The sequence below is a fragment of the Vulpes vulpes genome, chromosome 14 (genome assembly GCF_048418805.1).
Source record: "Vulpes vulpes isolate BD-2025 chromosome 14, VulVul3, whole genome shotgun sequence".
NCBI classification, from domain to species: domain Eukaryota; kingdom Metazoa; phylum Chordata; class Mammalia; order Carnivora; family Canidae; genus Vulpes; species Vulpes vulpes.
In genome coordinates, this window is record NC_132793.1 from 82917605 (window position 1) to 83205962 (window position 288358).

General features: G+C 41.2%; 1 protein-coding gene and 1 pseudogene across 2 annotated transcripts; both read left to right on the top strand.

Annotated features, from left to right (window-relative positions):
• The first annotated feature begins 7560 nt into the window (after nt 1-7560).
• Nucleotides 7561-194020, top strand: ATP10A (ATPase phospholipid transporting 10A (putative)). Of its 2 annotated transcripts, none has more exons than XM_072737030.1 (21): nt 7561-8129; nt 86468-86672; nt 136670-136755; nt 148894-149000; nt 149403-149534; nt 150607-150737; nt 152518-152770; nt 155292-155509; nt 157931-158125; nt 160568-161156; nt 168319-168422; nt 168516-168642; nt 173851-174035; nt 178729-179056; nt 182208-182284; nt 185536-185661; nt 189809-189895; nt 191725-191805; nt 191882-191986; nt 192398-192585; nt 192723-194020. In XM_072737030.1, the coding sequence occupies exons 1-21, from the start codon at nt 7672-7674 to the stop codon at nt 193336-193338; spliced, it is 4398 nt and encodes a 1465-aa protein (XP_072593131.1). In that variant the 5' UTR covers nt 7561-7671; the 3' UTR covers nt 193339-194020. The 2 variants fall into 2 exon arrangements, with proteins under 2 accessions (XP_072593131.1, XP_025838057.2); XM_025982272.2 differs by having other exon boundaries at nt 7562-8129; nt 189695-189895.
• Nucleotides 194021-247966: 53946 nt separating this feature from the next.
• On the top strand, nt 247967-248412 carry LOC112907078 (ubiquitin-conjugating enzyme E2 variant 1-like; annotated as a pseudogene).
• The last annotated feature ends 39946 nt before the right edge of the window (nt 248413-288358 follow it).

Sequence of the window (288358 nt, forward strand, 5' to 3'; positions counted from 1 at the left end):
ATTTAGTTCTAATTGCAAGGCATTATGGTCTGAGAATATGCAGGGGACAATCCCAATCTTTTGGTATTGGTTCAGACCCGATTTGTGACCCAGTATGTGGTCTATTCTGGAGAAAGTCCCATGTGCACTTGAGAAGAATGTGTATTCAGTTGAGTTTGGATGTAAAGTTTTATTTGGATGTCTGGGAAATCCATCTGGTCCAGTGTATCACTTAAAGCTCTCGTTTCTTGGAGATGTTGTGCTTTGAAGACCCATCGAGTATAGAAAGAGCTAGACTGAAGTCACGAAGTATAAGTGTATTATTATCTAAGTCTTTCTTCACTTTGTTTATTAATTGATTTAAATATTTGGCAGCTCCCACATTCGGGGCATATATATTGAGGATAGTTAAGTCCTCTTGTTGGATAGATCCTTTAAGTATGATATAGTGTCCATCTTCATCTCTCACTACAGTCTTCAGGGAAAATTTTAGTTTATCTGATATAAGGATGGCTACCCCTGCTTTCTTTTGAGGACCATTTGAATGGTAAATGGTTCTCCAACCTTTTATTTTCAGGTTGTAGGTGTCCTTCTGTCTAAAATGAGTCTCTTGTAGACAGCAAATAGATGGGTCCTGCTTTTTTATCCAGTCTGACACCCTGCGCCTTTTGATGGGGTCATTAAGCCCGTTCACGTTCAGAGTTACTATTGACAGATATGAGTTTAGTGTCATCATGATATCTATTCAGTCCTTGTTTTTGTGGATTGTTCCACTGAACTTCTTCTTAAAGGGGAATTTTAAGAGTCCCCCTTAAAATTTCTTGCAGAGCTGGTTTGGAGGTCACATAATCTTTCAGTTCCTGCCTGTCTTGGAAGCTCTTTATCTCTCCATTTTGAATTAGAGCCTTGCTGGATAATGTATTCTTGGTTGCATGTTCTTCTCATTTAGGACCCTGAATATATCCTGCCAGCCCTTTCTGGCCAGCCAGGTGTCTGTGGAGAGGTCTACTGTTACCCTAATACTTTTCCCCATGAAAGTCAGGGATTTCTTGTCTCTTGCTGCTTTAAGGATCTTCTCTTTATCTTTGGAATGCAAGCTTCACTATTAAATGTCGAGGTGTTGAATGGTTTCTATTGATTTTAGGGGGGGATCTCTCTATTTCCTGGATCTGAATGCGTGTTTCCCTTCCCAGATTAGGGAAGTTTTCAGTTATGATTTGTTCAAATACATATTCTGGCCCTCTGTCCCTTTCGGCGCCTTCGGGAAACCCAATTAAACGTAGGTTTTTTTCCCCCTCAGGCTGTTGTTTATTTCCCTTTATCTATCGTCATGGTCTTTTAATTGTTTGTCTCTTTTTTCCTCGGTTTCCCTGTTTCCCATCAACTTGTCTTCTATGTCACTGACTCGTTCTTCCACCTCGTTAAGCCTCATCGTTAGGACTTCTAGTTTGGATTGCATCTCATTCAATTGATTTTTAATTTCTGCCTTATTAGATCTAAGTTCTGCAGTCATGAAGTCTCTTGAGTCCTTTATTGTTTTTTCTAGAGCCACCAGTAGCTGTATAATAGTGCTTCTGAATTGGCTTTCTGACATTGAATTGTAATCCAGATTTTGTAACTCTGTGGGAGAGAGGACTGTTTCTGATTCTTTCTTTTGAGGTGAGGTTTTCCTTCTAGTCATTTTGCTCAGTGCAGAGTGGCCAAAAACAAGTTGTATTGGGAAAAGGAGAAAAAGGGAGGAGAGAAAGAAGGAAAGAAAAGAGAAAAAGAAAAAAGGATGAAAAATAGAAAAAAAAAAAGAGAAGAAAAGAGAAAGAAAAAGGAAGAAAGGAAAAAAGGGGTAGGGGAAGCAAACAGAAATCAAAAAGCAAAAAAAAAAAAAAAAAAAGAAAAGAAAAGAAAAAACAGAACAAAACAAAACAAAAAAACCACGGGGAAGTACCTTCTGATTCTGTATACTTTAAGTCCCTTGACTTCTCCTGGAACTGGTCCGTCTAGCTGGTCTTCTGGGGTAGGGGCCTGCTGTGCTGATTTTCAGGTGTTAGCACGTGGGGGAGCTGCTCTGCCCCCTGCCTGGTGCAGGGCTCAGTGGGGGTTGTTTACCCCGTGAGGCCCCAGGAGGAACAACCACAGTGGTGGCGGCCAGCACTGGAGCCCTGGAGTCAGCTCCCGCAGTAACTCCGGAGCTCTCTGTCTGCAGGGCCTGGAGGCTTTGGGGCGGGGCCGCTGATCTGCTCAGTTCCAGGCAGGAGCGTCCTTGCTGTCCTGGGCCCTCCCGGCCTCTGCCTGTCCCTGGGGGAGGCCGGATCCTGGGCTGTGTCCCGGCGCCCTGTGCTCCGGGGCCTGCGCTGTTGGATTCGGGCTCCCGCCCCGCAGCCCCCTCCGCGGAGCCGCCGCCCGAGCCCCTCCGAGCTGCTCCTGGGTCCCGCCGTGCGCTGCAGCCCTTAGGGAGCTCGGCGCACTCTCCCGGGGCGCAGGAGTCTGTTAGTGTCCCACGGAGCCTGAGGGCATCCCCGCCCTCCTGGGGTCCTGCTCTAACTCCCTGCGAGCCCCTTTCCACCCGGGAAGGTTGGTGCAGCTCCTGCTTCTCCGGGACGGGGCTCTCCTGTCCTGGGGACACTCGCCCCGGCCTCAGCCCGGCTCCTCGCAGGGCCCCTCCCCCTTGGAGGCCTTTTGTTTCTTTATTTCTTTTTCCCCGTCTTCCTACCTTGATAGAAGCGGGAATTCTTCTCACTGTAGCATTCCAGCTGTTCTCTCTTTAAATCTCAGGCCGAATTCATAGATTTTCAGGATGATTTGAAGGTTATCTAGGTAATCTGGTGGGGACAGGAGACTTGGGGACCCTACTCTTCTGCCATCTTGCCCCTCCTCCTATCTTCTCGTTTTTAAAAGGGAAAATAAGATCTTCTCATCTCATGCCTCTCCTTGGGGTAGTCCACAGCTTCCTATTGCACTATCCCTTTCAAAGGCAGGCGTGGCCCCTGCATGCTGGGCCTTCTGCCTCCCTCCTACTCCCAGCCACACTCTCCTCAACCCAGATCCAATCTCTGACTGCAGACTGACCTCTCTGGCTGGGCCTCCCAGGAGACCTTGGCTGTTGGCACCTCCACCAGACCTCTGTTCCTGGGGCCTGGTGACCATCCTTGGCATGACCCTCCCATTGTCGTCCAGCCTCAGCAACTCAAGTTATCAATTGCTTGGGCCCTCCTCTGCTGCTTCTTTCATACCCCATACCCAGTTCAACAGCATATCATGCCTGCTTTAACATGGCCATGCCTACTCTGCACCATGGCCACACCCACAGGAATCACAACCTTTCTTTCCAGGATTATTGTAATGGCCTCTTACGATATCTCCTTGCTACTGACCCAGTCCATCTTCATTCTATTCATCAGCAACTGATAATCTTTGAAAACCTGAGTTCAGTCACATGACTCCTGTGCTCAAAGCGCTCCAAAGGTTCCCTTCTGTCTCAACTAAAAGCCAAAATCCTTACTGTGAGTCTTTAGGCCCTACATGAGCCCACTCTCTGCTACATCTCTATTCTCCCACTTGGCTTGAGACACCTGGATCATCTCACTGGGCCTGGAATTTGATACTGTCCTGTACTTGCTTGTTCTTCACCAAGACATCTCTGTAACTTGTTTACTTAGCCTCTGCTGAGGATTGCCCTGGGAGGTTCCCTCTAAAAGCCCTGGCTACAGTAGCTCAGGCACACCCCTCCCTGATGGTTTCCCCGTGCCACTCCATTTCCTGTGTCCTTCTTTTTGGAACATCCTTCAGAGAACATAGCATTCCTGAGCACTTAATGGTGTTCTGAGAGTGTCTTGTTTAGATACTGCCAATGTTAAGGGATGCTGATTCTGTCAGGTTTTCCCCCACACCACCAAGCAATTCTTTGACACCAGTCAGTTGTCCTATAATTCAACCTAATTCTGAGACTTCTTGTAAGCAGTGTCAGATCTCACAGTTAAGGGCTCAATCCTGCAAGACTACCTCCCAACACATACACACACATACATTTCAGATGCTAGTCATGAGTTCAGATGATCACCTGTGCTTCTGACCAGCCAGCTATATAGATCAGACGTTTCAACACCCCCGTCCTTGGGTTTAATTAGGTTGCTGCAGTGGCTCACAGAACTCAAAGAAACATTTTACTTACCAGATTCCCAGTTTATTATAAAATGGTATAACTCAGGAATAGGCAGATAGATGAGATGCATAGCGCAAATATGGGGAAAGGGCATGGAGCTTCCATACCCTATCTGGGAGCGCCATTTTCCCTGAACCTCCAATGTTCACAAACCTGGAAACTCTCCAAACCCCATCCTTTCAGGTTTTTAGGGAGGCATCATTACATAGACTCATTAAAACATTGTTCATTGGCAACTGATTCAACCTCTATCCAGCTCCTCTCCCCTCCCTGGAGATGAGTGGAGTGGGGCTGAAAATTCTCTTTAATCACGTGGTTGGATCCCCTGGCAACCAGCCCCTATCTAAACTGTTTTCTAAAAGTCACTTTATTAACATAAACTCAGGTGTGGCTGAAAAGGGTTTGTTATCAATATCAACACAACTTCAGCATTCATTGCTTAGGAAATTCTAAGGGTTTAGGAGCTCTGTGCCAGAAGTAGGGACAGAGACCAAATATATATGTATTGTTATAAATCACAATATCACAGTCTCTTCCTACTAGAATGTTAGATCCATGAGAATTATCTGTTGTCATCAACAGATCTGACTTTCAAGTCAGTTCTCAGTGCCTAGTATAGTGCCGGGCACATAGTGGGTGAAGAATAAGTATTTACTGAAGGAGGACAATTAAAGTGACTTGCCCAGGGCCCAGCAGCACAGCCTTGTCAGAGCTCAGCGGTGCAGACTGCCAGCCCAGAGTTCATCCAAGCTTGGCCCTGGGCCAGGCCGTTGCGTCTACGAGTTTAACTGGCAGAAGACATCCAAGCTCAAAATCCCAGCAGACCAATCGCAGGGAGGTTTATATATCACTGGGTATATATCAGAACAGAAGTAATTTCATGAGGTTCAATGGATCATGCAGTGTGGAAACCTCCTTGGAGGCCAGGTGAATGAGGTCTTAGTGGAAATATTGAATTTGGATTGGTGAAAAGCAGGTGGGGGAAGATTCTAGGCTTCAGGAGCAGTGTGACTCATGGAATCTTGGAACCTTATAGTGGAATGTAGATGGGAATGAGCAAGGTCTGTTCTGAGAAGGGTAAGGAGACCTCTTGTCCTGGGGCTGGGCCAGGAGTAGGGAGGGTGGAGTTAAATTAGTAAATTGGTGCCAGTTCCCCTGAGGGCCTCAAGGGACCTCTGCCTGAGGAGTCAGCATTTGACCTTGTAAGCAACAGGGGACTCCGGTAAGCTCCAGGGTAAAGAAATGAAGGGGTCCAGTAGGTCAAGGAACCACTTTGGCAATATGTGGACTGGTTGAAGCAAGGAGACTGGGAGTCAGGGAGACCCACCCAGAGACACTCGGGCCACACTGAGGATACCTGTAGGGATGGCAGCATCTAGACATGGACATCCATAGACATGGAGCCAGTAGGCTCTGGGGCCTCATTTAGGTTAGATGATGGAGGAAAAGAAAGGAGGGTCCATGGGGTCTTAGTTATTGGAAACCAGGGAAGCTGTGGTCCTTCACTTGCTGTTAATACCCAATTTGGGATGCCATTGGTTCATCGTGAGACCTAACTTCTTTCCCTGAAAATGCAAGTTCTTTAGCCAAATCTTTCTCTGACCCAGGCCTCTACACATTAATATTCTACCCCTAGGAATGGCGAGGGGAAGAGGCTTGATATATGGCATACAATATTTTCTTAGTATCTGTCACTCTACCCTTCTTACTGGATTCTGACAAATATTGTGGTCTGTGGCAAGGCTCCCCGTAGAGACATGAGACCCTGGCATGGCTGGATGGGGTGTGAGCCCCAGAGTACAGGAGGTGAGTGAGTGTCATGGGGAAGGCGTAAGTGATTTGAGCAAAGCTATGGAAGTGACCTGTAGCAGGCACAAAAGGGACAATCCAGGGCTGAGGTGGTCTGGTGGGAAATGACTGAATATCCCAGGGCAAGAAGAGAAAGGAGGCCCTGGCCTGCAGGAAGCCAGTAACTCCCAGAATCAAGACAGTCCCCATAAGGGCTCTTCTTGCCCAAATCCTCAGCCAGAGTCTCCCTGGCAAGAAATCTCTGCTGCTTTTCTCTGTGCTTCCAAAGGAGAAGGCCACCGTGTTACATCTGTGCATGTCTGGTGGAGAGTGTTACTTGCAGAAGTAGGAACTCCTCATTACCTTTTGCCATACCCAGCATTCTCCCGCCCCCGCCATTCATATGCAACTCTCTCGGACTCCCCATGAATACTGAGGAGAGCCCTTTGTCCCAAAAGACACTTCTGCAATTCTGGTCCTCTCCTCCCCTTCCAGTCACCACCTACAATTTCCTGTCACAGCTTCGCCTAGGCCACCTCAGAACTGCAACACACAGGGGTATTTTGTCTCTGAGGTTTTACCAGAGAGGAAAGGAAAAATGCCTCAAACCAAAGTCTGCCTTTGCCACCACGAAATATTCCTCATTTCAATTAAAAGATAGAATAGAAAAGAAGGAAAAGAAAAGAAAGAAAAGAAAAAAAGAAAGAAAAGAAAAGAGGAGAAAAGAAGCCCTTTTAGGGAAGTAAGGAAAGGCAGCGATAATTAGGGAAAGGACAAAGTCTAGTTACCCAAAAAGTGAATCTGAAAGTAGGTGGAGGTTGACAGGGACAGGAGGGAAGGGTTTCAAGGCAACAGAATCCCGACTTTTTTTTTTTTTTTTAGATTTTATTTATTTGTTCACGAGAAATACACAGAGAGAAAGAGAGAGAGAGAGAGAGGTAGAGACGCAGGCAGAGGGAGAAGCAGGCTCCTCGCGGGGAGCCCGGTCCTGGAACCGTGGGGTCACGCCCTGAGCCAAAAACAGATGCTCCACCGCTGAGCCACCCAGGCGGCCCAGAATCCCGACCTCTTGGGCTCTCTCTAAAAGCAGATACCCTTGGCAAGTGAGGTACAAAAGTCATAGCACTGGTGTGACTCATCTGGATTTTGAGGCCAGCCGGTCGCAGGAGAGGGCTCCCTGCCGGTTTCCTGGCCCGCGTCCCCGTCGGGGCCCGAGCGGCAGAGCGAGCCAGGGGGCCTGCCCGCTGCCGGCTGCGGAGCCTGTTCTCTCAAACTCCGCAGCCCCCCCCCTCCCCCCCCCCCCCACGGTGCCGGGGCGCGTCGGCCGCGTTCTGGAACCAACTGGGGCTTCTAGAAACGAAACCAAACTGCTTTAAAGTTTGCAGCTCCGGCTTTTTACGTTCCCCGCAGTCCGCGGATCCCCAGCCGGGGCGCGGCCACGGCCACCGCCCGGCGCGCGGGAGGACTAGGGGTGCTGGCGCCCCGCCCCGCCGGCCCCCGGCGCCCCGACCGCGGCACCGCGGGCTGGCGGGGCCGAGCGGGAAGGGGGCGGGGGCGAGCGGGGCGGGGCGGGGCGGGGCGGAGCGCGGCGGAGCGGGGCGGGGCGGGGCGCGCGCTGACCGCCGGCTCCTTGCGTCCCGCAGGCGGGGAGCCCGCGCCCCCGCGCCCGAGCGGCCGGCGATGATCACCTAGGAGGCTGGCGCGGGCGGGCAAGAGCGGCGGAGCAGCCGGGCGCGGCGACAGCGGCCATGCAGCGGGAGCCAGCGGCGGCCGAGGAGCGCGGGTGCCCCGGCCGGCGGCGGCGGCGGCGGCGCGGGGACGGCAGGGCGCGCGTGGTGCGCTCCAACCTGCTGCCGCCCCCGGGCGTCGAGGACCCCGCGGCGGGCGCGGCCAAGGGTGCGCGGCGGCGGCGGCGCGGGGGCGCCCAGCGCCTGGCCGACAACCGGCTCAAGACCACCAAGTACACCCTTCTGTCCTTCCTGCCCAAGAACCTGTTCGAACAGTTCCACCGCCTGGCCAACGTGTACTTCGTCTTCATCGCGCTGCTCAACTTCGTGCCGGCGGTGAACGCCTTCCAGCCCGGCCTGGCGCTGGCGCCCGTGCTCTTCATTCTGGCGGTCACGGCCTTCAAGGACCTGTGGGAGGACTACAGCCGCCACCGCTCAGACCACGAAATCAACCACCTGGGCTGCCTTGTCTTCAGCAGGTGAGCGGGGCCGCGGCGCCCCGGGAGCCCGGCGCCGGGCGCGGTGAGCGGTGGCACCGGGCGGGGCGGCCCAGGCGGCGGCCCGGGGGGTGGGGGTGGGGGGGGGAGGCCCTGGCCGGCGCGCCCGGGGCGCAGGAGGCTGGACACCTCGGGCTGGGCGCGCGGGGGGTGCCCTGCCCCTGCCTGCCGTTCGGATGCCGCGTCCACACCGGCACGGTCCAGGGCTGGAATCCAGCAGCCTCATCCCCAGCGCCCCCGCCTTTTGAGAAAAAGGAGGGAAATCCATGCCCTGATCTCTGGTTTGAAGTCCCAGCTTCAGTTTTTGGCCAGGCTTTCTGGGACGGGTTGTTTAACAAGTTTAACTACCAACACAGGTATATAAAGCTCAAGCTTAGATAACCCCTTTCTTGTTTTGGGACCACAGTGAAATTGTCACCAAGTTTTGGTGTGACCAGCACAGACATATAGAAAAGCAGGGGTGGTAGTAGCAATGTCCATCCACTGATGTGAGTTTGGAACAGGGCACCCAACTGGGTGCCATCCCATAGTTGACTGTTTAATGTTAATTTTCTAAAAATCAACCCCAATTTCCAAATGGAAAACGGAGGCTTTCAGGGGTTTTCGAGCCCTGCCCATGCTTGGTACAAGGGAATGTCATCACATTGGGCACTTCCTCTCTCCCGGCTCCTCCCCAGAGTTTTGGACTCTCCGCGCGGGGGAATGCTCTTTTTCCATTTAGACTCCTCACCCCCCAAAAAGCCATTTGGCTGCAGAGCAGTCTTGGAACAGCATCTAGTACCTGAGCCCTTCAGGTGGAACCTCTCAGGAGGACAGGTGGGCTTGGCTTCTCTCCAGAGCTCAGCCCAGCTTTCCTAACTGTTCACCTTGCTCGACTCCTGCTGTAGGGGGCTGATGTGGGCCTCTGTGTTAAAGACATGATCTTGTCCAGCTTCGATTGCATGTGAGAGGCTTCCAGGAAACCCCTTATGTTCACAGTGGCAGATTGTTTCCTTAAAAGATGAGGGTCATGGTTATTCCTACCTCTTGGGATAACGTAGATGCAGAGTATTATTTCTCACTCTTCCAGCAACACTGGTTGTGCTTCATACTTATTTTACAAATGAGTAAACTGAGGTTCACAAAGGTTAAGTAACTTGCTCATGGCCACACAGCTGCTGTGTAGTGGTATTCAAATTCAACCCAGTTTTTTTTTTTTTTTTCAGCTCTACAGCTTTTCCAACATTACTGGTGCTTGAGGTTCTTAAATTTATATAAACCTCACTTGAGGAGCTTGTTAAAAATAACTCTCAGGCTCCATGGCCAGTGTTTCTGACCAAGCTCTTCTGGGATTGGACCCAGGAATCTGAGTATTTAATTAGCACGGAGGTGATGCTTATAAAATGGCTCATACTTTGAGTAATGCTGCCCTCTTGCTCTCAAGGGGTGCCCACTGTCCAGTCAGCAAGCATGATGTCAGTGGACAGGGCCGTGGAATTTCCTGGCTCCTGTTCACAAGAAGCCTGAGGCCAAGAATGGAGGAGGCACCTATTTCACAAACGTCCTCTGTCCCTAGTGTGAGGACTTTGGAAAGCTGTATATCTGCCTTCTGTATGACATAATTGGTGGGACTCCAGCAGGTTTAAGTCTTTACACTCATACCCCTTCCTGTTATCACTGAGCCAGTAGCTCCTGCAGCCTCCTTTTCAGAAATACTTGGGCCTCAGGAAATATAGTATAATTTTTAATTGATAAAGTGTTTTTAACCCATTAAGTCAATTGACCCTTAAAACAATTATCACCCCCAACATGCAGATGAGAAAATAGAGTGGGACCCAAAAGTGGTTCTCTTTACTTGACCTTGGAAGGTTTCATGGGATTTTGAAGCATTCACCTTCCCCTTGGACCATACCTATCTATCTGTGTTCTCACCTTCCATCCTGACCAGACTGAGATTCTTAAATAATCAGTACAGCCCTAGGGGCAGGTCCTCAGGGATAATGATGCTTTCAGGAGTTCCTAAATATCTCCCAGCTCCCAAGTTGAATGCTTTTCTGCGGGAGAGAAGGGGTCCTCTCTTTAGGAAGGTCCCAGGTGCTTATGCGTAGGTATGACAGGGGTGTTCAGAAGCCATGTCAAAATCCTCCAAGCCCAGAGGGTCTGAGATTGATGTTTTCAGGATTGAGCTCTGAGTGGTATGCATTTCTCAGCCCTCCCCCATCCTCTGAAAATGGTGAGAGACTTGTGTACCCATTGCATTCCAGGCTGTGTGTAGCTGCCTTGAAACTCCTGTCCATCAACTCAAACCAGTGCCCTGATTTGCTCCTCACTCTGCCAGGCCCTAGCTAGACCCTGGGATAGAAAAGGAGGAGGCTGGGTCTCACCTAGAGCTTACTGCGGGGAGTGATTACACTACAGGATGTGTCCATGGGTGGGAGACCTGGGCAGGGCTCCTAGCCTAGGGATGCAGGATGTAGTTCAGGAGAGGCTTTCCAGAGGAGGGCATGAGTGAGGATTAGGAAGGATGTGGGTGTGAAGGGCAGATGTTACAGTGGAGGGAACATGGTGGTGGTGGTAGGGCATGGGATAGGGTCAGGGCAGCCTGAGACTACAACCAGGGCATAACCTGTTTGTGGGGGCAAGGTGTGTGCTTGCAGCCCAGGACCTCAGGGGGCTGGCATTGGGCCAGAGAAGTCCAGGAGATGACTTATTTTATGTCAAACCAAAATTTGTTCAGTGTCTTTGGTTACTGCAGAGACAGTGGGAAGTCAAGTTCTGTTTTGGGCTGTGCCATTGCTCTGGTTGATGTGCAGAGGGGTGTAAACGTAGTCAAAGCATATGTAAATCAGAGTATGAGCAAACTTTAGTTGGGGAAGCGTTACCTACTGACACTGTCTCTGGCATTCCTTGGACATCTCTTTGTGTTCTGACTACAACTGAAAATGCGTCAATTATTTACGCCATTATTTATGTTTCCCTCAGTAACATAGTCTTTGGGTCTCTTCTTTATGAGAATCTCCATCAGACTTGTTAGAAATGCAGTTTCCCAGGCTCTCCTTTCTCACCCCTGAACTGTTGAGCCTGTGCAGGTGGGAGAGCTGGCATCTACAGCATGGCTTTGTTTACACATGAAGTTTGTGAAGCAGTCCTCTGCTTCCATGTCCTGAGCCAATTGCATCCTCTTATGGATTTCAGATTGTTGGCATTTAGGAAGATCCTCCTGAGCCATGCCCAGTGGGATGAGAGAGAGGTGGGTGATCCTGGGGGGTCAGGTCCTGTCAGTGGCCTCCCAGCTGGTGGGATTGGTCAGTTTGAGCATCATTTAGTCATGGTCTGGTGGGTTGGAGTGGGTGTGGGAAGCCCTTCATGGTCATGCAGACTCCTTGGTGCTAGCAGAGGCTGGCTAGAGAAGTCATCTCCCTTGGGGCACCAGGTGAAAAGAAAGGGGGCTTATTGAGCAGCCAGCTGGGACAAGGTTGGTGTCATCAGGGGCTTGGGCTAAGAGGGGGGGTAGGTGGTTGCAGGGTGAAGGCTGATGGGGCTGGAAGAGGTGAGGGGATGGGAACACAGAGTCGGCCTGGAGAGGGCTGGTGGCAGAAAAGCAGAGAATAGTTATCAGAGAAGGACATTGATGAAAAAGTTGAAGACTCCTTAGAAAGGGATGTAGCCCAGAAGAGGCAAAGGGAGGAAGCAGAGACCATGCATAGAAGAAAGTGCTCTCATCCTCCTCTTCAACCATAGGGGCAAGTGGATAACACTGTTAAAACAAACAAACCTCACCCCCTGCCTAATAAGGGTGCAGCTTGAGGTAAGGGTGCTACCCAAGGCCCCTGCCTTATTGCACAGTGTTTCCTAACTTGTCAAGTGAGGTGCTGGCCCCAGGCCAGATACCCCTCCTGGTGCTCTTGTCCTCTGGCCCTCCCTCCCTCTGCCCCATGCCTTGACTGGGTCAGGGTGTCATTTTGTTTTCCTTTTGTCTCCATTCTCTTTGTAATAATTCAAGTAGACTCTTACGGACACCTTCCAATATCTGTCTCCTAGATGGTGGAAACAGTATTTCTGCAGGAAATAATCTGAGATGACTTTTCCCAGAATCATTTGGGCTTTGTACATGGATTTGAGTGTGGTGGGTTGGTGTCTTTCCATCCTCCTTTGGGAAAACAGATAGTCAGGAGGTGCTCTAATGCTTACTTATCTTGGAATTGCTCAAACTTTGTTCCCTTTCCTTTGATTCTCACTTCTTTTCCCCAGCTCACTGGGGTTATCTGTCCAACTGGCTTACCCTGGACTTCATGATTTGTTTTTTCAGAAGAGCCTGAAATGACACCCAGCAAAGTTCTCCTTTTGTTTTCTCTTCATTTATCTGGTCTCTCCTCTCCTCCTCTCCTCTCCTCTCCTCTCCTCTCCTCTCCTCTCCTCTCCTCTCCTCTCCTCTCCTCTCCTCTCCTCTTCATCCTTCCCTTTCCTGGGGAGTTGCATCTCTTCCTTGTCAGCAGCAGAGACATCTTTTCCCTAGAAGCATAGCGACTTTGTCTTAGTTGGAGTCAAAGATTTGCAAAAGCAGAGATACCAAGACCAGATCCAGGAGACAGGAATATGCCCGAATAATGCATGACCTCTTTAAGCAGGGCTGTCTCTCAGGTATGCTAGGCAGGACAACACTTGAGGAATTATATTTGGACATTGACATTCATATGGCTTTTAGAAGTTATTTTTCTTTTGATACCTGTCATGTTTTACATGTGACTGGGCTCATGGTTGTCAAATTGTAGAAAAAGAACCTTTCTTTTCCTAAAAATTTGGTTGCCCTCAGAAGGTAGGCATGGGGCAGTTCTTCTTTACTTGTTGATAGGAGGCAAGTGGCGGGGAGCCTGATGCGGGATTCAATCCCAGGACTCTGTCTTAACCTAAGTTAAGGTTAATTCTGTCTTAACCTAACACCAGTCATATTTTCACATTTCCATTTTTTTCAAAGATGGGGAAACTGAGGCCATAATTCCATCTTATCCTCCCAACAGTCCCATTACTTTTTATATCCCCATTTCTCAGATGGGGGAAACTGAGACTTTGTATGCCTAAGGTCTCCTTTAGGAGGCAGCAGTACCATGGTTTGAAACCATAGTCCTCCTGCTCTGACTTCACTTTTGCAGTTATTTTTGTGTTTGAAACCTCTACCCCCAGAAGTAGGCCTCTTTTTTTAAAAAACTGTTGAAAATTTTATTCATCTCAAAGTACTTCCTAACTTCCTCTATGAGTTTTTTTTTTTTTGACCCATTAGATATTTAGGAATGTCTTACTTAATTTCCACATATTTGTGCATTTTCCAAATTTCTTTCTGTTACAGATTCTAATTTCATTCTATTCACACATATGGAGAAGTACACATATAATGTACCCTCATGAGGTTTCAGCAGTTAGCAGCTCATGTTTCATCAGTGTTTTATCCTACCTACTTGCCTCTCCCTTTTATTTTGAAGTACATCCCAGATATTTCTTCTGTAAATGTTTCACTATTTATCTTTAGAAAAGCAATGACTCTTTAAAACTAAACTGCAGTGTCATTACTATACCTGAATTGATACTAAGTCCTTATTAAGTACCTAATCTGTGTTCAGATTTTCATTTGTTTCATAAATGCCATACATATTTCTTTTGATCTGTATGTTTCAATCAGATCCAAATAAAGTCTTACTGTGATTGGCTGGTAGGTCTCCTTTAATCTGTAGATGTCCCCCTCTCAAACTCCATTTCTCTTGATCATTTTCTTCTTGCAATTATTTTGAAGAAACTGAGTTATTTATACTGTAGAGTTTCCCATGGCCTGAATATTGCCAATTACTTTTCTGTGGCATCATGTACATGTTCGGTTCTGCGGTAATTCCTGTTTAGTGGTAGATTGGTCTGGATGCTTTATCAGAACTCCCTCAGGTACAGATTTGACTTTCTTTTCATTTTGTTTTTTTGTTTTTTTTGGTCAAAACCATATTCATAGATGTTGCTGTGTACTTCCATCAAGAGGAACATAATGTTTCTTTGCCCCTGTTTTTCTGATGGATATTAGCAGCCATTTGATGATCATGGCCTCCATCTATTAATTTGTTGGTAGATGCCAAATGTTGATGGTCTAGTTTACTATTGGTAATACTTTTATAAAAAGACCCTTCCCCTCATCTACTACCTAAGTTCCCAGTGGTACAAATCAGGAAAAAGAGAGAAATGTTTGATTTGCATCTCTAGCATCTTCTGGTGGGAACCAGTTGGCTTTCTAAAATTTTTAACCTTTTTATTTTGAAATAATTTGCAGAAAAGTTGCAAAAATAGTGTAGAATTTCTGTATATCCCTCACCTATCCTCTTCTAATTTTAACATTTTACTTGACTGTATTACAGTGGTCAAAACTAAGAAGTTAACATTACCACAAAACTATTGATTTTATTCTTTATTCAGATCTAAACAGTTTTTCCTTTAATGCATTATTGTAGGTCAGTTATATTGCATATTGCATAACTCATTTATTAGGGCTAGTACTTGCTTTGTGGATTTGTGAAAAATTTCTCTATACTGTCATGTCTTGTTCCTGATCTGAGAGGGAAACATTTAGTCTTTCACCATGAAATATGATGCTACCTTCAGCTTTTGTATAAATGCCTTTATCAGGATGAGGAAGTTCTCTTCATACTTTGCTGAACTTTTTTTTTTTAAATCAAGAAAGAGTGTTAGATCTTGTTAAATGCTTTTTCTTATCTGAAATGATCATCTGGCTTTTGTCCTTCATTAAATTGATATAATTATTACATTGATTTTCAGATGTGAAACTAAATTTTTCCTTCCTGGGATCCATCCTATGTAGTCATGGTCAATCCTGTGTAGTCATGGTGTATAATCTTCTTTATAGTTTACTGGATTCAGTTTAGTAGAATTTGCTGAAGCTTTTTGCATTTGTATTTATATGGGATATTGGGATGTGTGTATATATCTCTCTTTGGTTTTGTTCTAAAGAAAACACTATCCTGGCATCATAGAATGATTTAGGGGTGTTCCTACTATTCTCAGTTTTAGAAGAGTTTGTGGAAAGTTGGTGTTCTTCACTAAATGTTTGGAAGAATTCAACACTGAGGAGAACTTCAATCTAGGCTTTTCTTTGTGGAGTTTTAAAATCACTAGTTCAATCTCAATACTTGTGGGTCCATTCAGATGTTCTATTTGTTTTTGAGTCAGTCGTGGTATTTTCTTATTGTCCTAGGACTTGTCTGTTTCATCTAAATTATCTTATTTGTTGTCATATACTTGTTCATAATAATATCTTCTAATTCTTTTTATATTTGTAAGGTTGGTAATGATGTATCATCTTCTATTACTGATTTTAACAATGTGAATGTTCTTATTTGCTTGCTTGTTCTAGCTAACGATTATCTAATTCTGTTGATCTTGTCAAAGAACCAAGTTTCTTTGTATTGATTTTTCTCTATTGTTTTCCTATTCTCTATTTCATTTATTTCTGCTCTAATCTTTATTATTTCCTTCATTCTGTGCCTTAGGCTTAGTTTGATCTCTCTTTTATAGTTATTGAGGTAGAAGATTAGGTTATTTTCTGAGTAATTTTTTCTTTGTTTTTAAAGATTTTACTTATTTATTAATGAGAAACAGAGAGAGAGATAGAGATAGAGAGAGAGACTGAGGCAGAGACACAGGCAGAGGGAGAAGCAGGCTCCATGCAGGGAGCCTGATGTGGGACTCGATCCCAGGTCTCCAGGATCACTCCTTGGGCTGAAGGTGGCACTAAACCGCTGAGCCACTCAGGCTGCCCTTTTTCTTTGTTAATAAAGGTATTAACAGCTACACATTTCCCTGTAGAAACTATTTTAGTTGCATCTCATAAGATTGGTTGTATTCTTTTTTCATATTTTTTTGTCTCAAAGTATTTTCCAGTTTCCCTGGTGACTTCTTCCTTGAATTCCTGGTTATTTAGTAATGTAGTAATTTAGTAATGTCTTATTAATTTTTACATGTTTGTGAATTTTTCAAATTTCCTTCTGTTAGTGATTTCTAATTTCATCAGATTGAAATACTCTGTGTGATGTCAATCCTTTAAATTTGTTGAGGCTTGTTTCATGATCTATCCTGGAAAATGTTCCATGTGTGCTTGAGAAAAATGTGTATTCTGTTGTATAAAGTGTTCTAGAGATATTTGTTAGGTCTAGTTGATTTAAAATGTTTACATTTTCTATTTCCTTGTTGATCTTCTGACTGATGTTTTAGTCATTATTGAAAGTGGGGTGTTGGAAGTTTCCCAAGTCTTACCAAATCTTTTATTTCTGTTAGCTTTCGCTTCATGCATTTTGGGGCTCTGTTAGATACATATCTTTTTTTTTTTACGATTGGTTTATTTATTCATGAGAAACACGGAGAGAAGCAGAGACACAGGCAGTGGGAGAAGCAGGCTTTATGCAGGGAGCCCGATGCGGGACTCAAACTCAGGACTCCAGGATCATGCCCTAAGCTGAAGGCAGACGCTCAACCACTGAGACACCCAGGCACCCCTGCATAGCTGTTTAAAATGTTTGTCTCACTGATGAATTAACCTTTTTATTATTATAAAATGCATTTTTGTCTCTACCAATTCTTATTTTAAAAATCTGTTTTGTCTAAAATTAATATAGCTACTTAAGCTCTCTTGGTTACAGTTTCCATGGTCTATCTTTTCTCATCCTTTAACTTTCAACATATTTTTGTCTTTGAATCTAAAATGTTTGTCTTGTAGATGGCATATGGTTGAATTTTGTATTTTGAAAAATTTATTCTGCCAATTTTTGCCTTTTGTCATAGTATTTTATTAACATTTAATGTAATTACTGATAAGGTAGGATTTATGTCTTCCAATCTGCTGTGTGTTTTCTATATGTCTTGCATGTTTCTCTTCCATAGACTGCCATCATTGCCGCCTTTCAGTATTTTCTAGTGTACCATTTTAATTCCTTGTTGTTTCTTTTACTAATTGATGTTCTTAGTTATTTTTGTAATGGTGCTGTAGAGATTGCAGATAGTATCTTAATTTAAAATAATGTAGTTCACATTAATACTAACAATTTCCATTGTGTTTAGAAAATGTCAGGTTTAATCCAATTGGTAGTGAAATGGAATAGAGAAGCCAGGCAAAAGTTGGTCAAACAAGCTTTTAATGGGACGTGATCTCAGCCGGTGTGGTTCCATGGCCGGTAGGGGAGGGAGAGAGCAGGGAAGTCCCGGGCAGGGAAGTTGCTCCCAGGCACACCGCTGGGGGGTCTATAAAGGGTTTTGGCAAGAAGATGGGGGCTGGGCGGCATTCCGATTAGGGCAAGGGTTACAGGTCTTGTAAGCTAAATTAGGGTAGGGCGGCAAGGCTGCGTTATTGGGAGGGTGCTGGCCTGGGGTTGGCCGTTTTGAGGTCCCCAGTCTCGCCAGCCCAACAGAAAATTCATTCAGTGCCCCCCTCAGTGCCCGTCACCCAGGGTGTTATTCTATATGTTGGCAAATTGAACACCAATAAAAGATAAATTTATTAAAAAAAAAAAAGAAAAAAAAATTCATTCAGTATAATTCTATTTTTTCTTTCTCCTTTGTGCTATTACTATCCTATAAATTTGTGCCTTTACACATCGTAAGTCTATCAACACAGATTTATAATTACTGCTATATGGAATTGTCTTTTTTAAAAACTTTATTTAAATGCAATTAGCCAACACATAGGACATAATTCATATCAATAAGTAATTATCTTTTAAGTCCACATAGGAAAAGAAACAGTTATGAAAAAATATACTTATCTTTTTTGCATTAACTGGTATATCACCTTCAGGCAGCCATGTGATGTGGAACTATTGCTGCTGATTCTTTTTTTTTTTTTTTTTTTTAAGATTTATTTACTTTAGAGCGCAGGCAGTCCCACATGAGTTGGGGAGGGGCAGAGAGAGATTCCAGCTGATGCTGCCGCCAGAGCAGAGCTTGGGGCAGGGCTGGATCTCCTGGCTGCTGACGTGACCTGAGCCAAAACATAGAGCTGGACGGTAACTGACAGAGTCAGTGAATACTCTGGGTATTGGGCTTTACCCACAGAGAAGGTCCAGCTCAGCTCCCATTACAACATTGTTCTGAGGTTGGGACTTTGTGAGTTACTTCGAACTCAGCCTGCCTTTTCTGGAAGGGGTCAGATATCTCCTGTCTGGGAGCAGGACTGCCTCCAGGTGTGCTTGCAAATACTTAGTTATCACAATGATTGCTGGTCTTCCTCGTGCTTGGTGCTTGGTGTTCATGGCCAGGCTGCTGCATGGTATCTGATCTACTTGCTTTGCTCTGGACAGTCCCACCCCATAAAAAACTGCCCTGCCACCAAGGCCATTTAGGCCCTCATTGAAAAGCATTTTGGGGGCACCTGGGTGACTTAGTTGCTTAAGCATCTGCCTTTGGCTCAGGTCATTATCCTGGGGTCCTGGTATTTAGCCCCACATCAGGGTCTCTGCTCAGTGGGGAGTCTGCTTCTCCTCTCCCCTCTGCTTGCCACTCTATCTGCCTGTGCTCATACCCTCTCCCTCTTTCTCTTTCTCTCAAATAAAACCTTAAAAAAAAAAAAAGGATTTTGGGAAGACTTTGAAAGAAAGCACTTATCCATGTTTCTGGATTACTTGACTTGAGAAGATTCAGAAAGGTCTGTGTGACATTGGGGTCCTGCCCTTCACAGTGGGTGGTCCCTATCTGCTGAATTCCTGAAGCAGGGGAGCCCAATGTACTTATTTGTACAACTCTTAACCTTGCTATGTATAGTACGTCGAAGGAACTGGCAGTTAAAAATGGAAAGGCTATTTTGATTTTGATTTTTTTTTAGAATACTCTTAGCTTGGTTTTCCATGTTTGCTTGTTTTGCATTTTCCCAGAGTACAGTTTGTATGCATTGCCCTGGATATACACTCTGTGGTTATTTTTCCCCTGAGTATATTATAGTTTGAAATATTTTGCCTACAAAACTATTTTCATTAGGTAATAACACATTCTTTTGCCCATTTTAAGCCAATCAGGGACAATTAAAACCCCTTCAATGAGGTTGAACCCTTGCCAACACTTAGATGCTGAGCAGGCTGCATCTCTCTTCAGCCCAGTGCCCTCATTTAAATAGAAGGGAGGACTAAGTGACATGATGCTCAAAAAAGGCTGAAGCAATGCCAGGCAGGCAGGTAAGTGTTTGAAGAAGCTCATTATTATGATTATTACTACTACTATTATTTCTATTATTGTTCAGAGCTTTTGGTCAAAATCTTTCTTAACATTGTTAATTACACTGAAGTAGATGTACTGCCAGCCCAAACAACGAACTTTAAGTGTCATTTAGCCTGTGTGGTTTCACCATAGGTAAGTGGACAGTTTTGGAAAAGCATTTTGAAATACTGAAATAATGGGAGCAGTGGACTCCCATTGCTACCTTCATGAACCCTTGATAATCCAGGGGTACCCTTGGTTGGCTCAAGTATCTTCTTAGAAATACACTTCACTGGAAAAGCACTACAGGGAAATAGCAAAATTAAGGCATTTTTGTTTCTTAGAAAGCAGTGTGATGTAGTACATTAAATATTTGGCAATAACCCTTTTATAAATGTATCAAATAAGTTAAATTCATTGATCCATTTAACGATGTCTTTGAAATTCTCATTTTTGTTTAATCAACTGTTGTAAAAATTTAAAAAAATCCTAAAGTAAGTCTTTGGTTTTCAAAAGGAAAACAAACCTAGAGCTGCCAGGACTTGCTTCCTCCAGAGATATACCCTACAGGACTCCTCGGACAAGTGCTTCCCAGGCATACTAATCCATGATCTGTGATCTCAGAACAGTCAAGACGTAAGATCAGTGTGGGAATCTGCTTTAGTTTTTCTTGCCCATCAGGTTTGCCTCTTTCAGGAACTGTAGGACTTTCCTAGGAAGGCCCCAGGGTGTGAGACGAGGGGTAGTCTGGGTCTTATAAAGCTGTCCATCCCAAAGCTCTGGAGCACCCCTGAGAATCCCATTTCTCCCACTTCTCTTCCTGTTGTTCTTCTCTCCCCACCAGTGCTTTTATGAATGGAACCTGCTGCCCCCAAAGGAATCCAGTAGCTGAGGGGTTAATGAAATGGAAGGAAATGCAGCTGTCACCAGACAGTCTAGCTGAGCTCTTTGTTCTCACTTCTTACTACTCTTCTATCCCACCCTTTGTTTTTGTGTATTTCTAGTAGCAGTTTTTTAAAAAATCAAGTTCAGGAGGGTCTGTTTTTGGTTCCTGTTTGCATACTTCGTCAAAATGTGACCTTGGGACTCTTGGTGGTATATATAGTATGTCAGCTGTGGATAGGGAGGTGCATGTGGTGGATGCTCAGTGGCACCACATCTGTGCCACCCAGACTTCTTGTTCCAGCAGCCTCATCTCATTTGGGTGGCACCCATAATCTGGGTTTCATCTAGACGTTCCAGTTCTCTCAAGAGGTGAGTGGGTAAAAGAGGGGGCCCTGGGACTTATTCTGAGGATGTTGGCATAACCTTGTTCTGTGCTTGGGCAGAGATGCAGATAGGGCCTCTCCCCCAGCCCTCTGCCATGTTGGACATCATTCTCATTTCAGTTACAAAATCTGTCCTCTCTCTCTCTCTCTCTCTGTCATCTTCATTGCACAGTGGCTCAGGAAATGTATTGACTCCAAAAACTCAGGACAATCTGAGACAAAAAGGCAACGCAGGAAGTTGAGTGTTATCAGGAGGGAGACAGTGGTTCCTCTTGGGATGCTTTCAGCTTTTGTCTCTCTCAGAACAAGCAAACCATTTTAAAACATAAGTCCAAGTGATATATTTCAGAGTGTCTTCTATAAATGACAAATAAGGGCCAGAAATGTTCCCCACAGATGTTCTGCCGTCTCAAGATACACATGGCATTTATTTATTTTCTAAAAAAGAGCACTTTTATTAAATTGCCTAATATTAGTTTTGTCTTGTTCCTCACGGCTAGTTGGTAGAAGCCTAGGTGGTACCTTTCCATATTGTAATTGTTATCACCCTCATTCTTTTCTTTGTTCATTTTGCCAGGACAGACTTTAGTCAAATCAGATGTGTGCGACTTTTCCTGGCACTTCACTGGCATTGTGACTTGCATTGTAACATTTTCCATTTACAATTTTTCTTTTTTTGGAAAGAAAATCGTTGCCTTTAAGTGGGATGGAAAGTTTGATTCATTACACTGAAATCTGGTTGCTGCGTTGCCTTCTGTAACAGCACGGTGAGTGTTACACCATGTTGTGGCTGGGATGCCAAGCTTGCAGAGGCCCCTGGTGCTCTTTCATACAGAGATGAGGACCCGAATTGGGTCCCAGTACTGTGGCAGCAGCCCCATAGATAGGAACTTCTTCATGGGTTCTGTTTAGACTCACTGTTGATCACTGTGAACCCCCCTGCTTATGGTCTTAGTTTCTTTTTTCCTTTTGGTTTCACATCCTCTTAACTGCTCTGTGAAGTGTGTAGGGGATATAATGGGGATTCCCTCATAGTAAGTCTGTGGGGCTGGGTGGAGGGAGCATAGTGTCTGTGATTCCTGGCTCTGTTCCAACAAGTGTGTACAGTAACGTCTTAAATCAGTCCCTGATTTTTCAATCCTGTGTTAACTTTGTCTTTTCATTGTCTGTATTTGAGGCTTTGACATCTGGGGCCCTATAGATCCTGGTGGTTTACAACCCCTCCCAGGACCAGCCAGTTCCTAGTGAAGGCCAAGGACTTGTCTGTGAGTGCACCTTTCATATGCAAACCAACCAATCCAGAGCCTACACTCCAAATACTTCTTTATTAGACTGTTGTCCTCAGGACCACCATCTCCCTGCCCGCAATGGCCGGGGGCTAGGCGGGGGTGGGGGGGGGTGAGGGGTGGTGGTGCGGGTGCCAGACAGCTAGGGGCAGCCCCTGTGTACCACAGCTCACTGAAGTTGTTGCTAAGCCTGCTTACCCTACCTTTCCTTCCAATGGAAACCACAGTAAAGAGTCTTGCTCACATTTTCCCCTTGTCCTGATGGGCCCAAGTGCTTCCCTGTGTTGCATGCCTCTTCCTCTTGGAACTGTGAATGACTGTATTTTTAATGGCAGTCATCTCCTGATCTGTTGGCCTCACCATACCTGAATAATAATATACCCTTCATTTTAAGACATATCCCAAGAAGCTGCTTCCCTCAGGCCTTTTTCACCCTCCTTGTGTGCTTGACTTTACTTGTCCTATCTACTGCTGCCTTTGTCGGTGCCTCACTTCTGGTTCTCCTTCCTCATTGTCACTAGAGCTGTATTTTTTGGGTTATAAATATGTCATTTATTTTTCTTTGAATGTTGGAACCTACCAGTAAGCCTGGAGGTCATGCCACTACATGGTGGGGTACAGCCCTGGACCTCTGTGCATGGGATCCTGGGACACCTGTAGCCCAGCCCCTCTGCACTCTGCCACCCTCACCCCATCTCTAGGCCTTTTTCTCTGACTCCTGATGACTGCTCTCTCCTGCTGCCATCTATGCTGGGAGCAGAAGTCCTCCCTCTGTACCCTGGGTATTACTGCCCTTCTTCTGTTCCAACTGTTTCTACAGACATACTGCTCTGTCCTGCTCTCTGGTCCACTCTGGGACCAGCCAGTTTTCACTGTCTCTGTGGTTATTGTTCCAGAGCAGGGCCTCAGCATCTTTGACTGAATATATAGATGAGTGAGTGAACTAATCATGATATATGGGTCATGGCACGATGAATGCCTGTGTTAGAATAATGGCCCCCTAGAGATCCTGGTCCCCAGAACCAGAGACTATTAAGTTACATGGTACAGAGGTATTAAGGTTGGTGTGATGTGAGGGCAGTTGCTAATGAACTGACCCTGAGATGGGGACATTATCTTAGTTCTTAGTTGAATCACAAGTCCTTAATGTAGAAGAAAAGAAGGCAGAAAAAGATGCAGTGTGAGAAGGGCTCAGGAATTCTCTCTGGCTTCAAAGATAGAAGAGCCACAACTTGAGGAATGTAAATGGCCTGGAGAAGCTGAAAAGTCAGAGCAACAGACTTTCTCTTGCATCCTCCAGGAGGAGCACTGTCCTGCAGAAACCTTGGTTTTATTCCCATGAGACTCATGTCTGACTTCCTGACTTCCAGAACTAGACAATAACACATTTGTGTTGGTTTAAGCCACTGAGTTGTAATTTTTAACATCAGCTCTAGGAATTGAATACATTAGTGTTCCTGGGAGGATATAACAAATACCAAGTGCTTTAACTACAGTTTTTGGTGTGTTACTATTGAGTTATATAGTATCAGTTAAAAACATCTGTAACTATTTGAATTAGCTGAGAATACATGAGGATCTCACTTTACTTAGTGGGATCACAAAGACATGATATGTTGGAAAAGAGGTGTTTATTATTTTCCAGTTGAAATATTTAATAATTAAACATTATGCATTTCTCTAGTATGGTATGCTTTCAGAATTTTAAAGAACTTGTACGGTGAAGTTCCTGGCTAGCCTTGTAAATTCTTCATTGACCCTCTCTGGAAGTGGTGGCTGAAGAGAGGCCTCAGCTCAGCTTGGTCAGAAGGTCCAAAACTGGAGAGTGGAGAGGTGGCCCATGGGCTCTGGGATCCCAGGTGATGTTACCCAGGGCCGCTGACCACCTACTTGTCATGCACTACCCTGCATGATCATCCAGGGCCATCTTCAACTTGGATTTGTGTGTAGATGGGATCCAGTTGTTTAAATATTTCAGGCTCTTGAGAAAGTGTCTCAAACCAGATAATTATCCTGATAACATGACAGAAACCAGAATTTACCAAGGGTAAATGACAAAGAGGCTGCATATATCCTTTTTAGAAAAAATTAAATGTTATAGACAGTCTTTTTACTGTAACTGGATCATATGAGTCATCTTCAATCTTTTTTTTTTTTTTAAATTGGAGTTCAGTTTGCCAACATATAGCATAACACCAAGTGCTCATCCCATCAAGTGCCCCCCTCAGATCCCATCACCCAGTCATCCCCACCCCCTGCCCACCTCCCTTTCCACCACCCCTGTTTGTTTCCCAGAGTAGGAGTCTCTCATGTTCTGTCTCCCTTTCTGATATTTCCCACTCTTTTTTCTCCTTTCCCCTTTATTCCCTTTCACTATTTTTTATATTCCCCAAATGAATGACACCATATAATGTTTGTCCTTCTCTGATTGACTCATTTCACTCAGCATAATACCCTCCAGTTCCATCCACGTTGAAGCAAATGGTGGGTATTTGTCATTTCTAATGGCAGAGTAATATTCCATTGTATACATAAACCACATCTTCTTTATCCATTCATCTTTCGATGGACACCGAGGCTCCTTCCACAGTTTGGCTACTGTGGACATTGCTGCTATAAACATCAGGGTGCAGGTGTCCCGGCATTTCCTTGCATCTATATCTTTGGGGTAAATGCCCAGCAGTGCAATTGCTGGGTCGTAGGGCAGATCTATTTTTAACTCTTTGAGGAACCTCCACACAGTTTTCCAGAGTGGCTGCACCAGTTCACATTCCCACCAACAGTGCAAGAGGGTTCCCTTTTCTCCGCATCCTCTCCAACATTGGTGGTTTCCTGCCTTGTTAATGTTCCCCATTCTGACTGGTGTGAGGCGGTATCTCATTGTGGTTTTGATTTGTATTTTCCTGATGGCCAGTGATGCAGAGCATTTTCTTATGTGCTTGCTGGCCATGTCTATGTCTTCCTCTGTGAGATTTCTGTTCATGTCTTTTGTCCATTTCATGATTGGATTGTTTCTTTGCTGTTGAGTTTAATATGTTCTTTATAGATCTTGGAAACTAGCCCTTTATCTGATACGTTATTTGCAAATGTCTTCTCCCATTCTGTAGGTTGTTTCTTTTGCTGTGCAAAAGCTTCTTATCTTGATGAAGTCCCAATAGTTCATTTTTGCTTTTGTTTCTCTTGCCTTCATGGATGTATCTTGCAAGAAGTTGCTGTGGCCAAGTTCAAAAAGGGTGTTGCCTGTGTTCTCCTCTAGGATTTTGATGGACTCTTGTCTCACATTTAGATCTTTAATCCATTTTGAGTTTATCTTTGTGTATGGTGAAAGAGAGTGGTCTAGTTTCATTCTTCTGCATGTGGATGTCCAATTTTCCCAGCACCATTTATTGAAGAGACTGTCTTTCTTCCAGTGAATAGTCTTTCCTCCTTTGTCGAATATTAGTTGGCCATAAAGTTGAGGGTCCACTTCTGGTTTTCTATTCTGTTCCATGGATCTGTGTGTCTGTTTTTGTGCCAGAACCACACTGTCTTGATGACTACAGCTTTGTAGTACAACCTGAAATCTGGCATTGTGATGCTCCCAGCTATGGTTTTCTTTTTTAATATTCCCCTGGCTATTCGGGGTCTTTTCTGATTCCACACAAATCTTAAGATAATTTGTTCCTACTCTCTGAAGAAAGTCCATGGTATTTTGATAGGGATTGCATTAAATGTCAGTTGCCCTGGGTAACATTGACATTTTCACAATATTAATTCTTCCAATCCATGAGCATGGAATATTTTTCCATCTCTTTGTGTCTTTCTCTATTTCTTTCAGAAGTGTTCTGTAGTTTATAGAGTATAGATCCTTTACCTCTTTGGTTAGGTTTATTCCTAGGTATCATGCTTTTGGGTGCAATTGTAAATGGGATTGACTCCTTAATTTCTCTTTCTTCAGTCTCATTGTTAGTGTATAGAAATGCCACTGACTTCTGGGCATTGATTTTGTATCCTGCCACACTGCCAAATTGCTGTATGAGTTCTAGCAATCTTGGGGTGGAGGCTTTTGGGTTTTCTATGTAAGGTAGCATGTCATTGGCAAAGAGGGAGAGTTTGACTTCTTCTTTGCCAATTTGAATGCCTTTTGTTTCTTTTTGTTGCCTAATTGCTGAGGCTAGGGCTTCTAGTACTATGTTGAATAGCAGTGGTGAGAGTGGACATCCCTGTCTTGTTTCTGATCTTAGGGGAATGGCTCCCAGTGTTTCCCCATTGAGATTGATATTTGCTGTGGGCTTTTCAAAGATCAATTTCAGATGCTTAGGAATGTTCCCTCTATCCCTACACTTTGAAGAGTTTTGATCAGGAATGGATGCTGTATTTGTCAAATGCTTTCTCTGCATCTATTGAGAGGATCATATGGTTCTTGTGTTTTCTCTTGCTGATGTGGTCAATCACATTGATTGCTTTACAAGTGTTGAACCAGCCTTGCATCCCAGGGTAAATCCCATTTGGTCACTTTGAATAATCTTCTTAATGCACTGTTGGATCCTATTGGCTAGTATCTTGTTCAGAATGTTTGCATCCATGTTCATCAGGTATATTGGTCTATAATTCTCCTTTTTGGTGGGGTCTTTGTCTGGTTTTGGAATTAAGGTGATGCTGACCTCATAGAACGAGTTTGGAAGTACTCCATCTCTTTCTATTTTGGTGAACAGCTTTAGTAGAATAGGTATTATTTCTTCTTTAAACGTTTGATAGAATTCCCCAGGGAAGCCATCTGGCTCTGGACTTTTGTGTCTTGGGAGGTTTTTGATGACTGCTTCAATTTCCTCCCTGGTTATTGGCCTGTTCAAGTTTTCTATTTCTTCCTGTTCCAGTTTTGGTAGTTTGTGGTTTTCCAGAAATGCGTCTATTTCTTCTAGATTGCCTAATTTATTGGCGTATAGCTGCTCATAATATGTTTTTAAAATCGTTTGTATTTCCTTGGTGTTAGTGGTGATCTTCAATCTTTTTTGATCTCACACCCCTGTCAGTAAAATGTACTTATGCATGTGCACTTAATGTGTGTTTATTTATGTATAAATCATAGGCATTCAGTACAGGATTGAATGAGTAAATAAATACATTAGTAAATATTTATTAGTTAATAAATCAATTAGAGAGGAATATCAATTATAAATCAAAGTTGTGATATTTTTGCAACCCAGTGATGGTGTATTTTTTTGCGTGTGTCCACTTCTTCAGGGACCGTTGCCCTGGAACATCTTCAAGTAGCTTTATGTTGTAAAATCATCTCAGACCACTGAAAGAACATTGTATAGTTTCAGTTGTATGTCAGCCCAATTCATTCTTTTGATTTCCCTTTTATCTGAGATTACTTATGAAGTTTTGAAAAGCTATAGGCACCACCATGTGCACAAAGGGACAGTCCTTACTTTTGTGCAGTGGGGTTGGTTCTGGTGGTCAAGAACTGTGAGGTGCTGGGTATCTGACTAGGTTCACTTTCTGGACCTTTGTGGGTGACTGCTGGTACAGGTGGTAAGCCAGCATGGGCTTGTGACTTCACACTGGGCAGCCTGAGCTGGGCTGCACAGGCACACCAGCCTCCTGCCTTTGAGTGTGCCTTTCTCATATGCCTTAAAATTTTGGATTTTTTTTACTATGGTCAAGTATATATGACATTTGCCATCATAACTGCCTTTAAGCTTACAACTCTGTGGCATTAATTATATTCACATTGCTTGCAGCCATCACCACCACCTGTCTCTAAAACTTTTTCATATTCTCAAAGTGAAACTCTGTACCCATTGAACACTTAAGTCCCAATTCCCTTCCCCAACCCTTGACAACCACTATTGTACTTTCTGTCTCCATGATTTTGAGGTACTTTTAGATACCTCATATGCGTGAAGTTATTCATGTAGTATTTGTCCTTTTGTGACTGGCTTACAAGCTTCGCATAATGTCCTCAAGTTTCATTCATGTTGTAGCATGGGTCAGTATTCCCTTCCTTTTTGAGGCTGAAAAATATTTGGGGATGTGTACATATCCCATTTTATTTACTCATCCTTATGGCGATGGACACTTGGGTTGCTTTCATCTTTTGGCTGTTGTGAACAATACTGCTGTGACCATGGCTCTGTGCAAATAAATGCTTGAGTATCTTGTGATTTACATTTATGGTAACTTTTTGCATGAATTTAATTTGGATATCCTTTTCAAGGTCTGTATCTAGGATGGTACAGTGAGGGATGGTTATTAGGGCACCATGAATTGTGTATGGGGTCATTTTCCTATTGTTAGTTTTTGTGTTGGTCTCATGAACTCTAAAGAAGGTTGCTCTAGCCCTTTAACTGGAGATGACACTGCCAATGGACAAGCATCCAGGATTTCCAGCCACATGTTTACTTACCACACTTGTCTCTACCCCTCCCTGGTCCCCCTTTTCCTATGGACCAGGACACACACTCAACTTGGAGGAGTTGCTATCAACAGAGACAGTGTCATGTGCTCCTCTATGCTCTCTTGCTTGGCTATTACCCCACTATTTATCTTTGAGTTTGAGATTCCTTTTGAATCTAGAGGCAGCCCTGCTTGCTGGCTGCCTGGGCACTGCTGTGGGCCTGCAGTGTAGTGTGGGAAGCAGTGCTGGAGGCTGAGGGGACACTGCTGGAGGAGGTCAGGCCCGGTCACTACAGCTGCATTCCCATGGTGGCCTCTGATGCACAAACGTAGAATGGTCCATGGTGACTTGTTGATTTTGAAGCCATTGATCTTGATTGCCGTTCAGTCAACTATTTTATCTCCATCTGCCTTTATGGTTATCCATAGCATGCGTCCTTTGTTCACACTGACCTTTGGCAGTCAGGTTAAGGAGTTGCCTGCTAGTGTATCTCATGGCTGAGGAGAAGCACTGGCGGAGGGGGGTGGGAGCCGATGTTTTACTTGGTGATTGTCCGCCATGCACACAAAGGTACCACTTTCTCGCTGCATTTGGGGGATTACTCCTGGCCAGTTCAGCCCATTGATAAGGCCTTTGTTCTGGGCTGTGCCCCTTTTGGTCAAATCAGATGCATGCAGTGATTGATGATGGGAGGAACAGGGAGATCAGCCTTATCTAAAACTTTGTCAGAGGACAAGTCTCCAGGTCCAGAGTGGCTGGCTGCTTTGCAGCTGGGAGCTGAGCCAGGGGTGTGGGGCAGGGCAGGGGGTCATGGGGAGGGATGGGGGAGCTGCACCCTGGCAGCTGTTTCTCTACTTCACTCATTTCTCATTGTGTGATCATAACGCCCCCTCTGAAAGAGGCTGGTTTTAAACCTTCTTTTACTAATGAGTGAGGGCTTGCTCTACCTATATTTTAAAGGCTTCAGGAACACAGAAGTTGCATCTAAAGGAAGATAATTTCCCTTATTTATTTTCCTTTTGAATACCTGTAAATTTCGTTTATCTCTTTAAAAATAATGGGGCATTCATAAAAATGAATACATTAGGAACATAGAGATAGGTAGAAAAATATCTCTTAAGCTTCATTATTCTAGACAGGATCCTTAGTTTTGGAAAACTTATAAACATGTATTTTATTCGCATCATAGTTCACCTCGAAGCTGCAGTTGCTTAACCCTTCCTTCTGTGGAAGGTCCAGCTGGCTTAAGGATGGGATGCAGAGAGAAACTCAAGAATTATTTTCTCAAGGTCATTTCTACTGAATGGTGAATTCTTTTTTTGAAAGTGTTCAGATTGCAACAGTATGACATACAACCAATTGGAAATAATAGGTATTATCAAAGTATATGACAGAGAACTTTTAAATAAGGTAATGATTTGTCTTGAACAAAAGTTTCTACTGTGGTGGGCTTTGTCACAGTTTTGTCAGAGGATGATACTGTCATTATAGACAGAAACTCTGAAACTGTACCTTGAGACCCTGGGAAGAGGAATCAGGTTAAAAGGAGCCCTTTCTGACAGTTGCCTTTTGAGTGTTCTTGAATTTAGAGTTTTGTACATCAACTGAAAAGAGCATCCAGAAATAGCTTCTAGAATTAGTGGAGTCTGTGGCAATAGCTGTGAGTATGGTGTGATTTACCCAAGTAACTCAAATGTTGGGAGTTTCGTGTTTGTGGTTACTCATTTGTCTTTTATAATTTGGGAATGAATTCTCCTTGAATATCCTCAAAAGACCTTTTCTATTCTTGATTCTTGGATGAACTCTGAATACACGGGAAATAAGTGAGGTTATTTATGGCTAAAGGGGGGATGTTGAAAGAATATGTATTTATACATAGATGCCTAAAAGACCTGATATGTGGCGTGTGTGTGCCCTATGTGCACACAGAGCTGTGCTTGCTATAATATAATGTAGAATTATAATGACAAAGCACTGTACAGAGAGGAGGATCTCTTTTCTGCACCAAATAATGAACTTTGAATTGGGAAAATGTATCTTTGTGTTTTTATAGGGGTAAAATTCAGTTTCTTTTTTTCCCAATAAAAAGATAATTTATTATGTTTTCTACTATTTAAATCACATCTCTCTCCACTTGTAGAGAATTTCCTTCCATTTCTAGTTTTCTGCTTTGAAGTTTAATTTCTGCAGAGCTGTGTTCCCTGAAAGCCTCTGTACATACTGATGTGGGTTTGGGCAGTGATAAAGGATTTTGGAATGTCACAGCCACATCCTAGACTGATCACAGTAGGCTGGTGGAGAGTGGACTTGCTGCTGTATGGTTCATGTCAGCCCTCTGGCACCAGGGAGAAGGCATATGGAGTGACTGTATTGGACACAAATTCAAATGATTTAATTGTGTACTCTCCCTCTAACATTAAACCATTGGCACCTCCTACGGCTATTTAGAATACTAGGTTTTGAAATTCTGGAAAATGGAGAGAGGTAATCTTAATATTTAATTAAAAATTTTTGATCATAGAGTCAGACTTTTACAGTTAAAACAGACTTTATAAAATTAGGAATGAGGTTTAATGATTGTGACCTAAAACCCTGCTGACATCAATCATGAATGTCGATTATATAAAATCTGTTCATCACATTCTGTGGAAACCATATGACTCTTATATAAATATTTCAGAAAATACAAATGAATATAAATTAATGTTTTAATTTCTAGCAGTTCCTTTAAACACAGTAAGTAGAAAAATGGAAAACAGAGACTTTTGGTTCCAGAACAGGAAGGTGTAGATTCACTTTTCCCAGCCCCTTTACTATAAATACAATGAAATCCTAGAAGTAATTCAATAGGAATAGTAACAGGACACTAATAGTTGGAGGAGAAGGCAGACTGGCTAGGTACCTCAGAACCTGAGGAATGATAACATGGTGAATTCACCAGATTTCCTTTTTATTTTATATATACCCAGACTAGATGTGGAGAGGCCTGTTACCAGAACTGTCAACAACTATGGACAAAAAACAAAACAAAGAAAAAAAAAAAAAACCATGGCCAAAGAGGAAGGCCCACAGAGACTCTAGTGAGAGCCTGGAGTCCTGCTCTACCGGCACGATGCCAGCAAGCAGTCTGGTCCTCCTCTAGGGGCAGCATCACAGAGCTCTGTGTTTTCTCCTGCCCTCATCCAGGGGCAAAAGGAGACCCAGACCCAGGGGCTTCTGCCTACCTGATCACACTACAGCAGAAGGCGGCCCAGGGAGGTGCCTTTCATTCCCTTACTAATAGCATTGACAGAAGCACCTACAGTAAACATCATACTTCACAGTTGAAAATCTGATGCTCCCCCCAAAGAATGAAAACAAGACAAGAATGTCTGCTCTCATCAACCTATGTGATATAATACTAGAAGTTCTCATCACTCAAAAAGATAAGAAAAAGAAGTAAAATGCATACAGCTTGGACAAAAAAAAAACCCCAAAACCCAAAACCTCAATTTGTAGACACATGATTATTTATGAAAAAAAGTCTTAAGGAAGCCACCAGAGATACCCCAAAACCTCTGCTAGACCTAATACATTTCCTCATTAAGATTACAGGATATCTACAGATTTGATGAAGTCCCTATCAGAATTCCAATGAAATTTTCGTGGAGCTAGAACAGATAATTCTAAAATTCTTATGGAACTTAAATAAAATCTTTTTTTTTTTTTTTAAAAAGGGCAGCCCGGGTGGCCCAGCGGTTTAGTGCCACCTTCAGCCTGGGGTGTGATCCTGGAGACCCGGATCAAGTCCCACGTCAGGCTCCCTGCATGGAGCCTGCTTCTCCCTCTGCCTGTGTCTCTGTCTCTCTCTCTGTGTCTGCCATGAATAAATACATAAAATCTTTTAAAAAAACAAAATTCTCATGGAACCGCAAAACACCCTGGCTAGCTAAAGTAATCTTTAAAAGAACAAAGCTGGAGACATCACAATTTCTGATTTCAAACTATATTACAAAGCTATAGTAATCAAAATAGTATGCTATTGGTTTAAAACAGAAGCATATATCAATGAAACAGAATGGAGAGCCCAGAAATAAACCCCTGGAAAAATGGTCAGTTAATTCATAACAAAGGACATAAACCCCTGGAAAAATGGTCAGTTAATTCATAACAAAGGAATAAACCCCTGGAAAAATGGTCAGTTAATTCATAACAAAGGACAACTCAGAAGTAAGTCCACGGAAATATACTCAGTTTTTGACAAAGAAACAAAAGCAATTCATTGAGGAAATATAGCTTTTAATAAATGCTACAGGAACAATTGAGTAAACAAACAAAAAACCCAACAATATAAACCTTGTATCTCATATAAAAGTTAGAAGGTATCATAGATTTAAATGTAAAACTATAAAATTTTAGAAAGAAAACATAAAGAGGATTTGGGACCTACTGCTAGGCATAGAGTTGTTAGTCTTGACCCCAATTACATATTTGATAAAAGGAAAAAAAAATTGATGAATTGGACCTCATCAACATACAAACATGCTGTGGGACAAATGTTGCTAAGAAGAAGATAGCTTACAGACTGAGAGACAATATTTGCAATTCACAAATCCAACAAAGCATTTGTATCCAGTATATATAAAGAACTCTAAAAATTGAACATTAACAAGAACAACAACAGAAAAATCCAATTTGAAAGTGGTAAGACCTAAGGAGACATTTCACTGAAGACAATCTATGGAAGGCAGTAAGCGCATGAGTAGATGTTCAGCATTCTTAGATAACATAAATCAAATTAAAACCACAAAGAGATTTCATTGCACATCTACCATAGTAGCAAAAATAAAAACATTGATAACACTAAAATGGTGGTACATTCATACCATGAAATAGTATTCAGCAATAAAAAGGAATGAACTGTTGATACATACTACCTGGATGGGCCTCCAGGAAACTTTCCTGAGTTAAAAAAGCCAATTTCAAAAGGAAACATCCTGCTTTATCCCATTTATGTAACATTTGTGAAATAACATAATTATGGAGATGGGGAACAGATTAGTAGTTGTCAGGTGTTAGGAGTAGAGGAGGGTGCATGTGGCTACAAAGAAGGAATGAATATGGGGCCTTTCATTTGATGTGGTTTTAAGAGGCTTTACACATGGAAAATTACATAGAAGTACATACACAAATACACTCATATGCTCAAGTTGGTGAAATCTGAAGAAGCTCTGTGGATTGTACCAATAGCAATTTCCTGTGTTGCTGCTGTACTCTGTTTATGCAGTATCTTAACATGGGAGATGATGAGTGAAGGGTGAACAGGACCTCCCTATACATTTCTTTGCAACTGCTTGTGTATCTATGATTATCTCAAAAAAAGTTTAAAAGTAATCATTTCATTATATGAACTATAATTATTAAATATGCAGTTGAGACACAAACTTATTAAACCTAGTGCACAATGAGAATGTGAAACTGCCAGGACCACAGCCTCAGGAGGGAGCCCTGGTCCCCTCAGGATGCTATGCCACTTCAGATGAGAGTAGGGGAGAAGATACGCCTGCTACTTTTTCTAGGGAGAGGTAGCATCGTAGGTTTACATTCTTTTCAGCAAAGATGAAACACTTAGGTAACAATATCTCTTATGGGTGTGAGCATAATCATGTGAAATTTGTGAATAACTATAATTAAGGGCAAATAGAAGGTTATTATTTTTTCAGACTTGACTTTAAGGAGACTTAGTTCTCTGATTATAAGGGATATAAAAAACACTCAGGAATATTAGTTTATTAAATTAATGCCTGGAAATATCCACCAGTATTTTATTTTAAAGTACTTTTATCTTATAGTCATGAGAAATTCAGATAATTGCAATTGGAAGGGATGCACCAATGCACATACCCTGCTGCTTATTAGCCCTTTCTCAATCCTAGGAGTGTCACAGCCCTTTGCCTTTTAAATCAGAACTGTAATTGTGTGCTCACAGACTATTTCCTTCCATAAAGAACAGGTATTGGATAAAAACATATTGTTACATCATGGTCCATACCTAAGTAGTTATGCATCTTTAACACATTTACAAGAAATGCATACTGTAGCAAAATACTACACTGCTGTGCGATGTTCCTAAATAAACAAGCTTGTAGTCAGAGACATTCACTCCCATGAGACAAAACATGGTAAAAATGGGGCAGGTGTCTTGCACTCATGGACAGGTGAGGAAGTTTTCAATGGGAAATGCTTCCAAAAACACACTAATTGTTAACTATAAAAAAAAGACTCCTTCTGGAACTGAAAGAATATCCTGGAGTAATACACACTCTTACTCTGTTTTCTCAGGGGAAATAGGTTTTAAGGAAATGCCTCATGCAATATTTTCAAGAACCATAACTCTCAATGGGATGCTTCCTGTAAAAAAAGAGCAAGGGACTGTGTTGCAGAGTAAGTCTAAAGATACAGAAAATCCAATCTCGATCTGCATTTCAGTAACAACATCCAGTTGTTGGATTAACGATAGATTAGCTGTGCAGAATTAGAGATTAAAGGGAAACTTTGAGTATGGAGCCAAGCCCTGAGGCTATAACTGGGATGCTATATAGTGCCATCTAAGATGGCAGAGGCCCTCAGAGGCCCTTTGGGCTTTCCCACTAACAGTGTGACTGGGAAGTAAATAAAATCTTCAAAAAAAATGAGCTGAGATTAAAAATGTAGTTCAAAGTGTAAGTCCTCAGAGATTCTTTTTTTTTTTTTTTTGAGATTTTATTTATTTATTCATGAGAGACACAGAAAGAGGCAGAGACAGAGGCAGACGGAGAAGCAGATTCCCTGGAGGGAGCCTGATGTAGGACTCGATCCTACCTCCCCAGGATCACGACCTGAACCGAAGGAGATGCTCAACCACTGAGCCACCCAGGTGTTCCAGTCCTCAGAGATTCTTAATGCTGAGTGTTGGTGTCACCTGGAAAAAGTCAAAAGTATCACAGTTTCTGTTAGCAGGTCTGAAGTATCACAGTCTAAAGCAGGTCAAAAAAGAACCTGCAGAAAGCAGGGAAACTGTGCTTCCCTGGGTATACACTTCATGGTAGGGCCTTCCTGTGTGACCAGCCACTTATTGCTAGGGACATCTGGTGTGGAGCTTCATGGAAACAGCAGAACATCTTCTAAAGTTATACTAGATCCCCCAAGAGCACTGGTTTTCAAAGTGTGGTCCCTGGACCAGCATCATTGCATTACCTAGGAACTTGGAGGTGCACATTCTATCACCCTGTCCCTATCCAGCTGAATCAGAGAGTCTGGAGTGGACACCATGATCTTTTTGATGCTGTCACATGCTGAAGTTAGAGCATCCTGTCCTTGAGCATGGTTGCTGTCAGCTGTCTCCCTGCTCTTGTCCTCCACACTGCCAAGGAGCAGCACCCTGCAGCCAAGATCTTCCTTCCAAAAGCATAGTCATCTCGTTTAGGGTCTATGCCTGCCTTGTAAACAAGGCCACCTGTGTGTTTCCCCTTCCGTTTGCCCTGTCTACCGCATGTTCTCAGCTGTTTTTCAGGGGCCCTCCTGCTAACTAGAAGCAGGCAGGTGATTTTCACTGGATTGGCTGTTTGTGAATGTGCATGTTTTCTGGTTCATTCTCCATTAGTGTCCATTTGTGTTAAATAATAGTTCTGAGAGCTTAAAGAATATTGCAGTTTATAACTTCCTGCTTTGTTCTTCAAGTCAGTGTCATTATCTACACATAGAAAGCCCCGTTCTAGGTGCTTTGTGAACAGAGGTGACACATTAGTCTCTGCCTTTAAGGAACTTACAGCCTAGTTGGAGGGACAGACATGCGCATTTATGACATTCCTAGATGTGTGGCTCTTTGCAAGTGAGCTTTACTCTCATGCTCCTCCTCTGTGAGTCAACGATGATTTGCTATGGAGTGTAGTGCCCATGAGCCAATACCTGCAAGTCTTAGGACAGTTTTACTATGTTGTTGGCATTAATTGAGTAGAGGAAATCTGGAGAAGGTGGGGCTTTAAGGGGCCTTGGGAATATCTTAGTGTTTGAATAGGCAATTAAATTAATTAATTGAATTAAGTGTGTTTGTGCTTGATTGCCTTGCTTCAGTGTTGGCTAGGGCAATTCAGCTCATACCATGAGCTTTAAATGCTTCTCACCTTGATATCAGCACTGCCACCTCTGTGGTCAGGGACTGTTTCCTTTGCCATGCCACACTTATGGGGTAGTCAGTTCATACAACCCTCAGAAAGGCAGTAAGAAGGAAAAGAACATTAACAAAGAAAAAAGGATACAGAGAAAGGGATGAGTTATCTGGGAAAGATGGGGCAGGAAGAGTATAAGGAACTGAAGGGAAGAGAACATTACAGTGGATCAGAGTGGAGTTTGGGATGCTCTTGTGCCCAGTGACAAAACTCGTGCGTCATCTTCATGTAGTACAGAATGCCCTGACTGCTGGAGCCCAGAAAGCAGCTTTAGAAGCTGAGTGAAAGTCTGTGTCTCCACACTCTCTGTCACAAGTAGGGGAGCCATTTCTGAGAGAGATTGCCCCTGTTGGGAATCAGGATGGCCCATGAGTCATATATATATTTTTTTAATCTTTGACTTAAAAGTGAAGAGAAATTTTGGTAGCAATACTCTATTGCAAAATGACTTCATTTTTAAAAAAAAAGATTTTATTTATTTGTGAGACACAGAGAGAGACAGAGACACAGGCAGAGGGAGAAACAGGCTCCCTGCAGAGAGCCTGATGTGGAACTCGATCCCAGGACCCCGGGGTCACACCCTGAACCAAAGGCAAACACTCAACCACTGAGCCACCCAGGCATCCCAAACGACTCTTTAAAACATAGAACTGGGTGTTATAATGAGAAAGCTAGCACAAAATGGCCTGCAGCCAACCCTCTTTGGTGCTATAGACTAGGTTTCACTGACGCTAGATTCCAAAGAGACATCAGTATTACCTTTCAGTGAGGTCTTTGGGGAGCGTGACTCACATGCATGTATGCTTTGTGATCTTTTAATTTCTTTAGGCAGAAGGCTATCGCTCGCCTATTTTTATTTTATTTTCTACTTTACATGTAGTATATCAAAATAGAGTGACTGATGCAAAGGAAATGTATTTGAAGAAAGCCTGGAATCCATTTTAAGTAGGACCCATCATCATAAAACAAAAAATGGAATCTGCCCATCAGCAACCGGGCATGTAAAGATGCCCATTTGGAATTCCAGTGATTAATCCAGAGTGTCTCCAGTATTTATGATGTCTGTGACTTGCATAGCACACTCGGTGTAATCACCCTCCCAGAAATGAGGCCTTGTGTCAGCATAGAAAATAGCGTTCAGTTCTCCACCATTACCATAGTAGTCTCCTAGGGCTGTTGTAACAAATCACCACAAACTGGGTGGCTTAAGACAACAGAAGTTTATTTTCTCTCAGTTCTGGGAGTTAGACGTCTGAAATCAAGCTGTCAGTAGGGCCATGCTCCCTCTGACAGCTCCAGGGAGGACCCTTCCTTCACTCTCCCAGCTTCTGGGTGGTTGGCAGTCGTTAGAGTTCCTTGGCTTATAGGCTCCAGTTTTTGTCTTCATCAAAACATGGCCATCTTCACTCTGTGTGAGTCTCTGTCTTTCTTTTCTTTTGTTATAGGGATACCAATCACTGGATTAGCGCCCCCCCCCCCAACTCCAGTATGGCCTCATTTTTTTTTTTTAATTTTATTTATTCATTCATGAGAAAGACAGAGAGAGAGGCAGAGACATAGGCATAGGGAGAAGCAGGCTCCCTGCAGGGATCACGACCTGAGCCAAAGGCCAATGCTCAACCACTGAGCCACCCAGGTGCCCCCAAATGGCCTCATTTTAACTTGACTAATTACATCTGCAAAGACCCTATTTCTAAATAAGATCATGTTATTTGGTTCTGGGTGGGCATGATTTTTGGGAGGATGCTATTCATCATAGTATAATTGCTCTAGTCACTTACACTTGCAAACCTCTGTAGAGAGTATTTTTAAGGATTCCATTTTGGTGTAAGAAACGAGGAGTTATTAAGAGCAGAAAGTTGTAAGGCTTTTTGGAAATCCATGACAATGTTTGTCTTCTGGATGTCTGGATCAGGCAGTGAAGTAATATACCCAGGAGCCTCTCTGTAAGTTCAGCGAGAGTGTCACAGTACCCCATGCCCAGCACGATCCCTTGCACACCATCTGAGCTCAGAGTTTGTAGATAAATAGAAACTCAGAAAACATGGCACATTAATCCCTATGGTATTTAGAAAAAAAAATCCTTTAAGGCAATCTAATTGATTTAAGGCAATCTAATTGATTGCCAGAATATTGCTGGGTCAGCTTTACTTTCACATCTCTACACATTGAATGTGTATTTTTAGAAAATTCCCAAATGTGGTTCCATCCCGTATTAGGAATTGCCCGCCCACGGCATTCCCCCGGAGAATGTTATCAAGGAGATTAACTGTGTCCATGAATAAATCTGGCATTTTTCTGAGGGAGCATAAACACGCAGAACCCATTACAGTTATAGTACTGGCCCAACAGCGTGTAATTGCAGCACGTACCTTGTATGGGAGGAGTCCGTGGAGAACCCGAGCCACACATGGCTTTGGAATGAGCTAGCCTTCCTTAGAAAGGAGAGGATGTGGGCAGCAATCCCAGACATCCAGACAGAGTTGAGGAGCTAGGCCCAGGGGCTAGCCTGTCAGATGAGGGTAGGACAGGGTGTGGTGGGGAAGGTGGGTCGGTGGCCAGGAGTTTTGTTAGTTTTGTTTGCCTTCATTGCAGATTTGTCATTCACTCCAAAAATGATTTTGGCTTTGAATAATGTGGATGGGCAGTCAGCCAAAGGAAAGTCTGACAGGACATGAAGCTGTGAAGAGAAGTACTGATGTCTCCCTCTGAGAGTACTGCTAGCTCAGCTAATTGTTTTTTGGTGCCTTTTGTAAGTCTGAGGAAATGAGTTTCTTAAATTGGAAATACTGATTCTCATAAGTTATTAGATATTGAAGCTCTTATCAGATGACAAGTTTCCCAAAGCTAATTTTTTTTTTAAAGGCCGTTAATAGTTAACATGAGAAGAGATAATCTTCAAGTGTCACGTCTTCCTGGGATAGCTTGGGTGTGGGAAAATGAGTCACAGACTTAGAGTTCTGGACTAAAGATCCAGACACAGTGAAAGGAGGAGAGGGGTCATAATAGAGCAAGTAGTGCTTTGGTAAAGCAGAGATGTGGTGTCTGGGGACACCTCTTGAGTAAGGTGAGGGTGAGGATGGAGGTGCAGGGCCAGGAGCTGCCCTGTGCACTTTCTTTCCTGCACTTAACCCCCTGTGATGCTTGTGTGGTGGGGTGAACCCTCTACATGCCATGTTCCGTTTGTAGATCCATCCACAACTCCCACTGCTTTTCCCTGAGGACCTAGCTGCCTCCCCTTACTATGACTGACCTTGGCAGCCTAGCTGGCCTCTCTGCCTTTACTCTTGCCTATTCCTGCCTTTAACCCTTGCCTTAGCACGCACTGTGTACCCTCCACTCAGCTACCACAGTGGTGCCTTAAACTATAAAGCAGATCATATACATTTCTGCTCGGAAGCCCCCCAGCCCCACCTGCCATATGCCCTTTCCTGGGCCTTCAGGTCTTTGTACCTGGCTGTCTGCTTTCTATCTCCCTCATGTCGTCACCTTCCCACGTTGCACCTGCCTTATACTACCTGGCTTCCTGGCAGTGCCCTGCCTCAGGTCCTTTCTGAAACCTTCCCCCAGTACTCTGTAGGTCCAGTGTCATATCCTCAGGGAGTCCTTCCCTGACCACCCTATCTTTGTCCTTAATGCTGGTCTGGTTACCTCGACAGCACTTCACCACCACCTGTCCTTTTACCTGTTTGACCTTTAGCTGTTTTGCAATCCTGCCTCCTCATTATAAGGTAAACTCCAGAGAGGCAATGACTGGCTGCACACCTGGCTCCTAGAGTAGAGTGATGCTTGTCTCCTAAATGATGCTCAAAAGAATATATATATATGTGTGTATATATATAATATATACACACACATATATAATATTTAATGTGTATTAACATATGCATGTATGTATTTTAAAGATTTATTCATTTATTTTGAGGTGGGGGGAGGAGCAGAGGGAGAGAATCTTTCAAGCAGACTCCATGCTGAGTGAGGCGCCTCACTGGGGTGGGGGAGTAGGGCTTGATCCCACAACCCATGAGATCATGATCTGAGTGGAAACCAAGAGTTGAAACACACTCAACCAACTGAACTGAGCCTCGCAGGCGCCCCAGTGTGTATGAGTATATTTGAAAGAACAAAGAACATCAACACACTCAATATTCATTGACTCAGTTACAAAATACTTTTACTAAAAATATCTATTTATGGGGTACTCTATTTTAGCACTTAAAAAAAAGATTTCATTCATTTATTCATGAGAGAGAGAGGCAGAGACAAGGCAGAGGGAAAAGCAGGCTCCCTGCAGGGAATCTGATGTGGGACTTGATCCCAGGACCTCTGGGATCATGGCTTGAGCTAAAGGCAGACGCTCAACTGGTGAGCCTCCCAGGTTCCCCTATTTTAGCACATTTTTAATATGGAACTGATATTACCTCCTCAGTGTAAGTTTCGTCAAATAAATTCAAAGCCTCTGGGTAGTCATTAATCATTGGGTGTTGTCAGAGGTTATCACTGTCTTTGTTGATGTCAGTACCACACATGAAGCCATGTGAGCTGACACCCTTTCCTTACACCAGTCATGTATGACCAAGGTTTGTAAAAATTCTTTTATGAAAAAGTATTCTTTTGTTGCAAGAAAAAATGGGAAAGGATGGAATACAACTGGTTCCACTCCCCACACCTTACCATGTTGATTCTTTTTTTTTTTTAATTTTAATTATTCATTTGAGAGAGAGAGAGAGAGATAGCAAGAGAAAGCATGAGGGGGGCAGGGGGTGTGAAGAAGGCGAAGCAGACTCTCCACTGAGCAGGGAGCCCCATGTGGGGTTTGGTCCCAGAACCCCAGGATCCTAACCTGAGCTGAAGGCAGGTGCTTAACTGACTGAGCCATCCAGGCACCCCTACCATGTTTTGTTGATTCTTATATTGGAAGTATGATGTTTGCCACCTGTCCTTTTCCCCCAAACATTACATCATTACATATGATGTTGATGTAGCTTTACAAATAAGGTTACCAGGTATCACCAGCCATAACACTTGTGTTTAATGCACATTCCATTTCTACAAATATAATCTGGGGAAAATAATCTTTAACACAAAGATTAAAGTGCTGTGTAAGACAGCCAGTATTTGGGACAGCAAAAAAGGAACACAACTTAATGCTGTCAAATTGACACAACAGATATTATGGTAATTTCAATTGTTAGAATACTGTATAATACAATATTTTGTATTTATTAAATTGCACTTAAAAATAGCTTTAATTAAATGGAAATGCTTACATTTGAAAAGAAACATAGAAATTATATTAAATATAGGACATTAAATTTCCCTCCAAGCACTGTTTTGGCTGCATCCTTTAAATTTTGGTGTGTTCTGTTTTTGTTTGCATTTATCTCAAAGTATTTTCTAATTTCCCTTGTGATTTCCTCTTTGACCCAATGGCTATTCACTAGTATATTGTTTAAGATCCACATGTTTATGTATTCTCCAAGTTTGCTTTTATTACTGAATTCTGAGTTCCATTTCATTGTGGTTGGAGAACACAGTTGGTATATCAATCCTTTAATCTTACTGAGGCTTGTTTATGGCCTAACATATGGTCTATGCTATAGAGCATTCCATGTGCACTTGGGAAGAATGTGTATTAACTGTTGTTGGATGAAATGTTCTGTACTTGTCTGATAGATATAGTTCATTTTTGTTGTTCAAGTTTTCTGTTTCCTTGTTGTTTTTCTGATAGTTGTATTCATGATCATAAATGGGTTTTTGGAATCTTCAGTATTTTTGAATTGTCTGTTTCATCTTTCTGTCAATTTTTGCTTTATATGTTTTGTGACTCTTAGGTGCATTTATGTTTGTAATTGTATGACTCCCTGATAGATTGACCCACTTGTCATTAGAAAACATCCTCTGTTATCTCTCTAGTACCAATTTCTATTTTAAATCTATTTTTTCTAATGTTAGTATAGACAGTCCAGCTCTCCTGCTTACGATTTGCTTATTATACTTTTCCATCCTTTTACTTTCCACTTTTTTATATTTTTGAATCTAAAATGTCTGTCTTATAGATAGTATGTAGAAGGATTGTGTTTTTTAATACGACTCCATTTTGTTGGGGCACTTGAGTGGCTCGGTCGGTTAAACATCTGCCTTTAGCTCAGGTCATGGTCTCAGGGTCCTGGGACTGAGCCCTTTGTCCAGGGCTCTTTGCTCAGCAGGGGAGTCTGCTTCTCCCTCTCTTTCCATGCAATCTCTCTCTCTCTCAAATGAATAAATAAAATTAAAAAAATCAAAACCCTCTATGTTATCAATCTTTGCCTTTTAGGGAGTTTGATTCATTTACCTTTACTGTATTTACTGAGAAGGCAGGACTTAAATATGTCATTTTGCTATATTTTTTTTATTGTGTCTTATGTATTTTTTCCTCTGTTCCTCCATCACTGTCTTATTTTTTGTTAAGTAGATATTTCCTTGTGTACTATTTTTTCCCTCCGTGTCATTTCTTTATTTATTTTTGGAGGGTGGAAAACAAAGCAAAGTGTATTATCATAAAGTTTAGCAAGGTTTATTGAGGGATAATACAAAGGTCCCCGAGAGGGAAGGGGACCTGAGAGAGTTACTCTGTTTTTTGATATCTTAGAAGTTGGCCTGGGTATTAATATTAAAATTAACATCCTAATTTATTGCAATCTAGTTCAGTAATAACACCTTAATTATAGTACTGTAAAAATTTTGCCCCTAATGTCTTCATTTGCTCTCCCCTTTCTTGTGTTATTGTTATGAATTACATACTTATGCCTTACATGTCCATCAGCATAGATTTGTGTATTCTTTTTAAAAGATTTTATTTATGAGAGAGCATGAGGGGGTGGGGAGAGGCAAAGGCAGAGGGAGAAGCAGTCTCACTGGGCAGGGAGCCCAAAGGGGCTTGATCACAGGACTCCAGGATCATGACCTGAGACACCCAGGCACCTCCCATCAACATAGATTTATAAGTGTTGTTTTATGCAGTTGTCTTTTAAATCAACAGGAAAAAGAGAAAACTATGTTTATGCTGTCTTTCATGTTTACTTAGTAGATACATTTACCTGGTGCTCTTTATTTCTTCATGTGAATTCAAGTTACTGATAGTGTGCTTTTATCTGAAGGATACTGCTTAGTAGTTCATGTCAGGGAAATCTGCAAGTGATAAATTTTCCCAATTTTTGTTTATTTGTTAGTGTGAATTTCTCCTTCATTTTTGAAGGACAGTTTCTGTTGGATGTAGACTTAGTGGATGGCAGCCTTTCTTTCAGCACTTTGAATATGTTATTCATCTCCCTTTATGATTTCTGATGAGAAATCAGTTAACACTTATTACTTGATAGCATATCTGAGATGAGTTGCTTCTCTCTTGTTGCTTTCAAGATTTTATTTGTTACTAAAATTGGGCTTTTGACAATTTGATTATGATATGTGTTTAGACCTCTTGAGTTCATCTTACTTGTATTGTAGTTCATTGAGTTTCTTATGTGTGTATATTAATATTTTTCATCAAATTTAGGAAGCTTTTAGCCATTATTTATGTACTTTCTTCCCCTTTTTCTCTCTCTTCCATTGTGACTTCCATTTTGTATGTTTCCATACACTTGGTGTCCTACAGGTTTCTAAGGCTCTGTTGGTATTTATTCCTTTTTTGTTGTTGTTGTTCCTCATACTGAACAATCTCAGTTGATCAATTTTCAAGCTTTCTGATACTTCTGTCTGCTCAGAAATCTGTTGAGCCTTTCAGATTTTTCATTTCATCTATTATACTTTTCAATTCCAGAATTTCTACTTGGTTCTTTTTAAAAATTTTTATCTCTTCACTGATATTTTTAATTTGGTGAGATTTAATTCTCATATTTTCATTTTTTTAGACATGGTTTCCTTGAGTTCTTTGAACATATTTAAAATAGCTAATTTAAAGTCTTTGTCTTGTAAATCCAACATCTGAGCTTCCTTGGTGACAGTTTTGTTTGTGTATGGGCTGTACTTTTTTGTTTCTTTGCATTATCCCCTAATTTTTGTTGTTGCTCTGTTGAAAATGACATTTAAGGAATATGATCCAGAAATCTGATTCTCTCTCCTCCCCACAGTTTGTTGTTGTTTTTCTTTGTTGCTTGCCTGGTGACTTTTCTGAACCACTTTTCTAAAATTTGTGTTCCTTGTTTTATGGTCACTGAATATTACTTGATTACTAACTTAGTGGTCGGATTATGATTGAGCAGTCCCCTAGTCTTTCCTGGTGGGCTCTGTATTCATGTTGTGGCATGTCTTTAACACTCAGGTAGGCAGTTTACCCTGTTTTAGCCTTCACTTTCTGCTTATTCAGAACTTCACAGTCAGAAGTTAGAGCTTAAGGCATACTTAGATCTCTTCTGAGCATGCACACAGCTCTGGGCATGTGCGTATTTGTATGCATGCTTATGGCCTTCTAGATTCCCAGGAATATGTTGGAGTTTTTCAAAGCCATATATTATCTCATTTTCCAGATTTTCTTTCTTTCTTTCTTTCTTTCTTTCTTTCTTTCTTTCTTTCTTTCTTTCTTTCTTTCTTTCTTTCTTTCTTCTTTTTTAATTTAAAAAAATTTTTTTTAAGCTTTTGGTCATCCTGTTGTTTGCTTCCACTCTGATTCACCATCTGAGGCAGCCTATACACTTGCCTTTAATTGTTTTTAACCAACACCTCCAGGAAAAAGGCTTTTCACACTGACTGAGTTCCAAATCAGATCAAATGAAGACAGCTTTATTAGAGAGATCTTCCAGGGAACACACTGACTAGTCAAATAATTATACATCTGTGAGGATGGGCTGTGCCGGCACATGTGTGTTTTTTTACTCCCAGTGGTTGCCAGGCTGTGGATTTTCACTGTGGTTATGGCTACTATGAAGCTAGCGTGAGGGTAATAGGAATGAGTAGGGAAAGTTAAAATGCCAAAAGCTCACTGCTCTTACTGAGTTTCAGGCATTTTTCTTTAATAAATATTCCCAGGTTATTGCTAGTCTTTGATTAGTTTTCAGAGATCTGAAAAAGTTGATTTTGACAATTTTTGCCAGTGTTGTCTTTGCTTATCTAGAGGAGAGAATTTTCCTCTAACATGGAGGAGGAAGTCAAGGCTTCAGTCCACTGTTTGCATCGACAACCTAAACATAGGATGTTAAAAATATTTTCTTAAAATTTGTTAAAATGTAAAAATGTTAAAAATATAAGAAATAATAATTGAGATTTTTTTCAGTTACTAAAAATTATCTCTTCTTTCTGAAAGTAAGAAGCATTAACAATAAATTTAAGTTCATACAAAGTAAGTTTGCCTTATAGCAAATTATTGGTAACTGGTGAGTGGGAGCAAACTATGACCCGTTTTTGTAAATAAAATTCTGTTGTATGGCCAATACCATTTGTTTCCATATTGTCTGTATCTATTTTGTGGTACAGTGGCAGAGTTGAGTTAATGCAAAAGAGAGCTTATGGCCTGCAACATTTACTTACTCTTAAGCCCCTTACAGAAAAAGTTTGCCAATCTCAGGAATATAGTAAAATACGTAGCTATTTATTTATTTATTTATTTATTATTTTATTTATTATTTATTCTTGAGAGACACAGAGAAGCAGAGATACAGGCAGAGGGAGAAGCAAGCTCCACCCAGGGAGCCCGATGAGGGACTCAATCCCGGGACTCCAGGATCACGCCCTGGGCGGAAGGCAGGCGCCAAACCACTGAGCCACCCAGGGATTCCCCAAGTAGCTATTTTAAATTACATTTTTTATTTTCTTTATTTTATTTTTTGTTATAGTGATGAATTGGAAAAGTGTTAGCTTAAAGTTTGCTTATTACTATGTGTACTTTCATTTTTTTTTCTATTTTTTTCTACGTGTACTTTCAAAACCATAATGTCAAGAATTCATAAGAATATTTTGGTTGTAAGCAATGTTACACTATGAAAAATTTTTGCTTGCCTTATATAGATTGAAATTAAGATGTTAAATTAATGCAAGTGATGTTTTTGTGTTCTGAATAAATTGTATACTAACTACCTTGGCAAATCATTTACTTATAAACAATTTGGTCCAGCATTTGAAATACAATAGTACACATTTCTGACCATAGAAGGAAGTATACCTGCGTAGAGACACTAACGCTACAAAAGAATATCTGGAGAAAGTCCTCAAGTTTTTAGTGTCCAGCTGTGTGAACTTGAGCAGGTTAACTTTGTCTTGCTGGCTTCAGTTTTGTTCCCTGTTAAATGAGAATAATACAATTCTTCTGGAAATGCTTTGTGAAAATTGGGTTATGTATGTGAAAATTTCACATAAACTATAAGAGCTAAACAATGGTCTATGTCATTATTATTACTAATACAGTTATTAATAGATAATAGATACGTAGAACATACTTTTTTCCCCCCTAATGAATACCATTGAAGCTAAATTTTTTTTTTGTGTTAGTAAGCTCTTCATTAACTTAACATATTAGGCTTTTCCAAACTTAAATCACAATTTCTCTTTCACTCTTGAGGTTTCTAAATTTAGAAGTCTACTAGAATATGTAAAAAGAGTTTTTTCTTTAATTGATTAACTTATGAAAGTCTGCATATTGCAGGGGTATCAGGAGATCTTTTTTAGATTAAATGATTCATAACTTACTGAAGGTAGAATTTACAACCTTAGATGGAAAATCTAATGTAAGAAAGACGTTATATAGAAATCCAGATTTGTTTTTATTTTAGGTTAGAATCAGCAATTCAGTTTGGCTTAAACTTTGGTTTACCATGGTTAAACTTTTAAACGTTTATTTGCTGTGAATTAGCAGTATACCACTTTGTGTAAGGTGTGAAAGGAGAGGAAATTGTTATATGTAAGATAGCTTTCCCTACTGACATTATTATCTAAGTTTTAGGTTCACTCTGTGTGAGAGAATACATGAGTTGGTATGTCTTTGGAGTGAAATAGACCCGGATTTGGCTCCAGCTTACCTTAGAGGCTAATTAATTTGAACAGATACATAAAGCCCATGTTCTTCTGTAAAAGGGGAATATTACCTACCTTATAGCCTTCTTGTGAGTTATGCAAAGGCATGTCACATCCTTGTGACATGCCTGGTTAGCAAGGATAGGAGGAAAAAACATAAACCAGAAAAATAAAATTCACGTGCTGTCCCAAAACTCACAAAGCCAGGTTAAAATTCTTAATGTAATATCGAAATAAACATAAATTATTTGCACCATTAATTGTATTTTGAAAAGTAGTACGTAGCAACTTAGTATCATACAATGCAAAATAACATATTTTATGATTCTAAAATGTATAGGTTAACTATAGATCATTTGGAACATACAGAAAGAAAAACACAGGCATCATATGTAACCTTTTCTGCCACTCAGAGATATTTTTACTATCCTGATATATCTACAGCTTTGTATCTCTTGTTGGTCACATCATTACTGTATTTCCTGTGTAATAAAATATTTTGAAAATGTATGATTTTGAAAGACTGCAGAGTTTCTGCTCTAAAGATTGTCACCATTTACTTCATTGCTTGTTAATTTTTGAACTAGTTATGCATCTTTGTGCACAATTCCTGTTGGTTATCTCTGGATATATTGCTTCAGGGCTCCTATGACTTATGGGCAAAAGCCTTTTCTTTCTTTCTTTCTTTTTAAAAAAAAATTTTTAAAGATTTTTTATTTGCAGAGAGGGGAGCAGAGTGAGAATCTCAAATAGACCCCCACAGACATGGGGCTCAATCTCACGATCCTGAGATCATGACCTGAGCTGAAATCCAGGTTCTGATTCTTAACCGACTGAGCCACCCAGGCACCCCCAAAGCCGTTTTCAGTATTAGGTGCCACAATTATAATGCTTGCTCAGAGTCCTTTTGCTCAGGCTTCCCCTAAAGAGGCAAAAATGGCATCTTTTGCTTTTAATTTAGGTCTCTTTGATGACTAGTAAGATTGTGAATTATTTTCTTAAGGTTACAAGCTATATGTATTTCTTGTTTTTAAATCACCTATTTCTTTGCTAGTTAAACAAAATGGTGTTTATTTTTCATTAAAAATTTATAAAATATATAGATACCCCAACCTATAAATTGATTTTTATCTGGTATATATGTTGCAGGTACTTTTTCTTCCACTTAATCATTTCTTTCTATTTCTTTTATGGTGAATTTTTTGACATAAAGTTTGAAAATTTTCATTTAGACAAACCTATTCTTAGCTTCTTTTATACCTTTTTCACTTTAAAAGTTCTTCCAAATCCTGAAATATGCAAATAGTCACCTATGTCACCTATATTCATTTCTTTTCCTTATGATTTTATAATGTCTTAATTTAAAAGTTTTACAGTTTGAGAGGATAGAGGTGTATTTTTCCTCTTTGTATAACAAATCTGTTGAAAAAAAATGTATTGAATTCTTTCTTCTTCAACAATTTAAAATCCTAAAAAAAAAATTAAAATCCTACTTTCATTGTATTAATTTTTAAAATCTTATTTCAGACCACTGATCTTACCTTGCACATTACATTGCATATTTATGAGCATTTTAACATGTCGTCATGAAAAATCCTTCTACTTCAGTAGTTTTCTTGGGTATTTTCACCTGTTTATTTTTCCATATAAATAGTAGAAATATTTTCAAACCACCCACTACCTCCAGAAAAGTCCCTTTGGAGTTTTGGTTGGGCTTGCTCTTATATAAGGAGAATCAACATTAGTAAGGTGCAGAATGCTTCCATTTAGGGCAGTGGGGTGGGTCTTTGTATTAATCGGGTTTTTTTTTTTTAATATTTATTTATTTGACAGGGAGAGAGAGAGAGAGAGAGAGAGAGAAATGGCAGGCAGAGGGAGAAGGTGAAGCAGGCTCACCACTGAGCAGGGAGCCTGATGCAGGGCTTAATCCCAGGACCCTGGAACATGACCTGAACTGAAGGCAGATGCTTAACCAACTGAGCCACTGAGGCACCTCTAAGTTTCCTTTAAGTCACTCAGAAAGCATGTTGTTTTTGTCCATATGGATTCTGCACATTAAATTTTTAAAAATATTTATTTTAAAGGTTGGGAAGGGGCAGAGGAGAGAGAGTCTTAAGCAGACTCTGTATTGAATGTGGAGCCCAATGTGGGGCTCGATGCTTACTCAGCTGCTCCACTCAGGTGCCCCTCTGCACATTAATTTTTAAATTTATTTCTTTACAAATTTAATTTTTGTGGTATTGTGAATGGACTGCCTTCTCTGGACAAGCTTCCTCCCTCAGATTTTTGAACTTTGTGTCAGTGCATAACTATATTATTTGTAGTTATATTTGGTTATTTTATTGAAGTTATTGTAATCATGATGGTTCTATCATATATATTTATCAGCATACTGTGACCTATTCATTTAATGTCCTTTGTTTAAAAATATCTTCTTAGTATTAATTTGCTGTCTTAAAAAAATATTTTCTCATATGTTTGTCCTCTGTTTTTCCACATTAAAAGTTCCTTTTCAGTTTCAGTTTGCTTTAAGTGTTATCTCTTGTAAAGAACAAATATTTTGGGGTACCTGGTTGGTTCAGTGAGTGGAGCATGGGACTCTTGATTGTGAGGTCATGAATTTGAGCCCCATGTTGGGCATGGAGCCTACTTTAAAAAAAAAAAAGAATTGAAAAGAGCAGGGTGCCTGGGTGGCTCATTGGCTAAGTGGCACTGCCTCTTGGTTTCAGTTCAGGTCATAATCTCGTGGTTGTGAGATGGAGCCCCCCATTGGGCTCCACACATAGTTCAGGGTCTGCTTCAGATTCTCTCTTTCTTTGTCCTTCCCCCTGCTCACTCTTTCTCTGTTTATCTTAAATAAGTAAAGTAAACAAACAAACAAAATCTTTTTTAAAAAGGAAGAAATATTTTTCTTTTTATACAGTTTCGGCATAAAAATAAAGTTAAATTAGTTAAATTGGCAATGTAAAATTATTCCTACATTTCATTTTAATGAGATTTAAGATCAAATAAATAATGACATAGATTAATTGTATTTTTCCATGTGGCTTCTTATATTTGTGACTTTACCTCACAGTTATTTCAAACAAATTGCGTGAAAATGCAGTTTACTAGAATATTAAAAGTAGTTTCTTGTGTAAAGTAAAAATAAGTATCTTTGTACTCTACCAAAAAGCATGTGTGTTTACAAGCCACATTTTGCTTTATTGTCATCATAACATTTCATTACATATAATTCTTCACATTCTTTAGTACTCTTAATCTTTGAGAGAGCCCCATGTTGTCTTGTTTCCATTTTGGAGATAAGGAATCTGACCCTGAAAAAGGCTAAAGGATGTGTACCCAGCTGGATCTGCATCTGTTAAGAGTTGAACTGATATTTGAACCTCATAATCATTTTTCACTGACTGCTTCCTCCCACCTGTATCTGATTGGACAAGAAAGTTTGGAGAAAAGAGTGTGAGCAGTTTATGTTTATGTACGTTTGGGCAGTTGTCTTCACTAAAGACATTACCTTATCAATCATTCCTTGTAAGATGAAGTATGTTACATGAAATTAAGTTCCCCAAGTGAATAGATAGTATTTTCATTTTAATCGTCTTTGTACTATCAGAATTGGAAGTTAATCTATTAAACTGATCTATTTAAATATGGGTTTTACTTTCCCATGGGATACAGACTGTTAAAGGAAATTTTATATTGTACATAGTTGATTACATAGACTAGTGAAATTATAAAATATGGGCAGAATTTTTTTCCTACACATTATCAAGTTCTAGGATAGGGACCTACCCTTTTGTAGCCCAGAGTATAAGCTACAACTGGAATTCTTACTCATTCCTTCAGCAGGCTTTTCTTTGTAAGTATCCCATCTCCCTGATGAGGAGAGCAGTAGTTTAAACATGGGATCTTATACTTTTTACTTTGCAGATTGGTCAGACCTCAGAAATTCATATGGGTAAAACAAAACACATTTTTTCTCATTTTTAAAATTTCTTGCAATATTGTACTATCTCAAAACTGTAGTACAATGGCTGAGAAAGAGGGAGAGAGGTGGCCAAACCTTTAGCATGGTTGATAGTTACCTTTTAAAATGATATTAAAGGTGTGATAGTATTCTGGAAATATTAAACAAATTTATACTTTACAAAAAGTACATAGAATTCTATATTTCATGGATTTTTACTATGCCTATCTCTTAATGGAAATCTGCATTTTTAAGTTATGTAAAACCAATCAGAATTGGTTGGCCCAGTCAGGAAAAACTTTGAATTCATTTGATTTTCCATACTTTTACACTTTAAGCTTTTAAAGCAAACCCAGGGCAGCCCGGGTGGCTCAGCGGTTTAGCGGTGCCTTCAGCCCAGGGTGTGATCCTGGAGACCTGGGATCGAGTCCCACGTCGGGCTCCCTGCATGGAGCCTGCTTCTCCCTCTGCCTGTGTCTCTGCCTCTCTCTCCTCTCTCTCTCTCTGTCTCTTTCTCTCTGTGTCTCTCATGAATAAATAAAATCTTTAAAAAAATAAAAAATAAATAAAAGCAAACCCAGAAAATCAATGTAAAATTTTTCATTTTATTCATCCTAATTTTCATTGTTCTGCAAGTTCTATTTATCAACTTCAGTTTAATTTGTAAATTTTAAATATTACTAATTTTAAAAACATGGGAATATCACACTCTGAGAAATAGTTTTAATTTTTTCATGAATTAATTATTACAGGTATTCTAGATCCTTACCATGGAAATTTTTGGTTAAAAAAAGATTTAAATAATTTTCCTCCTTTTCTTGAAACTCTTTCATACAATGTAAATGTCAGATATTTGCCAGAGTATCAGCTTGGAATTGGAAAGATAAAGTTTTCTTATATTTCTAAGAGTTGGAAGTAAAAAAACAAATCACTTTTAACTATAAAGGTATCACGTTTTTAAAACAAAAATGTATCATTCTAAGCAGAGTAGCTAGTTGCTTGGTAAGGTTAACATATTCTCTAAAATTGCTAATAAGTAAAACCAGTTTTTTGTTTGAACATTTCCACCACAATCTCATTTTCTTGGGGAAAGGTGCTTTTCACATGTGAAGAAAATATAATCATTAAAAAAAAAAAAAAAGCTTAATGTTTTTGCAGAATTCATTTCTGAGTTTGGCTGTATTCCATGCCCTGTAATAACCATTGAAAATTGGAAGAGGTAAGCAAGCCCTAAGGTTCTTTGCTTTCTAAGATTCTGCATTTGAAGAACATCTGCTATTAAATAGCAAAAGTTATACATTGAAGTTTCTTACTCCTGGCTTTGGAAATGGAAAGCTGGTGGAGGAGGGGAGGAAAGCTAACTGAGAGGGTGTGTGCACCCAGAGGGCAGGCACCCCACTTACATATTACTGTGCCTACAGAAGCCAGCTCAGCCCCAGGAGATGCCCTTGTTCTCATGGAGTTGCACTGCTGGCTGGGATTCACAATAAGCTAGACATGGAGATTTTTATAAATGTCTTTTTATAAGCTTCTTTTTTTCAACCGAGGGCAGAGGTTATTGTGGGCCACTGGTTAGAGACCTCAACACTCCCGTGGAATAGACTCTATCCACACTCTAGGTACCATTTTTAGAAGAGTTCAAAATAGAACCTTGAGACAGAGAGCCACAGTTCCTACTTTATGCAGTGAAAATGAATTTATAAAGCATGCTTTAAAAAAAAATCAGAAAACAGGCCCAGAGTATGTGAATGGCCAGACTGTCACTACTGTATTTTGTCTCTGTTACTTCCCTGTGCCCCCCTCCCTAGGAGGCCACACAGATTTCTCCTGTTTTAGAATTTGAGGTTATGTTAATAATTTGAGCACTGGTCATTTCAACTGATCAATAATCTGAACTAATTATATTGATTGAACAGGCATCTGGTTTGATTTTTGTTTTTTGATGGAGCATACCAGCATGAGTTACAGAATTTAACTTGAGTGTCTGGTAGTTTTGATGTAAGGTTGGTAGAGGATGCAGCAGATAGAGGGAGTTCAGTTTAATCAAACTGATTTTAACAAACAGCAGGAGGTTCAATTGTATATCTTTTTTCCTTAAAAGGACCTTCTAGTCTCTTGAGAGAACCTTTGTCCATACATACTGTTTACAGTCCAGATGGACATTTCATGTTTAGAAGGTATACACCATAAGCAAAAAGTGAAAATATTTATATATTTTCCCATTAATTTTTAAACATTGGTCCCAGACTCTGACATACTTTAGAATTCTAGGTTCTGTGACTCACTCAGCCTTTATCATCTTTCTGTGCTCAATTTTGGAAATATAAAATATTTTTTCACTTTTTATACACAAAATAAATTCCCAAACCAGAAATAGTTCCAAGGGAAATCCAAAGTAGCCTAATTTAAATGTAAAAAAAGGCTCATTCATTTATCTTTAGACATAACTGACTCCCATCTGCCCAGCTTTAGGGCTGTGGAAACCTGCAGGGATCACAAGGAAACATGTATTTTCCAGAGCAACTTTAAAGAAACAAAACAACAAGGTCCCAGTAAGCATGGATAGTGCTGAGGAAAAGGGGAAATGAGGATTTGCACTTGAGACCCAAAGGTGTGGATGTGCAGGCGTCACTGGTGACACCAGGCACCATCACTGTTCCTGGTGCCTCTTGTGGCTTTTCTTATATATGCAAGGTTTTCACCTGGGATCATTTTCCTTTCCCAGAGTACAGGTCAACCTAGATGAATTCTGTTCATTTTTCTGAACCTGAAAAAGTTTTCAATTCCCCTGTGTTTTCAAAATATATTTTCCCTAAGTATATAGTTACAGATGGACAGTGTTTTCTTTCAGTACGTTAAAGGTGTTTCTCTACTGTCCTTTTGCTCCATGGTTTCCAGTAAGAAATTTATTTTTCTTTGCTTTGCTTTTATGTACCTAATGTATGTTTGTTTCTGTTCTAAAGATTCTGTCATTGATTTTAAACAGTTTGAATAGGATGAACATGGGGGTTGTTTTTTTCTTGTTTCTTGTGCTTGGGATTTATTGAGTGTTTTGAAACTGTGGCTGTATAGTTTTCATTACATTTGGGAAATTTGGGGTCATTATTTCTTCCTCCATTTTTCTGTGTTCCACTCTTCCCCCTAGTCTAATTATAGGTACATTAAGTTACTAGAAGTTGTCCCATAGCTTCCTGATGCTCTTTTCATTCTAATACCTCATCTTTTTTTTTTTTTAAGATTTATTTATTTGAGAGTAAGCCAGCCCACTCATGTGGAGGAGGAACAAGGAAGAGGGGGAGGGAAAGAGAGAATCTCAAGCACACTTCCTGACGAGTGCTGAATTCAGTCCCAGGACCCTGAGATCACTTGTTATAGCTCAACCAACTGAGCCACCCAGGTGCCCCCCAGCCCCCCATCTTTTTAAAAAAAATCTGTGTTTCATATTGGAGAGTTTCTGTTGCAGTGTGTTAAAGTTCCCTAGTTTTCTTTTTCTTTTATGTCTAATACACCATTAATCTCATCTAGTGGTTTGTTTTGTTTTGTTTTTTTAAAATCTCAGACATCGTGGTTTAAACCCTGGAAGTTTTATTTGGGTCTTTATTTTTTTAATCTTTTTGTGTAGCTTCTTGAACTCATGCATTATAGTTATCACAACTATCTTAATGTCTTACTTATTTTATTTGTATCATTTATGGATCTATTTGTAATGATTGATTTGTATCCTCATTATTGGTTATATTTTCCAGTTTCTTTGGTAATTTTTATTCTTTTTAAAGATTTTATTTATTTATTCATGAGAGACATAGAGAGAGAGAGAGAGAGAGAGAGAGAGGGGCAGAGACACAGGCAGAGGGAGAAGCAGGCTCCTGTGGGGAGCCTGATGCAGGACTTGGTCCCAGGACCCTGGGATCATGACCTGAGCCAAAGGCAAATGCTCAATCACTGACCCACCCAAGTGCCCCTGCCTGGTAATTTTTTATTAGAAGCCGAGCATTTTGAATTTCACCTTGTAAGGTGTTGGGATTTTTTGTGTTCCTATAAATGTTCTTTTTTTTTCTTAAATTGAAGAATAATTGACATACAATATTGTATTAGTTGCAGGTATACAGCATAGAGAATATTTATGTATACTATGAAATAGTCACCATTAAGTCTAATTACCAAGTACACCATACAAAATTGTTGGTATTACTGAATATGGTCCTTTTGCTATACATTACATCCCAATTCATTTATTTAATTGGATGATTGTACCTCTAAAACATTTTTATCTGTTTTGTCCTTCCCTCTATCCCTCTATTCTCTGGCAACCACCAGTTCTCAGTATCTATGAGTCTCTTTCAGTTTTATTTTGTGTTTGTTTTTTATTTTAGATTACAAGTGTAAGTGAAATTGTATAGTATCTGTCTTTCCCTGTTTGGCTTATTTCTCTTAACAATGCTCTCTAGGTTCATCCATGTTCTTGCAAATGACAAGATCTCATTTCTCTCTGGGCTGAGTAATATTCCACCACACACACATATTTTTTTTGTGTATATATATATGTATATATGTACACATACAAAAAATGGAATAATATTACATGGAAATTCATCTATTAGTGGACATTTAGGTTGCTTTCACATCTTGGCTATTGTAATTAATGCTGCAGTGACCATAGAGGTACATATATCTTTTGGAATTAGTGTTTTGTTTTTTAAGATTTATTTATTTTAGAGGGGGGAGGGCAGATGGAGAGAATCTCAAGTAGACTCCCTCTGAGCATGAAGCCTGACATAGGGCTCCATCACATGACCCTGAGATCATAACTTGAACCAAAACCAAGAGGTGGATGCTTAACCAACTGATCTGCCTGGGCACCCTAGTGTTTTTGGTTTCTTCAGATAAATATCTAGAATTGCTGGATCATACAGTAGCTCATTTTTAACTTTTTGAGGGATCTGTATATTGTTTTCCATAGTGGCTGTACCAATTTATATTACTATGAACAGTGTATTCTCTTTTCTCCACATCCTCGCCAACCCTTGTTATTTGCCCTTTTCATGCTTGTCATTCTGATGTGAGCTGATATCTCATTGTGGGTTTTTCTTTTTTAAAGCTTACTTATTTAAGTAATTTTTACACCCAGGTTGGGGTTTGAACTCACAACCTGGAGGTCAGGAGTCACATACTCTTCTGACTGGCCAGCCAGGCTCCCCTCCTTCTGGTTTTGGTTTCTGTTTACCTGATGACAAATCATCTTTCTGTTTACCTGATGACAAGACATCTTTTCATATGTCTATTGGTGATTTGTATGCCTTTTTGGAAAAATACTGAATTTTTTTTTGTTTTTTTGATACTGAGTTTTAGGAGTTCTTTATATATTTTGGAGTTAATTCCTATAAATGTTCTTGAGTTTTGTTCTCAGTATAGTTAAATTGCTTAGAACAGTTTGGTCCTGTGGAGGCTTACCTATATGTGACCTTTGTGGGGCAGGATCAGAGCAGCCTTCAGTCTGTGACTCATTTTCTCCCTACTACTGAGGTGTAGTCCCCATCAGATCACTCTACCTGAATTGACATGTTCTACCCTGGCTGGTGACAGCGAGGACAGTTCTTCTACCTCTGGGCTCCAGTGATCTTCCCTTTGTTTTTTTAATTTCAGGTGGCTCTTTCCTGGTCTTGGATAGTTTCCTTACATGCAGTGCTGATCTCAAACTCAGCTGAAAACTCAAGGGGGGACACTGTTGACCTCCATTATCTTGTCTCTCTCTTTCCTATCCAGTGGATTTTATATCTCAAGCTTCATAGTTGTCGACTCTGGAAGCTTGATTTTAGTCTTTATTATTATTATTTTTTAATCTTTTGTGTAGCTTCTTGAACACATGGTTCACAGGTATCACACCTGGGCAGCTCTCCCCTGTCTCTCCCTCCCCTCTGCCCTGCAAACCGCAGCTGTTCCCTGTGCTTAGACCTTGGGCTCTGCCTGGTTCTCTGTCCCATCTGCAGCCCACATCTTCCTCCAGACAATACAGTGGGGCAAATGTAGGCCTCACCGTGTTTGTACCACTCTCCTTCAGTCCCTGTGGTCCAGTGTTGGAAAACTGTTTTTTTTTCTTTAAAGGTTATTTATTTATTCATGAGAGACACACAGAGGCAGAGACACAGGCAGAGAGAGAAGCAGGCTCCATGCAGGGAACCTGACGTGGAACTCGATCCCAGGACCCCAGGATCACAACCCGAGCCAAAGGCAGACGCTCAACCACTGAGCCACCCAGGTGCCCAGAAAACTGTTTTAAAAATGTTTTTTGTTCCAGTTTCTTACTTGTTTCACAGACGAGGGTAAATCCTGTACCTTTATTTCATCTTGGTTGGAAGTGAAAGTTTGTGGTCATTTTTGAAAATGGAATTATTCTTGGTCTTCTTTAAAAATCCAACTGAGAGATTAATAATGTGTTTTGCTGCCCTTCTATAGTTGAGAGAGAATAACAGTACAAGGTTTCAGAATAGTGTATTCCCCTGTGTTCAAAGAAGAAGAAAGACAGCCTCGTACCAACAAAAAATAGCTTGTTTTAATTTAAAGTGGAACAAAATGAATATTTTTTCCCCTGTGTTTAAGTGAGGCTGATCGTAGATAAATTAAAGCGCTTTGATATCATCAGTAGAGCACTCTTGCCAGCCCAAGAACAAATGCAAGTGTTCTTGGAAAAGGTTTGTGGGTGTGCTTAGGGCGTCCTTGTTATTTTCCCTTGCTTTGAATGAAAAAAGAAAGGTATTTATTTTTGTAGTAATGTTTCCTCAAAGTGATTGTGTAGCAACGGGGGTAGAACATAAAACTCTACATTACAAAGCAGAAATAAACAGAGCTTTGTAGTCTGTACAGGGCATGATATCCAAACTACAGAAGTGTTCTTTAATGCTGTAAGAATCTCAGTGAGGTTCCTGTTTCCTGACTTGTTATTTTTTAAGTGTGCTTGATACCATGTTCTTCACCAGAGAGTAGTCAGAAACTAAGGAAACTTAAAAAACAAAAAGCAAAAACAAATAGCGCAAAACTAAAACTCAGTCATTTTGGTTGTAACTCCTAGGCTTCAGGTTCTTAGAGTGTCAGGCAGGGACCAGAGCTGTCAACTTTGCTCTTAACAGTGTTCATGTGCTCTGTCTCCTAGAGATCTTTGGTCCATTTCAGAGGAGCCATGTGGGGAGAAACCTGGAATATGCACTGAGAACTATCCTCGTGCACTGTGCCTGGATGGTGCTATGCACTGCCAAGGGCAGTGGCTATCTGGCCACAGGCAGCTCCAACCACATGCCTCAGTGTCCCCTAGCCTCTAGGACAGGCTTGTAGAGTGGAGAGCAGTGGGGTACATCCAGGCATGGACAGATACACAGGGGGCCGGTGGGGGACAGCTGAAGCCTAGCCATACTGAGGAAGCACCTTGAGTCTAGACTGGGTCTGAGCTCAGTCCCCATGTGTCAGAGAGCCTGTATGCACTATCTTTATACTCCTGATGCATGTGGTTTTATTCTCAGCCCCTGAATCTTTTCTTTCCCACAATCTCACAAGTGCCTTTTCACTATCTTTCTTGTAAATTTTTGGATTGCTTTTCCATTTAGGCATGGTCTTGCCACACACACTTGAAAAATAGTGGAGAGGACAATTTATACTATCTCCATCTGTTTAAAGTGGAAGCAGACCCTCAGGGGTAGTTTCCATTTGAAGCCATTGGAGGGCTTCTTGGAGGCTTTTTTTTTTTTTTTTTTGGTGAACCTAAGGGAAACTTTATTTACTCTTCTTAAAGTAGTCTAGTTTAAAAACCAGGGGTTAAGTGAGAAGAAAGAACACAAAACCTTCCCCAGACAGACAGATATACAGAATGGGGGGGAGGGGCTTCAGGTCAGATCTTCTCCATCTTGGAAATGAGGTCATCACAGATTTGGGTTAATTCTTCATTTTCCTTAGTCTTCTGCTCTACTGTCTTCTCCAGTGACTGGATGCGCATCTGCTCCTTCCTCAGGCTGGCCTGGAAGGCCAGGGCCTCCGCTTGGGCCTTGCCGTGCACCTGGGCGATCTCCTCACTGGCCAGCTTGAGCGTCTCTTCTGCGTGGGCCTTCAGGGCCTGGTACCGCTGGCCCTCCTTCTCAATCCTCACTATGTAATCCTTGACACACTTCTTCAGAGATTCTTCATTCGTGTGATACCCCTCGATCACACTACCCCCACACTATTAATTTTGTCTTTCTCCTCTGTTCTCCTCCTTATCTCTGTTCCTTTCTCTTAGAGTTTTCCTCTCCTTACTTCTCCCAACCCTGCCTTATGTCCAGTGGGATGCATCACTCTCTTTGTGGCCAAGAACTAGCCCTTCAGCAAAATTTGCTTCTGGCCTTCTTCTCTTAATCATTCAACTCTAGTGTCTATGAAGAAGCCATAAGAACTGCGGGCTCTGACCTCCTGGCAGCTCCCTCTGGGTCCATGCACTGTCTTCTGATGCTGACTTTTCCCCAGTCTCCTATGTCCCACCCACACTGACCCATCTAGGACCTATTTGTCAAAGATCCTATTGCCTGGTAGCTGAAGAGTGTTAATGGATTGTAACTAATCCATTGAAGTAAAATTCCTGCTAAGGTACTCTCAAGGTCATCTTGACCCCTGCTGGATAACACAATTCCGCCACCTCATTAAAACACACGATGGTTGTCATCTAGCTTGAGGACGTCAGTCGACTCACATCAGGGCATAATTCCTTTTTCTCTGCTTTGGTAAGGTTGTTGTCAAAGGGAGGCCATCATATGCCCTCTAGTTAGCTTGTAAATATAATTGATGGTGTTTGGGTCTTTTTGCACCTCACCTTCTTGGCTTTGTGGATGATTCTCCAACCACCCAGTGGTTGCCTGCTGAAATTCCAGGAGGGATATTTTGTGTGGAAGGCTTTTATGTCAGATCCTAGGCAGCCTTTGCCCTCTAAGTCCTGCTGGGACTGTTTGTTTTCAGACGATGGCACAAATGTCTGTTGATCTTATGCCTGTTGCAGGCAGGTATGAGGTAGAGCCCTGTTAAACAGGGCATTATATGTTGGTCATATAATCTGAGTCAGTCTGGCTATTATTTTCTTTGGCTGTCTTTCATGGTGTATTTTTTTTTTAATTTTTTTTTTTTTTCAGTGAGCTCTGTGCCCAACATTGGGCTTGACTTCCTGACACCAAGATAAGGAGTCGCATGCTCTACTGACTGAGCCAGCCAGGTGCCCATTAGGTTGTATTTTTAACTTTTGCAAAGCAGTTTGTGTGCCCAGAACCCTGTTGGCATTGCTGTACTTTGAAAACAATTAAGTACATAGATGTGCATTTCCTAGAATACCTTCAGATTTAAAGGAACCATAAAATATTGCAGGCAAGAGGATTGGTCTGCAGTTAAACTGCATATGAATGGTTGTGACTTCTAAGAGATACAAGTAGGGGTGTCAGACTCTGATTGGTTGGTAACTCACCTGTCTTCTGCCCTGCTCTCCTGGCAACCCCACCCTGTGTGTAACAGCTATCCTGTTAGGTGACTAAGGACAGCAAAATTAGGGAAACTTGAACTAGGGCTTTCTGACAGTAGATCTAATTAATTAGAAGGTTTGTGGGAAATGAGCTTGGGAATGGTTTTCCTGCTCTGGCCTCCTTGTTCCTTCCTTTCCATCACTGCCATGGATCATTGGAAGTTAGCTGTAAGTGATGGAGTAACTGCCAGCAGACCTTAGTCTTTGATTGGTGACCCTGATTTTTAAGACAAGGCTCTAAAATACTCTTTTGGTTATTTCAGAAAAAAATTCTTATAATTAATTTCTTATGTTCAGATAGTTTATCATACATGTCCTAGATATACATGAAGTACTTAGAGTCTTTAGCTTGGTGATTTCAGGACAGGCTGCTTCCCTGTTAGGTGACCAACAATGATCTAAACTCCCAAGTGGCAGGGCTCCAACGGTGGAACCAAGAATAAAGGCCTTGGGAAAGAGGGCTAGGTGTCTTTGGTCCCTTTCTTACTCTCTGTTTTGGGATTTTTAGTAGCAAGTCCCATACTATTTATAAATCACAATGTGTTGCTGGAGACTAGATCACTGTGTTAGTGGAAGTGTCTTCCTGCTTTCCTGGCATATCCTGGGTGATGAGCATGGTTCTCAGGCACACTGTACATCTGTGGACCTAGGAGTGACTTTGAGGTCTTCCAACAATAAGAGGGAAGTGAGTACAAATGAAACATATAAGGCAGAAATTTAATTATGTGCTACAAAAAACCCGAAATACCATTCCCGTATAAAGTAAATGTTCCCTTTATTTCAGCTCACAGCAAATTTATGATGAAGTGGATGGGTTCCTTATATTAAGGTTTGATGCTCGATTTGATTTTTTTCCTTGTCTTTGATTTTTTAAAAATCTTATTTAAAGTTGACAACATAGAGTATAACACTCTGTGCTTGTCTCTGATTTTGAAAGAAAAATATATTCCTTAGAGAAAATCAGAGTGAAATGCATGTCCCCCATTACCATGGCAAGCAGTAATTGTTCCTGAAGGGGGACTCCCTGAGGGAGTTAATGTCCTTGGTTCATGACACACCTCTTCCCCCTACTCACCCCTAGAATATGTTCAGGAACCAGGGGAGTTACAGGCTTCCTCCTATATGCTAGGACCTGTCCTCCACCATGACATCTTTCAGGGCTTGCATCATCCTACACAGCTGGACTCTTTCTGGTAGTGGTCCCTCTTCTCCACCTCATAACATCCTATCCATGGCCACCAGGGATGCTCTTACTCAGGATGCAGTTCATCCCAGTGCTCAGAAAGCTTGTGTAGGGCCCAGGCCTCAGAGAATACAATAGGGACTCTCTCACTTAACCATCATATCTCTTTTATCCCACAATGGTGCCGCTCTTCTGTTAGGACCTTATTTCTGGCATCTGGTGCCTCCCCATATCCCCATCTCACGGCCAGTGAGCACATCACATCCTCCTAACCACTTCAGTTTTCCCCAAAGTCCAGGAAAGCTTGTTTTAATGTTAGCACTTGTGAATTTCCTACTGTCTAATCGTAAACCCACACCCTACCTTATCCAAGAAACTTCACTAGGTTTCTCCAAAGAATGGACAGTATTTGGCATAAAAGTACCATAGATCCAGACTTGCCACTCAGGAAGTGTACAATATTGGCATAAAAAGATGAGTTGGGAATCATTAGTTACTTACACAAATGTTTCCCACCTGAGAAACAAGTCACAAAAGAGAGAATGTTTTAATGAGGATTGTTGAGCAATTGTGTTGAAATAATCTTTTGTTTATTAAATCGTTAATTGTGGCTAGCTGCTTATTAATCCAAATGCCTGGAAAGACAGGCCACAGTGAAACTGTGAGAGAAAGCAGATGCAATATGAAAACAAACTTGAGAACTAGGAATGAACCTTGATATCCAGGGGTGGGGGACCATGGCAATGTTATTTTCAAATTGCAAAACAAAGGGCCTTATTAATATTAACATAGTACAGCATGGAAATAAAGAGTTAAGTCAGCTTGGAAACAAAGAGTTAACTCTTTTTTTAATAATAAATTTATTTTTTATTGGTGTTCAATTTGCCAACATACAGAATAACACCCAGTGCTCATCCCGTCAAGTGCCCCCCTCAGTGCCCGTCACCCATTCACCCCCATGCCTCGCCCTCCTCCCCTTCCACCACCCCTAGTTCATTTCCCAGAGTTAGGAGTCTTCATGTTGTCTCCCTTTCTGATATTTCCCACACACTTCTTCTCCCTTCCCTTCTATTCCCTTTCACTATTATTTATATTCCCCAAATGAATGAGACCATATAATGTTTGTCCTTCTCTGATTGGACTTACTTCACTCAGCATAATACCCTCCAGTTCCATCCACGTTGAAGCAAATGGTGGGTATTTGTAATTTCTAATGGCTGATTAATATTCCATTGTATACATAGACCACATCTTCTTTATCCATTCATCTTTCCGTGGACACCGAGGCTCCTTCCACAGTTTGGCTATTGTGGACAGTGCTGCTAGAAACATCGGGGTGCAGGTGTCCCGGCGCTTCATTGCATCTGTAAGTCAGTTAAAAAGGGGGTATGATCTATCAACCTGATTTATTTGACTCATTTGAAAGGTAAATATATTTAACTTTAAGTGTTATTTGATGATTGCTTATCACTTTTTTTCTTACTCATATGTTCTTCCATGGTCTCCCTCAAAGAAATCAGATTTTACATTCATCTCTACTATAAAGACAGCTACAGAATTCATAAGGAAGTCATTTCAGTGTCTCAACTGACACCAATCAATGCATTTTTCCTTTTAAAAACATTTGGTTAATTAGGATTTCATTTAAAACAATTACCCCCCCCCCCAAAAAAAACCACAATTATCCCATAAAGAATGCTTGACTGTCACAAGAATTGTCAAAGCCTTCATTCATTCAGCCAGAGCATGTCTGGTAGGCCTGCTGTAGGTGGATGTGGGGATGGGTGGCCTGAAGACCAGCTGGGAGAGGGCTGTGCACAGGGCTGCAGTAGAGTGGGTGAGAAGGCACATGGTCAGTCTAGGGCACTACCTGGCTGCCTGGCCTCCCTGCCTGGGGTGCAGGTGCTCAGAGACTGGGCACATGATCACCTCAAGAGTTCAGAGGTACTTGGCAGTAGAGATAAGAAGGCATTTGAGCCAATTCTTGAAAAATTTAAAGATTCTACAAAGTGAGGAAGTGAGTAAAGGAGGTTTTGCTAGTCTCACACTCACTATGGTCATTCTTTAAAAGTTCTGAGAACCTCTCAAATCGTCCCTTTTGCTCTTTTGTTGCCTAAAAAAAGCTACACTCTGAGCTCTGGTGGAGGCCCATCTGTTTGACGGAAACATGGGTGTGCTGAGGTATAAGCTGTGGTCAGAACTATAATTTAGATGCAGTAGAGAAAAATATGTGCTTGCCCTTCAGTTATTCCTGGAGAAAGAATGTATTATGACTTGGGAAAAGGAAACATTTACAGTAGGGAGGAGGAAAAGAATGTGTTAGGGCAGCTGTTTGGTGTAGTTCATGGAATGAATGAAAAATCACTTGTTCTATGCATGGCCAAGAGGACATTTAGTCTTCTGTATAGAAATAATCATCTTCAGCAGTTTTCACTGCTGCTTCTCAATGCAGTAAGGACCATATGTAATAAGATAAACTTCTTGACAAAATTATTTGAAATAAATATGATATGTGCCTTCCATCTTTGATTCCAAAATACTGTTTCTTCCGGTTGGTTTGGGAATTATAGGAATTACAGGTTTTATTTTTGTCTTTTATTTTTAGTAAAGGTAGAAAATTATTTTCATGAATCAAGTTATCAAATGTTGGGCAATCCCTAGAGTTAGATGAGTTTGGGGAAGGAAGATAGCCCAACCTTCACATTTCATCTATGGATTTAACATTTCCTTGTGTTCTTCCCCTAGAAGATAAACATAATCCTTCAGTCTGTGGACCCAAAAGGTGCTAGAGAGAAACATGACCCACATTTCTTGGGCTATAAGACTGATTTTTATCTGGACTGTACTTGTATGTTAATGCATTATTTTTCTCCTCAAGATCTATGTATAGTCAGTTCATTACTGTTTCAACTCAGAGAGAGTATAGAAGTAAATGTGAAGTGTGCTGCAGTGGGCAGGTGTGGTTTTTAGTAAATACAAATACTGAAATATTGATGATGATAAAGGATTTTTTTTTTTAAAATGTGGTATCTCTTTTCCCGGATCATGACTCTTAGGCACAGTAGAATGAACTTAAAGCCATGTAGGTGGCAGTATAGTTCCAATCCTTTTTGAGGTACTGGCTCTGATGCCTGTGTACGGCTGAGTATGACAGATTGCATCTGCAAAGTGGGTCAAAGGGACTCAACTAGTAATCCAAAATCAAGCTTGGACCGTTTCATTGAGTAGGGACCCAGCAGGCTCATGTGGGCCCATGTGTTGAAATTGGAGCCGGCTTCTCCAAGAATATCCCCATGGACCACCATTGATGTACTGTTCTAGCAATGCCCCTTATATTTCTTTTTAAAAAAATTTTAAAGATTTATTTATTAGGAGAGGGGGACAGCATGTGTATGAGTATGGGAGGGGCAGAAGGAGAAGGAGAGAATCTCAAGCAGACACCCTCCTGAGCCCAGTGACAGGACTGAATCTCATGACTGTGAGATCATGACCAGAGCTGAAATCAAAAATTGGATGCTTAACTGCTAAACCACCCAGGTGACCCAGTGCACTTTATATTTCAAAAGAGTTTTTACTTTTCCTCCATTCTTGCCTATTTTCCAAACCAAGAGCATTTACCTACCCAGGATTTATTATAATTTAAGCAAATCTCAAAAGCTAATACTTAAAATTCCTAATATTTCTGTAATATTTGATACTTTGAGAAGAAAATTCAGAATCATTCAACTATTTAAGAAACTTTTATTTGAATATATATATTAAATATTCAACAAATACCTAATGTTTGCTAGGAAAATCCTGATTTGTTTCCCAGGGACAGTTCTGAGAGGCAATTTGCTTTGCACCATTAGCCATATTTTACAGATAAGATGACTTAATGTTCATGTTTACAGAAGTTGGATGGTGCACCCAGGCAGTCAGTGGCAGAGATGAACTTGAGCAGTTGCTGTTTATTTTAGGTTGCATGCTCTTTCTGCTCTATTTTGATGTCTCTCTGTCAATCATCTTTTATGTGTATATCCTTGATGTATATACCTATTTGCAAGTGCATGTGTGCACACACACACACCCCATACATATAGATATACACACACACACACATGCACACACATGTCTTGGGGGCAGAGCATTGTGAATACAGACCGGCAACATGTAGGTGGCATTGGAAGTACATGCATGCCTGAGTCTGGGAAGAAAGCTGCTGCTTCCATTCTATACTCAGAGAAGCCAAGGCCCATGGAGGTTTGGGAACTGCCCAGAGTGGCCAAAACTGAGTGAGTTTCACTGTCAGGTTTTCTGAATCCACTATTCAGTTCCCCTGCTGGCATGTCCATTATGAGCCATCTTGCAAGTACAAACAGGATTGGCAAGATGCTTTGGAGTTTTAAGAATGTATATCCTTAAAAAAAAAAAAAAGAATGTATATCCTTATGGGATAAGTGCTGATGACAGAGCCACTTGCAAATGGGAACTGGATTTCCTGAGGATAAAGCCAGCTACACTGGGGCCAAACTCTGGTTCACATGGACTCACAAAGACAGAGGAATTTAGGCTGCTTATTTTGATTCTTAGGAGAACCCTTGAGTGAGTAAATTGCTCTAGAGGCACAGTCCTTGTAGCCAAGAAGCAAAGAAAATGTGCAGATGCCCAGATGGCAAGAGGACATTGGCAGACCCACCTTGCTTAACACCTGGTGTGTCCTTAGCACCTCGCATGAGCCCTGCAGAACCAACTTGATATTTCAACAGATGAAAGAAAGAAGGAGCATGGGATGCCTGGGTGGCTCAGCGCTGTAGTGCCTGCCTTCGGCCCAGGGTGTGATCCCAGAGTTCTGGGATCGAGTCCCACATCAGGCTCCCTGCATGGAACAGGCTTCTCCCTCTGCCTGTGTCTCTGCCTCTGTGTGTGTGTGTGTGTGTGTGTGTGTGTGTGTGTGTGTCTCATGAATAAATAAATAAAATCTTAAAAAAATAAAAGGAGCATAGGTGGAAAAGTGTAATTTAAGTGTTAGAGGAGACATTATGGTAGACTGGGAGGGAGAAGACCAGCACGGGCTGCAGTGTCACTACCTACCTTCTTACTAATGATTTGTTTCCCTTCAGACCCCTGAGATTGCTATGCCCAGGGGGTCAGATGAAGATGTATTCATAAGACTTGGCTTTGCCTTATCAGGAATTATCCACCTGAAAAAGATCCCTTGGTCATGTGGACACCAGGTAGAAACTAAGTTCCTGGTGAGATCCCTAACATGGCACACCCCATTGAATATTAATCACACTTTCCTCATATGTACAATGCAGTTGTATGTACCAAATTTTGGTCTGTGATTTATTTCAGGCAAAATAATGGCCTCCCCAAATATGTCCATCTTCTAATCCTCAGAACCTGTGAATATTTTAGATTACATGGCAAGGTAGAATTAAAGTAGTTAAAATCATTTAGGCTTAAAATAAGGAGATCTTTTTGGATTTTCTAGGTGAGCCCAGTGTAATCACAGAGGCCCATAAGGTAGAAGAAAGAAGAAAGAGAACCAGAAAGATGGCAAATCAGTAGGAAAGACTTGGCCTCCATTGTTGGCTTTGAAGATGGAAGAAGAGGTCATGAGCCAAGGAATGTGCGCGGCCTCTTAGAAACTAGAAGAGGCAAGGAAACAAATTCTCCCTTAGAATCTCTAGAGAGGGACACAGCCCTGTTGATTCCTTGATTTAGCTCAGAGAGACCTGTATTGGGATTGTGACATCCAGAACTCTAAGATAGTAAATTTGTATGGTTTTAAGCTACTGAGTTTCTGGCAATCTGTTAACAGCAGCCATAGGAAACTTGATTTGTGATGTTATTGACCTGGCTCAATAGACTGTCCACATAGCCCTAGGTTGCAGTGAGAGGGGTTCTCAGGACTGAGAAAATCTGCCTGGATATTTATCAATGTGTTCATTTCAGTTTTCAAAGAGGAAAGCCCAACTCTGTGTTTGCGATGTTAAGACAACACAGTCTGTACTGTGGAGATGGGCATCTGCCAGTGTTTCCACAGTGCACTTTGCCCAATTTCTGTTCTGTTCTAAGAAGAAAAGCATCCAGACAGAGAGTTCCCAAATAACGTCTTGGCCCAAAAGCAACATTTTACTGATTTAAAACAGGAAAATCATTTAAAAAGTCTCTCTGGTGAACAAAGATGGCTTTGTATGTGGTACTGAACCTAAGTAGGCCACATGCCTCCCTCATGTGGAGTGCATGTTCCCTGTGTTGACATAAAAATGTAGATGAGATCCTTCCCTTTGGAATACTGGGAGCCTTTAGCCAAAGGCGTGTGGCTGGCTGCTCACCAACCTGGATCAGTTATCAGTGTGATGAATTCATAGCATAGGAGATTTTCTGCTATAGTGGCTTTTGTATTCTGGCAGACACTTTAGGGTTCAGAGATTAGTGTGAGGGACTGCCCAAGGGGGATTGTGATGCCCTTCCTGCTCAGTGGTGGGAACGGGCAGCTGGCCAGGTAAGCTGTAGGTATAGTGGTATCAGGGCCAGGGTGCTTTATAGAGCTAGGATGTGTAGTTTTCCATGCCAGATCGAACAGTCTTACCAAAATGAGCAAATTGAGGCCCAGATGTTGGCTACCTGGGACCTGAATAAGAATCAGCATTTTAAGGCTGTGGGATTGCACTGTCCCCCAGAAGCTTACACCTGAGATGCATTCACAGCAGCCGTGACTGCATACAGAAGGAGCTCAGGGCTGCCTTACTCACATTAACAAACCTGCTCCCCAACCACCCATGATGCTGTCACAGAAACTGGTGTCCTCACTTTACAGATAGGGACACTGAGGCTGAGACATGACTGCCTGTGCAGACTGCAAGTGCCATATCAGAGGCCCGTGTGGGGCCTGGTTCTGCCCTGACTTCTCAGCTCACTCACCTCCTGCTGTGTGCCCAGGTGCTGCTGAGGGGTATCCAACCCTGTCCACTGTGCATGACTACCGCCTTGGGGGTCTGGGGAGCTGCTGGCTGAGTAGCCTCCTAAAATCCCAGTGTGTACCCAACAGCATATAGGGGAGCACATGTGGGATAAATCCCCTAATACAGCCCATCTCCCTGGGGACACTCCACACCGTCACTCCAAAGGGTTTTCTTTTCTTCAAGTTAGTTACCGAAAAGGAAACACATTTTCCCTTCACCCACAAGGGCTCACCAAACCCTTGGCCTGCAGCTGAAGCTCTAGTCAGGGACAACAAAAGGATAGTGCAGTCATCCAGTTGTTCAAACACCAAGAATATACTAAATGCATGGATTTTACCTCTGTAAAAACACAGTCTCTGGTGTCATTGAAATACTGGTAATAAAACTGATAAAACAAGTAAATAAGAAATAGATGCTTAACATTGTTACTGTGAGTATTGGTGTTTGAAGTAAAGTGGATTTAATTAGGACAGGTAGGAAGCCTCAGGGAATGTTCCAGAGTGGGCTGGAACACTAAACAAGGCTTAGTTTACACTACTGGGCCTTTCCACACTAGACAAGGCTTAGTTTGCATTACTGGGGACTCCAAGTGAGATCAGTCTATCTGTTGTCCATGTGCTAGTGGCACTGTATGTGTTTCTGAGGAGGAGGAAGGGATGGTTGGATAGAGTGGTCAGGCAGCTACCACAGAATTGGGTTTTTGCTCCTGTGATCTGGAGAAAGTTTGTTCTTTTGTTCAGTGTTTGTGTGTCATCCAGTCCACTTTAGCAGTGGAGATCTGGAAGCTGTTTCACCAGATTGGAATCTGGCACTTTGCAGGAAGGAGAAAATCAGAAAGAGCCTGGTTTTTCTCCTGTTGATTTGAATCTTCTCATTGTTCCATGCTGCCTTCCAATGTGTCCTTGGTCATTTGCTAGGATGTCTATAGGCAGGCTGAGACAGGGGATCTCGATCCTTCCCCCACCAGATACATTTCAAGAGTCGTGATTTCACATGTAAATTCTGTCATCCATGTGAAGTGGGAGACTTAGTCCCTTCTCTTTGACAAATGACCTGCACGACAGTGTCTCCTGGGCTTCCTGGGCCTGTTGAAGCTCTCCTGGCTGCAGGAGGACAGCAGGCAGTGGGGGCTGGGTGGGCACCTATGACTCTCACCCCAGGGCACTAGCCTCAGAGATGGGAGTCACCTTAGTTTCGACTCCAGGCCCTTGAATCACAAACCACAGACTGCACCTGGCACCTCAGGAACACTTGCCTCCAAGATACTTTGATTTAGTTGGCTCTAGAGTCCAATCCTCCCAACCAGGACAGGACCGTCATCACCAGAAGAGTGTCAGATGTCGGAGCCTGCTAGGAGGTTATAACTGCAAGTTAAAGGAAGAGGGCAGGTGGGAGATATATGGGGTTCTTTCTTGGCCAGAAGAAGTCCATATCCCTGATTGGTGGCCTTGACAAACCTTGCAAGGGTTATGTTTTGAAGAAGCCTAAGATCACAATTGTAATAGTCATAGACCCTCTCCTAGATCTCCTGACTTCTACTTGTGAGTTTTGGGGCATGGACTTAACCCCTTCTGACCTTAATTATCTTCATCCTTAAAATGAGAATGTCACCACCTCAGGGACACTGCAGAAACAGAATGAAAATGATGACATGCAGGTGATGGTCAGCATGGCCAGTGTCACCATATTTTTACCCAAGGAGGAAAACAAAGAGTTCACCATTCCTTCCTAATTCTAGCATTGTTGATTGTTCTCAGAAAAATATTGGGTGAAATCAATTTCCCCAGGTTAGTGCTAGACTCTACTAGAGAACACTGAAATTTGGCTCTCAAGCTATTAATACCAAAGGTTTCTTATATCACCATACAAACTGCATCGAACGAAATTGTGTCACCACAGCATACTTTGATCTATTTTTAATATTCCCTCTATTTTTCTCTGACAAGAGCAGTGCTTATTTGAGGTTTTTTACTGACCAAACTTTATAGCTTGTCATAATTGAGGGACATTTGTAATATGGAGAAATGTTGTTATACTGATTCTTTTAGAAAGGCTTAATATAGACAAGAGGTTGCTTGCATGATTTCTAATTCTGCATAGTAGGGAGAAACCCAGGGTGTTGGTCAGGGACCGATCTGGAAGTTAGTGCTCTTCAGTAAGCCCTAGGAAGACTTCCCAGTGGTGCAGTGACAGACAGTTTGGGCTGCACTGACCCAGTCTGCCATGCCCACTGGTTAAGAAAACTGCTGTGCTGCTCTGGTTTTTAGTCCCCTCAGAATAGCAAATGGGAGGAGAGGATCTTGTCATCAGTGAAGACTTTTACCCTTCAAATTCTGATTCAGAGGAAGCAGGGAGCTTTGGGGAAATGATAGCCAGCAAACAAACCCTTTCCCCCTCCAGCCCTCACACACCTGAGCAGGGTGGGGCACTGGGGGCTAGGTTCCTTTGGAGCAATCTTTAGTCCATCTGGGGCCATGGAAGGCACTGGTGCAGCCTACCCGCCATGGGCTACAGGCACTGGAGAGCACCATTAGAAAGCCCTGAGGTGAGTCCCACAGAGCAGAGCATCTTGGAAAATACCTGGGCCTGCAGAAGTCTTCTAGCCTTTAGTGGGGAAGGTGACAGTGCATGCAAGGGTAACCACATGCCCTGGTCCCTGGTATCATTCTTGCTCTTGGGGCTGGAAGAGACTGCCAGAGAAGGCAGGGTAAAGGTTTGTGCTCCTCTCTCAGCTGGGGAGCTACTTCACCTGCCACAGGAGGGGACCTGCCATCACTGTAGAAAGCACAGCAGAATCCAGGTGTGCTAAGCAAGAATAGTAACCATTCCTCCAAAGGGGCTGGGCTGCCCAGGGGAGGAAGATGGTTTGAACAAGAGAAATCGAGCTGGGGGCAGCGACACTTGTGGCCACACAAACAAGAACTGTTCATAGTAATTGAGGGCACTGAGTCTACTGAAGAAGGGAAGTGGGGAAGATCAGCTACTGAAAGTAGGAACAAAAACTGTAAAAGACCTCAGAATAAATTTAAAAAGAAAGGTTCAAAGCCCTTCTGATGAAAGTGTAGTACCTTTCTGAAGGATGTCAGCAAGCACTCAGCGATGAAAAGCTTCCTGTGGCCCTGGGTAGGAGAGTCAGTGCTGTCATAATCCCAGTACTCCCAAGGGGGATATGCCTGTGTGTAGTGCGATGCTGCTTAGAAGGTGGGACTGAATAAAATGGCCTTAAAGGTTTATAATGTTCCAGTAGAGCCAAGACATTTTTTAAAAGATGAAGGAAGGACTTTGTACCAGTTAGTGAAACCTGGGCTGCAGCATAAGGGTGTACATGACTTGCAGGTGCCCTGTAAGGGTAAGGAATGCAGTCACTCTGCATTGCTGGCCCAGCTGGTTTGGGACCTCTTTCCCCCAGAGGGGGGCACCCAGTGCTGCAGCTGATCCAATACACTGCAATCAAACCACTAGTACCACGGTGTGGACAGGAAAAATGACACGCTGATTGCTTGAACACAATAGATAAACCTCCAATACTGAATGTGAGAATTTTAAAGTAGGTATTTAAGTTCAATGGGAAAGGGATTATTTAATAATTAGTGTTTATACAGTTGGCTATGTGGAAGAAATAGCATTGGATCCTTGATTGTACCTTATAAAAATGAATATCAATTGGTTTGAACATTTAAATATGAAGAGAACTCTGCATTCTTACCCCCAATCCCCCAAAACAAGGAAGCCACATTACAGCCAGGGGCACAGGAGATTTTCTGAGTTAGGCCTAGAAAGGTCAGGCATATGTAACTAAATAAAAATTTTAACTGTTATATGACAAAATATGCCACAAATAAACATTATAAAAACTGTAACACTTTAGAGAAAAAAATTCAAGGCAGAGGACAGAAAGGAGGTTAATATTCTTTAATATGAAAGTTCTCACAAATTGTCAAGAAGGAAGCAAAAAATATAGAAAAAATGAGGGGAACATAGGCGTTAATTCGCAGAATAAGTCAGTTGGTCTGGGAGTCAGGGAAATGCAGATAGAAAGGTAGAGTGCCCTCTCCTACCTTTTCAACTGGAAAGGGAGGATTTTGGAAAATGAAGCAGCTATTGCTTACAGAAATAAGGGGGCTGGTACTCTAAGATACCAATGGAGAACTGTAAATTGGTGCCTTTAAAATTATTAAAGACACAGGACCTCTTCCAGCTTTAGGGCATTGCCTGCCAGAATGTGGATCATATTATTTCTGCCCATTTTGTGAGAATATCATACCAACAAGTGAATTACTGTAGTAGAAATTACCTTGGCAACTCTAAAAGTGTGCCCCAAGTGTTTATTACATGCTTCAAACGGCAGTAATCGTATTATTATTGAGATGACGAATCTGATCCCCCGGTCTTGATATCTAAGGAATTATTTTTGAGAATGTCCCATGAAATTCAGAAAAGACTGCAGTAGAAATGATTTGTCCAAAAAAAAAAAAAAAAAAAAGTTGAAACTCACCAGGGGTTTTCTAAGTGATCTGGCTTAAGGTATCATTTTTCTGTCACAGGCTAGTATATTTCCTGAGAAAAATTGTTTCTTCTGGATAGGCAGTGAGTGTTGCATTGTAGCAAATAATTGTGTGGTCCCAGCATAATACAGTGTAGGCTGGGAAACTTCATCTACCTCACCTTCATTCTAAAGAAGCCTGAGGCCCTTGTTACATGGGAGATTCTGCATTTTCTGACTGTATCTCAGAGGGCTCAGTATAGACTCATTTGAGCAGTCTTCTCCATGCACACATGTGCTTCTATATATATCTGGAGCATTTCTTACTATGCATGTAGCTTTTAGAAGACATCTGGAATAATAAGTATTTTAGAAAATACATTTCATGCATATGGGTTAAACTACCATACTTTTGGTAATTTTGCTAATCATGAGATTAACTGCAGGAAAACCACTCCCAAGGATCTTCTCACTGCCTTTGACTTTTAGTATTAAATTAAAAAGCCATTTGCATGTCTCACCAGAGGAGCAGATGTTTCAACTTAGGGTAGAAAGAAGACACATTCTGGATGTTGTGCAACATACTTGGGTCAAGTTCCTGTGGCAGATTTTGCCATTTCTGTTTCATTGCTGACTTCTCATGTATATGATTTAAAAAATATGTTGGTTTAGTTAATGTTTACTTGATAATCCATTTTCCAGAATGTTTGTCACAGGTGCTTTGAAGCAGTGCTTCTCAACCTGGGATGATTTTTGTCCCCCAGGAGGCATTTGGCAATGTCTGGAGCCATTTTTAGCTGTTACAGCTTGTAGGGAGGGTCACACTGCTGGCATTTCTTGGGTGGAGGCCAGGGATGCTGCTTAACATCCTGTAAAGCAAGGTGGCTAGTTCTCTGTGGCCCAGGGACCCCTGGGTGGTCCAGCAGTTGAGCGGCTGCCTTTGGCTCAGGTTGTGATCCTGGGGTCCTGGAATCGATGGAGTCTCGCATAGGGTTCCCCATAGGGAGCCTACTTCTGCCTCTGCCTATGTCTCTGTCTCTCTCTGTGTCTCTCATGAATAAATTAAAAATCTTTAAAAAAAAAAAAAAAGAATTATCTGGCCCAAATATCTGTGCTGAGGTTGAGAACTCCTGCTTTAAAGCCACTGTCTCTCATTCTGGGCTCTTCATTTCTCTGCCTTTGTGTAAATGAGGGTTTATTAAATTTGAGATAATTTTAGAGTCTCAGTGGATCTTTTTTTAAAGTGCTGTGAGAATTTTTCCTGTCTGTGTGTCTCTCTCCCTGTGCTCCACACACATGCCTTCATTTGTTTACAAGATGAAAAATAACTTCCATGGAGGATTTTCTTATCCCCAAGGCATTGGGCCTTGGCACTGATGATTATTCCACGAGGTTCTTGGATCACTTGCCGTGAACCTCCCATTTAGGGCTTGCCTCACTGTGTCCTGGTTTCTCCTTCATTCTGTTTGCTTCAGACGTGTTGTGCTGCTCTCCCCTTCCTGGGCCCGAGGAGTCCTAAAGTCCAGCCAGGCTGGGGATGCTGCAGTCTAGTTGGTTTGCCTGTTAGGTTTGTTCCATGGTCTTCTCTTTTTCTTAAAAATGTGTTCTGTGGATCTTTATAAATACTTTACATTTGAACATAGCTCAGCCTTGAACTATTCAAGAGAGGAAGAATATGGATTCAGTTCTTGTCTAAGATGCAAAGCATCCAGAGATTTCTACCAACTGTTTTTGTTGGTTTAGTAGATGTAACAGAACTTAGTTTAGTTGCAACAAGCCTGTCTCATCCATGGGATGAGTTCCTTTATCACAGAAACTGTGATAAACTGAGAGGCCAGAGTCAATTTGATGTTTGGAAAAGAACTCTCTTTTTACAGGGACTAATTGTTCTGTGCCAATGAAATAGTAAAGAATGGTGCTAAGCACCCAATCTTATTTTCACTGTGATTCTACTCATCTGGGTGCTCTATTTTACTTAACTGCAGTGAATGATTATGCCATCTTTCTAAGTTAAGAAAACAAAATAGCGGCTCTTGCTTTAACTCCAAACCACAATTTAGCTGTAAGGTGTAACTTGTTCACTTGTAATATTTCTGATTTTATTAGTCAAAGTCAATCTCTTGTTTCAAAAGCATAATGAGGAAAATCATGCACAAAAAAAAAAATGGAAAGTGATGTCAAAATAGAGACTGTGGCCTTGCTCAATTTGAAGGTCCTTGTGGATGGTCTGATGCCCACCTGCAGAGCAGGAAGTCTGTGCAACCAGAATGAAGGGCTGCTGGGGGTTAGGTGTGAACAGTTTCTGTGGGAAGACAGACCTCCATTTATGGATCAGGCACCTGAGGTGCTGAAGTTCAGGTTTCTGAGCCCCCAGCTCCTCTCCTTCCTCTGTGCCTCTTAATGACTTAACTGTCATTATGAGGCAAGACAGTGCCTGTGCTGGGGTTTCAAGCCCTCGGTGGGAGCAGTGACCAGATGTGAGTCATCATCATTCATTATTGATCATTCTAGAGTCAGCTGCTTAGTACTGTTTGGAAATATTCTCTGGGGGAAGAAGTTCTCAAGAAAGGTGGGGGCAGCTTTCCCTAGAAGTGACCAGTAAGATGCCTGCCGTAGGCGAGCTGGCGAATTTGAAAATGAGCAGTTTGGCCAATAGCCTTGTCTCCAGCCATGCCATGTGTGCCCTACCCGAGTTGGGAGCCCTTGTCAAAGCTACCAGCTCATTCCAAAGCCATGCAAAAAAACTTGCTCTCCTGCCCCAGTGACAACCCACTGACTGCCCCTTCAGCCCCAGAGGGGTGTCCCCAGAGTCAGAGGTCCGAAGTGGGTGGTGTCCAGGTTGCCAAAGCTCAGATGCTCTTGGCCGCAGTTAGGGATGAGCTCATCTCTCAATCTGCCACGGCCCATTTAGGACACACTTCCCAGTTTGTAGCAGAGACCACAATTTGGTGACTTCTAACCTTGGATGTGGCTGCCCTGGTTGTTTGCAAATAAGCAGACGGTCAGACAAATGGACTGAAATCTATGTCAAACACTGCAGAGGTCTAGGACTGTTTGCCTTTCCACCCTTATTCAAGTATATCAGTATTTTACTTTCAGGCTACATTGGTCTCTGGGCTGCATAATTTAAAAGAAAAAAATAAAAAGTTTTTGGCTTGGAATTTTGCAAAGTTGTCAATAGACAACTCCTTTAGGAGTTGTAGTTGTTCCTCTGTTAGGACACCAGATCAGAAGTGCTTTCAAAAGCAAATGGCCCTTGAGGCTTCATGGTTCCTGGAGATTTGGTCCTTTGTCTTCCTGGCTTGTGACTTTGGTTAGGTCATTCCATCTTTATTTCTCTAAGTGGGAATATAGTGTTAGGATTGTGTGAGGACTTAGTGAGATAAAGCTCCAGATTCCTATCTTTATCTGCCTTTGTCTTCAAAGCTGTGGGCATCTCCTACAAGGCCAACCCACATATGCTACTACTAGCGCCTTGAAGATATCACAATTGGATTCTCTTCCTTCCCACAGCAGACGCACTCCTGTGTAAGGTCAGTGGCTCCCACATTACATCCACCAGGGCTGGAGATGTGGATACTCACATGCCCATTCTCTTATTTATTATATTCAATTAATTAACATATAGTGTATTAGTTTCAGAAGTAGAATTCAGTGATTCATTTGTCTTATAAAACACCCAGTGCTCATTACATCATGTGTCCTCCTTAATGCCCATCACCCAGTTATCCCATCCTCTCACCCCCCTTCCCTCCAGCAACCCTCAGTTTGTTTCCTATGATTAAGAGTCTCCTATGGTTTCTCTCTCTCTCTCTCTCTCTGATTTCATCTTTTATTTTTCCCTCCTTTCCTTTATGCTCCTCTGTTTTGTTTCTTATATTTCACATGAGTGAAGTGATAAGATTATTGTCTTTCTCTGATTGATTGATTTTTTAAAAAGATTTTATTTATTTATTCATGAGAGAGACAGAGAGAGAGAGAGGCAGAGACACAGAGGGAGAAGAAGGCTCCATGCAGGGAGCCCAATGTGAGACTCCATCCCAGGACTCTGGGACCATGCCCTGAGCTAAAGGCAGATGCTCAACCACTGAGCCACTCAGGCATCCCTCCCTCTCTGATTGATTTTTTTCACTTAGCGTGATACCCTCTACTTCATCCATGTCATTGCAGATGGCAAGATTTTTTCTTTTTTTTTTTTTTTGGTGGCTAAGTAATATTCCGTTGTATGTATGTGTCACATCTTCTTTATCCATTCATCTGTTGATGGACCTCTGGGCTCTTTCCATAGTGTGGCTATTGTGGACATTGCTGCTATAAACATTGGGGTGCGGGTGCCCCTTCAGATCACTACATTTGTATCTTTGAGGTAAACACCTAGTAGAGTAATTGCTGGGTTGCAGGGTAGCTCTATTTTAAACTTTTTGAGGAACCTCCGTACCATTTTCCAGAGTTGGCTGTACCAACTTGCATTCCTTACAATAATGTAAGAGGGTTCCCCTTTCTCCACATCCTGGCCAACATCCATTGTTTGTTGTGTTGTTGATTTTAGCCATTCTGACGGGTGTGAGGTGGTATCTCATTGTGGTTTTGATTTGTATTTCCCTGATGCCCAGTGATGTTGAACATTTTTTCATGTGTCTTTTGGCAGTTTATATGTCTTCCTTGGAGAAATGTCTATTTATCATATGCCCATTCTCATCTAATCATTCATGGTGGGTGTCTAGTCATATAGATTATAGTCAAATTTCCATGCCCATCCTTTCTTCCTGTTTCTATTTCTGAATTGACTTATTTTGATTCAACCCTGCCTTATCTTTGATTTGGGCAGTGCTCTTCTAGCCTCTCCCCAAATTTCATTCTTTAGTATAAGTAGTCCCCTTGGGGTATGGTTTAAGCTAAGATTCTTTTCATCTGTGGGACACCTGGGTGGCACAGTCAGTTAAGCATCTGACTTCCGCTCAAGTCATGATCTCAGGGTCTGGGTATTGAGCCCTGCCTCCAGCCTCATGTTGGGCTCTGCACTCAGTGGGGTGTCTGCCTATATCTCTGCCCATCCCCCCGACTCATTCTCTGTCTCTCAAATAAATAAATAAAATCTTTTAAAAAATTTGAAAAGGGGGACGCCTGGATGGCTCAGCGGTTGATTGTCTGCCTTTGGCTCAGGGAGTGATCCCGGGTCCTGGGATCGAGTCCTGCATCGGGCTCCCTATGAGGAGTCTGCTTCTCCCTCTGCCTCTGTCTATGCCTCTCTCTATATCCCTCATGAATAAATAAATTTAAGAAAAAGAATCTTTAAAAAAATTTTTTAAAAAGGAAAAGATTCTTTTCATTCTTTAGGATCTAAATTCAGGTGTCCCCTCTTCTAGGAATCAGTCCCCAATTGCCTATTCAAAACAAGTGTTCTTCCTTTGAGCATTAAATTGTACGTAAAAACTGTAATGTGAAAACCTTTAAAAAAAAAAAGAAAAGAAACTGAAAAACACAACCCTGAATCTCTTCTTTCTCATCCTCACTTTATTTCTTGCTCATCCTCACCCAGGATATTCCTTTATTGATTGGTTTTGTTAAAGGAGAGACATTTTTAACAGAAGGGAGACAGCACGGGAGGCAAGTGAGATGTGCTGCATTACTCCTGTGTGCCTCCAGTGCCAGCACCTGAGTAGGGTGTGGGTGTGGTGAATGAGGAGAGGACAGGAGTGGGATTCCCATGTGTAGTTGTGAAAATAGTTTGCCATTGAATTAAAGCTAACATTTTTACAGCAAGGGGAAGTATACAATAGAATATGGCCATGTCATGTTGTTAGATAATATAAGGGTAAGAAAACCAAATGTGTATTCATGTTGTAGCCATTTTGAACTTTTTCATTCCTCTCCTAAAATACCAAAATAGAGAAGAAGCAATAATCTCCAACTGTAAGATGACCTGGAAGCTGGCAGGTGGCAGCCCCCAGATATGTGGCCTGTGGTATTTTGTGGGCAGCCTGGCACTGCAAACACCTGTTGCTACTCTGTATTGATTACACTGTTACAGAATTTGAATGATCATGTCATATGACAACAGAGGAGTAGCCTGTGTGTGGGATCAGAAATGAGCATGCCTCTTTGTGCAGCCAGGGAGGACTCTTAGAAACAGAATTTCATTCTTGAATTCATAGAACAGGTTGGAGATGAGGGTAGTGATGATCCAATTACTCTTGTGACTGTCTTTGTACAAGGAGTGGCAGTGGGTCACCAGGGATGTTGACTGGTTGTGGCAAATTGGAACCTATTGTCACCTTAAAAAAACAAAAGCTCCTTTACTGTTAGGTAGTGAAAATGATAGCCAATAACCTAAATGCAAATCTCCCGGGAAACAGTACATTAAAGATGAAAGTATAATTCCCTCATTTTCTGCAAGTGCATTTTTTTTAAACTTTAAGTTTGTTTGTTTTATGAAATATATCCACCTTCACCACATTGGAGATATCTATAGATACATTGTTGAAAATTCTGAGCCATTGCTGAGATTCCTTAAACACTGGAGGGTGAGGGGTTAGTAAGATTGCAGTGAGTGAAAACTCTGCCCATTTTTAAGATTTTATTTATTTATTCATGAGAGACACACAGAGAGAGAGAGAGAGAGAGAGGGACGCAGAGACACAGGCAGATAGAGAAGTAGGCTCCATGCAGGAGCCTGATGCGGGACTCAATCCTGGGACTCCAGGACCATGCCCTGAGCCGAAGGCAGGCACTGAACCACTGATCCACCCAGGTGTCCTGACTCCGATGCCTTTCAAAAGATAAAACATTAACAAGACATTCTGAGCAATATATCTTGAACCCTGTATTCATGAAGAAGAGCTATGTGAACAGTGATCTGAAGGGAAAACATGCTTTCAACTACTTAGAGTAATTCCTGTGAATTCTGTAAGTCAGGTATCTCCTTTTAGGGGATTGAACCTTAAAAAACATAACTAGTACAAATAAATAGTTTAACTCAGCCTAAACATTAAATAACCAAAAATGATGAATTAAGGGATCTTAAAATTTTATTTACTGCTTGTCTTTAAATAAAATTTGTCATTGGTTATCCTCTTGTATCCTTATTTTTTCACTCCTGCATTTTGTTGTTTTGAACAAAAAAAGGCTCAGATGAAAATTGCCAAGTTCAGCATGACTAATTATAAAATGTTAGTAATAGATTTTCCTAGAAGGGAAAATCTATTAATCTCAGAAGGCGCACATTAGCCTCAGAACAGATTTTCAAAATCATTTATTTAATATTCTCAACTGTTCAGCTGAGGAAACAGCAGGCCCAAAGTGAGGTGGTTGGTGCAGAAAAACAAAAACAAAACAATAGTGGCAAGGCTTTTCTTAAGACTTGCTTTTGTCTATGGCTTCATCTGTGGATCTTTTAAATATAAGACATCTTTATCACTCTACCCCTTTTAGGTCCCCCCTCCCCACTTTTCAAAAGAATCACTCTTTTTTTACTCATGAACTTTGAAATCTTGGTTCAACACACCAGAGTTCAGACCTTTCAGGAATGATGAGCAGGGAAATTGCAGCTAATTAGAAGAGCCAGTTGACATTCCTGTCGAACAATTGTGCACCATGTTTGTAGTATTTATAACATAGCTGCTATTTCAAGACTGCACATTTTCAGGGTTTCCCCACATGTTAGATTTTATTTATGAGAGAGAGAGAGAGAGAGAGAATAAGCGAGCGGGGGGAGGAGCAGAGGGAGAGAAGATTCTCAGCAGACTCCCTGCTGAGCATGGGGCCCAATGTAGGGCTTGATCCCAGGACCCCAAGATCATAACCTGAGCTGAAATCAAGAGTCAGGTGTTCAACCAGCCGAGCCACCCAGGCCCTCAGGGTTTTCCCACATTTTAATATGTTATTCATGCCCTCGATGGGCTTCCAGTTTATGGGAGAGAAAAACACGTTTGGATCTTGCTCTGCATTCTTTTCTTGCTGAATAGCTTTTCCTCAAGTATGCAGATTATAAAACTCTGGTACCTGGTAGAATCTTTAGTTTGTTAAACGCTGTCCAAAATTGAGCTGCCAGGAAGGGGGAGCATCTAGCTCCTGCTTCTGTGCAGAAAATGGAAATGGTGCATATTGATTTTTTTTTTGTTGCTGTGCAATAAATCTCTGCCAACTCAGCAACTGAAAACAGTGTTGCAACAACATGGATGGACCTAGAGGGTATTATGTTAAGTGAGTAAGTCAGATAAAGACAAATACTGTAGGATCTCACTCATATGTGGAATCTAAAGAACAAAACAAAAACAGATTCACTCATACAGAGAATAAAGCTACCAGAGTGGGACAGGGTTAGGTGGCAGGTAAAATTGGTGAAGAGGATTAAGAGGTACAAATTTCCTGTTATAAAATAAGTAGGTCATGAGCTGTAGTATACAGCATAGGGAATATAGTCAATAATATTATAATGACTTTCTATGGTGACAGATGGTAATTACACTTTGGGGATCATTTTGTATAAAAGTATTGAATCACCGTGATGTACACCTAAATAGGAATTTGTGTGTCAAAAAAGAGAATAAAGATGTATTAACTTGTTTTCTGGGGGTCAGGAGTCCAGGCATGGTTTGGCTGGGTCCTCTGGCCAACGTTTCAAGAGGAGAGGCTACCACTGAGGTGTTGGCTGGGCCTATGGTTTTATGTGAGTCTTGGGTCCTTTTCTAGGCTCTTTGGGTTCTTGGTGCAATGTAATTCAGTGGCGGTTAGGACTGAGACCCCACAGTCTCAGCGCTGCCATGTGGCCACTTTCAGTGTCTGATTTCCTGTCTCTGGCCTTAGACCCAGATTTATAGGACTCCTGTGGCTCCGTGAGGCCCACTCAGATGGTCTCTTTGTTGATTGGCCCATAGTCTACCGATTGGTCACCCTAGTTACATCAGCAGGAGTGATTTCCACCACATTCACAGTTCCTACCTCACTCGGGGGCGGCAGGAGTGTGTACCCCAGGACTGATCTGAGGATCTTGGGGCCATCTCAGAATTCTCTCTTTAGAAAGAATATTATGTGGGCAAACTAAACAGTGCTACTTCCTAATTGCTATGAAGGAATGCAGAGTATTGAGGACTTGGAGATTTCCAACATTCCTACTATAAAAAAAAATACAAGTTGTGTGTCTCAGGGGAGTCCTCGTTTCCTGGAAGAGTGCAGGCCCGTCCCTGGTGGGGGTTAGAGTTGGCAGGACAGCCATGGTGCATGCAGTGTGCACTCCTGAGATTTTTACTGTGGAGAGGAGGGTCACCCATTCTGTCCACCCTGAACTGCGTCCTTACTGACCTAAGGAAATATAAGGGAGTTCTAAATTGTTTACCGGCTGCATATTAAAGTCTGAAGGGGAGTGTCATTAGGAGGCCAGTGTTATGTAGTATTGTGTCAGAGATTTATTTCTGTCTTCTCTGCAGTGTTTTCCTGTGCACAGATGTGTAGGGGAGTGTGGGACACATGCCTGTAGATAAATCACCTGGTACAGTGCCCTCCACTACCTGCTTTCTCTGCTGCCTCTCTTTCTCTGTCACTGTAGCTTGGGAGCCTGTCCTTCCCAAGGAGTCATGGGAATTGCAGTTACTAGGTGTTAGTCTATTCAGGCTGCCATAACAAAGCACCACAGACCAAGTGGCTTAAACAAGTTTATTATCTCTCAGTTTTGGAGATTGAAGTCCAAGATCAAGGTGTTGGCAGGACTGGTTTCTTTTGAGTCCTTTCTCTTTGGCTTGCAGATGGTTGTTTTCTCACTGTGACCACACATGGTCTTTCCTCTGTGTGCACACATCCCTGGTGTCTCTTCCTCTTCTTGTAAGGATGTCAGTCACATTGGATTAGGACCACACCCTCCAACTGCATTTCAATGTAAGACCCTATGTTCAAATATAGTTGCTGGGAAAAAATAAGTGTTATACCTTCCTCATGAGGTCCATGAGAAGAAGGGTTACTCATATATAATGTGTGTGTTATATGTAATATATATTACATATTGCATATATCTGTATGAATTTATTTTTTAATTTTCTTTTAAAGTTAGCTTGATTTTTTTTATATGTGGCAGTGTTTCTTAAAATTTCTATATCATTAAAATTACTTAATGTTCTTATTTTGAAAAATCGACACATTTATAGGTGAGTTTTTAATATATAATATAGCATATAATATATGCACATAGAGTATATACAATATATTTAATATATAATATAATTATATAATAAAAATTACAGAAAAGTAAGCAGGAACATTGCAAGGGTTGGTGTAGGGTCCAGACTCAGCACTGATGCTCCAGCTGGAATTGTTGATGGGACAGTGGGGCTTTGATGGGGAATCTTTGGTCTGTTGAGGTGTCAAAAGGTTCTGTCATCCTGCTCTTCTTTCACAAATGATGCCCAGGTTTGGGTTTCCAAGGGTCCGACCTACTGTAGGAATTCCTGTGAGTTTCAGGACCTTTTCACAGAAGCCTACATTCTTTCAGGCATCCTGGAGCCACCCTCTGTCCTGCTTCCTCTTCTTTCCGTGGCTCACAGGGATCCACTCCCCAGCACTGTCACCAGAGATGTCCTCACCCAGTGATTGCGGTTCATGGCCACATCGGGATCTGTTGGGGATGTTCCAACAGGGAGAATCTCCTTGGAGGCTCAATGCCTCCACCAAAGTTGTTATTTTTTAAAAACAGTGCTCCAGTGGAGTGGGCAAGCTAATGTCTTAAGACTCCAAGACAGATGGAAACTGACTTTATATTAGATGAGTTCTATAAATGGAATGTAGTTAAGGTAAGCTGAACACAGACACTTCTACTCCTCCCCTTGTCATCACCTTCCTGTGCCCCTCCCTGGGCAAGTCTGTTACCACCAGTCTCCTGGCAACTCCCATCACAACAAAGCCTGTCCACCTCACTCTCAGGGTGTATGCTGCCCTCCTCTGACTAATTAGTGACTTCGCTTTGGGAAACTTCTTTGGGAAGAGGATGGGCTCTTTCAGATTTCTCTGTACTTTCTCAACAAATGATAAGGGAGAGAAACTAAGGAAGTATTGCTTGCAATGATATAAAGTCAAGGTTTGACCTTTAGAAAAGGAGATAGGAACGTTTTCAGATGTTTCATCTTTCACACATCAAGGCTGTCTGTCCACAGGGAAGAGGTCATACTGGCAGTGAGCCAGCAGGATGGTTGGATGACTGAGTGCTAATTCTGTCCCTTATCTCAGAGCCAGCTGACCTCGAGCTGGAAGTTGATGGGATCTCCTCACAGCTGTTGAAGCAGTCTTGAAGAATACCCTGGCCTTGTAGGGAGTGTTGGATTGTCCCAGGAAGAATACCTTTGCTCACATTGTGGGCTTGATTATATAGTCCTCAAGGATTGCTATCCAGTGGTTTGGTCTTGCCTTGCATTATTTTTGAGTACAGAGCTGTCTAATTTATCTTTGTTGGTCTTATGGTGGCCAAACTGTGCTTTGCACATGATTGGTTTGGTGGGCCTTGAATTAGAAGAAAAAGAAAACAGAAGCTTAAAATGGAAGGGGATACTTCTCCCTTCACATCTAGGGCAGCTGATGGCTAGGAGCTCCTGGAAGTTTGCCATGGGTTTCCTCAGATCCACAGCGTGGGAGTTAAATAGATGTGTAAAACTCTCAATACTTCTTCTAAAGTTCAGGAGTCATTTAGATGTGACTGACTTGGTCCACCTTGAGATCCAGACTGGCCTGAATTCAGGCTCTCCAGGAACTCAGGCGAGGAGAGGCATTTTATGAGACAGGAAACAGTAAGAAGGTGATGGTTAAGGTGAAATGTGTTTTGGTGTGTGTTTTTTCTTTCCCCTCAACACTATAAGCTAGAGGATTTCTTGCTAAAATTTCCTTATAGCATATCATGTTGAAATACAGTCCTGTTTCTATACTTATTTATAAAAATGGATAAAGCAGCCTTGAAGGAATTCTTAAAAATGCCCTTTGTAGGATTAATTGGCCTATATTTTCAGAGTAGGAAAAAAACCTAAAGAAGAAACCTACAAATACGGTTTCCATCTAAGAATTTATTAATAGTAACTACTTGATGTTGAAAGCTGACTGTTGGCTGTTGTTCTGAGTAATTGGCATGTGCTATCTCCTTCTTGAATGAGTTGAAGAGGATGCATCTATTATTATTTCATACTGCAGATAGGAGAAGGATAGTGAGATGCAGACAGATTCTGCTCTGCGTTTGCCTTTTGTAGTTCCTTCATAATAGTGCCCTCACACAGTATTTGTCCTTTTGTGACTGACTTCTTCTACTTAGCAAAATGTCTTCAAGATTCATCCATGTTGTAGCACGTGTCAGATTCCCTTCCTTTTCATAGCAGAATCATATTCCCAGTGTTCATATATACCACATTTTGCTTATCCACTCATTCAACATTAGACATTAGGGTTGTTTCCATCATTGGCTGTAATAACTGATGCTTCTAGGAAGATGGATGTACAAGAATCTATATCAGTCCTATCTTTTAATTCTTTGGGGTATATACCTATGGGTGGACATTCTAACGATTTTAAGGTGTATAATTCAGAGACATTTAATGCATTTACAGTGTTGTGCAACCATCATCACTACCTAGTCCCAAAACATTTTAATCAGATGGAAGCCTGTACCCAATAAACAATTTCTCCCCATTTCCCTTCCTCCTAGTCATTGGCAGCTACCAATCTACCTTCTGTGTCCCTGGATTTGCCTATTCTGAATACTTTATGTAAATGGAGTCATATTATATGTGGCCTTTATGAATATCCCTTTTAAATATTTTTATTATAGAAATTTTTAACATACTGGAAAATAGATATATTTGTTAAATGAGCTGCATGTGCCATCACACAGATTTAGGTATGATTGATCTTCTGCCAGTCTTTTTAATGGTAGTCTTTTTATCAGGGAGGAAAAGCAGTATGTGAATCGATTCTGGAAAGAAATCCGAGTGGGAGATTTTGTGCGTCTTCGCTGCAATGAGATCATCCCTGCAGACATTCTGCTGCTGTCCTCCAGTGACCCTGATGGACTGTGCCACATTGAGACTGCCAACCTGGATGGAGAGACCAATCTGAAGCGACGGCAGGTGGTCCGTGGCTTCTCAGAGCTTGTAAGTGACCTGATACTTTCAGGGTATCCTGAGCATCACATCCACATGGTACCTCCCATGCTAGCTTCTGGGTGTCAGAGCACTTGCATCCTGCCCCTTATGCCCCCCCCGCCCCACCTTCCCCTGCCACTCCCATCAGGCCAGGCTACTTTTCCTAGTGGATAGATGTGGAACTGAGGGTCTGAGAGGATCCCTGACCTCCTGCAACCATAACTAGCCTGTGACTGTGGGGAACAGGACCTAGTGTTTATAATTCTGATGTCTACTGTAGACTTTGGAGTTTCTCAAAACAGTATTTAAAATTACAAAGAATATTTATGACTAGCTGACTGTTAACATTTATTCAGTTGTTTTTCTAGTTTGCTAAATAGCGCTGCAGAAGTAATGCCCTATTCTGAGAGTGTAGCTCTGGAATGTTTTCTCCTCAAGGGTGTTTGGCATTAGCTCTCCCATATCTGAATTCTGCTTTAGAGAGCCTCAGCCACAGCTCAAAGATGTACAGTTGATGGAGAGTGAGAAGTAGGAGCAGAGGTCTGACTGCTGACACTCACCAACAGACTTGTGGCTGGAAAATCCAAACCCTGTCAGAGATTTCTAACCTATTCCCTGCAGGTCTGTGTAGAAGGTATGGGGGTCAAACGCCAAGTGAAACTGAGGGGGCACTTGACAAGCACTGGGTGTTAATACTATATGTTGGCAAATTGAACTCCAATAAAAAGATATACAAAAATAAATAAATAAATAAAAATAAAATATTCATAAGGAAAAAAATGAAATGGAAGTAGCATGAATTGTCAGGGATCAGGAGTGTCTGGGAGGGAGGTCAGCTACCCTGAACCCTGACACCTGCTCTGTCCTAGGCTGCTGCCTGTCTCAATCATGCCTGGCAGTCCTGCCATCAGCCTATATGGAAGGAGTCTTTAAGAAGTACCCAAGGAGGACAGCCTGGTGGCTCAGCAGTTTAATGCTGCCTTCAGCCCAGGGCCTGATCCTGGAGACCCGGGATTGAGTCCCACATGAGGCTCCTGCATGGAGCCTGCTTCTTCCTCTGCCTGTGTCTCTGCCTCTCTCTCTCTCTCTCTCTTTCTCTGTCTCTGTCTCCCATGAATAAATAAATAAAATCTTAAAAAAAAAAAAGAAGTACCCAAGGAAATGAGTACCTGCATTTCAGAAAGGATGCCACTGGGGAGTCTCTTCCTGTGTCACATAATATGTGTCAATCAGTGTCATATATTGGGAACTTTCTTCCTCTGTCACTAAGACCTCTCCCTGAACTCCTCCTATAGGAAAACCATCCCTAGAATCAATACCAAAGGCTTCTTTGGAGCAGTTGGCTTGTTTTATAGCTTCTTGATCTCACCATGAACACTGTCAGAATTTGGGGGGGGGTGTTGTTTATTAGGCAGGATTTATTTGGGGCTGCTATCCTTGCCTCCCACTCATGAATGAACGTAACTCCCCCATTGGTCACTATGACTTATCAGAAGGCCAAAGAGAATTCTACAAGCTGGGGCTTCCCGCCTTGCCTTCACTGGCGGGGACTTCAGAGCCTGACACTCTTCCAACCTACAGTGCACTTATTATCATTAGCAGCATCTGCCCCCACTTACTTCCACCACAAGTTCCTCATTCGCTTTTGTAAAAGAGTTGGGATATAATGGACATACAATATCATATTAGTTTCAGGTGTACAACGTAAAGATTCATTATTTGTTTATATTGTGGAATAATCACCACAGTAAGTCTAGTTGACATGCATCACCACACACAGCTACAATTTTCTTTTCTTGTGATGAGAACTTTCAAGATTTACTTAGCAACTTTCAAATATGTAGAGCAGTATTGGTAACAGTAGTCACCACTTATTTACTTTTCTTTTAAGCCTTCTTTTGTGCCAAGTATTTCTTGTGAGCTGCCTCAAATCTTTCTTGGAATGACACAGAACTGACATAAATATTAAGAATAGCACTTTAAAAAAAAAATGGGGTGCTGTCATCATACCAGATCAGGAGAGCTGGTGGAATTTGGGCCAAGTGCTGGAAGTTTCCAACTTCTGCATTGATTGTGTTCCAGGGTTTGGCAATAAATGGGGGCTTACCTTCCACTGCCAGCCCCTTGTCCCTGAGGCCCACGTGCATATGTGTTTTCCTAAGGTTGGCTTCACTTCCATACTTTCTCCACCAGGCCTGCCCCAGTCTACTAGACTAGAGCCCAGAATTCCAGGGCACAGAGCAGTGTGTTGACTAAGCCTGAAATCAGTATGGCGGCTGCATTGCCTGCCTGGTTCTTGTCATCTCATCTCAGCATGCCTGCGGTTATGAGGAAGTGGCTGCAAGGGCTAGAATGTTAACCTCCTGGGAGAGTGGCTGGTGTGTATGGAAGATGACCTCAACATGAATTAATACATTTGAATCTTTAGTGGATGAAAATTTGAAAACTGAAGAGCAGAGCATACATGTTTGGGATGATGGTGTAGGGAAAGCCACATAGGTGTGTCTCTTTGGTCAACTCTCAAGAATATCTTCCATGTTTCACATCTTCTAGTTTTATTCAGTTGCTAAATCCAGTAATATCTAAAAACCTCCTCCACCTACTCTTTTCTCAAACAAAAACAGGAACATTTCATAGCTTGGTAGTGCTTTATATAAATGAGCTGTTTGTAAGTTGGATGTTTATTCAAGGGTGGCTACAGACTGTTTCTGTATCACCCTCCATCAGGCCCATGAATGCCTGAGGAAGTAAGTGGAGTTGAGCCATAATTTAGTGAAAATAGCCAAAATGAACAACCAAAGCAATTCTGATTTAAAATAAGAGTAAATTTAGCACCAATAAAAAATAAATTTATTAAATAAAATAAAATAAAATAAAATAAAATAAAATAAAATAAAAGTTTATCAGCACCCAAATTCTTTAGTATGCATGCACATTATCCCTGTTATTGGTATATTTTTTTCACTTTTTCTTTTATTTTCCTTTTTCCCCAAAAATCCAGGATATTTTTCTGGTAGCTGAATTCCCATTCATACACTATTATTCTGAAACATAAGAACTGCCCTGTGGAGAAAAAAATAGGAAGTTTCTGGCATTTGAAAGCCTAACAGTTGGAAAACTAATATCCTACACTATGTTAATTTTACTGGAATTAAAATTAATTAAAATAAAATTAAAATTAAAAATGTTTAAAAACTAAAAAAAAAAAAAAAAATTAAAAGCCTGACAATTAAAAAACCAGAGTTCTGACTACAGCATTACAAGGTCAGGAACATTTTAGTTCTCAGTATTGAAATGGGTTTTTCATAGAATGAAGTCAGCTAGTGTGTCTCAGACACGTGATATGTTGCCATTTTGATGAATGGTCTGTTGGAAGAGGTAGTCCCTAGGAAAACTTAAATTAGAAGCAATTTGCAAAACTGAGGTGAAGAAATGTGACAGGGACTCTTTGTGTATGTCAGGGTCTGGTGAGGAAGCAGAAATTACATTTGATTCAGTCAGGGCAAGTTATACGTAAAGAACTCCAGTGGGGGATTGTGAAGGAAGAACAAAGATCTGAAAAAATACAGACCTCGCTGATAGACCAGTCATTGACCCTGGGAAGAGGTCCCTAAGGTTGAGTCTTGTTTTCATGGCTGAGGGCACAGCCATTACTCACATGATGGTAGAAAAGCTTCTGAGGGGCTGTATCAGCCACAAGTCAGCCATCCACAAGAAAGTGCCAAGCCAGGGACCTTGGAGATCCCAGGGGCAGCTGTTGGCCACTGGGCACTGGCTGGGCTCTCGGAATGCTGCCTTCTTGTGGATCCAGTTGCTGCAGTGGGCAAAGGCTGTGTGGGGGCCCCCTCCACAGCCAGCCTGTAGAGCCCAGACCTGCACATTCAGAGGGCCCTCTACTGATGAGGCAAAAACGTAGCTCCGTTTCCAAAAGTCTTGATGAAGTGCTTGTTTGCTTAGGGAAGGATGCTACGAAAGGGGGACGTGGGCAGTGCTGAGGCTGTCCACCTTGAAAGTGGTAGCAGCCTCAGGGTCCCTGGGTTTCTCAGCCAGGGCACAGCTGGGGTGGTTTATGCGTGCATGGCACAGACAGCTGAGCTAGCACGTGGAAGGCTCTCACCTACTTCACAGTGACCCCGGGCATGGGATTGAGCAAGCTGAACATCTTCCTGAAGTCATATCATGGAGACTATAAGAGACCCCAGTGTGTCACCTACCCCATCTCTGCATCAGGTCCAAGCTGTTAACCTGGGGAGATGGTAATCATACTGTATTCCATAACTCTCACGTGAATCTGCTTCCCACTGGCTATGAAGCTGAATAAAGAGACTCTGGAATACCACCCAGTGTAGGGAGCACAGAACTAGTTTGGACCATGCCTCTGCACATGAACCTTAAGCTCACCTTCTTTCTTGCATCAAATGATGATCACTGCACTGATCTTCCTTCCCTTTGCTTATGGCAGGAGATGGCTTAAATAAATAACTTAGATTGGTCCATGACAAAAAAAAAAAACAAAACAAAACAAAAAAAAACAAGAAAGAAAAGAGGGACTTGGTTCATGTGCTGCAGGTTCTAATGATTTAAGGCAATGGGACCAATATCTAGAGGACTCTCAGGTTTGTTTACCAGCAGACTCCCAATACAGAAATTGAACAGGATTCACAGACTAGCAGCAGGAAGGCAGCATGCATGATCTGCCCAGGCCCTTGAATCTGAGGATAGAGCTCTCAGACACTGGGTGATGATCCCAGGACTTTAAACTACCTAGCCATCTGAACTCTGGCAAAGGAAACATAGATAATAGGACTTCAAAATAAACATATGATTTAGAAGTGGGAGCCAAATTGACATTAACCCAGAAGTAATAGAGAACCCCAGTGTTTCACATGAAGCTCTCAGGATAACAACTTGAATTTGTTCAGGGTCTCCTAGTATCAGACCTTATCATGCTTCTCACATTCATAGTAGCACAGACATTTTAAAAACCGCTTCACATATTTTAGAATATAAATCTTGGGGCACCTGGGTGGCTCAATGGTTGAGCATCTGCATTTGGCTCAGGTCATGATCCTGGGGTCCTGGGATTGAGTCCCACATCAGGCTTCCCAGAGGAAGCCTGCTTCTTCCTCTGCCTATGTCTCTGCCTCTCTCTCTGTGCCTCATAAATAAATAAGTAAAATCTTTAAAAATAGAATATAAAGTGAATATTAAGTGAAGATATGAGATTTCCCAAGGCACCCTGCTGTGGATCACTGAATCAGGGTAGAGTGGAGGCAGTTCTGGGTTCTGTCACCTCCTGAGTTGGCATGCATGCAGGGATTCTCCAGCATGCAGTCCTTCCCTTTTGCACTGGACATCTGCTGTTGCTTCTCTCTCTCTCTCTCTCTCTCTCTCTCTCTCTCTCTCTCTCACACACACACACACATACACCCTCATTCTGACCCATAGTCTTGCCCATGAGGCTGCAGGCTTTTAGCCTCTATTCAGGTAGAAGTGTCTAGACTAGTTGGTCTGTAACATTTGCACGATGATTTCTGCAGAAATGACAGTTCCTTAGGCTGATCATTTAATGTAAAAATATTTTTTGGAGTTTCATTTTTGTGATTTTTTACTCTTTCAACAGATATTTATTGAGCACCTACTGTGCTTCAATGCAGTTGTAAGCAATCTGTTGATCAAAAGAGGCAGATGTCTTTCTTGTCATCATGTTTATGTGACCTTTGTAAATAGTGATAGGCGCTGAGGAGGGACGTGAAATATTAGGTGAGTGTTGGAATTTCAGATGGGCATTGGGCCAGGGCAGGGCAGGCCTCCCTGAATACAGTGGGAGAGACCAGACCTGAGATCTTGCTGAACAAGCTATGTTAGTATCAGGGAGGAACCTTTAGGGAATGACTTCTATGTCAGTTAATTGAGAAAAAATGTTCCTCTAGTTTATCTCTTGGGTAGACCTGTGGGATAATTGCCCACAACCCTGGCTATACCCACAGGGCCATCTGCTTCAGGCTGTTTGGAGCTGCGGATTATGAGGATTTCAGAAAAAGCTGAAATCATAAGTCTATGGTAGCTAGCTTTTCTCAGTTGTGTGTGGGTGTGTGCACATGAGTGTGTGCACAGGCATGTGCATGTATGCCTGCTGGATGCTCCCTTTGAGGAAGAAGAATGAAACTAGTGTGGAAACTTTCCTAGGCTGGAGAGAGTCTGAGAAGCACTAATTTAAAAGATGTACCTAATGTCTAGACCTGCACTGATTCCAAGACAGTGATGTGGCTTTACCTCCATTTTGCACATAAATTTTTACTAAATTCCCAGCAACATTCTTGAATGCCAGGCACTCAGGCTAACAAAGCACAGGGTTACCTTTATAAGGGACAGTTAGGCCTCCCCTGAGTTACTTGACAGAATTCAAGGAGCTTAGGGAAAAATCACTTTGTATCCATATATGTAGGAGACAAAATTACTTTGTTGTTAGTTATTTCTACCTATGCATACTCTCAAAATTATCTCTACCACAGGAGGTGAATAAGGACTCTTTGCAAGATCTTGCACCAAAGCTGTTTTTTCCTTAAGCTTTTTAGGTTGTTAGTCTTTACCTAAGTTAGCTAGATGCTCTGCTGTGGAATCAAAGAGGAAACAATCCATCATCTGAGCGCAAAACAAAGACAGGTATCTGGGCCTGTTAATTGGAAAGGTCAATATCAAGCCTTTACAAAAAGATTCATGGTTTTCTTTTACATAGTGAAGTGTAGTTACTAAGCTCATAATTTCTACTCTGGGACATTTTCATTCCCAAACTTAACAATCAGGTAGCTTTAGTTGAAGGATATGAAATATGCAACAGGAAAGACTTTTTTTTTTATTTTTTTTATTTATTTATGATAGGCACACAGTGAGAGAGAAAGAGAGGCAGAGACACAGGCAGAGGGAGAAGCAGGCTCCATGCACCGGGAGCCCGACGTGGGATTCGATCCCGGGTCTCCAGGATCGCGCCCTGGGCCAAAGGCAGGCGCCAAACCGCTGCGCCACCCAGGGATCCCGCAACAGGAAAGACTTTGAGAAAGAACATTACTTGAAAACACAACTGTATTTATTTATTTATTTATTTATGTATTCATTCATTCATTCATTCATTCATTTATTCATTCATTTATTCACTCATTCATTCATTCATTCATGAGACACACAGACAGAGGCAGAGACTCATGCAAAGGGAGAAGCAGGCTCCCCACGGGGAGCCTGATGTGGGACTCAGTCCCAGGACTCCGGGATCACAAGCTGAGCCAAAGGCAGATGCTCAACTGCTGAGCCACTCAGGAGTCCCAGCACAATTATATTTAGACTAAAATTTTAATTCTAGCAAGTGTAGATATTCAAATCAATGTGGTTAGGTAGCTAATATAATTATCTGAGATATACCATGTTTTGCAATATCAACTGTGTTTACTTCATGGGAAATGTAAATTTGGTTATATAATAAGATTTTTGTTTCTAATCCCCATCACTTTGCCCTAGATTCTTTGCCTTCAACCTATAGTCTAGCAAATCAGTGGGTAAAGAGAGTAAAGCACGGTGATCATAATGAGAACAACTAAATGCCGTGGGTTTATAGTACTAAGATAACTTGACATATTAATCCAAAAAGATCTTATGCATGAAAGCTTGAACATAAATAAATAAAAATTAAAAAAAAAAGAAAGCTTGAACATTCTCTATGTACATTTAATTTAATGCTTTTGTGTAATTGCAAGTGATCATTTTTTATTCCAGAAAAAGACAACCAAAGCATTAATAGGTTTTTGTTCTATTTATGGTGGTATGTGATATGAAATGCTATTATTCTCTTTGATTATATTTTCATTGTTAAAAAAAGAAATTTAGTAAAATTCCCACTTTCCTAAATATAGTTGAATCACATCCACAATTGCAAAGAGTTTGAGCTGAGTGTGTTTGTGTGTGTGTGTGTGTGTGTGTGTGTGTGTGTGTTTCTGGACTAGAAATTTCTTTACCAGTGGGAAGAGCTGACAATAGTGAGATCTGTCCAGTTGACACCAAGTTCCTCTTCAGAAGTGGGTATGGATGTGTATGTTTATGTCTGAGAGGGTGTGCATGTGTATGTGCACACAGGGATTGTGCATATGTTCCTGTGTGCACACTTATGAGTATGTGTGAGTATACACAGGCATGTGTATGTGTGTGAGAGTATGTGTGTATAGGTGTGACTGTGCATGTTCCAAAGAAGAAAGCAAAATTAAGTAAAAGGGCTTGACTTACTACTTTCTGTTATCTTTGAGGAGAGGATAAGTATTCTTTCCTGGACTAAGACATGATGTTTAGAAGCAGATTGATCTGTAAAAGCAACATTCCTGGAGAATCTGAAATTGTCAGTCTGGTTATTGAGCACCTACTGTGCACTGTGTGCATTAGGTGGTGGTGGTGGGGTGTTTGGATAATCCAGTCTTTGCTCAGTGGACAGGGAACACTTTGCTCCATGATGGGGTATCTGTACCTGGTGTCATATCCCTTCCTCTAGTTTTGTGAGCAGAGCCCCCAATGAGAGGAAAATCGCTGTTTCTACAACATGAAACCAGTCACCACACCCTGATTGCCAGAGCATTTGAATTCTTTGAGTTATTCTAATTTTGTTTCTGAATTTGTAACAGTCTATTTTCCCATTTCACAGGAATTACTGGGGAAGTTACATAATGCCTTCAGTTTTCATGTGTTCCTCCAATGAAAGGCAGTACTTTGTTCTTATTTTGGTATTAGTGCTTCCTAGGATTTCTCCTCTTCACAAGTGAGAGACACTATATATGCGTATATATATACATCAGTATACACATTTGGACCCTTGTAACAATATTAACATAAACCACACCTTACAAGAAAATCTGTCTTAAGCAAGGACTGTACTTCATAAGACACTATTACCTCCTTATGTGTGGGTGAAACCGTATTTCCTAATATCTAAATTGGGTTTCAACTGTAGTAAAGTAAATTCAGGGCTTTTTCATCATTGTTAACGAATAATCCATGTTGTGAAAGGTACCAAATGATGTGACTTAACAGACCCCAATGAGAATTTTAACCAAGCTGAGATCTGACCTGAAGCAAACTTTTTTAGTTTGTTAGTTTTCACTGAGGTTATTTTCAGTAGTATATCTGTCAGAATGCCTTATACTTCCCCTCCCAATATAAAAAGCATGCATTGCTAGTGACAAAAGTCTTCCCCTCACTCGAGTTCCAGAGAGCAAGCACTTAGGTAATTCTGGGTGAGGTTTTACAGGCTAAGAATTGAGCCAAACCTTAGAATCATTCTTTTTCATACCACACACATACGCCTTACCCAGATAAACATGTCTATATGTGGTTCTCGTGTCTTTTAGAGAAAGGGGAAAAACATAGTTCTCACTCATCTGTAATGGATCACTTCTCAGAGTAGTACCTGCTGTAGTCCAAAAATGAGCCCTTTTGTTTGGTTGATTTAAAAAGACCAACTTCAAAGGATATGGATTTAGGTTTGTTTTGGATGTGACTTCAAATAGCTGGTTTGCTCATCCGGCCTTTATCAAGTATTCTGGAGCCTTGACCATGAGGCAGGAAATTTTATTGAGGACAGACTTGTGGATGTTGATGTCTCCACCTTGGCGTCAAGTGAAGCCGGTGTTGGCCATGGAAATCCTTTTCTGATATTCTGAGTATTGGCCTTTCAAAGCTAACAGTGGACAGGGAAAGGTTGTGCATTGTAGTGTTGGGTTCAGTTGCTGATACTGGACTGTTCATCTCACGCATTAAAATCCAAAGGTTGGGGCAGCCCGGGTGGCTCAGTGGTTTAACACCGCCTTCACCCCAGGGTGTGATCCTGGAGACCCGGGATCGAGTCTCACGTCGGGCTCCCTGCATAGAGTCTGCTTCTCCCTCTGCCTGTGTCTCTGCCTCTCTCTCTGTCTCTTCTAATTTTCTTGATGACTCTCTGAGGGAGGTGCTGTTATTTTTGCAAATCAAAATTTTAACTTTTGCAATTAACAGTAGCTTTGGATGCCCCCAAAACATGCACTTGGGCACTTGAGACACTGGAGCAGCAATGTGGATAGGTCAGTTTGAAAAGCTACTTGTTAAAGGCAGTGCTTGGTCACCACTGTGTGCTCACTGACCTGCCCACATTGGGGGAATGGGATTACTAAGTCCCTGGTTTACTTAGATCATGTGAGGGATCTGCCTCTCCTCCAGTAAGGACATGCAGGCCTGTGGTGGCAGCATGTTCGTGGCACTCACCAGGAAGTACCCCCTTGCTACTGTGGTCAAACCTGAGTGTGCCAGTTCCCAGAAACTGCTGGCCCCAAGAGCCCGCACCGCACGGGCTGAGTGCCAGCTGTGCAGTCCTAGAGTGAGTGCTCAGGGAATTCAGTCTCCCTTGCCTCCACAAGGAATCCTCCTGAAGAATGGGGATGAAATGCAGGCTTATGCAGACAGGAAGGAAGGAAGGGAGGAGGGCCTGGCATCAGTTTTGTGATGCTCCAGCTCTGAAACCCCAGCTCTGAGGCGTCAGGGCCCTGTGCTACCTGGTGGATTCCTGCACATTTCAGATTGAATCTACAGGAGTCCGTGAGTATACATACCAGCTTGTGTATCAGCATCAAGCTCCAGGAGAGTCTCCCAACTGAAATGTCAGACAGTGATGGCTCAAGGCTTCACTGAGGTAACTCTCAGTTTCAGCGCAGATTTTGTTTTAAATGTGCATGTGTTCATTTGCAAATGATGTCCCAACAAAGTCCCACAGACCTTAGCTTAAATAACCAAGATTTCTTGTCTCATAGTTCTGGAGGCTCAAAGTCCAAGATCAAGTTGCCACAGGGCTTGTCTCTTCAGAGGCTTCTCTTAGCTTGTAGATGGCCATCTTCTCACTGTGTTCTCACATGGTCTTCCCTCCATGCCTACGTCCTAATCTCTTTTTATGAGGACATCAGTGAGATTGGATTAGAACCTACCCTAATAACCTCATTTTACCTCAGTTATCTCAAGACGCCATATCTACATTTTGAGGTACCGGTAGTTAGGACTCTAACGTATAGGAATTTGGGGAGAGGTCATAATTCAGCCTATAAACAGTGCAGTTTCAGGGTGAAAGTAATGCCATTTCTGCAAGTTACATAAGCATGCTGATCACCTCAGATCAACTCACCATTGCATTCCACATCCCTTCTCTTCCACTGCCAGGAGGAAGAAAATGCTTTCTCTTGATGAATTAACTTCTAGAAACTTGATCCCAAGTATATTACTCCCCCATTATCCTTGGGGGGTACATTCCAAGACCCCCAATGGATGCCTGAATCACAGATAGTCCTGAACCTTGTATATATCTTTTCCTATACATACATACTTGTGATAAAGTTTAATTTACAAGTTAGGCACAGTAACAGATTAATAATAACTAATTATATTATAATGAAAGCTATGTGAATGTGATTTCTCTCTCAAAATATCTTACTGTAGTTACCCTTCTTATGATGATGTGAGATGATAAAAGGTCTATGAGACAAATGAGACAAAGTGAAGTGAATGATGTAGGCATTGTGACATAGGTGTTGTGGTGTTAGGCTGCTATTGATCTTTTGATTATAGATCAGAAGGAAGGTCATCTGCTTCCAAACCATGGTTGACTGTAGGTAACTGAAACTGGAAAGAGATCAGGGTAGGAGGACTGTGGTGCAGTTAGTTGTCAAAGGCTGAGGCAGGATGGCTTTCTCTGGCTGGCTGCAGCCTGCTAAGAAACTGAACATTAATATATGTATGTTAGATATTAAAAATTCTGTGAATGACTGTAGAACAAAAAGAACAAGAATTATACTATTGGGAAAATTTTTAAAATTCGGTTAGAGTTCTTTTAAGTATTTGTGCATTTGTGTGTGGGGGGCACTTAATAGTTAATGCCACTCCAGGACACAAACTCTCCTTCCTAAGTAATTTGTCTTAGAAATAGAGAAAAACCTTTCAACTCTTGACTAAAGTTTAAAAAAAAAAGATTTATTTATTTTATTTTAGAGAAAAGAGAGAGAGATCTCACAAGTTGGAGAAGAGGCAGTGGAAGAGGGAGAGAGTGGATCCCATTGTAGACTTCCCACTGAGCACGGAGCCTGACTCAAAGCTCAAATGCATGATCTGAAGATACTGACCTGAGCTGAAATTAAGAGTCAGACGCTTGGGCAGCCTGGGTGGCTCAGCGGTTTAGCACAGTCTTCGGCCCAGGGCGTGATCCTGGAGACCCAGGATTGAGTCCCACGTCGGGCTCCCTGCATGGAACCTGCTTCTCCCTCTGCCTGTGTCTCTGCCTCTCTCTCCCTCTATCATGAATAAATAAATAAAATCTAAAAAAAAAAAAAAAAGTCAGACCCTTAACCAACTCAGCTGCCCAGGTGCCCCTTAACTAGAGTCTTTTGATTTTAGAGTTTCCTTTAAGGAAGATGTCATTTCCATTGACAGGGCATCTTGTGTTTTTCCTATCACCTATTCATTTTACATTATAAAAGGAATCTCAGGATTTATTTTATACCAGTAGTAGAAAGAGGGCTCTTCTGAGAATTAGTTTGGGAAAAAGTCTGGACCTGGGGGGCAGACAAGGTGAAAATCAAGTCCCTGTGGCTGCCACCACCACACCTGTCCCCAGTGGGGCTTCCTAGCCACCTCAGAGCTTGTGCTTCTAGTTTCACAGTCATGACATGATTGGAGTAGGAAACATTTGCTTTTATTCTAAGCAAATGAAGCCATTTTCCCCCTTGTTAGACCTTTTTCACAAAAAAGTCCACAGCATTGAATTGTCATGGAGCAGGTGGTCTGGGCATTCCTTCTGTTTACCACCCATTCACAGCTTGGGAAGTGCCACTGACCTGACCATTCCCTTTATTGTGGCTGCTCCTTTGTCCTCATCCTATGGTGGCCTGGTTATTTCCCAGCCACTCCCACCCAGCAACTAGAGTTCCCACTGTCCTGACCCTGCCTCACTGAGGACATACAGCTATTTCCCAGGCCTGTACATTCTCCCAGGGCAATGCCTAGGAACCACACTCTAGGGATGAGGGGCATTTGGGAGGCAGCCCTCCTCGGCCCCACCCTCATCAGGTGTCACTGCACTCAAACACATGTATCTGTCCAGGTTGGCATGTCAGATTTGCCTCAGATATATGACTCTGAAAGGTTCTCCCCCCCTCCTTGGGGCCACGTGGAGGACATCTAATCTCCCCTCCCCAGGAAAGTTCTTCAAATCTTTGAAAGCTGCCTGGTGGCTCGCCTGTGGTCTCCACAGCTAACATTTGCCCGTATTTACACTTAGCATGTTACTAGTATGGTTGATCTAAACCCAACCTGGGAGGTGCACAGAATCCCCTGAGGAGCTTTAGACATCCCCTGAGGGCCTGGCCCACCAGCACTCTGGCCCCTTGGTGTGGGATGGGCAGAGACATGTTCAGCCTCCCCAGGGCTGTGGACCACTACCCTAAGATAAGTACAGTTGCTTCCCTAATTTACAGATAAGGTGGCCCAGGTCTGAGGGATTAGGAGCCTTACCTAAAATCCTGCAGCTACTCAAAGGAGGGAGCCACTGCAAATGGTACCCTGGCTGCAGAGCCCATTCTCACAATGATCCTCCTCCTGCTCCTTGGCTTGCTCCAGCTCATTAAGGGCACCCTTCTGGGGTGCTTGTATCTGTCCTTTGCTTGCCACCACCAGCAGCCTGACTTGGCTCCTCCTCACCTTTTCTCTCTCTCTCTCTCTCTCTCTTTTTTTAAAAAGATTTTTGTTCATTTATTCATGACAGAGGCAGAGAGAGAGAGAGAGGCAGAGACACAGGCAGAGAGAGAAGCAGGCTCCATGCAGGGAGCCCGATGTGGGACTCGATGTGGGACTCAATCCCAGGACTCCAGGATCACACCCTGGGCTGAAGGCGGCGCTAAACCACTGAGCCACCCGGGCTGCCCCAGTCCTCACCTCTTCTCAAGCGCACTGCGTGGCATCCATGTGGTGTTTCTCACTGCAGTGGGCCCTGCACTCTCTGCAGTAGCTGCCAGAATCATCCACACAAATCACAGTGCTCTTCTGAGCGTTCTGACTCAGAAGCCTGCAGGTGCTGTTGGCACTGTGGTAAAGTTACGAAGAAGCTCTCTGGGAGAACAGACAGAAAGTAAAATGATTACTGTCTAAAAATCTGACTGCAGTGGGCTATGTAGAACAGCTTGTTGTGGAGAAACTGCTGATGCCCAGAAGCCGGTCAGGGCAAAATGCGTATGTACGTATGTGTCCCTGTATGTCTCTATGATATATGCATACACACATATATAGGTACATATATACACGTAGATATAATAGATAGACACACATATTTATGGGTTTCACTTAAGATTTTGTTTGATAAGAGAGTTCTACTCAAGTGTTGACAGAACTCTGACTTGAATATTTTTAGGATACATTCTGACTCTGTGCCTCTCCAGGCTATGGTTTCAATCCATGGCTTCGTTCTGGAGGCTTTGCTGAGGCATGATGGGTGCTCTTACAGTTGAGCACAGACACTGAGTTCTGGGGTTTCAGGGCACAAAGACCTGCCTTGGGCCCCTGGGAACCTCTCCTTCACCTCCAAGCTGGTAAGATGAGGGTAATGGAGACCCTCCTGGGGCTGTTGGCAGGTGAGATAACATGACCCACCTAGGCCCACTGTGTGTACCTCACCAGATAGTAAGGATGGGAAGTTGCTTTTCAGCAAGGGTGCAGCACTGGGAGTCCTTCAGATCACGTTTTGCCATGGCAGTGCTACATTTGGGCTTAATTAGCATGGCACCTGAACCACACTTAGGGATGTGACCATGATGTGGAGAGAGAACTAAGCCCTCACTATGGGCCCCTTGTGTGAGAGGCAGCCGGAGTGGAGGCAGGGAGGCAGGTTGAGACTTCAGCCTTGTCCTTCAGAGGATGGATGTGTCCAGGTGGTGCAGATGAGGAAGCAGGAAGTTCTGAAAGACTCATTCACTGCTCACAGATTTATTAAGCACATGTGTGGCAGGCACTATAATTAAAACAGAATCCCTCTCTCAGGGAAGCACTGGCTAAGTAATTTGATCTGCTGAGCTGAATTCAAGCTGAAGGCTGCCTAAACCAGCAGGGGAAGGAATAGACCACACCTCCGCCACTGCCTGTTACTTGCTGAGGGTAGAGGAGAATACCGGGCCATGTGGTTCCTCCGTGCTTGTGACTGCTGCCTGTCGCATTCCCTCCATAAATTTCTGGGAGAAAAACCCATTAATCCTGTAGGAGAGCAAACCAGGAAATGCTAAATGCTAAAAATCTAAACACTACGCCCTTCAGGTAGTATGAAGAAGAAATAAAGCTGCACATTCTTGGCCTGGGTCATGATCTGCAACTTCCTGCTTTCTCAGCTTCCCAACCTGCTCTGGTGGCAGCTGGCTCTTCTCACCCCTTCTTGCTGGCTCAGAGGAAATCCCTATGTTTGGAGGGTACAGGGAACTGCCAGGGCCTGGCAGGAAAGATGCTGGTGGATAGTTGGGGGTCTTAGAAGGTGCAGTCTGGGCAGGCTTGCTCCCCTTGGAGTTGGGGACTGGTGGCATTGCTTCATGGAGAGCAGGCTTTGGTGTCCTGCATTTGCTAGCTTGGGACCTAGGAATCCTAGGACTTCTCTGGACCTCAGTCTCAACATCTGCAAAATGGAGACAATGCCAGCTGTCCTTCTTTCCTGGCAGGCTCATGGTCTGTAGTGATGGCCATTCCCATCACCAGGTCTTCTCCTGCCCGTGCTGTTGTCCTTGAACGGCTTCTGGAGGGATGCTGGGAGCAGCCCCTTTGGGCCTTGTTTCAGGGAGAAGGATTCACTGCTCTGTGCAGAAGAACCTGATAATAAACACAATAGATCTGTCTCAAGTGGGAGGCCTGCCTTGAATTCCATAAGTCCACAGAATAGTGGAGAGGCTGGAGAGTTTATGAGCTAGTTGAGAATTGTGCAGAGTTCTGGAAAGAAGGCGGCTACATCATTCACCCCTTCCCAGGGCAGTGAGTGTCACTCTCTACCTGTGCTCAAGAGCAGGGCAGCTTTGAGACTGTGGTAAGAGCAAGCTCTCCACTGGCAGAGTGCCTGCCCATGGGTTGTGGGATGCTGGGTCTGTAGCTATGACCTGAGCCTCTCTGGCGTAAGAACATGAGAACAGGTATGACAGAACCAACACTTGAGGGGGCTGCTCCTTGAAGCAGCTGCAAGGCAGGGGCAGTGCTTCTAAAGGAAAGTTCTGATTTTTAGAGGGAATTGTTTTGTTGCATATTGTCATTCTCGGAAGGTATTCCTCAGAGAAAGGGAGGATATTGGCTTGATGTGGCAGCACCTGTTAGACAAATGTACACTCACAGCCCAGTAGCCTGGGCTGCAGTGCTGAGCTTAGCAGACACAATGCCCCACAATCCAGTGCCACCTTTATTATGAGTTCACATGGCCACCACGGTTCATCAGAGATGCTCCACTTCAAGCTGGAGGACTGTTATAAAAGCCAAGCTTCCAAAGGGGAAATAATCCAGAAGCAGGCCTTAATTTATGTCCAGGGTTTCTCCTGCCTCCTCATAAATATTTAGCAGGCACACTGCAGAATTAACTGTCTGCAAATGGCAGGCTGCAGTCCTTAGTTCTTGGCATCCTGAATCTGAGGGTAAAGCCTGTATGGCTTGTAGTATCACAGGTGGAGCCATCCGTGTTGATAACCCTTATGTTTCAGGGAGGTAAATTAAAGGTGCTGAGATCACCAGGAAGGGAGCATGCTCAGTCCTGGAAACCCAAGTGCATCATGGATCTTTGGATAACTGTTTGCACATAATTCCTTGTGTTCCTAGGTCCTTGCTCCACAGGTCAGTGGGTATAGCAGCAGCATTGCCCTCACCTGGGGCTGGTGAGAAGTGAAGAGATTCCAGGTACCACCCAGCCTACAGAGACAAGATCTGCATTTTGATAAGATCCCTGGAGGATTCATATTTGAGTCCCTTCGAGTTTGAAAAGCCACACAGTGCAAGATTTACACCTGATAGAAATACTTGTTTTTCTGCAATTATTTCCTGTGTTTTCCAGACATGAATGGGATAATAATCAGTCTTAATGTTCTTCTTATCCTCTTGACAAAAGCTGATATTTCCATAATTCACTAATTAAGACACTTCTCTTTTTAAAAAGTCACAAAACATAGATCACCTTCAGAAGATGCACTTTTGAAAACCTCTGGATGAAATAAAATTGAGTGATATTCTTTCATAGATGTAGCTTCAAGGATGCTTTGTTTGTATTACTGATAGATTTCATTGATCTATGTGGGAGGAGCCTGTGTTGGCTGGCTCTGATCCATGTAGTAGTTAATTTTGAGCAGTGTTCCTGGGGTGAATCCTTTTACAGCAGGTGCTGTGTCCCCCAGACTTCATTGAACTGGCAGCCTGTGTTCCCACCGGCTTTCCTTTTTCTTAATATTTTTTATTTATTATTTATGATAGACATAGAGAGAGTGAGAGGCAGAGACACAGGAGGAGGGAGAAGCAGGCTCCATGTCGGGAGCCCGATGCGGGACTCGATCCCCGGACTCCAGGATCGTGCCCCGGGCCAAAGGCAGGCGCTAAACCACTGCGCCACCCAGGGATCCCCTTCCACTGGCTTTTCTTAATGAGAATCATTGTCAACTGGCCTCCTAATGAAGTCCCTCTGCCCCCCTACCACAAAATGCTGTTCCATGTCTGACCTGTTTTGCTTCAAACTGTTGGCTTAGTCTTTCATGGTCTGTCTTCCCCTGCCTCTGTGAAATTCCTTCAATCCACCACTACCCAGAATGAACACACTTTTAGGAGATGCTAGCATTTTGGAATATCTTCCACAGCATGCGTCAGACTTCCTTTGTTTGGTATCCTGGGTTTCTGTCCAGTTGTGAACTTGGGCAACCTTGGGGATTTCCTCTCTTCCTGGAGTCTGGCCTCTTTTTCAGGTAATTGCCGTTTTTTTAATATTCCAAATACCACACCCTATCCTCCAAGGCCTCCAGAAAACTTGCAAATACAAGATTAAATCATGTAACAAGTATTCTTTGTTTTTAAAGTTTAAAACATAAGAGTAAGCTGCAGGTGCACTGTGTGTGTGTGTGTGTGTGTGTGTAGATAGGTACACACAGAGCTATAGGTGAAGTTTTCCCATGGGGAAATGTCTGCCTCAGGAACCATGATTTTTTTTTAAGATTTTATTTATATATTCATGAGAGATGCAGAGACACAGAGACACAGGCAGAGGGAGAAGCAGGCTCCATGCAGGGAGCCCAATGTGGGACCCGATCCCGGGACTCCAGGACCACGCCCTGGGCCAAAGGCAGGCGCTAAACCGCTGAGCCACCCAGGGATCCCCAGGAACCATGATTTTTATCATGTAGGTCAGCTGAGACTCCAGGAGGCAGTCTTTGGAAGAAATTACCAAGGGTGGGACCATTTACAGAAACTGTGTTCTTTCCAACCTCTGCTTATTTCCTACTGATCTTAGGCCTTGAAGCTTTTTTGGGAAGAGGCCTGCCTCACTTAGATCTCTTGCAGTATTCAGAAAGGCTAACAACTCTAAAAGGTTGTTGGGTATTAGAGTTCTCGAGAGACATAGCCAATAGGAGAGAGAGATGTATCTTTATCTATCTCTCTGTGCCAATATCTATAATAAATCAATCTGTAGGTGCATATATCTAGAGAGATATAGACATATAGATATCTATATATATGGAGGTCTGTATGTCTGGAGAGATTTGTTATAGAAATTGGCTCATGTGATTATGGACAGTGAGAAATCTCATGATTTGCCATCTGCAAGCTGGGGACCAGGAAAGCTGGTGTTGTAATTCAGTCTCAGACTGAAAGCCTGAGAGTCAGAGGAGCCAATGATGTAAATCTGTCTGAGGGCAGAAGATGAAATAAGGTATCCCAGCTCAGTCAGTGAAGCAGGAAAAAAGAGCAAATTTCTCCTTCCTCTTATCTTTTGCTTTATTCAGGTCCCCAATGGATTGGATGATGTGATGCCCACTCATATTGGGGAGGACCAGGTACTTTACTGAATCCACTGACTCAGATGCTAATCTCATCTGGAAATACCCTCACAGACACACCCAGAAATAGTGTTTAATCTAGGCACTGCTCCTTGGCCAGTCAAGGTGACACATAAAATTAACTATCACATGTAAACACTTGGTATCTTGTAGTGTTTTTCTTGGAGAGAATATGAAAAGTAAAAAGTAGTGGAGGCAGTTCTGGAGCTTTGGCATAGGCTCTGACCATCATTTGAGCATGGACCATTCTTCTTTTGACCCTGATTAATGGCTTCAGAGGAACAACATGATCCTGGGGACTTCTGAAGGAACATAAGAAGAGGAGCAGAATGGAGTTTGGGGAACAGTTTTGGGGGGCAGTGGGGCTGGGTAGAGAGGGGGGACACCAGCCATGACATGGCCATGGGACCTTAACCATGTCACAGCCCAGGATTGTCCCCAGTTTGGAAATGGACATTGTTGGACTTTAAGGTCTCAGAGATTCTCCTGTCTCTGCTCTGTGACTGCCTTTTATGGAAAAGGACAGGGGCATGGTAAAGGTTTGAGGTAGTGAGGTGGCAGTGCTAAACAGGCAGCTGTGCCCCTGTCATCACAGTGTTCAGCTACGGTGCCCACCAGTGTGTGCACTGCACGCCAGGCCCCCTGTGGCAGCTGGGGAGGGGTGTGATATCTACTTCTCAGATGAGATGCAAAGCCAGAGATGCTGCACTCAGGCTTTCAGCTGACACCTGCTCTCTTCTGCCTTGTTATGCTGTAGGAGAGGTTGAGCTTTGTCAAGAATAGAATGGAAGAAGACAGACTTGGGCTGCGAAGATTTTAAATTAGATGTGGGGCCAGACTTTTCTGAATTATCAAGATAATTTATTAAGATAAAAAAATAGTCCTAACCTTGTGTGGGAGAGGGCAGGGGGACAGAACTCCCTGCCGCAGGGCCTTGGTTTTGAGAGGAAGATCCAGGCTTTGTTGCATTGTTGTCAGCAAGCAGCTGTGAATTGAGGGATGTCCTCATTAGCAGAAGGACGAGAGCTTGGATGATACTTAACACAGAGTGCCCTGGTGGCACAGAGGGGTTATGCTCCAGAGAATGATGGCACATCTTCAATTTAGACACCTGCCAGGGCTGGAACCTCCACAAGTGGCTCATCTTCACAGCCACCCCCTTGGAGTCCTGTTAATCCTCACCCCACAAAATAGGACTGTCATCATCCCTACTTTCCATGTGGGATTCAGAATCCTAGCCAGATGCAGCATTTTGCTGGCAGGCACATGGGAGATGTAGAATTTCCATTTGAATTTGCCTGACTTTGCCCATGTTTTTGTTCTCCCGGTGAGGTTACAAGTACCCACACTCATTCATTCATGCTACCTAGTGGATAACCAGAGCTGAAGCACATGTATCTTCCCTATAATATATGCTTATTTATTATAAACTAAATTCTGTGCACCAGGTTAAGTCATTATTGTGTTTGTGAGTCAAATCACAAACTTGTAAAACATTTAATAGAAAAGAAACATTTCAGGATGAGATTAAAAATGAGTATCAATGCCTGGGTGGCTCAGTTGGTTAAGTGTCTGCCTTTGGCTCACATCATGATCCCAGAGTCCTGGGATTGAGCCCCTTGTCTAGCACCCCACTCAGTGCAGAGTCTGCTTCTCCCTTTGACCCTTCCATCTCTCTTGTCTTCTCTTACTTTCTCTCTCTCTCAAATAAATAATTAAAATCTTTTTAAAAACTGAGTTATCAGCAGAAGTTCTGTTTTAACTTGCTTCTGCCCGGGGATCTTGTCAGAGGCCAGCACGGGTAGGTTAGCTGTGAAGGCATTGGTGTCCACTTGCCACAGGGGGATTGTACATGTATATAGCAAAGGGAGTGATCAACACTGCTTTTCCTCCTTGGAAGAGATGGATATTTATCATAGTGCAGTGGGAGCCTTAAAGAGCCAGGGCACCCCTTTCTATGTTCCTTTTATTCCTTACTTTTCCACTGTTTTCATCGGGATAAACCAAGATAGTTGCCAAAGAACATGTAAGAGTGAACCTGACAGGGATTAGATAAACTGCACCACCATAGCTCTCTGTCCAGCAGGAGCTGAGAATCACCCATCCCATGTCCTGGAAGGACAGAACCACAGCCACCCCAGCTGTCCCCAAGGGAGAAGTGCACTGAAGGCTGGGCAGGGAGCAAGGAGGCAGGGCTGTTTGGCCAGAAGGAGAATTGCTGTCCAACTTCGTATCATTGGATAACAAAGGAGATCCTTTTATTTGTTCAGATTTTTATTTATTTATTTTTTTATTTATTTATGATAGTCACAGAGAGAGAGAGAGGCAGAGACATAGGCAGAGGGAGAAGCAGGCTCCATGCACCGGGAGCCCGACGTGGGATTCGATCCCGGGTCTCCAGGATTGCGCCCTGGGCCAAAGGCAGGCGCCAAACCGCTGCGCCACTCAGGGATCCCTATTTGTTCAGATTTTTAATCCTCATAAGGATTTAGGGATTTGATCAGGAGAAAGACTGTTGCTAGCCAGTTAAGCATGGGATTTGGAGCATCGTTCTAAATCAGTTTAAGCAACAGAGGCCACTACTGTTGACCTGCTTGGCAGAGCACAGTGAGCAGGTGCTGACATGCAGTGCTAATAGCAGAGGAGGAAGGGAGACATGCATGAAAGCAGTACACACATAACACAGTGAGTCTCCCTGAGCAGGAGCCCCCTTCCTCCATGCCCACCATGCTGGACAAGGACCCTGGGGGAACAGAGGAATGCCAGGGAGAGGATGGATGTCTCAAAGGATTTAGCCTTCTTGCTTAACTCTGCCTGGAACCAGTTATGCGTCTTCTGGGTTCCAGTTTCTTTATTTGTGCCAAGTGTATAAGACAACATTTTCCTGGTGCTTGTGTAAGGATTAGACCCAAATTTAGGCATGGCTCCTGGCACATGAAAAAGATAATGCTATTTTGAGTTGCTAGGTGTGTCTGCAAAGGCCAGGTGTGTTGTAGATGTTCCCAGGGGCTGGGGATCAGAAGGGTTGTGAGTGGGAGCCAAGCTGAGCCTGGGGGATTTAGAAGGTTTAGGCAAGAGGGACAGTGAGAGCGGATTGGAGTCAGTGATAGAGGTGCAGGGAGAAGAGGGCTTGAGAGGATACTGGAGAGCCAGCTCATAGGAAGAAGTGAGTCCTGGGACCCAGTGAGAGTGAGTTGGTTGCCACAAGCAGAAGTCTGACCATCTGCTGTCATCTGGGATGAGCTGGACTCTCCAGCTGCTAATACTCAGGAAATAAACAAATATGTGGATGTTAAATTAATGATCTAGAATCAAAAGTATGCTGAGTCCCAGGGAAAATAATTTATTTCAAGAATTCCATGTGCAAGCAACGTAGATTTCTAAAAGTAAAGCCCTTGCTCTGGGGAAGTTACTTTTGCTGGAGAGGGAACCAAGCACAGGTGGAGAAGCAATTCTTTTCTTACAGAAATAAATTTCTTGGCAGAAAGGAGGTCCAAGATGGTGGTGTAGGAAGACTCTGAACTCAGCCTCCTTCCATGACACACAGAACCTATACCTGTGTATAGAGCACTTCCTCCCGAAGGTGAAATGAGGGCTGATTGAACAGCTTCTATACAACAAACAATTGAGGGACCACATACAGCAGAGCGGGAGAGATGAGACACTGATAATAGGACCCCATTCCCAAGGGGCCACCTGCAGTAGGAAGGGATATTACTGAGGGGGCCCACATGCAGATTTGGCTGCCCTGGGGCACAGTGAAAAAAACAGTGGTTTAAAGGGCAACTGGGGAGTTGGGGGGTGCATGGGCTAGATGGGTCATGGGTATTAAAGAGGGTACTTACAGTGATGAGTGCTGGGTACTGTATGTAAGTGGTGCATCACCGAATTCTACTCCAGAAACCAATATTGGACTGTGTTAACTAATTAAAATTTAAATAAAAAATTAAGGGCAACTCAACTGTTAGTAAAGGATATCTACTTACTAACCCTAGAGCCTCTAACAAATGGGCAAGAAACTGCTTGTACTCTCTCTGGGGTTGAAGGTGCCAGTGAGAACCATTTTTTATGTTCACTTTCCATCTTGATAAACCCGATGAGAGCAGGTTCCAGGAACTCTAGCCAGCCTGGTAGGGCCACCTCAGCATGCCTGACCCCTAGGCTTTACCAACTCTAGCTGTCTCCCTAAGGTGACCCCAGTACTGCACACCCTGAGCATCCGTAGCATATACCCACCTCAGTTCCAGCTGTTGGGTAAAGGGGATCCTGGTACAATGATGAGCTCAGGGACCCCATGGCCTGTGCCCAAACCAGCCATCCTGCTAAAAGGCAGTCCCATTATAGTGTGTTCCGGGAATGCCCCTCCCTCCACATTTGCTCTAGCTCTAGCCAACCTGCCATAATTGCCCAGTGTGGCATGTTCCAGGACACCCCTATCTTGTGTCCACTCTAGCTCCCACTGTCTTGCCATGCTGGCTTCTATATAGCATGCACTGAGACTGCCCCTTGATCTGCATCAGATCCAACCATCTCAGCAAGGCAAACCCAGCATGACCTGGGACCCTCTTGCCCCACACCTGCTCCAGCTCCATCTGGCTTGTAAAGCTGCCAGACACAGTTTACACAGGGACTTTTGGTTACCAGTGTGGGGAGGAGTTGGGGGCAGGTGGAATAGGGAAAGGGGATTAAGAAGTACACATTTCTAGTTATAAACAAATATGCCATGAGGATCTCATATACAGCACTAGAAATAGTGTGGAAATAGTGTGAATAGTATTGTAATAACTTTGGTAACAGACTTAAATTGAAATCGTCATATGAATAGCTCCTGGCATCTCAGAGCTTAAAAATGGGGCCAGAAACCTAGCAAGAATTTGATCAACTGTAAGTTATTCGTCAATTGTTGCCTCTTCCATTTTCTCTCTAGAGGGACAGAACTGATACTCTATTTTTAGGTTATGAAAGAAAATGTGATAGTTAGAACTTAGTAAATAGAAAGAAAAAAAAACAAAAACAAAAGAAAGGCACCAGGAATTCCACCACCCAGCGATAAGTACTCTAAATATTTGGTAATACCTCCTTTGTGATATTTCTCATGCCCTAATATATGCGTATATACATAAATAAATGCAATAGTTTCTAAGTGCTGCCCTTTCTATTTAGGTATTCTGGTATTACACGTGCAACTTCAAATACTGCACCATGTCCCTGGATTTTAAAGAAGCATTCATTAGAATTATCAAGAATTAATTGCATTTCCTATTTTTGCTTTTTGAAAAAAATCTGGCATTGTAACTATTTCTGAGTTTTACCTTAGTATATTATCATAGATTTGTTCACTTACAGCGTTGAACCAAGTATTGTTCATTTTCACCTCCTAAACGTGCCTGAATTTTCCCATTCTTCTTCATCTCTGTAGCCACAGACCTCTACTGGCACCTAGCTAGAATGCTCTTGTGTGAATACCAAAGATTCACTACTCTTGCACAACAGAGCCCCATGTAGAGCTCCTCGCCTGTCTTGGTGCCTTTGTGTTGGCCACTCTGTAACAGTAACCTGATGGCTTCACGTGCATGGTCTTCTGTCTGGATCACCCAATCCTAATCAATTTCTTTTTCAACAGTGATCATTCTTGACCTCATTTCACTTTCAGATGAGTCACCTCTTTCTCTGTTCTTCCTTACTAATCCCATTAAAGGAGATAATGATTTGTATTTGACTTCAAATACAATCCATGTAAAATTGAACTCAGTTTTTCCCCCGCAAAAGTATTTCATTACAATTTTCCACATTTCAGTTATTGGATGCTTCATCCTCTAGCTTATTCCTGCCAAAAGCACGGACTCTCCTCTTCTTCCTATTTGGACCAAGCCAGCATTGTTTTTTGCTTGGGTTACTGTGTTGCCTTCCATACTAACTACCCCTCTTGCTTCTATGCTTCCCCCACCTTCCCTTTAGCCAACCCAGCCTCTGCCCCTTACCTACCCAGCCTCTTCTTCAACCCTCCAATGGCTTCCTCTTTCACTCAGTGTCAAAGTCAATAATGGCTCACTAGCTCTGTATGATCTTCCCCTATCATCTCAGACATAGTCTCTTACTACTGTCCTCCTTGCCTTCTTCTCATTTGTCCACATTGGCCTTCTTGCTGTTTTCCCAGAAGCCAGCATGGTTCTGCCTCAGAGGCTTTGAGCTTGCTGGTTCTGTCTGCGATGCTCATTCCCTAGTTCTCTGTATGGCTGACCTGACTCACCCCCTTTAGGTCTTCACTTAAATGTTTTCTTCTCTGTGATTATTTCTGTAACTTTCTCATGAAAGGCAGACTTTACTCTTTTTCCTTGGCCAGGCTCTGCCTTATTGGCCATTTTCTGCCTTATTTTTTCCTCATAATAATTCTTCTCAAACAATATATCATATATTTATTTTTTTATTGTCTGTCTTCTCCCACTCAAATATAAGCTCAATGAATATTTATATATTCATTATATATTTATATTTATATAAATTTATATAAATTTATATAAATTTTATATTTATATTCTCTATGACTTTATTCTCAATGTCTAGAATAATGCCTGATAATTAGTAGGTACTGAATAAATATTGATTGAATGAAGAAGGAAGGAAGGAGGGAAGAACAGAGGGAGGGAAGAAGAGAGAGAGGAAGGGAAGTAGGGAGAAGGGAAGGGAGGAAGGTAAGAAGGAAACAAAGTGTCTCTTTTCCTAAGGTAAAAAGAGCCTTGGAGAAGTCACATGACTATATAGTTCCTAAAGAACAGGCAATTTATTAAGCATTTGTTTTTAGCTTCTCTGTTAAGACCCATTCAAAAAATACAAAGGGAAAATTAACGTACCACTAGTGGGGAAAAAAAAAACCTTTCTGTAGTTAATTATCAGTTGCAAACTTCATCTGCCCTTTTATTGATATAACTGCTCCATTGAGGTACAGTCGACATACAGTAAGCTGCACATATTTCAAATGGACAGTTTGATGAGTTTTAACGTGTACACTCTAGGGTAACTGTCACCACAACCAAGTTAGTGAACATGTCCTCACCCCAAAAAGTTTATAAAGCCTTTCTCCCACCGTTCCCTGAGCCATTGATCTTTTAGTCACTGTAGATTATTTTGGATATTCTAGAGATTTGTAGTATACTTTTTTCGTCTGGTCTTTATCTCTTGGTACAAAGATTTTGAGATTCATCCTAATTGTTGTATATGAGTAATTTGTTTTCATTGCTATTAATACTCCTTTATGTAGCTATATGTCAACTATATCTCAATACGTTTATCTATTGATAGGCATTTGGATTGTTTGTTATTTTTGGCTATTATAAATAAAGGTGCTGTGAAAATTCATGTGTAGATCTTTGTATGGAAATAGGCTTATAATTTCTCTTGGATAAATAAAATACCCAGGAGTGGAATAGCTGGATTATATGGTAGGTTAGTTTTATTAAGCACTGCCAACTGCTTTCCAGACTGGCGGCATAATTTTGCATTTCCACTAGCATGTATGAGAGTTCCGGTTTCTCTACATCCTCAACAATAACTGATATGGTGAGTCATCAAACAGTGTTTTTATTTTAATCATTGTAAAATATACGTAATGTAAATTTAGATTATTTACCACTTTAAATGTATAATTAAACATCATTAATTTTATTCACATTAGTGTACAACCATTGCCACTATTTATTTCCAAAACTTTTCATTAACCCAAATAGAACTGTCTAACCATGAAGCTATAACCTCCTAGATCCCTAGCCCCTGGCAACCTTTTCTCTACTTCCTATCTCCATGAATGGGCCTATTCTAGGAATTTCATATAAATGGAATAATATTCGTCCTTTAGTGTCACTTATTTTGTTTACGACTTATGTTTCGAGTTTCATCCATGTTTGTAGCATGTATCAGAACTTTATTCCTTTTATGGCCTAATAATATTCCATTGAATGGCTCTACCATATTTTATCCATTCATTTCTTTTCTTTTAATCTTTTTTAATTGGAGTTCAATTTGCCAACATATAGCATAACACCCAGTGCTCATCCTGCCAAGTGCCCCCTCAGTGCCCATCACCCAGTCACCCCAACCCCCTGCCCACCTCCCCTTCCACTACCCCTTGTTCATTTCCCAGAGTTAGGTGTCTCTCATGTTTTGTCACCCTCACTGATATTTTCACTCATTTTCTCTCCTTTCCCTTTCTTGATGGACACTTGGATTGTTTCCACTTTTGGCTATTGTGAATGATGTTACAGTGCACATTGGTGTACAAGTATCTCTTTGAGCCTCTGTTTTCTGTTCTTTGGTTTTATACTTAGAAGTAGAATTGCTGGGTGATGTGGTTATTCTGTGTTTAACTATCCGAGGAATTACCAAACTCTTTTCCACAGTGGCTGCACATTTTACATTCGCACCAGCCATTGTATGAGTGTTGCAATTTCTTTAGATCCTTTTCAACACTTATTATTTTCCTTTTTTTTTTAAAGCCATCCTAGTAGGTGTAAAGTGGCATTTCTTTTAAGTTTTTATTTATTTATTCATGAGAGATACAGAGAGAGAGAGAGAGAGAGAGAAAGAGAGAGAGGCAGAGACACAGGCAGAGGGAGAAGCAAGCTCCATGCAGGGAGCCTGACGTGGGACTCAGTCCCGGGACTCCAGGATCAGGCCCTGGGCTGAAGGCGGTGCTAAACCGCTGAGCCACCCAGGCAGCCCGTGAAGTGATATTTCATTGTGATTTTGGTTTCCATTTTCTTTTTTTTTTTTTTTTAATTTTTTTTCTTTTTTTCTTTTTTTTTTTTTATTTATTTATGATAGTCACAGAGAGAGAGAGAGAGAGAGAGAGAGGCAGAGAGGCAGAGGGAGAAGCGGGCTCCATGCACAGGGAGCCCGATGTGGGATGCGATCCCGGGTCTCCAGGATCGTGCCCTGGGCCAAAGGCAGGCGCCAAACCGCTGCGCCACCCAGGGATCCCCTCCATTTTCTTGATGATTGAAGATATTAGGCATCTTTTCATATGCTTTTTAGCCATTTGTATATTTTATTTGGATAGATTTTTTGTTCAATTTCTTTACTCATTTTTTAAATAGGTGATTGTCTTTTGGTTTTGACTTGTAAGGGTTCTATATATATTTTGGGCATTAAACCTTTATTAGGTATATTATTGCAGATACTTTCTTTCATTCCCTAGGTTGTCTTTTCACTTTAATCATAATGTCTTTTCATTTGCAAGTTTTTAAAATTTTCATAAAGTTTATTTAAGTTTTTTTTCTTCTGTTGCTTGTGCTTTTGTTACCACATTTAAGAATCCATTGCCTAGTCCAGGTCAGAAAGATTTACCCCCATGTTTTCTTTTAAGAATTTTATGTCTGAGTCCTTATATTTAGATCATTTTGAGTTAATTTTTATACCTGGTATGAGGTAGGGGTGCAACTTTTTAGCATGGGGATATCCAGTTGTCCCAGCACATCTGTTGAAGAAACTTTTTTTTCCCCCATTGAGTGGTCTTCAAAAATCATTTGACTTCATGTGTGAGGGTTTATTTCTGGGCTCTCTATTCCTTTGGTGTGTCTGTCTTTATGGGAGTACTACAATGTTTTGATTGCTGTAGCTTTGTGTTAAGTTTTGAAATTAGGACATATGAGTTGTCCAGCTTCTCTATTGCATGAATTTGAGGATTGTCTTCCATTTCTGGGAAAAAAAAAAAAAAGGCTGTTGTGATTTTGACAGAGATTGAATTATATCTGTAGTTCACTTTGGGTAGTGCTGATGTCTTAACAATATTAAGAAAAAAAAACAAAAAAAAAAAACAAAAAAACAAAAAAAAAAACAATATTAAGTCTGCCAGTTCATGAACAGATGATGTCTTTTCATTTATTTAGTTAATTTCTTTCAGCCATATTTTATAGTTTTCAGTGTACAAGTCTTTCACCTCCTTGGTTAAATTTATTACCAGATATTTTTATCTTTTTGGATACTGTTGTAAACAGAATAGCTTTATAAATTTCCAGAGTGTTCATTTTTAATGGACTGAAACAGCTGATCTTTGTGTGTTGGTCTTATATCCTGCAACTTTGCTGAATTTATTAGCTATAGTACCTTTCTTCAAGATTCTTTGAGACTTTCTATATATAGGATTATATCAAATGTCAGTTTCTTAGTAGACACAGGGCTGATTAGTTATCTGTTTTTTTCTTCAGTGAGATTGGCAGTGTGTCTTTTAAGGAGTTTTTCCTTTTTCATCCAATTCGTTGAATTTATTGGCAGTGTTTGTTCATACTCTGTCCTAATATTGGTAACTTTCTCTCTCTCTCTCTCTCTGTCTGTCTCTCTTATCTGTCTGGCTAGAGGTTTATCAGTTTTATTGATGTTCTCAAAGAGAAAGTGTTTGATTTTATTGATTTTTTTTCTGTTTTCTGTGTCACTGATTTCCAATTTGATCTTCATCATTTTGTTTTGCTCACTTTGAATTTAGTTTATTCTTCTTTTCTAATTTCTTAAGGTTAAATCTTAGATCATTGACTTGAGACCATTCTTCATTTCTAATACATGAACTTAGTGCTTTAAATTTCCTTCTATGTTCTGCTTTAAAGAAATCCTACATATTTGTGTTCTCATTTTCATTCATTACAAAAAAACTTTCTCATTTCCTTTTTGAATTCTTTTGACCCATAGAAATGTGTTAATTTTGTTTTCAAATATTTGGACATTTTCCAGGGATCTTTGTTATTGATTTCTAACTTAATTCTACAGTGGTCAGAAAACATACTTTGTATGACTTACTATGTTAAATTTATTCATACTTATTTTATTATCTAAAATATGGTCCCTCTTTATATGCTCTTTTGAGAATATTGTGAATTTTGCTTTTGTTGGGTGGAATGTTCTATAAATTTCAAGCAAGTCATTCTGTTTCATGGTGTTGTTCAAGTCTTCTGTGTCCTCGCTAACTTTATGCCTATTTCTTCTATGAATTATTGTAAAGAGCTACTGAAACCTCTGAGTATATTTGTGGATTTGTCCATTTCTCTTTGGAGATCTATAAATTTTGCTTCATTTATTTTGAAAATTCATTTGGGGGGGCATTTTGACTCTTTTCTCCCTATGAGATGACCTTCCTCTTCCCTGGCAATACTCTTTGAGCTAAAATTTATTCTGTCCACTCCAGCTTTCTTTTGAGTAGTTTTAACATGCCCATCCTTTATTTTTAAACCTGTGACTTTGTTTTTGATGTCCATTTTTTTATAAACAGCATAAAGTTGTGTCTTGCCTTTTTTTAAAATACTTTTTCATAATCTCTGCCTCTGAATTATTTAAAGGTTTTGCATTTAATATGATTACTGACATACTTAAGTCTGTAACCTTGATATTTGCTTTCTCATCTTTGTTCTATTTATGTTCTCTTCTTTGTCTAATTAGCTAGAATTCTTTGTTTTGCTATTTTTATAATTATGTATTTTTACATATAATTTTATAATTATGATACTATTTACTTCACATATTTCAAAAGAACTTTGCAGTGGTATGCTTCCATTTCTTTTTTGGCAGTCTTGCAGCCTTTGTACTATTTTATGTGCATGAAATACTATAATATCTTGCTGTTCTTTGTGTTTATACATATATTAAAGAGATTCATATAAATAAAGAGATTCCTGGTAGTGTGTGTTTCTTTTGGTGATGATTTCTTTCCGCTTTTGTGTATATGAAAACATCGTTATTTTGCTTTTTTTTTTTGAAATATATCCATTTTGGATATGGATTCTAGGTTGACAGCATCTTGTCTTTCAGCGCTTTGAAGATGTTGCTCACCTGTCTTTTTGCTTACGTAGTTTCCAGTGAGAAGTCTGCCACCATCCTTATTTTTGTGCCTTTGTATATAACACAGTTGTACTTAAAAAAAAATTAAAAGATTTATTTATTTATTTGAGAGAGAGAGAGAGTAGAGGAGGGGGCAGAGGGAAAGAATCTGAAGCAGACTCCGCACTGAGCACAGAGCCCAACATGGGTCTTGATCCCAGGACTTCAAGATCATGACTTGAACCAAAACCAAGAATAAGAGACTTAACTGACTGAGCCACCCAGGTGCCCTTATATAACACAGATGCTCTTAAGATTTTTTCAAATTGTTGGTTTTGAGCAAATTGACTATGATGTAACATTGTAATTTCCTTTGTCATTTTGAGAATTGGAATTCTTGGATCTGCAGGGTTATGATTTTCATCAAGTTTGGAAACTTTTCAGCCATTAATATTCAAGTTTTTTTTCTCATATCTTCTCCTTCAAGAACTCCAAGTACTTCAGTATTAAGCCTCTTGAAGTTGCTCCATAAATCACTGATCTTTTCCTTTTTGATTCTTCATTTTCTCTGTATTTAAGTTTGAATGGTCTCTGTTGCTGTCTTTTAAGTTCAACTATCTTTTTGGGGCACCTGGGTGGCTCTGTCAGTTAAATGTCCAATTCTTGGTTTTGGCTCAGGTCATGATCTCAGGAGTTGTGTGATTGAGCCCTTCCTGGCTCCATGCTCAACAGGGAGTCTGCTTGAAGATGTTCTTCCTCTAACACTCTCTCTCTCTGTGTGTCTCTTTTCCTCTCTCTCAAATAAATAAAACTTTTAAAAAATTCAAGTTCATCTTTTCTTTTGCAATTTTTAATCTGGTATTCATCTCATCTGGTTTATTATTCATCTCCAACATTATAGTTTTTATAACTAGAAGTTCAATTTGTGTCTTTTTCTAAACTTCCCTGTCCCTCCTTATATTTTGATCATAGGAAATCTAGTTATAATTCCTCTTTTAATGTCCTCTTCTGCCAATTCTAACATCCATATCTCTTTTGAAACAGTTTTAACTTTTAAAATTTTTCTCTTGATGGGTTTTATTTTCCTGCCAGATATTTGGATTTTTCATTATTGGGTGCTGCCCCTTTTCGTGTTTTCATTAATATTCTTAAGCTTGAGTTTCCCTTGTGTATCTGAAAATGGTTTGGTTTGTTAAGTGTAATTTAAGCAGTACTCAACTAGAGCTGATTATTTTTCATTCTGAGTAGTCCACCAGTGTCCCTGAATTATGGCTTTTCCTAGTCTGCTTCCTGGGAAAAGGCACTGTTGCAGGATGCATGTGAACCCAGAATAGAGCTCCTTCTAATCCTTAGATTATTCTTGCCCATCTGTAGTCACTCTTTCACATACATGTGTTTGTCATCTTTGCTGGATACTCAAGGGGGACTGTGTAAAGGTTTCGGGGGTTCTCTATGCACTTCTGTGTGGTATTCTGTACTAAAGACTACAGCTCTGTACTGAAACTCTTGGGTCCAGCTCCTTCACTGGAGAAATCAGCCAATGGGGTTCCCATTCCCTCTGTCATGGCCTGTAATGTCTTTCAAAGCAGTAATCTGGGGAGAAAGTAAGGATCACATCCTTTGTTTCCCTCTCAGGTGTTACTGTCCAAATGTTCAGTGTCTTGAATGTGTTTGTTCTATATATTTTGTCTATTTTTCATTATTTCTAACTGTAGATTAAGTCCAGTCTCTGTTACTAAATCTTTGCCAGCAGTTGTAGTCCTGAATTTTATGTTTTGAAATCTTTCCTTGTTGAGGCTGCTTTTCTCATCAATATTGTACTTGCCTTTCAATTCACTCAGTTATGGATGCTCAACCTCTTCTCCTAGCAAAACACTTAGGTCTGCAAGGAGAATGCCCATGACAAAGATGGGCCTGCCTTCACAACATTTAGTCACAGGGGAGTGTTAAGTACGTAGACTGCTTTCATCCAAGCAGGGGCTAGTAAAACTCTTAGAAGTTTGATGGAAGAGAACTCATAAGTTAAGGATAGAAGAAAATTGTTTCATATAGAAGATGACATTTAAGAGTCCTGAAGGGTGACTCTTTGATTGACTCTATACTTTCATTAGTATAGAAGAACTGCACATTTGAATACTTCTTTACAATTGGCAGAGTTTCACACTCATTATTTCTCTTAAGGAGATATATGGACATTGGAACACTTGAAAGAACCTTCCCTGGCATAGGACACAGCTTCAACAAGAGCAAGGTTTCAAGTAAGCCTTGGGTGTGTATAGAAAAGAGTGAGTTCTCCAGGTGGATTAGCATACAGATGGAAGATGGCAGCAGGCAAAACTTCTGGAGAAAAGGTCAGTTGGGGACCATTTTGTCGAAGCAATGATGTCAGGTAGAGACATTTATACCTCATTTATTAGGGAGCAGGAGCCATTGAGTGGAGCATGGGACAAAAATGATAGAAGCCATGTGTTCTGAAATTAACTTAGAAATAGGGTATGGGGATCCCTGGGTGGCGCAGCAGTTTGGCGTCTGCCTTTGGCCCAGGGCGCGATCCGGAGACCCGGGATCGAATCCCACGTCGGGCTCATGGTGCATGGAGCCTGCTTCTCCCTCTGCCTATGTCTCTGCCTCTCTCTCTCTCTCTCTCTCTCTCTCTCTCTCTGTGACTATCATAAATAAATAAAAAAATTTAAAAAAAAAGAAATAGGGTATGATAGGAATGGGGAGTGCAAAGAGAAAGTAGGGAAACAGGAGTCTGTTAACAAATGGTATCTCTTCTTCCCTCTACTTGAGCTTTTTTTAAAACCCCTGTCATTCATATTGTTGTCTTGAAGCACACTGAGGAAAGGATTTGAGTGTAAGCAATCAGTATTTCTAAGTGGCAGCCATTAGAGTCTCTTTTGAAAAATTAAAATAAGACAATTGTTGGTCCTGAGGCCATAATTAATATACATGATCACTCTCCTCTGCCACCTATTTCAGGTTCCCTCCACCTCAACCAGCCCATCTGGTCTAGGTCTGCTTGGTAGGGTGACCCAGACCCCACTGTGCACTCTTGTTGGTGATGGTTGCTACAGCTGTGCATTCATTGCCAGCAGTTATGAAAGCACCAGGGATGACCTAGCAAATTCTCTAAATTTCAAACATGCTTCTCCCTGTCCTAGTGATGTAGTGGCAACCTTCTATACTCATGATTTTCAGGAGTTCCTGAACTATGACAGATAGTAACTATGGCTTTAGGTAATGGAATGGTTTCCTAGTGGAAAATTTAATTCATTCCACTCCCATTTTCCTCCTCCAGGAACCAGACCATAGCCTAAAGGTGAAGGGACCAGAAACACTAATTCACCCATAATGATCTCTATGATTAATAAGGGGAGGGGCCACTCTACTTCCACATCTTTTTTACTTCTTTTTTTCCTTTAATTTTATTTATTTATTCATGACACACAGAGAGACAGGCAGAGACATACACAGAGGTAGAAGCAGGCTCCCTGCGGGGAGCCTAATGCAAGACTCAGTCCCTGGACCCCAGGATCACGCTCTGAGTGGAAGGCAGACACTCAACCACTGAGCCACCCAGGTGCCCCTCACACCTTTTTTTATTTAAATAGGTAGTGCCAGTCATCCAAAGGGGTTGAACTCAATACTGATATGTAAGAGTTACTTTGCACCAGTTCCTCATTAGTACTCAGTACTTTTTTTTTATTGTAGTCATATGATGGATATGTAGAAGTATCTCATTGTAGTTTAATTTGTATTTTTCTAATTACCAAGGATATTGAACACCTTTAATTTTTTTTTCTCACGTAGATTCTGTCTTTTGTAACATCCCTATTCATGTCCTTTATCTAATTTTCCACTAGGTTAGCTATCTTTTTGTAATTATTTTCTAGGAATTCTTTATATACTCTTTTATCAAAGTCCTGTGCAGATATTTACTTCTATTCTGTGGCTTGCCTCTCCACCCTCTTTATGGTGTCCTTTGATGAAGGTAACTTATTAATAGTTCTATATGATAATTTATTGGTCTTTTTCTTTATGATTAATTCCTCTGGAGGTCTATTTAATAAATCTTCCCTTATTCTGGTATCATGAAGATAATTTTCTAAAAGTTTCATTGTTTTACCTTTCACAGTTAGGACCACCTGGATTGATTGTTGTAGATGAGATTAAGTTTCATTTCCTTTCCCCATGTAAATATCCATTTATCCCAAAATCATTTATTGAAAAGATTTCCTTTTCCTAGAGTTATGCCATCTTATCATAAATCGGGTGACCATATATATTCACGACTCTGGAGGACTCCTATTCTCTTCTGTTTATTTCTCTAACCTTAACCAGTACTACAATTTTAACTACTCTGGCTTTCTGATTAAGCCTTAATACATAGTAAAGATCTTCCTCTTACTTTGCTATTCTTTTCAAAAGTATCTGCTATTTTTGGTCATTTACCTTTCCATTTTTGGGGGGATGAACTTGTCTAGTTCTCAAAGATGTTGGGATTTTTATTGTAATGCTATTGAATATATAGGTAAGTTTGGAGAGAAAGCAGTTGATAGTTATAATTTTGAATCTCCTAATTCATAAATATATATGGTTGTATTTATATATATATATGTGTATATATATATATCCTCCCTTATTTGTATTTCCTTTAATTTCTCTGAATAATACTCTGTAATTTCAACATAAAGAACTTGAACATTCTTGTTAGATTTATTCCTACAAAATGATTTTGTAAGCTTGTTATAATGTGTATATAAATGCAATATGTATGTGCATTTTCAAAGCAGTAAATGTAATATACACACATGCACACACATATATATATGCATGTATGTATGTTTGCATATACAATCTATAGAAATATGGTAGATGATCTTATATCCAGAAATCTAAACCCATTTATTAATTCTGACAAGTTTTATGAAGGTTTATTTGAGATTTTTTACATATATAGTCATTTTGTTTGCAAATGATGATGGCATTATTTCTACTTTTTCAATTATAGTTTTGGTTCTTTTTCTTACCCAGTTGCAATGGCAAGAACCTCCAATTCAGTCTTGAATAGAAACGATGATATCAGTTATTCTGTCCCTGATACCAATCTTTTTTTTTTTTTAGGGGGGAAGGGACAGTGGGGCCCAGCATGAAGCCCGAAGTGGGCCTCAATCACATGACCCTGAGATCATGACCTGAGCTGATCAAGATGGATGCTTACCTGACTAAGCCACCTTGAGACCCCCAATACAAATCTTAACGGGAAAAATTTGAACATTTTACCATTATATACTATATTTCATTAGGCTATAGCTGAATATATTTTACAGACTAAGGATGATCCCTTTTTTTTTTTTCTTCTTCCCTAGCAAGGAAGCATTATCATGAAGAGATGTTTAATTGTATTAAATGTATTTTCTGCTTCAGTTGAGGTGATCAAATGATTTATTTTTTTCCTTTTGGGGTTATATGGCTTATTACACTGATTTTTTTTTTTTTACCAACTTTGAATTCTTGGATTGCATCCACTTTCCTAATATATTGTCTTTTAATATATAGCTGGGCTTAGTTTGCTAATGTTTTATTAAGAATATTTTCATAAATGAGGTAAACTTGTAATTTTGTTTTTGAAATGTTTTTAGGTTTTTATATCAAGTTCATATTGGCTTCATACAACATTTATAAATTTCAAACAATATATTTAGTAAAATTGGTAACATCTGAATTTGAAATTTTCTTTGTGGAAAGAATTAAGTGATCTTTCAATTTATTTAAAGTTAAATAACTAGGGCAGCCCGGGTGGCTCAGTGGGTTAGCGCCACCTTCGGCCCAGGGCCTGATCCTGGAGATCCGGGATCGAGTCCCACATCAGGGTCCAGCAGGGAGCTTGCTTCTCCCTCTGCCTGTGTCTCTGCCTCTCTCTCTCTGTGTATCTCATGAATAAATAAATAAAATCTTTAAAAAATAAAAATTAAAAAATAAAGGTAAATAACTATAATGTGTATCTTTTTACTGTAAATTATAATAATTTTTATTTCTCTAGTTATCCTTTTTAAATTTTCAAATTTATTGGCATATAATTATTCATATAATACTCTTAACTTTTTAATATAGATAGAATCTATAGTAATATCTTCTTTTTTATTTCAGTTGCTCATCATTTGTAGTCATTTTTTTCAAGCTCTGCCTTTTTAGGGTGGGTTAGTTGTTATATTTGTTTTTTTTCTTGGGTTATTTTATTATTCCTTTAACTTTTTTTTAGATTTTATTTACTGTTTTCTCATTTTGAAACAAATGCCTACTTTGTTAAATTTATCATTTAATATTTTGATATATGCAAATAGGCTCTTAATTTCCCTAAAAGCAAGCACTATCCCACAGATTGATACATATTATATTTAATATAATTTTCATAAATACATGTCCCAGTTTGTCTTGTGACTTTTTTCTTTGACCATTTAGAATTGTATTCCATAATTTCAGAGCAAATGGGTTTTTAAAAAAATTTTCTTATTTTTAATTATAGTTTAATTAAGTTCTATATGAATTATGTTTTTGAAATTGATTACTTGCTTTATGGCTCAGAATATGATCAGTATTTCTAAATGTTGTGAGTGCCCTTGAAAAGACTATCCTATAGTTGTTGAGTACAGTTTTTATATATGTCCATCAGGTTAAATTTGTTAATAGTGATGTTCAAATTTTCTGTACCTTTCTGGTTGTTTTGACTATTTGTTCTACCAAATAGTAAGAAAGGATAGTAAAATCCCCTGATTAAGATTGTGGATTTCATTGTGTCTCATACGTTTCCATTAATTTTTGCAAGCTATAATTTGAAGTTATTAGAAGATGTAAATTTAGAAGTATTTTTATTTTCCTTTATTTATAATTTAAATTTTACTTAGTTAACATACAGTGTAATACTAGTTTCTGAAGTAGAATTCAGTGATTCAGTAGCTATTTACAACATCCAGTATTCATCACAAAAAGTGCCCTCCTTGGGGCAGTCGGGGTGGCTCAGCGGTTTAGTGCCACCTTCATCCCAGGGTGTGATCCTGGAGATCTGGGATCGAGTCCCACATCAGGCTCCTTGCCTGGAGCCTGCTTCTCCCTCTGCCTGTGTCTCTGCTCCCCCACTCTGTGTCTCTCATAAATAAATAAATAAAATCTTAAAAAAAAAAGGGACCTCCTTAGTACCCTTCATACAGCTATCCCATCCCCCCACCTTCTTCCCTCCATCCACCCTTAGTTTGTTCTCTATTGTTAAGAGTCTTTTATGGTTTATTTCTCTCTCTCCCATTCTCTTCCCTTCCCATATGTTCATCTATTTTGTTTTTTAAATTCCATAGATGAGTGAGATCATATGGCATGTGTCTTTCTCAGACTTATTTCACTTAGCATAATATACTCTGGCTGCATTCATGTCTTTGCAAATGACAAGATTTCGCTCTTTGATGGCTGAGTAATAGTCCAGTGTGTGTGTGTGTGTGTGTGTGTGTGTGTGTGTGTGTGTACACACTACATCTTATTTATCTGTTCATCAGTCCATGGACATTTGGGCTCTCTCCATAGTTTGGCAGTTGTTGATAATGCTGCTATAAACATAAGGCTGTGTGTACCCCTTCGAATCTGTATGTTTGTATTCTTTGGATAAATATCTAGTAGCGCAATTCCTGGGTTGTAGAGTAGCTCTATTTTTAATGTTTTGAGGAACCTCCATACTGTTCTCCAGAGTGACTGCATCAGTTTGCATTCCCACCAACAATGCAAGAATGTTCCCCTTTCTCCACATTCTTGCCAACTCCTGTTGTATACTGTGTTGTTAATTTTAGCTATTCTGACAGGTACAAGGTAGTATATCATCATGGTTTGGTTTGTATCTCCCTGATGATGTATGATGTTGAGCATCTTTTCATGTGTCTGCTAGTCATCTGGGTATCTTCTTTGGATAAGTGTCTATTCATGTCTTCTGCCCATTTGTTAACTAGATTATTTGTTTTTTGGATGTTGAGTATGATAAGTTCTTCATAGATTTTAGATACTAGCCCTTTATGTGGTATGTTGTTTGCAGATATCTTCTCTCATTCTGTAGGTTGCCTTTTATTTTTGTTGACTGTTTCCTTTGTTGTGCAGAAGCTTTTATCTTGATGAAGTCCCAATAGTTCATTTTTACTTTTGTTTCCCTTGTCTCTGACAACATGTTTAATAAGAAGTTGCTATGGCTGAGGTTAAAGAGGTTTCGGCCTGTGTTCTCTCCTCTAGGGTTTTGATGGTTTCCTGTCTCACAGTTAGGTCTTTCATCCATTTTGAATTTATTTTTGTGTATGGTGTAAGAAAGTGGCCCCATTTCATTCTTCTGAATGTGGCTATCTAGTTTTCCTAACACGATTTATTAAAGAGACTGTCTTTTTTCCATTGGATATTCTTTCTTGTTTTGTCAAAGATTAGTTGACCTTAGATAGAGTTGTGGGTCCATTTCTGGGTTCTCTGTGCTGTTCCATTGATCTATGAGTCTGTTTTTGTGCCAGTACCACACGGTCTTAATGATTACAGCTTTGTAATATAGCTTGAAGTCGGGGATTGTGATCCCTCTAGCTTTGTTTTTCTTTTTCAGGATTGCTTGACTATCAGGATCTTTTGTGGTTCCATACAAATTTTAGGATTGTTTATTCAAGCTCAGTGAAAAATGGTGGTTGTACTTTGATAGCAATTGCATTGTAGATTACTTTGGGTAGTATAAACATTTTAACAGTGTTTGTTCTTCTAGTCCATGAGCATGGAATGCATTTCCATTTCCTTGGATCCTCTTCGATTTCTTTAATCAGTGTTCTGTAGTTTTCAGAGTATAGATCTTTTACCTCTTTAGTTAGGTTTATTACTAGGTATCATATTGGTTTTGGTGCAGTTGCAAATGGGAGGGATCTATTCCTTGATTTCTTTTTCTGCTTCATTATTGGTGTATAGAAATACCAGATTTCTGTATGTTCAATTTATATCCTGTGACTTTGCTGAGTTCATGAATTAGTTCTGTTAGTTTTTTGGTGGAATCTTTCAGGTTTTCTATACAGAGTATCATGTCATCTGCAGATATTGAAGGTTTGACTTCTTCATTATTACTGATTTGGATGCCTTTTATTTCTTTTTGTTTTCTGATTGCTGAGGGCAAGACTCCTAGTACTGTGTTGAATAACAGTGAGAGTGGACGTCCCTGTTATGTTCCTGATCTTAAGGGAAAGACTCTCAGTTTTTCCCCCACAGGATGTTATTAGCTATGGGTCTTTTGTATATGGCCTTTAAGATGTTGATTTATTTTTCTAATGAATAAAACTTTTTGTCATTTCATATTAACCCTTTTTATATATAGAAATGCTTTTGATTTAAAAATACTTTGGCTAATATTAATACAGGTATACTAGGTTTCTTTGTGTTAATCTTTGTCAGATAAGCCCTTTTGTCTTTTCACATTGTTCTTTCATTTTATTTTTTTTATATTTTTAGAAATATTTTTAGGTTTTTAGGTTTGTTTCTGATAAGCTTCATTTTGTTGGTTTTTTTTTTATTCTGACAGTCTTTATTTTCACTTCATGATTCTTTTTGATTTACTTCTAATGTTAATATTGGTATATTTGAGTAGGAAGCTTCTTTCATTTTTGTTTTTCTGGCTGGTTTGTTTCTCTTTTTCTGTCCGTGTTTGCCTTCTTTTCTTTTATATTTTTGCCTTCTTTTAGATCAAGAGATTATTCTTCCTTTACTCTCTTCTCTTTTTTTTTTTTAAGATTTTATTTACTTATTCATGAGAGACACAGAGAGAGGCAGAGACATAGGCAGGGGGAGAAGCAGGCTCTTCGCAGGGAACCCAATGTGAGACTTTATCCCGACAGGATCATGCCCTGAGTGGAACACAGATGCTCAACTGCTGAGCCACCCAGGCATCCCCCACTCTTTTACTCTCATTGTAGTTGTTACGTTAGTGATTACAACATGCATCTTTGACTTATCCATATCTAATACGCATTAATTTTTGTTTTCCTAGATAATGCAAGGACTTTAAAAAAAATTCTTTTTTATTCCCTCCTAACTTAATATGCTCTTGTAGTCATGTGTTATAATTGTAGCTGTTTTTGAACCCCCTAAGACATCATCATTATTTAAGACAACACACATTCATATTTATCCTCATAATTGGCCATTTTTGTTGCTCTTTATTCTTTTCTGCTTCTTACCGTTTGATCAGAGCCATTTTTCCTTCTCTTTGGAAAACACTATTTAGTCTTTTGTTTTAGTATTTAGTTCTGTTCTACCAGTATCAAATGCTCTCAATTTCCTTTTAAGATTTCATTTTCTTTGGTTTTTAGCATTTTCATGTCATGTACTTAGGTAAAATTTCCCTCTATTTATCTTATTTCAGGTTTTTGGATCTGTGAGTAGGTGCTTTTTAATCAGATTTACTAAATTCTCAGCTATTCTTCAAATATTGATCCTGCATAATTCTTTCTCTTCTTCATATCTGGGGCTCCAGAAATGTATTTACTGGCCTTTCCTCTCAGTCTTCTTTGTCTTTTGCCCCCTCTGCTGTGTTTTCCACCTTTTGGTCTCCCTGTGCTTTATTCTAAACAATTTTTCTGACCTTTCTTCTAGTTTAATAGTTTTTTTTTTTCTTCAGGTTACCAAATATGCTATTAAACCATTCATTCAGTTTGCAATTTGATTTTTTTCAGGTCTAATTTTTTTGTTTTGTTTTGAGGGGAGGTTGTTGGTTTGTTTTGTTTTGTTTTTTTCCAAACGTCTCAGGTCACATTTTAAGGTTTCTGACTCTTCCAAAATATCTTTAGCTTCCTGATCATGACAAGCATGGTAATAACTTAAAGTTCCTATAAGCCTATTCCTATTCTTATTTGCGTTGGTTCTTTTTGCATGATGCCTTATTTCTTCTTGTGCCTGCCTATCTTTAAGTACATGTATGAAGTTTTACGTGGAAATTTGTTGTTGTTTTTAAAGATTTATTTATTTATTAGAGAGCAGGAGAGTGGGGGGAGGGACAGAGGGAGAGAATAATCTTCACACGGACTCTCTGCTGAGTGTAGAGTTTATGTGGGGCTCAATCTCAATCAAGCCAAGACCTGACCCAAAACCAAGAATTGGAGGTTTAACTGACTGAGCAATCCAGGCACTCTGGAAATTTATGTTTTTTATAAATAATGTGAAGCCTAGGATTACGTTTTTTTTTTCTTTTCATTAAGAAAGGACTTTTGTTCATTTTGTTCTGTATCTGGAGGTTCTAGCAATCCAGAATTGCTTTCATCCAATTTTAGGGGTAGAGATATTCTGAGTCACCCAATTGATTTTAAGCTTGGGCAGCAGTTTCTACAAAGGCTCACTCATTCAGTTCACTCTTTGCGGTTCAGTTGTTCATGGTCCCCTAAAAAGGCATAGCTGTTTATCAGTCAGGCCGTTTTCTTGGTGAGTTCAATGGGAGGCAGAATAATAACCCTTGGAAGATGGCTGTGTCTTAACTCTCCAAACCTGAGAATAGGTAATATTACATGACAAAGGGAAATATAATTAAGGTCCTTGAGGTAGATTATTCCTAATTATCTTGAATTATTGAGGTGGGCCTAGTATCATCACAAGAGGCTTTGGAGGCAGAAGAAAGAGTACACAGTGATACAGTGTAAGAAAAACTTGGTTTCCCTGCTGCTAACTTTGAAAATGAAAGGAGCCCTAAGTCCAGGAGTATGGGCTGCCTCTGGAAGCTGGAAAAAGCAAGGCAATGGATTCTCTCTTGCAACCTTCAGAAGGAATGCATCACTTTTAGCCCAGTGAGACCTATTTCCAACCTTGACCTCTAGAACTGTAACATAACATATTTACATCATTTTAAGCCACCAAGTTTATGGTAATTTGTTATGGCAGCAATAGGAAGCTAGTTGAGGTTCTAAAACATTTTCTCTAATTTTGCTCAATTTCTGAACTACCTCTTTCAGAAACTGTAGACTACTGTGAGAGAAAAGAGGCTCCATGGAGCCTGCTTCTCCCTCTGCCTGTGTCTTTGCCTCTCTCTCTCTCTCTGTGACTATCATAAATAAATAAAAAATTTTAAAAAAAAGAAAAAAAAAGAGGCCCCAAAGATCAGTCTCAACTCCCTGGACTTTTTGTCTTTATTGAATCTTGGTTTGACTATTCTTTACCTTCTTGTTAAATTGCTGGTACCTTTGTGCAGGTGTTTATAATATTTCCCCAATATTTCTTTTTGCTGTCAAGCTGATGTTTGGTCCCAATTGCATAGTCCTTAATGCTGGACAATCTTCCTTTTGAATCTGAGGACTGAGCTAATCTGGTTGCGTTTTAGCATTCACAATCCTGCTGTCATTTTGGTCTCAGAGTCATTCCCTAGGGTAATGCAAGGACTTCTTCACTGACCTCTTCTTTTTTAAGTCTTCCATCCTGATTTTATTCTTAACAGTAGCTGTATGACTTTTTCCTACATGGTTACCACTGGGACTCGCCCTCAGAGGTTACTTCATTATAGATGTCTCTAGTTCTTTCTGTGCTGCCTGGTGAGAGGAGAGCACCTTATCTCCAGTTAGGATGTTTGTTTAGTGATCCCCAAAACTTGATGGGTTTATACCCACAGCCCTGTCTTTGCAAATTCTATTATGCCCACCTGTAGTGATGGAAGAAGGACAAAGAGGTTCATGGCTGTGAGACAGGCTGACTTGTAACCTGGCAGTGCAAATTTAGCTCAGCAGCATTGCTATAGATATATTGTGTACAGTGGCACCTTGTTAGATCAAGTACAGATTCTTTTAAGAGGGCTATTTTAAAGTACAGCTCTCATTTAGGTTTTGAAGTTGGTTTTCTATAAAACAACTCCTGCTGCTTGCTGTCTGGTTGCATAGCCTGTCCTTAGATACTCTTTAACGCATTTGATAAAAGAAAACGTGGAGCTGGCAATCACAGCCCATGAAGGCAGCAAGAAGCATTTGTAACTGTGAGAGAAAGAAAGTGTTTTGATTTTGAGAAGTTAGGCTCAAACCCAGAACTCTGGGCCTTTGAATTTTGCCACCATCTAAACTAAACCTTGAGGGCTTTTTGAGTATGAAACAGCAAGGAGGCAAGGAACAAAGGATGAAAAGGCAGGGAAAGGAAGGGAGGGGTTGCTCCTCCACTTTCAAGTCAGAGTCAGTGAGGGTAAGGCTGGCTTTCTACTTTCAAACAAAGAGAGGTCCACCTGATTCTTGTAGTTAGGACAGGAAAATTTGCAATTATAAAAAGAAGGCAGCAAATTAGATACCCCTTGATCAGTTTTTGTATGCACTGTCAAAAGCTTTGAGCTTCCAGAAGCCTCCTGTAAGGCTTGCTGAGGCCCTTATGCCCCTCCCATGGTCCTAGTCAGCTTTGTTTCCCTGGAGAGGACAGTGGCAGCAGGAAGGAGTGTGGCAGTTATTAGAGAAACTGTCATGAATTGCACTACATCCAGTGCTTCATCGTGGGCTACGGCACCAACCTACCTAAGCACTTCTATATTTAGGACACATTGGATAATACAGTCACAACTACTGCAACCATAGAGTAAATGGTTATTTAAATGTGTTTTATGATCATTTGTATCAAGGCATAAACTCCCAGTGAAACAATGAGTCTATGAAAGTGATTAGAAGAGAGATTACTTTGATTTAAGGCTCCTTAAATGTTTGATGTCTCCTGCTACCAGTGCCAGAATGCCTACAATTTCATTGAGACTTTTATTTTTTGATTGATTAAATACCGACTGTGTGCCAAGGGGACACATTGGTGGACAAGACAGACTATTTCTTTCCCATTTCAGGTTAACTATTTGAAAATATATTTATTTGGCAATACAACGTTTGTAGTAAGTAAGTAAATTCATTCATTCATTCATCTGCTTCTGCAGTATTGGGCTATCTGCCTTCCTTTGAATTCCACAGCACTGAAAGTTATGTGGTAAATACAAATTGGATTAAAAATGCAGAACAAAAGTTAGAGTAATTATTCCATTAATGTAGGGTAAAATGCTTTGCCTAAGTTAATTCAGATATTGTTCACCCTTTGTTAATAAATAAGCAACTAGATTAAAAACTGTGAAGAAATTCTTTTACATTGCTACTAAATGAAATGCACTTGTACCAGAGAGGGACTGAGTTTCTGAAATATAGAGAAGCCCTACCAGCCCCTTAGCATCAGATGAGGGAACGCCAGGCAGGAAGAGGTTCTAGGCCCCAAGAGCCCAGCATGGAACGCTAGGTCTATTTGGAAGTTTGTAGTATGTGAGATCCTTGCAAAATAAGCACCCATCCCCCTGGGCCATGTGTGCATCAGTCTCTGTACTAGTCTGGAGGGGATAAAGCTCCTGTTCTCAGAGAACCTGAAGTCTAACGAAGCATGGATGAAGTCAGCAAGCTCAAAGCAATGGCACCTGCCTATCCTACCTAGGGTAGGAGGCTGTCACGTCTTGAAATGTGAGAGGCAGTTAGGCAAGTGGAGGAGTGTGGGAGGGCAAAGGAAGCCATGCAGAAAGGTCTGTGCCTCTCCGGGACATCCAAGTGGCAGGAATAGGAGGTGGGAGGGGTGGCAGCCAATCCTGAGAAGAGCCTGGCTGCTGTATTGGATGTGAATTTCATTCTGTATGGCAGCAGCAGCTAATACAAAGTAATCGGCCTTTGTAAAAGTTTTTTGTAAAGATGTATTTATTTTATATATATAGAAAGAGTGTGAGTGCATGTTGGGGGGGGGGTTGCGTTGCAGAAAGAAAGGGGCAGGAAGAGAAGCAGACTCCCCCCTGAGTGGGGAGCCTGACTTGGGGCTGAGTCTCACCACCCTGAGATCATGACCTGAGCCAGAAGCAAGACTTGGATGCTCAACCAATTGAGCCACCCAGGTGCCCAGGGTAATTAGCATTTGAAGGCCAATGTGGGGCGGTGATGTTGAGGCTGGAAGTAGAGGGAAAACCCTGAGTCCCTTGTAACCAGGAGCATCATGACAGATGGCACAAAGGACCTTTTCAGGACAGAAGGAACATAGGTGTTCTCTGTGTCTTGTCACTGCTTGTTGCTCTCTGTACATTCTCTCACCAGGCTTTTTTGGCACCACGTCATCCAGAGACCAAGACAGACAGCCTCACTCTGAAATCTTTACATGGAGAGCTGGTGGGGTCTCTGGAAAATGTGCTTATCCCATTTTCAAAGCAGTGTCAACTGGTTCATTTCACTCTTCTTATGATAAAATATAATTGTGTCTACTTTAATGGACTGAAAATATTCTTTTAGATGTCACTGCTTATGTTTTAGGGTGGAGGAAGTGCACTTTCACTTTTACTAAACAGGAATTCATTTAGTGCAAATGTGAACTATAAGATTGGTAACAAAGTATCCCCCGTGAACCAAGCCTTCCATTTAGTGAATAGTCTGGGTACTGCTCAATTAGGCGTCATGCCTCCCCCATGTGGTTGAACAGGGGGACGCAGCACCTGCAGAGATACCTGCATGGGGGTGGTTGCTAAGCATAAGGGTGAGGTGAGCACTGGGCATCTGAAGGAGGGACCATTTCCTGGAGTGACTTGATTCATAATGCTCTTGGCTGCTGCAGTTTTGAACAAAAGTGCAAGTTCGAGGGCAGAGCTCTCTCTCTTGTATCACTGCTCTGCCTCCTCCTTTTCAGGTAAGGTCGAATCTCTTTGTCTAAGAAGTTGGAGAAATATTCAGAGTATAGCAGCAGAAAGTATGAGCATTTATTTCCAGTAAGGTACTTGTTTGGAATGTCATCAGCTACGCTTGGCCTGAGATCCTTGGCATGCTGTGGTGGTGCTGGAGAGGGCCAGCAGCTTCAGTGTGAGGACCTGCATGCACAAGAGCACTCTTACAGGTAATGATGCTTCTGCAGCACCTCCCAGGACTGAGGCTGTCACAAGCATGGCAGTGAATGAGAATCACCTCTGCTTTCTGTGGAATTGTTGATTTGTAGGGCTCCTGAGACCTTGGAGATCCAAGTCTGAAAGCTCTCTCTTGACTTGCTAAAAGGCTCATATCTATTAGACTGCAGAACAAGGACTAATCCCAAGTCTCCTGATTTTCTTTACTCCATTTTTGAGTGAACTCTGGTAACTCCACATCTACAGGCATTGCCAAAGATGGGAAGGAGGTGGCTATCAGCAATCAGACCAGGATATATTTAATTGGAAGCATGTTTTTAAAAATATTAAAACTTAAAGATATGTCTAAATATCTTTGAAATTTTCTGTAGAATTAATTATACACTTTCTGGCTTGTTAAACATAGTGTCATCTTTTCCTGGTAAAGCAGAATAGTCTCAGTGTCAGTGGCTGAGCTGGATGTCTGGGAGGCTGAGGAACTGCCGTCAGTTACTTGAAGGCCTCTAGACCTTGGGCATGACCTTAAGCATGGTCCTTTATCACCCTAAATTAAAGGTGGCATGAAAATCAACCCTGTCATGAATGGTGGTGAATAGCACTTAGCACAAGGCCTGATGTTTAGCAAGCTATCAAAAAATTGTAATTGGTGATGCAGATGTTATGGTACAGTTGTGCCTCCAAGAATTACTTACACAACATGGTGCTTTCCATATTTTTATTGAAATCCCTGGGTTTCTGGGCTGTGTTCTACTTGATGAGTAATTCGTTTCTTCATAGTCAATTCTCAATGTATGTTTATATATGCTTTTTTTAAAAAAAACTTTTTGTCATGATAAAGTATATAAAACAGTTTATCATTGTAACCATTTTAAGTGTATAGTTCTGTGGCATTAATTTTATTCACATTGTTGTGCAACTGTTATTATCAGCTACACTTTCCTCTTCTCCAACTATGTATCTGGATTTTTTTTTTTAATGGAATTAGCAAGCTCAGAATGGAAGGGTGGGCTGGCATCCTTTTACTCTGTCCATGCTCCAGGTGGCAGGGTTGGCAAAAGTTTGGTGGCTGATGGTGCTGAAGGCATGACCTTAAAGCCGGTTTGAAATGAAGCAGATGGGTAGATGAGTGAATGGGGAGATAATATATTTATTAAATGGGATATTATTATGTTGTTAGTTTACTCAGAAACAATCAATATAACTAGAATTTTCCCATCCAAAAAGTGTGCTCTGGATGTGAAATCTTTTTTAAGTGAGGATCTTAAAGGTGGTCTCTATATTAGTGTGCTAGGGCTGCCATAACAAAATACCACAGTCTTAAGTGGCTTAAACAACAGAATTTCACTTCCCAGCTTCCAGAACTATAAGAACTGTAACCCACTTCCACAGGGTTGGTTTCTCTGAGAAACCCCTCCTTGGCCACATCTCCTCCCTTTTTCTTTTTATGATTGTCCTTCAGTTTGTGTCTTTTTCCAAATTTCCTCTCATGAGGATACCAGTCAAATTGTATTAGGGGTCACCCTAATGACCTCATTTTAACTTAATGATCTCCTTAAAGATACTATGTCAAATATGGTCACATTATGAGGTTCTGGGGGGTTAGGACTTCAACATATGAATTCTGGGGTGTGGGCAGGGATAATGGTGGTTACACAATCCAAGTATCACAGTCTCTGAAGATCCCTCCAATTCTAAAAATCCTCAAAATTCTCCCCAATTCCAGATGAGGCAGATGAAACCAGGTAACCTGTGCCCTGGACGTATACATTCCCCAAGGCACATTGTTATTGATGGAACATTAAGAATGCAGCGCTGAAATCCAGAGATGGAATGTCCTACCATTTCTGAGCCGCTCACATTACATTTTTCTTAGAGAGAAAGAATAACAAACAGAGATAGTATTTTAAGCGCACCCTCCTTGTCTGCCAAGAATAATCCTGCATGCTGTGGAACTCAGGCCCTTCATGGCTATCCTTGATACTGCACCTGCAGATATCTGCCTTGGAAAAGGCAACCAACTGGCTTCACGATATTTCACATGGCTTTAAATGAACACAAGGCAGCTTGAAACATAGCCCCACTCTAGAAATAGAGCCAGAGGCCTTTTCAGTCCATGGGGAGTAGGGCTGATGGCTAATTTAACTTCAAGAAGAGCCTTTTAAAATGGCATTTTAATATCAACTATTGAATTAAGCTACTATTATCCAGTGAGTTCTCTTTTTAATCTACATGATGTACTGGAAAACAGTAAGAACTGACATTTGAATAATTACCCTTGTGGCTGTATTCTGTGCTGGAAACTACACTGTTGTGGTGTAGAGTAATAATCACCTGGGGTGGTATTAACAGTGTATATATACCATTGCTGTGATTTTTAACCACTTGCACTTTTTTTTGATGGATTTACTTGTGTGAGCAAAGGCAGTTCAATTTTTCACCATGTTGTGACAGTTGGTAGAGAAAAGAGAATGACAAGCCTGAGCAGTGAGAGCTGATTTTTTAAAGAATTCATTAATGATAGTTATGTATACTAAAGGTCTATTCCCTACACTTCCCTCTGGTTTTCTTCCTCCCCTCTTCCTCCCCTCTACTTCTCTCTACTCCTGATCTGGTCATATAGTTTATGACACTGTTACATCTCTCAGTGGCAGAATTCTCAGTGATAGACTTTGTAGTGAGCTGCCATTTTTCATCAAGTAGAATAATAAAGAAATTATTGGCTTACACTTTGGTTTTTTAAATGTATTTCATTAAGTATCTATGCAAAATTTTTAGTGCACATTGGGGAAATGTCATTTTATTGTAAGTTCCTATTTTCCAGATGGAATTTGCTTCTCTAAATCTGTATAGGAAATTGGAAGATGCTGGTCTGTTTCAAAATAGTCATTTATCCCTTTCAATCATTAGTGGCTTCCTTTGTGGTTATCTCATATTCTCTTATTTTCATTAGAGCAATAATCCTTTCCAGCTCACTTACTCACCAGTACTGTTCTACTAATTGCTATTACATTCTATAATGATCAGTTATCATTCAGTATAAAAATGAGAAAGCATGAGCTAAGCTCTGAGTGCATATTGGCATTCTGCAGAGGGTTATTGCAGAGGGTTATTGGGCAGACTCCTTCCGTGAAATTTCCCTGCCCCACGAGGATGTGAAACAGAAGAGCAAGTGCCTTTTAGAATGCAATAGTCTGAGCCCAGATTTCTCTAATGTATGCATGCTTTTGTTTTAGGTCTCCGAATTTAATCCTTTGATGTTCACCAGTATAATCGAGTGTGAGAAGCCAAACAATGACCTGACTAGGTTTCGTGGTTGCATGTGAGTATTATACATATGCTTGATCTTGCTCTTTCACACACACACACACATACACACATACACACATAAATATATAGGACATATATAGTATAAATAATATGTACATAATACTGTATATATTATATATATACGATATATATATACATACACATCTACATGTACATATCTATATACACATAGTTCAAAAATATGCATTTAATATTCTTTGCCACATTGTGTAACCTTTTAGGAATGCTGCCCATATCTGAACTTTCTTGGTTGCTTATTGGACTGGTTTGTGAGATCCTGTCAGCAATAGAAACTTGCCCACACTACCTGTGATGAATAATTACTGCTTTTCCTTCTGCTAGCTGGGCCTGGAAAGATGAGGGGAACAAGGGAAGTATGGTTGACTACACATGGCCCCACTAAATGGAAGCACGCAGGCCACTCAGGAGGAGCCTGTGTGGAAGCACACTCATTCATTCACTTAGGTACTCAGTCACCAAGTATTTGTTGAGTCTCTGCTGCATGATAGGCCCTGTTGTAGAGGGCTCTGAGAGTAATGCAGTGAACTGAATAGTGGGAAAAAAATGCTGCCTTCGTGTTTATTTCATTCTAGTTAAGAGAAAAGAGGGACAATAAACAACCAAACAAAGTAAGTAGAATATATATAAATGTCAAATAGTTTAATCCCTTGCTCCAAAATGGAAAGACAAAAAAGGTAGATAAATGACATAGGATTGGCATTATGTTGGTACCTGCTGAAGCTGGGATGTGGGTACATGGGAAATGTATATGCTAGTCTATCTACTTTCATACTTACTTGGAAGTTTTAATTATAATTGTGGGGTGTGTGTGTGTGTGTGTGTGTAGTCATTTGGCTTCCAGGAAAAGAAAATGGGAGAGAAGAGGGAGTGTCAGCATGGAGTTGCTGAGTTGGGTGCCAAACCTGTTGGCAGCAGCCTCACAGAGAATGAATGTGTGTGCAAGAATATGAAGGACTTCAGGTGTGACCTATCCTAACTTGCTGCGTAATCTCTGGGCCTTACTCTGCTCTCCCAGTTCTCTTGTGTGGAGAATTTTTTTTTTAAGATTTTATTTGTTTATTCATAAAAAACACAGAGAGAGGCAGAGACATAGAGGGAAAAAGCAGGCTCCTTGCAGGGAGCCCAATGTGGGACTCGCTCCCAAGACCCCAGGATCATGACCTGAGCCAAAGGCAGATGCTCACTTGAGCCTCCCAAGTGCCCCTTATGTGGAGAATTTGACGCCTTCTCTCTGCCAGCTTTCCTGCTTGACATGTGAGCTGACCAGTCTACTGTTTAGTGGTCCAGGCACAGAGTGGCCCCCCACAGAATATGGGGTGAGGCAGGGTATTCTGTTTCTCGAAGTGCATTCCATTTCTAAGACCTTTCAGTGTATGTTTGAGTCTTTGGGTTCACTGGCACATCCAACATTGTTGCATGTGCCCCATATACAGTCAACTTCCTGTCATACTACAGGGTGATCAATGAATGAAAAGTGTTAGTAAAGAGTAAAATGTGTGTGCTGCCAAGAGATGACCCAGTCACCCAGTGAAATCGCTGATCCATGCCTGAAGATCAGAACTTGGACAATGTTAGATCACCCCTTAAAGGAATCAGTTAAAAGAGGATAAAACTTGTTAAGAAAAATGTTAAAATATAGTGTATAAAATATAGGAGAATACTTAACTACTCATATGTAACTGGCTACTATAGATTTTCCCCTGACCCATAGCCCTCCGGGCCATCTTCTGTAGGCCCACAGCCCCGTTGTCCCCCAGACTTCACACATGGCACCATTCTCAGCACCACTGTGAATCTCCAGGACCACATCAGCTAAATGGAGCAGATGCTGGGTTTCCAAAGACCCTGAAATAACCATCTTGAAGGGTGGCAAAGGCATCTTCTAAGGGGAATATTCTATGCACGTTTTTGCTTATGAGGTAATTTGGGGTGGTTGACTCTACCAAAGACAATGAATAAACACCCTTCACCAAAGACTATACTCCTCTCTTATGGTCTGTCTTCTCTTCTGTGGGGGTTCCTCCAAAGACCCTGAAAGATGCACTGCTCCCATGCTCTGATGACTCTTCTCATACTTTTGTTGCCTGCTTTTGGGTTGGGTTAACATTGAAAGAGACTGAACCCTAAGACAGCAGCTCTGAGTCCTGCCCTCTAGGAGCTACTTTGTCATTGGGATTTAAACAAGTCCAGTTTAGTGCTGAGGCTGGTAGGCTCAGGAGCCCACATTTTCTAGCTAGATAACCTTGGGCAATCTAGTTAACTTTACCCCCTCGAGCCCTTGGTGCAAAGTTTTAGTCAGTTTAATACACGGAAAGCTTTCAATGCATGTTTAATTAATATTTGCCACTATTATGGTCATTGCTGCTATTGTTAATACTACTGTTACAGATAATACCATAGAGCAAGGAGGTAAAAGGATCAGGATAGAGGTAAAGGTGAGAATACAAATGTGTCCAGGGGAGGGAGGTCCAGTTTAAAGGGGAGGGTGGTTTGTCTACAGTATGTGTATTAGAAGAAGCCATAGAAGGAAAGAAGATTGAGTTTTGAGATTTCCTGAATTTGAGGAGCCGGTAAGTGCCTCAGATGGAGTGAACCAGGACTTTAGGGTGCTAAAGTATGAGCTAAAGATATGGATTTGAGGGCCCTCTGCCTCGAGGTCATGTATGAATTCAGGGAAGGGGCCCAGGAACGTGGGACGGAAGGCTTGGGAAAAAAGGAAAGGAATAAAGACCGTAACCCCACAATTAGAAGCAAGCATCCTTGGGTGTGATAGGGGTGTGGTTAGAAAGGCAATGTACAATAGTGGAGGCATAGAAAGGACATTTGGAAGATCTGCATGCCACACTCCAGTGGTAATGTAAGGAACGGGAAGGCCACACCATTGGAGCATAGACCCAGTGGGGCAGAGTCCAGATTGCAGGAGATAGAAGAGGACTTATATTTTTTCACTATTCTTTCTAGAAATGTGGCATAAAAGTAGGAACAGCTCCAGAGATGAAAGCCTCAAAGAAAGGGGAAGTACTTTCATTAGGAAAAGAGAAGATAACAAAAAGCCAGGCTGGTAGAGATCTCCATGTGGGCAATGGTAACTTTCAGGTGTGAGGAGTTAGTGATCAATGATGGGTAGCATCCCCTGGCTCCTTCATTCCTTCCAGTACCTGCACCACCTCCATGCCCATCCCTTAGCTGATTTAGCACCCCTGCTGTAGTTTTTGAATATAGGTAAAGTTTGGTGGGGTCCAGAGTGGATTGCCAAAAAAGAATTCTTGAGACATCTTCTGTGCAAAATGGTGGTTTTTTTTTAAAATTTTTATTTATTTATGATAGTCACACACAGAGAGAGAGGGGGGCAGAGACACAGGCAGAGGGATAAGCAGGCTCCATGCACCAGGAGCCCGACGTGGGATTCGATCCCGGGTCTCCAGGATCGCGCCCTGGGCCAAAGGCAGGCGCCAAACCGCTGCGCCACCCAGGGATCCCCAAAATGGTGGTTTTGTTAAAGCATGGGACAGGACCCATAGGCAGAAAGAGCTGCTGCTCCCTGCAGCCCCTGGATTATGAGGAACAGTTGATTATATACTTTGGGGTTGGGGAAAGTAAAGATTAGGGAAATTTCAGAAGGATTTCCATATGCTGAAAGATGACTCAGGAAACCTGAAGCCTTGCTATTGTCAAAGCAAGATGGTTTTTCCCTCTAGCAAGGCATTAACATTAAGACAATTGGGAGCTTCCTGGAGGAATTTGTACTCTGCTTGCCTCAAGTATTTGTAAATGAGCTGCAGGTTATGAGGACATTTAATTTTATCTATATTTCCTCTGCCTTTGTTTCCCACGTCACCCCAGCCACTTTTTTTTGGAAGATGGCTGCTTAAGTGGACATCTTGTGCCCCACAGCCTGACAGGCTTACTCAGCTTCTCCAACAGATGCCTCCAGCAAATGTTCCCTAACATGGATGGGCCTCTCTCCCAGCAAGCAAGCTCAGACAGGTCTCTGGAGGTGGGGCACAGGTGACTGTGTGTTGAAGTTTCTCCTGGTGCCTCTGTGGTACAAGCCAGCATGAGGAGCCCTGCTCCAGGAAGAGTTGAAGGGAGAGGAGGGCAGGTAAGTGGAGTGTTAGGGGAGGGGCCTCTTCACACCAGAGTCCTGTTTGGGGCAGAGAGAAGGTAGTCCCCAGTTCCCATACTGGTCCTTATTATGCTCATGGGTGGGGCTAACTTGGGTGATAGCCCTGCAGTGTAGACACAGGGAGCAGTAGATGAGCAGCCAGTTCTCTGGTTTGCTGGCTTGCTGGATTTCATCACCTGCGGAGGGTGGCCTCCCTTCAGCCTTGCCTCCGCTACAGTCCTGTAGCCTCACTCCAGCCAAGGAGCCCAGGCCAAGCCCAGCCACCATTGTACCAGCAGGTTTCATGACTATTTGGTCCAGCCAATCTGAACTCAAAACTTTAGCCATTTGCACTTAGACCTCAGCTTAGGTTTATAGAAAGAAGAAATCTGAATTCCAGCTTTGTCCACTCGCTGGGCAGGTTATTCTGGCATTTCTCAATGTGGCTTCCTCCTAATGCTGGAGATATAATGGCTGACATGAGAATGGAGGGAAAGAATATGGGTGGAGTGTGAGGTGAATTAGAACACATCATGTAAGAGAGCGGTGTTAGCCATGGTATGTAGGATTACATGACTTCAATAGGAATGTCTTTCAAGACTGAAAGTACATTAGTGATTGCCAGCGTTTAGGAGTGGAAGGGGGATGGGGAGTGACTGCCATTGGGCATGAGGTTTCTTTTGGGGGTGATGAAAATATTCTAAAACTAGCTGATAGTGACAACTGCACAACTGTGTGAATATACAAAAAAAAAAAAAAAAACGACAACAACAACAATAAAATGCTCATCCATACCCTTTAAATGGGTAGATTTTTTGGTATGTGAAATGTATCCTCAAGCTGCTAAAATAAACAAAGTGTCAGGAGCTCCATTATTGAAGTGCACCTTAATGCTCACCAATGTATAACACAATCCCAAAGTTAAGCACTAATGAAATCCTGACTGTTCTCCACCCCTGCCGGTGCCCTCTCCCTAACCTAAGGCTCCAAGAGGCCCCTGTGAATGGAGAGGGATGGCCTACTGTCCCAGCAGCTCAGGGCACCCTGCTCAGCTGTGGTTAGCCAACTTCGTGGCATAGAGTGGGTGATCTTTGAAGCCACCAGTCAATCAAACATTTTCATTTACCTTTAGAAATAAAGCAGAGAGCCTGGTTGGTTTAGTCTGGTTTAAAATTCCATTTCAAATTATAACCCCACGTTCCATTTCTAATCCCAGAGTCTTCCACAGACTAAGTCCTGAGCTCCCTCCCCACATGCTGGGAGCCTTATGTGACCACATAGGGCTGAGAACCTGTCATTGCCTTCCTGGGTGTGTTTGTTGGGACAGCCTCCCTGCCCTGCAAATGATACACTCCATCACCACTGTCATCCTGTAATAGATAATAGCATTAGGACCTGGTACAGGAAAGCCTTCATTGCTCTTCACCCCTCCAGCCCAGTATCTGGATAGAGCTTTGTGTGAGCTTATGTCCACGATGTACTCACTACCAATGACCAGGTATTAAGATGTACTATAGCTATACCACCTGGACTCATTAAAACTGGAAAATGTTTATTTTACCTTGACCCCTTTAGTGGACATACTTACATCTCAAGAAAGTCCATCATTGGCACAAAACACACAATTGGATTATTTCTGCATGTACATTAGAGAAACCTACTATCTCAAAGGAAATTCTGGGGTGCCTGGGTGGCTCAGTCAGTTAAGCATCTGCCTTCAGCTCAGGTCAGGATCTCAGGGTCCTGGGATCGAGCCCTGCATGAGGCTCCCTGCTCCATGGGAAGCCTGCTTCTCCCTCTCTCTCTGCCTGCCACTCCCCCTGCTTTTGTGCTCTTTCTCTCTCTGTCAAATAAATGAAATCTTTAAAAAAAGGGAAATTCTGCCCAGGGTTCAGCCATGGAAGGAATTGTCTATTATTTCTTTCTCCCTACCTCTGTCACTTACACAATAGAAGTTTATTATCTCACATTTCTGGAGGCTTGAAGTTTGAGTGTCAGCAGGACTGGTTTCTCCTGAGGTCTTTCTCATTGGTGTGCAGATGACCATCCTCTCCCTGTGTCTTCACATGGTCTTAACCTCTCTGCTTATCTATCTCTGTGTCCCAATTTTTCTTTATACGGATACCAATCATGGAGTTATAGCCCGTCCATATGACCTCATTTTGACTTAATTACCTTTTTAAAGATTCTGTCTAAATGTCACACTTGAGGGGATTAGGACTTCAACTAATGAATACCAGGGCAGAAAGCACATGTCAGCCCATAACAAAGAAGTAGGTGTTGGGAACAACTAGATGGGGAACATCTTCCTAGAATCAGGCCTCATACCTGCTTGGCCCTGGGCCTATTCTGCCAAGTCCAAGGACTTCAGCTTTCCCCTTGTTCTTCAGCTACCCTGCTGGAGCTTGGCCTGCCTTGTCCCACCTCCTAACACAGGGGCCATTCACTCAAGAAAGGCCATTCATATCCATGCACTGACTGTCCTTGTGGTAGTAGTCCTCATAGATCTGTGCACCTCCTGGTAACCAGTTCTGGTCTGGCATAGTGTAATTAGAAAGCACAGTATCACTCAAAAAGTGTGTGTTATATCAATGAAAGCTTAATACAAACTATTTTTCTTGTTTCTATAGAGTTCACCTTTTATTCTGAATGAGCATGACTGGAACTTTGATTGAAACTGGTTTTTTTTTTTTTTTTTTTTTTACTATTATCCCTCAGAAATAGTTTCTATGTCCAGCTATTACCAAGAAAACTGTGGCCATAGGCATCCTCTCCTTCCAGATGTGGGAATGGTGTTTTGTGTGTACCATCTTATGCATGCTGGTGTCTTGATGCATTAGCCAAAAATAAATCTTTTCTAAAGCAAAACCTGTCCTGGAATTTCCAAAGGGGGGCATTTACACAGTGTTGTTTGAACCCCCTGCCCCCATGTTCCTTTGCATGCTTTCTGCAGAATAATTAATGCTGTATTGTTTAAATAACAGGCTTGTGGAAAGTGCATCTCCCTAGCCTGCATTTTGGTTTTGTCTTTATGATATAGCCTCTCTTCTTCACCAGAAAAATATATTCATTTCCCTGGTTGTAAATAACATGGGTTGTGTGTGAGATTGAATGGTAGCCCTACCCCTTATGCCAGTTACCAGGGTCCAGATGTGGCAGGAAATATTGTTTCCCCAGAAACCCTGTGTGCATCCTCTGATCTTATACTCCCCAGACCATATCTACTCTCCATGTCAGTGACACTGTGTTAGGAGTTGGTGTGAGGGAAAATGCCTGCAGGTGTCCTTGGTGAGCTTTAAGAACCACAGAGGAGGGCAACTCCCGTGGCATAGTGGTTTAGCGCCACCTGCAGCCCGGGGTGGGATCCTGGAGACCCCGGATCGAGTCCCATGTCGGGCTCCCTGCTCAGAGCCTGCTTCTCCCTCTGCCTGTGTCTCTGCCTCTCGCTCTCTCTCTGAATAAATAAATAAATAAATAAATAAATAAATAAATAAATAAACCTTTAAAAAAAAAAAAAGAACCACAGAGGACTTTGGGTTATGTGTGTGGGGGAGGGGTGAGGAGGCTGTCTACTGATGATATGGGAAGCTGGCTTTTCTGAAGTCAGCTTTGGAGGCACTGCCTGATGTAGCTTAGGCTGGGCCCCTGCTGTAGTTTTGGAAACCTCCCAAGCCTCCCCTTGTGTGTTCAACAGGCTCTAGGACCAAATCTGTCCCAATGTGATCCTAGCGTGGGATGATTCTGGTCAGCATGGATGATGATAAGGCCATCTTTAGTGGATCAAGAGAACAAGTTTGAAAACCAGTGGCTTAAACATGGACTATCCCTCTGGCTCAAAACAGCAAGGAAACCCAGTTTCTAAAATGGAATTTACCACATTTCAAATGTAATAATTAATATTTCTAATAACATAGTGACTTTTTATGAGAGATGTAGAAAATGTTGCTGAAACCAATACCATCCCCTTTTCTAAATCTGTTGCATTTCTATACACCAATAATGAAAAAGCAGAAAGAGAAATTAAGAAAACAATCCCATTAACAACTGCATCAAAAACAAGATACCTAGGAATAAACCTAACCAAAAAGGTAAGATATCTGTACTCAGAAAACTATAAAACACTGATAAAGAAATTGAAGAGGACACAAAGAAATGGAAAAGCATTCCGTGTTCATGGATTGGAAGAATATCTATTGTTAACAAAATATCTATATTACCCAAAGCGATTACACAGTTAATGTAATCCCTATCAAAATACCAACAGGAGTTTTAACAGAGCGAGAACAAACAGTACTAAAATTTATATGGAACACAAAAGACCCCAAATAGCCAATGCAATCTTGAAAAAAGAAGAGTAAAGCTGGAGACATCACAATTCCAGACTAGTTATATTACAGAGCTGTAGTGATCAAGACAGTAGGGTACTAGCACAAAAACAGACACATAGGTCAATGGAACAAAATAGAAAACCCTGAAACAAACCCACAACTATATAGTCAATTAATCTTTGACACAGAAGGAAAGAATATCATGGAAAAAAAAAGACAATTTTCTCAAAAACATTGTATTGGGAAAATTGGACAGTAACATGCAGAAGAATGAAACTTTATAACTTTCTTACACCATACACAAAAATAAATTCAAAATGGATGAAAGACCTAAATATAAGATAGGAAACCATTAAAATCCTAGAGGGGAACACAGGCGGCAACCTCTTTGGCATCCGCTGTAGCAACTTCTTACTAAATACATCTCCTAGTGCAAGGGAAACAAAACTAAAAATGAACTATTAGGACTTTGTCAAGACAAAAAGCTTCACAGCAAAGGAAACAATCAACAAAACTAAAAGGCAGCCTGTGGGATAGGAGAAGATATTTTTGAATGACATATCTGATAATGTGTTAGTATCCACAATCTATAGGGAACTTAACAACTCAACACCAAAAAAACAAAAATCCAGTCAAGAAATGAGCAGAAAACATAAACAGACATTTCTCCAAAGAAAACATACAAATGGCCAACAGACACGTGAAAAAAAATGCACTTCTCTCTCTCACGTAAATAAAATCTTTTTTAATAAAAGATCCTAAAATTTGCATGGAACCATAAAAGACCCTGAATAGGCAAAGCAGTCCTGAAAAAGAAAAACAAAGCTGGAAGCATCACAATTCCGGATTTCAAGGTGTATTGCAAAGCTGTAACCAACAAGACAGTATGGTACTGGCACAAAAACAGACACATAGATCAGGGAACAGAATTAGAAAACCCAGAAATGGACCCTGAACTCTATGGTCAACTAATCTTTGACAAAGGAGGAAAGAATATCCAGCAGAAAAAAATATCTTTAATAAATACTGTTAGGAAAATTGTACGGCCACATTCAGATAAATGAAATGGGGTCACATTCTTTATACCATACACAAAAATAAATTCAAAATGGTTGAAAGCCCTGAATGTGAGACAAGAAACCATCAAAACCCTAGAGGAGAACACAGGCAGAAACCTCTTTGACCTCAACCATAGCAACTTCTTATTAAACACGTTGTCAGAGACAAGGGAAACAAAAGCAAAAATGAACTATTGGGACTTCATCAAGATAAAAACTTCTGCACAATAAAGGAAACAGTCAATAAAACCAAAAGGCAGCCTGCAGAGTGGGAGGGAGAAAATAATTGCAAATAATATATCACATAAAGGGCTATAACCAAAATCTGTAAAGAACGTATCAAAGTTAACACCCAAAAAAGCAACCTAGCTACCAAATTGGCAGAATATATGAATAGACACTTAATCCAAAGAAGATACCCAGATGACTGGCAGACACATGAAAAGATGCTCAACATCATACATTATCAGGGAGATACAAACCAAACCATGATTATATACTACCTCATACCTGTCGAAATAGTTAAAATTAACAACACAAGAAACAACAGGTGTTGGTGAGGTTGTGGAGAGAGGGAAACCCTCTTGCACTGTTGGTGGGAATGTAAACTTGTGCAGTCACTCTGGAGAACAGTATGTAGGTTCCTCAATACATTAAAAATAGAGCTACCCTATGACTCAGCAATTGTACTACTAGGTATTTATTCAATGAATATAAAAAATACTAATTCAAAGGGATAGCAGCATTATCTACAACAGCCATACTGTAGGAACAGCCCAAGCCCCCATTGACTGATGAATGGATAAAGATGTGGAATAGATAGATACAGATATATACACAAACATACACATATATACGTATGTGTATATGTATATATAATGGAATATTTACTCAACCATAAAAATAATCAAATCTTGCCATTTGCAATGATGTGGATGGAACTAGAAGATATTATGGTAAGTGAAATAAGTCAGAGAAAGACAAATACCATATGATTTGACTTATGTATGGGATTTAAGAAACAAATGAGCATAGGGAAAAAAAAAGAGAGAGACAAACCGAGAAACAGACTCTTAACTATAGGAACAAACTGATGGTTACCAGAGGGGAGGTTGGGGGGGAAGGGAGGGGGAATGAGTTAAATAGGTGCTGGGGATTAAGGAGTGCACTTGTGATGAGCAGAGGGTGTTATATGGAAGTGCTGAGTCAGTATATCATAGACTTGAAAGTAATATTACACTGTATGTTGACTAACTGTAATTTAAATAAAAACTTAAAGAAAGATCTGTGTATTTGTGACAACACAAGGTACTGATGAGGAGCAGTGTTCTCTATGATGAGGAGGAAATGGGCATGAGACCACCTAGCAACCTTCCCTGGCCAAATTCTGAGTCTCACAGTTCCCAGGTCTGTCCTTTCTAGCTGTGGTCTGTCCTTGTGATAAAAACAAGCCTGTGATGCTGACACTAATTCTGACATGTGGGTTTTTCCTACACGGTCAAGCAATTCTGTGACACCAGCTAGGTGTCCTCTAATTTAACTCAATTCTGACACTAATTGGAGACAGCATCAGACCCCATAGGTTAAAGCTCAATCCCACAAGACTTCCTCATTTCAAATGCCAACTACAAGTCCAGATTGTCACCTGTCCTTCTAACTGATCAGCTATAAATCAGAGGTTCCCACAATTCCCTTTTCAGTTTCAATTAATTTGCTAGAGCATCTCATAGAACTCAGGAAACAATTTGCTCGCTGTTTACCAGTTTATTATAAAATGATATGATAAAGAATACAGGTGAACATACAGAAATGGAAGAGATGCATAGAGCAAGATATATGGGAAGGGGTGCAGAGTTTCTGTGCCCTCTCTGAACATACTACTCTTCCAGCACCTCCATGTGTTCACCAACCCAGAAGTTCTTTGAACCCCATTCTATTGGGATTGTATGGAAGCTTCATCACATAGGCATGATCAATTATGAACTTAATTTCCAGTCCCTCTCTACTCTAGAGAATGGAAGGTGAGGCTGAAAACTAAGTTTCTAGTCATGGCTTGGTCTTTCTGGTGACAGTCCCCACCCAGGAGCCCACCTAGAGTGGCTTCATTAGAACAAAAGACACTACTATCACCCAGGAAATTAAAAAGGATTTAGTATCCTGTGTCAGGAAAAAAATGGGTTCAGAGACCAAACATTAGAACAAAAGATGCTTCTAGTGCTCTTATCACTTAGGAAATTACAAGAGTTTAGGAGTCCTATGCTGGGAACTGGGGTCAAAGATTAAGTACTAGAATGAAAGATCCTCTTAGCAGCCGCACTTAGAAGGGTTTTAGGAGCCCTCTGTCAGGAACCCAGGGCACAGACATATCTATCTTACTATTTCGCAAAGCCCTTGGACAAAATAAACAAACATCAGGCTGTTGAGATACTTCTAGAAGCCCAGTTACTAGTGAGCACCAGCTCCCTCTCAGCTATCGCAGAGACCAACGGAGACAAGCTGCCCACTGCTAGGGTTCCCTGTTCCCCTTCCTAGTGTCCAGACCTTGAGGAAGAAGGCCTCCTTAAGACCCAAGGTGCACTAAGCATCCACATAATGCATGCCACTTTTTCCTTTGACAGCATACACGACAATGGGAAAAAGGCCGGGTTGTATAAGGAAAACCTGCTGCTGCGAGGATGTACCCTCAGAAACACAGAAGCTGTTATTGGCATCGTCATCTATGCAGGTAGGCATGACTTGGCACATATGGTCTGTAACACAGCTGGCTTGCCACCTGTGCTGTGTGCTCTTGAACGTTGCTTCGTGTTCTTTTTCTTTTTTTTTTTCTGATTATAAAAGCACATAGCCATTGTAAAAATTTAGAAAACTACGAAAACAGAAGAAAGTAAAATTTCTAACAGTATCTCAACCAAAAGTGTTCTCTCTTAGCATCTTAGCTTATTTCTTTCCATTGTTTTTTCCATGATTCTTACATAGTTAGGGTTAAGTTCATACCCTGCCTTTTTGACTGAGCATATCCTGTAAGTATGATTGGATGGCAGCACTGTTCTTCAGTCCCTGTGTCAGGGTGCTCTGTCAATTCACTGTTGGGCATCGATTTACTGTGCCCCTCATGCTCCCCTTCCAGGACATGAAACTAAGGCCCTGCTGAATAACAGTGGGCCCCGCTACAAGCGCAGCCAGCTTGAGAGGCAGATGAACTGTGACGTGCTCTGGTGTGTCCTCCTCCTCATTTGTATGTCTCTGTTTTCTGCGGTCGGTAAGTCTCCTTCATGGGTCATGAATAAGGGGGCACTATTGGAAGCCTCCAGGTGAGCCCAGTGGGCTGCTGACGATTCATTTTGACCAGCACTCTAAAGTTAAAAAACACATTTGTCATCCACTTAGACTCAAGGGCTGCTTGCATCAGCACAGACCATATTGGAGATGCCTAGATGAATGAGCTTGACTAATGTTATTTTTCAAATTTGCAACTTCTTGAATGAAAGAATGTTTTAATCACACCAGTAATGATGATTCCAGCAGAAGTATTAGTAACATGGTGATACACTGAGAATAATATAGCAGGAGAAGCACAAATGCTACTAATGAGAACTCCAGGAGAAAAGGGAAAAAAAAAGTATTTGGGTCCTAAGAAGGTGCTAGCACTTAGATTGCACATGAGCTCTGGGCTCTCAGACTTTGATGGCCTCCAGACCTGGCATGCTGCCTTGGAATGCCTTGCAGGGAACTGTGTTCAGCCTCCAGGTAAATGGTCTTCACCACATCTCCTGCACAGCTACCATTGTGAAGCAGATGGGTGTGATATGGTCTTGGAGCTCAGTGCTAAAAGACATGGTGTATGGGACACGAAAAGGGCTTCTGTTATCAGATAGTTGTGGGACTTAGCTGATGAAATAATGTGCTTGGCTTCTGAGAGTCCCTGATAGGTACGATTTAAGTCTATAGCAAGGGTTGATAACGGGCAGTATCTGGGGCTGACTGATGAAACTGGTATTTTGTGAGGCACACACTGGGAGATTACTTTTTGGGGATTTCCTGTCAGTAGCTGCCAGCACATACCCAATTTCTGCCTCATGACCAGTGTGCTTTTCAGTGCCAACAATGGGAAATGCCCAATGTGAGGAAGAGTCCAAGAACCAGTACCTTCCAGCAGTCTGATTGTGGGTGCCAACAGTATGTGCCATGTGCTTTTGCTTTCTTATGTGGCAAGGCAAGCTAATGAGGCACGAGGTGCCTGTGTTCATAGTCATAGTTTTGCTTTTATTTGCACAAGCAGTGTCTTATTTTTTCATTGGATGAATGGTATATCTTTTTGAATGTTGCTGTAGGACATGGACTGTGGGTACAGCGGTATCAGGAGAAAAAATCATTATTTGATGTCCCTGAGTCTGACGGCAGCTCTTTATCCCCGGTCACAGCAGCAGTTTACTCATTTTTGACAATGATAATAATTCTGCAGGTAACAGTACTAAGTACCATACGATTAATTGCTTTACTTTTCTGGTAAGAACTTAAAGTCATCATACTCTGCTAAGAATGTCCTATAAATTTTGCATCTGGGAGGACCACAGGTGTACCTGCCTAGTGTGCTGCTTCTTACTTTTCCACCTAACTTATCTGTAGGGTCTTTTTTGGGTACTTTTCAAGTTAACATTCTCCTTTGCTGTCCCTAAGATTCTTAGGGCTTGTGGGGTTGGTTTTTGGATTATTGTGTTTGTTATATTTTTCCATTCAGTTCCTTCTTTAAAAAAACACTATATTTTGATATAATTTTAAGATTTACAAATAAGTTGCAAAAGATAGTATGGGGATTTCCCATGTGTCGCTTACCCAGAGTCCCCTAATGTGAGCATATTACATTACTTTGGTGCATTGTCAAAACCAAGAAGCCAACTTTAGTACTTTGCAATGAACTAAATTCTAGATGTCATTTGTGTTTTTACTAGTCTTTCCACTTGTTCCAAGGTTCAATTCAGGATATCACACTGCATTTTGCAGCATTGGTTTTTATTATTTTTATTACTATTACCATTAGTATCGTTAGTTCACATGCCTCATGTACAGTCCCCCATCACTAACTGAATCTATGCCCAAAGGGCTTGTTTGAGAGTAGAGAAGGGGCAATGAGGGATCCCTGGGTGGCGCAGCGGTTTGGCGCCTGCCTTTGGCCCAGGGCGTGATCCTGGAGACCCAGGATCGAATCCCACGTCAGGCTCCCGGTACATGGAGCCTGCTTCTCCCTCTGCCTGTGTCTCTGCCTCTCTCTCTCTCTCTCTGTGACTATCATAAATAAATAAAAATTAAAAAAAAAAAGAGAGAAGGGGCAATGAATGTCATCCTAGGAACAAAGTGTAAACAGAGGACGTTTGCTTAGTCTTTGCCTATGAGGGGAGCTCTGCTGTCTTTTATCACATCTATTTCATACGACATACGACAGGAGCTTTTAAAATTAGTCCTTTTTATGAATGTACATTTCGTTCTAGCTTTGTAGTAGTAGTAGTAGCACTACAGTAGGGGTAGTAGGTGTGCACCAACATAAAATTACCAGGAGAACCCAGTTTGTCTGTCTGGATATGATATTCTGAGCCCATGAACATCAGTTCAATACCATTATTCAAAAAAGATTTAAACATTAACTTTATGAAGATTATTCTTATATTGTCAATGTCTATGAATATTCTTGTCAGAGCCTTCTTCCCTTCGCTCTGTATTGTACAAGATCACAGAAATTGTCCTGCAACACAAACAGTCTCTGGAAAGACTGTCTCTCCTGAACTATGGGGTTGTGTCCACAGAATGGGCATCTCTTGTTGCCGGGAGCCCTGGGAGAGCCTTGGGGCCGAGTGCCGCTGTGGTGTGAGGTGACTTTGCTTATGAGGACTCTGACTGTGTGCCATGTGTTTTTTTCTCTTTCTCTCTCCTCTTTCCTTTCCTAGCTTCTCTCAAGCACAACTTAGTAATACGAAAATGCTTGCTTCTATCCAAGCCATGGTTACCATTCTTCCAGACACGATAGTGGATTTCTGCTCTGCAGTGACACCATAGGCTGTCCTATTTTAAACTCTTTGCCAATATCCTAATACTTTTCCAATACTGACTCTAAACCAACCTTTTAAGCTCTTAAAGGTACAGTATATAGTCCCTACTTATTTGTGGTTGTAGTCATTTGAATAGTTTGGACTATTTCTACAGCTCCCTAGTTCTCATCATTGTTCTTCTATATGCCTTATGTCTTCTAGGTTTTGATTCCGATTTCCTTATATGTTTCCATTGAAATTGTTAAAGTATGCCAGGTGTACTTCATTAATCAGGACATAGAGTTGTATGACGAAGAAACAGACTCACAGCTGCAGTGTCGAGCTCTGAACATCACGGAAGACTTAGGACAGATACAGTATATCTTCTCAGATAAAACTGGCACTTTAACTGAAAATAAGATGGTTTTCCGAAGATGCACTGTGTCTGGCATAGAATATTCCCATGATGCAAATGGTGAGTCTGAGGGTAGGGACTCCCAGTCTGGGCTGGACAGAGCTGCTATGTCAAAGCTGCATTCACATGTGCCTGTGTGCATGTACATGGGTGTGTGCGTGCGCATGTGTGTGCACAGACACACCAGCTTCAGGGATGGCTGATTTTTGAGAGAGAATAAAACATAGGCTGTCAGAGCAATTCAGGAAACTGAAGCTGGGTGGCATTTATAGAATTCCATGTTGCTGACAACGCCCTATTCACTGCAGTGTCTTGTGTGGTGGGCATCTGCTTAAACAGTCATTTTCTGCCAGACAATAGAACCAGTAAGGACATTCTTGAGGAACTCACTTTTGAAGCACCCAGTCTCTGCCACACCAAGAAATGATGAGATGTTTTTGTTGTTACCCATCAGTCTTCTTATTAGCTGAAAATTCTCAGAAGGGCATTGGGCAATTCATGATGTATTCTTTCCCTTAGAAAGTGTTCATGAAAGCAGAAAAGAAATGTCACTCCCGTTTGAATTTTGTAGGTGGTCATTCCTCCCACCTCCCCTTTCCTTATCCTTTGCTGCCTCTGTCCTCCCTGAACCCATAGGGGAGCTATCCACTTCATAAGTGGAGGGTATGGTGAGAACCATCTACCCTCCTGAGCCAGAAGAGAACACCGTGGTAAGTGTCCTGGTGGCACAATAGGATTTGTGGAGCCATGGTACCTTTGAGAGGCGCACCAGCCAGGACTTCCCCTCCTTCCTGTAACAGCATCTGAGAACATGAAAGAAGTCTTGTCATAGGAATAGAAGCAAATATAGAACAGGAATCAGTACATGGGCATCATTAGGAAGCTTTTATTTAGGGGGGTATAGTGGGATAGATCTTTTAGAAGCATGGGATTTTGCAAGTTTCATAAAACCAAGCTTTAGGATATCCACGAAGGCCCTTTGTGTAAAATGAAAGTAATCATATTAAACAGAAGACATAGGAACTTATCCACTCAGTTTATTGCTGGTCAGAAGCTGCTACATCGTTGTAGACCATATACACATCAGCAGTGCTCTGAAAGATTGCTACTTTTAGGCTAACATTTGACTACTGCTTCAGGAGGGTGGGACAGACAGGTGTATCCTTGGAGAGGTTGACACCAAGCTCTAAATGCACAAGCCCAGAAGTTTGACAGCACTGTGTCTGGGCTTTGTTCTTTGCTTTTCATTCACCACCAAGCTGGGACTTACATCAGCCAGGAGTGGGTGGAATGGGCAGAAGATTTACTTCTAGGGTGAGGCACCCCCTGAGTTGAATCCTGGCAATTACTTGGCCTTGTGACCATGGGTGACTTTCCTTGCCTTATCTCTGTTTTTCTCATCCCAAAAGAAAAGTCTTACTGATGAAAGATACTGAATATAAGGCCTGGCTCACAGGACAGACCAACGCCACAGGCATGCCCAGATTGGAGAGCCCTTCTTACCCCCTCATGCAGGCCACCTTGTGTTGAGATACCTTCTGCTCACACTCAGCACTGAACTTGCCCTTGAAGTTCTTAGTAATTCCTTGTTTTGAATGAATAATCCTCATGAATAGTCTCCTTGCTCGTCCATGATGAAACCAGCTGAACTAACTGGGCAAAGCCAGACAGATGTGTTTGGAGACATCCATTAGCAAGAAATAGTGCAGATGTACTTCATGTGATTCACTGAGTGGCCACTTGGCCACAAGAACTTTTTCTGGGCTGCGCCCTCTTGAGGGTTCAAGCATAGAATACAGTCAAAGTAGTCTTTGCCTGCTGGCTCTGTATCCTGGTGGCATTTGTCCACTCTGTGCAACCACAAGGACTGTTAGCCTCCCTGATGTGTAGAGCTTCATCCGTATAAGGTGAATGCAGATGATCCCCACCCGCTGCCTGGCCCTGAACAAGGATCCTCCATGGAAAAGCACCATCAGCACATCCTGAGAACCAGTACTTTTGTGTGATTACAGGGCAGATGTTTAATATGTGATCTGTCCTGACAGCCCCACAGAGCCAAGTAGCCCCATGACCCCAGGATAAAGGACAAAGCCTGGAGCCTGGCTACTCTGGGGACTAGGCCTTCACTGTGTCCCTGCCTTCATCTCCCTGCTATCTGCTGCCCAGACCCCATTCATCACCCCTTGAGTCACCTGAAGAGAGAGGCCAAATATGAATCTATATCTGTCCACTCCTTACTTGTTTATGGAATGGGATGGCCACTGTGCCAAAATGCATTGGACCTGAGCTTGGGCATCACATTGACCTGGATGTCATCTCCACCCTCTTGAGTCCTATGCACTTAGCAAGTTCTTTAAGTTTTCTGTGAGTCAGTCTGCTCATCTGTGCAGTGTTGTTGAGAATGTCAACCTCATCAGATTGACTGTAGGTACAGATAAATGAGAACAGCATCCATTTCTCAGTGGAAATTCTCAATAAAGTGGCCTTGCCTTTAAAAAAGCTATGGTGGCGAGTGCTCTGAGTCAGCTTCCATTTTCCTAGCCTCCCTGTGACATGTCACCCCATGTCCCTCTGCCCACAGCCCAGCGTCTGGCCAGGTACCAGGAGGCAGACTCAGAGGAGGAAGAGGCAGTGTCCAAAGGAGGCTCACTGCCTCAGCGTGGCAGCATTGGGAGCCACCAGAGTGTTCGTATCATGCACAGGAGCCAGAGCACCAAGTCACATCGGCGCACAGGCAGCCGGGCTGAGGCCAAGTGGGCCAGCATGCTGTCCAAGCACACGGCCTTCAGCAGCCCTATGGTGAGTCCCACTCAGAGGACAGCAGCTGCCCCATGCTGGGGTAGCACCACCTTTCCTTGCCCTGTCACTTAGCTCCATTCATCAAAAGTATCCGAATGTAACAATAGAAATGAGCTGTGGTTGGGGAGGGTTAGCTCTCCTCTGTTAACAGAACTTTTGTGGCCAACACCTTCTCCCCACAGTGCTGTATCTTTTCTAAAACACTGACATGGCCCCTTTGACATGGCCTCTAAGAATGGGGGATTGCCAGTGAACTACCCAGGTGGATGATGGAGAGGAAGTTTGTCCTGCCAAATGAAATAAATAAAGCATCAGAGCAAGATGACAACTGTGAAAAAGCAAAGCCAAGTGGAAAAAAAAAGTTTTCATTAGATGAGATAATTTCTTTCTTCCTTGCCTTGGCTGCTGCCCAAACATTTATGGACCATTCTGATCAGTCAGGGAAATTTCCAGAAGTGAGTGAATGACCATCTCAAAAAAAACTTTGGCTTCTAAAATGATTTAAGAGCAGACAGAGAGAGAATCCATTTTGATCACTCTGTGGTGGCCTCATTCTCTTATGTCCTTTGAAACCCATATAGAGGCTACCTAATATTACCTTATGGTCATGACGGGTGGGTTTTTATAAAAGCATTTGGGAAGGAGGCCTCTCACACTTGATAGGAGGGAAACTGTGTTGGACTAAGCTTTTCTGACTTTGATTTAACAATATGAGCCCAAGAGTATTTGAAATATTCAAACTTTCTGACCTAGGAATTTAGTGATTCAATCAAAGATTTCTGTGCATAGAAGTTTACTAGTAGAAAAAAATGTATTCAGTGATCAAAAAATGGCCAAATGAATCATAGCATGCCTATTTTGAAATTGTTAAAAGTTGTATTTTCAAATGATCCTAAAAAGGCTGGAAAGTTCAAAGTGCACATGCCTGTTGAACAACACAGATTTGAACTGTGCAGGGCCACTTACACACATAATTTTAAAAATAAATACAGTATAGTATAAAGTACTGTATTGCATTTTCCTTATGATTTTCATAATAATTTTTTTTTTTAGTTTTTTAAAAGATTTTATTTATTCTGAGAGAAAGTGAGAGAGAGAGGGACAAAGTCAAAGAGAGAGCATGGGGGTGGGGCTGACAGGGAGAAGCAGACTCTCCACTGAGCAGGGAACCCAGTGAGGGACTTGATCCCAGGACCCTGACGTCATGATCTGACCCAGAGACAGACATTTAATTCAGCCACCTAGGCACCCCTTCATAATAATATTTTCTTTTCTCTAGCTTACATAATTTAAGAATACGGTATATAATACACATAACAAGCAAAATATATCATTAGTCAACTATTTATGTTATCAGTAAGGCTTGCAGTCAGTAGTAGGCTTATTTTAGGAGTGTCGAAAGTTATACATAGACTTTTCTCCTGTGCCCCAACCCCTGCATTGATCAAGGGTCCACTGTATATAGTGTTTTAGGGAAAACAGATATGCCAACTCATGTATACATTCTTTTTATTGAGATATAGTTGACATATAGCATTGTATAAATTTAAGGTGAGGATGTAAATCAAAACTATAATGAGATATCACTTCACACCTGTTGAATGGCTGTCATCAAACAGCCAAGAGATAAGAAGTGTTGGTGAGAAAAAAAAAAAAGAAGAAGAAGTGTTGGTGAGGATGTGGGAAAACGAGAACCCTCAGACACTGCTGGTGGGAATGCAAACTGATGCTGCTGCTAGGGAAAACAAGTATGGAGGTTCGTGAAAACTTAAAAAGAATTACTGTCTGATCTAGCAATCTCACTTTTGAGTTTATATCAAAAGGAAATGTATTAAATATTTGATGATGTAAAATGTAAATGTATAGAAAAAAGTTTGCAAGGCAACACAGAAGCATGTGTTTCAAAAAAGTATGTATTACTGTCAGGTGATATGATACAGATTTGTGAAATATTCCCTTCTCTGCCTTTTTCAAATCTTTCTGAGTTAGATATGTTATTATAATATATATTCTTACCTGTATTATTTTATAATGAGAACATGTGCATTAAAAGGAATGATTACATGAATTTCATTTCATAGGTAAGTCATATATTCTTTTACCAATTATACATAATTCATCGTTATAAAATAGCCTATGTATATGAGCCACATGAAGATGTCTTTACTGCTTATAATAAAATCAAGGTGCCTTAAATAGTCAAGCACCAGGGTACCTGGGTGGCTTAATGGTTGAGTCTGCCTTTGACTCAGAGCATGGTTCCAGGGTCCTGGGATCCTGCTTCTCCCTCTGCCTATGTCTCTGCCTCTCTCTCTCTGTATCTCTCATGAGTAAATAAATAAAATCTTTAAATAGTCAAGCACCATTACGCTTGGCAAGTCACTGGGTTATACTCACCCCTCAGTCTCTGTCCTCTTCTAGGAGAAAGACATTACACCCGATCCAAAGCTGTTTGAGAAGGTGAGTGAATGTGACAGGTGCCTGGCCATCGCAAGGCACCAGGAGCACCCTCTGGCCCACCTGTCACCAGAGCTATCTGACGTGTTTGACTTCTTCATTGCACTCACCATCTGCAACACAGTAGTTGTCACGTCCCCGGATCAACCACGGCAGAAGGCAAGTTATGGAGTATCCCTGTGAAGCTAATGCCTTCAACCTTTGGCATGGCCTCACTGTTGTCAGTCCTCCCTTTCCAGTAGGACTGCTCAGCACTACTTCTTGGGTTTAAGGGGATGTGGTAGAGGGCTTGGTATAGGGCAACCTAGCTCGTTGGTTCTGTGGTGCCATCCCCAGGCTACAGTGAACAGGTAGGAGGATTGGGGCCAAGTGAGAGAGGAGAAACTTCTGAGGCCATGATAAGTGGGGCATATACCAGACTGTCCTGGAGGGGGGCTGCCCTGCACAACCTACATAGAGCTGCAGGGTTCCAAACTCTCACAGGAGAGTGGACAGGATAGGACAAATCTCCTGGACTTGAATCTGTACCTTACCACCCAGCTGAGTGGCCTTGGACAAGCCATTCCCCTCCTGTGCCTTAAGCACCTGACCTGTGACATGGAGGCAGTAGTAAGAGTTTAAAGGAAGGGGTCAGAGTAGGGCTTTGCACATAATTGTAACTGGTGTTAAAAGGGCTTTTAATGTCTTTCAAGGAGAGGTGGTCAAGAATCAATCAGAGGTTACTAAGATGGTAGAAATATGGCAATGCCCAAGTTGTTTTTTGTTTGGGTTAATTACAAGGTTCTCTCTGAAGAGAGTTAAGTTTCATGTATGAACAGGTCCTTTATATCTGTTAACAACTCCTCCAGGTAGGCCAGAAGGTGTGTGTGGGGGGGTGCACCTAAGGAGGAATCTGCATAGTGCAGCTAGGCAACTTTACATGGATAAAAACCAGTGTATTCTAGGGCCAGATGCATGCCATAGACCTGCCCCTCAACCGCCCTCTCTCCCAGACCCATTTCCCTCCCCCTGAGGCAGCAGGTTCCACTGATGGAGCCATTGGTGTGTGATGTGGGATAAACAAAGGGTCTCTGCTCTGTCTTCACAGCAGCATATCTGGCAGTGATGCAGCTTCCCCCACCCCCCACGGCACCCCCCACCATGTTTTTGCTCCTGTGTTCTTGCTCCTGCCACATTGGCCTGCAGAAGCTCCAGTGGGCCTGGTGGATCCAGAGTGGACAGGTCCCATCACCCAGAGACTGCAGGGTTGCACCATCTGCCTTAGGTGAGGGCTGCTTCCTGGGGCAGCTCACCTCATAGCTGCCTTAGTATCCCTCATCTGACCTTTGGGTTCTGCCACCACCCTGTATTCAAGTCCCACTGGCATGCATCCCTAGAGAAGTATCTGGTTTCTAGTTAGACTTGTCTGAGACCCAGACATTGTTGCAACTACTGAATAAGTGAGAGAGACCCCAGCATGACTGAGGCATGTGATGATGGTCACAGATGTAGTGCATTCCACATAGGATACAGGATATTTAATCTCCTGCCTTCAGACTGCTAACGAACAGGTCTCTGGATAGCACTTAGTGAGTGCTATCTTCAAGGGTATTTGGAGCCAGCAGGAGCTCCAGTGTGGCTGCTTGAGTCTCCCCCTTGGATATGTAGCACATTTAAAGTCTATACAAACAAAGAAGCAGCATCTTTACCAAAATTGGTCCCATGTGCCCTGCTTTAGCAAATGCCTAACTTTTCTGGAAGCTGTTATGTAATTTACAACTTTGGGCATATGGGGAAAATTATGAAAATTTAAGGCTAACTATAATTCAATGTTTTGATTGTTGCAACATTTGCTCTGAATCCATTTTCTAGCAGAAAATTAAAATAGGTATATTATACCGGCATTAGTGAACAATACTCATTTAAATAGAAGATTGCTGTTGCTCCATCATTGAGCTGTTTGGAACTTTAGCAAATGTATATAACTGTCATTTTGTTGTTTTCACTTCTTGTTAGAAGATACGTAATTTATTGTGACTTAAAAAAAAAAAACATGCTAAATTGTTTGAATCCTGAATTTTTCCAAGCATTTAATCTGTTTGGAAAAGTTCTCTTGGGTTTGGGAATGTTATTTAAATTTTATATAGACATAATTCAAAGCAATGTATAAATTGGTCTTTTGTTAACTGCTTTTTGTAATTGATGGGGGGCAGGGAAGAAAGCTGGATTTTGTGCCAGGCATACACTTCTGAACCTCTTCTCCAAAGCAATGGGACATTGCAGTGTGGGAACAGCTATCAGAGGGGATAGTGTCTAAGCCTGCAGGTACTACTAGCCACATGGTCCCTGAGTCAGTCCAGAGCCTTGGTGTGGCTACTTAGGGGATCACATTCTAAAAGAATGTATATTGCTAATTTTTGTTTAAGTAAGTGGAAGAGACCAAAGGATGGTCTCAAGGAAAAATGCTGGCTCTGGTTGCAGTTTCTACTGTATGCCCCCAAATCTGGGAAATGGGAACTCTGTGCTCTGAGCTTCCACTGGAGAAGTGGAGGGGTGCCCTGTGGTCATTTGCATGAGGCCTCTAGATATACCTCACCTGCCTTCTGACTGCATCTCTTGCAGGTGAGGGTAAGGTTTGAGGTGAAGTCCCCTGTGAAGACGATAGAAGACTTCCTACGGAGGTTCTCACCCAGCCGCCTGACCTCAGGCTGCAGCAGCATCGGGAGCCTGGCCACCAACAAAGCCACCCACAAGTCAGGGTCCAACTTTCTGTCCACTCTATCCAATGACCGTACGCTGCTCAAGCTGGAGGAGAAGCTGAGCCAGCCAACCAAAGCCATCGCGAGCAATGGCTATAGCAGCGGGGCTGCCAGTTGGGCCCCAGAGCACACTGCCCAGGAACAGGAGCTGGAGCAGGAGAAGGAGCAGGAGTGGGAGCTGCGCTATGAGGCAGAGAGCCCTGACGAGGCAGCGCTTGTGTATGCTGCACGAGCCTACAACTGTGCACTGGTGGACCGACTGCATGACCAGGTGTCCGTGGAGCTGCCGCACTTGGGCAGACTCACCTTCGAGCTCCTGCATATACTGGGTTTTGACTCCATCCGCAAGAGGATGTCAGTGGTGATCCGCCATCCACTCACTGATGAGATCAATGTCTACACCAAAGGAGCCGACTCAGTGGTCATGGATCTCTTGCTGCCCTGCTCCTCAGGTATCCAGCTCCCCTCCTCTGGGCAGTACCCTCAGTTCCAGGTGGAAGCCCCAAGAAATCAGTCCCTTTCCCCAGTCCCTTCCCATGTGAATGTAAAGTGATTTTCATTAAGCCTTTTCTGAAGCAGTGCCCATCAGAGATTTGCCTCTCTGGATTGTCCTCTCCTCCTTTAAGGGATTTGGACTAGAATGCTCTGAGGGGTGGGAGATGGAGAGTTTCAGTGCCTGAACTCACCTTAGAACAGTGGGGTTGGGGGTTCCCTTTTTTTAAGATTTTATTTATTTATTCATGAGAGACACACAGAGACAAAAACATAGAGGGAGAAGCAAGCTCCCTCCTACAGGAAGCCCGATCAGGGACTCAATTCCAGGACCCCGGGATCATGACCTGAGCTAACAGCAGATAGACGCTCAACCACTGAGTCCCCCAGGCATCCATTAGCATCATTCTATAAATCTGGACAATGAAGGTTAAGAACTTTTAGACTGGAAGTTCCAAGAGCTTCCATCCTGCTCTATGATGCCTGGACCAGCGCAGGTATGCAACCAGGTTATGGTTCTAGCCCATTTGTGAAGCTGTCTCAGGCCACAGTGAGAGCCTAGGTAGTGGATGCTGCTGGTTTCTCAGCTGCCTCCATCTGTCCCACCTTCAGGCAGAGCAGCTCCATCTTAGTCTCTTTGGTGTACTAGAGTTCCATATAATTTCTATGTTAAACAAGAGGAATTTGAAAAACTATTGGTGTTAGAAAGTGGAACTTTTTCCAGCAGAAGGGTTTCCTTTAACCTCCTTCTAGATATAAATGCTTTTGGGTCTTGAGAAAAGAATGGCCTAAGTCCCCATTAGTAAACCTGGTCACCCCTCCTCTCTACTTGGACAATGATGGAGTGCACATCTGACCCCCGGGAGAGAGAGAGGCAGGATGGAGGTGAGGATGCTGCTGGCAGATGGAGAAGTACCTGCTGGGGTTCTGCTACCTGACCTCCATAGTCTTCCTGTCTATTGTATCCTGGAAACAGCTCTAGGTGCAACCTGCTGTGAAACCATGTACAATAGGTATGGCCTTTCCAGAGCTCTGGGATGGAACTAGGGAATACTTTACTTCCTGTGGTCCTCTCACTATAATCTCAGTGTCTCAGAACAAGACTCCTGGCTCCCAAGTGTGGCACCACTCCACTGTGGGAAAGTGTACTGGAGGACTCTTTTCCCATGGCAGAGCTGTTGCCTCTTAATTTGTAAACATGTCTCTGAAAACAGTTTGGATAGCTTTTCATGGCAGTAACCCTACCAGAGGGCAGGGCTTCTGTGCTAGTGGACATAGAATCCAATTCGCAGGCTGACTTGGCTTTCCAGGAGCCTTCTTCATTTTGCCATTCCATATGTTGCCTTTTTGTTTTGTTGATTGTTTCCTCTGCTGTGCAAAAGCTTTTTCTTTGTGATGTAGTCTCAATAGTTTTTTTTTTTTTTCGCTTTTGTTTCCCTTGCCTCGGGAGACATAGTTAGAAAAATGTTGCTATGGCCAATGTCAGAGAAATTACTACCTGTGTTCTCTTCTAGGACCTTTGTGGTTGCAGGTCTCATATTTAAGTCTTTAATCCATTTTGAGTTTATTTTTGTGTGTGATGTAAGAAAGTGGTCCAGTTTCATTCTTGTACATATAGCTGTCCAGTTTTCCCACCATTTATTGGGGGGGGGGGGAGATACTGGAACAAAACAACACGTGGAAGCTAAACAACATGATATTAAAGAACTAAAGGGTCAGGAAATAAATCAGAGAAATCAGAAAGTACATGGAAACAAATGGACATGAAAATACAATGCTCCCAAACCTTTAGGATGCAGGAAAGGTGGCCATAAGAGGGAAGTATATAGCGATATAGGCCTGCCTCAAAAAATGAGAAAAAGTGCAACTAAATAGTCTAACCTCACACCTAAAGGAACTAGTAAAAGAAGAACAAAGACCAACAGTAGTAGAAGAAAGGAAATAATAATTATCACAGCAAAAATAAATGACATAGAGACTGGGGGAAAAAAAACAGTAGGAAGAAAATCTTTGAAACCAAGAGCTCGAAAAAAAAAAAAAAGAAGAAGAAACCAAGAGCTCATTCTTTAAAAAAAAAAGATGAACAAAATGGATAAACCCTTAGCCAGGCTCATCAAGGGAAAAAAAAAAAGACCCAAATAAATAACCAGAAACAAGAAAGGAGAAGTAACAACTGACACTACAGAAATACAAAGGATTATGAGAGAATACTACAAAAAAAATTACATGCCAACAAGTTGGACAACCTAGAAGAAGTAAATAAATTTCTAGCAACATACAATGTTCTAAAACTGAAAAAGTTTGTATTTTCTATAGAAAACTTTCTATTTCACAGAGAAATAGAAAATCTGAACGGACTAATTAATAGTAACAAAATTTAATTAGTAGTCAAAAAACTACCAAAAAATAGAAATCCAGGACCAGATGGATTCACAGGTGAATTCTGCCTAACATTTAAAGAAGAGTTCATATGTATTCTTTTCAAAAAAGAGAAGAAAACTTCCACATATATTTTACAAGCCTTCTTTATTCTGAAATTTAATTTTGCATCCACACAAAAGAAAAACAGATATGGCAATTATCTGAACAGATTTAATTCTACTATTAAAAAAATCCAATCATCTCTGTGCTATTTCACAGCCTTTCATTAAAGACAGTTTAATGGACCACTGAATTTCAGCCTTCACCGCATACAGCAGGGTTATATATAAAGTAAAAGGTCTGGAGTAGCACTAGCAAACAGAGGTCTCTCAGAGGAAATTACTACCCATATCTAGGTAACTATAGATGAGAAGCAAAGTTTTCCATCTGTTCCACCATGAAAAAGCCCTGTAAAAGGGGGATATTACTATTGTTACACATTGCCCAAACCATGACACTGAAAAGGGGAAATTAAAAATAAAACAGTTTGTGTAGTTCTCCATCTTATTCTAGGAATTTCTAAGCAGTGTGTAGTTCAGGTAGTATGGGATAGGGAAGATCTGCATGTAGACATCCAGCAACTTAAGATTCAGGATGTTCTGAGACCCCCTTGGTTTCCCAAGAGAGGAACTGGAGGATGGCTCTGGGGTCACCTTGAGGTTATCTAATGATGACACCCTGACATTATGTATAAATGCTTCAACTTTACTTTGTGGGGTGGGTGGCTGTGGAGAGAAGCAGACATACAGAGTACTTACCTGTGCTGCTGTACCTGTGTGCTGGTAATAGAGTGAAGTAGGCACATAAGTTTTATCCTCAAAATTACTTTAGACCTTTAAGATCTTTCTTCAAAGAGATCTAACACTTTTACCAAAAAAGGCATGAAGAGGCTACACTAATGGTGGATGTGACTGTTAGAGGGAATGTGTCCTATTCTTAAGATGTAATCATGGCTTGGAAGTTGTATGGGATCAGGTGGAAAGCAGGGAGTCCACCCCACCCCGTACCTGTATATCTCTCTTCAAATCCCAGGTCTCCATTTATGGGCTCGTAGGACCCTGGATAAGTCACTTATTTTCTTTGCCTCTGTTTCCCATCTGTACCAAGGAAATCAGGATGCTGACCTCACAGGAGGCCCTTATCCAAGGGCTGGTCTGATATAAGTATGGAGTATAAGCTGTAGGTCCCTTTCCCTTCTCTCGGGTTCCTTCCCCTTAAGATTCACTTGCTTGAGGTTTGGTCCAGTTGCCACTTTGTGGGATGTCTAAGACACAAATACCCAGACTGCTCCACCATCCTCCAAGAGTGAGGATGGAGAGTGTCCCACCAGTTAGCATGGGCCTCACACACTGCTGCTATTCAGTAAATCAGTCAATGCATGCATGAACAAAGAGGGGAATTTACCTTCTTATTTTACTGTCTTACTACAGTGAAACTCCTTCTAGAAGAAATAAACTTGTCTGAAGCATAGAAGAAATGGAAAATGCACTTAGAGCATTTTAAAAACACATGTTAAGGGGCACCTGGGTGGCTCAGTGGTTGAGCATCTGCCTTTGGCTCATGTCATGATCCTAGAGTACTAGGATCAAGTCCTGCATCTGGATCCCCATGGGGAACTTGCTTCTCCCTCTGCTTACGTCTCTACCTCTCTCTCTCTCTCTCTCTCTCTCTCTCTCTCTCTCTCTCTCTGTGTGTGTGTGTGTGTGTGTGTCTCATGAATGAATAGAATAAAAAATTTTAAAAACCACACCTGTTAAAATCATGAGTAGGAGTGGATGTTTTCCTCTGAGGTCCCCTTCATAGGGTTCTGAGCATTGCCAGCAGTGCCCTGGTAGGGACTCCACTGCAGTGTCCATCTGCACTGCTCAGCCAGAGTCAGAGCTGGAGCAGGGTTCCTCTCCATCTACTGCATCTTGAGGTCAGGGACTTGGAAGTCATCCATACAGACTGACAGGAGCTGTTACTGTCTGATACTGTGCATGCCCCCCCAAATCCCTCCCTACCCAGCACCTGGCTGTGGCTGCAGGGACCTTCTCCACGTGCCCTTCAGGCCACCACCACCCACCAAAAGGTGCTAGGTAGCATTGGTGCCACTTCTGCCCCTGGTGTTGCCCCATTGTTCAAGTAGCTATGTTACAGACACAGAATTCTTCCTACTGCCAAAGACAGAAAAGCTGCAAGGGGTCTGGGTTGCCTGTACAATATCAGAAAGAAGAGGCTGATATTGTGTGAATATCACTTAAAGTGCAGTATGAATGTGGGAATGCCTATAGTCTGAGATTAGTGCAGGAGAGCCAGGCTGACCACATAACTCGGCGGGGGGGGGGGGGGGGTGTCCATGGGTTTGCTTTCTAGGATAGGGCCCAATGCTCTCTTTTTAGATGCCTCCAGCTCCCTCAGTGCTTGCTTGCTTTGCATTTGTGTTCTTTCCACCGACCTGGCCCCTCCATCAGAATGTAGATGTATCCCAGCATCTACGAATTGCCAATCCTGCAAACCCCAACACTGGCTCTTCCCAGTGACTGTCCAGCATTGGTGCAGTGGGAATATACGAGGGAGAAGTCATGTAAGAATCAGGAGCAAGGTTGTACCTCAGGTGGCAGAGGATGTGTGTGTCTGGAGGAGTGAGGGGTCAAGGCAGAGCAGTACTACTTTTCTTCCTGTCCCAGGCCCTGCTTGGGTGATTGGGTGACCTCATAGAGAAACAGCTCAGCGTGGCAGCCTGTGTGATCACACGCTCATCCATGGCTCCCAGTGTGCCAAGCTGCCAGGCCCACCCTCTAGCTCCATCAGTTCTGTTTTGACCAAGTGTTCAGCCACAGCCCCTGCACACTGCTGCTTTGCTGGAGTGCAGTCTTCCTGTCCCCTCTCTGGAAACCAAAGTACTTTATTATTATTATTATTATTATTATTATTATTATTATTATTATGATTCCAAAGGCCCTCAGGTAGATACGTATTTGCTCAAATAACAGCATGTGGAGCAATTGTTATTATACCCTTCTAAAATTGCTATCACAGTATCGGAGTAAATGGTAGTCAAAATTAAGATGTCATCTTTGGATTGTCATCTTTTCAGGAAATTTAAATTCCTAAAGCAAAGTAATCTAGGGCACTGTTTTCTCTTTTTTTCACTATTGTTCCCTTAAAGAGCCTTTTTAGACATTTTTTAATGATTTCCCCATGACATTTTAATGCCACAGATATGCTGTGTATTTGTTATATATCTGTGCCTTATGCTCTGCCTAAGTATGTTTTAAATATGTAATTAAAATTAATTCTGGGCTTTTGTCCCAGAATCAATGTTTTAGACCCTCAGGGGTGCTATCTTCTCTCTGAAGAACACATGTCTGAGAGGTGAAAGTGTTTCTCCCAGGCCCAGTTTGTCTAGGGCCTGACTCAGATAGTAGACAGCCTGCCCCAGACCAGGGGCCTCACTACCAATAAGTACAGTTGCTGGATTTAGCAAACAAAATATATTGAATGCCCAGTTAAGTTAAATTTGAATTCCAGATAAAAAAAAAAACACAATGTTCTTAGTAAAACTATGTCTTATGTGATATTTGCACATCCTATATTCTGTCTGGTAATACTGTTGGTGCTCTAGGGAAAGAAACTGCATTTTGTATTAAAGTACATTTTTTTTCACAAACTAGAAGAATATGTAGCTTCATTTACATCCACCTCCTGGACCAAGGACACCAGAGCAGTCCTAATAAAGTTTTGTTTATATAAGCTTCTCATTTCAACAAAGGTCATTAATAACCATCAAAAATATGATTTGATTCTTTTTTAAAATACCAGCTTTTACTTTAAATTTTACGTGAAAAGTGCGTATTGTTTACATGTGATGAAATAGACTGGGGATGAATCTAGTGGTGGGGAGGTTTACACATGTCTCTTATAGGAGGTTGTTGGAAGGATGCTTTTGTGACATTCCTGCTTAATGAATTGCAACAAAATGCAGTTCCAAACTCAGCCAGCTAGAGCACAGCAGGAAGGTGCAGACCACTTATTTCCCACTGGCCCTGAAACACAGTCATAATATATTTTTATCATGCACAAACTAAAATGCCTTATGCCTTTCCACTCATAATTGGCAGCCCATGAAAATGGCAGATTTAAGAAAGTAAGCATCACCTTGTCATGGATGCCACAGTCAGGTGAGGCTCAGAGTCAGCCTCTGGTTTGTTAATAAGCAGGAAGTCTGCTCAGCTGTGTCTACAGGAAACAAAAAGGGGCGGCTGTTTGGAGAACTATTAATGGACTTAGTTTTTTTTTTTAATTGTGGTTAAAAAAAAAACCCCACATAACCTAAAATATACCATCTTAATAAGTGACAGTTCAAGTAGTGAACATTGCTGTGCAATAGATCTCCAGAACTTCATCTTGCAAAACAAACACTGTACCCATTGGACGGTTGCTCTTGTCTCCTCACCCCCTCAGCCGCTGGCAACCACTATTGTACATTCTGTGTCTGTGAGTATGACTACTTTCATGGGAAGCTAGCCTGGAAGCGGGGTAAGAAATGCTTCCAGGCTGGAACCTCTGGGGTGATACCAACCTCTCATCTGGGTAAGCTACATATGTGGAGTTGTTTCAATGCCATGCAAAGCTACCTGAGGTTTATTGAATGGTCCAGAGTATTCCACTGGACTCTTGTTCTTACTTATCCCTATTTCTGCTTCTAATCCAACCTAGATGATGCCAGAGGAAGGCATCAAAAGAAAATCCGAAGCAAGACTCAGAATTACCTCAACTTGTATGCAGTGGAAGGCCTGCGCACCTTGTGCATTGCCAAGAGGGTGAGTGGGTGTCACCTCCACAAGCATGTGTGCTGACCACTGCCTCCATAGTGCTCAGTGCCTGCGTGGCACTCATCAGTGTGTTTCACATAGGTTCTGAGTAAAGAAGAGTATGCCTGTTGGTTGCAAAGCCACTTGGAAGCAGAATCTTCTCTGGATAACCGTGAGGAGCTTCTTTTCCAGTCTGCCATTCGCCTGGAAACAAACTTGCATCTGTTGGGTAATTATGCACATGAGCATGTGTTGTGCCAAGCAGTATGGAATTTGCAGAGACAGTTCTGGATGGGGAGGTGACATGGCTCTAGTCATTTGGTAGCTCTGCACATGCTTGGCTTGGTTGAAGAATTGCCTGCCCTGATGCTAGCATGGCTCCCAGGCCCAGCCATCCTTGAGAGAACATTCACACCATGGCCTGTTTCTGTGGCCTTCCATGTGCTGTCCGACCAGGCACCCAGTGACAACATCTGGCTTGCCTCCCCTTAAACCCTGCTTTCCCACCAGAAATAGAGATGAGGAATGAGGCTTCTCAACAACTGATGCTTGAAGGGACTCCCTCCACCTCCTACCCCTAAAACAAAAAGAAACTATTGGACTCCAGAAATGGCTGTACTTTACATCTTATGAATGTTTCATAGATTCAATTTGGATGAAAAGAAAAAAAGCTCATTTTTACTAAAATGTGTTCATATTTGCTACTGTGTTCATATTACTATTTATAAGAATTTTAATATTTAAAATATTTAATACTAAGTCTGTATTAAAGTAGCTGAGTCTTTGTATATGTACTATGACCATACCAGGAACTGCTTGTGATCAAGCTATATATGCACACACCCCAACCTGTGGTGCCAGTAGTCAGATGGTATACCTGGGGCATGAAGAAACTGGAGTCCATCCCTCTTCATTTAATACAGAAAGGCTGTAATTTATTTGGTCCTATTCCCTGGACAAAGGATCTGGGCTATCTATATATCTATATATGCATATCTAATATAGTAATATATTTAATAGCATAACATACACACTTTGTATAATATTCTTTTTTGCCTATGGTGTCCTATAGAGGACATGCACTGCTCAAAAAAGCCCCAAGATCCAGATGCCCAGAGACATCATGAGCAACATCCTTGGGGGTGATTAAATAAAACACTTGGAAGACAGCTGTGTTTTTTCTAGCTTGCTGGGTTTTAATTTACCGCACTAGGACTGTTCACATCTAGGAGATGCTTCTCCAAAAGACGCTGTTGATCAGATCTGTGGGATAGGCAGGGGTTCCTTCTTGGTCCTCCTGGCCCATGGGCAGGTTGTACCTGTCTCACTTCTTCGACCCTTCACTGTGAGCACTCTCTTTGGAGGGCTCTGACTCTTGGATGCAGTAAAATTTGCCTCCCCAGTCCCTTCTACCAGTGGGTAATGGTCCCACCCTGTGGAGCAGGGCAGACAAAATCTCTTCCCTTTCCCAGAGGGTGAGACCTTAACTGTTTGAGGGCTTGGCTATGAGTCCCCATGATGTGTACCTGTATTTTTAGGCACTCTTACCTTTCCTTCTTTCAGAGTCTAGGAGCCTTGGCTTGGTTATCTGTCCTATCCTGGCTCTGTCACTTACTGATCATGAGAGCCTGGGCAAGTGACTCAGTCTTTTTGGCATCCTAGTCTCCTTATCTGCCAGGTAATAATCCTGTGGGGGTGAGCAGAGGGGGTGCAGTGAAGCACTGACAAGGTCCAGGCACAGGGTCGAATACTCGGCTGCACATGGGGATGAATCTTAGGTTACTGCCTCCATATCTGTTACAGCCTAGCTGACCTCATCTGTACAGACTCCTTCTGGTGGTTGGGCATCCATCACCTCCCTTGGCCTCTATGCTGTATCTCTGTTAAGATGTCCTGAATTTTTAATAGCCCTAGAATACCCGAAGTTCATACTGAACTTGAGATCAATTCACCTTCCTCAATCTTTTTCAGAGGAATTGCTTTCTAGCTTGGATTCTGTAATGTTTACTTGGGCAACTATGTAAACATCTAAAAGTAAGGTTTTCTACTCATCCCTGTTCCAGTATTTTTCTTTTGGGGCTAGGATAATAGAGGTTTTTAGGATCCTGATTCAGCCACATTCCGCTGTCATCCTCAGTGGGTGTTTATCTCCAGGGCGCATTCAATGGCTCTGAGAGGAGACAGTGAACCACCAGAGTGCCCCACAGTGGGCACCAGCAGTGTGCTGGAGTCTACTCATGCCTGCTGCTTGAGGGCCTTTTCATACATTTTCAGAAATTTTGCAATCACTGCTGTATTGCATAAATTTTCAAGAATTTTGCATAGCTTTTTGATGCTGTTGGTAGCTTGACATCAGCCAAGGTGAGTATATTTGTACCACAGAAATGTGAAAATACAGCAAATCAGCTTCCCTGCTGCTAGCTGGTTGTTAAATACTTAGCATCTCTTGCAGTCTGGGATATTTATTTAAGATTCAAATGATGAAGCCTGAGCTGGAGAGTAGGAGAGCCACCATCACAGCTTTATCTACAGACACTGTTCCAAATCCTCACATTAATTTTTGAGAAATGCAAAGTAAACTATTTATATTTTTAATAAGCCAAATATCCCTTCTAAACCTTTTCATTTAGGTTCTTATATTAAATAACATCAGAGAACTACAAAGAAAGGGTTACCAAATATACTATGTTCTTGAAATTTTCTTTTCCATAATGTTCTGGCCAAGAGCCAAAATTCAAAGGACAACACTCTGTTCACTTTCCCCAGCATTCCTGTTTGTTTTCCAGATGTCACCTGAAACTCCCCTCCCACAAAAAGCCACCTGACACATTTGATCACAGTGAAGCATGGTGGCACTAGCTTGAACCCTACTACCTATCCTGTTATAACACTCAAAATGCCAAGTTCTCCCAAGGCTCAAGCTGTAGAGAGGTGGCATTTACTCTAAATTGCATGGATTCCATTACTGATAAGCTACGTTAGAGAGCTGAAGAAAGACCACTATGCTTCCAGATAATTTTTAAAGAACTGTTCCCTGAGATTTACTCTATTCTCAGCCGCATTTCATGCTGAGATAGGTATACTTTACATAATTCTCTTTGTGAGTTCAATAATGTTTCTGTGTTTGATTCAAAGCTGCACAGAGAGGTTAGGATCAATCCAGCAACCTAGTTAGGACCCATTACTTTGGCCAGTTAGCTCCTGAAATGAAGATGCTTTATTTTTAAGGTATTAGGTTTTCCCCCAAGGACTGGAATTTATGTCAATCCTTCCCTGCTTGCTTTCTTGGAGGACATTTATCAAGGAGCCCTGGCTGAGCAACTGGTTTACAAAGGTGGAGAGTTACAAGTCCCTTTTGTAGAAAGTGGCTCTCTAGTGAAGAGTGGGTAACTGGTTGAGTTACTCACAAATTTTTGGCAATTAATAATTCATCAAGGGTAGCCACCATTATGATTATTCCATACACTGTTATTAGTAAGTATGAAAAAGATATTTTTTTAAAGATTTAGAGAGAGAGCACACACGTGCACATGCACAAAGGGAAGGGGCTATGGGAGAGGGAGAGAGAAACTCTTAACTAGACTCCATGCTGAGCACAGATCTGATGCAGAGCTTAATCTCACAACCCCAAGATCATGACCTTAGCCAAAACCAAGAGTTGAACATTCAACCAACTGTGCCACCAAGGCTGCCCTGAACAAGACATTTTGAATACATGAAGACAGACATGATCATCTCTCCCTCTTTCCCTAGATATCAGGGAATATATCACAGCAAAAGTGATATATTGGTAGATGTCAACTCTTTTGGATGATTAAAATAGGGAGCCAGAGACCTAGAGCACACACTGTCTCCCCATACTAGAGCTGGGAGGCTAGGGGTTAAGAGAAAGGCCAAGACCAGATGGCTTTCCAGTGCCTGGGTTGTCAGGGATATGCTTACAGTGCACATGAAGTGTAACATGGTTTTATTCCTAAGTAGACTTTGAAACCCACACCCCTGCCTGATTCTTCTCATGTGAACTCTGATTCAGAGCTGAGGGCAGCTTGGGTACAATATCTCCTCTTCCTTTTTAATCCCTTCCCAGGTTCCCATTAGCCTTCTGATACATTCAAATGAGAGGTAAGCCCAGGTCTAACACATTGTACATACGGCATGAGATGAAAAGAGAGAAGACTGACACTTACCCCTGAGGGGGCTTCTAGAGAGCTCTTGATGCTCTGTTTCCTGAGCTCAGGTCTGGTTGAACAGGTATGTGATTTGTGAAAGGGCATTATAGGATATATTTAAGAAATGCATGGTTTTTGTACATGTATTATACCTTGGCTCCACGCTCCCAGCACCTCCCAACATCCGTTCTAGGAGGAGAAGGGGAAGTGGTGTCTTTCTTAGTCATTTCAGGTTGCCATAGCAAAATATTATACATGGAGCAGTTTAAACAGCAGACATTGGTTTCTCACAGTTTTGGAGGCTGGAAGGCCCGCATCAAAGTGCCAGCCAGTTTGGTTCCTTAAAGAGCTCTCTTCCTGGTTTGCAAATGACTATCTTCTTTATGTATTCTTCAATGGTGGAGAGAGATCATCTCTCTTGTGTCCCTTATTAAAAGGGCACTAGCTCCATTCATAAGTATTCCACCCTCCTTCATAATGCCATCACAACAAGGGTTAGGGCTTCAACCTATGAATTTTGGAGATGGGGGACACATTCAGCCCATAGCAGCCTCAGGGAACAGTGTGACAGGGAAAGGCTGGGCCAATGAGAAGTCCTCAGGCAATGCTCTACTTCTAGAGGGAAGGTAGAGACCATCTCATTAAGTTGACAACAGGAGAAAAATTTAAGCTGACCTGGAGAGCACTTGTCTCCACTGGGTAGAAGATTTGTCCCAATATACAGAGGCCTGCATCGGGAAATTCGCTGTTAATTATATTTGTGGAAATTACCCATTCTGGATAATGTTGCTTTCAAGAAATAATGGACTTATATAGTCTATTCAGACTGCTAACAGTAAGCATTGCTGAGAACAAATATTGTGGATGTCATTTAGAAGCTGTGTATGGGATGGACAATTTTTAGGACATTTTCATCCTTCAGAATATGGTCATTCCCACCATCTTCCCTACAAGCTTTGTTTCTAAGTTATGTTAAAAATTAGCCTTGTGTTAGAAAGCATTGGAAGTGCTTTGTTGTAGATACAAAGAATTATATTCAGTGCCGCAGTTATTCTGCCTCCTGGACTGTGTCAGTGGAGGGAGATACTAAAAGTGTTCACTGCTGTCCTGAAACGATGAATCATCATCCACAGGAGACAGGAATCAAGCAGGTCCCAGTCTGTGGGGTCATGCCAGTATCTTTGGTACGTTGGCAATGGCATTTGTACCCCATTAGAGTTTGAGGACATGTGAGGAGGGGGCTCACCTACACTTGCACATTTGACCAGGTGCCACTGGGATTGAAGACCGCCTGCAGGATGGGGTCCCAGAAACCATTGCTAAATTGCGTCAAGCAGGCCTGCAGATTTGGGTTCTCACTGGCGACAAACAAGAAACAGCCATTAACATTGCATATGCCTGCAAACTGCTGGACCATGATGAGGAAATCATCACTCTGAATGCTGAATCCCAGGTATGTAGATTTCCAGGAGGCCATACTCTTCCTGGGGCAGCTTCATACCCAACTAGCCCCCACAGCAACAGGAATACTTGCCATTTCAGGAAACTGCTGTAAGATGGGCCTTTGCCCTCTCCCTCTGTGTTTGCACCTGTGTTGTGTTTCTGGCACTTACATGTTCTTGCTATATTGCCTAGGAAAATGTGGGATTTGATGGAATTTCTTAATTTCCAAAAGGTGCATCTCTGGACTTTATTAATGCAAAGTTCAACCTGCTTTTTTCTGACCTATTCATGTCAACAATATTGGAGAATTGTTTCATGAGGTCACACAAGTCAGCAAATCAGTCCATTCAGCATTGATGTACCTAGGATAGGATGAGTTGTCTCGGAGATGTCTGGGCACTTAGAGTCTTCATCCAGTCATGTTTATCTATCCAAACCTCCGAATATGTAGGGAGTATCTACTTGTCATAAACCTGGCCTGAGCTCTTATTCTTTGAGTGAGCTCCCACTTGAAACAACTTTTTAAACTGTATGACGAGGTCTGATTCATCAACTTTTTCTCCTATGGATTATCATTTAGCTGTTACATTTAAGATGGGCCTAGTCACAAAGATTTCTCCTGTATATTCTTATAGTTTATTGCATCTTTAGACACATTCCACTTTGTGTAGAATTTTGTATGAGGTCAAGTCAAACTTCATTCTTCTGCATGTATCTGACCAATCCAGCACCATTTGTTGAAAAGTCTTTTTTTTTTTTTCCTTTGAATCATCTTACTCTTTTGTTGAAAATCAGTTGGTCATGTTTTTTAGGGTCTATTTCTGGACATTCTGTTCTGTTGAACTGTGTGTCTTTCCTTTCACCAGTGTCATGCTTCTCTATGGGATTTTTTAAGAAGTCTTTTTTAAGAATTGGTGTTTTTTTTTTTTTTTTCTGATTATTCTCTCTGTCATTAGTTCTTCTGTTCCCTTTCCTGCCTGTCTTTGGGTTATTTAAACATTTTAATATTCCGTTTTAATGTGTCTCTTTCCTTCGACAACATTGTTTTACTTGGATTCTTTAGCTTCCTTTTTTTTTTCTTAGAGATTACAACATGCATACTTAAATTGTCACTGTCTACTTACAACCCGTATTTTGCTACTTCACGTGGAATGAAGTAGTTTTGTCCCTCCATGTGTCCTTTTACCCTCTTATATGGTAGGCATCTTCTGTATGATAGCTACAGAGATTGAAATTCTCATCAGATAACAATTTTGCTGTCAATCAAAAAGCATACTTTAAAGAAGTGAAGAGGGAAGGAATAGCCCATTTTATTTACATAAATATTGACAATCTCTGCAACACTTCTTTCATCCTTGGTGTTACAAGTGTCCTTGTAGCATTTTTTCCCTCTTCTGTACTTTAGGTCTACTGACAATAGATTTTGTTACTTTTCTTTATCAGAGAATATTTTTATCTCACCATGGTTTCTAGGTGAAATCAACAGTTCTCTAAATCATTGTTACCCTATAGCTAATGCATCATTTTTATCTGGATGTTTTTAAATTCATTTTATTTTGTTTTCAGTTTAAGCAGTTTGATTATGGTATGTTTGGGCACAGATTTATTTAGATTGATACTCTGGGATTTGCTAAACTGTTTGGCTCTGAGGTTATGTCTTTCACTAAACTTGGCAAATTTTTAGCCATTATTTATTTCTTCAGACACTTTTTCTGTACTGCACTTGCTCTTCTTGTGGAAGATTGATGATATGAAGGTCAGATCTTCTGGTTTGCCTCAAAGCTCTCAAGCTGTCTTCGTTTTTTAATTTTGATTTTCTCTTTTGTTCAGATTGGTTAATTTCTATTGATCTTGGAGTTCACTGACTTTTTCTTCTGTTATTTCCATTCCATTATTGAGCCCATTTAGTAACTTGTTAAAAAATACTTTATATGGTTAATGGTTTTAAATTTACAGAGTAATTGCAAAGATAGTATTGACAGTTCCCATATAATCTACACCCAGATTTTCTTAATATTAACATCTTTACAGTAATCAATGAACCAATATTGACATATTATTACTTACTAAAATCTACATTTGGGGATCCCTGGGTGGCGCAGTGGTTTGGCGCCTGCCTTTGGCCCAGGGCACGATCCTGGAGACCCAGGATCGAATCCCACGTCGGGCTCCCGGTGCATGGAGCCTGCTTCTCCCGCTGCCTGTGTCTCTGCCTCTCTCTCTCTGTGACTATCATAAATTTAAAAAAAAAAAAAATTAAATCTCACCTAGCTAGCCTTAACCGACCATGCGGGCAGATGACCATAAAAGAGACGTGCAGGTGCCATCCAAAGCACTTTGCACAAAGCTTGGAGCAGAGAATAGACCCAATTGCAACTGAAATAGAGGAAGGCTAGATCAAAGGAGGGAATCGGGGAAAGATGTCTTTAAAAAAAAAAAAATCTACATTTGGAGTGCCTGGGTGGCTCAGTATATTGAGCATCTGACTCTTGATTTCAGCTCAGGTTGTGATCTCAGGGTCCTGGGATCAAGCCTCATATCAGGTTCTGCACTGGGCATGGAGTCTGCTTAAGATTCTCTCTCTCTCTCCCCCTCTGCCCCTCCTTGCCTCTAAAAAAAAATAAAAAAATAAAATCTATCTTATATTTAGAGTGTCTTAATTTTTACCTAATATCCTTTTTGCGTTCCAAGATTCCATATACAATATCACATTACATTTAATTGTCATGTTCCCTTGGGCTCTTATTGGCTTTAGCAGTTTCTTAAACTTTCTCGTTTTGATTACTTGGTACTACTAGTCAGGTACTTTGAAAAATCTTATGTGGGGATTTGTCTGATGTTTTTCTCATGACTAGAATAGGGTTTTGAGTTTAGGGGGAAAACTCCATAGACCTAAAGTGCCATTTTCATCATTTTATTACATCATATCAAGAGTACATTCTATCAACATGACTTATCACTATTGATGTTATATTTGTCAGCTTTCTCCACTGTAAGCCAATTAATTCTACCCATTTCCATATTGTACTCTTTAGAAGGAAGCATCTATGCAGGGTTCACAGTTAAAAAGTGTGGAATTATATTCCCCTCAATAAGGACAGAGTATCCACATAAATTATTTAGAATCTGGTGAGCTTTTTATTTTTTTAAGGTGTTTTTTGGCTGTAAAAAAATCTATTGGTTCTTTATATCCTCTGTTTTCTTTTTCCCTGAGACTTTTTATTCATTTCTAGAATGTCCACTCTTATTAGAGCATTTTTATAATAGCTGCTTCAGAGTCTTTTTCTAAGTCTGGAATCTATTATCTTGACTTTGGCTTCTGCTGATTGTCTTTTTACACATGCATAGAGAATTTCCTGCTTCTTTGTATTCTGATGAATTTTGTGTTGTGGGCATTTTGAATGATACTTAGTTATTTGAAAATTCTGTGGAGAATGTGGATATTTCTTTAGACAGGTAATCCATCCTCTTAGATTCCGGCTGTAAGCTCTGCACAGCCTCTGGATAGTGGTTTTAGTGTCAGTATTATATAGCTTTTGTCAAGCTGTTAGAATATGTCTCACATTTTTGTCATCCCTTAATAAAAGTTTGGAACTTGGGTGACAGTCTATTCCAAGTTCGATTCTCAAAAGTCTTTATTATGCGATTTAGGATTATAGCTATGTGTGCACAACTTGTGGGAGTTCAGGAATTAATAAACTATTCTATGGGGTCAGCTGACCAAGGTCTTCCCTCTTCAAATTTTTTCCAGTACTTTCTGGTTCTCTGGGATTCCCCTTTCTAGGCCTCTGGCCAGAAAGCCTTGGTTTGAGTTACCTTGCTCTACTTTGTATGTCTGCACCAACACCTCCATCCAAGGCCAAATGGTGGTAGGACAGAAAGAAAAAAGCAGTAGTAATCTTGCCACTGCAGGACCACAGCTTCTCTGATAGAGCCTTCAGCAGCATGTGATCCTGATGCCACTGTTAGCAAAATTTCCTGAGGCTGGGGTCAAAAGAATAGAGGGGAAAAAAAAATAAAAGGAATATCCACTATCTTCTCTGAGCATTGGGAGTTCTCTTTTCCACTCCTCAAGCCAGAATGGGAAGGCTTCTCCTGGAGCTCTCTCTTTCCCTGCTTTGGCAAAAACTTCCTCGTTCCATAATGCTTGGGTACAGACCAGGTGCTTCCAGAGGGAGAACAGAAAACTCACTTCAGGTACAGTTTTGGAAGGGTATTGCCAATAAAAGCCTCAATAATTATGCTTCTTAAAATATTTATTTCCCTGGTCGACTGGAGAGCTTAGGGAAACAATAATAATTACACTTATTTAGAGGATAATCATCACAAGGACTTTTAAAGGGTTTTGTACCTCACAAGTAAATAAGAATGACTGAATAAAAGCCTCAGAGAAGCATAGAGAAGTGCACACAAGGCCCCCTCAGCCTAACCAGCCAGCAGTTTAGCCACAGTATAGTCAGGCATTCCAATGTAAGGATAATCTAGTCTAACTTCCACACGGTATGATGGGCAACGAAGTGGAATCTTATCAAAACCCTAGACAAGCTCATCTTCAATGTGGAAAATCATCTTCAACTAAGTTCTCTTCTGGGCAGCGTCTATAACCTGGTGCCCTTGAGATTATCAAACTATCAGTGTTGAGGTAGGTAACCTAATCTGTGGTGCAGCTGAGTGAACTGCGCTTCCTCTCGTGTCCATTTCAGGAGGCCTGTGCAGCCCTGCTAGACCAGTGCCTACACTATGTGAAGTCCAAGAGCCCCTGCAGTGCCCCTCAGAAGACTGAAGGCAACGTGAGCGTGGGGTTCTCCCCTGTATGCCCACCCTCCACATCCACCACCTCTGGCCCCAGCCCGAGCCTCGTGATCGATGGGAGAAGTCTGGCCTACGCCCTTGACAAAAACCTAGAGGACAAATTTCTCTTTCTCGCTAAGCAGTGTCGGTCAGTTCTTTGCTGTCGCTCGACACCTCTGCAGAAGAGTATGGTGGTGAAACTAGTCAGAAGCAAGCTCAAGGCCATGACCCTGGCCATAGGCAAGTATCCAGGCCAGCCAGGCAGGGCCCTGTGAAATGAGTAGCCCCCATCTTATACAGCTGCTTCCTCTGACACATCTTGGACTTTTCACTTCTTCTATTCTATACTATAAGATATGGAAACACTTCCTTGTTCTTCTTACTGTTTATAAAATCACACCCAATGCAATAAAATAAGCAGCCTGGTCGAATATAAAACATAGATTTGAAAACCACAAAAATGGTACAATAGTTAAAGCTATATATATAAAAGGCTGGTAGATTTAAGAAAACAGAGCTTATACTTTTTCTTGGGAGACAAGAGACTAAAGATCTGCTATCCCAGGCAGCCTCTGCCATAGCAGAGCCCTGCAAGCTAAGCATTATCTCAGAACACCTTAAAAAGAAGGCCCTAAAAGAAAAAAAGAAGAAGAAGAAGAAGGCCCTTTGCAGGTGCTTCTGATCACCATGAGCCAACTGGAGTCCAAGACTCCATAGTACTGCAAAACCCCAGAGACTTGATGATGATCAGAATCCCCATTACCTCTTATCCTTTGAACTTTACTAATTTTCCAAGACAAGCATGTAATTAAATGAGTCCATCATAAGCATGTGAATAGTTGCTAAGTCTTACATCATTTCCTTAAGGACCGTGCATCTAATGGTGATCTTTCCTTGAAGACTGTTGGCCTGGAGAGCCTTCTAGGCTCCTCTCCAATGCTCAATAGTCCTCACCTACCTCTTCTGAGGGTTTCATCCCCACCCACATCTGGTTGGGGTCCAGCCTCCAGCCAGGTTTGGGGACTCAGCAGCACCACTTGCTGGTGAGGTAGCCTGGAGAAAGGGGTGATCTTGACTCCCAGATATCAAAAAGTTTGGTCTCCCTGAATATAGAATCCATACCTAGGTGAGATTTTGGATCTCACTAATCAATAGTAATTATAGTATTTTCTGCAAAAGATCTGTGACAGCCTCACCTTGTTGATATGGGGATTGCTACCCTCTCACATGGGATGCTTCATTAGGACAGAACTGAAGCTGGTAGAGCCTGGGTCTGAGGTGAGATGGCCTTAGTGTGGTTGTCATGGAGACAGCCTTGTACATCCTGAGGACTGTGATAGCAGCTGTGGAGAGTGAGATGAGCACAGAAGTGAACACATGTTTAGCTATGACTCCCTGGTCCAACCTATGGGAAGGCCCAAGGTGTGGACCCCTTTCAAGGGAGGCTATCTTAGTCCCACCTTAACTCTTATGTGTCTGCCTTGGCCTACAGAGCTACCTTAGCAAGTGTTGAGGTGGGTGCTGAGGACTGTGCAGGCTGGATACAGGCTTTTCTGAGATCCTCTCTGGTAGCATGAGGATCATACCCCCTGGGTAAGGCTGTCATAACACATAGAGGAATTAACTACACTTTCACAGCCTGCTCAGTGCCTGGGTCAGCCATGGAATCACTGGTGTATGGTATTTATTAAAAAAAAAAAAATGGAGGTAAAGTCTTAGTTGGTTAGAAAGAAAAGAAAAACAAAATAGACTCAAAAGAGAAAGGGAAAGTAATGACCCATTAGAACATTAGCTCATTTCTTTTTTTTTTTTTTAATTTTTTATTTATTTATGATAGTCACACAGAGAGAGAGAGGCAGAGACACAGGCAGAGGGAGAAGCAGGCTCCATACAGGGAGCCGGACGTGGGATTCAATCCTGGGTCTCCAGGATCGCGCCCTGGGCCAAAGGCAGGCGCTAAACCGCTGCACCACCCAGGGATCCCCCATTAGCTCATTTCTTGATCTTGAGTGAAAGCATTAATGGCACCTTGTCCCCAGTGTCCAATGGTTAATAATGTAGAGAGAACATTGTTGTCTGCCATATCTCACTTTGATTGGGACATTCTGGGAAAAGCTGCAGAAATTGTTAACTATTTCACAGAATTTCAACTTGACAGATATTGACTAAATACTTATGTTGGGTCCAGTGCAATAAAGAATAGAAAAAAACATCACAGGACAGAGACTTCCTGTAGCTAGGTTATAAATTACTCTGACTTGTATATCTGCACTTTTTGTATATTTGAAACCTGGGAGGTACTCTGTGATTTGGGCCCTTCTGCCCTATTCCCAAGTGACAATGACTTTAAGTCTATGCATGCTTTTCCCCGAAGGTGATGAGATCTCTGACCTATGTCCTGTGTTCCTAACCATTTTCTGTCAGCAGCTTCACTGAGTAAATAGAAGTCCTTTTTTTTTTTTAAGATTTTATTTATTTATTCATGAGAGACAAAGAGAGAGAGGCAGAGACACAGGCAGAGGGAGAATCAGGCCCCATGCAGGGAGCCTGATGTGGGACTCAATCCCAGATCTCCAGGATCACACCCCAGGCTGACAGTGGTGCTAAACCGCCGAGCCACCAGGGCTACCCTAGAAGTCCTTCTTTATCACAGGTTTAGAGGGCCCAAAGGTAAGCACAATACCTTACCTTACCTGATTACCTAGCTGGTAAGCAGCATACAAAAAGAGCTATACAGTTTGCTGGGCAGAATTTAACCTCTTTTGTTCAGTTTAGAAAGCTGTTCATGGGGCAGCCCCGGTGGCCCAGTGGTTTAGCACCGCCTTCAGCCCAGGGTGTGATCCTGGAGATCTGGAGTCCAGTTCTGCATCTGGCTCCCTGCATGGAGACTGCTTCTCTCTCTACCTGTGTCTCTGTCTCTCTCTCTCTCTGTGTGTCTGTCATGAATAAATTTTAAAAAATAAAAATAAGAAAGCCATTCATGTGAGCATGAATTAGAATAGCCTTTACTGATATGTTCTACATATGATAAAGGCTAGAGCTCCATAAGTAATGATGATGATGATGATGATAGCATCTTTATTATGACAGACACTGTATTAAAGACTATAATTATGTGAGCCAATAATGTAGAGTGAGTACTAAACAAAATGGTAACCATGCTAGCCTGCTTTCTGAAATTTCTCTTGATGTGACTGGCAGTTCCAAAACTCACAACATGTTTGTTCTGACTGCTTTACTCAATTTTCCCAGGGCAGACTCTGCGCTGCCTCTTCCTCACTCATCCCCATGACCCTTTCACAGGACTCAGTAGGGACCCCATGAAGATCCATCAAGCCCTTTGATTCTGTGCATCCCAACTCAAACGATTCTTCTATCTGTGCTTTTCTAGGAGATGGAGCCAATGATGTCAGCATGATCCAGGTGGCAGATGTGGGTGTGGGAATCTCGGGCCAGGAGGGCATGCAGGTAAAGACTGATCCGGGCTATCCTATATGACCAAGTGGCCTACTGTTTTACCTTCCCATGGCTTTTTCCAACAAAGCTAAAGGGTTGGCCTTCAGTACAATATGATGCTCACCTTCTGCTAAGCCAGTAGTAGAAGATCAGGTATAATGGCTAGTTCTTCATGTTTATGAAGCAGTAAATAGCTTTGCCTAGGTCTGTAAGCAGATTTTTGTGAAATAAGTGGCACAGAGTGAGGCAAGGTGAGTCATCACCTTCTCTCCGGCTGTTTATGGCTCATCCTTGGAAGAAGGCATGATTTACTATTTCTGAACATTAGGGATACCACGTAAAAAAATGACTCTGCTGTAGGACTGTTGGAACTTGGTATCACTATAAAAATGGAATGTAGCCATCTTGACTCACATGAAAATTTATCTCTGCCTTTTTCATTTGTCACTAGGTTGGTCCTCAGCATGTGATTTAGATGTTGAACAACTGAGTTCATTAAAAATAACTTTGTACTAGATGCAGTATTACAACAATTTCCAACATTTGATTAACTTTGAATCATATTTTTTTAACTTGGTGGAGACTTTAGAGAACATGTATCTAGTTTCCTTCTAATCCTTCTAAAAATCCAGATGTTGGTCACCATTTAGTCATTGGTTGATTTAATCATTGATGCGATCAATAATTGTTCAGGAACATTTACATGTGCCAAGGCTGATGCAGAACTCATTAGTTTTCTTACCTGACATTAAAATAACAGTAAGTTGGAAAGTCCCAAGCTAGAAACACAGTAGTTCCTCTTGGCCCATCCTCAGTATGTACCTTACTCTCCTCTTGCCCTTATCTGACCCGAGTCACTGTGCTATACTACTCGTGTAGTTTTAGTTCTTCCACAGAATTGAAAATGCAGCCCAGGGTTGGACTCATCCTGGCCTTTTAACACTGTATGCATGGGGAGTGAATAGGTGAACAAAGTTATTGGTTCATTCTGATGTTTTCATCATTACCTCCACTGTACCTGTTTCCCATAGTGAAGAGCTGACCAAGGCAGTGCCTGTATATAGCATATACAGAGAAACGCACCGAGTAAATATATTTTGTATGAAAGACTCCCAGATATGTGGATGGGGAGGGGACTGAGTTACCCTCACTGCTCACTCCCCCAAGGCAGGGCCAGTGCAGATGTACACTTCAAACCATGTGAAAAGTGATGGGAACAGCTAAATGATAGGGCACATACTAAGATGAAGCTTTGTGTGGGTATAACTTCTAGGTAGGATGTAGTTGGATAGTTCCACATTTATTTAAAGCTATACTTTTTATTGAGGATACATTATATAAGATGATGGTAAGGCCTGATACCTTTCCTTCCTGTTCCAAGTGCTCAGGTTCCCAGGGGATATTTCCCTATTTGCATTTTAGTCAATCCAGTAAGCAAAGGTGAGTACTTTGGAAGATGGACTTTGTGGAATGCTGTGATAACACAGACACTAGGAATCTGAGCACAGTCATCAAGAATGAGTAAGGGTGTTTGGAGCTCCCCAGCTTAGCCAAGGTGGGAAGCTTATCCCAGTTAGGCAAAGGAGATCCTGCATCTCCATGAAGCTTGGTCTTCATGGGGTCATCTGGTCCACTGTGTTTATTGAGCACCCCATGGGGCCAAGCACAACTGGGAAGTCAGGGTACAGGGTGATAACAACATTTACTAACCTAGCTCTCATGGAATGTCCAGAAAAGCTGGGAAGATGGGTACATATTTTAAATGTACACAAATAGTTAAAATTGTAATAAATGCTATCAAAGAGAAACACTGGTCTTGGTGTTGAGTATTTCATAGGAAGATCTAATCTAGCTGGGAGCATTTTGGAAGACCACCTTATTGGAGAGACAAACAGTGGGTTTAGGCCTAAATTTGGAGGTGGGAAGGAGTGGCAGAAGGCTGGAAAGGAGTACACAAAGCCTTCAAACCCCAGTATTGACAGGAAGAGGTATATAAACAGTATTTGCTTTGAATACTGTGCACCCCAACTCGAGTCCTTAACTTTTGGCTTAGGAAGAAGACCATTCAAAGGCTTCACACTTTTCTGTCATGTCTAATGACATTATTCTGTTCCACCAGAGCGACTGCATCAAGCATAATCTAACTCTTTTCAAGGAGTTATTTGATTAGAGGGAAATCAGTTGAATTTTAAAAGCAGACTTACATTTTTGTGTAGAACAATCCTCCAAAAATAAGCAGAAATCTGTCTTTTCCTGACATTTTCTTTGAATTTTTTTTTCAAATAGAAAAATTCATTATATGGTAGGTTCTGAGTTATTTTGGGTACAAAAGGTGTCATTTTGATGGCATTTGTCTGGTCCACTTAGTTTAATTGTATAGAGCATGATACTAGTGAAGTGAGGGGATGCTTCTGCCCCCAGTCATCTGCCCTTTCCATGGAGGAAACCTGCTGTCCCCACTCCCTTCTGGGTGGAGTGGACACCTGTTGCCCTTTTGCAGCTTCCTAGGACTGGGTTATATGAAGGCCAGCAGAGCCATGGCTTTGCTTATCACCTGTGGCTCCTGAGGATAAGTACTCAAAACACATCTCTCAGGATGGCCAACTGCTTGTATCTGATTCATACAAAAGGAAAAGGTGCAGCTTTGGCTCATCTTTGAGTTAAGATCCTAATATGAATAAAACTGGAGGGTGGGGAATAGCAGGGAAACTGTGTATATTTCTGGGCTTGGGTTTTATTGTTTTTGTTTTTTGGGTTTTTGTTTTTGTTTTGCTTGAAGAAAGCATGAAAAAAAAAACTTTTAAATATTTTTATTTGTTTATTTATTCAGAGAGAGAGAGAGAGAGAGAGAGAGAGAGAGAGAGAGGCAGAGACACAGGCAGAGGGAGAAGCAGGCTCCATGCAGGGAGCCCAACGTGGGACTCAATCCCCTGTCTCTAGGATCACACCCTGGGCTGCAGGCGGTGCTAAACCACTGTGCCACCAGGGCTGCCCACAAAAACTTTTAAAAATCAAGAACATATATTTGAAATCTTAAATGAATTCTGTAAAATGATATCCCTGAACTAGAGTGCTTGTTGAAATTGTTTTTTTTTTTTAATTGAAGGAAATAATAAGGGAAACAGAGGTAAAGTTAGCCTCGGCCTGTCACATGCACATTGTGTTTGAAACTGAATTTCTCCATGCCTTGTATTTGGGAGAGATATGACAGATTTTAGACGGCGTAACGTGTCACTGATAAAGGAACTTCTTTCCCTTTCAAGGCAGTGATGGCCAGCGACTTCGCAGTGCCAAGATTCCGATACCTTGAGAGACTCTTAATTGTTCACGGACATTGGTGCTATTCCCGACTTGCCAATATGGTGCTGTACTTCTTCTACAAAAATACAGTAGGTATTTGACATTTCTGGTTTCTAGGTTTTTTAATAAAAAAGCCTGAGCTACGTCAAACCATCACCTGAATGTAGTCATCTGACCATCCCAGAGCTTCCTGTTGGTTCCATTCCCCTTGACCTTTGTGAATTTACCCTGGGCTTGGCCTGGCCTTGCACCCGATAGGCTCAGAAGTCTAACTCACAGGCACATGAAGGTTAGTTGCACCCCTAAGGGAGAAGGTTGTGGAAACAGACTGATCAAACAAGAATGTCCATTTAGTGGTTTATAATAAGAAGTGGGGGAATCATGAGTTACAGTGGTCCATTCAAGGTCACACAGCTAGTGAGTAGTCAAGGCATTTGACCCCAGTTCATCAGATTCCTCACTCTTAACCACTCTGTTAATGTTTCCTAGGAGTAGACTGGTGAAGTGTCCACAGATAGGAATCCTTTAATCAGTGCTCTCTGTAGAGCAGACAAGGAAATCCAGTGATAAGCAGAAGTGCATTGGCAGTGCTAGAATGTGAATGAGAACACTTGGTCATGTTATGATTGCAATACCAACACTGGCCCAAGTGTGTGAGTCCCCTGGTCAGGACACAGGGCCCAAGACACAGGGCCACCAGCAGGGCCTTCCCCACTTTCTCCTGTGCTGGCAAGGCAGATGTGTCACCTTCTGGCCAGCTTGGTCTATAATTGACCCTCCAGTGAGTTAATGTGCAGGCCTGGCTGAATACAATTCTGTCTCCAGAGACTCTAATCCTGGGCCCTATTCCGGTTCATGTAGATCCTAATGTATAACTTTTAGATCTTTTATTACTAAGTCCTTGGCAGACAGGTGTCTTTCTCCATAGCCCTCCAGGATGGATTCCATGGCCATTTTAGAACCCTGCTCTACCTCTAGATAAGTGATGGACTGCTAAGAAGTTGCTAGTTGCTACTTGTTGCTCTTGTCTCTAATAGCTTGTGGCTGAATGTACAAATAAGGAATAAAAAACTCTTGGCGTAAGTGATCTTTCAGGGTAGTCCCACAAATCTACCACATTGGATGCTACAATGTCAAGATCATCCCATACTCTTCTAAATAAATAAAATACAATAAATTAAAACATATGTATATATATATATATATATATATATATTTTTTTTTTTTCTAATTCCATTAAAAACTCTCCATGCTAACTCTAAACTGCCATCAGTGCACCTCTTGGTCATGTCCTTGTTTGTTCTGGAGATTTAGACCTATCTATTTTTTCCAAACCTCTTGCCCTTCACCCTCATCCATTTTTCTTTCTTTTTTTTTTAAATTTTTTATTTATCTACGATAGTCACACACAGAGAGAGAGAGAGAGAGAGAGAGAGGCAGAGACACAGGCAGAGGGAGAAGCAGGCTCCATGCACCAGGAGCCCGATGTGGGATTCAATCCCAGGTCTCCAGGATCGCACCCTGGGCCAAAGGCAGGCGCCAAACCGCTGTGCCACCCAGGGATCCCAACTCTCATCCATTTTTCAAAATGTCTTCTAACAAATGAATACTCAGAAACTCAGCACCAATCATGGCATTTTGATCTGTTGGGTCCTGGAAATTAATTCTGATTAGGTTCTGCCTGGGAGTCTATCCAAAGAAGTCTGTGCCACACCACCCTTGGCCTTTGGCCAATTACTCCCCACAGTCACCTGGCATTGCATCCCCAGAGCTGAGGCCTCCATGCATATAGTTGCAAACCTAGAGGTTCTCAGTTACCAAAGAAGTAGATGGATGCCTGAGTATAGATTAGTGGTGCAGGGCAGATGGGACCCCAGCTCTGTTTCTGTCATTAATTTCTATGCAATCTTGAGCAAGTTATTTGGTCTCTAGGGGTTTTATTTCCTTTATTTGAAAACAAAACATGAGAGTTGAGCTCCTCTCTCCATAATTCCTCATGAAAATTTTACCATCTTGGGAGGGAGTGGGGGGGGGGGGTGGAATTCAGCATTTCAGTTGCAAATGAGTGCAGAGTAGCCACCTGAATGGGCACAGCCTGCTGCCTGCCATGATGAATCTGTCCTCAGGGAGGGCATGAGAAGAGGGGGTGCCTGTCTTTATTCCAGATAAGATGCAGGGTCTCTGTTCACAAGCACTTAATCTAGTTGAGAAGTGCAAGGACAATTACCCTGCCCCCCAAAGTGAGAATTCATTAGTTTTAGGAGTAAGTTGGTCTTCCTTTCCAAAAAAGAACAGAGAAAAAAGCTTCCATAGCAACAGTAGTTTGGGAAGAAGGCCTTTTGGTACTACAGGAAAAAAAAAAATCTCAATTATCTAAGTACTTCTCCTCCTCTTTCTCTTGACTCCAGTTGCTCACTGATGACTCATTATGCAGAGCCTGTGGGGGTGGGTGAGAGAAGTCAGCTGTGGGAGTGACAAGGGAAGAAAGTCAATGAAAAACCCAAGTTTGTCAGTTTTCAGTGTGGAAGGGAAAAGTTGCATTAAGTCATAGATTGAAACAAGACTTGGAGCATATGTGTCATTTTTTTTTTTTTTTCTGATCTTCAGACCAAGCCAATTTCAGGTCCAAATATCAAAGTTCAGAGAAGTGACTGAGCCAAGGTGAGAACCAAAACCCAGGCCATTTACCTGTGGTCCCAAGCAGAGAATATTCTTCCACCTGGGAGTGTCCTGCCCTCCTGTCCTTGGGAGGGTCCATGCCCTCCAGGCCAAACAACAAGTGGTTTGAGCAAGTCAGGTTTATTACTCCTACGATGACCGATGACCGATGACCGTAGTCAAGTCATTTAACATCATGGGCATGAGTGTTCTTTTTCTTAATGGAGTAAGCACTCTGGCCCTGCTTGAGCCTCAGAGGAAGTAGCTCTACGACCCTCTGTAAAAACAATAAATCATAAGTACCTACAGTGTACAAGGAGACCTCGTGACTACTTTAAATGCATAAGTTCATGAATCCTCACAACAACCCAGAGCTAAGTACCATTGGGATGCCCATTTCATGGATAAGGACACTGAGACAGAAGGGTGTTAAATGATCTATGCCAAAGTATACAGTTAATAAGTGTAAATGCTTTGTCATTGCTAAATTGCCGTGCCCCCATGTAAATGCCGTAAGCCACTGATGTTTAGTGATCAAGTAATACGGGATCCACCCAACTCCTCCTACTGAGCTGAAGAGGCTGTTCAACTTCTCTTCTGCTCACTTTCCTGTTTAGCAAAGCAGGGGTAGCTTTAAGAACCAGTCATAATACTATACCTCACCTGCAAGCAGAGTACCCAGTAGATACCTGGGCTTGGTCAAGGCAACAATGTTGGTATCATCATTGACTTTGCTGCTGTGCTTATATATGTCCTCCCTGCCATGGGAGTCAATAATTGTCCATGGTTAATTATCAGAAATAGTATGTAACAAAACAGAGAGGTAAGATCTGGGATGTAGAATAGGTAGGTTTCATTTAGGATCACAGAGGAGAGCTACTAGGGAAGAAGATGTATGAGCAACCCTAGACCTTGCTGGACCTTTATGGGGAATTCTATACTCAGCTGGACCTCATCTCCTCAACTGGCCATGGGAGCATGGTACAGAATTTGTCCTGTGAAGTTAAGGGACTGTCAGCTACTAGGGAAGAAGATGTATGAGCAACCCTAGACCTTGCTGGACCTTTATGGGGAATTCTATACTCAGCTGGACCTCATCTCCTCAACTGGCCATGGGAGCATGGTCCAGAATTTGTCCTGTGAAGTTAAGGGACTGTCAGGGGCTTAGCCAGCACTTTCATAAGTGCTCAATAAATGCTATTCCACCCAGTCTGCATTTCTTGTGAGCCGGTGCCAGTGTCACTTCTCCATGGGCTGTCCTTGGGAATTCCCATCTCCCCTTCATGCTCAAGGGAATGAAGAGGAAGAGAGAGGGCAGCTTTGGAGGGCTGTCTTTGGAGAAGATTTCTGCCTATAGATTTAGTCCTTATAGACAAATTCTACAAAACCTCTACCTCCTTTGGATGCGAATCTACAAAGACAGTTAAGAATTGCTTGTCCCCACTCTGCCTTTCTTGATTTCAGATGTTCGTGGGCCTCCTGTTTTGGTTCCAGTTTTACTGTGGCTTCTCTGCATCTGCCATGATTGACCAGTGGTATCTGATCTTCTTTAATCTGCTCTTCTCATCACTTCCCCAGCTCGTGACTGGGGTACTGGACAAGGACGTGCCAGCTGATGTGCTACTGACTGCACCACAGCTCTACAAGAGTGGCCAGAACATGGAGGTGAGGCTCCCCTCCTGCTCCCAACTCCTATTTCTTGGTCCCCCCACCCTCCACATTCGCCTTACAGAAAGTGCAAGTGTCCACACTTCCTTTTACATGGATACCCTGAGAGAAATTGTTAAAATTTTGGAAAATGACCAAGAAGGAGCTAAAAAATGGATTCTCTCTACTTGATTGTGCTGTGTATTAAGTAGAGTGAGAGTGTATTGGTTAGAGTGATCATGGTATATGCATATGTCCAAACCAATCAAGATGTATACATTAAATGTGTGAGGTTTTTGTGTATCAGTTTACCTCAAAAAAAAAAAGGGGGGGGGGGGGGCGAGATTAATAGAAAAAGTATAGTGATGTGAAAAGTCTCTACACCAACAGTTTCCAGGAGCCCAAGGAAAGTTCACTTGGATTGAAAGTCAGAATCATGTGGATCACTGCCTCCTGAGCAGGGATTTTTCTAAAACAACCCCCTCAAAATGTGGTTTCTTTTGAATGGGAGTTAACCAGAAGATAAACCCATAGGGAAACCATTGAGAGAATAAGTAAATACAAACAGATATAAATACATGTTTACATCAATTCACTGCGTAGATTGACATGCTAATTACCAGCTATTCCTACAGTAAGCCCTCTAAATTCTTCTCTTTGTTAGTTGGAATTACCATATATTTGCAGAGGGAAGGGAACTCCCTATCTCTTATAACAGTGTCTGATTTAGAATTTGTTTACTTTTGAGTTGGCTTGCCCTGATTACCTTCATTGACATTGGGTTCCCTCTGAGTCAGGCAGCAGGGGTGGGGCTGTGGGGTGCGGCCAACTGAGGTTCAGGCAGATGAGGAAGGCCTCTGCTTATTACCTGTCACTGGAGAAATTCCTGTACTCAGCCAGTGGCTGGGGCTGCCGGGGAACAAAACACAAATAGTGTGTCTTATGGAGCTAGGAGACTGAAAGAGGGGCCTCGCCAGCACTTTCTTAAACGCTCAGTAAATGTTCATTCAGTCCAATCTACTTTTCCTACAGGCCAGTACCAGCCCAGCTGCTTAGGAACTCAGAGTCAAATACAAATCTGGTTACCCAGTAAATGAAGGCTTGATCAGTCCATATCAAGGTCATTTTTGCCCTCAGTGTACAGCTTTTTTAACATTAAACACTTACATGATCTTAATTTAAAGACTCACTTTTAAGAAACATTCCAAATGACCCCGTAACAAAGGGGTCAGCAACACATACCCTGACAAAGTAGGTATGGAAGACCTCAAATTGGAGCAGGATGTCCAGAATTTGAGGTGCTATGCCTACTGTAGGAAAATGCTCCATCAGCAGTGCCTGGGTGGCTCAGTCAGTTAAGGGTCTGACTCATGATTTCGGCTCAGGTCATAATCAGCATGGGTCTTGGGATTGAGCCCCACATTGGGCTCCATACTCAGCAGGGAGTCTGCTTGAGATTCTCTTTTTCTGCCCCTCCCCCTGCTCTCTCACAAATAGATAAATAAATCATTTTAAAAATGCTCCTTCATAAGATTTAGGAAGTGACTTTATCTGTCTGCTGTCGACCTAGAACTAGAGTAGCTGGTCTTGTGGACAAATCCTCTCAATGATTGACTCAGCTATAGATGAAGCTTCTCCAGACACTTGTGCAGTGTTTTTTTGTTTTTTACCCAGCCTCTGGGACTGAGACTGGTATAGGGACTTTTCGCATCACTTGCCAAAGTCCTGAATTAGCAAGTTGCCCTGGGGTGCTTATCTTGTACATTGATGGCCTTGTTGATACTGGAAGACATCATTTGAAGAGATGTGCAATTCCCTTTAATCTCTGTGCTTTTTTTGTGTTTTAGGAGTATCGACCACGCACGTTCTGGTTAAATATGGCTGATGCTGCCTTCCAGAGCCTGGTTTGCTTTTTCATTCCTTACCTGGTAAGTTGGCACCTGACAGTCTTTCTCACCAGCTTCATCCAATGACCCACAGATACAGGACACTACTGTCTTTCAGGCCTATTATGACTCAGACACAGATGTGTTCACCTGGGGAACTCCCATCACGGCAATCGCACTGTTCACCTTCCTTCTGCACCTGGGTATTGAAACCAAGACCTGGGTAAGAGCTGTGGGCATGATCCCAAGGGGTCCTGGTGCTGAGGGCCCCATATTCCCAGAAAGATTCTATGACATCTAGAGGATTTCTGAGCAGACAGGTGACTGCAAAGCCAGTTTTACCATGGAGAAGGGAAACAAACACATGGGCCCTTCACATGTACTCAAGCCCCTAGTATGGGAACTGCATGCTGCATCCTGACTTGTGTCTTCACCTGGGTAGCACTTATCATACTCCTGACTTCATCTCCCTGATGTGTCCAGGCTGGTCCATATATGCCAAAGGCTTCATCAAGCCCTTCTGGCTGCCTATGCCATAGAACTGTGTTTTCATGCAGCTCTTAGAACAGCTACCCACTGATGGATGGCCAGTGCATTTTTGTTGACATAAATACCCTTTCTCTTTCTCCCTTAGACCTGGCTTAACTGGATAGCTTGTGGCTTCAGTATCCTTTTATTTTTCACTGTGGCTTTGATTTACAATGCTTCTTGTGCAACGTGTTATCCTCCATCCAACCCTTATTGGACTATGCAAACATTACTGGGCGACCCCGTGTTTTACTTGACTTGTCTCATAGCACCTGTCGCTGCACTGCTTCCCAGGTGGGTATGAGGGACAGTGTCCTTCACGTCCTAAGCAATCTCTGAGAGCCTTCTCAGGCCTGTTTCTGTACTGTAAATGTCTCAGGAAGCTCAAAGGCACCACCCATAGATGACTGTTTTTTATATGCTCTTTCCAGATTGTTTTTCAAAGCTGTGCAGGGGAACCTTTTCCCCACCCAACTTCAACTGGGGCGCCAGCTGGCCAAGAGGTCTCCCAAGAAACTAATTGCTCCAAAAGAGACCTTTGCTCAGGGACACCTCCTAGGAGAACCCAGGACCAAATCATCAGAACAGAGGAGCATCAAAACCTCTGGACCCCTCTCCCAGGACTGTACCTCACAGGCATCTTGGCATGTGCAGCAACCAACCTGCTCCCCAGAGGCTAGTGGGGAGCCCAATGTGGTGGACATGAATATGCCCTTAAGGGAGGACATTCTGCTGGAGGAACTGAGTGGTCAGGCCCCAGGGTCTGTGCCAAGGGAGGCTATTCTGGAAGGGTGTCCTGGAGACTCCAAGATGAAACCCACAAGTACCAGCAGGACAGCCCCCTTGTCATCCATTTTCAACCTGTCCAATTTTAGCTCACTCAACTGGATTTCCTCCTTCTCACTGGTCAGTGGGCTGGGAAGTATCCTACAGTTCTCTCGAAACAGTTTACAGATGGACAAACAGGACAACGAGTTCCTCCCCAGCCCACCTCAGCCAGACCAGGATCTGTGTGGCTTAAGTGGGCAGACCACCGACTACTTCTAGGAGCATCTTCCAGGGACTGCAGCTGATGGCAGTAGAAGTGAATACCTTGAAATGGCCTCTCTCTCTCTCTCTCTCTTTCTTTTTTTTATGACTTAGATGTTAATATTATTTATGTTTATTATTTGCACAGAAGAGTTCTAGTGAGATATATTTTATGTTTCCAAGGCTAACACAGGAAATGAAAGGTACCAAAAAAGAAACTTTATTTTTTAAAAGTTCTAAGTAGAATATATTGAAAAGAGCTTTAACATATATAAGAATTTAAAGAGTAACACTTGAAAAGTGTATTTAGATTTATTTTTTCATCTCATTTTATAAGAAAATACAATATGATTGATTTTCTTCAACATGCATGACTTTGGCTTTCCCCACGTGAAAATGTGTGTATGAGCCCTGTGAATCTTAGGTGTGTGTGGATAGCAGTGAGGGGAGATGACAGGGCAAGCATTCAACTTCTTTGTCCTTGTCCTTTGTTCCCCCACCCTGCCTCTGCAAACCTGAGAAAGCTTGGCTCTGTTTCACCCAGAAAACGGAAAGAAAGAATGCATGCATGGAGTTCACCCCAACGTTGAAGTCTATGCAGGCATTCTGTAAAGGTCACCTTGTAGGTATTACAGTCCCTATGTTGGGTCTTGCCTGTCAAAATCATAACAAGCAATAAACAACCTTCACTTTGCAAAAAGAATGTGTCCTGTTGCCACTGTTTTATGAAGTTATTAATATGTTACCTAATAGCATGTTCTGAGTACCACAGGATACTTCCTCTTCTCAAGTCCTTTTAGATACCATGAAAGATAGAGCTGGGTGTCATGCAAGTTGAACACTAAATATGATATTAGGATACACCATAGCTCCATATACCAGGCTATTAGGACCATGAGACCCTTCTTGCCAAGGAGCTAGGCTTTTTAAGTATCTTTAGACATTTTTCTTACGACTCATTATTTCTGTTTCTTTGAACAGAGGGAAAAGGAAGGAAAAAATCTGAAATATCCAAGACAATTAATTATATAGCATTTCCTCTTCAAAGACCTCTCTTTGCACTTAAAAAAAATGTTTTTGTTTAAATTAAATTTAGTTAACAAACAGTGTATTATTAGTTTCCTGGGTAGAATTTAGTAATTCATCAGTTACATATAACACCCAGTGCTCGTTCCATCAAGTTCCCTCCTTAATGCCCATCACATAATTACTTCATTCCCCCCACACCCCCTTCCCTTCAGCAACCCTCAGTTTGTTTCCTATAGTTAAGAGTCTCTTATGGTTTGCCTCCCTCTGCTTTTTATCTTATTTTATTTTTCCTTCCCTTGTCTATGTTCATCTGTTTTGTTTCTTAAATTTCACATACAAGTGATATCATATAGCCTTTCTCTGATTGATTTTATTTAGCATAATACCCTCTAGTTTCATCCATGTCATTGCAAATGATAAGATTTCATTCTTTTTGATAGCTGAGTAATATTCCATTGTGTATATATACACCATATCTTTATTCATTCATCTATTGATAGATATCTGGGCTCTTTCCATAGTTTGGCTATTGTGGACATTGCTACTATAAACTTTGGGGTGCAGGTGCCCCTTCAGATTACTATTTTTGTATCTTTTGGATAAATACCTTATAGTACAATTGCTGGGTAATAAGTAGTTTTATTTTTAACTTTTTGAGGAAACACCATACTGTTTTCCAGAGGGGCTGCACCAGGTTGCACTCCTGCCAACAGTGTAAGTGTTCCCCTTTTTCCACATCCTTGCCAACACCTGTTGTTTCAGTGTTATGTGGGTTATTTGGAGTCTTTTGTGGTTCCTACAAATTTTAAGATTTTTAAAAAAGATGTATTTATTTGAGAAAGAGAAAAAGAGAAACAAGCAGGAAGAAGGGGTAGAAGGAGAGGGAGAAGCAGACTTCCCACTGAGCAGGGAGCCTGATGCAGGGCTCAATCCCAGGACCCTGGGATCGTGACCTGAGCCAAAGGCAGATGCTTAACTGACTGAGCCACCCAGGCACCCCAGATTTTAGGATTATTTGTTCTAATGCTATGAGAAATGCTTTGGTGTTTTGATAGGGATTTCATTGCATGTGTATGTAGATTGCATTGGGTAGCATAGGGATTTTTTTTTTTAAGATTTTATTTATTTATTCATGAGAGAGGCAGAGACACAGGCAGAGGGAGAAGCAGACTCCATGCAGGAAGCCTAAAGCGGGACCTGATCCCAGGACTCTGGGACCACACCCTGAGCCAAAGGCAGACACTTAACTGCTGAGCCACTCAGGCATCCCTAGCATAGGCATTTTAACAATATCTGTTCTTTCAACCCATGAGCATGGAATGTTTTTCCATTTCTTTGTGTCTTCTTCAATTTCTTTTGTAAATGTTCTATAATTTTTAGAGTACAGATCCTTTACCTATTTAGTTAGGTTTATTCCTAGGTATCATGGTTTTGGTGCAGTTGTAAATGGAACTGATTCCTTGATTTCTGCCTCCTTCTTAGTGTATAGAAATGCATTTGACTTCTGTGCATTGATTTTATATCCTGCAACTTTGCTCAATTCCTTTATCAGTTCTGGCAATTTTTTTTTATTTGTTTTCCAGCTCCTTTAGGTGTAAAGTTAGATTGTATATTTAAGACTTTTCTTGCTTCTTGAAGAAGTCCTGTGTTGCTACATACTCCCCTCTTTGGACCACCTTTGCTGCATCCCAAAGGTTTTAAACTGTCATGTTTTCATTTCATTTGCTTCTATGTATTTTAATTCTTAAATTCCTGGTTTAACCATTAATTCTTTAGTAGGATGTTCTTTAACCTCCATATATTTGTGGTCCTTCCAATTTTTATTTTTTTATTGTGGTTGATTCAAGTTTCATAGCACTTGAGGACAGAAAAGATGCATGGTATGAGCTCAGTATTTTTTTTTTACCAGTTGACACCTGATTTGTGACCCAATATGTGACCTGGAGAATGTTCCATTACAACTGAAAAGAATGTGTATTCTGCTCTAAGATGAAATTCTGTGATTGTATATCTATTAAGCCCATCTGGTCCAGTGTTTCATTCAAAGCCTTTGTTTCCTTGTTGATCTTCTGTTTAGATGATCTGTCCATTGCAGTGACTGGAATATTAAAGTCTTCTACTATTATTACATTATTATCAATACATTTCTTTAAGTGTTAGTAATTGATTTTATATTTGGGTGCTCCCAGGTTAGGGGCATAAATACTTATAATTATTACATTTTCATATCTGAAGGACCCCTTTATTATGTTATAGTGTCCTCTTCATCTCTTATAACAGTCTTTGGTTTAAAATCTAGTTGGATACAAGGATGACTATTCCAGCTTTCTTTTGATGTCCACTGGCATGAAAAATGGTTCTCCACCCCCTGACTTTCAATCTGGAGGAGTCTTGGGGTCTAAAATAAGTCTCTTATAAGCAGCATATTGGTGGATTTTCTTTTTTTTATTTTAATTATTTTTTTTTTGGAGTTTAATTTGCCAACATATAGGAAAACACCCAGTGTGCATCCCACCAAGTGTCCCCCCACCAGGGCCCACCACCCAGTCATCCCAACCCCCAGCCCACCGCCTCTTCCACTACCCATGTTCATTTCCAAGAGTTAGGTGTCTCTCTTGCTTTGTCACCCTCAATGATATTTTCACTCTTTCTCTCCTTGCCCTTTATTCCCTTTCACTAATTTTTATATTCCCCAAATGAAGGAGACCGTGTAATTATTGTCCTTTTCCAATTGAATTCTTTCACTCAGCATTATACCCTCCAGGTCCATCCATGTTGAAGCAAATGGTGGGTATTTGTCGTTTCTAAAAGCTGAATAATATTCCATTGGATACATAAACCACATCTTCTTTATCCATTCATCTTTCGATGGACACCGAGGCTCCTTCCACAGTTTGGCTATTGTGGACATTGCTGCTATAAACATTGGGGTGCAGATGTCCTGCCATTTCACAGCATCTGTATCTTTGGGGTAAATCCCCAGCAGTGCAATTGCCGGGTTGTAGGGCAGGTCTATTTTTAACTCTTTGAGGAACCTCCACACAGTTTTCCAGAGTGGCTGCACCAGTTCACATTCCCACCAACAGTGCAAGAGGGTTCCCCTTCTACCACATCTTCTCCAACATTTGTTGTTTCCTGTCTTCTGAATTTTCCCCATTCTCACTGGTGTGAGGTGGTATCTCATTGTGGTTTTGATTTGTATTTCCCTGATGGCCAGTGATGCAGAGCACTTTCCCATGTGTTTGTTGACCATGTCTATGTCTTCCTCTGTGAGATTTCTGTTCATGTCTTTTGCCCATTTCATGATTCGATTGTCTGTTTCTTTTCTGTTGAGTTTAATAAGTTCTTTATACATCTTGGATACCAGGCCTTTATCTGATAGGTCATTTGCAAATATCTTCTCCCATTCTGTAGGTTGTCTTTTAGTTTTTGTCTTTGACTGTTTCTTTTGCTGTGCAAATCTTCTTATCTTGATGAAGTCCCAATAATTCATTTTTGCTTTTGTTTCTCTTCCCTTCATGGATGTATCTTGCAAGAAGTTGCTGTGGCCAAGTTCAAAATGGGTGTTGCCTCTGTTCTCCTCTAGGATTGTGATGGAATCTTGTCTCACAGTTAGATCTTTCATCCAATTGAGTTCATCTTTGTGTATGGTGTAAGAGAATGGTCTAGTTTCATTCTTCTGCATGTGGATGTCCAATTTTCCCAGCACCATTTATTGAAGAGACTGTATTTTCTCCAGTGGAGTCTTTCCTAACATTTATTGAATATTAGCTGACCATGAAGTTGAGGGTCCACTTTTAGATTCTCTATTCTGTTCCATTGATCTATGTGTCTCTTCTTCTGCCATTACCACACTGTTTTGATGACCACAGCTTTGTAGTACAACCTGAAATCTGGCATTGTGATGCCCCCAGATATGCTTTTCTTTTTTGAGTATTCCCTGGCTATTCGGGGTCTTTTCTGATTCCACACAAATCTTAAGATGATTTGTTCCAACTCTCTGAAGAACGTCCATCATATTTTTATAGGGATTGCATTAAATGTGTAAATTGCCCTGGGTAACATTGACATTTTCACAATATTAATTCTGCTAGTCCATGAGCATGGAATATTTTTCCACCTCTTTGTGTTTTCCTCAATTTCTTTCAGAAGTGTTCTGTAGTTTTTAGGGTATAGAACTTTTACCTCTTTGGTTAGATTTATTCCTAGATATCTTATGCTTTTGGGTGCAATTGTAAATGGGATTGACTCCTTAATTTTTCTGTCTTGAGTCTCATTGTTGGTGTATAGAAATACCACTGATTTCTGGGCATTGATTTTGTATCCCGCCACCCTGCCGAATTGCTCTATGAGTTCTAGCAATCTTGGGGTGGAGTCTTTGGATTTTCTATGCACCGTATCATGTCATCAGCAAAGAGGGAGAGTTTGACTTCTTCTTTGCCAATTTGAATGCTTTTTATTTCTTTTTGTTGCCTGATTGCTGAGACTAGGACTTCCAGTACTATGTTGAATAGCAGTGGTGAGAGTGGACATCCCTGTCTTGTTCCTGATCTTAGGGAAAAGGCTCCCAGGGTTTCCCCATTAAGAATGATATTTGCTGTGGGTTTTTCGTACATGGCTTTTAAAATGCTGAGGAATGTTCCCTCTATCCCTACACTCTGAAGAGTTTTGATAAGGAATGGATGCTGTATTTTGCCAAATGCTGTCTCTGCATCTAATGAGAGGATCATCGGGTTCTTATTTTTTCTCTTGCTGATATGATCAATCACATTGATTGCTTTACGAGTGTTGAACCAACCTTGCATCCCAGGGATAAATCCCACTTGGTCATGCTGAATAATCTTCTTAATGCACTGTTGGATCCTATTGACTAGTATCTTGTTGAGAATTTTTGCATCCATGTTCATCAGGGATATTGGTCTATAATTCTCCTTTCTGGTGGGGTCTTTGTCTGGTTTTGGAATTAAGGTGATGCTGGCCTCATAGAACGAATTTGGAAGTACTCCATCTCTTTCTATCTTTCTAATCAGCTTTAGTAGAATAGGTATGGTTTCTTCTTTAAACGTTTGATAGAATTCCCCTGGGAAGCCATCTGACCCTGGACTTTTGTGTCTTGGGAGGTTTTTGATGACTGCTTCAATTTCCTCCCTGGTTATTGGCCTGTTCAGGTTTTCTATTTCTTCCTGTTCCAGTTTTGGTAGTTTGTGGCTGTCCAGAAATGCATCCATTTCTTCTAGATTGCCTAATTTATTGACGTATAGCTGTTCATAACATGTTTTTAAAATTGTTTGTATTTCCTTGGTGTTGGTGGTGATCTCTCCTTTCTCATTCTTAATTCTATTAATTTGAATCTTTTCTCTCTTATTTTTAATAAAGCTGGATAATGGTTTATCTATCTTACTAAATCTTTCAAAGAACCAACTTCTGGTTTTGTTGATCTGTTCCACAGTTCTTCTGGTCTCGATTTCATTGAGTTCTGCTCACATCTTTATTAATTCTCTTCTTCTGGGTGTAGGATCTATTTGCTGTTTTTTTCTCCAGCTCCTTTAGGTGCAAGGTTAGCTTTTTTATTTGAGTTATTTCCAGTTTTTGGATGGATTCTTGTATTGTGATGTATTTCCCCCTCAGGACTGCTTTTGATGTATCCCCCAAATTTTGAATCTTGTATCTTCATTCCCACTAGTTTCCATGAATCTTTTTTTTTCCTCTAATTTCCAGGTTGACCCTTTCATCTTTTAGCAGGATGGTCCCTAACCTCCACGTGTTTGAAATCCTTCCAGACTTCTTCTTGTGATTTAGTTCTAGTTTCAAAGCATTATGCTCTGAAAATATGCAGGGTACAATCCCAATCTTTTGGTTCTGGTTAAGACTGATTTGTGAACCAGTATGTGGTCTATACTGGAGAAAGTTCAATCTGAAACTTGCAATATGCAGGGTACAATTGGGAAAATATGCAGGGTACAATCCCAATCTTTTGGTTCTGGTTAAGACTGATTTGTGAACCAGTATGTGGTCTATACTGGAGAAAGTTCCATGTGCACTTGAGAAGAATGTGTATTCAGTTCCATTTGGATGTAAAGTTCTGTAAATACCTGTGAAATTCATCTGGTCCAGTGTATCACTTAAAGCTCTTATTTCCTTGGAGATGTTGTGCTCAGAAGACCTGTCAATTGTAGAAAGCGCTATATTCTAGTCACCAAGTATAAGTGTATTATTATCTAAGTATGTCTTAACTTTGGTTATTAACTGATTGATATACTTGGCAGCTCCCACATTCAAGGCATAAATATTCATGATTGTTAGGTCCTCTTCTTGGATAGATCCTTTAAGTATGATATAGTGTCCCTCTTCATCTCTTACTACAGCCTTTGGGATAAACTTTAATTTATCTGATATAAGGGTGGCTACCCCTGCTTTGTTTTGAGGACCATTTGAATGGTACATGGTTCTCCAACTTTTTCTTTTCAGTCTGTGGGTGTCCTTTGGTCTAAAATGAGTCTCCTGTACACAGCAAATAGATGGGTCTTGTTTTTTTATCCAGTCTGAAACCCTGCGCCTTTTGATGGGGTCATTAAGCCCATTCACATTCAGAGTTACTATTGAAAGATATGAACTTAGTGTCATCATAATGACCTATTCAGTCCCTGTTTTTGTGGATTATTTCTTTGTTCATCCTCTTTCTTTTACAGAGTCCCCCTTAATATTTCTTGCAGAGCTGGTTTGGAGGTCACATATTCTTTCAGTTTCTGCCTATCTTGGAAGCTCTTTATCTCTCCTTCCATTCTGAATGAGAGCCTTGCTGGATAAAGTATTCTTGGCTGCATGTTCTTCTCATTTAGGACCTGAATATATCCTGCCAGCCCTTTCTGGCCTGCCAGGTCTCTGTGGAGAGGTCTGCTATTAACCTAATACTTCTCCCCATAAAGGTTAGGGATTTCTTGTCTCTTGCTGCTTTAAGGATCTTCTCTTTATCTTTGGAATTTGCAAGTTTCACTATTAAATGTTGAGGTGTTGAACGATTTTTATTGATTTTAGGGGGGGATCTCTCTATTTCCTGGATCTGAATGCCTGTTTCCCTTCCCAAGTTAGGGAAGTTCTCAGCTATGATTTGTTCAAATACACTGTCTGGTCCTCTATCTCTTTCGGCACCCTCTGGAACCCCAATTAAATGTAGATTTTTCCTTCTGAGGCTGTCATTTATTTCTCTTAACCTATCCTCGTGATCTTTTATTTTCTCTTTTTTCCTCAGCTTCCTTTCTTGCCATCAAGTTGTCTTCTATATCACTCACTTATTCTTCTACCTCATTAACCCTCATCATTAGGACCTCCAGTTTGGATTGTATCTCATTTAATTGATTTTTAATTTCGGCCTTATTAGATCTAAATTCTGAAGTCATGAAGTCTCTTGAATCCTTTATGCTTTTTCCTAGAGCCACCAGTAACTTTATAATTGTGCTTCTGAATTGGCTTTCTGACTTTGAATTTTAATCCCAATTTTGTAACTCTGTTGGAGAGAGGACTGTTTCTGATTCCTTCTTTTTGGTGAGTTTTTCCTTCTAGTCGTTTTGCTCAGTGAAGAGTGGCCAAAAACAAGTTGTACTGGAAAAACAATAAAAAGAGAGAAAGGGGGAGGGGAACAAACAGAAAACAAAAAACAAGGGGGAGTATCCTCTGATTTTATATACTGCAAATCCCTAGACTTCCCCTGGAACTTTCCAGTGCTGCTTGGTCAATAACTTCCTTTTCCCCTGTCCTTCCAGCTGGGCCTCTGGGGGAGGGGGTCTGCTGTGCTGATTCTCAGATGTGTGCACCTGGGGGACCTGCCCAGCCCCCTGCTAGGTGCAAGGCTCAGTGAGAGCTGTTTATCCTGTGAGGCCCCTTCTCAGTCCCAGGTACAAGCTAACACCAGGAGGAGGAACAACAGTGATGGGGGCCAGCTCTCCAGCCCTGTAGTTAGCTCCCGCAGTAACTACCGCATTTCCCAGTCTGCAGATGCCTGGATGCTACGGGGGCAGAGGGTGCCCGGTGCCAGCAGCGTCCTTGCTGTCCTGTGTCCTCCCAGACTCCGCCTGTCCTGGGGGGGAACGCCAGAACTTGGGTGTGTTCCCCAGTGCCCTTGGCTTGCAGCCTACACCACTGGAATCGTGCCCCAGGCAGGCGTGTAGCCCCCTCCACGTGGAGCCGCCACCTACACCCCTCCTGGGGCCCTTCAAGGCGTTTGGCCGCAGAGTGTGGCGTGCTCTCCCCCGGGGCCCAGGTCCTCTGTTAGTGCCCCTGGGAACCTGAGGGCATCCCCGCCCCACCTGGGATCCTGCCCGAGCTCCCTGCCAGCACCTTCCCATCCTGGAAGATTGGTAAAGTTTCTGCGTCTCTGGCCGGGCTTTCCTGTCCTGGGGGCACTCGCTGTGCCGCCTTAGCTTGGCTCCTCACGGAGACCCCTCCCCCTTCAATGCTTTTTTATTTCTTTTTTTCTGTCTTCCTACCTTGATAGAAGCACAAACTCTTCTCACTGTAGCATTCCAGCTGGTCTCTCTTTAAATCTCAGACCGAATTCGTAGGTTTTCAGGATGATTTGAAAGTTCTCTAAGTAAGTTGGTGGGGACAGGTGACTTGGGGACCCTACTATTCCCCCATCTTGCTCCACCTCCCGGATCTTCTTTTTTTTTAAATCCATTCTGATACCTGTGTCTTTTGATTGGAGCATTTGGTCTATTGACATTCAGAGTAATTATTGAAAGATATGAATTTAGTGCCATTGTATTACCGGTAAAGTCACCGTTCCTGTAGATTATTCCTTTCTAGTCTTTGTTACATTTGGGCTCTGTCTCCACTCAAAGGATCCCCTTTAATATTTCTTGGAAGGCCTGTTTAGTGTTCACAAATTCCTTTAGTTTTTGTGTCATGAATACTCTTTCTCTCTCTGTTCTGAATGACAGCCTTGCTGGATAAAGTAACTATTTTTAGCTGCATATTTTTCTCATTTAGCACCTTGAATATATGATGCCATTCCTTTCTGGCCTTACAGGTATCTGTGGACAGGTCAGCCTTTTGTTTCTACCCTGGTAGGTTAAGGACTTCTTGTCCCTAGCTGCTTTTGGGATTTTCTCTTCATCTTTGAAATTTGCAAGCTTCATTATTATATGTTGGGGTGTTGACCTATTTTTATTGATTTTGAAGGGGTTTTCCATGCCTTCTAGACTTGAATGCCTGTTTATTTCCCCAGATTAGGGAAGTTCTCTGTTATAATTTGGTCAAATAAACATTCTGCCCCTCTCTCCTTCTCATCTTCTGGGACCTCTATTATCTAGATATTATTCCATTTTATGAAATCACTGAATTCCTTCAGTTTACCTTTGTATTCAAATAGTTTTCTTTCCTTTTCCTTTCAGCTTCCTTATTTTCCATCATTTTATCTTCTATATCATGGCTTTTCTCTTCTTTCTCATTCATTCCCATTTTTATGACCTCCACTTGGGACCGTGTCTTAGTAATAGCATTTTTAATTTAAGCCTCACTAGATTTTAGTTCTTTTACGTGTCCAGTAAGCAATTCTCTTCTATGCTTTTCTCATGCTCAGCTAGTATCTTTATAATCGTTGTAGTAAATTATACTTCAGATATCTTACTTATATCCATATTAATTAAATCCCTGGCAGTTAGTACTACCTCCTGTTCTTTCTTTTGAGGTGAGTTTCTCTGTCTCATTTTGTCCAGAAAAGAAAGGAGAAAGGTGAAAAAACAAAAATAATAACAACAACAGGAAAACATACACACACACACACACACACACACACACAACCGGATCCTGGGTGTGCTTTGGTCTTCTCCTTAAAAGAAACGAGATCTCGGGGCACTTGGGTGGCTCCATGATTGAGCATCTTCCTTTGGCTCAGGTCATGATCCTGGGGTCCTGGGATTGAGACCTGCAGCAGGCTCTCTCTGCCTATACCCCTGCCTCTCTCTGTGTCTCTTATGAGTAAACAAACAAAATCTTAAAAAAAACTAGATCTCAATATCAGAAAGAAAGAAAACATATATAAAATGAAAGGAAACAAAAATAAAAACATATGAAGTATATATGAAAATAAAAACTGGAAAAATAAGAAAATAAAAAATAATACTAAAAGACTATAGAATAAAAAATATTAAGAATGCTATATACTGTTTTCCCCAACATCTGAAGTTTTGCAGCCTTGTATCATCAGTAAATTTGCTGCAAGTGAGTTGTTTGTACTGATCTTCTGGGGGGAGGGACCTGTTGGGCTGATTCCCAGGTGGACTTGTCCCAGTGGAAATGTGCCTCCAATCCAGAGGCAGGACTTGATGTAAACAGCTCCAGACTCCAATAGGTGAGGCTGTTTTGCTCCCAGGAGGCTCTCAGCACTGGTGGGCAGGATGAATATGACTGCATTCCACTCTCAGCCCCAGAGCTGAGAATTTCTGCCCCCCACTCTTCAGTGACCCCTCACAGAAAAGCAATCAACCACTCTGGTCTCCCTGGTTTTTCATCAGAACTCTGTGTTCACCTGTACTCTGAACTATGTGGTTATAGACCCATGCTATTCCTCTCCGGGGAGAGTGGGGGATTTTGCCATACTTCTGCCTTTTGCTGTACCCTTCCAGGCAACCGGGCAAACAGTTGCACAACTGTGTAGAGGTTTGCAGTTTATAGCAAAATAGAGCAGAAAGCCAGCACCCAGACTCCTTGTTCTCAGTCAGCTTTCCTACTTCTATGCTAGGAACTCTGCTGCAGTCAGGCACAAGCCATTCTTGTGATCCTGGGATACTGTGACCACACTGTCACACCTGGGATTCCACCCTGCTTCACTATCTGAGCACTTTAAGCCAGGCATATGCACCTCCTCTACACACACACACACACTGTACCAAACTTTTAAAAGTTCTGATTTTTTCACTGCACTGCTTATAATACTTTGCAGTAACCTCCTGAAGCAGGTTCCCTCTCCTCCGCCATATCCTCAGCTATATCACATCAGATTCAAGTCTCCCCACATCCTACCTTCCAAACAGTGGTTGTTTTTCTACTTGTAGACTTGCAGCATTTATTTTCTCTGATCTCTGATTGATTTCTCAGTTGTTCAAAGTGATTTGATAGTTATCTAGTTGTATTTCAGGGACAAGACAAACTTAGACTCCCCCTACTCCTTCACCATCTTAACCCTTCTTCCCTCTCTTTGAATTTTGTCAACAGTTGTTAGTCAATTGCTTTGCTCAACCTTGAGATGTGAAGTGAGCAGCATGTGCTCCGTGCTTTTGGCTTTTGTCCCCAAGACAAAAGCTTGTCTTTTGGCTGCTTGTCCCCAAGAAGAGCAAGGTACAGAGGATGGAGAATCTCAGGAGAAGCAATTCCTGAGCATTGCACAGGAGGAAGAATGGCTGGTTATCCAATGGTGAGGGTCATTGAAGAAGACAGGAGACGCATCCTTTTTGGTTAGACAAAGGGAAGGCAGGGCTTACTGTCTACAAGCTCAGAGATAGGATGGGCTTTTGGGCTATTGAAATCAGCAACTCAGAACTAGGGTTTTACTCCCTTCTCCTTCACCTTTCTGAGGTCAGTTTTGTTCTAAGGCTGGCTCTGTTCCTGGTGATGACATGACCTGAGCCAGGTCCCACTGTCCATAGAAAAGGTTGTTGCTTTCCACACAGAAGCAGATTTCTGGGTTCCTTCACCTCAAGTTGCACAGGTTGGAGTTTTTGACAAATTGAGGGGAGAATGTCTTGACTGGAGCTTCTGGCTAAAGCTGAAAGAAAAGTAAACTTCCCTCCAAGTACCTGAGTTACATGAATGTACTCTCAGGAATATCTGGGTCCTGTTAGAGCAGGGACAAAGAAGGAGTGGAAAGAAAGTGATGCTGTCCCAACTCTCTCCCTGCATGCCTAAGTTTGCCTCATCTCTTCTTGGAGCAACACATACAAAAACAAACTTACTTGGGAAGATCCACAATACTGCTTTCCAGAGTTAATGTAATAATGGTTGTTAGCACAAAGTACAAGAAAAACCATATGCATATTTCTCACATGCATATTATCTGAGTTCAGAATGCTCCAGCTTCCAGATTTTCCTGAATTAACCTTCTTTCCCAAGGACTTCTCTCCTCCCTAGATAATATATAATAATATATAAATATATGGATATATATTTTATATATATATATTATATATATATATATATAACAGAATATTACTCAGCCATCAAAAAGAATGAAATCTTGCCATTGCCATTTGCAATGATGTGGATAGAGCTCAAATGTATTGTGGTAAGCGATATAAGTCATTCCAAGAAAGGCAAATACTGTGTAATTTCACTCATATGTGAAATTTAAGAAATGAAACAGTTGAACATAAGAAAGGAGAAAAAAAAGAGAGAGAAGCAAACCCTAAGAGACTTTGTTAGAGAGTACAAACTGAGGATTGCTGGAGGGGGAGGCCGGCTGGGGGGTGGGCTAAATAGGTGATGGGTATTAAGGAGGACACTTGTGCTGATCACTGGGTGTTATATGTAAGTGATGAATCACTGAACTCTGCTCCTGAAACCAATATTACATGGTGTGTTGAGTATAATTTAAATAATAACTTTTAAAAAAGCACTGGGTAATATATTACTCAATCCTTATCACAATGTTAAATAATTTTAAAAGGCTGGCTTTCTAAAGCTACCTCTGCTCCTGGTGACAAAATGACAGAACTAATTATTTAACTTTATACAGAATGCCAATTCCACACCCCAAATCAGTTTTAAGTTTCTGGAGCATAGATCTTGTGTCATCTTTACCTTATATCCTCAGCACTAGCATAGAACCTAGCTCTTAGAATATGTTCAGTAAATGTTTGATGGATCCAAGAATAAATGTTCATAATGAAACACTAAAGGCATTCTTGTTAAAACCAGAGATAAAGAAAATTGCTTGTTATAAACTACTATTATTTAATATTTTCTGGAATTTCTGGTTAATGCAGTAATACATAAATTTTAGAAAAGAATGAATATTGCAATCCAAAATCATATTATCATTACTTACAAATGTTATGCTCATATGCCTAAAAAGTCCAAATTAATTAAGAGGTTCTCAGAGCTAATAAGAGAAAGCAATAAGTTGACTATGAGGAAAACAAACCAGAGCTTTCCTATAGAGGCAGAGGAAAAGATCTAAGTCACCAATACAATAGCAACACTAATAAAATTCAAATGCCAAAGAATAATCTTTGTAAATTATAAAGACAATTTGCCAGAAGTTAGGAAGACATAAACCAAAGTCTTAAACTACAATGACCTGCCTCATTTCTAGCTTAGAAAACTAAACATTGCTTAATCTATCATTTTTCAGTGGGAATGCCATCCCTCCCATAAGATTTTCTCCAAAAAGCTCCTGCTCTGGAACTGACTTACTGTCAGTTCTAGGGACTAAGTGGGGTCCTAGTCATGGCTTCTCATGTTCTATGGGAGTATTGGTGTATGAGTAGGATTCTGACACCAGTTCTTTTTCCGCATCACCAACCAAATCTCAGATACCAGATGACTGTAATACAATTCAACTCATTTCTTTTTTTTAAATAATAAATTTATTTTTTTATTGGTGTTCAATTTGCCAACATACAGAATAACACCCAGTGCTCATCCCATCAAGTGCCCACCTCAGTGCCCGCCACACAGTCACCTTGACCCCCCGCCCTCCTCCCCTTCCACCACCCCTAGTTCGTTTCCCAGTTAGGAGTCTCTCATGTTCTGTCTCCCTTTCTGATGTTTCCCACTTATTTTCTCTCCTTTCCCCTTTATTCCCTTTCACTATTATTTATATTCCCCAAATGAATGAGATCATATAATGTTTGTCCTTCTCCGATTGACTTATTTCACTCAGCATAATACCCTCCAGTTCCATCCACATCGAAGCAAATGGTGGGTATTTGTCATTTCTAATGGCTGAGTAATATTCCACTGTATACATAAACCACATCTTCTTTATCCATTCATCTTTCCAAGGACACCGAGGCTCCTTCCACAGTTTGGCTATTGTGGACATTGCTGCTAGAAACATCGGGGTGCAGGTGTCCCGGCATTTCATTGCATCTGTATCTTTGGGAATTCAACTTATTTCTGACACTATCTACTGGGAATTATCTATCTACAGATTAAGGGCTCAGATTTAAGCCCTGTAAAACTGCCCTTCGTTTCAGATGCCAATCGCAAACCCAAGCTATCGCCTCTGCTTCTGACCTACTGGCTATAAATCAGAGGTTCCCAAAACCTCTCCTTGGGTTCGATTACTTTGCTAGAGCAGCTCACAAAATTCAGGAAACTACTTTACTCATTAGGATACCAGTTTATTATAAAAGTATATAATTCAAGAACAGCCAGATGGTGGAGATATGTAGGGTAAGGTATGGGAAGAGAGATGTATAGCTTCCATGCCCTCTCCAGGGACATCACACTCCAGCACAGCTATATGTCCACCAATCCAGCAGCTTTCTAAACCCCTTCCTTTTGTGTCTTTATGGAAGCTTTCTTATATAGGCACAACTCATAGACATCAGTGACTTTAGTGATTGAACTCAATCTCAATCCCATCTCCTCTCCTCATAGGTCAAGGTGGAGGGTGGTGTGGGAAAGGTATGAAGACTAAAAATTCTAGCCTTCTAATCACATCATTGGCCTCACTGGTAAGGAGTCTCCATTTTTAGGTGCTTTACAAGAGCTGCCTCATTAACATTAACTCAGAAGTGATTTAAAAGGGGCTTGTTATGAATACCAAGACAACTTTATCACTCTCATCCCAGGAAACTTCAAGGTTTTTAGGAGATCTGTGCTAGAAAAGAGAAACAAAGATCAGATATGTATTTATTTATAAGTCACAATATCATGGTTAGCCTAAGGGGAAGTTTGTAGGAGCAATAATAAATAATATATAAATATATGGATATATAATATATATAATATATATTATAATATATATAATATAATATATAATATATATAATATATATAAAATATATATAATATATATTATATATATTATATATGTTATAAATATATGTTATATATATAATATATTTGTTATTATATGTTATTATATGTTATTATATAACATATATAACATATATAATAATTATATATGGATAAATATATATAAATAATATATAAATATATGGATATATAATATATATTATATTATATTATATTATATTATATTATATTATAATACAATACAAGCATCCATTCAAAAACTGGAAAGATCTCAAATTCAAAAGCTCACCTTACACATAAAGGAACTAGAGAAAAAGCAATAAATAGACCCCACCCCCAGCAGAAGAAGACAGTTAATTAAAATTCGAGCAGAACTCAATGAAATCGAGACCAAAAGAACTGTGGAACAGATCAACAGAACCAGGAGTTGGTTTTTTGAAAGAATTAATAAGATAGATAAACCATTAGCCAACCTTATTAAAAAGAAGAGAGAGAAGACTCAAATTAATAAAATCATGAATGAGAAAGGAGAGATCACTACCAACACCAAGGAAATACAAACGATTTAAAAAAAATATTATGAACAGCTGTACGCCAATAAATTAGGAAATCTAGAAGAAATGGACGCATTCCTGGAAAGCCACAAACTACCAAAACTGGAGCAGGAAGAAATAGAAAACCTGAACAGGCCAATAACCAGGGAGGAAATTGAAGCAGTCATCAAAAACATCATCCATTCCTGATCAAAACCCTTCAGAGTGTTTGGATAGAGGGAACTTTCCTCGACATCTTAAAAGCCATTTACGAAAAGCCCACAGCAAATATCATTCTCAATGGGGAAGCACTGGGAACCTTTCCCCTAAGATCAGGAACAAGACAGGGATGTCCACTCTCACCACTGCTGTTCAACATAGTTCTGGAAGTCCTCGCCTCAGCAATCAGACAACAAAAAGACATTAAAGGCATTCAAATTGGCAAAGAAGAAGTCAAACTCTCCCTCTTCGCCGATGACATGATACATAGAAAACCCAAAAGCCTCCACCCCAAGATTGCTAGAACTCATACAGCAATTTGGTAGCGTGGCAGGATACAAAATCAATGCCCAGAAATCAATGGCATTTCTATACACTAACAATGAGACTGAAGAAAGAGAAATTAAGGAGTCAATCCCATTTACAATTGTAGCCAAAAGCATAAGATACCTAGGAATAAACCTAACCAAAGAGGTAAAGGATCTATCCCCTAAAAACTATAGAACACTTCTGAAAGAAATTGAGGAAGACACAAAGAGATGGAAAAATATTCCATGCTCATGGATTGGCAGAATTAATATTGTGAAAATGTCAATGTTACCCAGCGCAATTTACACGTTTAATGCAATCCTTATCAAAATACCATGGACTTTCTTCAGAGACTTAGAACAAATTATTTTAAGATTTGTGTGGAATCAGAAAAGACCCCGAATAGCCAGGGGAATTTTAAAAAAGAAAACCATATCTGGGGGCATCACAATGCCAGATTTCAGGTTGTACTACAAAGCTGTGGTCATCAAGACAGTGTGGTACTGGCACAAAAACAGACACAGAGATCAATGGAACATAATAGAGAATCCAGAAGTGGACCCTGAAATGTATGGTCATCTAATATTCTATAAAGGAGGAAAGACTATCCATTGGAATAAAGACAGTCTCTTCAATAAATGGTGCTGGGAAAATTGGACATCCACATGCAGAAGAATGAAACTGGACCACTCTCTTTCACCATATACAAAGATAAACTCAAAATGGATGAGAGATCTAAATGTGAGACAAGAGTCCATCAAAATCATAGAAGAGAACACAGGCAACACCCTTTTTGAACTCGGCCACAGTAACTTCTTGCAAGATACATCCACAAAGGCAAAAGAAACAAAAGCAAAAATGAACTATTGGGACTTCATCAAGATAAGAAGCTTTTGCACAGCAAAGGATACATTCAACAAAACTAAAAGACAACCTACAGAATGGGAGAAGATATTTGCAAATGACATATCAGATAAAGGGCTAGTTTCCAAAATCTATAAAGAACTTATTAAACTCAACACCAAAGAAACAAACAATCCAATCATGAAATGGACAAAAGACATGAAGTGAAATCTCACAGAGGAAGACATGGACATGGCCAGCATGCACATGAGAAAATGCTCTGCATCACTTGCCATCAGGGAAATACAAATGAAAACCACAATGAGATACCACCTCACACCAGTGAGAATGGGGAAAATTAACAAGGCAGGAAACCACAAATGTTGGAGAGGATGCGGAGAAAAGGGAACCCTCTTACACTGTTGGTGGGAATGTGAACTGGTGCAGCCACTCTGGAAAACTGTGTGGAGGTTCCTCAAAGAGTTAAAAATAGACCTGCCCTACGACCCAGCAATTGCACTGTTGGGGATTTACCCCAAAGATTCAGATGCAATGAAACATCGGGACACCTGCACCCCGATGTTTCTATCAGCAATGGCCACAATAGCCAAACTGTGGAAGGAGCCTCGGTGTCCATTGAAAGATGAATGGATAAAGAAGATGTGGTTTATGTATACAATGGAATATTACTCAGCAATTAGAAACGACAAATACCCACCATTTGCTTCAACGTGGATGGAACTGGAGGGTATTATGCTGAGTGAAATAAGTCAATCGGAGAAGGACAAACAGTGTATGTTCTCATTCATTTGGGGAATATAAATAATAGTGAAAGGGAATATAAAGGAAGGGAAAAGAAATGTTGGGAAATATCAGGAAGGGAGACAGAACATAAAGACTCCTAACTGGGAAACGAACTAGGGGTGGTGGAAGGGGAGGAGGGTGGGTGTTGGAGGGGAATGGGTGACGGGCACTGAGGTGGACACTTGACGGGATGAGCACTGGGTGTTTTTCTGTATGTTGGTAAATTGAACACCAATAAAAATTAATTAAAAAAAAAAGACAATGTATGGAAAGCAATAAAATCCTGGAGGACTTTGATAGGGATTGCATTAAATGTGTAGATTGCTTTGGGTAGAATAAACATTTTAACATAAAATATATATATATATATATATATATATATATATATATATATATATATATATAGAACAGGGTTCCCAAACCTAAAATGAGCAAATGAGAAGCCAAAAAAGTTGAGAAAGAAGCTGTGTAGAGCATGACTCACAGCGGCAATGGGAGGCAGAAGCTGGGAAAAGACCTCAGGACTTCCCCAAGTGCCTACAGGGCCACCCTGTCCAGAGGTACAAAACCTGGCACATATTATTCTCTAAATACATATTTGCTGAACCAAAACACAAGCCATGTCACACAGCATATACAGACTTTGGGGATCATGGGCATGTTGTACTATTAAAACTATACTAAAAGATACTCTACCTTGATTTGACACTTTTGGTAGGTCTATTAGATCCATTGGACCTATTGAAGTCTTATGTCTGCTTCCATTTGTTTTTGGATCCTAATAATTGAAAAATAGCATGATGTGGAGGTGGAAACTAGAGTGTCACAAAATTGGAATTTTGATCTTGGATGAGCCACAGAGTAACTGTAAATCCACAAATGTTACCTCCCCTTTGGAATCCTTTTCCTAGTTGAAACATAGTCCCAGTAAATAATTAATAAAGTCCTTTTCGTTCTATAATTCTACTTCATTAGGATAGGCCACCAGTTTTAAAAAATGGCGAAACAATTTTAATTGCTGTCATAATGTGATGTGCTGGACAAGCCCTCCAGGTCCCTTTAGGAAAGTAGCACTTATTCCCCAACTCCTGGCATTGTTGATTCCAACAACTCTCTGGTAAGTACCTCTCTAGAAATACCCTCAGCTAAAGAGACTATCTTCCCTGGCTTGCATTTTCTCACTGGTTTCTTTTTCATTTTTTTTTAAGGATTTTATTTATTTATTCATGAGAAATACAGAGAAAGAGGCAGAACACAGGCAGAGGGAAAAGCAGGCTCCCTGCAGGGATTCAATCCCAGGATCCCGGGATCACATCCTGAGCCAAAGGCAGATGAGCAACTACTGAGCCACCCCAGGACCCTTCTCCCTAATTTCAACCTACATCTTGGTTTATGTGGATGTACAAGGCTTTAGCAGCTTTGAAGAGATAACACAGCTCCAAAACTCCTTGTGGGACCAGCCAAGACCTCTGTTACAAAGTCATCACACTTCACAGATTCTCTCCACCCAGTCCTGCTTCCTTCCCAGGCCCATACTCTGAGAGCATTTCCCAAGAGACTTGCTACTCACTAATCTCAGTCTCAAAGGATATTGAACTAAAATGGCTCCCAGATTAGGAACTAGTTTTCATGTAAAGAGGCTCCTTAAACCAATCTTTAAGTAAATATCAAAATATTTATTTGAAATCACAATGGAGTGGAAGATTTTAATAGGAAATACTATTTTAAGATATAGTTACATTTTGGGCAGCCCAGGTGGCTCAGGGGTTTAGCACTGCCTTCAGCCCAGGGTGTGATCCTGGAGACCCGGGATTGAGTCCCACGTCAGGCTCCCTGCATGGAGCCTGCTCCTCCCTCTGCCTGTGTCTCTGCCCCCCTACCCCATGTGTCTCTAATAAATGAATAAAATCTTAAAAAAAATATGTAGTTACATTTAAAGAACAGGTGTCTCCGTGTGCTTCTGTATCATACTTGTCTGCTATTGTCTCAAATTTATTGTCTACAATTAGAACTAAACTTTTATTAGTAATTTTTAAAAATATTTATTTATTCATATGTGTGAGAGAGAGAGAGAGATCGTGCACACATGTGCGTGCATACGTGCACCCAAGTAGGGGGAGGGGCAGAGGGATAGAATCCTTAAGCAGACTCCCTGCTGAGTACAGAGCCTGACATGAGGCTCACTCTCATGACTCATGAGATCATGACCTGAACTGAAACCACAAGTCAGACAGTCAACCTACTGAGCCACCCAGGCACTCGTTCTTTTAGTAATTTTTTAAAAAGAAACTGGCAGTTTGGGTTGGCACCAATGGCCACATGATGTCTTCTGGGCTTTCAGCACTCCATCACCAACAATGTCCCCTCTCCTGGATCCCTTTCCTCATGTCTCTTCTCAGCTAAAGTGCTCTTACCCCTCTTTCACTACCAGAGATGCAGATGTGGATGTACCAAACCCTTAGCAGCAACCTCACTTTCTTTTGATCTACAGCAGTTTCATCCTTGGTCTCCAATATTCCCATAAATGCCTAGATCTCCTTTCCTAGATTGTTAGCTCCTTCAGGGTGACATCTATGACTTTTAATTGTAGAACAATGACCTGTTCTATAATTACCATTTTTATCCTGAATTAGTTGAGCTGTCCATGCCATGCATCACTAGAAGAATAAGGTCACTCTTACTGATTTTACTTTGTCTTTATCTTCTTTAACATAATGACTATATTTACCTAAGCAGAAATCAGGATTCCCCACTTTGTCAGTCCCAAGAACAATACAATATTAGAAATGGGAATTGTATAGAAAATCATTATATAGAAAATTAAAAAAAATTATAATACAAAGAATTTTAGCCTCAACAACAGTAGATAATAAGCTGGATATCTAAAAATTATTTGATTCATTCCTCTCTATATATAAAGGGAGGAGGAAAAGATGGAACAAAGAACAGATAAACACTTAGAAAACAAGTCACAAAATTATAGACTTAAACCAACCATATCAATAATTACATAAATGTGAGCAAACTATAAAATCTTTAATTAAAAGACAAAGATTTTGAGACGATAAAAAATAAGACCCAACTGTTATCCATTTGAAGTATAAAGGCACGGATAGGTTGAAAGTATAAATATTATAACAAAGAAATTTTTAAAAAGGAAATGTGATTGCTATCAGGTACAGTAAGACTTTGAGACAAAAAAAGAGACATCATATAATGATAAAAAGTCAGTTTCTCAGGAGGACATAACAATCCTGAATGCTCTGCACCTAATAATAGAGATTTAAAATACATGCAACAGGGTTGCCTGGGTGACTCAGTCAGTTAAGCAACTGACTTGATTTTGGCTCAGGTCGTGATCCCATGGTCATGAGACCAAGCCCCATGCTGGGCTCTGTGCTCATGTGCTCCTGAGGAGTCTACTTGAAATTCTCTCTCTCTCTTAAACAAACAAACAAATAAGCAACAAGACAGAAAGGAGAAATAGAAAAATAAAAAATATAGCCTGATCCTCTCTCAGAAATGAACAGAATAGATAAGGAGGGGGAAAATGGTTGTAGGAACTAGGATAGTATAAGTAACCTGTTTCTGTGCTTGTGACTGTGAAATGAGTGGAAAATAAAGACCCAGATGTAAGTGTGCAGTTTCTGCATGAGTTAAACACAGACTGCCTCTACCTCAGCTAGAAGCAGATTAGGCCAAGCAAGGCTGGGGATGAGCTGCAAGGGGAGTAGTCAGAGAGAAAAGTGAGCAGAGAGAAAGGCAGGAAGGAGACTATGGGTAAAGAAGTGAGTGCAGAGAAGTTCTGAGGTCCCTGACTCTCACTGCTTAGGGAGGCAGGTCCTCCTCACCCACTGGCTCTGCCCTGCCCTCTTTCCCTTGTCTTTGTCCAAGTAGGGAGGGCTCCATTGGGGTGCTTGCCCAAGCCTCTAGCATCGTGTGCTGACCCCAATGCTGCCACTCAGTTTCACCCTCATCCTGCATTTTTTGTATCTCTACTGAGTAATCTCTGAATTTGTTCTCAAAGGTACAAAGACTTTCCTTGAGTGTCCATCCTTCCACTGCAGCAAATCCTATGTTTAGGACAAGGCTTCTCACACCCAGGTTCTCACACTGGAGCCCATCCATAGATTATGAAATTAACTTTTTCTCCATTAGCTATTTCTTTGTCTTTAATGAAATGATGGCTTTTGTTCATCTGAGCAAGCCACGAGGAAGATAGGAATGCCTGCTCACCTCCCTCCCAGCTTTGATCTTAGAATGAAAGAGGGCTCTTTCTATGCTGCCTAGGGTCAGCCTCTCTATCACACAGACCACCGCACAAGTCCTAGTGTCTTTGCCAGAGGATCTGCATTATCCAATTCCTTTTTGATCTCACCCTGGCCAGCTTAAACGCGATTGCAACCTGGTTTCTTTCTTTCTGTTTGTTTTAAGATTTTATTTATTTATGAGAGACAGAGAGAGAGAGAGAGAGGCAGAGATACAGGCAGAGGCAGAGGGAGAAGCAGGCTCCACGCAGGGAGCCTGACGTGCGACTCCCTGCGACTCCATCCCAGGTCTCCAGGATCATGCCCTGGACCGAAGGTGGGGCTAAACCGCTTTCTGTTTTCTTTTCTTTTTTTAATTTTTATTTATTTATGATAGTCACACAGAGAGAGGAGTGAGAGGCAGAGCCACAGGCAGAGGGAGAAGCAGGCTCCATGCACCGGGAGCCCGACATGGGATTCGATTCCGGGTCTCCAGGATCACGCCCTGGGCCAAAGGCAGGCGCTAAACCGCTGCGCCACCCAGGGATTCCCCCTTTCTTTCTGTTTAAAAGTACTAAAGGTCCTTGGAACAATTTGAACTTAGTTTATATCTGACTTGAAGTATTTTGGAGAAACAATAGTGACAAAGTATCACTTATAATAGCATTGCTTTCCTCCCGTCCTCATTAACAAAAACATAGCTGGAGGCCTCCATAGGAAAGTTTATGACGCAGTCAAGACACTGGATGGTGTAATTAAAAGCAAGGAGAAGCTCCTTAGCCACACCCAGTCTACCAGGAGGACAATCCACTGCTCGTTTAAGCTCCCTGAGCTGTGTGCCCATTCCACACACAGTGGATTCTGACAGTTTAGTCATGGCCTCAGCTCAGGGTGGATGTCCGGTGACTCTTGGGTTTTCTTTGTTATTAGGATTTTCAGTGTCTTCAGTTCTTCTTTGTTAATTTTGCTATTCCATGTACATGCTTCCATGGCAAGTCTTCCAATTCAAAATTTAGGTGAATTGAGGTTAAAAATCATCTGTCGTTGTGGGTTCTTATTTAAACCAGCATGTAAGCCCCAGATTGTCCACTGAACTGAACACCTTTCTGGTTCTCACCCTTTTCTACCCTTTCTGGCTGGAGGGTGGGGGTCAACCCTGGCTAAGAGGAGTCTGAAAAAACGACTGTGCTCAGAAAGCCACTGGTGTCCTCTGGTTTGCCTCTTGTACTTTCAGCAGGACCGCCTTCTATGCCACCCCAGGCAAATTAGATTTTTACCACAGAAATTAATATTTCCTAATCTTTAATTTAATTATGTTAAAGGGGTTGCTTTTTGGTTTTAGAGACTTTTGACTATATCTTGCCTTTCAAACCTAAATCACAAAAAAATTAATATGTGACACATGATACTCTGGTTACTGGCTCTAGCAAATAATCCACACACAGAGAAATGCAAAAGTGTTTTGGGCAGTCTGGAGATGCCATGAATCTTTGAGATGAATCCATGAATTTCAAGGAGACCTGTGCACGGACACAGAAACTTAATAAAATAGGAGACTGTAATGGTTGATATTACTCTAATTTGATTTCTCTAGTCATGTTCATACTTGATATGTGCAGCCAAAAAAGTAGAGATGTTTTACCAGCTTCTTTCTCTTCCTGAATTCCACTCTGTGCATGAGCTGAGGATCTGTGACTCTTGGGTTTTGGTTGTAAATAGTTGCAGTGACTTCTCTGTGGAAAATGATCTGGAATCCTGACCTTGTGTGAGGGATGGCACCTGGCCATGGTGTATAATGGCTCTGCATCCCAGCAGCCCTGCGGGGACACTGAGTGAGCTTCCTATTTTCTCTCTAGTACTGCTGATGGGTCAGGGCACCACGAGGCCCATGTGCACTAATTCTGCAGCTTTGACAGAAAGTATCTCAGGCTAGGGACATTGCAAAGGCTTTTCATCATGTTCATCAGTCTAAGAGTGACCATCTGGGGGCACTTGACCCCCCCGCCCTTCTTGTATCACACTTTCCAGGCCAAAACACTCCCTAAAACAAACAAACAAACAAACAAACAAACAAACAATGCTGCTGCAGCTGCAAAATATCCATCAGTTGAATGCTCAAGATGCCCATAAGGGGGCATACAGGTGACTTCAGGATGGCTCCCAGCAGATGAAGCAGGGCTGAGGATCCCAACAGAAAGGTACATTTCACAGAAGGACACACAGAGAGAAGTATTGCCACCTACCCCCTTCTTTAAATACAAGGAAAAGAGATTTCAATATTTTAAGTACTTACTATTCTTAAAACTTTGAAATGTAGCAACTTCAAAAATGAGCCAAGGCAGACAAGGGAGGGTATGCTAGGTCTTCTTTATAGACAGTCACAAAGGGCAAAGTGGGCTCCTGAAAACCCACTTGCAAGTCCCACCTTGATATGGAGCCACATCTGCCCACTGGGAAAGCACGGTCATTCTTCAAATGCAGAGTTCAGTGAGTGCCTGTTTCTGAAAGTCTGGTGTGTACTGAGATCTGAAGAGGCATTGGAATTGTTTGAAACCAAAGAGCACATCGAGTGCCAAAGGAGGGCAATTCTGATAGGAAGTTTTTTCTTGCTGATGTTTAGCTGTGACTCGTTGGTGTTCCCAGGAGTGGAAGTCTGACAAGACAGACATTCAGGAAACTCTACCCCTCCTCCATTCTTGTTTATAATTTTATCTGAGGAATTCCTGTTCACATGTGTAGAGGGGTTGGCACCCCCACCACTGCCCAGCAAGACTGCCAGTACCAGCCTCACTTAGGGGAACAGGCTGTCCTCCTGTAACACATCTTCCATAAAATGGGATTACAGGGTCCTTCTTGTGGCTGACTGCTGTGGCAGGTAGCTTACCATAAACACCTGTAGGTCCTGGGTGTGGGCCTTGTATTCTGCTAACTGGCAACTCGCTTAAGGACCTTCTTTTTGTCCTCTCCACCCCATGGATATGATTGGGATGTAACTGAGCATATGTTCCTGTACCTGTGTGTCAGTGGTCACAACCATAGGTTAGCTCTTGAACCTGTTATCTTTCTGTACAAAACATTTAGAAGTATTTTGTCCTGCCCCAGGGACCCCTGCTCCCTCCTTAATACCATGGTTTCCTTTATCCTCCGTCTACACTTCAAAACATAACCTATGAGAGTTCTTTTTTTAGAAGATTTTATTTATTTATTCCTGAAAGACACATAGAGAGAGAGGCAGAGACATAGGCAGAGGGAGGAGAAGTAGGCTCCATGCAGGGAGCCTGATGCGGGACTTGATCCCAGGACTCTGGTATCATGACCTGAGCCAAAGGCAGATGCTCAAACACTGAACCACCCAGGTGTCCTAAGAGTTCTTTTCATTGTTTTAGTAATCACTCATGTTAAAATGTTATAATGCAGAGACATATAAAATGATCTGGGGTCCTGGGATCAGGTCTGCATAGGGCTCTCTGTGGGGAGCCTGCTTCTTCCTCTGCCTAAGTCTCTGCCTCTCTCTGTATATCTCTCATGAATAAATAAATAAAATATTTTAAAAATAATAAAATAAAATAAAATTTTATAGTACAAATAGTCAAGGCATGCTGAACATCACTCATCATTAGGAAAATGCAAATCAAAGTCACTTAATAGTTATTAAAAATACTATTATCAACAAGAACAACAACAACAACAACAAAAACCCAGAAAATGTGTTGGTGAGGATGTGGAGAAATTGGAAGCCTTGTGCATCGTCAGTGGGAATGTAAAATGATGCAGCTACTGTGGGAAACAGGATAAAGATTCCTCAAAAAATTAAATGTAGAATTAATATATGATCCAGTTATTCTACTTCTGAGTATAAACTCCAAAGGAGTGAAAACAAAGACTCAACAGATATTTGCATATCCGTGTTCACTGCAGTATTATTCACAATTGTCAAAAGGTGGAAGCAAACCAGCATCCACTGACAGATGAATGGATAAACAAAATGTAGTATGTACCTGCAGTGGAATATTATCACCATAAAAAGGAAGAAAATTCTGACATATGCTGCAACATAGATAAACTTGGATGACAGTAAGCTAAGTGAAGTAAGTCACAAAAGGACAAATACTCTATGATTTCACTTATATGAGGTCCCTGGAGCAAATTCATAGGAACAGAAAGCAGAACAGTGGTTGCCAGGGCTAGGAGAAGGGGAGAAGGTGCAGTTATAATTTAATGGATGGAGAGTTTTAGTTCAGGATATTGAAAAAGTTCTGTGGATGGATGGTGGTGATGGCTGCACAATAATGTACTTAAGGCCACTAAAGTGTAGACTTAATATGGTTAAGATGGAAAATTTTATGTGCATTTTACCACAATAAAAAATAAGTTAAAGAATTTGCAGCATAGCCAAGAGCACCTTGGAAAATATGATTTTAGATTAAAATGTTTCCAAGCATGCTATTCTGACCAGAGTTCAGAAAGACTGCACTGGCCTGCTTTCCTGCTGGCTCAGCAGCTGGGCCTCCCTAATCCCACTTCACCGTTGTTGAATGGTCTGAGAGTTTACATGCTTATAAAAGGAACATGACAGCAAACGTGTCTACTGAGTCAGAAGCTCTAAATAACTTGTTGGAACCAGGTGGCCATGAATCACTGTCATGAGCTACGTATGACCCACAGAAACAGGAAACACATTGGCCATGGGAATACAGGTAGAGCCCTTCTACTATTTTCAACTCCCACCTCCTCTCAGAGGAAATGAGGGTCATCCCACAGAGAGGCTGTGAGGAGAGCTGCTTGGGACCACTGTAGGCACAGTGCTCTGCCTATCTTCTCAGGACAGCTTCCATGGAACATCTAGCCTCTGCCAGGAGTCACCTCAAGAGACCTTCCCAGAACCCCAACCAAATATCCTCTGTCTGCCATACACACTCTTTATTTCCTCTGGAGCAATGTTCATTTTACATTATTTTGCCTACTTTTTACTCATTTGTTGGGTTATCTCCCCCTTCTCAGCCCTTCCCACCAAGGGAGGAAGTTTCCTTTTCCAATATCCCATACAAAAGAGAAAGATAAGAAGGGGACTGGCGAGGAGGAGAGGAAGAAGGGGAGGAGGTGAAAGAGAGGAGGGAGAGAAATAAGAGATAGAAATTACCTGATAGATGAGACAGTATTTTTCATAGTTAATTGGAGACAACTTTTATGATTAACAATGTCATTTATATCTTTGTATATGTAACATCAGCTCCATCTCACACCAGAAAACACAGATACACTCCTCCGGTTTTTACCTTTCCTTTAGAAATAAATGCACAAATTCCATCAGCTGCCTGATGTTGAAAATGCCAGGTTTTCTAAACACACGAAATTCAGCAGAGCATTTATAAGTAGACTCAATAAAAGGATATTCTATATGGGGTAAACCTTGAAAACTTAAATATCTTTAGAAATTACCCCAAATTCCCTTTTCTCTCTCTCTCTCTCTTCTTATTGAATCACACCCTGGGAGCAAATGATGCAATTTTATTGCTGGAGATAACTTATGTGTGTGTGTGTATGTGTGTGTGTGTTCAACAAAGTATAATATTATATTCCACTGTGTGAAAAAGGAATGTGATTATTGGTTATACCTAAAACAGCAGCTGCATTGTTATTCCTTAAAAGAGTGCCCATGTGACAAATTCTAAGCTATGTGACCCTTCTGCTAGAAGCCCCTGTGTATACAGAGCCTAGTTACCTTCCCAGGCTTAGGAGAAAAGTCCTCACAGCCTTGAACCTTGGGAGATGCCGCCTTGACAGCTTGGCATTCCTTACTTACACAGTCCAGATTGCATCAGTGAGCACTAAAAGCAAAAACAAAAACAAAAAACCCTAGGCATTCAATGTTTTTCAGTGTGCAGATTAGAATAAACCAAAGCCTCTAGTGTCTGTAATTTCTTCTATGCACAGAGCCCTCCTAAGGCCACTTAGGCCCCTACATGAAGAGTTGTGCCTTTCCTAGTATAAGGCTGCACTATTTTCAGCTTGAATTTCTCATGTGGACTGGCCATGTGCATCTGCTCTGTGCAGGAAGCAAGCAGCAATCCTGCTCTTCTCTCCTGAACCACTCTCTCCAGTGGTTCCCCTCATTACCTCCCTCTGCTCTGACAGGGATTCCCTAATCTGGCCAGGACCAGGAATCAAACACAGACACCCCAAGCTGGGACTATGGAGAGATCTCTTTATTTTTTGCAAAGGGGGGAGGAGGGGCAGAGGGAGAGATAAAGAATTTTTTTTTAAGATTTTATTTATTTACTCATAAAAGACAGAGAGAGAGAGAGGCAAAGACACAGGTAGAGGGAGAAGCAGGCTCCCTGCAGAGACTGTGATAAGGGACTCCATCCCAGGAGACCTAAACCAAAGGCAGATGTTCAAGCACTGAGCCATCCAGGCATCCCAGAAAGAGAGAATCTTAAGCAGGCTCCATACCTAGTGTGGAGCTGGACTCGGGGCTTGATCTCATGACCCTGGGGCCATGACCTGAGCTGAAATCAAGAGCCAGACACTCAACCGACTGAACCACGCAGGTGGCCACAGAGAAATCTCTAAATGAGGATGTAGTCCATAAAAAAATTTTCTCATATTTTCCTGAATATATATATGATGCTACAGATACTATAGTTACCTTTTAAAAAAGTGTGTCCATGGCTTCTTAACTTATTAAGTGCAGCAGATTATTAAGCATATACCAGGAAAGTGATGCAGAGGGGTGATCCAGGGAAGAAGATACATGTAAGTAATTTTTCGGGATTACTCTCCCACTCCAATACAGACACACACACGCGCACACACACACACACACACACACTCCAGTAAGTGTTCTATAATGTAGCTTTAATTAAGTTATTTTAAATGGAGATGATATTAATTTGATTCTCTTGAAACAGGGACACAAAAGTTGTGAGGCTATCTGATTCTTACTGTTAGGTGTGAGAGCAGCACATACAGTTTTCCCAGATCTAAATGTATTTTACATATATATTTTTATCATCTCTAACTACATCTTTAAGCTTTGAGTCAGCCAACTGGTTGGGGAGGAGATAGGGATCCAGGTCCCTCCACTAGGAACATTAGGTTAGTCACTTAATGTGGTACCAATGCACTTCCAAACTAAATGAGATAGTATCTGTTAATATGCTTATTATGAATCAGATCTCCATCTAAGTGATTTCTACAGATGAACACATTTACCCCTCATGAAAGCCTGTGAAGTATATTCTAATTTTGCCCATTTTTCAGATGAGGAAAACTGAGGCCCAGAAAGGGTAATTATTGTGCTCAGATTGCATAGCAGTAAGTGGTAGAGCTGAAATCTGAGCCCAGACAGGCTAGGTGTGAGCCTTCACTCATACCACAGTATCTGTGTTGAAGACAGAAAATTTCAGGAAACATTATCCTCCACATATAAGTGAAGAAAATTAATTTTACTTGTACAGAAACATGCCGATTGCCATTTTCAGTTGTGGATAAGGTAAATTAAAAGAACTTCAGTACCTTAAATGTAATTCTGCTGGGGCACACCTTACTTCTAAGTCAAGATTCACGCAACACTTACTGCTTAATTCAATTTCCTCATCATTCATTCAATCATCCAACACGTGCCCATTGAGCACCAAAGATGTGGCAGGTTGGGGACTCCACTTTCAGCACGTGAATTCATTGTTGAGCCCTGTCTCAGGAAAGTTTACAGCATTACCCAAAGTGTCAAAGAATCAGGGTAGGAATGTGACTAATGACAGATATGTCCTCCATGTGGCTGGTGTGTTGGGATTCTTGTGCTTGCATGAGTTCTGAAGTCAGGGCTCTCAGACATGTGCTCTGGGCTCTCTGTGCTTGGAGAGAGCTTGGCAGCCTGTCAGCAGAGGCATCAGACTCTATGTTGGTCCTGGCCTCAGGGCACGTTGGGGCTGCCATCAGGCCCATGCCTCCTGGGGATGATGGGAGTGCTGCAGTGCTTGGACTCCAACCTCTTCATGCCATGGATCTCCTTGACCCTCTGGTGAAGACCACAGACTCCCCAAACTCATGTTTCTAAGCTTGTAGAAAGGAATACATTAATGGCAAAGTAGGCCAATTATACTGAAATAGCAAGATAAGGGTTTTTTAAATTAGTTTTATGTGAGATAATAGAAAAATATATGCAGTTGATCCTTGAATAACATGGGCTTGAATTGTGTGGGTCCACGTGTACATGGATTTTGATAGTATAATACTATAAAGGTATTTCCTCTTCCTTGGTCCCAGGCCTGGTGGGAACCTGCTCTGAGGGCTCAGGAGCCTGGCTGAGGTGAGCCTTCCACACCCAGAGGCAAGCTGCTGTCTGACACAGAGGGGCAGTATCCCAGAGCTTGTTTCCCTTCTGCTGCTCCTGTATGTTATGGAATGTTATTCTAAAACACCCTGTGAAACATTAGGGGACAAATAATGTGGTGTTCACACTTTATACAAAGTAAAAATGTTAGGTCAACATTTTTAATAAAGCTGGAAAGAAGTAAAAGGAAGAAAAACCCATGGCACACCTTTATTATGATGTGGCATGCCCACCCTGTTCTCCCGTTTCACATTGGTATTAGTTCTGTTCCTCAGGTGATGGCTTCTCCAAGTCAGGCTTCCAAGGCAGGTGGAAATGGCCATTTCACCACATGTGAGGTATTTCCAACCCTCCTCCTCCCCAATACCGCCTACTGTAATTTGCAGCTTGAGGCTACAGATGCCAAAAGGTGGAAACAACAGAATGTCCATCCACAGATGAGTGGATACACACAATGTGGTATACATATACAGTCTATGTCATGGTTAATATTGTATCAGCTTGACTGGGCTAAAGGATGCCAGAAGAGCTTGTAAAACACTATTTCTGGCTGTGTCTGTGAGGATGTTTCTGAAAAAGACTAGCATTTGAATCAATAGACTGAGAAAAGATCCACTCCCACCAGCACTGATGGGCATCATCCAATCCATTGAGGGCCTGAACAGAATAAAGAGATAAAAGAAGGGTGAATTCTCTCTATTCTTTAGCTGGTACATTCATCTTCTCCTGCCTTCAGACATCAGTGTTCCTGGTTTGGGGACCTTTGGACTTGGACTGAATTTTATCATCAGCTTTTCCTTGTTCTTTAGCTGCAGACGGCAGGTTGTGGGACTTCTTGGCCTTAGTAACTGCATGAGCCAATTTCTATAATAAATCTCCTCTTAAATATTTCTATATGTATCCCACTGGTTCTGTTTCTCTGGAAAACCCTATAGAATGCAATATTTTTCAACCTTGAGAAGAAAGGAAATTCTGACCCCTGCTACAACATGGGTAAAGCTTGAAGACATCATGCTGAGTGAAATTAGGCAGTCACAAAGGACCAACTGTATATGATTCTACTTACATGAGGTCCCTTGGCTGGTCAGATTCATAAAGAAGGATTCATAGATAGGATTCATAGAATAGGATGGTGGGGGCAGGGGGTTGGAGGAAAGGGAATGAGTGCACAGTGTTTAATGGGGACAATTTCTGTTTGGAATGATGAAGAAATTCTGAGGATGGATGGTGGTGGTTGTACAACAATGTAAATGTATTTAATACCATTGAATTGTGCACTTGAAATACAGAAAATGGTAAATTGTATGTTATTTGTATTTTATCACAACAAAAAATACATAAAAGAAAAAAAAAGAATACATAAGTCATCAGAGTGAGTACAAACCTTGAAAAGCTACTGAGGGAACATGTGAAAACATTTCCCCAAAGGCTTCTCAGAGGTGGGAAGCTGTCATATTCCACCCTGTGACTCCTTGAGTCACTCTTGAGGTATGCACTGCCTTCATTCAAATATCAATCTTTGTATCTACCCAAGCAATACATGTTCCCGGATTAAAAAGCCAGAGTACTGAAAACAAGGCAGTCCCCAGCACCTCCCTCCCTGTCCAGGTTGGATTCCATGAAAGTGACTACTTTCAACATTGCATCTTCCAAATTTCTTTTTTTTCTTTTAATTTTTATTTATTTATGATAGTCACACAGAGAGAGAGAGAGAGGCAGAGACACAGGCAGAGGAAGAAGCAGGCTCCATGCACCGGGAGCCCGACGTGGGATTCGATCCAGGGTCTCCCGGATCGCGCCCTGGGCCAAAGGCAGGCGCCAAACCGCTGCACCACCCAGGGATCCCTACATCTTCCAAATTTCAAACAAAACTGCTAACATAGCTATCTATCAATTCATTCCTTTAAGCATTACCCATCAGCTCTCTGGTATGAAGATAAACTTAGCATTTACATAACCTTCACCTTTCCTCCCCCATTCTTTCAAATCTATTGCCATTTTTGTTAAGTCACTTTTCATTGTTTACATTCCATTTTTAGCACCAAGGCCAATATGCAACTGAGCTAATTACATTTCTTTCCCTACATATGTTTTTTAAAATATTTTCTTAGAATTAATAATTTCTTATTTTACCTCATTTTCTATAGCTCTATCTCAAATTCATCCCGTCTTATCCTACAGGTCAGTAGGATAAAATGTCTCTCAATGCTGTTTTCCACACAAACACATAAGTGATTTATCAGTTCATTAGTGTGCTGGTCCCAACTTCTAGCAGCTGGGGAGAGCTAATTATTAAATATTCAGAAATTTTGTAAGTGGGCTGTTATTGTGTTGAGAGCTTGATATCAGCATAATGGAATATTTTATGTTATAGAAATATTTTATGTTATAGAAATTAGTAAATGTCAGTAGTCAGGGGCTGTTGTTTTGTATTATGGACAGTCTTTCTCCACATACCATGCTATCGATTTCATTTTGTTCCCTAGAGGCAAGTCTTCCAGAGCATCTGCAGGTACAGGCTGTGGGGCTGTCCTCAGCATTCCTTCCCTTACTGCTTTTTGTCTCCCTCCTGCATTGTTCTCCTTTCACTGGACTGCTTTTATTTATTGCATTTGATGTGGATTCTTTTTTTTTTTTAAGTTATATTTTATTGGAGTTCAAATTGCCAACATATAGCATAACACTCAGTGCTCATCCCATCAAGTGGCCCCCCCCCCAGTGCCCATCACCCAGTTGCCCCCACCCCTCCACCCACCTCCCTTACCACCACCCCTTGTTCATTTCCCAGAGTTAGGTGTCTCTCATATTCTGTCTCCCTTTCTAATATTTCCCACTCATTTTTTCTCCTTTCCCCTTTATTCCCTTTCACTATTTTTTATATTCCCCAAATGAATGAGACCATATAATGTTTGTCCTTTTCCGATTGACTTATTTCACTCAGCGTAATACCCTCCAGTTCCATCCACGTCGAAGCAAATGATGAGTATTTGTCGTTTCTAATGGCTGAGTAATATTCCATTATACACATAAACCACATCTTCTTTATCCATTCATCTTTCGATGGACACCGAGGCTCCTTCCACAGTTTGGCTATTGTGGACATTGCTGCTATAAACATTGGGGTGCAGGTGTCCCGGCGTTTCATTGCATCTGTATCTTTGGGGTAAATCCCCAGCAGTGCAATTGCTTGGTCGTAGGGCAGGTCTATTTTTAACTCTTTGAGGAACCTCCACACAGTTTTCCAGAGTGGCTGCACCAGTTCACATTCCCACCAACAGTGCAAGAGAGTTCCCCTTTCTCCATTGATGTGGATTCTTCACACTAACTTCCTAGCAAAGATATACAGAGGTAATTGTTTAATTCTTTGCAGGCTTTTATTTTCATTCATAATTGATTAATTGTTTGAACATGAAATTTAAGGTTGAAAATATTTTCCCTTGAAATTTTGAAGGCACTGCTCCACTGCTTTCCAGCTTTTGATGTTGCTGTATAGAAGAAGTTTGAGGATATTCTTGATAAAAGTCTTTTGATTCTTACTTTCTCAAAATTCTTCTCTTTCATTTTTTCAATTCCTCCTTTACTGGTTGGGTATTTTACTTTGTGCATTTATACTCTGGTTTTCTTCTTTTTCTTTCCTATTTCCATCTTTGTCTTTTTAAACCTACAAATAATTTACAGAATATTTATTGACTTTACCTATCTATTGAATTTTTAATTTATTATCATTCTTTTTATTTCTTTTTTTTTTAAGATTTTATTTATTTATGCATGAGAGACATACAGAGAGAGAGAGGCAGAGACACAGGCAGAGGGAGAAGCAGGCTCCATGCAGGGAGCCCGACATGGGACTCAATCCCGGGACTCCAGGATTGCGCCCTGGGCCAAGGGCATAGCCTGCCATCTTTAAATAGAAATGGTTTATCCCTCATTTTTCTTGCCCTATTTGTCTTTCAATCTGTTCCTGATAGATGTGTCCTTACTCTTTTGCAAACTAAAATCCTTTTTCCTGGACTCATATGCCATCCTGTGTCTAGTGTTGGGGGAACAGAGGACTAGCTGAGGACAAAGCACAAGCCCAGGGCAGCACATTGACAACCCCTTGAAACAGGCAAAGGGACATTCCTCTACTGACTCAACTGCCTCGATGTTCATACTTTGCTAAGGGCAAAAGGCAATCTTAGTCTGACCCCTAGGACCCTGTAAGTCTACTTTAACATATAAAAATTCCTCTAGAAATTTCCTTTATCTCTGCCCCCCAAGATACATGTTGGTAATCATCCCTCAAGCATATGGCCCACCCATATACATCTGAAGGGTCTTAGGACTCAGGTTTGTTTAGCCGGTAATAAGTGACCTTTTCCCAACAACAGCTAGCCCCCTCAAGGTCCTAGAAACTTTGCTTCCAAAATTCCTTAGAGAGTAAGCTATTCTCAAGCCCCTCACAACTCCCAGCTATATACTCAGCCACCCCTCACAGGCCTGGGATGGCAGTTTTTCCTACCCATGGGTCCTGTCCCCATGCTTTAATAAAACCACCATTTTACACCAAAGGAATCCCAAGAATTCTTTCTTGGTAGTCAGCTCTGGACTTCACCCCATTAAACCTCATCTATATTCCAAAACTTCATCATCTAGTACCTTAATTTTTTTCATGTTCAATTTCTCTTTATTGACTCCTCTTCTGCCTGTAAATGTGTTCTTCCCCTCTCTTCATTTACGAAAGTAGTCAATGCCCCCTCAAGCACTTCCTGCCTCTTTCTCTCTCTCTCTTTTTTTTATGTGCAAAAAAATTAAAGAAATTCATGTAAACAGAATTGCGAGACAGGAGATTTAATAAATTATTGTTTCGCTCAATTAATCTTAAAGAGCACGTAGATAGATTAAGTATTGGTACAATTTTCCAATATGCCTAATATAATCTTAGTTTACATATTACAATGAATGTTCACTCAAATACAGAATTTAGAAGGCCATTGCTTAGTGTAGTGTACTGAAAGTGTCTATAAGCATTCTGATGGTAGTGCACATTTTATGAGCATGTTATGACACTAGTGGATTCCCTAAAAACATTGCAGCAATGCCCCCCAAAAAACAAATTTTACTTTTTTGATAACTTGCTCTCTAATTTTTATTATTACACTTCTATAGAAATCACTCATTATATCACATTTTTGTGGTGATTAATTCTTCATGTGATTTCAAAATACATAGATGAATGGAACGATTCTTTTGAAACGAATCTGGTAGCTACTGTTACTAAAATGACTTAAAAATTTGCACTTCTAATATGAAGTATAATAGAATCTTGTCACAATGTTCAATTATTTTTAAAGAAATAGGAAACAAATTATGTTCTTGTAGTACAAAGCATGAGGAGCTAGATAGTGAGAGAATATTAACATATTCAAGAAAATACGTATAGTTTGCAAAGAAATTATGAAGTCATAATATAGACTTCAAAACATAAAGCTTGATAAGATACCACTGTTTGTGGAGACTATGAGGAGTGAGTCAAATGCCATAGAGAAATCAAAAATTTTTTTTAAAGATTGAGAAATGCTAATGTGAAGCTTGACTTTAAGATTTTGCCAAGGATGGATCAGATGAATACACTAAAGCTAAGCTGTGTTCCATTCTACTCTTACCCTAATTCTGAAATAGGAACTTACAAGAAGTACTTCCCTAGTCCTAATAAGGAGACTTTCTTCCCCTGTGTCTAAATGTTAGGATCAAAAAGGTAGAACCTTATAACCCAAAGTGTGATGTGTGAACCAGCAGCACCTGGGAGGTTGCTAAATGTAGACTCTCAGGCTGAGTTAGGGAAAAATGGGGCTAGGCAGGGCTTGGTAGGGGGCTATGGACTCAGGCTCACAAAAATCCCAAAAATGAGATGGTGATGAAGATAAACCAGAAATAAATAAATAGACCATCCTGTCCCTGGTGCCACAGGTGGGGTCTTGTTATAACAGCTACTTGTGACCAACAAAGAATTACCTTACTGGACCCTAAAAAGAAAGTAAGCCATTGAAGTTATTATCACTAGTCCTTACTCAATGGTGGTATCAGTATATATGTTAAAAGGACTTAGGTTCCTTAGTTGGCTTTCAATAAAAGACAAACCCTACAAACCCTCAGTGGAAACCCTGTTGGGACCCCCCCCCCCCACTCCTGAGAGGTTTCTCTATATCTTTGCTTAATAAATTTCTATCATTTTACTCACTCTCCTGTGTCTACGAGATAAGAACCAAGCTCTCCCATATCAAGGCCCTAACTTAAGCTTACTGAAACAAAATATGCATTTCCATAAAATCTCCAGGAGCTCTGTATGCACTGTAAAGCAGTGACCCATAATCCTGGTTGAATACCAGAGTCACCAGAAATGTAAACTATAAAACCAAACTAAAACCAAAATATAAACAAACTACAGCCAACAGCAAAAAACAAAAAAACAAAACACAAAAAAACTAATGGTCAAGATCCCCCCCAGAACAATTGACTAAACTACAACTTAATCGGTCTGGGTTCCAGCCATCTAGATATTTTAAAATTCTGCCAGGTAATTCTGATGGGCAGAAGTTTGTGAGTTCCCATTCACGACCTACTAGGTCCAAAACCCAGCTTCATTTCTCTCTTAGAGAATGGATTCCTGCACCTGCATCACAGTCCCCTTACCATACAGACAGCTCAAACACACTGACTGCATGCTTGAACTTCAAATACTAACTTCCTTACGGTTTCTCTTTGCCCTATTTTTCTTGTCTGTCAGGACTATGTCTTTTTGTATTCCCGAGATTAACTGCTGTCCTGAAATATAGTCGTATATTTTCAGACACTGCCTATACCATAGACTTTCTTTCATAATCTGTAAACAATGAAAAGGAAGAACTCCAGCCTCTGGCCCTTCCCAGACTCTTCTCATGCCTGTCTTTCAGTAATTAGCTCAAACATTTATTCCATGGTCTGGACGATGGACATTTACTTTGTACTGCTTTTATTCTGTGTTTTTGTTTTCTATACTGTTATGTTAGATATCTGCATATTGGTTATTTATGAATTGCATCATTGTCATTTACTTTATTAATCGGTACAGCAAAAGTCCATTCATTGTTGTTACAGGTTTGGATTTCAAGGCCTAATCATGAGAATTGATAATCTTTTCCTGATTATCAATGAATTAGCTACTTTATACTATTTTTTTCATCATGATAAGTGTACTCTTTTATAGCTCAGAGTAGAAACTTTTTATTGTGGCCAACAAGACTCTTCAATAATTTCATCTTCATTGGTTTTGGTTTTGAGTTACTCCTGTTATATCAAACATATATAGAGTCAGTAAACTTCAGGATTTCTCCTCCTGACTATGTAGTGGCACTGCATAACCCCACTTCTTTGAATTTAGGTAGGACCATGTGACTGCTTTGGATAATGAAATGTGAATAAAAGAGACATGAGTCACCTATGCAAAGCAGCTTTTAAGAGCAGTATATGAGTCATCGCATGTTCTTGTCCTCAGAGACAGTGACCACAAAGCTAGAGATTGGGGTCATGTCATCCTGAGACCATGAGACATTATGCAACAGAACGTACTGTCAGTTAAAATTGACATTAGCATAAGTAATAAGTCAACCTTGTTTTTAGCCCTTGCAATCGTAACATTATTTGTTACTTGGCATAGCCTAGCCTGTCTGACAGACAGTGTCAAATAACACCAAAGGTAGACAGAAATTAGAAGAGTAAAAGCAGATTTTACTCAGAAATTATTGCAATAGGGGAAATGAGATCTCATTATAGAACCAGGCTCAATTTCAAATACAGCATGGGTAAGTGGGTGTTTATAGGCCAGGAACCTGGTGGGGGTCATTGTGTGGAAGTTTCTAAGAGGAAACATCTTGGGTAAGAGGAGATTCTGGCTAAACTGACCTTACAGGAGTCTTGTTGAAGTCAGTGATCAGAAATCACCTGAGGGATAGTGGAGGATGAGGAATTTGGTTAGTTATTGAGGGTGATCATATATCACCTGTTGAGGGCAGAAGATTCCATCTAAACTGATTTAGCTTAATTCATACTAAAACTGAATTCTTACAGACATGCTAAGGATAAGGTCTCATTGAAAAAGAGCTCAGGGACACCTGGGTGGCTCAGTGGTTGAGCATCTGCCTTTTGGCTCAGGGTGTGGTCCTGGAGTCCCAGGATTATGTCCCACATTGGGCTCCCTGCATGGAGCTTGATTCTCTCTCTGCTTGTGTCTCTGCCTCTCTCTCTGTATCTCTCATGAGTAAATAAATCAAATCTTTAAAAAAAAAAAAAAAAGGAAAAGGAAAAGAGCTCAGAGTTGCCTGACTCAAATTTGGTTGAGGGAATCTTTGTCAGTAAATCATTCACATCTCCCAGTCTTGTTCCCACTGTCTGAGATGCATGTTAAGCACATCCTTTTTCCTTTGGCAAAATGCCTTTCATCCTTCACATCTCCTCTCCTTTTGAGATTTCCAGGGACAGTTATGGCCTCCCTCAGACTCCCATATCTCCTTGTTCACACCTAATACTTTTCATTTTGTGTTGAATTGTATTCAATTGTATGAAGTATTTTCTGACTATGGCCTCTTCTCAGATGTAAGTTCCCAAGATCAATGTGTTTTCACCATCAGCATACAAAGAACTTGCCAAGCGCACACAGACTCCCTAGTAAGCACCATCTTAGAGCCTCTTTTTAAAAATTTTTGTTCCAATTTTGCTTATGGACAACTAAATTACTTCCAGAAATCAGCAATCTAAGCATCCACCAAGTGGATTGTTTCTATTTTTAAACAAATTCAAAATATAAAAATCTGGGTCTATGTAATGGATCCACTGGGGGGAGAAAAGATGATGTACATACAGTTTTCTTCACCATAAGCCCAGTCTAGAAGCTTTCAAGGCTATTGTGGCACACCAGCTAGACAGCTCTAAGAAAGAATGGAATATATTTTATTCCTTTTGTTTCCCAGAAGCTAGCACAGTGCCCAAGGTAGAGTAGCACACAGTTGACAATTTCTAAATTGAATTTAATGACTAGGAAAACAAATACCTATGAAAGCTAGTGATGAGTCCTTCCTTGAGTCTCCTAACTGCTCTGTCTTGTACAAAGTCTTTTTCACTCTTCAACTTTCAGAATGAAATCCAGGCACAGCACCATCTATTTATTTGTTTTATAAAAATGGTGTCCTGAATGCCTCTGGGAGCTACAATTAAGGAAGAAAGACAGAGGAGGAGTAAGAAAGTGATATAAGGGAAAAGGAAGGAGGTGGAGCCAGGGGAGGAGGGGAGAAAAGGAGGAGGAGGAGAAAATGATGTTGACAAAGACCACACAGTACAAAACTGAGGGAAAACTGCAAAAAGCACAGCCTAGTACTAACAAATGCTATATTGCCCGGAGCTCCAAATCAATGGGACATTTTACCTAGTTATCCACAATCATACACCAGATCTTGGTGGCAAGGGCTCCCACTTTACTGTGTGATGAGGTATGGTATGGTCAGGAGGAAGTATCCAGGGCAGCTGAGGCTCAGAGTGGGAGTCAGGTCGGCCTGACCTCAGAACTTGCCTCCATCTGCTCTAACGCTTCCTCTACTCCTGGGAGCTGATCTGTAATTTCTGGGTTCTGGCTTCTAGCTGGAAGTCTAGTTCTGGGTTGGAAGAAGCCACTATGAAGTTTCACCCATGGTGAAAATTGGCTCACCCACCTGGCTTGGTTCTGACAGCAGAAGAAAAGTTTGGAGGAATGCCCTTTTTAAAACTTCCTTCCCTGTGGCTGCCCTCCCTAGCCAAATTGCTGAGGGTCTTGCCCCCTTGCCTCACTGCTATTCCTGGAGTGGAAGCTCAAGTCCTGTTGCTGTCCATGGAATCAGGAAGGAGCTAAATTGTTACCCTCAAGTTTTAGTTTTACTAAGATATAATTTTCATATAATGAAATGCACAGATTTTAAATTCATAGTTCATCATTTTATATATCACATATATTTATATATCATGTATATTTTTAATATACCATATAACCACTCTAATTAAGACAGACAACAAATTCATCAGTACAAAAGGTTCTAGTTTGTCCATTTAGATTCCACTCTGCACCCCTATTACTGATCTGATTTCTGTTACTGTAGATTAGTTTTGTCTGTTCTTGAACTCTGGAATAATAGCCTATGTACTGTTTAATGTCTAGCTTCCTCAACATAATTATTTTGGGCTCATCCATGTTGTTAATGTGTATCAATAATTCTATTTTTATTGCTGACTTATATTTCATTGCATAACTACATCACAATGTGTTTATTGGTTTTCTCCTACTGAAAAACATTTAGGATTTTTCCAGTTTGGGACTATTATGGGAAAACAGTACTGTAAATACTTATATCCAACTCTAACTGTGAATGTATATTTTTATTTCTTTTGGATCAATACCTGGAACTGGAACTGCTGAGTCATAGAGTAAATGTATATTTAACTTTTTCAGAAACTGCTGAACTGTTTTCCAAAGTGGTTGCACCATTTCACACTCCTTCCAGTAGTGTTTTCAGGATGCTCCAAATCTTTGTCAACTTTTAGAGATACCAGTCTTTTCAATTTTAGCCATTTTAGTGAGTGTGAATTGATATTTCATTGTGGGTTCATTGACATTTTTTTGATAAAGTGATATTGACTACTTATTTATATGTTCATTGGTTGTTTAGTCTCTTGTGTATTGTTTATTCAAGTCTTTCAATTTTCAAAAAAATAAATTAGGTCTGTGTCTATTATTGAGTTGTAGTAGTTATATATTCTGGATATAAGTTCTTTGTCAAATATATGTATTGTAAATATTTTATCTGTGTCTTTTTTATTTTTAACATTTTTTTCTTTTGATGAGCATCATTTAAAAAATTTTTTGATGAACTTGAATTTATCCTTTTTTCTTTTAAGATTAGTACTTTTGGTGTGTTGTCCAAGAACTATTTGCCTACCCTTGGTTACAAAATAGTATTCTAGCTTACTTCTAGAAGCATTATAATTTTGGCTCTTATGTTTAGGTTGATGATACATCTTGAATTAATTTTTGTGTAAGGCATAAGGTTAGAGCTTTTACCTCAGGAATCAGGTGGGTATGGGTGATATTATCAATGCCTCAGCCCAGTTAAATTTCTTGTAATTCTCACTTTGGAATGGAATACCATTTAACTCTCCCAGCTTACTACACTCAGTTGGCACTTGGCTCTCAGAATCTTAGGTAAGGAGCAGCCCAGATGGCTCAGTGGTTTAGCAACACCTTCAGCCCAGGGCCTGATCCTGGAGACCCAGGATTGAGTCCCACGTTGGGCTCCCTGCATAGAGCCTGCTTCTCTTCTCCCTCTGCCTGTGTCTCTGCCTCTCTCTCTCTAATAAATAAATAAAACATTTTTTTTTTTTAAGAATCTTAGGTAAGGTCTGTATTCATGACATACTGGCATTCACAGCAAGACAGACATCATTGGCCCCCATATTTATTACAGAATCACTGACTTAACATAAAGAGCACTGCAGTTATATACATTAGTACCTTAATTTTATAGAGGAAAGATTAAAGTTCAAAGAGGTTAAGTGTCTTGCTGGAAGTGGCATGGCTTTGCAAATAATGGAATCAGGTCTAAACACAAACTAGGACTTCCGGTTTACATTTTTTTTTTTTTAAGAGGGGTGAAGAAAAAAAGAAAACAAAGAGACCAAAAAAAAAAAAAAATCCCATAAGACTGCACCATATATGATGAGTGGCTGGAAAATTAGTGGGTCAAAAAATCTGGAAAAGTATATATAAAATAAAGGTACCTAAAATGCCTCCTCAGGACACTGATCCATATGACTCCAGAAATCCAGACTGGCAAAGTCTGAGTAGTCCTGTTTCTTAAACTCTGAAGTAAATGTATATTTATATTCTGCACTTATATTCCAAGGGCTTACAACATTTGTCACCTGTAGTGCTTCTCTAAACTGTACCCACCATAATCTGGTATTGTCCGTGGTTCCACAGAGCCCTACTCAAGAGCAATCTTGGACATTTCAAAGGCATATTATGAGAGAGTCCACCCTCTAAAATGTTGAATAGTGTCAAAGATGAGGGGGAACTATTCTTCAAGAGCTGGCCTAATTTTGGAGTCCATGTGTGCCTGAATCTACTTCCTGTGAATGCCAGTTGTGAGCTAGAAAAGCATGTGTTGATGTCAGTTGCATTGCCACTGACATGGACAATGATAACCTTGAGTCTGTCTATGGGTATATAGACATGCTGCATGTTGACACTTCAGTGCTTATAAAACAAAATCACATGGGATGACTTTATAGCAGAATGCAGAACACAGGGCTTATGTGATCTCCCCTCAAAGTTCTGAATCCTTAAGCTCATTCATCACTATCTCCTGATATACCAACATGTCAAGTTTTGGAAACTACTTAGGCAGTTCTTGGACTGCTGCCACAGGCCCAGGGCATCTCATCTGGGGATCAGCAATGATATGCACAGTGTGCAGCGTTCGTGCAAACAGGAGTCTGCTCCACACCCTGTGTGCTAAGCCTGAGAAGTGGGGCCACCACAGCTCTTATGGGTGTCTATCCTGAGGGGGTAGGATGACCACTCACTCCCTTTTTAGGATATCACCTGGGTCAAAGGCCAGGGTGTGTGAGCTGAAGTACTTCTGCTGCTGCTACTGCTGCTGCTGCTGCTGCTACTGGCAGCTGGGCAGAAGTAAATACTCACCTTCAAGGTAAGTGCCACCCTAAGTAACTTGACTTCTGCTTACAAAAGAGTGTTACGGCATTTATATGTTATCTATGATATCTATGAGATTTATATTGTACACATATTCTATAGTCTGAAATGTTGAAATTCCAACCTCCAGTGTGATATGGGGAGGGAGGGTCTTTGGAAAGTGATTAGATCACAAAGGTGATCACAAGAGTGAAGCCCTTGTGAATGGAGTTAGTGTTCTTACAAAAGAGCCTCTTCTACCATGTGAGGGGCACAGAGAAAAGTTGGTAGTCTGCAGCGGGAAGAGGGTTGTCACCAGAACTTGACCATGCTGGCACCCTGAACTCAGACATCCAGCCTCCAGAACTGTGAGAAATAAATTTCTGTTGGGATGCCTGGGTGGCTCAATGGTTGAGCATCTGCCTTCAGCTCAGGGTGTGATCATGGGGTCCTGGGATGGAGTCCTGCATTGAGCTCCCTATGGGGAGCCTGCTTCTCCCTCTGCCTGTGTCTCTGCCTCTTTCTGTATGTCTCTCACAAATAAATAAATAAAAATTTACAAATTTTTAAAAAGAAATTTCTGTTATTTATAATTCACCTAGTCTGTGGCATTTTGTTATAAAAGTCCAAATGGACTAAGACATACACTTATGATTATATGCAAGTCTTAAAAAATAATGATGAAATAAACTTCTGTATCTCCATAATTCATTCTTAGGACAGGGAATATCATTGACACTATAGATGCCTTAGCCATGTGTGTCCTTGATTGTCCCCCACCCCCAATCCCACTAATACTCTGAAATTGGCTAGTTGTTCCTTGGTTTACTTGATGCCCATGCCCAACAGGTGCATATTCCCAGGTAATGTAATGTTCAGTTTTTCCATTTTTGGGCTCTACATAAACCAGATCACATTGTGCATACTTCTGCAGCCAATTCTTTCTACCTGATGTGGAAAGATTATTGGTGAGATTCCTCTGTGTTCATATGTAGAGAGGTGGTTTGTCTATTTTCACCTCTGTGCAGTGTCCCTTATGTGAATGCATTTCCCTGCATCTACCCATTCCACTGTTGTACTTTTGGGTCTTGGCAATTAGAGGCTGCGGGTGACAGTGTCGCTGTGAGTGCTGGGGTACATATATCCTGGGTCACATGTATAGGCATTTACCAAAGGCATATGTGGCATTGGCTTTTGCTAGGAAGAAGCATAAATGCATCCTTAACTTTTCTAGTTTTATGGACTGAATTGTGCCCTGCTTCATCCATATTTTGAAGCTCTAACCACTAGAGTATTTGGAAGTGAGGACTTTTTGTTTTTTTTTAATTTAAATTCAATTAGCCAACATATAGTACATCATAAGTTTCAGAGGGAGCGTTCCATAACTTATCACTTGCAAATAACAGCCAGTGCTCATCACATCATGTGCCCTCCTTAATGCCGTTTGCCCAATTATACAATCCCCCCACTCACCTCACCTCCAGCAACCTTCAGTTTGTTTCTTATAGTTAAGAGTCTTATGTTTTATCTCCCTCTCTGATTTCTTACGATTCGGTTTTCCTTTCCTCCCCCTATGATACTCTGCACCATTTCTTATGTTTCACTTGTGAGTGAAAATGAGTGAAACTATATAATTATCTTTCTCTGATTGACTTATATCACTCAGCATAATACCCTCCAGTTCTATTCATGGCAATGAAAATGGTAAGTTTTCATCCTTTCTGATGGCTGAGTAATATTCATTGTATAAACATTCTTTATCCATTCACCTATCAATGGACATCTCAGCTCCTTCCACAGTTTGGCTATTGTGGACATTGCTGCTATGAACATCTGGGGTGCAGATGCACCTTCAGATCACTACATTTGTATCTTTGAGGTAAATATCTAGTAGTGCAATTGCTGGGTCATAGGGCTGTTTTCTAGACTTGCTGTACTAGCTCACATTCCCACCAACAGAGTAAGAGGGTTCCCCTTTCTCCATATTCTCACCAAAATTTGTTGTTTCCTGTCTTGTTCATTTTAGCCAGCCTGAGTGGTGTGAGGTGGTATCTCATTGTGGTTTTGATTTGTATTTCCCTGATGCCCAGTGATGTTGAGCATTTTTTTAATGTGTCTGTTGGCCTTTTGTAAGTCTTCTTTGGAGAAATATCTGTTCATGTCTTCTGCCCATTTCTTGACTGGATTATTTATTTTTTAGGTGTTGAGTTTGATAAATTCTTTATAGATCTTGGTATTAGCAAGTATCAGATTTATCATTTGCAAGTTATCTTCTCCCAATCCATAGGTTGTCTTTTAGGTTTTTTTGACTGTTTCCTTTGCTGTGCTGAAGCTTTTTATCCTGATGAAGTCCTAATAGCTCATTTTGTTTTGTTTCTCTTGTCTTTAGAGATGTGTCTAGCAAGAAGTTGCTGTGGCCAAGGTTGCTGCTTGTGCTCTCCTTCAGGATTTTGAAGGATTCCTGTCTCACATTTAGGTCTTTCATCCATTTTGAGTTTATGTTTGTGTATGGTGTAAAAGAATGGCCAGTTTCATTCTTCTGCATGTGGCTGTCCAATTCTCCCAGCACCATTTATTGAAGAGGCTGTCTTTTTTCCAGTGGATATTCTTTCCTGCTTTGTCAGAGATTAGTTGACCATAGAGTTGGGATCCATTTCTGGGTCCCCTATTCTGTTGCACTGATATGTTCTTTGTACCAGTACTGTACTGTTTTGATGACTACTGCTTTGTAATACAGCTTGAAGTCAGGCATTGTTATGTCCCCAGCTTTGGTTTTCTTTTTCAACATTCCTCTGGCTCTTTGGGGTCCTTTCTGGTTCCATACAAACTTTAGGATTATTTATTCCAGCTCTGAGAAAAATACCAATGATCTTTTGATAGAGATTGCATTAAATGTGTAGATTGCTTTGGGTAACATAGACATTTTAATAATATTTATTTTTCCAATCCATTAACATGGAGTTTTTCCATCTCTCTCTGTCTTCCTTAATTTCTTTATAAGTGTTGTGTAGTTTTTGAGTTTAGATACTTTACCCTCTTTGGTTAGGTTTATTCCTAGGTATATAATGGTTTTTGGTGTGATTGTAAATGGGATTGATTCCTTAGTTTCTCTTTCTTCAGTATCATTGTTAGTGTGTAGAATTGAAAATGATTTCTGTGCATTGATCTTGTTCACTCTGTGAACTTACTTACATGTTGTTGAATTGCTGTATGAGTTTTAGCAGTTTTTTGGGTGGAGTCTTTGGATTTTCCATATAAAGTATCTTGTCATGTACAAAGAGTGAGAGTTTGAATTCTTCTTTGCCAATTTGAATGCCTTTTATTATTTTTTGTTGTTGTTGTCTGATTGATGAGGCTAGGACTTCTAGTACTATGTTGAACAACTGTGGTGAGAGTGGACATCCCTGTCGTGTTCCTAATCTTAGGGAAAAAGCTCTCAGATTTTCCTCACTGAGAATGATATTTGCTGTGGGCTTTTCATAGATGGCTTTTGTGATATTGAGGTATGTTCCCTCAATCCCTGAACTATAGATAGTTTTAATATAGAAAGGATGCTAAATTTTGTCAAAGGCTTTTTCTGCATTAATCGAGAGAATCATATGTTTCTTGTCTTTTCTTTTATTAATGTGATGTATCACATTGATTGATTTGCAAATGTTGAACCACCCTTGCAGCTCAGGAATAAATCCCACTTGATTGTGGTGAATAATCCTTTTAATGTACTGTTGGATCCTATTGGCTAGTGTCTTGGTGAGAATTTTTGCATCTATTTTGGCCAGGGATTTTGATCTGTAAGTCTCCTTTTTGGTGGGGTCTTTGTCAGGTTTTGGGATCAAGATAATGCTGGCCTCATAGAATGAGTTTGGAAGTTTTCCTTCCATTTCTATTTTTTGAAACAGCTTCAGAAGAATAGGTATTAATTCTTCTTTAAATGTTTGGTAGAATTTCCCTGAGAAGCCACCTGGCCCTGGACTATTGTTTGTCAGATTTTTTATAACTGTTTCAATTTACTTGTTGGTTATGGGTCTATTCAGGTTTTCTATTTCTTCCTGTTTAAGTTTTGGTAGCTTTCAAGTTTCCAGGAATGCATCCATTGCTTCCAGATTGCCTAATTTGTTGGCATATAGTTGCTCATAATATGTTCTTAAAATTGATTATATTTCCTTGGTGTTGGTCATGATATCTCCTTTTTCATTCATGATTTTATTAATTGGGCCCTTTCTCTTTTCTTTTTGATAAGTCTGGCTACAGGTGTATCAATCTTATTAATTCTTCTAAGAATCAGCTTCTTGTTTCATTGATATATTCTATTGTTCTTCTGTTTTCTATTTCATTGAGTTCTGCTATAATCTTTATTATTTCTCTTCTCCTGCTTGGTTGGGGCTTTATTTGCTGTTCTTTCTCCAGCTCTTTTAGGTATAAGGTTAGCTTGTATATTTGAGACTTTCCTAATTTTTTGAGAGAGACTTGTACTACTATGCACTTCCCTCTTAGGACCGTCTTTGCTGTATGCCAAAGGTTTTGAAAAGTTGTGTCTTATTTTCATTTTTTCCATGAATTTTTTTAATTCTCTAATTTCCTGGATGAACCATTCATTCTTTAGTATGATGCTCTTTAACCTCCAAGTGTTTGAGTTCCTTCCAAATTTTCTCTTGTGACTGAGTTTAAGTTTCAAAGCCTTGTGGTTCTTAAAATATGCATAATCCCAATATTTTGGTACTATTTGAGACCTGATTTGTGACCCAGTATGTGATCTACTCTGGAGAATGTTTCATGTGCATTTGAGACAAAAATGTACTGTTCCTTTAGAGTGGAATGTTCTATTATATCCGTAAAGTCCATCTGGTCTAGTATGTCATTCAAAGCCTTTGTTTCCTTTTTGATCTTCTGCTTAGATGATCTATCCATTGCTCTGAGTGAGATGGTGAAGTCCCCTACTATTTTTGTATTATTATCCTTGTGTTTAATTTTTTTATTAATTGGCTTATATAATTGGCTGCTCCCCTGTTAGAAGCATAAATATTTACAATTATTAGATATTCTTGTTGTATAGACCCTCTACGTATGATACGGTGTCCTTTTTCATCCTTTACTACAGTCTTTGTTTAAAATCTAATTTGTCTGATATGAAGTTTGCTGCCCCAGCTTTCTTTGTATGTCCATTAGCATGAGAAATGGCTCTACACCCCTCACTTTCAATCCAGAGGTGTCTTTAGGTCTAAATGAGTCTCTTGTAGATAGCATACAGATGGGTCTTGATTTTTTATCCAGTCCAATACCCTGAATCTTTTGTTTGGATCATTTAGCCCATTCATATTCAGAGTAACTACTGAACGATATGCATTTAGTGTCATTGTATTACCTGTAAATTCCCATTTCTGTGGTTTGTCTCTCTTTCTTTCAGGTCTATGTTACTTTCAGACTTTCTTTTCACTCACAGGCCTTAATATTTCTTGCAGGCCTGGTTTAGTCATCACATATTCTTGCAGTTTTTGTCTATCCTGGAAGTTCCTTATCTCTCCTTCTATTCTGAATGACAGTCTTGCTGGATAAAATATTCTTGGCTATGTTTTTCTTATTTAGTACCCTGAATATATTATGCCAGCCCTTTCTAGCCTGCAAGGTCTCTGTGGATAGATCTGCTGCCAGTCTAATATTCCTGCCATTGTAAGTTAAGGAATTCTTGTCTTGAGCTGCTTTCACAATCTTCTCTTTATCTCTGAGTTTTGCAACTTCACTATTATACTCAGGGTGTTGGTCTATTTCTTTTTGGAAGTGGTCCTCTCTACTTCTTGGACTTGAATGCCTTTTTCCTTTCCAAGACTATAGAAATTCTCAGTTATGATTTACTCAATTTACCTTCTGTCCCTCTCTCTCTTCTCTCTTGGGGACTCCAATAATTCTAATATTGTTTGATTTTATCAATTATTGATGATTTCTTGAAGCCTCCTGCCATGGTTCATTAGTTGTTTTTCTCTTTTCCTCAGCTTCCTTTCTTTCCATCATTTTGTCTTCTAAGTGACTGACTCTCTCATATACCTCATTTATCCTAGTTGTCAGAACATCCAATTTAGCCTACATCTCAGTTAAGGCATTTTCATGTTTGGCCTGATTAGATTTCATTTCTACACTAAGAGATTCTCTAGTGTCTTTTATGCATTTTACAAGCCCAAGTAGTAACTTTAATAATTGTTATCCTGACTTACAGCTTTGACATCTTATTTATATCCATATGGATTAGATCTGTAGCAGAGAGCATTTCCTCTGGTTCTTTCTTTTGTTGTGAATTCCTCTTTCTAGTCATTTTTCCCCCGGGGAAGAACAGCTGAATGAGAACAAAATCAGAAATATCAATCATGACCCAAGTGAAATACACACTAGACAAATCTGAAGAGGTCAGAAACTGAAGGAAAAGAAAGAAAGAAACAAAGAAAAGAAAAGAAAAAAAAGAAAAGAAGAGGAAAAAATTTTAAATAGGGGGAGAGAAGAGAATATAACCTCCCAGGTGAAGAAAACAGGGTGATCCACTTGGTCCTAGTACATTTTGGTCTGTGTGTTAGAAGACACTAAATCCCAAATAATATCAACTGCTGAGTTGATTCTCAAGTGTCCTTGTCTAGGCAGAGTTGCACCACTGCTTGACAGAGGCCCAGGCTCTGTACAAACTGATTTAGATTTTCTATATGGCTTTTGTTCCCTGAAGGCTTTCCACTCCTCATAGAGGATGAGATTAAAAATGACCATGCCTTGATCTGCACCCCAGAGCTGAAAGCCTGAAGTCCCCTTTCTTCAATGAACCCTCAAGGATATAAACCCTCACTTTTATGTGTACCACACTCTGTAGGTTCCTGTGGTGCACCCCTGCTCTGATCCTCCTGGGGGAAGGAGGAGGGTCAAGCATTCTGTTCTTTGCAGGAAACGCACATGGAGAGCACCCACACCACCCCTCTTCAGGGAAGATGGAAAGTCTCAGCATTTCTGTCCTTTACTGGACGCCCAAGGAGAGTGTGCGACCCAGGAAATTTAACAAAAATCCCCTACCCCTGGACAAGCAAAGCAGGACTAACTCCATTTTGTGCTGCACCACCACCTCCTATATGACCCCCACATGACCTGCTTATTGCTTAAGGCACTGCCCCACCCTAGTCAAACTGTTGGGCACACCCTTATCGGAAATCGGCTCAAACCAATGTAATCCCACCTTGTGCCCGCCAAAACTGCGCCTGGATTCTGACCAAAATAATAGGCCAGCTCAAATGGATACTATAGGGTAAAATGTAATTCAATCCGCCACCTGCCTGTGGGCCGACATGACTGCAACTTTCTGCGTATGTTACAATCCCATTGGCCACTGGCCCCTATAAAGCTGCTACGCCTCTTAGGCTGGGAGTCCAAATCCCTGCTCCACTATGTCAGGTATACTTGGACCCAAGCTCAGCTTGTAAATAAACCCTCGTGTGTTTGCATCGGTGTCGGCTCCTTGGTGGTTTCTCGGGTTCGCAATCTTGGGCACAACAGAGAGCAGTGGTCAGGTCATGCACATACCCTCAATATTTCTTCCAGGGGAAGGCTGAGGGCTGCCACTTCTTTTGCTTTGCAAGACACCGCCACACCAGGAGTCGTTGTGGATCCTGCAGTGGTTCAAGGTTTATGGTGATCTAAGCTGAGAGCCCCCTCTAGGCTAGCAGACTGAAATTGGCTTCCCCACTCCAATGCTTCAGAACTCTGCCAACTCTGACACCCTCATTCTCTCTGTGCCCCAGATCCTGGGACCACACTGTCCCACCTAGGATTCTGCCAGACTTCCCCATTGAGCACCTTTCAGACAGGGATGTCTCTCCCTGAAGCAGATTTCTAAAACTAATGATATTGCACTATGGGGCTATTTCACTTTTCAATAGCCAACTTTTGGAGGCCCCTTCTCCCTGCTGTATTATCTTTGAATATATCCTCTCAGTTTCACTTCTCAGCACTCCTACCTTGCAAAAAGTCATCGCTTTTCTGTTTGTAGAATACCAGCAATTTTTTTCTTACATCTCAGGTTTAATTCATAAGTGTTCAGAGTGATTTGATAGTTACCCACTAAATACAGGGGACCAGATGAAATGAGACCCTCTACTATTTTACCATTTTACCTCCCTTCTAAGAGGTGATTTGGAGGTAATTGGGTGGAGCCCTCATGAATGGGATAAGCTACCTTAAAAGACAAGACACTGAAGAGCTCATTCTTTTTCTGCCCTATTACCCCATTGACATATGAGAGCACAGCAAGAAGGTAGCTATCTGCAATCCAGGAAGAGATCCTTACCAGGAATCTAACATGCTGGCACTTCAATCATGGACTTTCAGCCTCCAGAACTGTGAAAAAATAAATATCTGTGTTTAAACCACCACAATTATGGTAGTTTATTATGCTAGCCCAAGCAGACTAAAACACTGAGTGAATTCCTCTGATATTATCTTCCAGTTTATATACACATTAGAAGAATCCTTAATATTTTTAAAGTATTTTTAAAAGATTTTATTTATTTGAGAGAGAAAGAACAGGAGAGAGAGAGAGAGAGAGAGAATCTGAAGCAGACTGTGCTGAGTGCAGCATCCAATGTGGGGTTCCATCCTATGACTCTGAGATCACAGTTTGATCTAAAACAAAGAGTTGGGCACTTAACCAACTGAGCCACCCAGACACCCCTAAAATATTTTGTTTTTAGGAAAAAAATAGCTATTTTGGTAGAGTTTCCATGTCCCATCTTGACTGGCAATTGCTCTGGTGTAGAAGGATCTTTCCTCTCTTATTTGATCCTCTCTCTTGTTGGCCCCCCTCAATGGTCAGACTTCCTTATTTGTGTTTGCATTTCATGTTTTTTTCATGGTTTCCCCATGATAAGGCCTGGAGGATACACCATTTGGCTTATTCTCAGCACAGCCTCCATGGAAATGCAACAAAGCCCTGTTTGTTTATGGCTAACATGTATCCAATTCAAGGGCTCTAGCACAAGTAACTTTATGATTCCAATAAAAACACTAATCCCTTCCCTGGGAAAATACAAAAATTCACACAACTTGAACTTAATTTTGGAAGGTTCATAACCTCCCAGCCCCAACCCAAGTAAGTAAGTTGAATTAAGCCTTGAGAAGAACTCTGTGTCAGCATTTGGCCCTGACTAAAACAGGGGCTACCTTTTAAACTAAATAATGGGGGATCCCTGGGTGGCTTAGTGGTTTGGCGCCTGCCTTTGGCCCAGGGTGTGATCCTGGAGTTCCGGGATGGAGTCCCGTGTCGGGCTCCTGGTGTGGAGCCTGCTTATCCCTTTGCCTGTGTCTCTGCCTCTCTCTCTCATTTCCTCTCTCTCTCTATCATTAAAAAAAAAAAAGTAAATAAAAAGAAACATTTAAACTAAATAATGAATGCATACATGTTTATGTACTTTTAAAAATCATATTTTTAACAGAGAAGGAGTGATGGCATGAGAAGATGCAAGATAGCAGTAGATTTCAATAGCAGAGCAATCTTTAGGCATGTTAATTTATTCCATAAAAAGTGGCTTCATAGTTCCATGAACCAGGCACTGTGTCTGGATACAGAGCTGGCTGCAATTGATCCTGTAACAGAAGCATGTGTGTCTTTCAGTTGTGAGGACAACCCAGGAAGGAGCTCCTGGAGGTTCTATCATATTGTCTGGCAGTAAGAAAGTCTCCTTCAGCCAAAAGAAAAGTATCAAGAATGGTGAAATGTCTGAGAGTTTACCCTCTCTGCAAGCTAACTAGTTAGCCTCTTACTCTTCATGGAAACTAGGAGAAGACACAAAACTTCTAGGTTAGAAACAAAGAACTTCATTACTGATAGTGTCTTTTTCCTTTGCCCTCAAAGTTCCATGAGAGTGGTGCACAGATGGTCCCAGAGGATACTGCACACACATACTGGGTCTTTGTCACAGCTGAGAAGCCCTGAGCTTAAGAACTCCCCAATCCTACAAGAGGATTACTAACAGATTTGTGCAAATTGCAACAGTACCCTTATTATCCTGGCCAACAGACAAATCTACCCTCTGCCACAGAGGGAGATACTATCTCTATCTCTCAAAGCTGTTCACTATACGAACATCTTTGGAAAGATAGTCCAGAAAAAAAGGTGATAGAAGATGTGCATAACTATTTGAAAAAATGCACAGGAGCTATGCAAAGGGGATGATATTATAATTCCCACATGACAAGAGAACTAGGGTGCAGAGAGGTTAAGTTCTTATACACAAACACACAATGATGGGCCCTGGACTGAAGTTGGTCCATAAGCCTCCAAAAATCCAGAGTCTGCCCAGTGTATTTGATAGCCAGGGTTGGTTTGGAGTTGGGTGAGAATTTGCCAAGGAGGAGAAGAGGTGGTGGGGAGAGAAGGCAGAGGCAGATGGAACATGTATCAGGAAGCATGAGATGTGTTGGGGGTGGTGAGCTACAGCCCAGGCAGAGGCAAGGAGGCTGAGCTGCAGGGGAGGGGAGTAGTGGAGGCAAGTAGGAAGCCAGGCCAGTGCAGTACATGGAGGGCTTGTGGGCCAGGCCACAGTGATTGGACTTGATCTCCTACTCAAGGAAAAGTCAGAAAGAAGCCATAGTGATGAAAGATGGCAGCCACCATGGGCTTGGGAGTAAAAGTCCCTCACAATTTTCAATTGTTGGAAAAACTGGAAGAAGGCCAGAAAGGAGTAGGAGATGGCACAGTTAGCTGGGGTCTAGAAGGTGACAAAGACATGACACTTACAAGATAGACCAGGATGATAATTGAGCCTCCAAGAACAATTTATGAAAACTGAATATACAGCCTTAAAATAGAATGTGGACCTAAATACCCAGAAACACCCCCCCCTTTGTAAGATTTGTAACAAAAATTAATATGAATGGAGTTAATAGTTCTAACGGAGTGGTGGACCCAAGGGCCATATCAGTGCTAGCAAAATGGCAGAATTCATATAGCTTCAAAGTTGTCCTGAAAGAGCTCCTGTGCCTAATGATGTCTAAAGAAAACATGAAACTCCCTCAGCCACCCAAAGGACAGTGTTACAACAATTAATCAAAAAGAGAAAGCACAGGCCCTCCCCCTTCCCCCCATCATTCGATTTAAGCATTTTCCACAGTAGTACATTTTCTAGATACGTATTGTAGACCTCAAAAGTACTAGAAAGGAAGTGCCCATTCAAAGGCAATTTATCTTAAGATACTGTAAATGATACTAATTTTTTGTCCATTTGAAATATATAAGTTGCGCTATAACAAATCATCCTGTCAAGTGTAACCACTGTCCACATAGTTGAACTTCTGGGATCAAGAAAGTATATTTAAATTGATTCCCATCATAACCAGTGGGGCACATCTAACTCAACTGTGAAAAGACACATCACATAATCACCTTGCTGCTGATTACATGGCCTGGGGTCTCTGCCTTCTCCCCTTCTCCTCCTGCTGGCTCCCTCCCTCCCTCCACCCACCCCTCCTGCAACAGCCCTCCAGCTTGGGGTGGCTTGCTAGAATAGGCGTGAAGGTTTCAGGTCGCAGCCTGTGGGACTACTGCTGAGTGTGCAGGGGTGCTCCAGCTGCACCCCTGGTTTCTTTTCTTAAGTCTTAAATGATGCCTTCCCCCCTCCAAGCATCATCCTTTCTCCACTTCCCATAATCACCCTCGGCCAAAGCATAGATTGTAACCCCCTCTGCTCCCCTCTGAAATTGGCCTTTGGTGAGGAATTCAGGGCTTTCCCCATATCTTCTCCCTGACCTTAATCGAGGAGTCCTGCTTTTTCCTTCTTCTTCAAGTCTCTTTTTGCACCATCACCACTCAATACTTCCTTGCTTTGGCTGGAAGCCATCAGGTAAGGTTGAAAAGAGTCTCTGACTTCCCTCATTTAGTTTGGAACCACATTTACTCTCTACTCTCCACCAGCCTGGAATGAATGTTGGGTCCTCAGCCCTGCTACCCTCTGCTGTCATTGTCAGCTGATGCTGGTTTTATTTGCTCAGGTTTTGATAAAGTGAAAACAACAGTCACCAGGGGGTACTCAGACCTACCAGCTCTCAAAGTGCTTGGTGTTAAAACTTGGAGAAAGGCCACAGAAGACACTTGTAAGCACACACAATCCCTCTGAATGAATTGTTTTCTTTTCCTGTAATTGCTTTTGCTTTTAACAATTGAAGAAGTTTTAAACAGGGTTCTCATGTGGTCATCTTACAAATCCATTTGGGTCTAGTTTGGAATCTGACAACTGGAACAAAAATAACTTTGGATTTGGTGCATACTTTGGTTTTGGTGCTGCTGCATCTCATGGTCCTCAGCAGGGATTGAGAAAGAACTCAGTGTGCACAGAAGATCCCTGAAATTGGTGGGCTTGACTTCCTGGCAAATTGCTGCGTTTTTCCACTTTTCTGTTTAGGACCACTAAATGCTGAGATGTGGATGCATACCAAAATAAAAGTGATTTGTTAAGTTCTAAGGGTTTTTTTTTAATATAGTGTTTGTGTAAAACCACCTTTTTGAAGCAGCAACTATCAAGTCTGAAAAGCAACCGATGTTTCCAATAATCTTTTTCTGGGGGATACCTTAGTTCTAAAGATTTAACATCCTTTAAGTAACGTTGAACATAACAGTATTCCATAAGCAGACTTTTTATTGTCAGACCATTGCCTGATTTTAATATAATAAAAAAAAAAGGTGTGCTTAAAAAAAAAAAGAAGTCAGAAAAGGCTGTGCAATACGCAGCCCTTCACAAATATGCATTCCAAGAAAGCCATGCGGGTCTTACTGTGTCATAAGAAAGTAAAAATGAAAAGGTCAATTTTTTAAAAAAGAGATCATTTTTGAGATATAAGCAAAGAAACATTTCCTATTCTACATCTCTCATATGCAAAGAGGAAAGATCTGAGAGAAACTTATAAAAACAAGAAGAAACTTTAGAAACTAGACAGAATTCCAGAGGAAAGATGAAATCCATTTGACATTAATTTTCTGCTGTAGATGATGGTCACAACTTCTCCTAAGCCCTCACATTTGGTAAATCAAAGTGTTAAACAAGTAAATCCCTATTAAAGGTAATGGAAATTGGAGACAGTGAAATCCATATACTTTTTTTTTTTTTCTAGTGTGGGAAGCACACAGAAAATTTCACAAGAATAAAACCTATAACAGCAGTAGGTTGAGACTCACTCTTGGATGCTGACTCAGAGATTCTCATCACCTTCTCCTTCTCTCTCTTGCTCAGGACCACCCAGCCCTGGACTTCAAGTCTGCCCATGCAGACATCATGCCAAAGATGAGAAGTTAGGTCCCTGTGTGGTGAGACTTGACCAATGGGAACTTGAGAGTGATGTAGTTCAGTACAGTTTTCCAAAAGCCTGCTCTACAGTGTGGGCTCATCTCACAATCCTTTGGGAGAAGGGCCACAGGCCAAACAAAGGAGGCTGCTGTGAAGTACAGTGTCTCCTTGGCAAAGCATGGACATATGGCTTCTTCTCTTGCCTTACCATCCATTTTCCTCATCCTTCCTTCCCTGAACTTGAATTTCCCATTTAATCATAGAACTTTGATCCTGTTTCCACCTCTGCTTTCTCTAGGACTTGCATTAGGATGGCAACAAAAAAGCAGGGATGGATAAACACTTCCTCTGTATTTCTACTTGGCCTGGTGCAGATGAACATGTGAATCAAGAATAGGCCACTACTGCCAGTTCTGTTTTTTTTGTTGGTTGAGCCTATTCTCCCCTCTGGTCCTGAAGATCCTCCTCTTTCTCTTACACAGGTGTCTTTGGAAGTCTGGGGCTCTGTCCTCTCTCATCCTCCCTTTGCCAACCATCCATAGGAAACACCTTCACTTGAGTCATGGATCCTTTGGTGTATTAGCAGACATGTGATATCTCACAGTCACATTTCATTGAAAACCTCACTTCTGATGGTGGGCTGTGTAGTTCATTGGTAGACACATCACCTGGGAAGAGATAGAGCAATATGTTTTAGGACAGACTCCTTTCCTGAGAGCAATACAGAAAGAACAAGTCCTTTACTTCTTGCAAGAGGTGTGGTTTTGTACAAATTACTTAACACAGATGTCATTATTCTTATCTACAAATCTACAAAAAGGAATAATTGCAATTATACCTGCTCAAGGGGATTATTGTAAGAATTAAATGAAATCATATGGTAATGAAGTGCTCTGTGGGTCATACAATTGCTATCTATCTATGTACCTGGCTAACAATCTATCTATCCTTCCTCTTATATATGTGTGTATCAATCCATCTACCCATCTATCCATCCATCCATCCATCGACCATTCCCTCCATCTGTCTACTCACCCATTCACTGTACTCTATCCCCCATCAAGCAGATATAAGACTCCAGACTCTGGTGTGACACATCAGTTGTCTAATGGCATAAACCTGCCACCCGTAGTCAGAAGAATTACTAAAAGTGGAAACAATATGATTAATAAACTGTTTTGCAAATATCAAGGAAAAAACTGCCCTCGTCTTTATCAGAACTTGAACATGTTTAGGTGCTCTGGGGGATTTCTTGTATTGATGAAGCACCACTTTCAGGGTTTCTGCTTGCCCACAAATCAAGTTTATTGTGCTTCCTCCAGGTGCCCCTAGGGCAAAATAGAACTGTTGTTGACTATGGTTGAAGAGTTCACTCTGGGCTGTGGCAGAACTAGGAAGCATAGGTGTATAGGCTAGAGTGATGATTGAATTCCTCAGAACCAGTTGAAATGAAGCCATATTAACATTTCTTTAAATATTTTTAAATTCACAGGCTCTTAAAAAATCCCTAGATATCATAATTCTTCTTTAATACTTTCAGAATATATTCTAAACAAAAATCCTCAAAGAGAAAGCATTTATTTAGGGACAAAGGTGGTTAATCAACTGTCGCAATCCATGCCAACCTGGGACATTGCTGTGGGGACCCGGAAGCCCTAATACCCTGCTGTCCTTGTTCTTTTCCTGTACACACCTGCCACTCCGGTGTGTAGTGTGAGCTGCTCTTTTGCCCACACCTGGCCCCCACAGGGCTGTGTGCTACTCTTATAGAGATAGCTATTACTCTCTCATTTATCCTGTAGAAAGTAGTTCTTGCCATAGCCCAGTTTTTGCCCTGTCCTAGCTGCTGATCTGTCTTGTAGGATTCCAGAGCCCTGGGTAGTGCTTCATGTAAAAGGCTTCCACATCAGGTAAGACCAGATGCTGCTCTGGAAACTAGGGATTCTCAATCCCGATTGCTCATTACAGTTACCTAGGAGCATAAAAACACCTGCCTGCCCAGGTGCCTTGTGGACCACAAGTGGGGTGGAATCCTAAGAGTTTGAGAATCCCTGTCCTAATTCAGTACTCCCTAGTCTTTGCTCTCAACAGACCCTGATTTCTGTGAATGAGATTGAAATGTCTGCCAGGAAAATGGGGTCATATAATTTATTTTTTCAAATTAAGCAGAAAAAAAACTAATGTTAGCGGATAGAATTTTCTCAAGTTTAAAATTTCTCCCATACATTTTCTTGAAATTATGGGATCAAATACTACCTCTTTGAATTAAAATATAGCCAAACATTGTGTCTGATTTAGCCCCCATTTTATTATTTTTTAAAAAGATTTTATTTATTTATTTGAAAGAGAGAGAAAGTGAGAGAGATCATGCACAAGTGGTGGGGGAGAGGGGCAAAGGGAAAAGGAGAAGCAGACTCCTCCCTGAACAGGGAGCCAGATGTGAGGATTGTCCCAGGATCTCGGGATCATGATCTGAGCCAAAAGCAGATGTTTAACTGACTGAGCCACCCAGGTGCCCCTATGTTTTATTACTTTATATGAAATATAAAAATACTTCATGATGTTATGACAGAATCTACATACTCTGCCAGCTGAACACATTTAGAACCATGATGATGCTGACATTTGTACCTAGGACTGCTTTTCTAGAGAAAGAGAGTTTTTCAGAGAAATGGAATCAATGGGATAGAGGAAGAGCAAGAGGAAGAGAGGAGAGAGAGTAGAAAGGAGGGATGGAGGGACTTATTTTGAGGAACTGACTCACATGATTGCAGAGGATCGCAAGTCCAAAACCTGCAGGATTGGCTAGCAGACTGGAGGCTCAGGGAAGAGTTGACATTGCTTCTCAAGTCCAAAGGCAGTCTGGAGGAAGAATCCCCTTTCTTAGGGAGTTCAATCTTTTTTTCTCTTATGGTGTTCAACTGATGTGATAAAACCTAAACACCCTGAGAATGGTAATCTGCATTATTCAAAATCTACTGATCTAAATGCTAATCTCATTAAAAACAAACAAAATCCTTCCCAGAAACATCAAAACTGACATTTGACCAAATATATGGGCACTGTGGCCCAGCTAAGTTGACACCAATCATCACAGATTGGATATGCACAGTTAAGAAATAGTTCATCTCTTACATTATACTCTGAGCAGCTGCCTTTTAGGATGCAGAGTTTTAATACAGATATTTATTGAATCCTAACTTGACACCTTAGTTCTTGGTCTTCATTGATTGGAAGGTCTCCCTCCCCCTGAAATGAACCCCACTCGTCCCCCCAATAGGACTTTGCTGAGGCTATTCCCTGTCCTTCATGTTTTTTCACTTCATCTGTACTTTACAAGTCCAAATTCATTCTTAAATTTTTTTCCACTGAAAAAAACTATAAAAATTAAATTCCTGTAGTTTTATTGTCTCAATCATGTAACCTGTCACTCATTTGAACGGTCTGGCATAATTTAACTGCTTCCTAAGTTCAGGCGATGGAAAGATTTTCGAGACTGGGACACATTTGCTAGTCACTATGCACCTGGCTTTTGTTGAGTGAAGGAGTTAATAAGCAGATGATATTATTTATTGAATACTTTTCATGGTATTAGAGTATACATAGCAAGGAAAAATAAAGCCAAAAGTCAAGAATGGGTGAAGGACCCACCAACACATAGTATTGGAATACATAGTGACGAGCTGTTGAATAATTTTCCTGACTTAGCAAAATACATCGTGAAAGAGTAGACTTGGCATTGAGAGAAGTTTCCCTCGGATGGATGCAGCAGTCTTTTCACTCTACTTCAGCAAAATTAAAGAGAGTCAGCTCTTCAAGACCCAGACAAATCATCTACTTCCATGCTTGTTCACTTTAAGAGGAAGTTTGTTTGGCCTTTAATACTTAACAGATTGTGGCCACAGTGAGAAATTTCTGATTCCTCCACAATGTAGGGTTTCCCCTTACTGAAATTCCCTAGCAATAATTTCTCTCTTTTTTATAATTGAAATACATATGACACAATGTTACATTAGTTTCAGGTACACAACATAATGATTCTACAATTTATGCTACACTTACAAGTGTAGCTATTATTATACAGTGCTATTACAATACAATAGACTATATTCCCTATACTGTACTTTTTATCCTTGTGGCTTATTTAATGTATCACTGGAAAGCTATACCTCTAAATGGTTTCACTTTCTTGCAGAGGTACATTTCTGGTTCTCCATAGTTGACAAAATGTTCATTATTCAAACACTTGACTGCCTCCAAAAGATCTGGCATGCACACCATATGTATATACTTGAGAAGAACATCAAGCCAAAGGAAGGCCTTCCCACCTCTTGAGGCTCATGGAAATGAGAATATGTGTCTTGGGCAGTAAGCTTCTCTACAATCCCTAATTGCCAGAAGAAGACCAGGAAAAGCCCTTGATTTTAAGTGAATGGCCTCTTTTGTATTTTCTCAGGGGCTGCTCTACTGAGTTACCAGCTCCCAGTTCTGTCCTGGACACCTCTGATAGAGGATAATATTCCATTCAAGTTGGTGCTTATAGGAGGCTACTTTATTTAGAATTCAGATAATGTTTTCTAGTGTCCAGTCTTATCCTTCTGGTGCCAAACTCTGAGAAAAGCAGCTCTATAATTCATCTTTACTGAATGTAGACATGAGGCAGGGGCCTTGGCTGTTGGTCTGTCCAGGGTCATTCCCAGCCCTGCAACCCTGGACGAGTTAGTGAACTCCTTTGAGCCTCAAATTCCTCATCTATAAAATGGGCCTTAAAAATAGCACTGGCTTCACAATCTATGTAAGTCAGGTCATTAGGCTGTCGACCTTAAACTTGTAGTGCTGTATGTCCATTATATTTCAAAGTGACTGGAAGAAAAAAATAGCTAATCTGCAAGCATCATCAAGAGGACCATGCCTGTGAAGCTCTTAGAACAGTGCCTTCCCCCGCTCAGGGTCAGATTTATGCCAGCTGGCACATCATCCATAGTTAAATATGTGGGAATACCACCGTTGATTCATTTCCCACAGAATTCCCTGTGCTGTGACCCCAGATTCCCTCTGTTCAGCAAGCCCAGCTGCTAAGGACTGACCAAGCTTGTAGTGTGGCAGGATGGAAACAGCTGAATTTTCTTTAATGGATTCCTTCTCACCCTCTACGACACCCTTGGTACTCTTCTAAGTCCAGAGTCCAGATGTTCTTCATATATCTGCATGACTGGACACTCACTACATTCCTAAGATACATCCCTGAAGTGGTGTGGCTGGTGGTGGCTCTCGGGCTCTACTTGGCTGGGGGTGCAGAGGTAGCCTAATGTGCTGGACACGGTTGTGGTGGAAAACCCAGAGCCCAAACCTACCCAGGCTCTGTCACTGAAAAACCTCTGAGACAGTCACCTAAAAAAATCTAGGTTTGAATCAGCTCAACCTGACAGCCTTCTTGCAGCTCAGAAATCTCAGATTCTAAGGGGTTTGCTTTTCTTGTTTGGACACTGAAAGGATAGATTAGAAACAAAAATAGACAATAGGTATCTGCATCGAAAGAGATGCCCTATGGCATTAAAGGCTAATAATATAATGACATTTTCCTAGTGATGGTTTAGACACAAGCCTAGAGTGTTATATGGGAGCAGGTAGGGAAGGGGACTGGTAGATGAGATGGTCTAGAAGATTAGGTCTTCTAGAATGTGTATACCCCAAGTGCAATAAGAACTTCAGATGTATGCATTCCTCCAAGAAAATTCTGGATGAGGATATAAGAGTATAGATTTGCCAATAATATAGAATGTGGGAATTATTCAAGCCAAGAGTGGCTTAAAGTTCTTTTTTGACCAACATCACAGGTTTAAAAAGCACAAAACCAAAAATTAAACATTTTTCCATAGTTGTAGAACACCACAATAAGATCCCATTTGCCCAGACTCTGATGCCAGAATCAGCTCTGAAGCATATACTTGGGGATGAAATCAGTAGATCTTCAAAACTGGATATTCCACAGTTCTTCAAATAGAGTTTTTGCTTGTTGTTTTTTGCAAAATTCCTTAAAACTCTAGAGTCCTGGCTCATGACTTGAATTGCACACTGAAAATCACCTAAGAAACTTTAAATCTCCTGACTGGGGTGCTAGGGTGGCTCAATCGTTAAGCCTCTGCTTTCCAGGTCATGGGATCAAACCCTGCATGGGGCTCCCTGCTCAGTGGGGAGTCTGCTTCTCCCTCTGCCCTTCCCCCTACTTGTGCACTCTTATGTACTACCTCTCTCTCTCTCTTTCCTTCTTGCATGTGCCTGTGCATAAATAAGTAAAATCTTAGGGAAAAAACTCCTTACCCTTGGCAACCCAAATTCAGATGTAAGTGGAGGAGCAGTTACAGTTTGGGAATTGTGGTTTTTGAAATACCTCCAGATGATTCTAGGAGCAACCCACTTTGAGAAGCACAGATCTGTACTACAAGCAACCTGCACAGTGGGCTCTGTGGACTTGTAGCATTGCCCAGACTGGGAGCTTGTCAGCTATGCAGAATCCCCCATGCCGTTCCCAGATCTGGTGAATCAACACCTGCTTTTTAACAAAGTGATGAATTTACACATATAGTTTAAGAAACACAGCTATAGTCTAGAATAATCCTGCTGCTTCTCCAGAAATAGGCAGTGATGAGATGACATTAAAACCAGTTTCCACAAGTAGATTTCAGATTGTCAAGGAACAACAGTAGTACAGTTACATTTCCTCCACCTTCAGCCTTGTGATATGGAGCCAGCTTCCTCATTCCTATAAGGAGGATGGTAGCCCTGGGATTGAGGTGATGATCAGGGCAAGATCTGGGACAGTCATAAGCTCTGGAATGTATCCAGCAGCCCCAGCCTTTCCCTTAGTCCTTCCCTTGCTTTTGGTATAGGATGCATTTTTGTTGATTTGTAAACTATCATACTTACTAAATACCTATTTCTAAATATGCTGCTGACATGACTTACCTTTAAAATCATTATCCAGATGCCAGATGTGATGACCCATTAAATGACTATACCAGCATTGCTTCAGTCTGGTGTGTTCTCAGAGGGGCATAGGTGAAGGTGTTCTTAGAGGGGCATGGATGAAGATGACAGGGAAAGGAAAGGTCAAGAATGGCTATTAGCTTGAGTTAGTTTGTTGGTTTAAAACAGCAATATTGATGGAAAAGAGTGCTGTGCTGTCAACAAGTCTTATTTCAGATGTGGAAGGAGGGGATGAGGTGCCTCATGGGGCAGGGCTGGGCCTTGGCTCTCTTTCCAGTGACTCTGAAGGGACAAGAGTAATGACAGAGACTTCTGGGAAGCTGGTGGTTGCCAGAGGGGAGGTGGGTAGGGAGATGGTGAAATAGCTGAAGGGGATTAAGAGTATTATTATGATGAGCACTGAGTAATGTATAGAATTGTTGAATCACTATGTTGTACACTTGAAACTAATATAACACTGAATGTGAATTATACTTCAATAAAAACAAATTTAAAAAGGTAATAATAGGGTGTAACTGAGCTGACACTGTCTGACACCCCTCTTCCCCTGAAAGGCCAAGTATCTGCCTTCTCAGAAACTGCTAGAAAGAGAACAATGGCACCTCCAACCAGCCATACGAGAGCAGCACCAACTGCTGAGCATGGAGTCAGCACATTTAGCCCTGTAGACAGAGAAGCCTTTGGTGTCCAGATCTAATGTAATGGTTCTCCCACATCCTGCTGGGAATTATACCTGGGTTGATATAAGGACCTGCATCCCTGTGAACCTGCAACTCAGCCCCCTGGAGGGACAAATTATTTGAGGATGAAAAGTAAGACTTTCAGAAAGGAGGACAAGGACTCCAAGGACCCCACAATCATGCCTACCTTCTGGATTCAATGGCTCCCTGGAACACAGAAGAGAGTGACAGGGAAGAGGCAGGTGACAAGTGTCTCATCCTTGAGCCTATGAAATGGGATGAAGCCCATCTGACTTTGCTATAAGCATCAGCCTCCCTAGACTGTACTACTGCTCTGAGTCAAACATAGGAGCACTTACCTGTCAGGTGTAATCCGATCGGTAGTGAAATGGAATAGAGAAGCCAGGCAAAAGTTGGTCGAAACAGCCTTTTAATGGGACGCACTCTGGTGAGGTTCCGCAGCCCGCAGGGGAGGGAGAGAGCGGGGAAGTCTGGGCCAGGGAAGTTGCGCAGGGGAGGGCAAGAAGGCTTTTGAAGAGGGGAAGGGAAAGGGGTGGGTGGGGTGATAAGTATTAGGCATATTACTGGTGGAATCGGCTTGGGGCAATAACTGCCCATGCCCTTCTATGGGGTCTAGGTAAAGTATGGTTCAGGTTTCCTGCATAGGTCCAGTCTCCCCCTGTGCCTTGTCCTCGGGCAGGCAGTCTGCTGGTGATAGTAAAGTTCTGAGGTGGGGGCAACAAGGTGGGGGTTCCGATGCCATTTTGTTGATGCCTCCTGATCCCCTTTGATCCTGCCGGCCCAACAATACCCAATGTCAGGCTGGGGGCTCACAGGCCACAAAAGATGTGTTGGAAGTAAAGTTATTAGCCTTGGGATCTCTCCTCATCTCCCTGTGGCCACATTCTAAGATGACAGGCTGTCTGTGAAAGATTTAATTGTACCCAGCTGCAAGGGAATTCAGGCTTTCTGGACAGCTCAAAAAAAAAGAAAAAAAAGTCCTAACATTTTGGTACAGCCACTGTCTCAACCATGTCTCATCTTATACTCATGCACAACCACCCTCCCACATAAGCTCACCCACATCCCCATTTACACAAAACACACCACAAATCACCCAGATCACTATCTTAAGAAATCATGTGTCATTCAATTCACACACATTTCTTGAGGATACCTGTGGCCAGGCACACAGTAAACTGGATTCTTGGAAGAATGCAAGGATGATGCCTCAGGTCTCCAGAGGCCATGCACTAACCCCATATCAGACTATGGAATTGGGGTCCTTTGTGCAGGGATGCTGAGAATTCTGATTACAGGGTACTTCTTGCTCTGAAGGGTTCACAGCTTACATAGAAAACAGCTCAAATTTCCCTAATTGACACAAGCCAAGAGAGAAAAAGAACCAAGAGCGAGACCCATTCCTGGACCTTCCATGCCCATCAGCAACCTAGAAGCTCCCCTCAGGCCTTGCTACAGGGGTGCACAGTGCGGTGCACAAGAGGAGGCGGCTTCATGGGAAGTCTTAGAATTTTGCTTTGATTGTTTCTTTGCTGTTGAGTTTAATAAGTTCTTTATAGATCTTGGATACTAGCCCTTTATCTGATACGTCATTTGCAAATATCTGCTCCCATTCTGTAGGTTGTCTTTAGTTTTGTTGACTGTATCCTTTGATGTGCAAAAGCTTCTTATCTTGATGAAGTCCCAATAGTTCATTTATCCTTTTGTTTCTTTTGCCTTCTTGGATGTATCTTGCAAGAAGATGTATCTTGCAAGAAGTTACTGTGAGTTCAAAAAGGGTGTTGCCTGTGTTCTCCTCTAGGATTTTGATGGAATCTTGTCTCACATTTAGATCTTTCATCCATTTTGAGTTTATTTTTGTGTATGGTGCAAGAGAGTGGTCTAGTTTCATTCTTCTGCATGTGGATGTCCAATTTTCCCAGCACCATTTATTGAAGAGACTGTCTTTCTTCCAGTGGATAGTCTCCTCCTTTATCGAATATTAGTTGACCATAAAGTTCAGGGTCCACTTCTGGATTCTCTATTCTGTTCCATTGATCTATGTTTCTGTTTTTGTGCCAGTACCACACTGTCTTGACGACCACAGCTTTGTAGTACAACCTGAAATCTGGCATTGTGATGCCCCCAGATATGGTTTTCTTTTTTAAAATTCCCCTGGGTATTCAGGGCCTTTTCTGATTCCACACAAATCTTAAAATAATTTGTTCTAATTCTCTGAAGAAAGTCCATGGTATTTTGATAGGGATTGCATTAAACGTGTAAATTGCCCTGGGTAACATTGACATTTTCACAATATTAATTCTGCCAATCCATGAGCATGGAATATTTTTCCATCTCTTTGTGTCTTCCTCAATTTCTTTCAGAAGTGTTCTATAAAAAAAAAAAAGTGTTCTATAGTGTTTAGGATATAGATCGTTTACCTCTTTAGTTGGTTTATTCCTAGGTATCTTATGCTTTTGGGTGCAATTGTAAATGGGATTGACTCCTTAATTTGTCTTTCTTCAGTCTTATTGTTAGTGTATAGAAATGCCACTGACTTCTGGGCATTGATTTTGTATCCTGCCACACTGCCAAATTGCTGTATGAGTTCTAGCAATCTTGGGGTGGAGTCTTTTGGGTTTTCTATGTAGAGTATCATGTCATCGGCAAAGAAGGAGAGTTTGACTTCTTCTTTGCCAATTTGAATGTCTTTTTGTTGTCTGATTGCTGAGAAATGGGCAAAAGACATGAACAGAAATCTCACAGAGGAAGACATAGACATGGCCAACAAGCACATGAGAAAATGCTCCGCATCACTTGCCATCAGGAAAATATAAATCAAAACCATAATGAGATACCACCTCACACCAGTGAGAATGGGGAAAATTAACAAAGCAGGAAACCACAAATGTTGGAGATGATGTGGAGAAAGGGGAACCCTCCTGCACTGTTGGTGGGAATGTGAACTGGTGCAGCCACTCTGGAAAACTGTGTGGAGGTTCCTCAAAGAGTTCAAAATAGATCTTCCCTACGACCCAGCAATTGCACTGCTGGGGATTTACCCCAAAGATATAGATGCAAGGAAACTCTGGGACACCTGCACCCCGATATTTCTAGCAGCAATGTCCACAATAGCCAAACTGTGGAAGGAGCCTCGGTGTCCATCGAAAGATGAATGGTTAAGAAGATGTGGTTTATGTATACAATAGAATATTACTCAGCCATTAGAAATGACAAATACCCACCATTTGCTTCAACATGGATGGAACTGGAGGGTATTATGCTGAGTTAAATGAGTCAATCGGAGAAGGACAAACATTATATGTTCTCACTCATTTGGGGAATATAAATAATAGTGAAAGGGAATAGAGGGGAAGAGAAAAGAAATGGGTAGAAAATATCAGAAAGGGAGACAGAATATGGAAGACTCCTAACTCTGGGAAATGAACTAGGGGTGGTGGAAGGGGAGGAGGGCGGGGGGGTGGGGGTGACTGGTTGGTGGGCACTGAGGGGGGCACTTGACGGGATGAGCACTGGGTGTTATTCTGTATGATGGCAAATTGAACACCAATAAAAAATAAATTTAATATAAAAAAAAAGAATTTGGCTTTGAAAAAGTGACTCTGGGGCCTTAAGAGTCTTACCAATGGTGGACAGATTCTGAAAACAGCAGCCATTCAACTTCCCCAGCTCCTCAAGGGGCACCTGGTGTACTCTGCAGAAATGTAAATATCTTTCAGATTCCTATTATAGAAACAAACAAAAAAAATCCATGCAACCCTCTTTCCTAAAGTCAGTATTGCTGCACAACACACAGGAAGCCTGTCTATAAAGACACAAAGTCTATAGGCCATGAAAAAAATATGTAAGCATCCAGAACTCAGAGCAGTCAGACTCCTGCCCCTTTTAACATGCAGCGTGGCTCCCTTAAACTCTCTTCCCTGAGCAGCCCTGTCTCAAATTCCCATCATTCTCATTTTGGCACCTATAATGTAGATCTAAAAAAATGGGTTGTAGCTTAAAAATAAATCCCCTGCTGCCTTTTTTGGCTGACCCCAAATGGAAAACCTATAAAACATATGAAGGGCACTAATGTGACTCTACAGTCCACTGCTCTGTTTACTCATTGCATTGTTGTGGGAAAGCCTGTCTTCCTCCTGACCTGTAAAGCTCATGATTCATCTTCATGTCCCCTGCCCAATGTACCCACTGTTTGTGAAGCAGAAACTCAAGAAATCCTTGCTGGTGATGATGACATCAGGACAGTAAATGTGCTGCTTTCTGCATTTTTCCAGCAGAGTCTCCACTTGAATCAGGGTCTCACTATGGGCCCAGTTTTTCTAAAAGGAGTTTTGTCTTCAATATGGAAACTCAGTTTGGCTATTGTGGACATTGCTGCTAGAAACATCGGGGTGCAGGTGTCCTGGCATTTCATTGCATCTGAATCTGAATAGACCTGCCCTATGACCCAGCAATTGCACTGTTGGGGATTTACCCCAAAGATTCAGATGCAATGAAACGCCGGGACACCTGTACCCCGATGTTTCGAGTAGCAATGTCCACAATAGCCAAACTGTGGAAGGAGCCTCTGTGTCCATCGAAAGATGAATGGATAAAGAAGATGTGGTTTATACATACAATAGAATATTACTCAGCCATTAGAAACGACAAATACCCACCATTTGCTTCAACGTAGATGGAACTAGAGGGTATTATGCTGAGTGAAGTAAGTCAATCGGAGAAGGACAAACAGTGTATGTTCTCATTCATTTGGGGAATATAAATAATAGTGAAAGGGAATATAAGGGAAGGGAGAAGAAATGTGTGGGAAATATCAGGAAGGGAGACAGAACATAAAGACTCCTAACTCTGGGAAATGAACTAGGGGTGGTGGAAGGGGAGGAGGGCGGGGGGTGGGGGTGAATGAGTGACCGGCCCTGAGGGGGGCACTTGATGGGATGAGCACTGGGTGTTATTCTGTATGTTGGTAAATTGAACACCAATAAAAAATTAATTTATTAAAAAAAAAGGAAACTCAGGAAGTTCAAGTTTTACTTAATTTTGATCTTTTAAACTAAAAATCTAAAAAAAAATAACAAGGAAGGACTTTTTTTTTTTGTACTGGAGCACCTGGACAGTGTTACAATGTCACTGTTATAGACCAGAAAAGCTCAAGGGGGTTTAAAATTTAAAATAAGCCAACTGCTGCCTTATAAGCTATTTATAAAGTCCTCCCTGCCTGCCTGATTGTCTCTTCCTATTATTATAAAGTCATCTTTGGTCCCAGTTTGTATAATACCAAGAATTGCTCACCCACAGTTATTTAGTTCTCACAGTGCAAGAGAAACTTTTATGAAATGCAAGCTTAAGCAGACAGAATTCAGCCTTCTAAAGGAGTGCACAATTTAAATGGAACAGAAGACACAAAGGTAATGTCCTGATGGCTTCCTTTGTTTTTGGGAGCTGAGATGAGGAGTAAAAGGCTTTTCCCACCCCAGCCCCCACCTCCTGGTGATTTCTCATAAAGGAGAAAAACGAACCCAATATACAGCCTTAAATCATTTCCCTAGTAACAAAGACAAGTCTAGATACAATCCCCCTGTCTCCATGCTCCACCCTTCAGTGCCTGGCCAAGGTCAAAGCTGCAGAATTTTCTAAGTCATGCCTAATCATATGGCCTTTTTATTCTTAATGCTACTTGCCCAGTGACTATAAATGAGACAGCAGGTTTAGTCACCAAGTCCCATCTGAGTTAAGGGCTACAGATCATGGCAGACCCTTTTGGCGAGTGTCTCCATCATTGCTGGACTTTCTGTTCTTGCCCCATTCATATTTTCTCTTTCCTTTCTCTCTCTGGCCAGAGTTTCAAAAGGACTTCACCAGGCCCTTTGTAGATGGAAGAAGTGGCTCCTCTTACCATGGCACTGCTAATTTTCATGCACAATTGTTATCACAAATACAGTGCCAATTTATTCTAAATTAATAGTAGTTTGGTCATTATATGCATTCTCAGATGGCAGATACTGGAAGAACAATTACTATCTAGGGGAATCCATGGATTTTTTTTCTCTTCACTCAGAAAAGGTCTTTATAAAGGGTTAAGGATCTCAGAGAAGAGCCATACCATTCTCTGTTACCATTTCCAAAGTGGTGTGTGCACCCTGCTGCTGGTACTTGAAATAATTTTAGGGACTACTAGGACATTTTTTTATTTGAATGCATTAGCTTCCACTTGTGACAATAGCATTATTTTTTAAAAAATATTCAAGTAGAAAATCAGATTGATGTAAAGAAACAGCTGGTAGTTAACTGAATCAGCAGGTTTTTTGGAAAGTGCTAATTGCATGAGTGAAGGACATTTATCTAAACCAACACTGTACTAACTTAGGCATGCAGGATGTCAATGAAGGAAAACTGGTAAAATGAATCTATTGCCAACCACCTATGCACATATATCCATGTGAAGTAGGACCAATTGACAGGAGCTGAGCTGGTCCCTTGTCCCACAATTCTTACAGCCTCATCAAGGATACCACCATGAGGACAGTGACAGTGAGGAAAAGGCTTGAGCCAGTTCTGCCAATTATTCATCAGTGACATCACCCAGCATAGTACATTCACATTATAGAGATCCCAGAAGGAAAAGAGAGGGAAGGTGGCATAATTTACATGAAGAAATAATAGATGAAATCTTCCTCAAACTGGAAAAGAGAAAAGACATGCATATCCAGGAAGAACAGAGAGACTTCAATGAAATTAACCCAAGGAGGACCACACCAAGACACATAATAATTAAAATGGTGAACAGTAGTGATAAAAAGAGAAATTTAAAAGCAGCTAAGGAAAAGAATACGGTTGCATGCAAGGGAAACCCCAGAAGGCTATCAGCTTATATTTCAGCAGAAACTTTGCAGGCCAGAAGAAAGTGGAATGATATATTCAAAGTACTGATAGGGAGGCAGCAGGGCAAGATAGCAGAGGAGTAGGGTCCCCAAGTCACCCGTCCCCACCAACTTACCTAGATAACATTCAAATCATCCTGAACACCTACGAATTCCACGTGAGAGTGAAAGAGAGAACAGCTGGAACGCTACAGAGAGAAGAGTTTGCACTTCTAACGAGGTTGGAAGGTGGAAAAAAAATAATCAAGTGGAGGAGGGGCCCCTGTGAGGAGCCAGGTTAAAGCAGGGAGGTGAAAGCTTCCAGGACAAAAAAGCCCTCCTGGAGAAGAAGGGATTTTAAAAGTCCACAACGGATTCTTCCACGATAGAAAGGTGCTTAGCAGGGAAACCAGGCAGTACCACAGGAGGGGCAGTGGAGCCTCCAGTCTGCCAGAGTCACTAACAGAGGAACTGCACCCCAGGGAAGATCACACCGCACATCACGAGCCAAGCTGGATATAGGGCTGGAGCGCGCCTGGCACGGCCTCGGGAGAAACTGAGGTGGTGGCTTTGGATAGAGGGGCCTCTGCCCCGCTGCCTTCAGGAGCTGTGGCCCAGGCCGTAGATCGCAGGGTGCTGAGAAGGCACAGCCCAGGATCCTGCGCTCCTCCCAGGACAGGCAGGGGTGGGGAGGGCACAGGACAGAGTGGACGGTCCTGCTGCTGGGCGCCCCCAAGCTGTACAGAGCAGTGCCCCTCACCCTTGGGAGCATCCAGGCCAGTGTGGTCTGGGAGACAGTGTTACTACAGGAGCTGACTCCAGAGCGGGAAGGCAGGCCGCCAGCAGTGTTGTTGTTCCTCCTGGAGTCACCCTGTGCCTGGGATGGAGCGGGTCTACCAGGGAACAGGGGCCTCACAAGACAAACAGCTCCCACTGAGCTGTGCACACACCTGGGAATCCTCATAGCAGGCCCCTACCCCAGAATACCAGCGGGAGGGGTAGGGGGAGAGCAAGTTCCTGACCGAGCAGCACTGGAATCTCCAGGGGAAGTTGAGAGATTTGGAGTATATAGAACCAGAGGATATCCTTCCTTGTTTTTTATTTTTTTGTTTTGTTTTTCCAGTACAACTCATTTTTAGCCACTGTGCACTGAGGAAAATGACTAGAAAGAAGAACTCACCACAAAAGAATCAGAAACAGTACTCTCGACAGGGAGGGGCAAGACGGCGGAAGAGAAGGGTCCCCAAGTCACCTGTCCCCAACAAATTACCTAGATAACCTTCAAATCATCCTGAAAATCTACGAATTCGGCCTGAGATTTAAAGAGAGACCAGCTGGAATACTACAGTGAGAAGAGTTCACGTTTCCATCAAGGTAGGAAGACGGGGAAAAAAGAAATAAAGAAACAAAAGGCCTCCAAGGGGGAGCGGGCGAGGATCCAGGCTGAGGCCGGGGCGAGTGTCCCCAGGACAGGAGAGCCCCGTCCCGGAGAAGCAGGAGCTGCACCAACCTTCCCTGAGGAAAGGGGCTCGCAGGGAGTTAGAGCAGGACCCAGGAGGGCGGGGATGCCCTCAGGCTCCCTGGGACACTAACAGGCACCTGCGCCCCGGGAGAGTGCGCCGAGCTCCCTAAGGGCTGCAGCGCTCGGCGGGACCCAGAGCAGATCGGAGGGGCTCGGGCGGTGGCTCCGCGGAGGGGGCTGCGGGGCTCCGGAAGCAGCTCGGAGGGGCTCAGGCGGCGGCTCCCCGGAGGGGGCTGTGGGGCCCCAGGAGCAGCTCCGCGGAGGGTGCTGCGGGGGGGAGCGCGAATCCAACAGCGCAGGCCCCGGAGCACAGGGTGCCGGGACACAGCCCAGGATCCAGCCTCCCTCCTGGACAGGCAGAGGCCGGGAGGGCCCAGGACAGCAAGGACGCTCTTGCCCGGTGCTGAGCAGATCAGCGTACAGGCCCGGAGCCTCCAGGCCCTGCAGACTGAGAGCCCCGGAGTTACTGCGGGAGCTGAATCCAGGTTTCCAGAGTTTCCCCCTGCCACTGTGACTGTTCCTCCTGGGGCCTCACAGGGTAAACAACCCCCACTGAGCCCTGCACCAGGCAGGGGGCAGAGCAGCTCCCCAAGTGCTAACACCTGAGAATCAGCACAGCAGGCCCCTCCCCCAGAAGACCAGCTAGAGGAAACAATTCCAGAGGAAGTCAAGGGACTTAAAGTATGCAGAATCAGAAGATACTCCCCCGTGGTTTTGTTTTGTTTTGTTTTGTGGTTTTTTTTCTTTCTTTTTGATTTCTAATTTCTTCCCCCACCCCCACCCTTTTTTTCACCTTTCTTTTTCTCTCTCTTTTTCTACTCTTTATTCCCTTTTTTTCGTCTTTCTCTTTTTTCTTTTTCTCTTTTCTTTCCTTCTGTCATTCTCTTTTTCTCCTTTTCCCAATACAACTGGTTTTTGGCCACTCTGCACTGAGCAAAATGACTAGAAGGAAAACCTCACCTGAAAAGAAAGAATCAGAAACAGTCCTCTCTCCCACAGAATTACAAAATCTGGATTACAATTCAATGTCAGAAATATCCGTGTCAGACCAATATCCGTGATGATCATAGGTGCAAAAATCCTCAACGAGATACTAGCCTAGGATCCAAGAGTACATTAAGATTATTCACCATGACCAACTGAGATTTATCCCCTGGATGCAAGGCTGGTTCAACACTCCTAAAGCAATCAACGTGATAGATTGGATCAACAAGAGAAAAAAAACAAGAAACATGATCCTCTCAATAGATGCAAAGAAAGCCTTTGAAAAAATACGACATCCATTACTGATCAAAACTCTTCAGAGTGTAGGGATAGAGAGAACATTCCTTAGCATCTTAAATTGATCTTTGAAAAGCCCACAGCAAATATCATTCTCAATGGGGAAACACTGGGAGCCTTTCCCCTGAGATCAGAAGCACGACAGGGATGTCCACTCTACCCACTACTATTCAACATAGTCCTCGAAGTTCTAGCCTCAGCAATCAGGCAACAAAAAGAAATAAAGACATTCAAACTGGGAAAGAAGAAGTCAAACTCTCCCTCTTCGCAGATGACTCTATGGTCAACTAATATTCGACAAAGCTGGAAAGACTATCCACTGGAAAAAGGACAGTCTCTTCAATAAATGGTGCTGGGAAAATTGGACATCCATATGCAGAAGAATGAAACTAGACCATTCTCTTACACCATACACAAAGATAAACTTAAAATGAATGAAAGATCTAAATGTGAGACAAGAATCCATCAAAATCCTAGAGGAGAACACAGGCAACACCCTTTTTGAACTTGGCCACAGCAACTTTTGGCAAGATACATCTATGAAGGCAAAGGAAACAAAAGCAAAAAATGAACTATTGGGACTTAATCAAGATAAAGAGCTTCTGCACAGCAAAAGAAACAGTCAACAAAACTAAAAGCCTACAGAATGGGAAGAGATATTTGCAAATGACATATCCGATAAAGGGCTAGTATCCAAGATCTATAAAGAACTTATTAAACTCAATAGCAAAGAAACAAACAATCCAATCATGAAATGGACAAAAGACATGAACAGAAATCTCACAGAGGAAGACACAGAAATGGCCAACAGGCACATGAGACAATGCTCCACATCACTGGCCATCAGAGAAATACAAATCAAAACCACAATGAGATACCACCTCACACCAGTGAAAATGGGGAAAATTAAGAAGGCGGGAAACAACAAATGTTGGAGAGGATGCGGAGAAAAGGGAACCCTCTTGCACTGTTGGTGGGAATGTGAAGTGGTGCAGCCACTCTGGAAAACTGTGTGGAGGTTCCTCAAAGAATTAAAAATAGATCTTTCCTACGACCCAGCAATTGCACTGTTGGGGATTTACCCCAAAGATTCAGATGCAGTGAAACACCGGGACACCTGCACCTCGATGTTTCTAGCAGCAATGTCCACAATAGCTAAACTGTGGAAGGAGCCTCAGTGTCCATCGAAAGATGAATGGATAAAGAAGATGTGGTCTATGTACACAATGGAATATTACTCAGCCATTAGAAATGACAAATACCCACCATTTGCTTCAACGTGGATGGAACTGGAGGGTATTATGCTGAGTTAAATGAGTCAATCGGAGAAGGACAAACATTATATGGTCTCATTCATTTGGGATGATAAAAAATAGTGAAAGGGAATAAAGGGGAAAGGAGAAAAAATGAGTGGAGTGGGAAATATCAGAAAGAGAGACAGAACATGAAAGACTCCTAAGTCTGGGAAATGAACTCGGGGTGGTGGAAGGGGAGGAGGGTGGGTGGTGGGGGTGACTAGGTGATGGGCACTGAGAATGGTACTTGATGGGATGAGCACTGGGTGTTATTCTATATGTTGGCAAATTGAACACCAATAAAAAATAAATTTATGAAAAAATAGATCTGCCAAAAAATAAATAAATGTGGATATTAAAAAAAATATCCAAACTGTGGAAGAAGCCTTGGTGTCCATCAAAATATGAATGGATAAGAAGATGTGGTATATGTATACAATGGCATATTACTCAGCCATTAGAAATGACAAATGCCCACCATTTGCTTCAGTGTGGATGGAACTGGAGACTATCATGCTGAGTAAAGTAAGTCAATCAGAGAAGGACAAACATTATATGGTCTCATTCATTTGGGGAATATAAAAAATAGTGAAAGAGAATACAGGGGAAAGGAGAGAAAATGAGTTGGAAATATCTGTAAGGGTGACAGACATGAGAGACACAAGGTGTAGTGGAAAGGGAGGTGGACGAGGGGTTGGGATGACTGGGATACGGGCACTGAATATGTGCACTTGATGGTTGAGCCCTGGGTGTTATGCTATATGTTGGCAAATCGAACTCCTATAAAAAATATATTTAAAAAAGGAAAGGAACCTATAACAGATAGGTCAAGGAAAAAAAAAACCCACAAAGTACTGAGAGGCAAAACCTGCAATCAATAATACTCTACTTATATGTTTATCATTCAGAAGAGAAGGAGAGATAGTTTCCCAAACAAAAGTTAAAGGAACTCATCACCACTAGACCAGCCTTACAAGAAACATTAAAGGGAATTCTTTGAGTAGAAAGAAAAGGTCACTGGGGCACCTGGGTGGCTCAGTTGGTTGACCATCCCACTATTGGTTGGCTCAGGTTGTGATTCATGGGTCGTAGGATCAAGCCCCAGGTTGAGCTCCATGCTTACCTGGGAGTCTTTTGAAGAGTCTCTCCCTCTGCCTTTCTCTCAGTCTCTCTCTCTTAAATAAATAAATAAACCTTTAAAAAAAAAGGAAGGAAAAAAGAACAGAAAATTGATTTGAATAAATAATGGCTGCAAAAGTCCCTAAACTAGGGAAGCAAGCAGTTAACCAGATCCAGGAGGCACAGAGAACCTCAACAAGATCAATCCAAGCAGATCCACACCAAGACATATTGTAATTAAATCAGTGATAAAAAGCTTGTTTGTTTGTTTTTTAAGCAACAAGGCCAAATAACCCAGAAACATACAAGGGAAACCTCATAAGGGTAACAGGAGATTTTTACAGCAGTAACATTCGAAATCAGAAGGAAGCAGGATGATATGTCAAAAGTTCTGAAAGGGAAAAATTTGCAGCCAAGAATACTTTATCCAGCAAGGCTATTATTCAGAATAGAAGGAGAGATAAAGATTTTTCCAGAAAAACAATAACTAAAGGAGTTACCAGTCTTGCAAGAAATATTAAAGAGGGCTCTGGGACTAGATAATTGAGAACAGAAATGAATTTAACATTAGAAAACACAAAAGCAGTAAAAATAAATATTTCTCTAAAAATAACTCACAAAATAGAAGGATGTAAAAATCTAAAAACACATACTTAAAGTGTGGGAAAGAGAAAATGATGAATTCACTCAAATGACTAACAACTTAATATAGACTGTTATATGCAAAAGATGTTATATACAGACCTAATGGTAATCATAAATCAAGAGCCACTAATAAATATGTAAGTAATAAAAAAGGAAAGTAATAAAATGGAAATAAATAAATATATATCAATAATTAATCTGAGTATAAATGCACCAAGTGCTCCAATCAAAAGACATAGACTAAACACTACAATCAAAAGAAATAGAATAAAAAAAAGGCATAGGATCAGAATGGATAAAAAATAAGACACATATGCTGCGTATAAGGCTGCCTAAAAGACACTCATTTTGGACCTAAAGGTAGCTGCAGATTGAAAGTGAGATGAAGAAACATCTATCACAGAAATGGATGTCAAAAGAAAACTGGAGAAGCAATACATATATTGGAAAAAATAGACTTTAAAACAAAGATGGTAACAAGAGACAAAGAAGGACACTATTTAGTAATAAAGGGGACTATCCAACAAGATATAACAATTATAAATATTTTTACATCTAACATGGAGCATGCAAATATATAAAACAGTTAATAATAAACAAAAGAACTAATTGGTACAAATGCAATATTAGTAGAGGACATTAATATCTCACTTACATCAATAGACAGATTACTTAAATGGAAACTCAACAAGGAAACAATAATGTTGAATGACACATTGAAGCAGATGGACTTAACAGATATATTTAGAACATTCCATCCTAAAACAGCAGAATATACATTCTTTTCAGGTGCACATTCTCCAGAATAAATCATATATTAGGCCACAAAACAAGCTTCAATATATTCAAGGAGATCGAAGCTACACCATGCATGTTTTCTAACCACAGCACTATGGAACTAGAAATTAACAAGAAGAAAAAAATCTGGAAAGACCACAATACATTAAAGTTAGATAACTTGCTACTAAACAATGAATGGGTCAAGCAGGAAAGAAAAGAAATCAAAAAGTACATGGAAACAAATGAAAATGAAAACACAATGGCCCAAAACCATAGGGTTACAGAAAAAGTGGATTTAAGAGGGAAGTTTATAGCAATACAGGCCTCCATCAAGAAGAAAAAAAAATCTCAACCTGATCTCATGCCTAAGGAGCTGGAAAAAAATACTAAAATCAGCAGAATGGAAGTAATAAACACTAGAGCAGGAAAAAATTATATAGGAAGTAAAAAACCAATACAATAGAATAATAAAACCAAGAATTGATTCTTTGAAAGAATTAACAAAATTGATAAACCCCTAGCCAGGTATATCAGAAAGGGAAAAAGAAGGACCCAAATAAATTCACAAATGAGAGAGGAGGAATAACAACCAATATCATAAAAATACAAACAATTGTAAGAAAATATTATGAAAAAGTATATGCCAATAAATTCGGAAATCTGGAAGAAATGGATAAATTCCTGGAAACATATAAACTACCAGAACTAAAACAGGAAAAAATAGAAAACTTGGACAGACTGATAACCAGCAAAGAAATAGAGGCAGTAATCAAACTCCCAACAAACAAAATTTCAGAACCATATACCTTCAGTAGCATTCTACGAAATATGTAAAGAAAAGTTAGTACCTATTCTTCTCAAACTATTCCAAAAAATAGAAAAGGAATAAAAACTTCCAAATTCATTTTACAAGGCCTGTGTTACTCTGATACACTCAAACCAGACAAAGACACCACAAAAAAAGAGAACTACAGGCTAATATGTCTGATAAACATAGATACAAAAATCCTTAACAAAATACTAGCAAATCAAATTCAACAATACATTTAAAAAATTCATCACAATCAAGTTGAATTTATTCTTGGGCTGCAAGCATGGTTCAATATTTGCAAATCAATGTGATACATCACATCAATAACAAAGGATAACAAATATGATCATTTCAATAAATGGAGAAAAGATACTTGACAAAAGGCAACATCCATTCATGATAAAAAAGAAAGTAGGTGTAGAGGGAACATATCTCCATATAATAAAGGTCTTATATGAAAAATCCATAGTTAGTATAATCCTCAATGGGAAAAAACTGAGAGCTTTCCCTCTGGCTCAGGAACAAGATAAGGATGTTCACTTTCACCACTTTTATTCAAGATAGTACTGTACATAGCAATCAGACAACAAAAAAAAAGGCATCCACATTGGTAAGGAAAAAGTTTCACTATTTGCAGATGATATGATACTTAGAAAACCTAAAAGACTCTACCAAAACAGTGCTACAACTGACACTCTAATTCAGTAAAGTCACAGAATACAAAAACAATGTACAGAAATCTGTACATTTCTATACATCAACAATGAAACAGCAGAAAGAGAAATTAGGAAAACAAATCCCACTCACAGTTGCACCAAAAACAATAAAATATCTAGGAATAAACAGAGGAGAGCTCTGTACTTTGAAAGCTGTACAACACTGATGAAAGAAATTGAAGCTTACTCAAAGAAATGGGAAGACATTCCATGCTCATGGAATGAAAGAACAAATATTGTTAAAGTGTCCATACTACCCAAAACAATGTACACACATTTAATGCAATCTCTATCAAAATAACAACAGTAGTTTTTACAGAACTAAAACAAGCAATTCTAGATTTTGTATGGAACTAAAAAAGACCCCAAATGCCCAAAGCAATCTTGAGAAAGAAAAGCTGGAGGCATCACAATTCCAGACTTCAAGTTATATTACAAAGCTATAGTAATCAAAATAGTACAATATCAGCACAGAAACAGACACATAGGTCAATAGAACAGAATAGAAAACCCAGAAATTAACCGATAACTATATGTTCAATTAATATTTGATAAATCAGGAATGAGTATCCAATGGAAAAAAGATAGTCTCTTCAATTAACTCTATTGGGAAAACTGGACAGCAGCAGGCAAAAGAAAGAAACTGGGCTACTTTCTTACACCATACAGAAAAACAAATTCAAAATGAATTAAAGGCCTAAATATGAGACATGGAACCATAAAAATCCTAGAAGAAAACACAGACAGTAACCACTTTTACATCAGCTGTAGTTACTTTTTTTTTAGATATGTCTTTTGAGGCAAGGGGGAAAAATAAATAAACATTGGGACTACATTAAAATAAAAGGCTTCTGCACAGTGAAAGAAATAATCAACAAAACTAAAAGACAACCTGTGGAATGGGAGAAGATATTTGCAAATGATATATCTGAAAAAGGGTTGGTCTCCAAAATATATAAAGAACTGATACAAATTAATACCCCCCAAAACCCAATAATCCAATTTAAAAATGGGCAGAAGACATGAACAGGCACAGTTCTCCAAAAAAGATAACCAGATGGCCAACAGACACATGAAAAGATGTTTATAATCACTTACCATAAAAGAAATGCAAATCAAAACTACCATTAGATATCACCTCAAACCTATCAGAATAACTGAAATCAACACAAGAAGAAACAGGTGTTGGTAAGGATGTGAAGAAAGGGGAACCCTCTTGTACTAATGGTGGGAATGCAAACTGGCGCAGCCACTGTGGAAAACAGCATAGATGTTCCTCAAAAAGTTAAAATAGAATTACTATATGATCCAGTATTTCTACTGCTAGGTATTTACCGAAAGGAAAAAAACCACACTAATTCGAAGTGATGCATTCACTATTTATTGCAGCATCATTTACAATAGCCAGGATATGGAAGCAACACAAGTGTCCATAAACTGATGAATGGATAAAGAAGGTGTGATAGGAACATACAATGGAATATATTCAGCTATAATAACAAATGAAATTGTGCCATTTTTGGCAACATGGATGGACCTAGAGAGTATAATGCTAAGTGAAATAAGTCAGTCAAATGCCATATGATTTCACTCATATGTAGACTTTCAGATACAAAAAAAATCAAACAAAAAAGAAACAAACAAATGAAGAAAGAGACAATAAAGTCTTATATATGAAAAATAAAGTCTTATACATAAAGACGATACTGGTGGTCTCCAGAGGGGAGGTAGGCAGAGTGGATGGGTGAAATACATAATGTGTATGCTTATCTTGATGAGCACTGAGAAATGTACAAAATTGTTGAATCACTACATTGTATATCTGAAACTAATATAAGAATGTATGTTAATTATTCTTGAATTTAAAAAGGGTAGAAAAAAGTTGCTTAACCTTTAATACTTCTGTTGTGGAATGGTTGTTTTATCCTTTAGTTGCCACTGCCTAGTTTAAAGAAAAATAACTCTTAAGAAAAGGAGCTATATTAATTTTGTAAACTTTGAACAGCTATACTGATTTTTTGATGATTCTTTTTATAGATATTATTGTTGGATGTCTAATTTGAATCATTTCTACTAGATTTAAAAATAAACACTTTGTCTAGTTAAATAGGATTGTAGAGAGGGAAAAATTAAAATATGAGGTGGATCTTTGTTTTGAGTTAAACTGTGCCTGCCCACTCCCAATTATATATTGAAGTGTTGATCCAATACCTCAGAAGATTACCTTATTTGGAGACAAAGTCATTGCAGATGTGATTAGTTAAGATGAGGTCACACTTGAGTATGGGGCCCCTCACCCAATATGACTGTTGTTCTTATTAAAAAAATAAAAAGACCATGTGAAGATAAATGCATGACATACACAGAGGCAAGATGATATAAAGACACATTATGAGATGAGCACTGGATGTTATACTATATGTTGGCAAATTGAATTTAAATAAATTTAAAAATAAATAAATAATATCAACAAATAATATATGTATAATAATAAACAGAAAAAAAAGATATAAAGAGGTGCATGGAGAGGGTGTCCATCTAGAAGCCATAAGAGAGGACTCAGAAAGAATCAACCCTGCCCACCTCTTGATCTCAGATTTCTAGCCTCCAGAACTGTGAAACAATAATTTTCTGTTAAGTGCTCAGTCTGTGGTACTATGTTATGGCAGCCCCAGGAAACTAATATAAACTTTGTGTAAATTCACACACACACACACACACACACACACATATATATATATATATACACACACACACATATATAATAAAGCGTTGTATATATACACACACTATATTATATATATATATAGCTTTTGTAGTATGTATATATAAAATAATATATAATATATATTATTTATATATATAATTTGTAACAGCAAACAAGTATAATAGAAGTTTTGCCTTTCACACAGTGACTTAATGATCCGTTTCTAATAATCTAAAATTAAAATAATTTTCCTTTCAAAACTCCAATTGATTGAGAAGCTTTATGCTGGTAGATGCCATTCAGCAATGGATTACAAATACTGTCCAATAGTATATTCAGGTATAATTGGTATACAATAAGCTGCACACATCTAAAGTGTAAATTTTTTAATGTATCACTACAAATGTTATTCAGAAACCCATCTTTATTGTTGTTGTTGTATTTGATAAGTTTTGCCATATTTACACACCTGTGAAACCTTCAACACAACCAGGATATTGAACAAATTCATTACTTAGACTGTCCCATATCCCCTATGTAATTTTTTCTCCTGTCCTCCCATCCCTAGGGAACCAGTAATCTGCTTTCTGTCCCTGTAGATTTGTTTGTCTTTCATAGAATATTATATAAATGAAATAATACAGCAGATTGTTTTTAAAATTTGCCTTGCTTCTTTTACTCAGCACAGCTTTGAGATTTTTTTCTTCCATGTGGCTACATGTGTCAATAATTGATTCCTTTGAAAAATGCTGTTGGACATTTTTGTTAGATAATTTTTTTTTTTGTTGGATAATTTTGATAGGAATTGCACTAAGTGTGTAGATTACTTTGGGTAGTCAAGACATTTTAACAATGTGTGTTCTTCCAATCTATGAGCATGGAATGTTTTCCATTTTTTGTGTCCTCTTAAATTTCTTTCATAAGTGTCCTATGGTTTCAAAAATAAACGTCTTTTACCTCTTTGGTTAGGTTTATTCCTAGGTATCTTATGAGTTTTGGTACAATTGTAAATGGGATTGATTCCTTGGTTTCTCTTTCTGCCGCTTCATTGTTGGTGTATACAAATGAAACAGATATCTGTACCTTGATTTTGTATTCTGTGACTTTACTGAATTCATGTATCACTTCTAGCACTGTTTTGGTGGAGTTTTTCTGGTTCTCTAAATAGAGTATCATGTCATCTACCAATGAGGAAAGTTTGACTTCTTCCTTGCTAATCTAAAGCCTTCTATTTCTTTTAGTTTTCTGGTTGCTGTGGTTAGGATTTCCAGTACTACGTTCAATAACAGCAGCACGCAAAAGCATGAAATAGGACCACTTTCTTAAATCACACACAAAAAAAATAATAAATTCAAAATGGATGAAATACCTAAATGTGAGACAGGAAGCCGTATCAAAATCCTGGAGGACAACACAGGCAGTAACCTCTTTAACATTGGCCATAACAACTTTTTACTAGATATGTCTCCCAAGGCAAAGAAAACAAACCTAAAACAAACTATTAGGACTTCATCAAAATACATAGCTTCTACACAGCAAAATAATAATAATAACAATAATAGTAATAATAATAATAAATACATCAACAAAACTAAAAGGCTACCTACAGAATAGGAGAAGATATTTGCAAATGACATATCTGATAGTCCCCAAAATATATAAACAACTTATAAAACTTAATGCCCAAAAACCAAATAATCCAGTTAAAAAATGGGCAGAAGACATGAATAGACATTTTTCCAAAGAAAACACACAGGTGGCTAACAGAAACATGAAAAGATGCTCAACATCAGCTAACATCAGAGCACTACAAATCAAAACTACAAGGAGATATCACCTTACACTTGTCAGAATGGCTAAAATTAACAATACAGAAAACCATAAGTGTTGGCAAGGATGTGGAGAAAGGGAATCCTCTTATGCTGTTGGCAGGAATGCAAACTGTTATAGCCACTCTGGAAAACAATATGGAGTTTCCTCAAAAAGTTAAAAGTAGAACTATTAATGTCATTAGGCATTGCACTACTAGGTATTTACACAGAAATGCTCATTTGAAGGAATACATGCACCTGAATGTTTATAGCAGCATTATCAATAATAGCCAAATTATGGAAAAAGCTCAAATATCCATCAACTGATAAACGGATAAAGAAAAGGTGATATAGATTCAATGGAATATTACTCAGCCAAAAAAAGAATCAAATCTTGTCATTTGCAAGGATGTGGGTGGGGCTAGAGTATTATACTAAGCAAAATAAGTAACAGAAAGATAAATAACATATGATTTCACTCATATATGGAATTTAAAAATGAGAAAAAACAAGCACTCATGAGGAAAAAAGAGAGAAGTAAACCAAGAAACAGTACTCCTAACTAGAGAGAACAAACTCATGGTTATCAGAGGTGAAGTTGGTGGGGAGATGCATGAAATAGGTGATGGGGATTAAGAAGTGCACTTGTAAAAAAAAAAAAGTGCACTTGTGATGAGCACAGAGTGTTGCGTGCGTAAGTGCTGAATCACTAAATTATATACCTTAAACTAATATTACACTGTATGTTAACTAACTGGAATTTAAATGAAAACTTAAAGAAATTAAAGATAAAATTCATTCCTGTTTATTGCTAAGTGATAGTATATTGTGTAGATATAACAGTGTGTTTATCCATTCACCTCTTGGTGAACATTTAGAATGTTTCCAGATTAGGGCTATTACAAATATGCTGCTGTGAACATTTGCTTTCTTTTCTCTTAAAATGGCTGAATCATATGGCAGGTATATGTTTAACTTTTTAAGAGAATGCTGGACAGCTTTTCAAGGTGGGGGCACCTTGTTACATTCCCACCATTGGTGTAGGAGTATTCCAGTTGCTCTACACCCTTGCTCACACTTGTATGGTCAGCCTTTTTTATTTTCCTCATTCTTATATGTACATAATGGTGTCTCACCTCACAGTCCCCTGACGATGATATGAGCAGTACCCTGGAAATTGCAGGACCAGGGTCACAGGACAAATAACAGACTTGCCTTTGCTACTCAGAAAGAAAGCCAGAACAATACAATAAACGGTACTGAAAAGTCTGATGAGCCATTTAATGCTTACCTTCTTACATATAAAATAAATTCCAAGTGGATTAGACCTGTGTTAAAATATCTCAGTTAAAAAGTATGATTGTTCCATAGCAAAAATAGTCAAATATGAGAAAAGAACATAAACATGCAAATGTATGTGTTCCAACCCATATTGACTTCTCCATCTCAATACCTGAGTCTTTCTTTCTTTCCTCTGGCTGGCTCTATGGCATATACCAGACTCCAGTCACACAGGATGGCTGACCACTCCTGGAAATACCTTGTCTTTTCACACATCAGTAACATTGCCCATGTGTCTGTGCTGGGAAGGTGCCTCTCCCTATTCTGCATCTAGCAAATTCCTACTCATTTTGCAAGACCCACTGTGAATAAATGCACATCCCTGCCAGTTGCTGCTGCCTGCACTACTGGCCTCTCCTTCCTGCAGGTTTGTTTGTTTGTTTGGTGGCCAGCAAAGCCAGGTTTATTGAGCAATAGCAAAGTTATAGCATAAAGCTCCAAAAGAGGGAGGGGATCCAAGAGGGTTACCACTGGAGTTTCTAAGCCTAGGGGGTTTTATGGGTTTGTTGGTGGGCTATTTTAATCGATTAACTCTCACTGCACCTATCATATAATCAAGGGAAGGCTGAAGGGCTCCTTCCAGGATGGCGTAAAATCCTTTTAAGGGTGGTTTCCTCATAGGGCAGGAGCCCCTTGTCCCTGCCTGCCTTTCTTCCAGTTATCCTTCATCATTCCCCCCAACTGCACATTCTTTCAGCACTTCCCATATTGCTTGAAATGAGCTGGTTACAGGTCGGCTTTTGTGCAATTGTGAGTAACTCTAGGGCAAGGACTTTGCATTTCAGGGAGACTATGGTTTCTTTACTCAGCAATCTGTGCTGAGTGAAAGAAGTAAAATATACATGATACTGTAGTGGGTAGTTCTATCCAATGCCTTCTAGTGAAGCTCATTCTCTAGTAGTATTCCTTTGAATAGAAGCATAGCACTGGAATTTCTAGATGTAGCACCATTTTTGCATCTGGATGCACCGCTCAGACTACTTAAATCCAAGATCAAAGCCTGTGGCTTCCTGGGCTAACACAGATAACTCAAAGCCAGTCTAGGCATGGGCTGGTTTACATCTGCTTCACTAACTCTAAGGGTTTTAGTTTCATGTGGTATATAGTTTGTCTGCAGCCCCATTTCGGGAAGCCTGGAGATTTCACTTTGATTTCTTCTACTCTAACATCAGTTTTCCTGCTATTTCTTTGTTTATAGAGGAAACTGTCAGGGCAAAATTAGCTCAGAGACTTCAGCTTACCTTTTCTTGTTCTTTGCTTTTTCAAAGTGATCTGATGATTCTTCATTTTCTTTTAGCTCTTGGATGCTTTTAAGATGATATATTTTAACATCATCCAAATATTTTAGTTTTTCTCAGAGCAAGGTTTGGCCTGAATTATAGTCTGTCATTACTGGAACCATTTATTACTTTCATAGTTGGGAAAAAAATTAAAAAGAAACATTCATGCTTATTTTAGCTATCAGTGTCAGTTTTGACTTATGAATATTGAACCAAAAAATCACATTAGCGTTTTTCCCTTTGCAAATAAAATGGTCTTTGCAATAGCAGGAGCCTAAGCACCTTGGAAGATAAAGCTTCTTGTGTGTCTTGGAACATTCCAAAAGCAGTTATAGATTAATGGACCATGATTTGTAGGGAAGTACTGCAGATATTTTTAAAGACACCCTTCCAAAACACTTAAATTTCATTATCCTAAATTAAGGGAAAGACTGTGGAAGCAGTGTAGACTCCTAGAGCCAGGCTGTCATCTCTCTTATAGAGATGTGATATGTAAGAAAGCAGTGAGAAAGTAGCTAATAAATGAAGGAATGAACAAATTTTTTAAAACCAAAGCTGAGCTTTATAAGGAGCCTAGTGCTACATTTCCAAAGAGTTGTGACCTTGTGGCCAAGAAGACATCAAAGACTATTTAAATCAGACTAGAATGCAATTATCATGTGCCCAACTATGTGCCTCATTTTCTACACTAAAGCCTTTTTACAGGAGATGCTGTAACTCTAGATTTAAAAAATCAGATAGAAGACCTCTGCAGAAAAGCCTTTTGTCTAGTTCATTTGTTGGGGAGAGGCATGAGTCCCATGGTACCAAGCATGCTGCTTCCCAGAAGAACTGAAAGTAGCAGTCAGAAGTAGTTGATGAGCAAAAAGAGAAGTATAATGAGAAGAAAACTGCCATGAGCCCTTGAATGGTTCCTCCACCCCATCTGTCCCCTCCTGCTCTCTCAGCACCTTGGGAACCAACAGCAGACAAGCTGCCTTGCATTCTGGACCTGAACTTCCATGATATGATGGGTAGCAAGACTGAATGGGAACATGGTCAGCCAGGGATCCAGAATAGTAGAAAGACTTAGGCAAAAGCATGGCTAATTTTGTTGAAAAGAGATTCAGGGACCCATCTGGATCTTTGTTGCTGATTCCATATGGCAGAAGGGGTGGTGTGTCAATGGACCTGTTGATTGTACAGCATCTGTGTGAAGAGAAGCTCCTCTGACAGCATGACTCCAGCTGCTGTCTACATGGAGGGCAATAGAATGTAAATTAAAACAGCAGAGGAAGGCAACATTGGTGTTTGTTATCCAATCTTGCCTCAGGAGGAAAATCCTCTCCATGCTGGGTGATTTCTTTCTGTTGCAGACCTCCCTTGGCTGGATGATTCCTGCTCTCAGTTGTGAATCAGGGCTTTGTCAAGATGGTATTTAGAGAAACAGCTCCACCAAGCATTTCCAGGATCTCTGTTTGGAGAATGTCCCAGAACTCCAAATTATCAGGTGGGGTCCTGAGCTGGGGGAACGCTGTGTTTCTGGATGGATCTAGTTTCCAGACTGAATAAGTTGTCTCCTATTAGTAGAGACAGGCCACTGTCCTTTCCTGTGCTGTCCTCCAGCTCCAGAGCCTGCCCTAGACCACTGGGAGCACTAGCTGATTGTGCCCTACCTTCCTAATACACTGTTCAACCGCAATTTTCAAAGCATCTACTGCCATCAGTCTCCATAGCTACCCATTTACTCTTTAGCTACCGATTCCCTCCTCCATACCTTCATCTTCTTCTTTTTCCTCCTCCAGTTTTTTTTTCCCTTCTTAGAAACCATTTTATCAATGTCAAAGGTCAATCTCTGCTCAGTCTTCTCGTCTGATTTTTGAAAGGTATAAAAACTGAAAAAAGAACTGGAATAAAAAGAAAACTATTAAAAGAAAGGGGGGCAGGCCCAGTTTCTCAAATGCCTTGATTTTAAAGAAATGGCCAGTACAACATATAGACTTACATTCCACTTCCTCAGAGCCGTCATGATTTCTTCCTGAGTTAGCACATTTGGGTCATGATTAAAATTTACTTCCTTTCTTCTTATTAATAAAGTCTCTCTGGAACTTGTATCTTACTGGAAGCTGTACCTTGCAGCTTTGGTTAATGCTTTTGTCACCTGTTATACTGGTTCTTATAATTCTCTGTCCATTTGCCTGGACTATTCTCTGCAGATTAGCCCAGTTTGGAAGTGTTTACATGGGTCCTAATGAAGATTATACTGAGATGATGGCCTTGGAAACTGAGAACAAGTTGCTGCTTCATTGGTTCTGTTTACCTGAAGATAAAGATGAAAAAAACCTTAACTGAAATGCATAAATTGACTTTGGGGCTTCTTTATTATGATGTATAGAAGTTTCACCATACTTTATAGTTACCATACTTAAAAGGTGTGAGTATCCTAAAAGACACATAGAATTACATGATCCAGCAGTTCCACCTTTGTATATATACCCAAAAGAATTAAAAGCAGGACTCAAAGAGTTATTTGTACACCCATGTTCATAGCAACATTATTTGCAATAGCCAAATAGGTGGAAATAATACAAATGTTCATCTATACAGATGGATGAATTAAAAAAATATATGGAATATGCATACAGTGGAATAGCATTCAGCCTTAAAAAAGAAGGGCATTCTGACACATGCTCAACACGGATGAGCCTTGAGAACATTAGGCTGAGTGAAAAAGCAAAACACAAAAAGACAAATACCATATAATTCCACCTAGAGGAGTTGAAATCATAAAGACAGAAAGTAGAGTGGTGATTTCTGAGGACTAAGGGGATGAGGGAATGGGGAGTTGTTGTTTAATGGGTATAAAGTTTCAATTTTGTAAGATAAAAAGAGTTCTGAAGATAGATGGTGGTGATGGTGGAACAACAATGTGAATACATTTAATGTCACTGAACTCTATACTTAAAAATGGTTATAATTATAAATTTTGTGCTATGTATATCCTACCACAATAAAAATTATGATTAATTTGGACTCATGCATATTAAACCATGCTTTACCTACAGTGCAACATTTTGCTCTGTAAGGGGAAGGAACAAATATGAAAGGAAATTTTGAAGGGCTGCTGCAATCACTCTGTATTACATTTGTCCATAGATTTGTGTTTGATTACAAGCATGAAGCACATCTGTATCATCTTGAAGGTGTTGTGTCATTTTGCTGTTGTTACAAACCAGTCCAATATGCCATTGCTGAAATACCCTTGATTTTTAAACATAATTTGGATGAAATTAATTTTCATGTGCCTGCAGTTTTTATTGCAACATTAGAGAAAAGGATAAGTTTTATATTGACTTTGATTTTAACTTCTTCAACTAACCTCAGAAGGTATCAAAGTAGAAAGAAAGTAAAAAGGAGAGATCTTTGAAAAGTCTTTTGTTTAGGATTTATTTCTAAAGAAAGCTCAAGGAACCAAAGTGCTAAATTGAAGATCCTGGGTTATTGTGATCCAAGATCATCTTTGAATCCGTATCAGAAGCATGATTAATAGTGCTTACATTTATAGATTGCTTAGTGCAGTAACTTCTCATATTGTTAACACCCAAAAGGGGAGAGTAAGGAAAATCCTTAAAAAGAGTTGCAAAATAGTATTTCTGGAGCTATTAAACCAAATTTTGTATGGTTCGAAAGTTCGGGAAATATTTGTGTCAAGTTAGAGTACTCTTAAAGTATTCTTGATGGAAATATTTACATTAAATCTAACCTTTTTTTAAAAAAAAGACTTTATTTACTCATGAGAGACACAGAGAGGCAGAGACATAGGCAGAGGGAGAAGCAGGCTCCTTGCAGGGAGCCTGATGTGGGACTGAATCCCAGGACCCTGGGATTACCACTTGAGCCAAAGGCAGACCAACCACTGAGTCACCCAGGTGCCCCTGAGTCTAACAACCTTTAATTTGTTGGAGTATTTATACTAAATCTAACTGAACCTTTTGTTCTGATTTCCAGTTTATAGGAAGTATAAGGGAGACAGCACCAAGTTGAATGATGTCACAAATGAGATCACCATATAATTCCAGAATGTGGACATTTGATGAGACCATTGTTCTGCTCTTTTCAAATGTCATGTTTGAAAGTTACTAAATAAAGTTTGAAAGTTACTAAGAGGATGTAACATCTAAATGCAATATGTGAATCTTGGTTGTATCCATGTTTTTAAAAATTTAAGCTATAAAAAAACATTTTAGGGACAAAGTTCCTACCACTTTCAATACAGTATATTGTTTACAGTCTATTTTCTCCCCTAAGAAATAGATTCTTGAAGGCAGGGATTTTATCTATTTATTGTTGTTGCTGTTTGTTGGTGTGTTCTGAGTACCAGAGCAGTGCCTAAAACATAGTAGGTGCTTAATGCGTAGCTCATGAGTGAACGGATGTATATATCTTAGTCTGTTTGGGCTGCCATACCAAAATGCCACAGAGTGGAAGGCTTATACACAACAGAAATTTATTTCTTACAGTTGTGGAGACTGGAAGTTGAAGATCTAAGCATAGCAGCATCACCTTTGATAAGTGCCTATTTCCTGACTCGTAGTTGGAGTCTTTTCACTGTGTCCTCACATGGTGGAAGGGATGAGAAGTCTGGAGCCTCTTTTATAAAAGCACTAATCCCTTTTGTGAGGGCTGAATCACCTCCCAAAGACTCCTCCTCCTAATACCATCATCTTTGGGGCCTAGGGTTTAACATATAAACTTAAAGTGGACATAAACATTCAGACCATATTAAAATATAAACCAAATCTGGGATACCTACAGATACTTTGACTGCAGTCAGAAGGATATGCCATTCAGGCACACCCTTGCTCATAGATGAGACAATGGGGCATTAACAGGGCAAAAAACATGCACTTTTTTGACTGGCTCAGAGCCAGGAGCTAATAGGGCCTGGCATCATGGATGGAGAGGATTACCGACAAGAAGTTGAGTTGCTGTCTTCACAGGGTCTCCACTAGCTGGCACCAGGTTCCTCTTAATCTATTTTAACAATGTGGCTGCTATCCTTAAAAATTTTGGACTGTGAGGTTAATCAGAAAGCTAAGTGTTCCCCCCACTTTCCATCTCTCCAGCACAGGAAATGAGAATACCTAGTGCTTCCCAAAGCTTTCCTCTTTTTTGAAAATTCCTTGACAGTCCTTTCTGTTCAGCCCTCATTTCCTCTCATGAATACAATTAAACAGCCTTCTACTGAGTTTGTCTGCCCTGACTGTTTCCTTTTCTTATCCTGTCCAGTGTTGGAAGACTGGAGGAATGGGAGCATGATGGAGATCAAAACTGGTCCTCTTGCCCTGAGGGCCAGGCTCACAGTGGGGAGGGAGCACCTGCTGGGGAGCTGGAGGGGCCAGAACACGTAGGCACCCTCCTTTGTGGAGGGCAGCAGGACCCTACCTGCCAACTTCAAATGCAGGGATGGGGATTGCTCTCTCCAGGGATGGTGGCCCAGTGGGTATTAAACTCCCTTCACCCAACACAAAGAAGCAAAGAAAACTACTCCCCATCATGCAAAGACTACCACTCTTATCCTTGTGAAGTCCTTACCCAAATAGTGCCTTGTTTACCCAAAGTTCTGCTGCATCTACTTGAATGGCTTGGGAGAGATGATTGTGCTAATCTCAGCCCATGTCTGCCTTCCATAACCTCATGTTATAGCTTGAAGTCAACCATAGTGGTAATATTTACACCATGGATATTGACAAATGCTACAAATCAGAGTGGTTTCCTGGGGAGCAAATTGTTAAACATGCACCATCCCACACCAGTTTATATAGCACTTAGGGTGTCACAGGCAGCTTTGTACCTTTATTATGTTATGAATGGAATGACCAGGAACTCTTGACAGAGAAAAGGCACACCATCAGTGATTATTCCAGGACAATGGGCAGAGACTAGGACTCTAATGAGCAATTGGGGACATACAGTCACTAATTTTGAATTCTTTGCTCAGTTTGTAATTATTATTCTAAAGCATAACTTTCTTTTAGCTACACAGCATTCCTTCAGCTGAAAGTTTGGAAGATTTCTATTATTCAGCTATTTATAATTTTCCTGATGTAAATGATATTTAAATAAATGTGTATAAAAATAAAATTTTAAGAGAGTAATTCCAGGGCAGAGGGTATAAATATCATCATTAAACTCTAAATACACATTGCCAAATTGCTTACCCAGAAGGTTATGGACATTTATGCTCTTTCTGCAGTCAACCTGATTCAACAAAGCCTTTCTAGTGCTTACAATTAGAACCAAGAAAACTTTCTCCAGTCACCTGGAAAGTTGCAGGTTAGAAGGAAAGCAGGCTCTGCTTTTCTACTAGGCTGAGTATATTCTGGGAACTCTACAAGCTCTGTTCTCTCTGTTCTTCATCTACTCTTTTGTTTCTGTGTTACCCCCACAAAGAGTTTGTCGTCTGTCTCTCTCCAGCTCTATCAAGGGCTGTAGGCACCTCACAAATACCCTATCAGCCAGTGACAGTCCTGAATGTACACAATAGGCAATGAAACAAAAATATGCGGGAAGGGACCAATTGGTAAAGGAAATTTATATGCCTTCACTTTGATGGGATTGACACAGAAAAAAAAAATTCCTAGTGACAAACACTCTCAACTTCTATCTACATTTCAGGAAGCAGCAAGTCCCGAACACTCAGCAAAAGCAAACCCTGAAGTCCTGGTCTCTTTTATTTAAATCTCAGAGGTGTCCAAAGAAACAGATCAATGCCCTCCATCTACACTGGCACACATCTCTACACACCAAACAAAGGCTGTGAACACCTGTATCTCTGCCTGAGGCATCCACTCAGTTTCCTTACTTGGCTTGGCCTGAACACATGGAGGGATGGAAGCAATTCTCCACCCACAAAGAATGTGGCTTTGGTGGAGAGATGTCCCAGACAGAGCCAGCTCCAGAGGTGTGTTCTCTCACATTGAGAGGGGCATCAACTTGGTTTAATGATCTGCTGTCATCATCTTGAAATTCCTAGTAATTCTATCTTTGGACTAGGGTTTTATAAGTGAAGGATGATAGGGCATGTGTGTGAGCAGAGGACATTGGTATGATGTGTATATGCATTGTTCCTTACTCCCTCATTTCCATAGAATATTCCTGGTACTCACAAGCAGAATTTAGAAACCCAGGATATGGGGGGAAAGTAAGTACAGGATATATATGTCATATCTATGACTGAATAAAAGGGCACACTCTCTGGTCACAGCAGAACTTGCTTCAAATGAGGAAAGATTTGAACAGAACAATCAAGGAACCCTATCACATTCTTTTCTACTTTTGCTAATTTCCTATACTAACCAACCACTTATGCTGAAAGTGAAGAGACAGAACGAAAGGGAAAGCTGGGAAACCCACATTCTCTCTCTTTCAGTCCTTCTTTACTCATTAGTAGATCAAAGGTACATAGTACTGGATGGGTACCAGTGAAATAAGACAAGTTAGTTCTGTACAGCCACCATTCTGCTAAGAGAAAAATGCATTGTAAACTGACAAATAAGAATTGTATAACTTTGGGGGTGCCTGGGTGGCTCAGTTACGTGTCAGTCTTGTGTTTAGGTCGTGATCCTGGAGTGCCAGGATCAAGCCCCACATCAGGCTTCCTGCTCAGGAATAATACATACCATATAATACAGTCTGCTTCTCCCTCTCTTTCTGCTGCTCCTCCTCTCCCCCTCTCATGCTATCCCATCCCACCCCCCTCCCAGACGCTTAACCAACTGAGGCACTCAGGTGTCCCTATAAATAAAATCTTAAAAAAAAGAATCGTATAATTTTGATGATTCTACATATGAGTTAAATTCTGATATTTGCATTTAAAAC

Excerpts from the sequence above, each read along its gene's own strand:
- ATP10A (XM_025982272.2), top strand. The coding sequence starts at position 7,672 with ATGCAGCGGGAGCCAGCGGCGGCCGAGGAGCGCGGGTGCCCCGGCCGG. Across the intron at positions 8,130-86,467 it reads GGCTGCCTTGTCTTCAGCAG|GGAGGAAAAGCAGTATGTGA; the intron begins GTGAGCGGGGCC and ends TCTTTTTATCAG. Across the intron at positions 150,738-152,517 it reads CAATGATAATAATTCTGCAG|GTTTTGATTCCGATTTCCTT; the intron begins GTAACAGTACTA and ends TATGTCTTCTAG.